The sequence below is a fragment of the Peromyscus californicus genome, unplaced genomic scaffold, assembly GCF_007827085.1.
Source record: "Peromyscus californicus insignis strain IS unplaced genomic scaffold, ASM782708v3 Scaffold_11__1_contigs__length_118956290, whole genome shotgun sequence".
NCBI lineage: Eukaryota > Metazoa > Chordata > Mammalia > Rodentia > Cricetidae > Peromyscus > Peromyscus californicus.
Genome location: NW_026294402.1, coordinates 34297598 through 34584972, shown reverse-complemented (window position 1 = coordinate 34584972; position 287375 = coordinate 34297598). Strand labels below are relative to the sequence as shown.

The 287375-nt window shown below is 46.5% G+C and overlaps 2 protein-coding genes and 2 long non-coding RNA genes across 14 annotated transcripts; 1 reads left to right on the top strand and 3 right to left on the bottom strand.

The window, feature by feature from the left end:
- Window positions 1–19689: 19689 nt before the first annotated feature.
- LOC128122012 (uncharacterized) lies at window positions 19690–53185 on the bottom strand. Of its 3 annotated transcripts, XR_008222308.1 has the most exons (4): window positions 52309–52631; window positions 51578–51940; window positions 41854–41889; window positions 19690–22748 (listed from the first exon to the last, which is right to left on the bottom strand). It is a non-coding gene; the product is annotated as an uncharacterized LOC128122012 (long non-coding RNA). The 3 variants fall into 3 exon arrangements; XR_008222307.1 differs by lacking the exons at window positions 19690–22748; window positions 41854–41889; window positions 52309–52631 and adding an exon at window positions 53086–53185 and having other exon boundaries at window positions 50665–51940; XR_008222306.1 differs by lacking the exons at window positions 19690–22748; window positions 41854–41889 and having other exon boundaries at window positions 50665–51940; window positions 52309–52403.
- A 27254-nt stretch (window positions 53186–80439) lies between these two features.
- On the top strand, window positions 80440–256272 carry Gramd1b (GRAM domain containing 1B). 9 transcript variants are annotated; one of them, XM_052757113.1, is made up of 20 exons: window positions 80440–80935; window positions 126628–126702; window positions 216142–216352; window positions 222046–222066; window positions 231604–231688; window positions 232228–232331; window positions 233361–233456; window positions 234082–234162; window positions 237439–237554; window positions 239256–239412; window positions 240500–240689; window positions 240992–241135; window positions 242155–242273; window positions 242531–242673; window positions 243922–244025; window positions 244593–244796; window positions 245549–245639; window positions 248927–249034; window positions 249310–249427; window positions 250652–256272. In XM_052757113.1, exons 1-20 carry the CDS (start codon window positions 80559–80561, stop codon window positions 250739–250741), a joined length of 2634 nt encoding a protein of 877 aa, XP_052613073.1. In that variant the 5' UTR covers window positions 80440–80558; the 3' UTR covers window positions 250742–256272. The 9 variants fall into 9 exon arrangements, with proteins under 9 accessions (XP_052613073.1, XP_052613063.1, XP_052613126.1 ...); XM_052757103.1 differs by having other exon boundaries at window positions 126625–126702; XM_052757175.1 differs by lacking the exons at window positions 80440–80935; window positions 126628–126702 and adding exons at window positions 155643–155713; window positions 156310–156353.
- LOC128122009 (uncharacterized) lies at window positions 113301–126617 on the bottom strand. Its single transcript, XR_008222304.1, has 2 exons — window positions 126365–126617; window positions 113301–114040 (listed from the first exon to the last, which is right to left on the bottom strand). It is a non-coding gene; the product is annotated as an uncharacterized LOC128122009 (long non-coding RNA).
- Window positions 256273–257275: 1003 nt separating the features above from the next.
- Window positions 257276–281142, bottom strand: Scn3b (sodium voltage-gated channel beta subunit 3). The gene is made up of 7 exons (XM_052757187.1): window positions 280754–281142; window positions 280301–280380; window positions 273196–273359; window positions 270779–271004; window positions 266921–267059; window positions 261300–261379; window positions 257276–260974 (listed from the first exon to the last, which is right to left on the bottom strand). The coding sequence occupies exons 2-6, from the start codon at window positions 280353–280355 to the stop codon at window positions 261316–261318; spliced, it is 648 nt and encodes a 215-aa protein (XP_052613147.1). The 5' UTR covers window positions 280356–280380; window positions 280754–281142; the 3' UTR covers window positions 257276–260974; window positions 261300–261315.
- Window positions 281143–287375: the final 6233 nt, after the last annotated feature.

The window sequence follows — 287375 nt, the reverse complement described above, 5'->3', positions numbered from 1 at the left end:
GCTACTGATATCCCGGCCAGCCTTGAGTAAACACTTCTGGCCCCAGACTAAATCCCAGCTCTGTCCTCAGCAGCTCTGTCCGTCACATTGGACAAATGACTTCACCTCTTTGAGCCTCATTTCCTCACGTGCAAAATGGAGGTGATAACTTCCCTATCGTGACTCATGCCTAAGCAAGTAAATTAAACACAAAGCACTTCCAATGTTGCCAAGTTCACAGTGTTGAATTAAGTGTGTACCGCTGTTGCCGTCATTATTTTAACCTTTCTTTCTGTGTGCTTCTGTACAGGGAAAACCGGACATGTGAGAGAGACAGTGCAGAGGGAATTGAGCTTTTTGGAAATCCCGCCTGGTGGCTGGAAACCCCCTGAGTTCCTGGGATCCTTTTGGGGCTTTGACCTTTCAGGTGATTGGCTCGGCGTGGTACATTTTCAGGGGCATCCCCGAAGGAGTGAGGTGTCTTCTGATTCTTGAGAGTACCACTCATCCACAATCTAAGAAGTGCCTATTTGCTACTGATGGACTCATACAACAGACACGGGATCCAAGACAGCACTGTTGTTTTCTCTGTGTTTGACCTTGTGGAGATTACACCAAGCTGGTTTGTGCCTGTTTCCTCAGGTAAAAGTCGGAAGGGTTTGCTCGAGTTCCAAGGCTGTTTGCTGATGAGCTTGTGTTTGACATGCTGCATGCAAACCGGCGGGGTCTTTGGAAGTATTATTGTCACAAATGGCATAGCCAATTCCCATATTTTATACTTACTGTACGGCTCTGAGCAATCTACTTAACCTTTGTTAAGATGCCAAATTCTCTTCTGCTTTATGGGGGATAAGTAAGCTAATCTTACAGGATGATTGTAAAGACTGTGAAAAGCCTTGTGTTGATAACACTTGATATGACATCTTACACATTATGATCGTTTTCAAGGTTAGGGTGGGCAAGACGGCTCAGCAGCAAAAGGTGCTTGCTGCTAAGCTTGCTGCCCTGAGTTGGACGTCTGGGACTCTGTTGTTGGTTGTTTTTTGACTCTTTTTACTCTTTGCTGTTTTGGGGGGCCCGCCACCCAGCTTCCAAATAAATCATACAAGGAGGCTTAGTCTTACTTATAAATGCCCTGCCTTAGCTTGGCTTGTTTCTTACCAGATTTTCTTAACTTTAAATTATTCCAACTTCCTTTTGCCTCTGAGCTTTTACCTTTCTCTATTTCTGTGTATCTTTTCTTTCCTTCTTATTCTGTGTCTGGGTTGTGACTGGGTGGCTGGCCCCTGGAGTCCTTCTCTCCTCCTTTTCTCATTCCTTTCTCTTTTCCTCCCAAATTTCTCCTTTTGTTTATTCTCTCTGCCTGCCAGCCATGCTGCCCATCCTTTCTCCTGACTCACTATTGGCCATTTAGCTCTTTACTAGACCAATAAGGTGTTTAGACAGGCACAGTAACACAGCTTCACAGAATTAAACAAATGCAACATAAAAGAATGCCACACATCTTTACATCATTAAACAAATGTTCCACAGCATAAACAAATGTAACACATCTTCAAATAATATTCTACAACAGGACCCACAGGGTAGAAAGAGAGAACTAACTTTGACAAGCTATCCTCTTACCTCCACCTGTAGCCATGGTGTGTGTCCTCGCTTGTGTGCAGATGTGTGGGCAGATGTGTGTGCACGTACACACACACACACACACACACACCCCTGCCCCTACCAAATAAATGTAATAAAAAATAAAGTAGGTGTTTTACCCACCTCCACTCCAACTCCTTACAAATCTGCAACTGAATCCACAATACAGATGTTTCTGAGCAAGAGCCACAGGAACCCCTCCAGTGACCAGCAGTACACGCTTGAGTGGTTTTGTCCAGTCATCAATCTCAGCTACTCAGGTGTCATTTTTTAATCACACAGGTTTCTTACTTTATCTTGCCTGGGGAAATAACACAGCTTTCATCTCTCTCTCTCTCTCTCTCTCTCTCTCTCTCTCTCTCTCTCTCTCTTTCTCTCTCTCATTCATCTTGCTTTTCCCCCTATTACCTAGGTTCTCTCCAAATCTCTATAGGAGAAGAAAACAGTCTGGTTGTGTTTCATAGCAGGAGTTGGGGTTGTCTGTGGCTGCCTTTGGGGTTCCAACAGCCAGCCCTGTTCTCATCCAGGGGCTATGAGAGGCCACAGGGAAAGGGCACAGGATGAAGAGACAGCCATTAATCACAGGGAAGCATTCTCCTTCCTGGAGTCACGTTTTTACAAGTGTGGCTTCTTCCCTGGGGACGGACGGCAGGGAAATGAGAGGGGATCTAGGAGGGTGTTTTTGGTGAAAGTGGGGGTGGGATTCACTGTTCAGATTCCGCACACCTGGGTAGAAGCCGGAAGAAAATTATGCCTTTACTTCTCTGTGTATACAAACTCGTTTCTCCTGGCTGTAGAGCTCCAGTAGGGTGCTTGCCAGTCTATGCCAGGTCCCAAGGTTAACTTTAATTCTACAAAACCCAACAACCTTTTTTGCCATTTGATAGATGCTCCGTTTCTTGTTCACAGGTCAATGGGAGTGCTAGGGGGCCAGACTGGATCTAGTCAGTGGGGCCTTGGGGGAGACAATTGAGAAGGTAATTTTCTTGGCTCCACTTACGTAATTGGGCATTGATTAACATCTGATCCAAATGACCTCAGTAAGACAGCGCTGTTTCCAGTACCCACCACGTCCCATAGAGTGAGTTTGAGTATGTGACTGACCTACTCTTCCCTCACACTGAAATGACCACAGTGAGACAGACGGATGCTAATTTCATTCTTGGATTGATTTGGTCTCAGTTCAGAAACTTTCTGAAGTTTAGTGTTTAAAGTTTTGATAACGAGGGTATGGATACCTTCTTCCATAAGTACCCGGCGAGGAGAAAGGGAGCTGGGAGAGGGTTCAGTGAGGACCAGCACTTGCTGTGCCAGCCTGAAGACCCCACTTAGAATCTCCCAAACCCACATAAAAAGCTAGGTATGGCTGCATGCGCCTCAAGCCTCCCCAGCAGTGGGCAGAGGCAGACAGACCCTGGGAGCTTCCTGGCCAGCCAGTCCAATCAAAGCAACAAGCTCTCGGTTCAGTGAGCGACCCTGTCTCAAGGAAATAAGGCAGAGAGAGTCACAGGGGAAGACACTCGACATCCTCCCCAGTCCCTGTGGATGTACCCATGGACCTGTGCAGTCACATATCCACATGCATGCACCATACATATATGTCACACACACTCAGGTGTGCAACTGCACACATACACACACATCCCACATACACATATGCTCCCCAAATTAAACAAAACAAAACATTTAAAAAAAGATTGTAGATAGATTCAGACATAGGTGGACAATGAACACCAATCACTTAGAACAGTGCCAGTACTTAGCTGCTCAGTTAAACGAAGTACTAGTATTTAAATGATTAACATTCTCCTTGCTCATTTTTTTGGGTGTGTGTGTGCAGAAATATGCACTACCAGAGATTCTTCTGAGCTTACTCAAATGGTTACTCATTTCCTACCAGCACTGGAGAGCACAACAGTCCTTGGAAGTCTGAGACAGGCTTCCAACAGCATGAGAGAGCAAAGAGAAGGAAGGATTTTCTACATTCCAAGTCCTAGGAGCTTTAGGATTGGAAAGCTCAGCATCATCACGGAGTTTTGTGTGTTTAGTTGTGTGCTACAGTAATTCCACTATTACTGCTGTCACTCTTCACAAGCCTACTAGAGGCTTAAAATTATTTATTTATTTATTTTTTGCATGTATATGAAGGTTTGGCCTGCAAGGACATATGTGTACCATATGTGTACAGTGCTCATGGAGGGCAGAAGAGGGCATTGGATCTCCTGGAACTGGAGTAACTGTTAGAAGCAGTCATCTGGGTGCTTGCAACCAAACCTGGGCCCTTGCAACCAAACTTGGGCCCTTTGCAAGAGCATGAGTGCTCTTGACCGCTGAGCCATCCCTCCAGCCCCGTGACTGCTAGAGTTTTGGAGTGTTTACTCAGTGTTAGGGATTTGAGACAAATAATATTTCTATCCAGTGTAATCATGTTGATTTTACAAATGAAAGGACTGAAGCTTAAGAGGTTAAGCAGCTTGTCCAATATCCTGCAGCTACTGAGAAATGGAGATGAGATAACACTTAGCGAGGGCTGACCCTATAGTACATGCTTCTAATCACAATCCTGTACAGCCCAAGCCCTCTGAGACAGGCCCTGGGTCAAAGCAGGGGAAGACTAAAGTGTGCTTACCTCGTTATTTCCCAATCAGTTGTAGCACCCTTTGTTTGAGTACCTTCTATTAATACTGCAAAGAACTAGCTAGAACAGATGTCAAGAAATATTTTGCTCTGTGCAAAGATACAGAAACAAGACACAACTGGTACTCCAGCTTTATCAATGTGTGCAAGTCTGCCCCGGGCTGCAAAATAAGGAAACTGACTTCCACAATTTCTAGACCTCCTTCTAGCTCAACAATCTAGGACTATGACTGCATCCATGGGATGTGATGAGAGATCAAATCGTGGAAAACGCATGCCTAGGTTTAGGGAATTCAAAATTAGATAAAATAGATGCAAGTGTATTAGGATAGGAGCACCATGCTTGCCTAGAATGGGTGGGATAGGGCTGGGGACATAGCTCACCCAACATGTGTGAGACTCTAAGTTAGATCCCTAGCACCATAAGAAAACAACAACAAGGGGCTGGGGATTTAGCTCAGTGGTGGAGCGCTTGCCTTGCAAGCACAAGGCCCTGGGTTCCTAGCAAGCACAAGGCCCTGGGTTCGGTCCTCAGCTCTGAAAAAAAAAAGACAAAATAACAAAGAAAACAACAACAAAACAAGTGTCTAATTCATTTTTGCTAAATGAGAAAAGCAATGTATAAAACGTGCAGATCCATTTAAACGAACCACATTAATTTAACAAGATCTTAAGTGGAAGATGAACAAGACCGTGGGTGGTTTGACTGAGGGGGGGATGCCTCTACAGGAGAGAGATTTGGGGAAGTTTAGATAGAGAAGGAAGGGAATTGAAATGTATTCTTCATTTGCTATGTGCCAGATGACCTACAGTTGTTATATTAACCTTTTCAATCCTATGAGACTTTCAATCCTATGAGACCAAGGAGCCTGTGCAGGGTGGCGCATCTGGTAACCCGCGATGAAGAGGTTAAAAGAAACCTGCAATTCCCGAGGTTTTCCTTTTAAAGTCCCAGAGCTGACACATATGTTCGCCCATGTCTTGATCACTTCTCGTGTCCTTTAGACACAGTCACAGCCATAAACTAATTGAGCTGGGAGACGGTGGGGGCGGGGGGCGGGGGGGGGGGGCTGTTCTGTAGATCCATCCATTTGAAGCTCCAAGTTCAATCTCCTATCCCGGGTCCTGCATCTTAAAGGCACAGGCAATAGTGGCATGGCATGGCTCTTGTGTATAGTGTAACTCCAGGGGAGGTTTCCATAGCCTATGAGTTTTCTCGGTGTTCATAGTGGTGGAACAAGTGAGATCAACCCCATGACTGTGTGCATAGCATCAGAATCCATGCTCAGGGGCGCAGATACCACAGACCGGAGGAACATTTCAGAGGGAGCCGAGATTAAGGCCCCAGAGGGATTTTGTGAGAGAGATTGGTTTCTGCTTGAGCTAACAGCATCTTCCAAGAAACAGAAATTGATGCTGCCGCCCGAGGGGGTTCCAACGAGAAAGCCCTTTGATGTATGAGTCCACACTGCCAGGAAGCACTTTAGTAGAGGTGTCAGAAGCAAACGGGGTACACTCCCTTTTGTGGGTAACGTCTGTGTTAGTGGCCAGGATGACATGAGGGGAGGAGGGGACAGTAGAAAATAACAAGAGGAAAATGGAGGTTTTCTGAAGCAGATCTTGTCAGCTGGGTGTCTGGAGGCCAGCGATGGAAAGGGATTTGTCATTTCATCTTTCCAGTCAGTTCACCTTTGGTTTCTGTCACCCTTCAGGGTCTTCCTGGAAGAAGGGGTAGAGGTGACTTAGAAATGGTTTTGGTGAGAGGCCATGTTAACTCGTCAGCCGCTGATTGTCCCTTCCATATAGGTTCAGACAGCTCACAGAGGATCGTCTTTGTGTGGGTACCTCTGGGGTCACATCCACACTCAACCCCACACAAACCCACACGTTTATCGGGTGTGGGAACGTGGATGCTCCCAACAATGGTAGAACTCGGGTTGGACTTTTCTAGCTAGCTGTGTGTTCCTGGCATTCTGAGCTTCCAACGGGTTCATTGAGAACTTTGACTCCAGCAACTAACTCCTTGGCTTTATTTAACACCTTGATTTTAGTACTAGTCATTCCGGATGCCTCAGGGTTCTGAAGATCCTGCGGGTCACCTGTGGACTCACGCCATGCCTCTTCACAGCACCCTTTCCCACAGCTTCCCGTGAAATCTGGTTTTCCAGCAGAGGCTGCTACCTCCTCCTAACCGCAGGGCAGAGGAGCTTCTGGCACTGGTTTCCGTCCGCACTAACTTGATGCTCTGATTTGAACCCAGCAGTGGGTTTTAAAGGAACCGCCTGGCTGTGTGTCGAGTTCCACTGCAGTGTTAAGTGTCGGGAGTGAGGCAATACCGGGAGAACCCAGACTTCTCCCGGAGGGGGAGAGCAAGGGGAGGAGAGAGAAGAGAGCGGGAGAAGAGCCCAGAGGGACAGAGGCGGGAGGCGCGAGCAGCGGAAACCATCCAGGTGCAGTTGGGGACGACACCGAGCCGCCACCGCGCAGCGCACAGGGAGGGGGCCGTGGATATATATAGAAAGAGGGATCGCGCTGCGGTAACACCTAGTCACCCAGACGGCGGGAGCCGAGAGCGCGCCGGCAGGGGAGTTCCACTAGCTCGTGCAGCGCGTCCCCGCCCTCGTCGTGCCCGAGGCTGTCCCAGGGAGGAGGGGGACTCTGAACCCGCCGGGCTCACCTGCGGGAGGTGCCTCGGATTGGACCAAACGCTTGAGTTGGCGAGTCCAAAGGCTGCGCGCCCGGCGCCCCTGTTCCTGATGGGACTGGCTCTCCTGTTTGCAAAGCCAGGCCCCGCAGGGAGATGTACTGAACAGTAGCCAGCCGCTGGTGTGTCTCTGAAGCTGCTGACCGCCCAGCCCTGGGGTCCACATGAACAGCTTTGCCAGCAGACCTAGGTAAGAACTTCATGACCTACTCGAGTCCCAGGAGGAACGCACCTGGGTGCCAGGCTAAGGACAAGGGAGTCCTCTGGAACTGGGGAAATATTGGGGTGGAGGTGGGGAGGGTGTCGTTTCCCAGCTTTCTTAGCACAGCATCAAAGTTGCCAGAGGGCACAGTAAAGCTATTAACATGGATTGTGGCCCGGCTGTGATGTCCAAACACCCAGAGTTAGTGTCCCCAGGAAACCACCGAGATGGGTCTCCATTTCCGGAGGTGGCCAGCTGGCTTCTTTCTTCGTTCAGTGCTGGGGAAATGCACAGAGCAAGTGGAGAGAGGAAGGTTGGGGTGTGGAGATTGTGTCTGTTTCTCCCCGCCTTTCTGGCAAAGTTTTGAACTTGGGGATACTGGCTTTCCTTGTTCTGGGCAGAGCCTATTTCATCTGGCTGCCCCATCCGTCTTACACTCATCGTACCAACACAGTCCAAGTTCAAGACTTGGCAGGAAGACAAAGTACTCACCAAGGGGTAGCTGCTAAGACTAGAGGAGCTTTTCTAATTCCTCCTCCATGGGGTGGAGGTGGAAGGCTTAACAGTTGAAGGGTTCCTTGATTTAGACCTAGGAATTCATGAAGTCCCTACTCCTTCCAGGAAAAGCCTGACTTTGGCTTGGGCAGATGGAGAGGTGAGAAGGTGTGGACATCAGAACGAAGTTATCAGGGCCCAGACACATTGGAACCCATCAGCCAGCCAGGTGCCTGGAGAAACTTCTTCCTCCCCCAGCTCCTCAAGAGGGGGCCTGTGCCTTCAAGATGACATAGAACCAAATAGTTAATTGCACACACCCAGGTTGTGATTTGGGGTACATTTGTAATAGCTCAACCCCAGGCCTAGCCCTGTACATATCACATGCTTGGAAGAACCTCTAGATTTTTTTCCCCAAGTAAATCATTTTCTGAAGGCTTGTAAAAAAAAATAATAAAATCAAATGTTTTCATGGCAGCAGCAGATGCAAAACTCCCACCATTCCAGGCAAAAAAACAAAAAAAACAAAAAACAAAAAACAAAAAACAAAACCAACAAAGAGATTGATGCAGGGGGCTGAGCTATCTCTTTTGTCGACACCTACGACACCTACGTGATTACATTCCTGCACTGGCGCTTTCCAGGAGGGGCAGATCTTAGCTGGAGCCCCCCCCCCCCCCCCATGTAAATTCAGGACAATCGAATACTGGACACAAATTGAAAACACTACATTTCTACCTCCTCCTCCAGGGCCCTCTTTGGCTCTTATCTGATATCGATGCTCATTGGGAAGCACCATAGTATAAAAATACCTCCTACGCAGCATTTATAAGATTGGACGGCAAAGCACAGGCCTGTGGATTCTTACTGAGCAATCTAGTCCTGTTCTTTGGTTGAGGGGATCACTCCTTCCCTTTTTCCAGCTGCGCCTCCCACCTGTGCTCCTCACGTGACGACCGTGTCTCTAATGTACACTTATTATCCTATCCAGGCCAGCTTCATGGCTTCCCAGAACTTTTTGTTGGTTGCTTGTGCTGGTGTATGGGAGGTCATCAGTGAGCCTTCTACGGACTCAACTAGTGACCTTCTCTTAAGTTCTTCCTCAACTTACAACTTGGGTGGATGGTTCTGCTAGAATCACAGTGATTCAGGGGGTCTCAAAAAGGCATATGAAATTCTGGTTTCCTCACCATCTTAAAAAAAAAAAAAGTTGTATGGGTCTATAGATTTTAGGCTGGGCATTGGAGTTACTGTTGAAATGAAAGTCTTATGAGCAACTAACTGATCAAAATGTGGCCAAACTGGATGCCATTGTAGCCTCTCAGTTTGACTTTGGCACACCCCCCCCCCCCCCCCCCGCCATGCTTGCCAAATAATGACTGCTTGCTCAGCTGTCTTCAGTGACCACAGATCTTGAATGAAGTCACATCTTTATAAGGAGATGTGGTCAGTCTCTGCTGCCATCTTCCAGCCTTTGCTCTTGGACTGTAGCTATCACACAATGTCCTCCAGGGATCAGCCTGATGTACATAGACTCCCATCTCGCACATCTGGCGTCTGTAGACTTAAAGCTGAAATCCTCAGCCCCCAGGGCAGCAGCTAGACTCCAGCTGCAGGTCTCTGTTCCCATTGGCTCTGCTTTTGCACAGGTGGCATGCAGTTTTCAGCTGTTGGTGGCTCTGGGCTGCTGTCTACAGTTCTGCTACAAATGAGCACCCGCAGCACCCGCCCTGGTGAGGGAGGTACTGACTGGTGGGGGCCTGTTACAGTTTGTGCTCTTCTTGTTTTAGTTTCCCAGCATCTTCCTGCTTAACTGGAATCTTTCCTTGCCTCTGCTCCTTTCTCCCGTTTGCACCTGTAGATTGGTATACTAGGGACCACATTCACCACAATCGTAGTCGTTCTTGAAATGATAATAAAGTCGCTAAATTCTCTACTTGATTTAACACCCCAGTATACATAATGCAGAGACAATGCATTCGTCTTTCGACTGCTACATTTCATGTGCCCTTTATTTTGGTATGTAAGGCTCTGGAATCTAAAGCACCAGGAGCCCATCTCTTTGGTAGCTGTTGAATGAGTCTGGTACAACCACAACAAATAGATGTTGCTAAAGGGATGAGAAATACGAAAACAAATGTTACAGCCAGGAGAGGAACAGGCATGGCTTGGGAAAGAGGACCCTGGAGAAGCACATGCTCTTCGGAGGGTCGTCTTAATGTGCTGACAAGTCAGTGCACATGTGTGAAAATAGAATTTACTAGATGGAGGAAACATGTGCCGGGAGATTGATGTATCGATCTGTAAGATAGCTTCCAAACCCCAAGAATTGAAGTCCTAGGGAGCTGGTTTTGCTGAACCAAAGAGTTAGTGGTCTGCTAGCCAGCCTTTCTCTTAGACTCTCCTCAAATCAACAGAGAGTTCTGTCCTTAAGGGAAAAGGCCTCCCGGGACTTACATTAGCAGAGAACAATACCACCTGTTGCTCATCGGTACCATCAGCGAAGACCTTGTTCTAGGCATGCTGAAGGAGCCACAAGATGAGATTATCTCACCAGCTCTAACAACAGACTTGAACAACTCCATCAGTTTGAAACCTGGTCAGATGGCAGGACCTGCCTGAGGCGTCAAAGGCACAAAGCAGGCAGCACTCCCCTCTCGGCACCCTTGTGGGGCTTTTATGGAGCTATGAGGCTTCTGGGGGAAGGTGGAGTCTCTCTTTCCTGAGCCAGGATAACAACAGGATTAATTTGGAGATGTGGGTGGACTTCAGGGCTCAGAATCAGAGAGTGCAACTTGAGCCTTTAGTTTGTTGAAAGCCTTCAGAAAAATCGATTTTTGTTCGGAACACAAGACTAATGATGTACCACCTGCCTGTTCCCCTCCCACCATGCACCGCTACACTCATTGAATGTAGAACATATTTAGCTAGAGGAGGGAGTAAGAAAAGACAGCTCCTACAGCTCATCTGCCATTCCATCTCAGAAGTGGCACCTTTCTCGGCATCTTGAGAGTCTGGGCTTGGAGGCAGGGGTGAGGAATGAGTCCAAGGATAGAGGTCAGGGAGGGCAATTCTTAGAGAAGTTTGTGAGACCCAGCACATCTGGAGATAGGCTGTTCCAAAAGACCAGAGCGGGCCAGATGAGGGTGCTGGAGGCATGGGAGGAGAAGGGGAAGGAAAATGGCATATAGAAATGATGAAAGGAGGGAGGGAGGGAGGGAGGGAAGCGAGTCAACGTGGAAGGAAGAAGAGGAAACAGATGGGACGATGCGGAAAGGCTGTGCAAGGAAAAACCAGAGGAGTGAAAAGAGCAGAGAGAAAGAGAGCAGCACCTCGCTGTCAGGTCTTCTCGCTCCACTTTTTCCTCTGGCAGAGGGAGGGAGCAAGCGCGCCAGCAGAACAGCATGGCTTTTGTGACTGGGAGGCTGGGCACTGGAGCTGTCAAGCCTCAACCCCTCACGGCGGCTCGTTCTATTTTTACATTTTGCAGAATTGAAATTAAACAAATGACCCCGTGAAGGCGTTGTTCATGAAGATTTTATCCCGCACACCCACACAGCCAGGGCTGGTGGCTGAGTATTTAGCATAATATTCTATCTAATCAGATAAGAAGGCATCCTCCGGAGGGTGGCAGGCTCGAAGACTGTGCTTTGATAAGAAAGACCTGCTTTGATGATGGTGGGCTAAACAAGAAAGGAAACCTTGTTCTCTGGGTCGCCACGGATAGCTTTAGCATTTTCCTTCCCTGAATTAGATCCCTGACTTTGTGAGACTCTTAGCCAGGTTCTCCTTGGAGATCTCATTGGTGGTGGTGTGGGGGAGGGGAGCGGCTCTCTTTGGCTGAAGCTGCCTTGAATGGAGTAAACCCTGCTTAGAGTCTAGGCACTCACTCACTCTCTCACCCACTCACTTACCCACTCACTCACCTACTCACCCTATTTCTTGGCCAGAAAACTCATCTCTGCTGGAGTAACGACGTTTAGGCAGCAAGCGAGCACAGTGAGGCTGCGGCCATCCATTTCATACTCAGCATGATCCACAACAGATAATATTTTTTTCTGGTTTGGACATGGGTTTATGCCTTAAGCCATAGACGATCTAATAGCAATTAAACACACTCCCCTTGGCATTTAGTCAGAAATACATGTTAACATACCAGTTGATAAGGTCAGATTGGTTGGGTAGATGCTCCATTAGAAGTCTATTCAAAAACTTGTCATTGCCAAGCATGTGTTTACAATTAACAGGGTATGCATGGGCCCCTTTTCCTTATGCATTGAAGGCTTATACAATTCCTCCTCTAGTGCCTTTAAAATACTGTTTTTGACAAGTCCGGTATCTAGACCAGATAGTGATGAAGACTGCTATTGAATCCATCCTGACTTCAAAGGGAGCCATGGATAGAATAGTTTGACTCAGAAAGCAATGTTTCTTTCTGCAGGCTAGCGTGGCAGGGCCTGCTCTTTCCCTTCAGGACCCCAAAGGCTTATTAGCCAGAGAATATTCCCTGAGGTGACTATAAAAAGGTATCTCCATGTGTGACTCATTGAAACACGGAGAGTACTGACAGGAGCCATATGGATGGGTCTTCAAAGACCCTATGAAGGATTGATAGTCCATTAAGCAGAAGCCAACCTCCCCACACCCACACCCACACACTTTAATCTTGGCATTCTTTCTTCTTGGTTATCTGCTTCTCACAGTGTGTCTGGTATGGCTTTGAGACCATGGAACGCTTCTATGAACCTTGTGGGGGAAAGTCAGCATTTCCTTTACTAATAACAGCTTCAAAGTCTGACTTCCCAGGCATGGAGCCCCCACGTCACAAAGCTCTCGGTTCAGAAGTATTCAGGGTTGAGACAGGATTCTAAGGGTTGGACTCTCAAGCGACTGGAGCAGAACATTGCTGTTTCATGTTTTCCTGTCAAACTATTTCCTTAGATTTTTACACTTCGGTCTGAGTCTGTTCATGCTCAAGTTGGCCAATCTGCAAAAACAAGTCCCTCAGTTTGTTTGGAAGTAGAGAGTTGTGTGAAGTCTTTACCCCTCAGTTTCCATTTTCCAGATGAGTCTGGTTTAATTAGTCCTCTCCAGGATATATGGCCAGTAAAGCACCCTGATCTTATTTTTATTGTTGCGTTGGAAGTTCAGTGTGTCTTATGAAAACACATTGAATTGTCCTTATTGTTGCTTGTTTTGTTTGGGTTTGATCTTGGGCTATTTGCAGATATATAAGAAGATATATTGGGGATAGGAAACTCATTTCATACATACCATTTGAACACACACAGCATGGTGATTAATTACAATGTTTTGAATGTGTCTTATGTTTGGGCTGTGACCTATCATGTGATATCAGGTATGTGGAATTTTTCACTTGTGGTATAATTTTGATAGTCAAAAAGTTTTAGATAGTGACCATTTCAAGTTTTGAATTTTCAAGTTAGGGATGCTTCTCCTGTACTGAGAAGTCATTTCCATCCTAGTTTATCCCTTACAAAGCTCCTAAGCAGAGTAAATGATTAGCAACAACATTTTACAGTTGCAGAAAGTAAGACATAAAGACCAGATGCATAGCCAAGCACGGAGGTATATGCCTATAACCCCAGCACTTGGGAGGCTAAGACAAAAGGACTATTGTGAGTTTGAAGTCAGCCTGGGCTATATAGTAAGTTCAAGGCTACCAGAGGATGCACAACAAAAACTTATGTTAAAAAAAAATCCAAGGTACGTGGACAGTAATTATAGCTGGGACTTACAGCAGCACTGTGATTTTCTGCATGGGTGATTTCATTGTAGATTTCCCTTTAAATTTTCAGTTCATCCCTTTCTTGTTATCTACCACTAATTAGTGCTCGCCATCAGCAGATATACACACACACACACACACACACACACACACACACACACACACACACACACACTGCTTGGAGCTGTGCTAATCACAAACATCCCCTAAAATACAAACGCCTATGAGAACATAGTTAAAGGGATTTGGAACTGAAGAGGGGAGGTAAACAAACAACATCAATGTTCTTGAGACTGACTGCTTTTTTTTTTTTCTTCCAGTCTTTGGCGTGTTCATCACTGCCAAGTTGCCTTGACATTTAAATCACAGAAAATACGGGGTAAAAGTTGGCACTATACTGTGTAACTGTCATGCCTCCTTTTCTTGCACACCAGCCTTAAAGGGAAATCCTACCTCATGGCTTGCTCCTGCTGAAACCAGTGTTACATAAGTTTCTGTAACACAAAGAGGTTATAGTAGATTTCGGGGTAGCATGACTTCCACAAGAGAGCCGAGCCGAGTCCCTTGGGACTCAAGGGTTTCTATAAATGGACTTCTTTAAGATCTCACTTCATCTTGGCTGGGTCCAGTGCTTCCTTTGAACTCAGTTGGCAACAGGCAATAGAGAATGTTAATTTCTGGTCTCAGCTGGTCTTTTGCATGCATGGGCTTCCTGCTATTTGTCTAAGAAAAGAACAAACCCAGGTGAATTAGGCTATGCTGGTGGCTTTATTTAGCAGTTAGACTGACCCAAGTGGAATAATATTTCTTGGCTTGTCACAAAGCGGGGACAACTTAGCAGAACCAGCGAGGCTATTCTCCTAGAATGCATGCTTATCCATGATGAGACTAGAGGGTATACACAACGGAGTTAAAATAATTTTATCTATTCCTGTTCCTTCTTCCCAAATACGATGCTTCTCAAGACACCCATATACCAAAGATGTAAGTACATCATGCCAAGGCTAGGCTTTGACTCTCCTGTGTAAAGCCTGATATCTCTTAGCAACACTCAGATTTAATTTAGACACCATGCCAAAAGACTACTTTGTATACCTGTACAAATGATCAAATGTGGTCAACTGGTCTTAGAAGAGGATTGAAAGGTGGCACCAAAACCAGTCTGAGATGAGAGAAAAGAGTGCAGATCTTTGCACGTTCTTCCCTTCCGTTGTGAGTAATGGAAAGAAATGAATTAAAGGATGAGAATCCAGGCTTTTATGAGTACTTGGGAAGTGCTCTTAGCTCCTCTTCTGATCTCCGTGAGTACTTACCTCTAGGAACTGTGGATAGGACAGAATGTGTCCTTTCCCCAGGTTTATTCTATTCCTGCTTATTTTTAAAACCACATCCTCCATTTATATCACCCTGGCAAGCATTTATTAATCAAGAAATGAGGCAGGTAATGAAGATAAGAGCTGAAGAAGATGCATTTCTTTCTTCGGAGAACTCATGATCTAGTAAGGAAGGTAGTGAAGAAGAGTAAAAAATACCATGGTAATGACTCCGAGGAAGTGAGAAAACGGCATGATAGGGATGCCCAACCCAGCACAGTGAGCAGAATAGCCTGGGGGACTCCATGAAGGCTTCTTCAGGAGAGATCATATTTGAGCTCCCTTTAAAAGAGGTGAGTAGGTGTGCTGTAGATGGAAAAACATGGAGGAAGTCATCTTTCAGGCAGAGGGGACAGTGTGAACAAACACGTGGAGTGATGACATATTTGATGTGTTCGTGGTCTGTGAGTCAGGAGTGCTGTGAGAGGCAAGGTTGGTGGAGCAGCCACTCCAGAGTTAGACTTTGAAGACCCAAGCATACACTTTGCATTAAACTGAGGCGGCAGATTATTTTTCAGCAAGAGACTAAACACAGGTTCCTTTTCTAAAAGAAAGATAACACTGATCATCACACTGTGAAGGTTAAGTCCAAACAATGGGAGGGCCAATGTGAGGGTCAGGATCCATAGGCAAGGATGCTGGGGTGTCCAGATGAGACCTCCTGTGGTAAAGAAAGTTAGAGCATGCCATCCACATGTGAGAGAAAGTTTAAAAGTCATCGGAGTTTGTTGTTGGATAGATGGTGGAAGCTGAGGGAAGGTAGGGGATCACAGAATGAACAAATGCTCTATTTCATGCTCTGTGCTAGATCAGCAGCCATGACTCGAGATTATGACACACAGGAATGATGAGGAGTTGGAAGGTAAGGTGACCACATAAGAGTTTGAGGAGGCTAAGGATAAAAAGGGGCTTTAGAAGGGAGATGTGGTGGGCCATTTGGAAACTCGTCAAATCCAACAAAGTTGTGCAGAAAGACGGAAGGAAGACGAGAATAGAGTTGCTCAGCGTCCAGGTGGGGACACTTGGAGGCTACTACTGTTAACGTTTGAAAGAAAGGAAGACATGGAATGACAACTATGTGAGAAGAGAATGAGAAATGTTTCCAAAGAGAGAATTGTGGCCAGGCTTGGCAGAGGCAGGTGAATCTGTATGAGGCTGGTCGACATAGTGGAGAGAGTGAAAGAGCAAAAGAGTCAGATAGATAGATGTAGTTGGTTTTTTTTTACTCTTTGGGGGCCCACCACCCAGCTCCCAAATAAATACACAGAGACTTATTCTTACTTATGAATGATCCGCCTTAGCTTGACTTGTTTGTAATCATCTTTTCTAATTTAAATTATCCCATTTCTCTTTAACTATGTGTTGCCTCTGGGCTTTTTACCTTTCTTTATTCTATATATTTTTCTTTCCTTCTTACCCCATGGCTGGCTGTGTGGCTGGGTGGCTGTGTGGCTGGCCTCTGATGTCCTCCTCTCCTTCTTTTCTCACTCCTCACTCTTCTCCTGAGCCTAGATTTCTCCTCGTATTTATTCTCTCTGCCTGGCAGCACCACCTATTCCTCTCCTGACTAGCTATTGGCTGTTCAGCTCTTTATTAGACCAATCAGGTGTTTTAGGCAGGCAAAGTAACACAGCTTCACAGAGTTAAACAAAAGCAGCATAAAAGAATGCAACACATCTTTGCATCATCAAACAAATACTCCACAGCATAAATAAATGTAACACATCTTAAACTAATATTCCACAACAGATAGATGATAGATAGATGGATAGATAGATAGATAGATAGATAAATAATTGTTTTAATGTGTTTATAATCAAGAAAAGCCACGTTGTAAGGGGAGTGGCTGAAGATATAGGAAAGAAGAGAGACAAGAGACAGAGAGTACAGTCCATGCCAACTCATAACAGAACTAGTGAACAAAGTGAAATCAGAAAAACTAGATGTAGGGCGGTGGTGGCGCATGCCTTTAATCCCAGCACTCGGGAGGCAGAGGCAGGTGGATCTCTGTGAGTTTGAGGCCAGCCTGGTCTACAGAGTGAGATCCAGTAAAGGCACAAAGCTACACAGAGAAACCCTGTCTCAAAAAAAAAAGAAAAGAAAAGAAAAGAAAAACTAGATGTAGAGAGGGAAGAATGAAGGAGAGCTAGTATTTATGGCCCATGGAGAAATATAACAAGAATTTCATATTTCACTTCATTTTTATTAAAACACGTATAAGAAAAGAAACACTACCCCCCCCCTTTTTGAGAAAGTGGGAAACTTTCCAAGAGTGAGTGCTGCCTTTTAGGAGTGTGGATGTGAAGGACCATCATGGGATGACTTTTTCTTTGTCTATGAAGAAGGATTGTCATCTTCCCAAAGCAGAATAAGAAATGACATGGAAAGTTCCAGAAGAATGGGAGAAGTCCTGAAGAGTTAAAACCATCACATGATGCAGAGTAAGAACAACTCCACACAGTGTTCATACCTGTAGTGATTGGAAGCTCTCTGTCCTGACAGTCCTGGAGAGTCCAATTAGTAGTTATTTTGAAGAGTTTCCAGAACATTGCAAACTTTTTCCACCTTAGATTTGGAAGGCTTTGTCCACCAGGTTCTTTCTTCCATGGACTCACTATTTAAATTTTATGTCAGGCTGCTTTAGAATACATGTGTTCAGAGACCACAGTTCCTAGCTCTTATTTCACAAAATTTCAAGCTCACAAAGTAAATGTTCTAGGCCATTCCCCACACTTCAACTCTAGCCAAGTAATAAAATGGCTTCCATTTTTGTCTGGCATATTCTGTGGCATTGATTCGCCACCCCATAGTCATGCGCTTTCTGCAAGTTTTGACATCAGAAGCCAGGCATATGACAGACCTGCTGAGAGAGACAAACCCCTTCCTGTCATTGGGGAATGGCACCAGCGGGTGGGAGAATTGCCTGTCACACTCCATCTATTAGGGTTCCCTGTGGTTCGTCATCCTTTCAGTCTGAAGCCACCTTGGTGTCTCAGGGTTCATAGCATCTGCAGCCTGACACAGTTGCAACTCTATCCCACACAGAAACAGCAGAAAAAAACAAGACTCCAGGTATCTGCAAACAATGGGCAGCATTCAAAAAGAACTTTATAAAACCAGAAGGGGGAAAACAAATCTCAGCTGTGTTTTATCTGCCTGTTTATTTGTTCACAGCGCACCAAGCAAGGTTTTAGGATGGCCTTTCTGTGTCAGCCTGTCACCCTTTCATACAGGTGGCTCTGATTTCCTCCCCTGCTATTAACGGAAAAGACTAAATGTGATTGCCTAGGGCTTTAATTTACATGTCAAACACAATTACACAGGAAACAATCCAGCAGAGTGTGCCCTTCTCAAGGGTCAAGACCTAGGTTGATGGTGAATTCTTGATAGGAAATCCTAAAAGTTCAGCTATCAGTGGCCCTTTGTGGCATTCTCTTTGTAGACTCCTGGCTAGTTAGGAGCCCAGAGTCACTTCATGTGACCTTGTGCCGGTGAAGAAAAGGAGGCTCTTAGTCAAGTTCACAGTCTGCTGGTAGTAGACACGGGACAGACTCCCCTTCCACCTCCCAACATAACATATAGTGCTCCCAGCTCCCTGCGGAAGCTCTTCACCCCCCAGTTGCTGGAGAAGGGTAACCTGAGGTGATGTGGAGTGGTGTAGCCATTTAGGTGGCTGATTGCAGGGCACCACAATATTCTTGTCCTCAGTTTGCCCCCTGTGCAGATTATTCTGACTTTCTATCCTGTACCCTTAGAATCTGAATCTTTCTTCTCTTCCCCTCACTATTTGGTGATGGCTGTGTGCTTAAGGGAGAGCAGTTTGAGCAAATAGATTTTGTTTTTACCACCTTACATTTCAAAAGCTTGTGCACACTAATAGATTAGAAATTGGTGTTTTGAGGGGCTGGGGAGATGGTTCAATGGTTAGGTGCTTGCTATACAAGGATCTGAGTTCAGATCCCCAACACCTATGCAAAAAGTTGGGCCTGGCAGCACACATCTGTAACTGCTAGTTGGGGAGGGCAGACACAGATGGATCACCAGAGCTTGCTGTCCAGTCAATCTAGCCAGTTCAATGGGCATCAGTTTCAGTAAGAGACTCTGCCTCAAAAATAAGCTGGAGAGTAATAGAGAAAGGCACTCTAGATCAACCTCTGGCCTCCACAGGCATGCACACCTGCACACACACACACACACACACACACACACACACACACGCACGCACGCACGCACGCACACGCGCGTGCGCGCGCGCACACACACACACACACACACACACACACACACACGCACCACAAATAAATTAGTAACTTTTAAGTCTGTCTTTTGATTTTTGGAGGGTAGGGGTCAAGCCCAAGGCTTGCACATGCTAAGCAAATGCTCTATCACTGAGCTACAGGCCCAGCCCGTCTTTGGATTATTTGTAACATGTCATCATCTATTAACAGGCAGAATTTGTGTCAATGATTGATACCAACCCTTTCTAAGGCATCAGTGGCCTCTTACAACAGTTGGGATGGTAGAACCATGCAGAGCTTTCTATAGCAACTGTCTGGTCTCCTGGCTGGACGGTTTTGGGATATAGTTGATCTTTAGATGGCACAGACATGATTTTTCATGACTGAAAGTCACTTATTCATCAGGCTTCTGCCATGCTAAGGGATGGCTCAGAGTCTGTGACCTATTCCAGCAGGGGAGTCTGAATGACCATCGTACAGCTCTGGTTTCCTCTTTCAGAACAAGTAGACATTCTACAGAGTTGCTGTTGGGATCATGCTGTTCAGGTTGGTGGTGTACACGCTGTTTACTACAGAAACAGGCACTAAGCAAATGTCTCTAGTTCTGGGATTTTTTTTATTTTTATTTTTTAGTCACCCCGTGGGAATACTGGGAAAGTCTAAAGTACATTTAAGAGGAAATCCCCAGGGCGACAGTGGTGCACACCTTTAATCCCAGCACTCAGGAGGCAGAGCCGGGCGGATCTCTGTGAGTTCGAGGCCAGCCTGGTCTACAGAACGAGGTCCAGGACAGGCACCAAAACTACACAGAGAAACCTTACCTCAAAAAAAGAAATCCCCAAAGTGCTTCTCTTACACACATAGGCAGGATAATTTGATGGTGGACAAGAACATGCCTGAGAACCAGGTAAACCTCTCATAAGAAAAACACATCCTGGACTGGAGGGATGGCTTGGTGGTTAAGAGCACTTGCTGCTCTTGCAGAAGACCTGGGTTCATTGCCTAGCACCCACACGGCAACTCACAACCATCTGTGACTCAGGCTCCAGGGGATCCAGTGTCCTCTTCTGATCCGTGCAGGTAGAAGGCACACATGTGATACACATACGTATATGCCTATTCATAAAATAAACAAATCTAAGTTAAAAGGAAAACAAAGTCCTCTGAAGAGTTTCATCTTTGCCTCCTTAAACACGAAGAAACTGTAACACAAAGGAATACTTGAAGAACTCAGATCATCTTTCCCCAAAGCTTGAAGTCCTTGAAAGCGTAGCTTAGAGATTGCTCAGTCATTTTGGAAAATGGTTCTGCACTTGCAGATTTTTTTTTTTTTTTGCACTCTCTGATATTTCCTTCCCCAGAGAGACTCTCATGTGGACAAACTACGAGTTAACAGCCGCGTAGACATTCATGTTAATAGCTTTACTGCACAGGTGCTCAGACATGCTAGCGATGATGAGGAGTGGGTGTGTACTGGGAGCTTCCATGTATCACCGGTAGCCATGCTTCCGCTATTTTCCTGGTCCATTCAATGCTATGAACTGCTTCCAAAATGTTAAAAAATGATGTGTTCATAGTCTGGATTGCTTTTTTCTGTTATCCGTGTTAGTGTTTCTGTCTGTTCTTAAATAGCTCACTGAACAATGTGGTGTTTTGTCTGATCCCTCCTCCTCTCCCACCGTTGAACCTAGTCTAGCTCTCCAAGAGACGTTATTTTGCTGCTGAGTCTTGGGGACAGAAAGTGGTACTCACAATGTTCATTACTCCCCCATGTAAGTCTCTTATCATAAGCCTTTGTTTCTGTTCAGGCTTCAGATGAAACCACAGTCCAGGGTTTCAAGGGGCCTTCCCTCAAACACGAGTATCATTAAGGTGCAGAAATGTCCAAAAAACAGATTTACTAGCTTTCGATTAAAAGCCTGAGAACAGATTAACTCATTTCTCTAATGCAGGAAGGGCAAGTTGAAAACAGCTTGACGCCCTGAGACCACTGGCCTGTGAGCGTCACAGCCTTTCAGGGTTTTTCTGATAAAAGCCTCCAAGTGTGCTTGTCCATGTTTGGTTAAATTATTGCAAAGCAATACACAGCAACTCTCTGCTTTTATTTCCACATCACCCCAGTGTAGGGCTAATGGACTCTTGCTCTGGCTGAGTGCTTGGGTGATGAGCTGATAGATGGAGGGGAAGTCATCCTTGGAAGGAGCTGTGTTAAAACGTTACTTAAAACTCTGCTGCTGAGTGGCCATCGCCGGCGTTTGCCTTCCCCAGTGTCACGTGGAGCAAAGAAGTCAAAGGGTTTCAGTGACATATTCATTTGACCTTGGTCTAATTGACAGAGGTCTAATCTGTGTCTGAAGAATCACACGCATCTTCATCACTGATGTCAATAACGGCATTGTACTTAAAAGTTTTTCCTGAGCTAAGCACCTAGTTAACCAGCATATATTCATGGTCTAACTTAATTCCCTTCACAGAAATGAGTCAGTCTTATTAATTTCTCAACTTCACAAAATCTGGGAAGCTAGAAGGCTTCTTTGGGGTTACAGGGGTAACACGTATATTTGAGGTTCCAATTTGGGTCTGATTTCAGGGCCTGAGTTTCCAACAGGGTTGTGTCAAACAAAACAAAGGAATCAAAAATTGCCAGACATCTCTTCTTTCTAAGGTATGAAACTAGATTTATGGGGTGAAGGTGAAAAGTAGCATAAGTCACCTGCTTCGAAACAGCTTAAAAATTGTCACTCAAAAAGCCATTTAAAACCAGCTAACAAGAAGCTGTCAAAGTGGCCCAGCAGGCCCTTCCCACCCATGTGGATGATCTGAATTCAATTCCCAAAACATATATATCAGAAGGAGAGAACCATGTCCTGCAAATTGTCTTCTGGTCTGTATATATGAGCTGTGACACATGCATGCCTTTACCCTCACAAACATGCGCACACACACACACACACACACACACACACACACACACACACACAATAAATAAATGAATGTATTATTTTAAAAAATAAGAAGCTAGCTAAGGCAGTACAAGCCTGTAGTATGTTTGGGAGTTTGAGGCTAGCCTGGGCTGTGTAGTAAGATTCTTTCTCAAACAAGACAAAAACAATAACTGAGTAATTAGCAATACAAATGCTCAATGTGTGAAATATGTTATGTTCATAAAGACATCGCGGAAGAGGTAAAATTGACACCAGGCTTTGAAGAATGGGCGAGGTTTACACAGACTGAAAACAAACAGGGAAAGCATTCACACAAAGGGGGTGGTGAGAAGAACAAGCCGAAGGTGAGAAGGTGGGAGGCATTTGGTGGTGAACGGTTCCTAGTGACTGGAGTTGGGGAGACAGTGAGCTCTTCAGAAAGGAAGCATCCATGTTATGATCTGTTAGTCCAGCAGATTCCCACTGAATGCCTGCTTTGTGGAGGTGTTTCCTCAGAGGGAGACAGGAAGATGACGGTGAGCCTCCTCGGTAACCAAGTTCAGAACATGGGACTTTATCTTGTAGACCAGAAGCCCCCACAGTCAGGACTCTGGAACGTTTAAAATGGATTCAAACCCTTTTCTGAAAACTCCCCAAATGGATTGTTTATCATGTTCTCCATCGCCAAGTTTTTTGTGGACTTCACACTGGAGCAGAACATTCCTCTGACTAACCATCCATTTATCCACACAGAGCATGCCCGTGTTCAGGTGATGGTCGTGGCCGGGTGGGAAGGAAACCTATTAAAACATCAAAGAAAGATAGTGAGGAATTAGGTTACTGTCATGTCATAAGAACTGAAAATAAGAGAGTTTGCACGAAGTGTGGAGTCAAGGATGCCAAGGTGGCAGAGGTTGGCAGATGTGACAAAGAGAAGGCAAGGCTATTACAGATCCAGAGGGTACATGGGAACCTGGGTGTTGTTCTACTAGTGATTCTGAAGAACATATTTCTATTCCAGTATCTCTGTGTGTAGAGGTGGGGGTGGGGTGCGTCAGCAGTCTTACTGGAGACGAGTCGATAGTAAATGACGGTGACAGTTGGTCATTTAGTCCAGCCTGTTCATTTAACCAGCTCAGTGGACAAAAAGGGGGGAAATGAAGATAATAAGCAGTAGCATGAATACAGAAATGAACCAATGTTTTATTTCTTAAAATGGGCGAAACTAATGCCTACCCATCTATAAAGGACTCATTCAAGAAACTGATGCAATTAGAAGCAAAATATCTATGGGTTGGGGTATAGTTCAGTTGTTAGAGCACTTGTTTAGTATGTACAGTGCCCCAGATTCAGTCCCCAGCACTACATGAAACTGGATGTGGTATGCATCCTTATAATCCCAGAACTCAGGAGGACAGGTTAGGAGTCTCAGTAGTTCATCCATGCACAACTAAACAGAGTTCTAGGCCATCCTGGACCACATGAGACCTTGTCTTAAAACTAAATAATGAAAAGTAAGAGGGAAATTTGCCGGTTCCACTAGGACTCTTGACATTCTGATGATAACTGGATGGGTACAACTTCTCAAGACTGACAGCTCCCTTGACACAGTGCCCACTCATCATGACCCCACTCAAGCCCTTGCCTCCACACCATGGGTCCAGAGCCTCCTTAAACCCATCCATCACTAAGCTGCTATCATAAGAGTTAGGGTTGCAAAGACGAGTAAAGATGCTGGCGCCATGGTCAGAGAAATTCACCTTTTGGGGGCCTAGTCAGATTCACAAACAAACATATTCCAGCTTGATCGCTAAAAAGGTAGAAATACTTCTATGTGCTATGGTAATAGGATCAGTAAAACGGTAGAAATACCTCTATGCGCTATGGTAATAGAGAAAAGAGGCCATTAGCCCCACCTGGGAGTATGGGAAAAGTTGCCCAGAGGAGATGATCCTCAGTGTTTATATTTGTAGGACATGCAAAAAGAAAAAATAAAAACAGGCAAGGATTGCTGGGAAGAGAATTTTAAGCAGAGAAAACAACACAGTCAAATCACAGGGGCCAAACAGAGTGTGATTTTTACAGAAAACATCGTTGTTTTGCAATTACCATCATGTGAAGAAAAAGATGCTTTGAACATGAGTCTGGATAGGTGTATGAGATGAGGGTATCAGGAACCAAGATCCTTCAGATCGTGCAGAAGGAACTGGGGAACTGCTGAGGAATTTAAATGGCACTATGTCATATGTATGTGCAGATGTATGCTGCTTATAAATAAATGATCCCAGGAGAGTGATTCAGTCAGCAATGTCTTTGGCTTTGATTTACCCAACACCCAATTCACAGCAGCTCAAGCAAATGAAGGGTGATATTTTTCGCTCAGGAAGTCCAGAGAAAGGAGGCTCCTACCCCAGTTTAGAAAACCAACAGGGCAATCAGGAGTTTTTGCTTTTGATCCTCATTGGTATTATTTAATGGTTCCCTGAAGGCAATTGCTACTCAGGGATCATTTGAGGTGGGGGAAAGCAGCCAGGATTATCTTTTATGAAGGAAGCCCAGGCTTTCCCAGAGCTTCATGGTACACTTTTTTCATATTTCGTTGTCCAGACTTTGAAAGAACCACTTTATTTGAAAAGATGGCTCTAACAAAAGATTCTCCACAGTTTCCATAATCAAGGAGGACAAGGAAAGGAGTGTTTGAAATGAATGTATAGATAGCCAACCAATGGGTACCTGCTACAGAGATTGCTCTGTAGCAGAGGCTTGGAGATTGTATAGCTTATTAATAAATAGGACCCTGTGCCGGGCATCAGAGGTGGGACCTGGCACAAAGAAAAATATTGGGCACGTGTTTTAATTGGATGAGACAAGGCCATGGAAGGAAGGGTACTGGGGCTTGGTTACCATTAGCACACAATATGGTCTGAAATCGTAAGGATGTTTTTTCTGCAGAATCTGTAGATTTTGATGTGTTCAGGTTAATGGTTAAAAACAGACAACACCCAGCTTTCTGCCTTAGTACTGAATCTGCCTTTCCCTTTTGCATACTTTGCTAGTATGAGCCATACTATATCATACATAATGATCCAGTGACCATTAATTCCAGAGCTAAAATTGTGCTAGGCCCTGGGGAGAATAAACAGGGTGAAGATCAGGAGGTAAAATTAGGAGAGTAAGAGCCATGCTAGTCTATACGTAGCTTATGTTTTATAGAGCGCAACTGAAAAATAGTGTAAGAAAAACAGAACTGTTTGTTTGTAGCTTGGTACGCACCTGGATATCAACAACCCAGCCACAGGCCACAAGTCCTGCATGAGTTGGGTTTTATTTGTTTGTTTGCTTATTTATTTATTATTTATTTATCTATTTTGCAGTGCTGGGGATTCAACCCAGGGCCTTGTGCTTGCTAGGCAAGTGTCTACCACTGAGTCACACCTCTACTCCATGAGTTGAATTTTGGTGGTTCTAACCCCTGTTCCTCTCCCTGTACCATTTTACAGAGCAGTCTGACTGCCTGGCTCATGGAGGCCTGCTGGAGGAATCCATGTTCGTTCAGCAGCCCCCTCTCTAGCCTTCACAGGTAGACACACATTTGCAAGAGTGTGCCTTGTGTCCTTTGTCTTCTCTCCTCTGGCCAACTCGTCAGAAGGAATGACAGGAACTCTGGGGACTCGACCTTGCTTATTTCTAAATACGGAAAAAATAAAACCCAAGGCCATTGAGAGTGTTCTAGAAATGTTTCAAGGATGTGGACAATTCCTGAGACTTTGAGCTCTCTGGAGTAGCTAAGGTGTGATCTCGTTTAGATTTTTAACATGGAAGTGATACCCTTCCCCACTGTGCTTTGCATCTTTCCTTTATTTACAGAGTTAGAGCTCATAAAGCGTGCTGAGTTGGTCTGGGAGATGCTTAGTCTGTAAGACGCTTGCTGTGCATGAAGAGTTAAACTCATATCCCAGGTCTGCTATAAAAAGCTGCATGTGGCCGTGCGTGCCTGCGATCTCAGCACAGGCGAGACTGAGACAGGGGAATCCCAGAGACTTGCTGACCAGCTAGTCTTGGGAAATTGGTGAGTTTAGATTTAGTGAGAGACCCCCATCTCAAAAATAAGGTGAGGGGTGACAGAGGAAGACCTCTAGTTCCCCCCCACACACACACACGTACATATGCACACTCACACCCCCACACATGTGCACACACATGCCCAGTATGTTGAGTAGATGAACGCTGATGCATAGCTATTGTGTCAGGAGCAAAGAGCACTGCCCTTTTCTTATTGCTAATACAAATTAGTTTTAATACCTCTGGACACAAAGGCAATGAAGGCTTTGAGCTATGATTCTGAAATATTCCCCTATGTCTGCCCTGGTCAAGGAATAGGGACTTGCTTGGTAAAAGGACTTGAGGAAACTTGGATTAAGACCTTAGAGCTCGGGCTCTTTCCTCCACAGGCCTGAACTTTGTTTTGCTCACTCTGGGATCCAAATAGCTACTATGTTATTGCCATGGGATTCTGAACACTCAGTAACTGACTAAAGGTACATACAGGAGAATAGCTTCACAGTTCATTTTTATGAGTCTTAGACCCTAAGAAGTTCACAGACTTCCACCTACATTAACTTGCATTATCTTTCTCCCTCCCACTCATTTCTACCTTCTTGAATTCTTCTAAAGAAGTATCTTGAAAGAACATGAGTGTCTCCTTTGACAAACAAACCACACCTCCCTTCAGATGCTCCAGTGCTCAATTTCTGAAATTCCCAAACAGTCTGATAAACAGTCCCAAAAGACAGAAATACTGCATTTTCTTTAGGCTGCTTTATTTCTCTGTCTTGTTTGTACACCCCAGCCTAGGATGTTAACTGCTGCAGAAAAACCACTAGAAATGTCTGCAAACAGCAGCAGTCAAGTTAACCCCAGACTTTACCCTGCTAATGTGAACTAAACTGAATAGTAAGTTTTCCAATTGGCTGACATGTTCTGGGTCTGGTTGGATGCCCTGGGCAGACAAAGCATTAGAACAAAGAGGGAGTGATGTGAGCTGGCTTCAGGGGAAAAGGAATGTTCTTTGGAGGGGTAAAGTCAAATCGTTTCTAGAGTATAACGGCAGGAAGTTCATCAAAGAAGAGGACAAGGGGAGCATGTCACACAGGAAGCTAGAAGCAGGTGTGGGACACACCTAAGCAGCAGTTGGGGAGATGAGGAAGCGAGCCATTAGGGAACAGGCAATGCATCATTAGCAACACACCTCAAAACCGTCACTGCCTCCATCTCTATAGATATTGGAAGAAATTCCTATCAACAATGAGAAAGGGGCAGTAGACTTTGCTTCTACAAAGACTATTAATATTCCATAATGTTGTGTGTGCACACATGCCTGTAGGATACATGTGTGTGTCTGTGTGTGGAGGCTGAACATTTTCTCGTTCCTGCCCACCATTTAGTGCTCTGTTAGATGGAGAGATTGGGCTGGGTTTGGGTATCCTCAATATCCTCAAGTTCTCTGCACTGTCTAATTATTAAAATTTGGTTTGTCTGCTTCTGGTTTTTTATTAAGCATCCGCAAGGACAAGTCTCTGCCCTGGACATGCACCTGGTCCTCCGCTTTCAAGGACCACTGAGAACTGGAATACAACATACACGTAGTAGATGTTCCAGCAGTTCTATGCTTGTTATCCTCTATATGGAAGGACCTTAAGAGAAAGCTGAGGTATCTAAGGAGAACTCTTACAAAAGGATGCTGAACTTCAGTGATGTGGATGACCTTGCATGTTCATTCCTGTAGGCATCGTGTGAACAGAAGTGTTTCTGGCACTTTTTATGTAACTCGACAGTGTTTTACTATGAGGATAGAAAAATGCTTAGCAAGTGGCAAGCACTCAGTATTTGTTTTGTGCCCCCCTCCCCACCAAAACAGATGTATTTCTTTTCCTATAAGGCACAAGACCAAACCCCAATGTGTTGTAGTAATCAGAGTATGGGGCTTGGTGATAGCTATCAGGATTCCTGTTGAATTCTAGGACAGGGACATGGCTGAAGATGTTGTCTTCTCTATTGACTCCTGAAGACACTGAAGCCTGAAGACACCGGCCAGCTTGCCAGCGTCACAGCCTTTCTAAGACAAAGACCTGCAGTGGGGCCCAGCGTCATCAGATTCTACACCTGCATTGTCACTCACTAGTTTCAATCTCTGCTTTACCATCTCCATAGGTGAACGTTCTGTTACCCCTGCCCTCCATCTACTGCTCTGTCAGATGGAGGGATTGAGCTACTTTTGGTCATCCTTTATAGCTCTCAGGTTCTCTGCATTGCCCAATCCTTAATCTTAAACAGGACATTGGTGAGGACAGTCTCAATCAGCCTAGGGTGTATGGGGAAAGTGTGAGATAAAGTGTATCTTCATTTAATCACTATCCTCTGAGAACATTCTTGAGGAGACCAAAGCTGTGTGGCCTGTTGCAACTTACTAGTAATTTAGGGGAAATGCATGCAGAAAGCAAAGTGTACGAGGACATTTGCAAAGACAACTCACATGAGCCCACTTCGTTCTGCTTACTGAATGACAGCCCATGTTGCAGAACAATCAAACAATAGTGATGTAATAACGAAACATAGGAAACACGATGTGCCCGTTGGCTTCAGCACTCCTGGATGTCAGGAGGGGTGAGGGAAGGGTGGGAGAACCTGTCCTGTGTCACCCTCAAGAAGCACAAAGGAAATGTAGGCAAAGAAGGAGAGAGGGAAGGGAGAGTCCAGAGCAGGGTTGAAGTTACAGGGATGGACTGAGGCAAAAGCACCAGGTGATAGCGTAAGAATGCCCCCCAAACACATCTACTATAGCACACTGTGTGAAAGACTAGAAGGAAAAGGAGACAACAAGCCAAATTTCCTTGTATCTCTGATTTGGAAAGGGTCCAGGAAGACAGGTGGTCCAGCTTCATCTAAGTGTCTAAACCCCATCTGTAGCCTCTCTCTGGCCTCACCAGGCAGGCCACTGGATTGGGCTGTGAGGAGGGACGCATTACTTGCTGAAGCTGATGTTATTTAGGTTTTCAAGTAACCTCTTCTGGCTTTGATTCTGCTCCTGTAGGTTATATATAGCTGACCTAACACACCTCTCCCTTTTGATTCTTTCAACTATTTAAAGTTACCACCACGTTTCTTGTATGGATTTACAACTGTACACTGAAGACCCTGTCCATTTGTTGCAGGAGCACCTATACTTGTGTATGATCATGTTTGTGGTGGCCAGAGGTCAACATTAAATGTCTTCCTCCATTGCTCTCCAACTTGGCTTTTGGGATAAGATCTCTCTTTGAACCTGGAGCTTAACGACTGAGTTAGATTAGCTGGCCAGCAAGCCCCAAGAATCCTCCTGCCTCTGCCTCTCTGGTGCTGGAATTACATGTGAACATTGCCACAGCATGAGTGCCAGAGATCAGAACTCTTCTTCTTACGCTTGCATGGCAAGGACTTTACTCTCCTCAGCCCCTCTGCTTCCTTTCAACTCTTAGGAAAAGTGTTCTAAAAGGGTGTGGTGGCTCATGTCTATAATCTCAGCCTCCAGCAGGAGGATTGCCATGAGTTTGAGGTGAGCCTGGACTGCATAGTGAGTTTCAGATCAGGTTGGGATATATAGTGAGACCTTGTGTCCCCAAACAAGAGTGTTTTATGATCTATTGAGTTAGTGGTTGATCTCGACTGTCCCTTGGGAGGATTTTGTTTAGCTGATGTCCCTTAAGGGAGAGCTCTCAAGACCTGATCATGGTCCCAGGGGGACTATACAGCAGACCTGTTTCAGACACTTGGGTGTAGATGTTGCAACTATTCTGAGCACCATATACTTAGGTACATGTGTGTAGCATGAATCAAATTGCTATGGGTTTTCCTTATATAAAAAGCTTTTGCTGACATTCATGTTTATAATGACATACAGATACTTCTGGATACAGTGCTGAAATACACTGTGTCTGGCAATTCCCCAATTTCTTCTCATAGTCTAATAACTGTGTCAAAAAGCAGCTATAGGATTCGTTCACCATTCCTCGGGTTCCATACAACCTTCCTGACTGCTATTGGTAACAGCTTTGCTTTTGAAATGCTTCACAATCCCATGTTGTAAAACGATACAAGTTTTTCTAAAGATCCATTTCACACTCACTGGTCTTAAATTTATAGAATATGCTTTTTCCTTTTCCTCATTTTTAAAAAATATTGGGACAATTGCCCACTTTTTAGTTTTACATGATCTTCCTTATTCTTCATAATTACAACACACACACACACACACACACACACACACACACACACACACACACATTCTCAAAACCAGTGGGAAAATGTGCACAATGGAGTAGGAGCACTGTGTCTGAAGAGTTCCTGGTAAGCCATGTGATTGACAACTGAGATAAGCAAAGAGGAGGGGCAACCTGAGGGAAGTGAAGGAAGAGCTAACATCTACCTCTGCATCAAGGATGGCTCTTTAATTTGTCACAACTGTGCTCGTCAGCTTCTATTTTTGCAACATACCTGAGATAATCAGAGCATTAAGAAGGCACATGGTGACAGGTGGTGGTGGCACATGCCTTTACTCCCAGCACTCGGGAGGCAGAGGCAGGTGGATCTCTGTGAGTTCAAGGCCAGTCTGGGCTACCGAGTGAGTTCCAGGACAGGCTCCAAAGCTACACAGAGAAACCCTGTCTCGAAAAATGAAAAAAAGACACATGGCAGAGACAGACGACTGACCTGAGCTTGTGGGGGCTCATGGACTCCAGACTGACAGCTAGAGAGCCTGCATGGGACCGACCTAGGCCCTCTGCATGTGGGTGACAGTTGTGTAGCTTGATCTGTTTGTGGGGCCTCTAGCAGTGGGACCAGGATCTGTGCCTGGTGCATGAGTTGGCTTTTTGGAACCTACTCCCTATGGTGGGATGCCTCTCACAACCTTGATGCAGTAGGGAGGAGCTTAGTCCTGCCTCAACTTGATATGCCATGCTTGGTTGACTCCCATAGGAGGCCCTACCCTTTCTGAGAAGTGGATTGGGGGAGGAGAAGGGGGAGGGGAAGCTGTGGTTGGTATGTAAAATCAATTTTTAAAAGATTTAATAATAATAATAATAACAATAATAATAATAATAATAATAATAATAATAAAAAGACACGTGGCTTACTTTGGCTCATGGTTTTAACACCTTCAGTTCACGGTCGGTTCTCCACATTGATTCTGCGCCTGTGGTGAGGCAGTACACCATAGCGCACGCACGTGTGTGGCAGAGTGAAACTGTTGACTTCAGGACTGGTAGGTCAAAGAGAGGAAGAGGAAGTAGATAGGGTCCACCATCCTCTTTGAGAGCTTTCCACCAATGACTGAAAGACTTCCCACTAGGCTGTGTCTCAAGAAGTTTCCTCATTCCCCAGAAGCACCCAGATAAAGACTAATGATTTAACTCATGGCCCTTTGGGGGAACAGTCCAGATCCAACCATAGCAGTGTGTTACCACACTTCAGGGCCAGGACTGGGGAGACCAAAGGGAGGCCCTTACCACAGGTGAAAACTGTAAAGAGATTACCCTACACTCTGTGATCGTGTGTGTGTGTGTGTGTGTGTGTGTGTGTGTGTGTGTGTGTGTATGTGTGTGTGCGCGCAAGCATACAACATATGCCTAAACATCATGCAGAAGCTACAATGCAACAGTAAGAATGTTATCTAGAGGCCGTATCAGCGTGCTGTGGTTTTGTGTGGTGTGTTTCTCTCAGTTACAGCTCTCCTGAACTGTATTTCACAAGCCATACAATTTGCCCATTTTGAAGCGTACAACCCAGTGATTTTTATTAGCGTATTCAATCATCATCTCAATCATTTCTAGACTATTTCACACCCCAAAATAAGTCCTGTGCACTTTAACAATTTCTTCATAGTCCCCTATCTTGACAACCTTGAGCCGTCATTGGTCTGCATTATGTCTTGATGGATTTGCTTTCTCCCCACTATCTTTTATGAATGAAATCATATAATGTATGCCTTTTGTGTGTTTACTTAGCACAGTGCTTTTTAAAGCTCACCTATATTCAAGCATACAAATCAGCAATGTGCTCCTTTCAGGGCTGAATGATAGATACCCCTCTGTGTATATGGACCACCTAGTTATCAGTTGATGCACATTTGAGCTCTTCTTATCTTTTGTCCATTATGAATAATGCCAGCATGAGTACAAGTTTTTTGTGGATATAAGCTTTCATTTTTCTTGGTAAATAACTGGATGTGGAATTTCTGGTCATATAATAACAGTTTTAAGTCTTTGTGTTAGACTATCTTGCAAAGTGACTATCTTATTTATGTATGGGGATTGCAAATTCTCTCTATCCTCATCAACGGTATTTTTATATTAGTTTTTTCCCCTCTTTGCTTAAGAAGCAACTTGAGGAAAGAAAGGTTTGTTTTGCTTCGTGGTTTAAGAAGAGATAGCGTTCATGATGGTGGGAGGGCAGGAGGAGCCTAAGGCAGCTGGTTACATGACTTCCTCAGCCAGGAAGCAGAGAGGGGTGGAAACTGGCACTGAGCCAGCTTTCTCCTGCTTTTTATCCTGACTGTGGCTCCAGTCTACAGGTTCAGGATGGATCTTCCTTCCTCAGATACACCTCTCTAGAAACACCCTTGCAGAAATACCCGGAGATATGTCTCCTAGGTAACTCTAAATTGGATTGAATTGACAATGAAGATTAACTGTCATAGCCACCACCTGCTTTTTGTAGGGTGGTCATCCTGGAGGCTGTGCAGTGCATCTCACTGTGGTTTGTAGGATGGTCATCCTGGAGGCTGTGCAGTGCATCTCACTGTGGTTTGTAGGGTGGTCATCCTGGAGGCTGTGCAGTGCATCTCACTGTGGTTTGTAGGGTGGTCATCCTGGAGGCTGTGCAGTGCATCTCACTGTGGTTTGGACTCTTATTTCCCAATGACTAAGGATGTTCACTCCCTTTCCATGTGTTTATTGGCTATCCGCCTTCTTCAGAGAAACTCCCATTCAGATCTTCTGTACACTTTCACTGTTTTTGTCTTTTTATGGTGTTCTTCTAGGAGTTGTTCTTTTTGTTGTTATTATTTTATTTTTCTTTGTTGTTACTGTTGTCTTAAACAACATTAGGAAAGGGAGTCTAGAAGAGTTCTTTCTTGCAGTTGACCCAAAGAGTTACAGTTTGACAAGACAAAGATGTCTTAGGCATCTCCAGGGACTTTATCATTCAGTTGTGGCCTGATTTTTGAAGGGCTTGAATCTAGAAATGGATGGGTAGACTTCTCTGTTGTCTGTGGTTGGCTTAAGGTGATGTAGAATTCCTCTTTGGACACAACCACCAGCTCTGCTCTTAGCCCACTCTTTTGCCCTTCATTCCTTAGTCTTTTGACTTGAGATCCTCTTAGGAGATGACTCTTGATCATCTTTTGCTCTGCTAGCTGCGTATGTGTGCTGGTGTTTTCTGGCACCTCTCACCTGCCTGCCTACCCAACCTCTCTCTGGGCTCAGTGCCTAGCATCAGTATGACTTCCACATAGCCTTTTATGGGGTCACGGTAATGATGGGACTCTTGTTCTTCTCCTGTGGACCCCGTCTCTCTCTCCTGCCTGCCTTAAGGCAAATTCACAAATACTTCAGGATGCTTCATATGTTTTATTTTTTCCCTCATCCTATAATAGAACTTCTGAGGTTTCCACAGGAGCCCCTGGTCCACAGGTAGGGGATTCTTGAGCAGAGGTGAGATGAGCAAGCTTTGCTCATTCTGTGGGACTCTAAGAGTATAGCGTTCACTCTTCTTCCCACTCTCTTTTCAATCCTTTCCAGGGCAGTTCTTCGATCAGTTTCTGGAGGCCCAGAGTCTTGTGTCTTGGAACTGAACAGCTGGTGATGACTGTGGCCCCGAGAGCCACAGCATTACGAAAAGAATGCTGCTGGCCGGGCTGTCTGGCAGTTTCATGAAACCTCAAATCTGGTGGGTTTCATAAAAAAGGGCAGTCCTCAGGGCCCAGCCATGTTTCCCTTTTTGTTATGAGGCAAGTTCTGGTTAGAAGAGTTGCATCCCAGGCTGGGCGGTAGTGGCACCCGCCTTTAATCCCAGCACTCGGGAGGCAGAGGCAAGCGGATCTCTGTGAGTTCGAGGCCAGCCTGGTCTACAGAGTTAGTTCCAGGATAGCTAGGAATGTTGTATAGAGAAACCCTGTCTCAAAAAAAAAAACAAAGCAACAACAAAAAAAAGTTGCGTCCCCAATCACCACCCCACCATGGTCTTCATCTTCCTTGACTGACATGCAAAATCCTAGACATCATCCCAGCTGCACTTTTCTTGGTGGAACTGAATTTAATCCAATGCTTTAGTGACTCCAGATGCCTTTCTGCTACGCTGGGATATCGCACAAAATTAGTCTCAAAACCTTAAGAGACGTGTGGAGCTTTTGGAGATGAGCCCAGATTCATCCTACCTTGAAATGTGATAGGAACTGAAACCCTGATACCTGACAAAAAGCCACTCGGGAAGAAGGCAGGTGGGCGGGCTTGCTTAGGTCCACAGTTTGAGGGGTCCAGTTCATCATTGTGGGGGAAAGCACAGTGCCAAGGGCATGAGGTAGCCGCTCCTATTGTGTCCACGGCAAGGAATCAGAAAGGGAGGAACGCTGGTGCTCTGCTCACTTCCTCTTCCTCACTCAGGCTAGGGCCCCCGCCCTGGCATGTTTCCACCCACATTCAGGATGGGTCTTTCTTCTCTAGGTAAACATTTCTGTAAACACTCATGGCCACAACGTGTGTGCAAATCTAGCTGAGACAATAGCAAGGGTTAACAATCAAAGTCCAATAGTATAGGTTGTTGTTTTTCTTTTGGAAATGAGATATATTTTGAGTGAAGGCCATTTGGGAAAATCGTTTTAGTGTCCACAGACCTTCAAAGCCTAGAATAAATCTGGGGATGGGTTTGTGAGCTAGGCTTGTGATAGGGGGTTCCCTCAAAGCCCTTACCTAGAAAATAAGTGCAGTGTTTCATCTAAAATTTCTGACTGACCCAGAAACTCAGAACTAAACATTGACTACATCTAAGGTCCAGGGTGGGGAAGACTTGACCTCTGATCCTGGCGTAGATTTGATCTGGCTCTAAATAGAGACTTACATTCCTGAGATTTCAGGCCATTCTTTGTAATGCTCTGGGCCAACCCAAGGGGGTGGGGGCAAAACTGAGAGTCTTGAATGCCAGGTCTCTGTATGGTTGGCAGGCTTCATGCATGCGCATTGAAATCTTTAAAAAGTCAGCATGTTCAGACTGGAATGGAATATTGTAGTCTAGAGTGCTAACGTGGGTTGAGGGGGTCTTGTGGGGCTGTAATGGAGCACTACCTGTGTACAGACACACCAAAAAAAAAAAAAAAAAACCACACCACCATATCTTGGGACTATGCTCTTGTGTGTGTGTGTGTGTGTGTGTGTGTGTGTGTGTGTGTGTGTGTGTGTGTGATCAAACAAATAAAAATCCCTTATACTAGAAAAATACAGAACTGCTGCATTTTTGTGAATTTGTTGTGTTAAAAATGAAGAGAAGAGAATGAAGGTCAGATAAAAGGAAAGAAGAAGGTGGCCATGGGGCTGCAGACACTCAGCTAGGACTGGAGGCTTTTGGAAAGATAAATATTGACACCAGCTCCCACTGCTCTGTGCCCACATGGTGGGAGGTACTATCCGAGGGCAGAGGATCCTCTGCCCACTGTCCTGAGCTGCTCGCTAGAGCACGAGGAAGACATTACACATTAAAAGTAAAACTTAGGTGGTTTCACCTTCGAAAAAGAAGTGAATGGCATTGTGGAATGGTGGAAAAGCAGAGTATGTGGGGGAGTGGGAAAGAAGCGGGGAGGGAGAAGAGGAGACCGTGGTTCAGAGGACTTCGTTTCCTCCATTGCCTTTTGAAAAGCAAATTAATATTTTAAATTAGGTTCCTATCTCAGTGTTTGAATCATAGCAGAGAGATGGACTAGCCTCCCTTTCAAGACCAGAACTGGGAAGAGCTTTGAACTTGAACTTAATTGTAACTTCAGATCTGCTCCATTTCCTTCTACTTCTGGACCTATCTCAGCTGAGCTTAGGATTTGTTTCTTTAGGGAATTTGAGAAAATCTAAGAATATTGAGTTCCATGGTTAGACCTTGCCGGTTCATAAATTATTTTAGTTATGAGCTTTAAAGTGTCATTGAACTCCAAGATTCAGCTTTAAAGTTTTTATATCAATGTTTATGTTCCAAAGACCTTGCAGTTGGTTATCTGAGTGTGTGGTGTGTACACACATGGAAAAGAGGATGAAGGTTGAGAATGTGATGTATATTATGAAAAAACACATGGGAACATATGATCATGTGGCTTGGCAGGCCAGAGATGGCACACTTGGAGTAATGGCGGAGAGTGACTCGAAGGACTCTTTTCAAAGGTGTAGCTGAAGTACAGAGACATTGCAGGGTACAGTAAGTTCTCACATCGGCACAGAGGCTCTGGCTGCTGTGGAAGGTGCCTGACTCAAGCTGCTGCCTTTGGTACAGAGATGCAGTGAAAACATCGAGAGAGATGTTGTCGGAAGATGAAGGGCAAATCTCTGTCTCCATTCTCCTCCCTCTGTCCTCCTGTCTCCAACCGGCACCTCCCTTGGCATGACCTAGACAGAAGCCAGAGGGCAAGAGAGCTGGCTCTGTGGCTTTTGAGAGTCAGCCTTCTGGATCAAAGAGCAAGATGGAAACAAGCATGTGACAAGAAACAGTGATCCTGGCAGAGTGTGTGGGTAAGGAATGGGCGTACTCAGAAAGGCAGGTGTCTACCTGGGCTCACTCGGATTTAAGAACTCTTCCGTACTTCTATCTTTTTCTCTCTACCAGTTTTACTTTTCTTCCCTCCAGCCCACCAGACTTCTGAAGTGTGACATCTTGATTAAGTGGTGGGTACATGTGTTCTCAAGCTAAACAATGTTAACTCGAATCCGAAGTTCTGCTGCTGTTAAACATGGGTTTTGGGCAAGTTACCAACCTCCGAAGCTCCAGCTTCCTCATCTGTGAAATGTATGTGATGTTAAACTCTTCATGGTTGAGAATTAAAGACTATCTTTCTCTATAGGTCTGTGAGAGCACTGTTCTCCCTAGTTTTAAGGTTAGCTCATTTTAAAGGGTTCCATGAGTGCTGTTTTCTTCATAAGTGTTTTACCTAGGATTGGTAGGCATCTACCATGCTTGCTGATTTAATTCCTCCTCTTCTAAACCTTTAGTCTCCTGCTCTCTGGTGGTTCTTTCTTTCCTGGGTTTCCCTTTCCCCATTCTCTTTAAAAAGAAACACTCACATACCTATCCCTCCCTCCCTCCCTTCCTTCCTTCTTTCTTTCAAGACAGGGTCTCACTATGGAGCCTTGACTGGTTTGGAACTTAATATGTAGTCCAAGCTGACTTCCGACCTTGAACAAACAGAAATGCCCCTACCTCTGCCTCCCAAGTGCTGAGATTAAATGCATGTGCTACCATGCTCAGCTATAGTTTGCCTTGGTGAAGCTGGCTTACTTCACATAACACGATAACTTCTGAGAGGAGAGAGTTGGCTCAGTGGTTAAGAGAATTGACTGATGTTCCAGAAGACCTGGGTTTAATTCCCAGGCTGTCTTGTGTCTGATCATGCCACATGCCAGGATCAAAAAAAAAAAAAAAAAAAAAAAAAAAGGAAGGAAACACGATAACTTGCAAGTCTGTCCAGTTCTCATGAGAATTTTCCTGTGGCCAAGTCCAGATCCACTGCTCTATTCCTAAAGGTTTCCTGGGCCAGACTGAGTCATGTGTTGCTGGTTATTGATACCCTCTTCCTCTATCACCAGACTTCTTTTTTTTTTTTAGAGATTTATTTATTTATTATGTATACAGTATTCTGCCTGCATGTTTTGCCTGCAGGCCAGAAGAGGGCATCAGATCTCATTACAGATGGTTGTGAGCCACCATGTGGTTGCTGGGAATTGAACTCAGGACCTTTGGAAGAACAGTCAGTGCTCTTAACCGCTGAGCCATCTCTCTAGCCCATCACCAGACTTCTTCATGGAGGGACCATAGCCTGATAATCTCCAAAGACTGAAATTTATCTTTTAGGCACATTTTGTGGACTTGAGTTGCATCTTTAACTAGAGAAGCCTTTCCTGGGACTATGGGATGAGTGACATTGTATGGTGAGACCGGAGTCCTTGACCTTGTCTCTGTTGATGTTTAGTGCACACTACTGCATGTGTGATGCATCTCTTTGTATCTGTCTCTTGGTTCTCTTCCTAGTCTTCAGTGTTATGCTTTGTAGACAGTGATAGACTTGATTTGGAATTCAAGATTTTGACCTAACTACACAATATTAAACTCCTTCACATTCAGATTCTCCTATACAGTAGGATCCCAATATCAACCTTATGGGACTGTCAAGAAGAATAAATTCAGGTTTACACATATAGTTTTCCTTTGACACACACATACATGCATATGTACATACACACACACATAAATATATATTTTTAACTAATGTCACAGATCTGGGGGATGATTTGTAGGGATGGCTTCTTCAAAGAGGCTCCAGGGTAGAGTACAAGGGACAAATGGCCCTGGGAATGCCTTCTCTCAATCCTTAAAAAGAAACACTTATAATCTTATCCATTCCTTGGGTTTTACTTTAATTGTGGCTTTCAAACTACTACTGTCTTAAAGAGAAGAAAGTTGTCAGCCCCCTGGGACTGTCTCTGCATTGTTCAGCAGATACTCGGTCCTGCCAGACTTGCCCTTCAGGGGAGGGAAGTGACGTCATCCTTGGTCTGGATTTTGCATGAGGATAGAAGGAAAGAATGTGTAGTTGTTTCTTGAGTGCTTGCTGGACTGGGACTCCAGCCTTGCATGAAGGCATGAAGCGCTCGGAGAGCTTTGAGCAGGTGTTTTGGGTTAGCGCTCCTTTCAAGGAACGGTGGAGTGTGGCTGGAGGAAGTCTCTGAGCTTCCAAGTTTGGTGGATACAAAGCTGTTGGAGACTCAGATGTTGGCATTTTGAGGATCGTCTGGTTCCACGAGTAACAGTAATGGAGGATCCCTGGAAAGGACTGGTTTGGCACAGTTTTCCTTAGAGTCACGGCTTGCAGGAGATAGCCGTGGACTCCAGAGAGGCAGAGTGTTTGCCGACACATGTGCCTACACACATGTGCGTGAGGCCCAGTGTTTACCATCACTGACAGCCCGTATTTAGAAGCAAAGTTGGAAGTGAGAAAACCTCCGCAAAGTCACGGAAGCAGCATTCTTTGGGTGGCAGATGAATGGTGGGCACTCCAGGGAGCAAGACCTTTCGTGCCCGGGGAGATGATTCTAAGGCTTCTCAAAGGACAGCAGCCATGCCCAGCCTCTATATACATTTCTATAAAGCAAGAGGTGTGTGTAATGCATTCTTTTACCTCTTGGGAGTAGGCTTTGATTTTACCACCAGTCCCAGAGTTGCGTTCTCTGTTTCTCATCATACATAAAAACAATCATCAAAACCACTCGTAACCTTTAACCACTATATTTGACCCAAAAATGTACATTTTTTCATTTAAATAACCAGATCTGCCATGTGCAGATACAGCCGGATGTGACCCTCACCCGAGTCTGACCATGCTGGAACCCAGAGCTTGGAGTTTTCACCTTTAAAACTGTGAGAAATTTTTGAGTTTTTCAAAAGCTATACAGCTGGGGAGATGCTCAGCAGGGGAAGGCACCTGCCTCCAAGCCTGATGACCTGAGTTCAGTCCTTAGGGCTCTGAGAGAACCAACTCTCATGGGCTGTCCTCTTACCCTCTTCTCTCTCCAAGAGTGCTGAAGCATGTACACGTACACGCACACACACACACACACACACACACACACACACACACACACACACATACACACACACACACACACACACACACACACGGGGAGGGGGGAGAGAGAGGAATAAATAAAAATGTAATTAAAACTTTTTAAATTAAAATAAAATAAAGGTATCCACTTTGGTGTATGTTGTGATAACAGCCTGAATGGACTACAATTTCAACCAGGGTATCAAAGTAAATATCAACAATAAGTCATATGATTTTGGGGGAGTAACTCAGTGGTAGAGCGCTTGACCAGCATGCATAAGGTCCTACGTTCAATCCCAAGTTGTGAAAACAAACAAACAAACAAACAAACCCAAAAAACAAATGAACAAACAACAAACCAATCCAAATCAGAAAAGCCATTATGTCAGGTGGTAATCTTTTTTTCTGGGTGTGCTGTGTTGAGAATAACACTTTGCCTATGTGATTTTCCTCCACCCAAACTTAATCACAGTCTAATCGTGAAAAAAAAAATCACAAATGAGGGACATTTGGCAAGATTCCTGATAATGACCCTTCTAAATCACCAAAGTCATGAAAATAGAAGCGGAGTCTAAGGGACTGCCAGTCAAGTGCCACCTAAAGAGACGACATGGTGAAAAGATGGGCAACTAGCAAGCCAAACCGAATGTTATATGTGCTTTAGTGAATGATATTGCAAGAATACTGGTTCAATAATTGTGGTGAATATCTTTTTGTTTGTTGAGACAGGGTCTCTTGTAGCTTAGGCTAGCCTTGGCTCCTGAACCTTCTGCCTCTGCCTCCCAAGTACTTGCATTACAGGTGTTCGTCATCATGCCCAGCTTCAGCTGTGACAAATATATCCTACTAGTGTGCTATAAATAATAAGGCAAAGTGGGCGCACCCTACACAAGAGCCTGTGCAATTCACTTTGTGACGTTCCCATAAATCAGAAACTGTTCTAAAATAAGATTATCTAAAAGAAAAAAAAAGGCAATAGTAACTACCATATACTCAAATCAGTTCATCAAAAGGAAAAAAATAGAGGCCTGCTGGCTTGCAAATACCCTTAAGATCACCTATTCTAAAGATTTCTGATATTTATATCTTCACATAAAATACTATGAAAATATTAACCAGAAGTCTAATCGTATTGAACGAGTTCAGACTCTCGGGCTGATGAGAGGTGGTGCTCCTATCTCTTCTCCATAGGGTCTCTTCCTCCTGTTTGCCTCCAGGCTCCTCCGAGGAACGTCTATTCCCAGAAGGCACCCTCCTACTCCTCCAACCCCCATAACATCCCAATATGTCCTTGAATATCTCTGGAAGTGCATTTTCCCTTTCCTAAAGAGAGCTTTTGATATTTTTATGGATTCTGACAACTGCCATGATTTTGACATTCTCTGTGTGATGTTGGATCCAGTCTATTTACAACGTTTATTTAATAGCCACAAATCCATATGGTTTTGTCATGGTAATTCTTTTACCTTTTCCTCTGCCCCATCTCCATTACCCACTTCTTGGATAGGATAACTATTCTTTATGCCTGTAATAAAGAGTGTGCTTCTGTCCTCTACCCTGGACCAATGTGCTGACTGCTCTAGACAAGGTCTATAGGCTTCTCCATCCCATGAGCCTTTACTGCAGCCAGCATCTTCTTCCTGCCAACTTGCATGCCCATTGCCCCTTTACCAAACACATGGATTCCATCCTCAGACCCATGATGCTATGCTCCTTTGTTTCCTAGGCTGCCCAGTGCTGCAGAAAGATGTCCCAGGAGCATGCGGAATAGTGCTTCACTAAAGATGTGATTTCTAACCCGAACTTGGCCTTTCTTGTTGTATATCTGACTTCTCTCCCTACGAAGCTATTTATTTATTTTTCTTTCTTTAGCGACAGTCTCACTCTGTAGCCTGACTGGCTTTGGAACTCACAGAGATCCACCTGCCTCTGTTTCCCACGTGCAGGTATTAAAGGAGTGTGCCATCACACCCTGATGACCTTACTCCGGCTGGAGGTGTATAGTTAAGCGGTAGCGAACTCACCTTGTGTGGGGAGAGCCTGGGACTCGGGTGCCAGCACTGCAAACAGAGCACACGGCAACATTAACAACACACTTTGAAATACGCCCTTCTTCCCCCCCAACTCCCAATCCCACCACTCACAGGAATTCATCCCACTGGGTGATTCTTCAGTACTCTTTAAAGAATGAACCTGAGGTGAGACAGGCAGAAGTGGTGGCTAACTCCTGTGATTCTGGCTGAGACAGGATTGGCACGAGTTTGAAGGCAGCCTGGGCTACACACCAAGTTCCAGGTGAGCATGAGCTGACTCAAAAGAGGCTTGAGTTGTGAGATGAGGAGGCCTTTGGCATCTTAGCACCCCACCTAGTCACTAACCAACAGCGCCCTCCTCCTGTGCGCCTACCAGGAGTGTTGAGGTGCCATGATCTCCTGCTTTCTCAGACCTGGTTTAATCGATTGTCGCTCATATATCTGGCTTTCTCCTGAAATTACTAATTTTTTTTCATTACCAAGTTTAAAACTTAATTTTGTTTTTCTTTTTCTCCTTTTTTAGGGGGTGGGGTCGGTAGGTTTTTGGATAAAGGGTTTTTCTGTGTAGCCTTGGCTGTCTTGGCTCTGTAGGCCAGGCTGACCTTGAACTCATAGAGCTCTGCCTGCCCGTTACTCCCAAGTGCTGGGATTAAAGGCCTACACCACCATCACCCAGCTAAAACTTAATTTTCCAGCAAAGAAGTAAAAAGTGTTATCTCGAAGAGGGGCGGTGGCACATGCCTTTAACCCCAACACTCGGGAGGCAGAGGCAGGCAGATCTCTATGAGTTCAAGGCCAGCCTGGTCTACAGAGTGAGTTCCAGGACAGCCAGAACTGTTTCACAGAGAAACCTTGCCAAAAAAAAAAAAAAAAAAAAGTGTTATCTCAATGAATATACAAGATACAGAACACAGCAATAAAAACGATCACTTTCACAAGGCATGGAGCTGACTTTGGGTATATCCTCTAAGCCCTGTGATTCCAAAGTCTTGTGCTCAAGACTGCCAGCCCAGCAATTTCTCAAAACTCACAGGCATAACCCTGCTCTATAAGGAGGCATTCTGAAAACCCAAGCTTATGTCATAGATGACGAAAGTTACGAAAAGACATCTGTGACCAAAGCACAGGATGCAAGTCACAGAAAGCATGAAATTACTCTCATCAATATTACCAAGTCCTCTTTAATATCACATTTACTTAATTCCTTCATCAAATGCTTTTATTCAAGTTTTTATTTAGCTGAACATTTAACATGTACCACTGTACCACGTGATGCAGTGTGGACATGCCACTGAGAAACAGGGAGAGTCACTGCTGTGTGTGTGTGGCGGGAGTAGTAAGGAACGTATAAGTTTATAATCTATTGTGGGATTGCTGAGAAGTGAATCAGGACAAAGTGGAGCTCCCCAAGGAGGTAGCCCCTGAGCTGAGAGCTGAACAGTATAGTCCTGAACTCTTCATGGATCTAAGGGCAGGGCATGTCAACTCATGGGATCATGGGAGCAGCAAAGACAACGATCCAGAGCGAGGATGCTGTAAAGTATATTTGAGAAGCACTCAGATGACCTCTTCACGCTGGGTGTGGTGGTGCATGCCCATAATCCCAGTGCTTGAGAGGTAGCGGCTGAAGGATTAATTTAAGGTCACCTTCCTTCGCTACAAAGGGGGGTTGAGAACAGCCTGGGCTACAGAAGACCCTATCTCAGAAACAAACAACCACACAGGTAAAGCAGACAAATCATCAGGTTGGAGGCAGAAGGCAGGGCAGGCGGCAGATGAGATGGAAAGAATGGTCTCCAGGTGGTGTGTCTTTGACTGCCGGTAGTGCTTTCCGGGTTTAATCCCTGGCTTTTCTCCTCTTCCCTGGCTGCTCCTAACCACCCCCACCCCACTTTTGCAAATTCTCTTCTGCTTGTCCTTTGTACATGGGTGTTTGGTGAGAATCCAGCCTAAGCCACCCTCTCTCTGCTCTGACCATCTTCTCCCTGCCAGGGCACAGAGAAGCCACGCAATCAAGGCTGATTGATTCTATTCTCAGGTCCACAGTTACTCTGTCAACTTGCCTCAAACCCAAACTGCGGTCACACGTTTATCTGCGATCTGACCAAGCAAAGGTTAAAATTGCATTCTGTGCTCCCTGATTGAGGGTCTATCATTCTATCACTGTAGCCTGAGTCTGTGTGTGGGTCACTGAGATCGTCCTCAGGGTTAGCAAGATTTAGGTGACTACATAATCAACCTGTGGATTCCATTAAGAAAGGCAAGAGTTAGTCCTTGACACCTGGTTCACACTGTTGACCAAGAGTTAATGTCCCCCTGTCCTCAGAAAGACTAGATAACAAGGAGGGCCCAAAGAGGGATGCATACATTTCCCTGGGAAGGGGATATAGAAGAGATCTCCTGGGTAAACTGGGGTTGAGGGTAAGCAGGGATGGAGGAATGGGAACTTGAGGGAGCAGAGAGGGATGGGCGGGCTGGGTGCCAGAGGTTGGTTGGGGGAGGGGCTGAGGGGAGAGTAATGAAAGAGACCTCTTGATGGGAGAGCGTTTTGGGGTTAGGGGGAAACCTGGTGCCAGGGAAACTCCCAGAAATCCACAAGGATGACCCCAGCTAAGACTCCTAGCAATAGCGGAGAGGATGCCTGAACTAACTGGCCATCTACTGTAATCAGATTGGTAACTACCCTAATTGTCATCAGAGATACTCTATCCAGTAACTGATGGAAGCAGATGCAGAGATCCACAGCCAAGCACTGGGCTGAGCCCCAGGAAGAAAGGGAGGAGGAATTGTATGAGCCAGGGGGTCATGACAGAAACCCACAGAGACAGCTGACCTGAGCTCCGGCCTCTGGACCAACAGTTAGGGAGCTTACATGAGACTGACCTGGGCCCTCTGCATTTGTGTGACAATTTTGTAGCTTGGAATCTTTGTAAAGCCCCTAGCAGTAAGATCAGGACCTGTCCTTGGCGCTTAGCTGGATTTTGGGAATCTGTTCCCCAGGCTGGATTTACCTTGCCCAGCTTTGGGGGTTGGGGGTGGGAGGGGGGGTCGGTCCTATCTCAACTTGATGTGCCACACTTTGTTCAAGCCCATGGAAGGCCTGCCCCTTTCTGAATGGAGATGGAGGAGTAGGGGTGGGGGTGTCAGATGTCTGGGGGGGAGGGGAAAGAGAGGAGGCAGGGGAAACTGCAGTCGATATGTAAATTAAATAAAAAATGTTATTTTAATTAAAAAAAAGAATTCACAGGAAAAGTTTTCGAACTCCACAAGCTGTCTAGTGGTCTCTGCTTACATTTCATCTTGAAGTATTTGGCTCATTGTCCACAGTTTCCAGGGTTTTAGGGTCTTCATCAGCCACCATGGTGGTTTTGCTTCTGGGTTTCTCACTGTCTTGGATTTTGACAAGGAAGCCCTTTGTAGCTGATAGAATTGCTGAAAGAGAATGAGGCCAGAGACATGCCCAGCCCCCCAGATAATTCAATAATTTCTAAACCTGCTCTGTGACTAATAAGCACACTCAGTATAATGGAATCATTTAATCTGGATGCTAGCAGGGACATGAAGATCTTAGTCAGGTGGGCGGGTTTTACAGATGAAAAGACACAGGTATATGAGGTCATTCCCCCTCCACACAAGCCCCCCCCCCCAACAGTTGGAAGAGGAACTATGAAGATAACTCACATGCCGGTTACTCTAGGTTGATCTATGAAATTTATCTGTGCCTCTCCTTTTTGTCTCTCTGATTTATTGTATGCTGACATATAACAAACCATCCTATCCAACCCTAGGATGGTAAAACGTGGAAATGGAGGACCAGGGAGACAGCTTGGTGGTTAAAGTTCTGGGTGAGCGCAAGACCTGAATTTGCACCCCCAAACACCCATGTAAAAGCTGGGCATGGTGGCATGCGCCTGTAACCCCAGTGCTGTGGGGTGGAGTCGAGCACATTCTGGAAGCTCACTGGATAACCGATCTCACTGAAATAGAGACTACCAGGGTCAGTGAGAAGCCCTTTCAAGAAACAGTGTGGAGATCAATGGAGGTGGATATACTCACATCAGACTCTGGCCTCCACATGTACCTGCATAGGCGAGGGCAGCTTGCACGTGCACACAACACACATCCATTACACACATTGCACAAATGGGTTTTAGAGCCTCCAGAAATTCAGGGTGGGCAGGAGTTGTAAGTTTAGGGTGTTTCATGAAGCTCTGCTTCAGTGGCTGGGGTCGTCTGAGGCACTGACTGGGGCCAGTGTGTCCAGTTGCAAACTCACATGGCTGTCACCTTAGGACTGGCAGCAACAGGTCTCATTCTGCACCACGTGGACCTTTCCCTAAGGCTGTCTGAGGCCCTAATAACATGATAGAAGTAGGCGGGGGAGGAGTTCTTAGAGCCTTACCTTAGAGTAAGGACTGCCTTATTTCCACTACCTCTGGTTAGTTACAGAGGTCAACTCCATTTGTTGTGGGAAAGGACCTAAATATACACAGGAGTTGAATATCAGGAGGATAGGGCCTCTGGGCCGTCTGTCCAGCGGCCTAACACACTGGCAAGCACCACAGCCAAGACTCTTTCTGCCTTTGCCTAGGGTAGATCTAGATAACCTCTGAATACTTCTCATCTTCATCTAGTTCTTTCCCTTTCCAGTACAAACTCCATGCAAGGGCCAGACGCATCCTGGGAAAACACGGTTCTGATAAGTTCATCCTTATTGCTTTGTCCTCTGGTATTTTATAGAGAGTCTAGGTTTCTTGTTGTTAAGATGATCATAAATTTATAACACAAACAAGAACAAGGCCAAGAATGAAATGATCTTCTTTTTAGCAGTTACTCATAAATCAGAGATGTAAAGTAATACTGTCTCAAGGAAACCAGGAATTAGGATCTTTCTGGCTATTAGTGAAGAATTCGAATGTTTTTCTTTCTCTTGGTGTTTTAAATGCTAACAAGTACTTCCTCTATTACAATTTTCTGTCTTACTATCAACATTGATAGCCCTTCTGTTTCACACAATGCCACCATGTTGTGCTTCCTAAACATGGCCAAACTTTAATCTGTTCTTGGTTTGCATAGGCTGTTTTCGTCAGACGGAGTAGCTTCTCCATTCCATAGCTTGTGTTCTTCACAGCTGTATCACCAAAAATTCTACCCCAGCATAAGTGACAACTCAAAAAAGCTCCCTGACTTGCAGACAGCTCCACCAAAAAACTCACTTCTCCTCCAACAATTGTTTACTTCTTATACAATCCAGGGGAGAGGAGAGACCTTGTAAATTTCTGAGTTTCCTGAGTCCTGTAAATTTCATGAGCTTTCTGATCCTCATGAGTTTCCTTAGTTTCTGAGTCTTTCTTGTCCTTCCAGGAAGGAATAATTCAATTCAGAGGGAATAACTACACAAAATGGAAACGTATTTCTTATGGTTCTGGAAGCTAAGAAGATCAAGATCAATGTGGCCACAGGTTTTATGCCTGACAGGGCGCTGTTTTTGTTTTTAAGATACTATCCTGGGTTGTGTTGCTTTCTGGTAAAGGCATATAATTGGTAACTGTGGACTCTGGGCTGAGAAGAACCATGATTCTGGTGAGACAGAAGCCTAATCAGAGCCATGGCCATAATAAGATTTTATAGACATGAAACATGTGAAGCCTCAAACAAAGCAATTCAAAGTCTACCCAAATCTACCTCCAATAGGGATCAAGGAACTGTACTCTGAAATATGATGGAAGGAGGGTTTCCTTATATGGCAGCCAAAACCAGTGACACTAAAGATTTACTAGAAGGTCAAGTTAGAAAACAAAGAAAATGCATGACGAATTTTAAGTTCATGTTAGTTTTTATAGTTGCATATCAATGTTTTATAATAAAATGCCTCAGAGCTGCAATGTGTAAAAATGATTCAGCACAAACCAAATCAATGCTTTGGCATATTTTCTTGTTTAAATTTGAGAACTTTAAAACTTGACTGTAGTATTTGGAAATGAATACTCAGTAGTGACAGATACATGTACCTACCAATGCCATGAGGACCAGCCTCCAGCAGTGCAGGGCTCAAAGGAGATCCATGGAGTGAGTGTACTAAGACTTTTTTATCTGAGGGGGTAAGGCCAAAGACACACACACACACACACACACACACACACACACACACACACACACTTGATGGTTTCCTTCTTAATCTATTCTTCTTCCAACTTTATTTTTCCTCTACAGCTTATATATCCCAACAAAATCTTTCAGGCAATATAAAAATTACAATGTGGTTACATTCTGTTTTTCAAAGTGAATGATTATAACGAATACAGGTAAAAAACATGTTTTCCATTTCCCTTACATGATTAATTATTTTATGTATTACAGGTGAAAAACAAGTTGTCCCAAAACTCCATATATATTCACATCCAAACAACTTGTTATAGATTAACAGAGTGTAAGCAAGCAGGGTATTTTTCTCAGCCAGTTCTTTTACTGGCAGGCTGTATATTGCATTCATAAAGAATCAATCACTTTATTACTTAACTTGAAAGGTAATCTTATAAGAAATCTTAGAATCACAAATCTAAACTTTTATGTGTGAAAAAACAGTCATATCTACTTTAAATCATCAGGGTGCATACCTACTCATCAACAGTTTATAATCAGGAAGCTAAGGGAGAAATGGGCACAAGGAATTAATCATCACCTTTGGTCACCAACCCATCCTAGCAAGAAAGGCGAGTCAGCTAATGATAATTGGGCTGCTTTGTTCTTGTTCCCTGACCCTAACAAGTTCCTCACTCAACTATGTGCCTTTCTAAAACTTTAGATTGTCTTCTTGGATTTTTCACCTCAAAGCTATTTGACAGCAACATCTTAGTCTAAACTTAAGTTATTTTCAAAACTTTGTTTCAGCTATGATGCACTCCAAAACCTGTGAACACATTTCTTAACATTAAGATTAAAAGGATTCAAGCCAGCTGAGCTACTGGGATTCAGTTCTTTTTCTTAGTCATTAACTTAAGCCACAGCCTATATGGCTCCTCAATAAAAACTCATGTGTTTTGGCTTCCTTGTTTTATTTTTTATCCTCTGCAGCTTCTGCTTTTTCAGGGGCAGGGGCAACATTTTATCCTACCTTTATCTGTGTTAATTTTTCCACCAAACGAACCTCAATCATAATTTCTTACTCTATTTATTAAAAACCCGCAATCATCAAAATCCTTTTTAAATTAACACGATTATTGTATAAAATCCTTGCTTCAGTTAAACAGTACAGCTAAGAGGAAATCATCTTCATAACAATCCACAGGTAAAAATGTCCAGGAGAACGGGATATTTCTAAGAGATGGCCACACTGCATTAAGAGCAATGGGGTTCTCATTCACACTGTGCCCATCCACACCATGCCAGATACCAGAGAAAAACGGAAGTGGCAAACATGCAAAGACCCAGCAGTAACAAGAAACATTCTGGGGCTGAGGCTCTCGGGGCTCTGCCTATCCAAGATTCACCCATCAGGGTTGTGTTTCCCGGTGGGCCGATCCCCTGAAGTCAATCGCCATCTGCTGCTCCTCTGACATGGCCATTGGCATGTACCTATTCAAATGTTAGCGTTGTTGACTATTCATTTAGCAAACGGTTGCTGAGGATCAAACCCAGAGCCGCACGTATGCCAGGCAAGTTCTCTATCACTGAGCCACAACATCATAGCAAAGAAATGATACTTGCATGTGCTCTTTGTGGTAACCAAAAGAGTCCTAGCATGCTAATGCAGTGGTTCTCAACTTGTGGGTCACAACCCCTTGGGACCAAGTGACCCTTTTACAGGGATCGCATATAGGATACCCTGCATATCAAATATTTACTTCACGGTTCATAACAGTAGCAAAATTACAGTTATGAAATAGCAACGAAAATGATTTTATGGTTGAGAGGTCACCACAACATGAAGAACTAACTGTCTTAAAGAGTCACGGTGTTAGGAAGGTTGAGAACCACTGATATAATGAAGAACACATAGATGGAAATTAAATCTATATGGTGAGTACATGATGGAATTAGCACAAGCTGCTCAGCAGGGATTCTTCCCAAGTACAACCTCGGCTGCTTGGAAGCTGTAATTAAAACTGAGGTGGTGAGATGGCTCAGTGGATAAAGGCACATGCCACCAAACCTGATGATCTGAGTTCAATTCTGGGAAATGGCACAGTAGAAGGAAAGACCCAACTCCCATGAGTTATTCTGTGACCTCTACACCTATGCTGTAACGTACGTACGTACGTACACATACACACACACAAATAAATAAATAACTATAAAAAAACTCTAGCTGCAACTTTGACCTATGGAATTACATATTTAAGAACACTGGAGGCTGGGAATTTAGTTCAGTGGTAGAGTGATTGCCTAGCAAGCACAAGGCCCTGGGTTCAGTCCTCAGCTCCGGGAAAAAAAAAAAAAAAAGAAAAAAAAAAAGAGAGAGAACACTGTACTGGAGAGGAAAAACTCTACTATCATAGGCAGATGAGTGGAAGAACCAGACAGAAAGGCTGAGCAATTTCTGAAGTTTCCTTTTTACACTGGCACCGGTGCCACCCATGGGTGGAGCCCTTATGGTCTACCCCTTTTCAAAAGTGTCCATCTACTACTATTACTATGGCAATTAAGTTTCACCACGTACTTATAGGGAAAACCAGTCAAACCACACAACCCTCCCTAGAAGTTTATAACCTTTTGAAAACAGAACTATATCACACCCATTTAGTGAGAATCTTGGTGAGAAGCCCATGTACCACCAAACAGTGTATTAGATCCTTAGGAAAGTTTAGCTTAATGAAGTTTAATGGATTCTGGGAATTTTCCTGTAAAGATCTTATTGACTTCCATATAAGGAAGGGCTCTTCTATTAAAGGTGGTTTTCTTTCTTCGCTAACACACAAAATCAAATAATGAAATTTTAGAAATGCATAGAGGACAATAAGGAGCCTTCTTGTCCTTGGAAATAAGTAGAGAAGAGTAACAAATGTAATCACAGTAATAATTACAACCAACTTGTATGGAGCCAGCCTACTCTGAGACCAGAGGAGCATGTGTCTTATTTAGCTGTCACCACAGGCAGGAACTATGATCAGCTCCACTTGCTAGAGAGGAAAAATGGATTGGAAGAGCTGGATTTCCTCTGTCGCAGCAAGGAGGTGGCAGAGTAGGGACTCCCAGCCCTGCGTAGCCTGGCTCTGCCCTCCAGAACAACACGGGTTTTTCTGCTCCCTTTCCTCCCTCCAATCCATTGTAATCTTACAATTACAATGGCTGGAATTTTCCAAATTTAGAATTTCAGAATGCCAACATCCAGCTCTTTGAAGAAGAAAGTTGCCTTTTCTACTCTAGCTCTTTTATTGAATGTATTTAAGGCACACAACCTCTGAGTGTGTGTGTGTGTGTGTGTGTGTGTGTGTGTGTGTGTGTGTGTGTGTTCAGGGACCAACCCCATAGCCTCACACCTACTAAGAAAATGCTCTAACACTGAGTCACACCCCCAGCCCACCTCAGTCACTTTTTAAAGCCTTCCTTTTGTGAAATAAAATGCAGACACAGGAAATGACACGTGAGAAACAGAGTGGCCAGCCGCATGTGTCAGAAGCCCCCCGAAACCTGTCCCAGTCACAGCTTCCATCCTCCACAAAAGGATGGTTCTCTTTACCAAGTAATGATTTCCGTATTTTCCTTTATCACCTACTGTGACAGTCGGTCGACATTCTTGTGCGGTCTTTTCCTTTAAATAGAAAATCGACACATCCCATCAGCCTCTTGTACTCTGGTTCCTCTTGCAGCCTTCCCTTGGAGTTACACAAGCCAGGGTAGCACATTCTGTGCCCTGTCTCACAGTGTGGACGCTGCAGGTTACGCTCACAATGCGTTCTCTGGCCGCGCTGTCTCCTGCAAACTGATTGCTGGAAGCGGAAGGTGGATCTTCTCAGCTGGCTTGTGGGAGGGTGCTGTGACCTCTCATCAGGAAGCACACCCTGTCTGCTTGTCCCTCTGTTTTGTGAGGCGAGTGGTCTTTGGAACTCAGTGTCTTGATTAGTCAGCTCCCTGGATGCTACAAAATGATGATAGTCCATAGTTACTTGGTTAGAACACCTTTCAAAGGAGATGTTTTTCCTCAGCTACTATGGACCATGTACAGTCAGTACAAGAAAGCAATTTTTTTTCAATTAATTGATTTAAAAAAAAAAAACCTTTTTGTTTTGTTCCCAGTGATTTTGCTCTGCAGCCCATGCTGTCCTCAAACTCCAAGTCCCCCTTCTCAGCTTCTTAAGTGCCAGGTGCCAACACCCAGCTTAATTGTTTGTTTTAAAACCTAGTCCCATATCCCACCCTAAAATGCAATAAACGGTGAGCCAGAGAAGTTAAGTCACAGACTCTAAGTCACACAGCACCGCGAGTCACAGAACTGAATTCACTAACCCATGGTCACAGGGCACATTGGTAGCAGAGGTAGAGTTAGCCTGGTGTTCTCCTGTCTTCCACACTCTCTTTCAGGAGCAGAACCCCAGGTTTGGAACCCAACAGCTGAGAAAAAGAGCAGCAAATCCATCTCCGAGGCGTTGTTCCCCCTCCCCTCTCCCAGCTCCTCCTTTTCACTTCTCTGCCTTGCAGCCTGGCTAGGCTCATTGGTAAGGGGTGGACAGCCCACAGAGTCTGCACTACTCCAAGACTGCGGTGCACTGCCAATGCTGGATGCTCTCTCTGCTTGGTGTCAGGGAGGAAGGGGGCTGTACTCGGTTGCTGTGTTGTCAGGCTCTGGCCACCACAAGGCACCCTCCGGCCAAGTTCTGTCTTGCTGAGTCTCAGCAGGAAAGTAGGAGCTCAACTCGGAGCAGAAAGCTCCAACCTCTCGGCTAGATGAGAGAAAGCCAAGAAACCGCTCTCCATAGTGAGTTTCAAAATCAGGAGGGGCGGGGTTTGACAGAAGAAACTGGGGTAAGAGATAACAGAGAAAATGGCAAGGTAGTAAGGAAAGAGGAAAATGTCTTACAGCCTTCTAAGTGAGTATGTGTGGGGGGGGTGGAGAGGAAGGGAGGGAGGGAGGGAGGGAGGGAGGGAGGGAGGGAGGGAGGGAGGGAGGGAGGGAGGGAGAGAGAGAGAGAGAGAGAGAGAGAGAGAGAGAGAGAGAGAGAGAGAGAGAGAGAGAGCCAGTTTTAGACCACTCAGCAGTACATCTGTTCGTACACATTCACTCACATAACCGATGACCTCAGAGTCATTTCCTCTTCCTGTCCCTTCTCTGCTCTTCTTTCAGGCGGCCCTGCTCTTCCTCCCCACAAGGCTTTTTTGATCAGAGGCAGAAAGGCCAGTGAGAGATAAGAACATGCTATTTTGCATAGGGATGCAAAGCCCAACCAGCTTGTTTCAGAGCCTCAAGGACAGCGGCTGCTGCGGTGACTCTGGTCAGTGTTTGGAACACACTGTTGTGATTACAATGGAGGGTAAAGATGGTTGCTTGGACAGGACTCTTAGGAGGGAAATGAATCTTTATAGGAGTGATATTGCTTATATCACCAGGGCAAAAAAGCAGTATGTTTGAGCTTAGAGACCTCAAGAGGCTGATCACCCTAGTGCTTCCTTACTGTCAGAGAGTCTGAAAGACTTTATCTTTGGACAGGCATAGAGTGTATTCTAGGCAGGACACTATAGTGTAGTGGGTTTTTTTTTTTTTTTTTTTGTAACTTACGATTGTAAAGTTGATTTAGCAAATTGTAACCACAATAACATAGAGGAAAAAAATAAAATAGAATACACAACAAGCCAGGATAGATTAAATGGGAAAGTAAGTGTTTCTCTAAATTCTTTGGGTGGTGTGTGTGCATGTGTGTGTGTGTGCATACACCAGTTGCATTGTGTTTCTTATTGAGGTTCATAATAAAAAATTAAACAGCATTGCTCTGTAGGAAGTCTTATGGGTACAGATGATGAGATGGTTCAGCAGGTAAAAGCTTGCCGTCAAGTCTGGGGACAAGAGTTTAGTCTGATCTACACACACAAACACACGCACAAAGAAATAAATGTAGTAACAACGAAGTTCTAGGGATAAAGGCCTGAACTTCCTATGGGCTGTGCTGGTATGTGACTCAGCCTGACAGAAGCCTTACTTTCCTCCATGAATGAATGGAATCAGATGAGTGCACAGTGATGAGTTAATAAGTTCCTTCTAGGCCCCGGATTCCATAATGTTTAAGATGAGTGAGAACTCATCCTTCCCCAAAGGGTTTTAAATGGAAGAGATGACGCTCTCTCCGAAGTAAAGGCTCACCATATATCGCCATGCTTGTGCCATTTCACAAATATTTCTCCTTAAAAGTATGTTTTCCTTAGGGCTCAACTCACTCATTCATCAAGTGTACAGTGATGTGGCAGACCCTGGTCCTGATGCTGGGGAGTCGCTGCAGAACCCGTGAGGTGTCTCCCTAGCAGCTTTCTGCTGTAGTGCCTCCCCCTCCCCCAATATATTTAAAGGAAAAGAAATCCAGAAACATCTTACAGACACAGGGGGAGAGTTATCTTTTTTTTCAACCCCTGGTTTCTGTGCTCAGTTTCCAATTCCAGGCAGGGGGCATACATCCATGGAATGCCAACAATGTGAGGCTTCAAGGGGTCTATTGTATTCAGAGGAGTGACTGACCCAAAAATTCAGTCTCTCTGTCCATCCCTAGGAGCTCTTGAAAGCATGGACCTGTCCCTGGAAAGCAGTTCACATTCACTTTAGAAGTGACCATTTTTAGCTCCTTGATATATACATCTACTGTCAGAAAAAGGGGATGAGAAGCATCCTCTGAGGACTTTGGGGACAGGCTAGCATCTTCCTGGCCCGAAGACCCAGGAGTCTTGTGTGGAAGAGGGGATGGCCTGTAAAATCTGCACTTGGCTTTGGGGTGCTCAAACTGAACTCAGGAAGAACCATGAGTGCAGAAGCATCTGGAGTCATCCTGGCCAGCAGAGGGCAGTAAGAACCCGTTCTCCAGCACGTCAGGTCTGGCTCTTAAAGTCACAGCTGGGTAGTTGTCAATCTTTTCCGTACATGTTGGGATAGGTCAGAGCTCCCAGAATGACAAGGAAGTGAGCATAAATTGACATGAGCTCCTCTTTCTCAGGTTTTGAAAGTAGACATGCAGGTGCATTTTATTTAAATGATGTTGAAGGAACACCAGTGGGCCAAGTTCTGAACTGAACTCTGTGAACAGGGCCTCTATAAGGCAGAACCTTTACTTTCTGGAGACTTAGAGTCTGGATTCATCCACAGGCAACAGACAAAAGGCTTGTTTTCCCCTAAGGTGGCTCCGTGTGGCTCTGAATGATGAGGGTGTGCCATGAGGTAAAAGCTCTAGAAGTTAGGATTGTTATTTTGACAATTTCAGGGGGGGACACCGTAGAGCTCTGTGGATGGAATTCGGGTGGCCTCTGGGGTCACATCTGCAAGAAATATCAAATCTGAGTCTTTCCTATCAAATACTATAAAACTTGTGTTTAGGACAAGGAATTAGAAGACTCAAAAATGTTTTAATCCTCCCTAGCCAGTAAAACCTTTGTTAATTCAAGAGCCCACTACTTTGTTCTGATGGCCTGAGCCTTTTCTCCTTGGAACACTGAGTCACTTTCCCTTCCTCCATTTCCTATTTGCTAATTCTGTGAGCTGGCTGGGGAGGTGAGGTGGGGTGGGAGACACAGTTACCACCTTCCTTAGACTAAAAACCAAGTGCACTTCCTATCTTAGGCAGCCTGTGCTTGCTCTTCTGGAGCACACCCTCTTGATCAAGAGTCAAGTCTTGTCCAGAGACCACAGTTGAAATGGTGGTCTCTTTGCAACCCTGAATTTATTTCTAATACAGCTACATTTTGCAAAAGCAGCAGGGAGTGATTCTGTAGCCTCCTGGGGGAACCCTGACCCAGGGGTCTCTGTTCTCCCAGATCGGCTTAGAGGAATAGGTCTGCCATTGTAAACCCAAGTTTTCCCAGTGTCTCTTTGATACTAAGACTGCACCTTCCGCAACACCAGATGAAATGGAAAGGAATAATAATGTGGAGCATTAAGACAGTGCAGAGGCCTGTCAGTGGTGGTGCACGCCTTTAATCCCAGCACTCAGGAGGCAGAGGCAGGTGGATCTCTGTGAGTTCAAGGCCAGCCTGGTCTACAAAGCTGATGCCAGGACAGCCACGACTGTTACACAGAGAAATCCTGTCTTGAAAAACCATACACATTAGCTGGGCGGTGGTGGCACACGCCTTTAATCCCAGCACTTGGGAGGCAGAGGCAGGCAGATCTCTGTGAGTTCGAGGCCAGCCTGGGCTACAGAGTGAGATCCAGGAAAGGCGCAAAGCTACACAGAGAAACCCTGTCTCAAAAAACCAAAAAAAAAAAAAAAAGAAAAGAAAAGAAAAACCACACACACACACACACACACACACACACACACACACAAAGACAGTGCAGAAAACAATTGGGATTGTGTTTGTGTGTATTTACAGCTAGTTGTTTGTATGGACCAACTGTCATCGTTTGTGTCGACTGAGGTCTAGGCTATGCTAAAATCAGTATTGCACTTTTTCAACAAGATGACACCAAAGGTCCCTTCAAAGCCAAGTCTTTGATAACTACAAAAGCTATGCTGAAAGGCAGCTACAGACATATAAAACGTTTCCCTATGCCACTACACTCTTCAACCTAGAGAGACAGTGAAGCTCCAGGAGAAGCCCAAATGCCCTTGGAAGAGTGCATCAGAAGAAACAAACTTGGCCTCCCTGCTGACCTTGAGTTCTGGCCACCCTGTGTGTCATACAGGAGATAGAAGACAACAGAATACTTTGTTTATTTTGAAGATCAAGGCCAACAAGCAAGACTGCCAAGAAGCTGTAAGACTCAAGTTCGAGGACTCTGATGCGTCCAAAGTCAAGGACCCAATCAATCCCAAAGGGCAGAAGAAGGCGTATGTTCCACAGGCTCTTGACTATAAAATTAGGGGCTTCTGAATTGAATCGGCTGATTAATTCTCAATACCCATTTTTCACTATTGAAAGAGTGTTGGATCCTTGACATCAAAGATTTCCAACCAAGAGAGAGAATTCTATTTTGTTTGTTTTGTTTTCTACAAAAACTTGGAGTAGTTGGTGTGTGAAAGAATGTCTCATATCTCACTGCTTTTGAAGGAAAGAGCAGAAGGTGGAAACCCTCTTCTTTGCACCCCCAGAGCCCAGAGGTGTCACTGCAAGACAGGTTGGGTTTGGTGAGACTACCTATGAGCTCCAACAATGGAGTTTGTGGGCAACTGGGAATGAATGACTGAGGGCCTCCTGGACACAAAAGACTCAGGGACAATGACGCCAAAGATCTTTGTCCTGTATCCATTTTCCCTCTTGACTGTTACAGACCCAACCTGTCAATCTTTAGGTTTTTGTTTTCGTAAGTCAGACCTCTGAGACTGAAGCCCTCCAGCTACTAACAGTAGAAGCTCCTTCTGCCCTCCAGATAAAGTGCAATATTTATGGTTTCAGAAAACATATGTAATATGGCAAGGACGGCAGGGGTCTGTGCAGCTGGTCTTCCTTTGATTTTATTGGTGTTTGCCCATAGGCTGTATTGGTTGGTGCTGTCATTACCAAGAACCAGAAGAAAAGAAATGTGATTGCCTAGCTTGTTGTTTAGGCACTTTTAAGGCAAGAAACACTTTAGAACTGGAAGTAAGGACTGGATTCTCAAGTCATCATCAGTTTGCCTCATAATGGCTAGTGAAGTGCCTCGGATAATTAGAGTGATTTCAGAAGGGCACACCTGTCTGAGTGTGGGGGACCTGCCCCCACCTTTACCTGGGTACTCTTGAGGAGTAAGGGATAAGAGATTTAGATAGAAATACAGAGGGGAGAGAGAAAGGCAGAAACACAGGATAGCCTCGGAAGGGCCTGGATCCTTATCCACTGGCCCAGAACTTTATTCAAAAGGGCTTTTTATAACAATGCCAGAGGTGAGGCAAGAGACCTCCCCTTGCTAGATACAGCCAAGTGTAGACCCTTCCAAACATCTGGTAGCTAGGCCCGTGGTCCAATCATCCTCTTATGCAGCCCTGCTGGTAAAGCAAGCTCAGGTCTCACTAGGAACCCTCTGTGGACTCCCACACCTGAGAATCTGGTCTTTCCTCTTACTAAGGGACCAATACAAGGTACATGATTTCTTGATGTGTTTTCATTGTTATAAACTAACATCACAAGTCTCCTACTTTACCAAGTGATATAAAAATCACAACAGAAATGCCTCTATCACTATTTTAATTCCAAAAGGATGGGGAGCTAGGGATGGGTGGATATATAGATGATAGATATGGATGGATGGATGGATGGATGGATGGATGGATGGATGGATGGATGTGTGTGTGTATGTGTGTGTGTTTATTTCAGGAACTGTGTCTTGGTGGGCTCAGCTGATCCTAATGTGTCTCATTCTCGCTCCCCAGTACTTGCATTTCTCTGCAGAAGCACTTCTGATTTTATCTATTTTTCCTGCATATTTTACCCTAACACTCAAACAGGGGTTTCTAAGAACTCTCACGTCTTTATTTGCTTTTTTTTTTTTTTTTTTTTTTTTTAAAGAAGCTCATTGCCCAGCTACCAACACACAGACTAATTCAGGAGACACACCTGCTTGGATCTCTGGGATCTTTGCCTGCAGCAAGCATTGCTTCCTGAGATTCTGAGCTCATAAATGTAATAAGTAGGGATGAGCCTTCCTAGACCAGTTGTGGGTGCCTGAAAACAACATTCAACAAAACAAAACAGGCAGGGCTGCAGTTCGGGGGTACAGAGCTTGGCTCTATAGTACACAAAAGGCCTTGGGTTCAATTCCCGGCACCATAAAAACAAGCAAAAAGACAGACAAACATAGCAAGCAGCCCCAAGCAAGAGTCTTTAAAGCATTTCCAATGTTCTCCCCCTGCAAGTGTTGAGTGGTTCATGTACATTTAAAGAGCTAAGAATCACTGTCCTAAGATACAATTCAGAAAGGGTTCACCCTCACTGCCCCATGACCTTTTTTCCCTCTAAACCCTGCCAGACTGGTCTGATCCTAATCAGCTCTGGGAGATGATAGCTAGCAGGATTATGAAGTCAGGGACCAGAACCTAGGTACCCAGAGACAGGCTTGAGGATAAGGAGAAAGGAGCTTATAGAAGCAGAAAAAAAAGGTGTGTGTGTGTGTGTGTGTGTGTGTGTGTGTGTGTGTGTGTGTGTGTGTGTGGTCTTACTGAGCAGAAGTGAGGAGAAAGAAACGAAGGTGTTAAAAAGGAGTGACCGCCAGGGAGAGCAGAAGAAGAAGAGGTAGTCCGGCCACCTAGAGAGACTCTGCAGACTCAAATAACTTGCCCTAATATGGCTGTGCCCAGATTTCCCACCAGTGCTCTACCTGGGAACTCTAACCGGAGAGCCCTGGCCCCAGGAGAGCCCCAGGCCCAGGCCCAGCCTGCTGTTCTTCCCTGCTGCTCTAGGTCACGGAGGCTGTAGCCTACATCAGAGCAGCTGCCCTTCCTTTGCTTCAAAGCCAGAAGAGCTCATGCTTACTTGGGTTGGAGGAAGGGCAAGGGGGATCTGGGAAAAAGGTGCTGGCAAAGACCACTTCCGGATTCTACTCTGCTGAAGGAGGCAGTGATGGCAGAATGGGGGTAGAGGGCGTGTCCTTAGACCCAATGTCCTTGCTCTGCTCTTTAGTTACTGAGAGGCTTCCAGGCAAAGTTTAACTTTTCGACCCATAAGAACTTACCCCATTTGTCCCAGGCTTCATGCCTGCCTCACAGGTTTTTTTTTTTTTTTGGGAAAATGAATGGACTCCATATAGTGCCAGTTGGACCTCTTCTGTATCCCGCTGCCTAATGTTTAAATAAACTTGAAGAGCCTATCTCTTTTATGTGGTCATTGAAGGCCCAGCACCTCGCCTTCGGCAGGTATAATAAACATCCGCAGCCAGTGTATAATAATTAAACCCATGAGGAAGATGATGGTTTTCGGGGTCTGGATTTGCTGCCTAGGTTTGGGGTAGCAGGTGTGAGTTTGCTGTTACTGACTTAACGTGTATTCCTCCAGAGACTCAGAAATACTCAGGGGACCATGTGCACGTCCTTAATATATCATTTTTCAGGTAAGGAATGAATTTGATTTGGATATTTTTAGGGTAAGTGTTTTATTTTTTTATTTTATTTATTTATTTATTTATTTATTTTTTTTTTGGTTTTTCGAGACACGGTTTCTCTGTGTAGCTTTGCACCTTTCCTGGAACTCGCTTTGGAGACCAGGCTGGCCTCGAACTCACAGAGATCCGCCTGCCTCTGCCTCCCGAGTGCCGGGATTAAAGGCGTGCGCCGCCGCCACCACCACCCGGCGTGTTTTATTATTTTAAGAACAATTATGAACCAATGAAACCAACAATACTACTTAATGCAACATCGAAAATTATTTATTTTGTAACAGGTACATATACATTTTTATGTTTAAACCTATACCTGCATGCCATATACACATATTCACTACATCTTCACAGCAGGAACTGCATTTTTTCATGTTTCTTTCCAAAAGCTTTGTGCTGTTACATAAAACCTAGCTCTTGGAACATGCCATTTTCTTCCAAACTTTGTCTGATTTCATTTTTAAAGCCCAGAACCTCCAAGGACCCGCATAGCGTCTTTATTACATTGTAAGTGCTGTTTTTAGAAGGGAAGCCATCTTGCCCTTTAGCACTGTCTCCCCGGTGGAGGCTGGGTGATATCACAGTCTCACTTGAAATCATTTAGTCCTGGTCCCCCACTTTAATTGGAAACTGGGGCATATATGTCAAAGCATCAAAGGAAAGAACTTTCCTTTCCCCTATCATTCCCCTCCTTTCTCTGAAAAATGTCAGGAAGCATTTTCTATCCAGATAGTAAGAGCCCCTGGTCATCTTTGAACCCCCTATGTGCCTCCTGTTATATTAATGGCAGTGCCAGGTAAAGCATCTTTAATAATCAACAAATATACAGAGACATAATTGCAGAAAAGAGAAAGACACTGGGACATTTCCTCAGCAACGCAGAGACCATTCACCCAGCCCGTTCTCCCCTTTTCTTCTGAAATTAAGGAATGAATGTAGTTTTCTGCTAAGTTTGTGGGAAGGAATGAAAGCAGCAGACAAGGTCCACCTCTCCTGAAGTCCTTCGGAACACACAGGATGAGTGAGAGACCTGTGGATTCTTCACTTCCCCTGAAGAGTATATGTTCCCTAAAGAGAAGAATTTTCAAAGGCCGTCCATGGCCCCCAGCCTACTCTTGTCATAGCTCCCAAGAGGAGTCTGCATAGGGCAGGCATCAGCAGATGACTCACACTTTTCATTGACGCATTCTGTAGCCCTTTTGCTCAGTTGACCATGGAAGACAAGTGTGCTGATAGGCCTGTGTCCTCGGACTATGTGTGAGGGCAGTGATTGCTCTGGGAAGACAGGACTCAAGTCAGCATTGCTCAACTTCAAGGTCATCCCGTAAAAACAAATGACTATTCTCAGCACACTGGATGAGTTCAGAGAGGCTTGGAAGAAAGTGTCAGTGGTCAGGGGAATTTGTCATCACCATCCATTGTCATCATTATAATTATGATTGCACTTATGCAGCTCTTACTGTATTCCAGGCACAGCGTTAATGACACTCCACAGCGTCCTTCATTGAACTCTTCCAACATTTTTTTTAAAATAATAACGCAATGATTATGCATTTGTGGATAGATTCTAACTCTCTTGCCTTTTGTCGTGCTTTGTTCAAGTATGACTTTCTTCTGGATAGTTCGCCTTACTCCTACCTCTCTGGTGTTTTCACGGCCCCGCCACTTCGAACATACTTTCTCATTTACTTACTCTTTCTCCCTTAACCTCCCCCACTCCTGACTTCAACGTTTGCTCTTTGAGGAGAAAGGTTCTGGTGTGTCAGGCTCGTGGCCGCTACTTCATGCACTTGAATGAGAAGTGACTAGAACGACAGATGAAGATGGAGATACTGAGCACATCTCTTAAAATCACAGAGTGAGTGAGTAACGGAGTAAGGCTGGGGCTCTTCTCCATGCCAGAATCTTGATGTTTAGAATACGGCAAATTAGGGTCGAGGAGGTGGCTCAGTGGGTAAGAGCACTGGTTGTGCAAGCATGGGGGCCTGAATTAGGACCCCAGCCACCCACATATAAATATGAGCCTGCCTGTGCATTTCTGCGAAGACATGGGTGGATTCTCAGAGGCCCTGGGCAGCTAGCTAGCCTAGTCCAAACCATGATCTCCCAAAATAGTGAGAAACCCATCCTTGAAGGAATAAAGCGGAGAGTGATAATGGAAGACACCAGACACTCAGTGTCCTCCTCTGGTCTCCATATGTGTGTACCCACATCTGTAAACCCGTGTACATATCCCACACTCCATACAGATACACACCCAAATAAGACAAAACAAAAGCACTTCAAAATTGCTGCTCTTTCAAAAAGAAAGAGCCTGCACACCCATCCAAAGGTATCCCATTGCTAAAACTCAGCCAGTGCTGAGGCAGGAGGACCATGAGCTCCAGGCCAGTCTGGACTATTCTGTCTCCCAAAACAAGCTGGGTATGGTGGTTCACATCTGTAATCACAGTATTTAAGAAGCCGAGGCAGGATGGTCACAGCAAGTTTAAGTCCAGACTGCCTTGGTATTAGAGAAGTACATTTGGATGCAAAGCTCCTTGGATAACTTTGTTCCCCCCAATGCCAGACATCCTCAAATAAGGCAGCAAGAAGAGCAAGTTGAGTCTATGCATGTGGTAGCATCTCCTGTGATATCCACCCATTTGTTTGGAATTCTTGAGGCTTGCTCAGTTCCCATAGATGACTCTGTGTCTTTTCAGTCAGTGTGCAGCTGAGCTGGGCCCTACTTGGTCTTGGAAGGGAACTATGTATTAGCAGTGTGCTTCAGGGCCAATCGTTGATGAAGCAAAGACTTTATCTTTGTGGGATGTGCTCCCATCATTTGCTCTTTTCCATCATTCTTTTGGGATAAATAAATGTCATTGTGTTCTTAGATACTCTTTCTAAAGCATATAATTTTTTTTCTTTTTACAACTCCTTGGGTGTTAAAAATATTTTAATGGGATGGAGGTAAATAGTAAAGCATTTGCGCAGTACATAGAAAACCTGGATTTAATTTCCACTCCCTCACCCCCACATACATACACACACAGACACACACACACAGAGAGAGACAGACAGACAGACAGAGACAGAGCTCTCACTCTAGCATGTCCTCAAGCATACCAGTAAGAAGACCACATTGAATCTGTGTCTATGGAGGTATCCCTTTTGATTCCAGGGTGAAGGAAGAAAGGCCATGAATCTGCCTATGGCAGGCCCAGAAGAAACACATCGGTAGAGGAGGATCAGCAACCTAAGGCGGTCTCTCCCAAGTCCCTGGGATGTAACTGTAAGAGGTCAAAAAAGCCACGTCCTCTGCAAGTGTACAAATGAGTAGAGGCATGGTCCAGAGGAGTGATTAAGAAGTGCTCAGCAAATGTGTAGTCCAAGCCCCACCTGTAAGAAGCTTTGTCAATGCACACTTTGTAATAATAATAATAATAATAATAATAATAATAATAATAAGCCACCATTATACATATAAAATGCTTTTGAACTACAGGGTTTAAAATGGCACACAGGTGGAACTGCATGGGTTTGATTAGCAAAAGGTTTTATTAATGGCTTTCCTGTTAGTTGCTGCTTAAATGACTAATTTTTGTTGTGTTTCGTTGACAAAACAGTGCCTTTGAGGCATGCTTTCAGTACAGTCTACTGAAATAGCCATGCTACTCTTAGTCCCCCAGGGCATCATGGGAGATCAAGATATTATGCACACATGCTTAGCCTTTGTGTAAAACCTAACTGTCTGCTGTTACTGTACTCAGCCAAGGGCTAAAGTGGGTATCTTAATATTGGGGTTTGTTTGCCCTGTTGCATCAAGTCCTTGTAAGTACTGGACATAAATAAAAATAGTTTAGTTCTGGTTCAAAGAGACTTTCGCCTAGAACTGGTTTTACTGTAATACACATCTTCCTATGAAACTCAGAATCCAGTGAGTCTTCCAAGTGGATTAGGGTTGCTGTGCTGTGGGCATCTCCAGGGCGTTAGTTACAGTACATTGCCCTAGCTTTACCAGTTGCTTCTCCTGTAACGAAAGGCAGAGAAAGATCACCCGCTTGAATAGAAGAACAGAATGCCATCTTTTAACTTCCGTTAAGTGTGATGGAGACGATAACTGAATGGCAAACGCACTGCCATTGGAAGGGAGCAATGAAGCGTCCTCAGTTCCTTTAGGAAAGGCGAGGGGTGGAATCTGAGAGGCTGACCAGCCCGAGGGCTCCGTTCCAGCCACTGACGGCAATAATGGCAACAACGACAACGACCATCAAATTTCTCCCAGTGGTTGTCATTCACCACCTCCTCCTTTCTCCACCTTGCCTGGAGATAAATTAACCCGTGTTTGAAGCTGCTGACTGGACTGTGGTCTTTAGCCATGTTTTTGTGTGTGGTTTTGTGAGCACAAACCTACCAAGCCTGAATCTCGGAGCACTGTGTGGGGGGCACTGTGTGTGGGGAAGGTGGATTCTTACAGGGTTCTCTGATGTGTGTTTTATGTGTCTTTGTAAGCCGACATACTGTGTTTCCTGTCAGTGAGGAAATAAATGAATACTGTGAGCTTACTATGACTAAAAAGTGCCTGTAAGTGTTGAGGATACGCACCAACACCTGCCAATCTCAGAAATGCACATGTCTGGGGTATATGTCTACACGTGCCAAGTTTACATTTATCTCGAACAGGCCATGCTGATGAATAGTAAAAATTCATCTGGTCCCTTATACAGGTGTATACAGTATTTGTACTGTACAGGAGCACAGGAGGAGTGCCTACATGCTTTAACTCCCACTGGATGTGATGAACAATGTAACTGAATGAACAAAAGCACTACCATTGTAAGGGAACAAAAATTTGCCACATCTTAGGATTGAGAGGTTGATGAAAAAGAACAAGATGACCCCAAGCTGGAGAAGGCAGCTGGGCATCAAGGGGCCAAAACTCTGGAGTCGGATTATCTGGACTGAACCCCAGCCCAGCTGCTGAGTGGTCTTCTGTCTTTGGATGACCATTCTAAGCCTCAGTTTTTGTCAGCTGAAAAGGCAAAGAGCTGCAGGGTGATGGTGGAACACGTCTTTAATCCCAGCACGTGGGAGGCAGAGGCAGGCAGATCTCTGAGTTCAAGGTCAGCCTGGTCTACAAAACAAATTCCAGGACATCCAGGGCTACAGAGAGAAACCCTGTCTCAAGAAAACCAACCAGTCAAACAAACAAACCACAAAACAAAACAACAACAACAAAAAAGAAAATGGAAAGAACCATTAATAATGGCACCTGGGCTGATTATAGAACGAGCTGAGATGGTACTCATTCATAGTAAGTGTACAGGAAACGCCAGCTAGTCTTGCTGTGACTATATTTGTTTTTATTTTTATGTGCTAGGATATAACACAGTGGATTTCAGGCCAGGCTTGGTGGTTCACACCTTTAGTTCCAATGCTCAGAAGGCAGAGGCAGGCAGATCTCTATGAGAATGAGTTAAAGGCCAGAGGCCAGCCTTGTCTACATAGTTGGTTCTAAGACAGCCAGGACTATATAGTGAGATCCTACCTTTAAAAAAAAAAAGCAATAGATTTCTTTATTTTTTCTAATGATTTATTTTTATTTTATGTGCATTAATTGGTGTTTTGCCGGCATGTGTGTCTGTGTGAGGGTGTTGGATTCCCTGGAACTGCATGGAGTGACAAACAGTTGTGAGCTGCCATGTGGGTGCTGGGAATTGAACCTGGGTCATCTAGAAGAGCAGCCAGTACTCTTAACCATTGAGCCATATCTCCAGCCCAAGTTTTCTTTAATTCTTAAATCTCAATCTCTCTCCCTCTCCTTCTCCCTCTCCCTCTCTCTCCCGTCCCCACACACACACAGAGGGAGAGAGAGAGAGAAAGATATATGTACATGTACGATGTATGTGTTCATTTTTGTGAGTGAGAGTACAAGTGTGCATGCCATAGCGTGTGTGTGTGTGTGTGTGTGTGTGTGTGTGTGTGTGTGTGTGTGTGTGTGTGTGTGATGGTCAAAGGATGACCTTGGGCGTTAGCCTTGGCCACTGCACACCCAGCAGCTGGATGATGAGAGTTCATTGAGTCTCCTCTCTCTGACTCTCATCTTGTTGTAGGAAGTACCCAGCTTCACCTGCATTCTGGTGATTCAAAGCCAGTTCTTCCTACTTGCGCAGGAAGGACGTTAGTCACTGAGCCATCTCCCCCCAGCCCAAGTAACGGGTTTTGTGGTGACGTTTTCATGCATGTATTTCATCATAGTTTGTTGTCGTTTGTCCCCTACCACTACCACTGTTCACCCCCCACTTCCACTTTCTCGTCCCCTTCTTCCCCCAGACAGCCCCTCTTTCTGCATCCATGCAACTTGTATTGTTACTGCAACTTGTATTGTTACAGGTTTCCTCCCCTGCCTCTAGGTCCCCTTACTATAGTCCTCCCTTCTGCTTTCCCATCCTGCTTTTTGTGTGCTATTCAAAATAAAATGGTGTTTCCGCCCTCACTGGAGAACTGTCTACTCCTGTTCTTCTCCATGACATTATCCTCAGAAAACGAGCCAGTTGTTCCTCACATCTGCACCAAGTCACTCTGGGCACTTTGTTTCAGTGAAGTGGGAAGCCAGTTACTTTGACAATAGCTGTACTCCTGCTATAGGACATGAGGGGGTTCTGTCAGTGAACCAGAAGCAGGAAGGGTGACCAAGTTTGGCTTTTAAAAGCACATAACTTCTGTAAATCTACGACTATATTAAGATGAAATCTGTGTATATTCTGGAAGGCATGTGGCACTGTGTTTCAAGGCATAGCTTGATCACTCCCAGATGAACCCCATCTTTGTATGAAGTAACCGTGAAGTAACAAAGGCAGCCTGGGAGTCAACACCCAGAGACCTGCCTTATCTATAAAATGTGGAGCCTGGGCTCTTGGAAGGCACTTTGCTATTTGGAGACTCCAGTCGAGCAAACAAAGACTTAGGGAGACGCCAGTGGTGGTTAATGTACGCCTTAGGGTCAGGGCCAGCAGGCCTCCTCTGCATCAGGAACTGGGGAGAAGATGGTGGTGTCTGGGAGGCTGGCCAGCATCACATCTCCTTGACTTCCCAGCGGGGATGTTGGGATAGTTGCTTCTCTGGAGACACTGGGATGAAATCTCATCTCTCTGCCATGATAAACTGGGGCCCTTATCGCTAAGAGAAGGCAACAGCAGAACCAGAACGTTAGTTTGGGAAGTTTCCTTAAGAGTTGAGAAACAGGCAGCTGCTTCCTAGCACATTCCATTCCTCCCTTTAATTGCTCCCCAAGGATCCATAGTCCAAACGCCCTTACCTGAGAAACTTGTGCTTTTAGTTAATCAGAAATGAGTGTTCTGGGCAAAGACCATTATGGTCTGAGGTCTCTCCTCTTGAGACTTCCTACGTGGTGGAGGCTGAGTGAGGCAATGCAATCCAAAAGAAACTGGGACATAATCAGAGCTGCTCCTGGAGAAACCGCAGGGCCCAGGCAGGCGATATATTCTGTTTTCGTCTCCCCAAAAAGGCTTTGCAGTATAGCAGCACTCTCTACAGGGTCTGAGGCGGGGAAACAACTCTGGGCACTTCTTTAATTCTCCCAACTTTGCTTCCCATCCCCCTTGCAGACCCCCACCGCCATTTCTTCATCATGCTCGGGTTGAAGCAGTGATCTCTTCCATCACAGATTAAGAAACAAATGGGACTCAGATCCTGCTTGTGTGACTGACAGGTATAGAGGTGGGAAGAGCACAGCAGAACTCTGATACAGAGCTGGAGGTGACACAGCTCTGAGAGCCGTGCTTTCTGTGGGACAAGGCTGTGGGGTGGATAACATACAACAATAATAATCATGATGCAAGGTAGATAATGGCGGAGTGAGACGAGGTGTTACCTGATTGCTTTGAGATTATTTTATGCTATGGTGATAGATTCCAGTGGTTACGGAAGATGTTCTCCAAACAGAAATGATGAGGCATTACAGGACAGCTGGAGGAACAAGGACAGGCAGGGACTTGTGACAGCACCTCCTGACCTGTGGAATGCTATAGAACCTTAGGCCTGAAAAGTGACCCAGAGGTCACCGGGCACAACCCTATAATGAGACTGTTCTCAGCACGTTCCCTCTGCACCCCACCATCTCTGTGGGTGGGATCTCACTACGTTTCACTTAAAACATCTGGTTCCTGAAGGAAGGAGGGGAATCTTTCCATCTGGATGGTAAAGGCTGAGTAGAAGGAAGCAAGACGTGAGCCTGGGTAGTGAGCATCGCGGTGAACCCGATGCCCATATGGGATGACTGAGTGCTGACTAGCTGTTCTTGGAGTCCAACTGGGAGCTCTCATTATGGTGGGGATTGGAAACTGATGTCCAGGTTCCGGGATCCAAGGTCCAATGTCCGGCCAGCAGAGAAGTCACACTTGGAGGGAACGAGATCACGTGAGCAAGCTTTTAAGAAAGGAGACTTTGCTCTGACTATTAAGATTTAAACCACTGCCTGACCACATCCCGGAAAAAGGTTATCTACCTGGGGAGGCCAGATCAGAACTAAGATCATGGGGAGGCTCTGTTTAAAGGTCTTCTAGTGTTTACTAAACGGCTCCAGCGGAAGCTAGCAAGCTTCATTTAAAACGAAGATTTCTCCTTTCTGCATTCGGAGTCCTTCCGTGGGAGCGTCCAGTTGGCAAGCCTTTCGATAGCAGAGGCCTTGAAGTGCAGGACTCACCCAGTCCTGCTGCCTTGCTGAGACCTATGGGTAGACTCTTTAACAGGTAAGAAGGAGGTGTCAGAGACACAGTTAAAACTACGTTTACATTATTAACGGCAAACGGAGCTGTTTGTGCAGTCTGGACATGGCCTAAGAATTACTTCTTGCTGCTAGGAAGTTCTGCTGGGAGTTTGGGCAAGGGAGCTCTGCTGGCTTTTAGGGGCTGTACTTCTTTTTTTTAAAAAAAAATATTTAGCATTCAATATGAATGCCTGGAGAGAGATAAGTATTAAGTTTGTGGTCTGTTTTATTGAAGGAACTAACAGAAGCTGATTAAATTAAACAAGAGAACAACACGTATCCATTTGTGGAATTACAGCTCTAAACATTAATTTGTTTACCAAGTTGGAAATCAAATAAAAGTGTTCACAAAAATCAATGGCAGAGAGAATCGGTTTGTATAGCACCTAGGATTTCATATATATATATATATACAGATTTCATATATATATATACAGATTTCACATATATATATACAGATTTCATATATATACAGATTTCATATATATATATACAGATTTCATAGCACTGAAATAGGTCAGGGACACAGTGAAGAAGACACTGGTTGGGTCGAGAATACTTAGGTTTGAGTCATATCTTGATACCTAGAGATCTTAATTTCCCTAGGCCTCAGTTTCCTTATCTTGAAATGAGGTAGGGAAATGACATTTAACTCATAGGTTTGTTGTAAGGCTCAAGTGAGAATATACAGTGCTTGGCTCAAGAAGCCTTAAGTGAGTCTAAATATTTTAGGACATTGAACTATTTCTGACCTACATCTGGTGGACTTTAGTGACCTTTATTAAGTCAGTAGTGTTGTTCCTAAAAAGTTGTGTAGTATTAATATAAATAAATATAATGATGATATATTATCAACTAATATTTAAAATGCATTAGCTGGGACAGAGAGAGGGCTCGGTAAGTAAAGGTGGTTACCGACTGACTTCAGAACTCACACGTGCTTGGAAGAGAGAATTGATTCTCTGACCTTTGACCCTCTAATGCATGCTGTGGCATGTGCACAGCCCCTGTGAACACAAAACAAAGAACAAAACAAACAAATCAAAACAGTAAAAAAAATAAAATGCAGTAGGGGGATTTCCTACATAAAAAAAAGAAAGAGCAAAGAAAGAGCCTTCTCGAAAGCAGAGAGCCAACCTGTTAGCTCTTTTGTGTAAAGCTAAACGTTCGCACCCACGTTGGGATGAGCTCTCCCACAGTGTCTGGTGTACTCCTTGCTCTGTGTGGGCTGATGGGGGAGTTAGTGTATGTGGATAAAGACAACGTGACTGTTAGGGACACTGTTGTACCATTTGTTTTAAAATTATTTTTGAAGTCGCTTCTGTAACATTTGTTTTAAAATTATTTTTGAAGTCAAAACGCTACTTCAGAAATCAGTCCTGGAAGTTACTAAGGTAGAGTTCAACTCAGAGATGTTTGATCAACACACAGGAGTTTCCAGCTTCAGCCTTGTGGTCCCTGGTTAAGACGTACCCTGCTAGTGCCTCCATGTCTCATCATGAATCTGTGAGATAGGGTTGAAGGTGGGTGAGCATCGCAGTAAATAATGTTCCTTCTAAGCCTATAATTCTATCACCTAAGGAATATTCATTAAAATGTCCAACTGTGCTGGATGCGGTGATTTTCATCTTTAATCCCAGCACTCAGGTGGCAGGAGCAGGTAGATTTCTGTGAGTTCCAGACCAGTCTGGTCTACATAGTGAGTTCTTTCTGGGCCAGCCAGGACTTCATAGAGAGACATGTCTCAAACACAAAATGCAGGGGAAAAAAAGTCCAACTATTAGACAGAATTAATGTCTCCCAAAGGTACCTCTTTCATTCAGGGAGTGGCTAGGGGAATAGGAAGAAAGGCTTTCTTTATCCTGAATACATACCCAGAAGTCCAGTGTGCATTTGGTGATGTACACTCAAAGTTCACAGTGTGGACATTCTGTTATTTAATAGAGTCCTTCACAAGACCTGTGCCTTGCTCAAGTTGTTAATTGAACATTTTACCTATTCAAATAAACAATTTAATAAATTGTCTTTTTTGTAAAACATTTTTTGTATTAAAAAGATAATTTTTAATATAGCTTCTTTTGTGGTAGTGTGAATTGAACCAAGGGCTGCCTTGTCCATACCTGACAAGCAATCTCCCTCTGAATTTTCTCCCAATGAAGATTATGTTCTTAAATCTATCTTGCTTGTTCTTTTCTTTTCATGTTTTTGTTTTGGTTTATTTTTGTTTTTGTTTTTTCTGTTGCCCAGACTGGCCTCAAACTCCTACCCTGAGGTGATCCTCTGGGACTACCCCTGACTTAAATCTGAATTTTCACACACCACTATTGCTTAAAGCAATTCTTTGCGGTTTGGAGATTCTGAGATCTATAGCAGAAACTTCAGCATTGACCTTCCCAAGTCCCAGTTGCAGACTGTGTAAAATCCTGCACGGTCTCTGGCACTGAAGGAGCAAGGGAGGCAAGCCTTTGGGACAGCTCTGGGCAGAGGGTTGCCAAGGTGGATGCGTATGGAGTATTCCTGAAGAGTAGAAACAGCTGACAGACAGAAGGCCACAGCCAATGCAGACCTGCATAGGAATGAACTATTTACAGATACTCTGCTAGCTGTGTGGCTTGCAGGAAGAGAAATGACTCATAGTGCAGTGGGGATTGAGTCTAGGGCTGGGTTACAAAAGCCAATGGTGAAAATCATCTGTTGAGCCCTGCTCTCTTCAATGTCGTCCTGTGTTGTAACAAAGTGATTTAAATTTTTTGCTTGGCCTTAGTACGTAAAGACTAATATCCCTGGTGCTCAGCAAATGCAGTGTCATTCCCAAGCAGAACAAGTCAGGCACCTGTCTCCGGACTTGTCTGAGTTCAGGATAAAACGTTATGAGAGCTCTATTTCACTCTACAAGTGGTTGGAGCATGGCACTCAAGTAGCCCCAGGTATTGGCTTGCTGATCTGTGAAGAGTGGCTACTATTTTCTGATTTAGGGGGTGGAGAACAGCTGGAATGTCCGTTACCACTAAAACAAACAAAAAAATGGTTGGCTGCTCACTTGCTGAAAAGGAATCATTAAGCTGTAATCCTACAGCTTAAGAGCCTTCTCTTGAAAGGAGTTCACCTTGTAGCTCTGACCTCTAACTTCAAGAGGCATGCAGAACCCTCTATGTGGAAAGCTTAGCCTCGTCTCTATGTTTTAGTAGAACAACATCATCTCTCTGTACCTTGGTCTACCTTGGATGATGAAGTGGTGGTTGAACCAGATCACTGAAACCTCCTCTCCACTGCTCCACTGTCCTGGGATTCTGTGATCAGGAGAAGGTTTTTTTAAAGGCCAAACTCACCTCTGAGCTTCTTCGGTACTCAACCGTCACCAAGCTGAAAAATCATCAGACTCAATGAAAGTGTTCTTTTAGCGGATCTAGACCATGTCCTACTCTTTTGTCTGCCTCTATGTCTTTGCTGGAAGCACACCCCAGTTCCATTTACCTGGAAATCTCCTCTGCAAACCTGCAGCCCTGGACTACATAGTCGCCTCTATGACATTCTTTGGATTGGGATCTTTCCCCTGCCATGTGTTCACACTACATTTGGCACATATTTCTTTCTTTCTTTTTTTTTTTTTTAACGCTGAATGTCGTTTATTGAAGGAGGGAAGAGGTCGTAAATACAGGCTTACAGCACAATGGGAGAACCCTGGAGGGCAGAAGTTTGTTACAGATGTTTTACAATCTTGCATCTAAGCTGTTAACGCCCATTATACAGGATACATAGACAAGGAACTTCCCTTAAGCATTCAGGAGGGTGAACCCAGGAGGGAATTAACATTTGGCACTTATTTCTATCCAAGTAGATTCTCCTTTCAAATTGGACTTTTGAGACTAGCTTTTTGCTCTTTCCTCCCCTCCTCCAGATTTGAAGCAGCTGAAGCCAGAGTCATCTGTGATGAGCTTTCAAAAGCAATCGTTTTAGGAAGAAATGAGTACTTCTACACAAACTTCTTAAAAAACTCTTTATAGTACCTACTATTAGATGTGCTGAGAGTCTGGGACTATTAAATGCTTTTTTTGATTGATTTGTTAGATTACCAGGTACACCACCGGGCTTCAATTTTCTTAGCAGGTATAAGCAGAACTCCATTTGGAATGGCATAATCATGCAGTCACATTTTGTTCCTTGGAAACATAACATCTCCCAGCAGTAAAGCACACACACCAATTAAAAGGGAAGCGACAGCAAGACACAAACCATTATTGCCCCCCCCCCACTACACACACACGACTTCTCACAATGTAACTCCAGGCCCTAGAAGAGGTTAAAGTAGGAGGGTGTAAGTTCAAGGCCAGCTACACAGCAAGATCTTTTCACAAACAAACAAACAAACTTTAAAAACAGGTTTGAAAATGAATGAATGTCTTCTACGAGTTACTGGAAGGAACAGTCTAATTATGCAGTCTAGTCATGTATCCCCTGTATTTACTCCCTAACCCGTAGCAACATCACTTCCTCTCTTGTCGCTCCATTGAAATTGGTGCCTCAGAGGTCATGAGAGACCTAATTATCAAATGTAAAGGAATTGTCTCTGTCTCTTGGGAATAAAAAGCATGAGCTTTAGAGAGACCCCAACTTAAATTTATTCCCACCTCCCACTTGCAAGTCACGTGAACTTGTGCAGGTAAACACGGTATATATATCTTCTCAGTATTCCGATTTGGGGCTTTTGAGAGCAATTTGCCAGGGTTGCTGGGAGCGTCACACAGGGCCTTGAGCAGGAAACGCTTCTCGTGGTGTCTCGCTTGCTGTAGCCAGGCAAGCAATGTTGATTCCTTACTCTACTGGACTTCCAAGTCACGGCTCATTTTATTTTCCATTCCGTGTCTCTGAACAAATCTTCCACCCAGGTTCCATTTTCCTCACTCAGCTCCTCTCATTCCATCTATTTCCCTGCCCTGTTTAGATTTTCACCCATAAGTTTTAACTGTTGGCTGTTCAGAAAGTCAATACTCCCAAACATTGACCAACTGATAGTCTCCTAATCGGTCCCTTGCTTCTCTAATATGTATTTCAAATCGTTACCAGAGTTAATATTCTCCCAAATACAGGTCAGTAGTAAGTCACTAATGTCATTTTATCCACCAAAAAATGAAAGCAAAAAGAAATAAATCACCAAAAAAAGAAAAAAAATCAAACAAAACCTATTTAAATTGTATCCTTTTGTTAAAAGAATGAAATCTAACATCAACACTCACCACAACGAATCTGTCTTCCTAGGACACCTTTTCATCTGCTCCAGCCTGTCCCCTTACTTTATAAAACACCATTTTCATTTCTCTGTGTCTTCATTACTCAAACTCTTACTATCTTATTTTTCTTTACTTATTTTATTCTTGAGCCTTTGTTTTTTTCTAAGACAAAGTCTCACCCTGTAGCCCAAGTTGGCTTAGAAGTCACTAGCTCAAGTTGGCCTTGAACTCAGAGCACTTCTTCCTCAGCCTTCTGAGTGCTACGATCGTAGTCGATCCATGCCCTGCTTCCTGAGTCTTAAATACCATTTCCTTCAGGGGGCCTGTCTGCACTACCTATTTCCTTCTAGTTAGAATGTTTTCATTTTTCTACCTACATCTCATCTGCAGATGATTCACCCCGACTTGCTGGTCAGTGTGCCCAGTGCACAAACTACATCCGATTTCTCTTGCACTGTCTCCAGCACTCAGCAAGGAGTTTGTGCGGTGCTCTGATTTCACAGTTACTTGCAAAAGTAAACCGAATGGAAGATCAACCTGAACAGTCCTGTTTCCTAGTAAGGGTATGATAAATGCAACCAGACTCAATAGAGGCTAGGGTAATAGAATGCTTCTTATGTGCCAAGCTGTGTTCTAAGTTGTTGCTGTGGTTCCAGAGTTCATGAGCATGTCAGGAGAAAGCTGCTGGTCAAGAACCTGAGTACACAGATGGGAATTGGCCCCATCCAATCTGATAGTGGGGAACAGAAAGGGACCCGGGGCTCCACTAGCGTGATTGTAATCAGTGCTCCAGAGAGGATGTTCTGTGCTGCTTCTGAGGAATGCAGCTGGATTACCTAGAGCATGGCATGACCAGCCAAGGGTAAGATGGGGTGACCTTAGGAAGTTGTTGCCAGCCCTGGTTTGCACAAAGATTGTCCTTGCAAGACTTAAGAGACAAGAGGGGACTGCATTTGCCTGTACTTTGATATTACGGCGTCACCGAGAAGGGCAGCCAAATGTTATGCAAAATGTTCGCTGAAGAGCTAAGAAACCGGAGGGCTTATCTCGTGGCTGCCCTTCTCCTAGGATGACCAGGTGACGTTAGAGATCACCCTAGCTGCTGTGAAGGCTGATGGAAGCAAGCCTCTGCCAAATTTGTGCATTGCCCAAGGCTGAGAGCTCTCTCCAGGCTCTGTTCCCAGGAAAAGACTCTCCAGCAAGGTTTGCGAGCACCTTCTTTCTCCTCAGGAGTCGGATGTGGTGGCTGGTCAGCTGTGGTTTATTTAGATTGTGTTTAGCAAGGGCTGGCTTCCTACTCTACCCTGCTTCCCCAGACACACAAATTTAGCATGGTTCTTTCTAACTTTAAAAAAAAACAAGCCGGGCGGTGGTGGCGCACGCCTTTAATCCCAGCACTCGGGAGGCAGAGCCAGGCGGATCTCTGTGAGTTCGAGGCCAGCCTGGTCTCCAAAGCGAGTTCCAGGAAAGGCGCAAAGCTACACAGAGAAACCCTGTCTCGAAAAACCAAAACCAAAAAAAAAAAAAAAAAAACAAAACAAAACAAAACAAAACAAAAAAAGCAGGAGGCGGCGGCGGCGGTGGTGGCGGCGGCGCATGCCTTTAATCCCAGCGCTCGGGAGGCAGAGGCAGGGGGATCTCTGTGAGTTCAAGGCCAGCCTGGTCTACAGAGCGAGATTCGGGACAGCACCAAAGCTACACAGAGAAACCCTGTCTCGAAAACACAAAAACAAAAACAAAAAACCCAAACAAACAGAAGTTGTTTATTTACTTGTGTGTGTGTGCTTGCGTACTTGTTGTGCACATGGATGTCCGAAGACAGCTTGTAGGAGTCAGTTCTCTCCTACCATGTAGGTCTCAGGGGTAGAACGCAGGTGGTCAGGTCTGCTGACCTGCAACTTTACACACTGGGCCATCCCATCAGCTCTCTTCTTATGGTTCCTAAGTGGTGAGCTCCTCTAAAGGGTGCAGGGTGTAAAGGGGAGATTCAGAAAACAGACGCTACATGGGAAAGGCGGATTTAAGTGACTCTCCCCATTTGTTCTCTTCTCTCCCATACTCTCTATGCCTTGTTCTCTGCCTTGTTCTTACCCTAGTGATCGTCTCTATGTTTCTAGTTTTCTGTACAAGGTGGTGAAGCAGTTTGCAGACCACAGGAAGGTCAGCAATCAGAATGCCTGCAGCCAAAGACAGTCATTTCAGACCAATTTGTGTTTGGGGAATAAGCCAACTCATTTCAATTAATTAATTAATTCTTGAGATAGGGTCTTGCTATTTAGCTCAGACTGGACCTGAATTTTGAATCCTCCTGTCTCAGCTTTCCCAGTGCTGAGATTACAGGAACGAGCCAAGTGCCTGCCAAATTGCTTGTTTTAAAGTGGAAAACCTGAGTCTTAGATCCTCACACTGGTTGGATAGATATGGGCCTTTAAAAGATAATCTCTTTTCTTCCACTGCCCTAACTAGGCTCCAGTTACCTTTTAAAGGTCTAAGGAGAAAGCCACTAGGCTTGGCCATGCATGCCAGTCATTTAACCAGCCTTAACCTTGGGTAAATGTTTGTCATTGAACACGAGTCCCCACACTGCCCTTTGCATAAACTACTCAGTCATAAAACAAGAGAGTAGAGGGGAATAGCTGCCCACTGCTGTCTGGGCATTTCTGTTTCCATCTCCAGCTTTCCTTCAAGCCACAAACTCCATTCAAGTTTTCCTCGTTTGCTCTTGCCCATGTGCTTCGGATTATGCTGTGTGGAACAGAGTCTCTGTCCATTGGGTTGGTGCATGACTACACCTTTTCCTGGCATGCTCATCTAACTGTGTACTCAGGAGACATCTAGCCTCAAAACTGTTAAGTTTTCTGGATAATAGACTATGCTATTATAGGTCTCAAGAAGTAGTAGACAGGTGCTGGGTGTCTTGTGTCGACAGGAAAGGAGAGCCTGTACAGCTGAGAATAAACAACAGTCACTTGGTAATATGAGAGCCATTCATTTAAAGTTGGAGGCCTAGATGTGGGGTTGGAGGTTGGGAGTTGGGACATTCTGGACACCACCTGTCTGCAACAACCCCCCCACCCCCACCCAACACACACACACAGATGAGGTCAGTTTCCCAGAGAACTGAGGCAGTGTTTAGAGCCAATAGGAGAGAAAGAAAATGTGGGGAGGAGAGGGTGCAAGTCTGAAAGGGATTTGTGGGTACTTTTTGGCCATGACACCCTCCATCAGCTGCTTTGGGAAACTGCCCTCCCCGCTCCCACCCCCAGATTTGTGCTTCTCTTTGCCTGCTTGTAAAACACTGTTGGGACTGAACAGCTACAGTCTGGAACTACCAGGGCACTGCTTTCTTGACTTGCTGCCCATTCTATGATTTTGCTGACCTCTACATTGGTTTCCGAAGGCCTGATTCTGGCCTTGTTACATTAGTCACTGTCATTCATGGGAGTCCTTGGATAGGTTTCTGTAGCCTGCCCCGCTTTCATTATTGCAAGAAGAGGATAGTAACTTCTGTTACCACAGTCCTAAGGTCACTAGGAAGATGCACTGTGATGTATGAGAACCCTTTTACAAAGTCTAAAAGGTCACATACAAATAAGAAGCATATTGGAAAGGTTCAAAGGAAGAAATATTTGGCTCTTTCTAGGGAGCTTAGAGGGAACAACTACTGATAGTTGCAACAGTTTGTGTTCCAAAGTAAACAGAGACAGTTGCAGTGGCTGGGGGTCTGGGGTTTGATTTTTTTTTTGTTAGTTTGTTTTGTTTTGTGATAATTTCCTTCTAGCTGAGGGTGGCCTCAAACCCACTTTGTACGTGAGGATGAACTTGAACTCCTAATTTTGACTGGGGATTTGATGGGTGAAAAGGATAAAGTTTTAAGGAAAGAAGAGGCTGCAGATGGAAGTGGGTGGAGGACAAGGTCAGGGACAAGGGATGCTTTGGGTATCTGCTTCTTTGCAAGTGAGAAATTTTAGATTTAGTCTGGCCAAGGTTTTCTCTCGGGCCAAGTGAAACGTAAGCAGTCATTCTCAAGCACTGCTGTGCCTAAAGCTTAAATGAAATCTCAGGGTATTTGAGGTCCAGACTCTCTTGTGGGACACCTGGCTGAAGTACATGAGAGGAAGAAGTTGGTGACTTTTCTTCATTTTGAGAGCTATGCATTCAAATTCAGAAGGCCTGTGACAAGTATGCGTGTGTGTGTGTGTGTGTGTGTGTGTGTGTGTGTGTGTGTGGTGTATCCTTTCTTTCTTCAAATTATCTGTCGAATTTTTTGGCCTCCAAATGAATGGTAGTGCCCTGCTTCCCCTTAAGCACAGAGACTCAGCTCTTGTTTATCAGCTCACACAGGCAGGTTCTTTGAGTTGGGAAGCTGTCGGATCATCTACAAAGCGTTTCTTCATGGAGGAGATCCAAGACAGCCAGCCAACAAACTATGTAGATCCTTGGTTGATTCCAAAGGGTCACAGTCCAGGCTCCTGCTCTGAGCCGGAAGAGCTTGCCTGCTGCTCTCTGCCAGGTCTGACACCTGATGGAAAGGGCTTTCTCCTTTTTCTGTCCCGAGCAGGAGTTAAAATAGAGTGATACCAAATGATGCCTGTGCAAGCCAGCAGCCGGATGTGAAGGGTCAGAAAAGGGACTGATACTCCGGAATCACTTACGGGTGGACCTGGCCTCAGTTATTCAGCCAGATGCACTTCCTATTTTTTCATAGCCTCAAGGAGATTGTGTAATGTCAGGATGTCTCAAGCTCCCCCCATATGTCATTCCAGGACATGATGATCTGACACGTGGCCAGCTGTTGCCTCAGATGTCTCACTGACCTGTAGGGATGTATTCTATTTTGCAGTGAATCTGTGACCTTTAGGGATGTGATTTTTATTCTCCCAAAGGGAAACTGGACTAACAAACGGCAGCTAAGAGAATGGGGCAAACTGGAGACCTTGTATGGGGTCTTTGTTGTTCCTTATGGTCTACCTGCCAATGAAGAGGCAAACTCCTTGCTTGGGGGTGGGGTCATTGAGTGTTAAGCCTGTACCCCAGCAGGTTGGTGTGGTGCTCAGTCCAACAAAGAATGTCTTCCCAGAGCAACTCACTTCTACCTCTACCTTCCACGTCTTAGGCTGCCTCTGGGTGTAGCACACTGATATACTAGAGGGATTACTTCTCAGTTCAGAGGCCTAGGGCCACAGTAGATTTTGTGACAGAGCCCATGCTCCCAGCAGACTGAAGGCGCACCAGAAAGTCTCAGAATGTCCAGGGATGCGCTTGACTCGGGTTTCCGAGTGCCCTGACCCTCCATTCCTTTCACGCTTTGCTTAGAATGGGGCTATGGTTTGGGCAGGGTCACACACCATGTACAGGAGCAGACTCTTTTCCTCAAGTGGTCCTGTGTGTCCTGTGTCTTTCCATCCAACCATCTGTCTCTCCTTCGTGTCCTGTCTAGTGTCTCCCAGCTTGCCATTTTGGAAGCAGCTTCCAGGAACCGTCCTTTCTCCTCCTGACTATGCCCAGTCTTCCCGGTCAGCACTCCAAGCAACTCAAAGAATACACGTTTCTTAGGAGAAGAGAGAGAGATTCGGCTGAAAAGTCCCCTAGGCTTTCTCTCAATCCTGTATCTTGGGTGGTCTAAGAGTGTGGGCTGAATCCATTGATTCTCCTCCCCCCTACCCCCCTACCCCCCCCTACCCCTGGGGAAAAAGCAGGGAGTTCACTAACCAGAACTGCTTGGCCAATCGTTGCCCTGAGAAAGTTTGGATCGTGCTCCTATTTCATTAGGCTGATTGGAGCAGCCTTGACGCGGAGGTAGAGTCCCTCCCCAAGGGATTCCGTGTACAGTTACAGGGCTGTCGCTGCTTGTGCGTGTCCTTTCAGGAGAGCAACCCACTCCCTCCTCAACCCCCAGCTCCACCTCCTCCACCTTTTTCGCTTTTATCTAGTGTCTCCCTTGCTCTCTCTCTCTCTCTCTTTCCTCTCGCTCCTACCACTGCCTCTTCTTCCAGCCCTCCACGCTCCTGCAGCGCCAAGCCGGCTCTTCAACGCTGTCTGCTGAACGCAAACCACTGAGAGTTTGTTGTGCAGCCCCTGGGGGCCCGGGGCCGCCCGAGTCCCGCTAAGGCAGAGACGCCGGCAGAGCCAGCGAGCGCAGCGGAAGACAAACACGCGGGCGCGCGAGCGAGCGAGCGAGCGAGCGAGCGAGGGGAGCCCCAGGAGGGCAGCCGGGTGGCGAGGCTTGGCAGGCGACTGTCCCTACGTCCGGGGTCGCCTCTCCCGCGGCGGACTGTGCGAGGAAGCGCGCTCCGAAAAGTTCTAGACCGCAGGAGGCGGCGTCCCCACCAGTCCCCTCCTCGCGGCGCTCCAGGAAAAGGAACTTGATCTACTGGCAGGCTCCAGCTGCTCGCTGAACGTGAGAGCAGATAGTGCCACCGGCCCCGGGGTGGGGAGCCGCGAGGGGGAGCCGCGAGCCAAGCTGCAGGTGGAGGGCACCGGGCAGCGGCCAGGGACCCCGATGCCGGCGGCCAACATGATGGAGAACCTGCAGCTGCCCGCCCTGCAGGTGCCCGAGCCGCAGGGCGCGCCCGAGGGCAGCGCGGTGTGGTCCAGCTCGTCCACCCCCACGCTCCGCCGCCGGCGCTTTAAGATGCGCCGGATGAAGAATGTGCAAGAGCAGAGCCTGGAGGCCGGACTGGTAGCCCCAGACCTACCCGGCGTCCTGGCCCCGGGCAAGGAGTTCCTGCAGCTGCCGTCCATTGAGATTACGCCCTCCAGCGACGAGGACACCCCGTGGTCCAACTGCTCCACACCCAGCGCGTCCCCGCGCCGAAAGCGCTTCCTGCTCCGCAAGTGGCTGAGGGTGAGGGAGCGGAAGGAGTGCAGTGAGAGCAGGTAGGTTCCCGTTTTTCTCCAGCAGTCTTCCCCTGCACCTCCCGCCCCTCCCCAGAGCCGTCCAGGGCCCCAGGGCATTCTGGTGGAAACTTCCGGGACCAAAGCTGGAGCTTCTCGCGTCACCAAGGCGTCTTCAGGAGCTGCCAGGGCACCAGGGCTAGAGAGGATTTGTCTCCACAGCCTAGGACTAGGGACTTTACATCACTTGATAGGTTGGCATAGATTCAGGCTGCGTTTCATCTCTTGATCCTCACAGCAAAAAAATGGACAATAAAGTGGTTATCAGTTAGTAATTGTTGAGCCCCTACTGTGTGCAGACTGCTGTAATGAGTGCTTCTCCCTGTCTCCAAATTCTATCCTCAGGGAAACTCTAAGGTAGATAGTGCTATGATTCCACTGTACAGGTGGAGATGGTGGAAGGCCAGTGAGAGAAGTTTAAGTGGCGCCTCCACGTGGATTTACGAATTCCATTTCACTTTTTTTTTTTTTTTTTTGGTCATTTCCCCTACACTAAAATGCCTAGGTAGATGCCATACAGGTCTACATGCCTAGGTAGAGGTGAAGTATTAACCACGTATTCTACCACGTCACAGAGGTGCATCTCTCGATCACCATGCCAGCTCCAGTTTTGCTAAGTAGGTGTTTGCTGTCCACATCCAAGAACTGGTGTGGTGCTCACAGGGTAATTACACAAACCTTGGTGGGGTACTCCTTTAGGAAGTTGTCCATGGCGGCATGGAGTCCCCACTACTCATGGATACCATGCCCCACTCCCCATTTGCTTTTGGGCTCAGGGGCAATGACTGTTAGCAGGTGTTTGTACTGTTGGGTGTGGGAGGGGCATTGTTGTTGCCATTGTTGTTGGTGGTGGTAACTAAGTTATCAAGCACTTTAATGGGGATCATTTACCCTATTTGTTCACTTTCATTTGTTTTCACTTAGGAAGCATTTATGGAGTGGGTCTCAAGGGCTCAAGTGTGGCGCCAGTTAGTAGTGGTGGTGATGCTGAGCAGGGTTTCCAGGATGTGAAGGGATATGGAAGCTAAGCACGATTGGACACTAATACAAAAAAAAAATGTGCCTAACACACAGGCGCCTCCAGCACCTCCAAAACAAACAAACAAACAAACAAACAAATAATAAAGCTGTGTGGTACCTGCTCATAATTTTAGAATTTGAGAAGTAGAAGCAGGAGGATCCTTGGAGTCTGAGATATGCACAGGTTACATGAGAAGGATGGTGTCTCAAAAACACCCAAACCTAAATGAAACAAAACAAAAATAAACCAACGCACCATATAACAAAAAGAAGTTGGGACATGCAAGTTTCATTCACATTAAAGAGATGGAGCCACCAGAAGATTTATACTGTATCACCTGTAGTGGTTGTACAAAAAAAAGAGAAGCTTGGAGACTTAGGAGAGGGCCTGGGAGGGAGAGGCTCAAACCATGACAAGTGCAGGTAGGAAAAGGAAAAAAGTGAGACACATATGAGGTCAGTTACTTAAGATGGACTAAGGGAACAATATGGTAAAAATCAAAAGAAACGGGTGTGTGGTGTGCCTTCTTGGTGCAGAAGGCTAGGGTTGGGTTATGCAGGAGATGACTGTGGTGGTATTGTGTTCCCCAAAATATTGTGTACCTTAATAAACTTATCTGGGGTCAGAGAACAGAAAAGCTATAAGATAGTTAGGCTAGAAAATGTTAGCACACGCCCTTAATCCTAGCATTCCAGAGACAGAAATCCCTCTGGATCTCTGTGAGTTCAAGGCCCATTGGAAACAGCCAGGCATGGTGACTCACGCCTTTAATCCCAGAAAGCAGCCTTTAATCCCAGGGAGTGGTGGTAGAAAGCAGAAAGGTTTATAAGGTGTGAGGACCAGAAACTCGGAGCATTTGGCTGGTTAAGCTTTCAGGCTTCTAGCAGCACAGTTCAGCTGAGACCCACTCAGAGGCCTCCAGTCTGAGGAAACAAGACCAGCTGAGGATCCGGCGAGGTGAGATAGCTGTGGCTTGTTCTGTCTCTCTGATCATCCAGTGTTTACCCCAATAACTGGCTTCAGGTTTGATTTTATTAATAAGAACTTTTAAGATTCATGCTACAGATGACCCTTCTGAATCTTGGTGGCTTCTCCCACTGATTCCCCATGAAATGTCTCTCCTGTTTGTAATGACTGTACAGAGTCTCCCAGTTATGGGTCTTGGGGGCAACAGGTCTTTCTTTTCCGGTAGTCCACCCCATTGCCTTTTCCACAGAGTAGAGGGAAGTGAGGATTGATGGGGGCTAATCTCAAACTAGACCATCTTGTCGTGACTCAGGTACTTTTTCCCTCAAATGTGAGAGACCCAAAAAGAGTCATTGACATTTTGCCCCATCTACTGAAGACAAAACACAGAGGAGAGAGTCATTCATTGCTGTCTAACGTAGGCAGCTGAGTAAATGTAAGGAAAATGGTTCTGGGTTTGAGTTATTTAAGGTATGGGAGAATATTATTTTTTTATTAAAGTAGGGAGGATAGCCTTAAAAATAGGAAGGTTGTTTTACCTCCTAGGTATAACTTAAGACAGTTTTCTTTTATGTTCTGGCTTATGGAGTTGGAAGAAAATGTATATCTTCTCATCCTTTGGTATCCGTGGAGGTTGGTTCCACATCTTTTTGTAGTCACCAAGTTCCTTATATAAAGTGGCATAGTAGTTGCATGTAACTCATACATATTTTCCCATAGATGTAACTTTTCACTGTGTGTGTGTTTTATATGTATTCACGTACATGCGGGGGTCATAGGATAACCTTCAGAAATTGGTTCTCTCCTCATCCAGGGGGCTTCCAGGAATTGAACTCAGGTCTCCAGACTTAGTGGCAACTGTCTTTTCCCACCGATCCATTTTGACAGCCTGTTTTCCCATACACTTTAAATAGTCTCTAGGTACCTCCTAATACCTAACACAATGTAAATGCTGTCTAAAGAATGGCTGTACTGTGTTATTTAGAGAACAAGGATAGGAAACAAACTCTGTTTTGTAGGTGCGTGGAGGTGCACGTCAGTCATCCAAGCATTAGGGAGGCTGGAGCAGGATGATTGGTAATTCAAGACCAGCCTGAATTCTTTCTATTTCTAATTGGTTGGGTCTGTCGATACAGAACTTGGAGATACGTAAGGCCAACTGCAGAAGTAGAAAAAGGCAGGCTGAGCTGTGGATGTAGGTCACCCTTGGCTATACAGTGGATCTGAGACCAGCCCTGAGCTAAATGAGGCAAATACACAATCAGAGCTAAACTCAAACAATACAACACAGCAAGGAATGCTCGTCCATACTAGGCCATACTTGTCCATTCTGTTTTCACCGCCTAGTACCTGCCCCCTGGTGGTGACCAATAGATGTTCACTGATGAGACCTCAGTAAACTTCTTTCCTCTTTCTGAAGTGAAAGTCTTCTTATTCACAAGTCTGAGAAATTTTCAGAGGTGGGGAAGATGAGTCTAGAGATGAGTTTTTTTAAGAACAGAATTATTGAAATATGATTTAGAACAGCTGGGCGTGGTGACACACACCCTTAATCCCAGCACTCAGGAGGCAGAGGCAGGTGGATTTCTGTGAGTCTGAAGCCAGCCTGGTTTACAGAGTGAGTTCCAGGACAGCCAGGGCTGTTCCACAGAGAAACGCTGTCTTGAAAAATAATAAATAAATAAGATTAGATACCACACAATTAATCTTCCAGTCTTGCTGGATCTAAAGCTGAGAGTCTGGCTCAGTAGTAGAGTACTTGCAGGGCATGCACAGGACCCTGTGGGAAGAAGTATTAATGCCAGGCTGGAAAAAGTATTTAATCCAATGTCTATATTGATAGATGTGTATACACATCCCCACAGTTAATTTTAAAAGATGCTTTGTCAGCCTGGCGGTGGTGGCGCACGCCTTTAATCCCAGCACTTGTGAGGCAGAGGCAGGCAGATCTCTGTGAGTTCCAGGCCAGCCTGGGCTACAGAGTGAGTTCCAGGAAAGGCACAAAGCTACACAGAGAAACCCTGTCTCGAAAAACCAAAAAAAACAAAAACAAAAACAAAAAACATGCTTTGTCAACATACACACATATACACACAGCCATAACACCCTCAAGTCCCCAACGTCCCATCTGGATCACCAGCTTCAGATACCCACTAATCTGCTTTTTATAGAGAGCTGAATTTTTTTTTCAAAGATTTATTTATTATGTATATAGTATTCTGTCTGCCCATATCCCTGCAGGCCAGAAGAGGGCACCAGATCTCATTACAGATGGTTGTGAGCCACCATGTGGTTGCTGGGAATTGAACTCAGGACCTCTGGAAGAACAGTCAATGCTCTTAACCGCTGAGCCATCTCTCCAGCCCGAGAGCTGAATTTTAAAAGACTAAAATGTCCATTGAAGATGGAAGTGGATGATTATCCTACTGTTTTCTGTTGCTATAACAAAATCCTTGAGAGTAGATCATTTTATTTTTTATTTATTCATTCACTTATTTATTTATCGAGACAGGGTCTCGAGGATCCAAGCTTGGCCTTGAACTAGTGATCCTCCTGCCTCTACTTCCAAATGTTGAGATTACAAGTGTGTATCATGCCTGGCTTTAGTGTCTTCATATACAAAGTGGAATCATCTCAGTGAGAGCCAGCGCAGGTTCTGAACAATGACTGACTCGGTGGGACAAGCACTTAGAATAAGTACTGTCCCCAAACAACAACAATAAAATACCAAGAAAATAATTAATGCCTGCATATGTTCCCAAATCTCTTGGTCAACAATGACTGTGGTGATTGTTTAAAACCCAAATCGAGCATCAGTGTCCCCTGGGAAGACACTGATTCTGGGAGAAAATCAGAAAGCGGGCAAAGCCGTGTCTCCCAGGATGCATCTTATGAGAGAAGGAATTGGTGAGGGGACAGGTGAATTGGGCAGTGGCAGCTGTAAGCTGTCTTTCTGGAGGACACAAAAGAATTTCTTTTTTCTCCCCTGGGGACCTCCTAGCTGTCACCTTTTACACCAGCTCTCACTCAGCCATCTTCATCCCTTTCTGTAGGACATTCCTACCCTCTAACAGTTGCTCACAGTCTAGCAGTCTAGCCGCTAGAGAGACCTCTAGGCTTCATCTGACCTTTGGTAATGGTACCCGCCAGTTCTGCCCAATCTGGTATGTTAGGCTATGTCTGTGGTGCTAGGATAGCTGCTTGGTTGTTTGCAGGCAGATATCGTTGATAGGTTTGTCTTGATTCTCCACCGCTTCCTCTGATAGTTGGAGGAAGATTTGCTTCCAACTTCAGGCACCTTGCAGGGAGCAGGGTGAATTTGTGCGTCCAGACACTCTACTCTGTCAGACTCTGCTTGGTTATTGTTTGTTTACATAGCCAGCTATTCGGTGTGTACCCTGCTCTGTGTGGTAGAGAAAAAGAAACTCACATCTCTCTCAACACAAAGCAACAAATCCATGTAAAGGAGACTGTGAAGGGTTGGCATACAGAGGAAGCAGCCAACCCCAGGATAGGGTTAAGGAGCAAAGACTTCTACCAGTCCCATAATTCCTTGAGGCGGGGAGTAAGTCTTATTTCGTGCCAAGTTTCCTATTAAGTGTCTTAACTTCATGATCACTGTTAATCCTCACAACAGCCCCCTGAGGTAGGCTTCACAGGGGAAGAACCTGCGGTAGAAGAGATTAACTTGTTCCTCATCTACCAGGAGCAAGGCTGGGATGTGAATTGTGTACTCATTCCAGTGCCGGGTTCTGTACAGTTCTGTGCTGCTGACCTCGCGTGCTTGAGAAGGTGTAGGTGTGGAGGAGCTGCTTATGAGGCAAGATGGGAATTCTCCAGGCAGGGGAAGCTGCTGAGCGAGTTTGGGGGGTTGTGGGGGGTGATGTGTGGGAAGCACAGCTGTGTGTGGGTGAGGATGATGGTTTAGGCGGACTACCCCAGGAGAGGCAGCCTGCCTTTGCCTGTAGATGTGGTTTCTAGATTAAAATAGTTTGTGGAAACTGAGACGTGGAGATGGAGTCCTGTGGGCTGATTCACGCTGGCCAGGTTCCTCTGTGGGAGCTGGTATTTCGAGAGTTTCCATGTGGTTATGCGCTCAGCCAATTACAGGAGACCAGCAAGAGCGTGGGGCAGATTAACAGGCGATGATCCCACCTCTCTTGGTTAGCTCCTCCCAGGCACTGTGTATCCCCCACCCCCACCCCCCCAGTTGCCATGCTAGTGGCTGATGATTGCTTCTGGCGTGCTCAGTTTTCATTAAGGCGCCTGAATGGCTAAGCTGCCAGTGGGGAATTTTCTTCCTGACCCTAGTGAGTAAACTGCAAACTCTGGAGCAGGTGTTTAGATGCTGGACATGGTTGCCGGGCTGCTGTGTGTACATGAGCTTCAGGGAGACCGAGGGTTTTCCTGACTTCCTGGCACCTTCACCTTGGGATCCCCCCCCCCCCCCCCCCGTTTGCATAGCCCAAAGCTGTGTGTGACTTACCCAGGGGCTATTAAGCTGGTGTGAAGGAGAATATGTTTAATTATGTTGCGACCCAACATTACAGATGGAGTAGGTTTCCTTCTCTCAGGGGAGAGGATTAGAACCTCTCTCAGGCAGGTAACCCACGCCTTTGATCCCAGCACTCAGGAGGAGATGGAGGCCAGCCTGGTCTACAGAGTGAGTTCCCGTACAGCCAAGGGTACACAGAGAAACTCTGTCCTTGAAACAAATAAACAAACAAACAAAAAAGAAAAACAAAACAACTCTCCCCAAACAAAACAAAACACCACCAACAACAACAAAAAGAAACCCTCTCTCAGGAATACAGAATGAAAATGAAACCTGGACTTTCAAGTGGGAGAAATGAGACAGGATGGGGATGCTTTTACCTGATGAAAAGAGAGATGAGACAAACGTCGGCCACCCTCATGCTCCCAGTGGCGTCCACGTGTCCTCTAGAGACAGTATTGAGCTGGTGGTGTAGCCCAGTGATAGAGGGCCTGCCTAGTAGGCACGAGGCCCTAGGATCAATCCCTTGTACCTCCAAATATAATAAAAAAAAACCAATAATAATAAATAGTGAGGTAGTATTGATTTGAGATATTCCTGTTTTCAATTGTGTTTCTGGATTTTTGAGTTAAGTTGCATAGTTTAGATACATATATATCCATGTAGAGCAAAGGTTGTTGGTAGAAGATGGCAGTGATTAAAAAAAGACCTTGGGGTATTTCCCTGGGGACCGCAAAAGAGTTTTTGTTTTTAGTTAGATAGTGTGAGGTTTTCTTTGCTTCCTGTATATTCTCTGACTGGTCCAAGACTCAGATGGTTCTAACCTGATCTGCAGGTGAGATAAAAAAAAAAAATGAGGTGACCAGGCAAGGCATGGTGGCTTGCTAGCTGAGACTCAGACCTGTGACCTGAAATGTTGATCAGTCCCTAACTGGCTCTGGCATCTCTCGAGCACCGGGCTCTTTTTCAGGCCTCTCTCTGATGATCCGCATCACTGGAGTCAAGCCTGTCCCTGACCTGGAGCCTCTGCCTTGAGGTCTGACCATAGCTGTTTGCTGTCTTCCTGCTCTGGTTGGGAGTTTAGCCGTGAAATGACGGGGCTGAGGGAAGGAATGAGAAAAATGACCTCTTTCTTCACCTCTCTCTTTCAGCTATGGTAAAAGAATTTGTCGGATGGCCTAGTTTGGGTATGGTCCATTGAGGTACATAGGATTGAATAAGGTCACTACCACAGAGCCCCCATGACTGAATCTTGGTGGCTTTATCAGGAGAGGCACAAAACAGGGACATAGTCTTGGTCTTTGCTACCTTCGGATTCTGCTGCGTGTGAGCCCTTGAACCTTAAGAAATGTGAGCTAAATAGACTTCAAAAAAATAATGTTAGCCTGCCTCGAGTAGTTTGTTACAGCAATGAAAAGCTGAGTCAAATAGTGCCATAATATTATTTGTACCAATAATGAGGAAAATGCAGAAAGACAATGGACGGTCAGTCTAATGACACTTTTCTGAAACAAACCTGTAGCCTAGGCTAGCCTTGAAGATGCTATGGAGCTGAGGATGACTGTGGACTTCTGATATATCTGCATTCACCTCCCAAGTTCTGGGATTACAGGATGTACCATCATCCCAGGCTATGTATGTATGTATGTATGTATGTATGTATGTATGTACAGTCTTGTTTTGTAACCCATGATGACCTAGACTGTGCAATTCACACTCTTCTCACATTCACAGCCCTCCTGCCTCAGCCTAGAAAGTGCTATACTACAGATGTTTATCACTATACCCAGCTTAGTGGCGCCTTTTTTCAAAGTTCTCCAAGGGTCTTCCAGCCTGTTGTTTTAAAAGAAGTCACTTTTAATACTATTTAAAGTCAACAAACATAACTAGTCTAATAGAATAACTAGCTAATTGTAAAACTTAGGTAGTAGGAAAGAGGAAAACAGTTTATAATCTTGACCCTGAGTGATGTATTTACCTTATTATTTTCTCATATTCTTCTCTTGTTCAATCTTTCCTTCCAACTGAGGGATTTTGGAGTTATAAATGACCCACTATAATAAACTCAGATGTATCAAAGGGGCACATGATTTGTAAAAGACACTCTTTCCACTGCCAAGTCTGTGTGTTTTAGGAACTCTTTGACTGGAACCTGGAACAAAAGTCACACATACACTGCAGGCCATCCTTTGAGTTTGCATCATGGGTCTCTTGTAACAGTGTTACAGCAGTTCAGAGTCAATAGCACATTTCTAGAACCCCATTTAGTTATTAGTGACTAGTCACTAGTTAGTTCATCATTGTGTCACGTGGAGACATCTCCCAGTGAAGGTCACTCAAGTGTGCAGTTTCCCATTTGAACTTGACAGGCTCCAAGGTCAGGAGTGGCCTCAGCAAGGTAAGCCTTAGCCTTTTCAGTGTCTGACATGAGTGAACTGAGCACAGATGTTGCATCTTCTCATGAGGCTCTGTTAGGTGGCTGGTGCAGAATTGAATTTGACACCATCATATAGCTCCATCATCCATTTTCACTCTCTGGCCATGTCCCGTCTTCTCAATATGTGTCCAAATACTCACCTTTACTCACTGAATACTCACTGAACCAGGAACACTGGGTTCAGTCATTGTCTTGGTACAGACTTCTGGCTACAGTGCCAGTCAAGAGGTTCTTCTCCCAGTGTTCCCCATTTGTAGGAAACAGAGTGACTAGGGGCCATCTTGAACAACAAGCAATACAGTTGCATTTGTTGTTGTGTGAGCCAGTGTATCCCGGGCAGGCTTTGAACTCACTATGTCACTGAGAATAACCCTGAACTTCTGATCCTCTTGTCTTAGTCTCCCCACTAGGTCCTGTTTTTCGTGGTACTTAGACAGAACCCAGGGTTGCCTGGATTGGAGACTTACTGAGCTACATCCTCAGCCCTGGATGAATTAGCATTCCCCTCCCCCTGTATGTATGTGTGGTAGGGAGAGAATGTTTATGCACATGTATGGACACCTGTGTTCAGATGCCTGCAGAACCCAGAAGAGGGCAATGCATATCCTGGAACTGGAGTTACAGTTGGTTGTGGGCTATATGATTTAGGTGCTGGGAGCCAAATTCTGGTCTCTGCAAGAGCAGCAAGCTGTCTTAACCACTGAGCCATCTTTCTAGCCCCAGCTGCTTGAATCTTAACCTCAGTTGTCCTGATAAGGAAGCACAATGTGCCTCGTGAAGTCTGTAGGAATTCTGACAATGGTTCTGAAATATAGTTACAGTTTCTTTGGAATTAGCCATGCTTCCAGGACTTGTAGCCCCAGTCCTGATCATGTGAGTCCTCCTCCTCTTCTTCCCCTTCCTCCTCCTTTGTGACAGGTTCTTTCTATTATATGGCTCTAAGCTGTCCGGGAACTCACTATGTAGATCAAGTTGGCCTTGAACTCACAGAGATCTACCTGCCTCTCTGCCTTCCAAGTGCTGGGATAAAGGTGTGCGCCAGCACACCCTGCTCCGTGTGACTTCCGTATCAGGTAGGGAAGAGAAAGTTGAGACTGTATAAGGAAAAAACAAGAAGAATGATAAAAGAACAAAAAAGTAGGTAGCTGTATGGGCAAGTTGCTCAGGGTTTGTGATTGTTGGGCCTGGGTTTAGCTCCTAGCTCCAAAGATCTCTGTTAAGGTTTGACTGTGAATGCCAAGAATGCACGTATTGAACTCGATCCCCCAAATTCATTTGTGAATTAATTGGGGGTTCCAACCAACAGAAGGCAATCATCAAGCAAAGATGTCACAAGGGTGGAGCCTCCATGATGCTATTAACAGCTTTATATGAAGAGGAGGAGACACCAGAGCTGGGTTGCTCACTGTCTCACTATGTGGAGCCCCTCCCACCTGAGAGGATGCACCAAGAAGGTACCCAGTAGCTTGTGCTGCCAGGATGCCCCTAGAGCCAGAGCCCAAATCATCCTCTATTCTTTAGAATTACCCACGCTTGTGTATCTGTTCTGGCACTAAAAAGCAAATTATCAAACGGGCATTTCCCCATCTCCCCGCGCTTTTCTTTTCAATGTCTGCCACAAAAGAGCATAATCTTCCTTGTGGGAACTCTCCCTTCGTTCCTGTTCTGTTGATTGCAAGCACAGCTTCTGTGGGAACTCTCCCTTCGTTCCTGTTCTGTTGATTGCAAGCACAGTTTCGCGATCCATTTCTCTATCAGCCTATTGCTCTGAAGAGAATCTCCCCTTCTAACTGCTGGGCACTATGGGCTGTTAGGTTGTGTTCCCTGTTTTGAAGAAATGGTGATTGGACTTCCAAATTGGTACAGGGCGTTCTGTTTCAGTTGGTTTGTGGCGCCCTGGGTATTTGTATCCCCCAGCAGTTATGTACTCCAGAGTCAAAGGCAGTGCCTGTTCCTGATGAGACCCATTAGTAGTCCCCTATGGCTGACAGCATCAACCAGCCTTGCCAACAATGTGCAACATCTTTCTCCAGAGGAGCCTGCTCCATAACCATCTGCTGTCTCTGTCTCTATTGTTCACGTTATAGACCTCATAATACGTCTAGGCTCAGCCTGTCTCTCTATTGTTGCAATAGCGCCATGTCTACTTTCTTCATGGATCCAGGTGGCTGCCATAGTTGAGCACACATATTACTTGTTGATTCTAGGTGCCATCTGAACCTGGATGGGGGTTCTTCTGGTGGCATCAAAGTATCCTGCTTTGATAAACCTCACAAATTCCCATAGTGATTGCCATAGTTTTGTGACCTGTGTGAGCATCCTTCTCTTTATCAGGTCAGGTTCCACTGCCTTTATGCTTGACCAGGGGCCAGGCCATTGGCCACTACCCTGGAGAGAGTAAACAACCCAAGCCCAGGAGATATATTACTGTTAAATTCTTTGACTATTATTAAAACCAGCGTATAATTCAGCCCATGCAGCTGATCTCCTTTTTCTTCTTCCATCAAGAGTGGCATCCTTCCAAACAGGATGTTTTCTGTTCTTCTTGGAACTGCCATGCACAGCGGCAGGCAGCAGGTCCTTGTTGATAGGGTGAGAGCCATTTATAGGGCACTGTCTGAGTGGTGACAGGTCGAGCAGTGCTTCATGCCGCTCTAGAGTCTGTCTGGGGGGAAAAGAGGCTCCCTGCTCACATCTCCTCCTGGAGTCCCCAGGCAGCCTGATCTTGAATAAGCCATTTGAGTTCTGTAACCTCATGACCCAGCAGTTGTTGCTTCCTTTGCTCAGGCCTGTGCAGAAGTCCAGCCTAGGGTCAGCACAGAGCTACCCTGAAGGGAATGTATCCATACTAACACTCCCATGTTGTGTGAGCTTGGACAGTCTGGATCCAATTCATATTGCTCAAAGGACCGAGTCCCCTGCCTTATGCTCTATAGCATGAGGTGTGAAAAGCATTACCCAGTCTTCATGCCTATTTTATAACCAGGTAAAACAGGTCAACTTCTTCACTTAAAGCCTGTCTGGAGCATAGCAATTCCCCTACAGGTTTTCAGCCTAATACCATCAATCTTTACATACCAACTATGGCTGCCATTGGAATTTGAACAACTGGTTTGGTTTTTTAACAGTGTTCAGCAGGGCAAGTGTTTCCCAACCAGACAATTTCTGTCTGCTTAAAACAGGTAAAAGAGCCGTACCATTTCTTTTTGTCTCCTTTCATGAAACCTCTTTATACATTCCAGCCTTTAAAAAAGATGATTAACCCTTCCAAGCTGAGGTTCTCTCAGTCTCATAACCCTCATTGGAGTTTCACCGGTGGGTTTGATGCCACAGTGCATGGTGCTCCTGGATCAGAGCCACAAGAACCTCTCATCTCCACTTCCTGGATATTTAATCCTTTATTAAATGAAAACCGTGAGGCTTCCCAGGCGGGTGGCTAAGGGACCCTGCTCATCTTTGCCTTCATTAACATGGCTGCCTGTCCTCCTGGGCCTCTTTTGAGATGTTCGTGTGATATCAGACCACCTCTACCATGTAACATTTGCTTTTTTCCTTTCGGTGGTCATCTTTCCTTCTCCATTTCTGTCCAGACTATGCTGTCATTGGAAGGACTTTTAGCTCAATCCTGTCCTGATCTAGACTGCTCTCATGTAGATCATATACCTGACTATGGCCCAAGGCAGTCTCAGATCAGAGTTCTAAATTTTCTCCAAAGTTTAAAAATGTTCAGGGTTGGGGATTTAGCCCAGGGGTAAAGCACTTGCCTAGCAAGCGCAAGGCCCTGGGTTCGGCCCTCAACTCCGAAAAATTAAAAAAAAAAAAAAAAAAATGTTCACCTGTCACAGAAGACCAGCATAGAAGAGCTTTCTTTTATCAACTCGACCTCTGATAGTTCTATAGTCAGACCTTTGCTTCAGTCTCATTTGTGCCCATTTGGTTCATTTCTTTTGCATTCCTCTAAGCGTTTACATCCCACTGAAACAACCACTGGGGTTCTTCCCTTCCCTTTTCTTCTTTGTTTCACTCTTACTTCTACTTCTAATGCTAATTCCAAGTCAGGCTACCTATTCGGACCCAACAGCTATAAGCTGGGCTCCCATCCCCCACCGTGGGTTCCCAGAACTCAGAGCTAAGTACCTAACCTATGTTGTTGATTGTAAATGATGTAGATAAAGAGGTATACAGAGGAAGGTGTGGGGTGGAAACCCATGAGGTGAGGCATGGATGGAGGGTTTCCCATATCCTTTTTGGGTGCAACACCCTTCCAGAACCTCCGTATGTTCAGTAACCTGCCAGGAAGTTCAGTGAGCTGTGTTGTGTAAGAGGTGTTACAGACTTTGGCCTTCAGCCTCATCCCACCCTCCACTTCTTTTCTGAAAGTAAGTAGGTTGAAGTAAGATTCTACCTCTCCAGCCGGGTGATGGCGGTGGCAGCAGTGGTGGCGGCAGCAGTACACGCCTATAATCCCAGCTCTTAGGAGGCAGAGGCAGGTGGATCTCTGAGTTCGAGGCTAGCCTGGTCTACAGAGCTAGTTCCAGGACAGCCAGGGCTACACAGAGGAACCCTGTCTCAAAACAAAACAAAGCAAAATTCTACATCTCCAATATTTTTTTCCTTTGCAGTCTCTTCTTCCTTTTTTTTTTTTTTTTCTTCTTTTAACTGAGACAAGTTCTCATGTAGCCCAGCCTGGCCTCAAACTCGTGGTTGAGGATGAGACTGAAGTTCTATTCTTTTGCCTCCAACTCCAGAGTGCTAAGATTATGGAAACTGCGTCCAGTTTATGTGGTACTGGAGCTCAAGCCCAGGGCTTCTTCATGCTAAACAAGCACTCTCCAGTCTGCATCTCTGTGACTTTTAATCATTCAGGTTCAGGAAAGAGTGGCCCCATGATGAGGCTGTGCTGGTTACCATCACCTCTGGAGTTATCTGGGGGAATCGTTATCAACAGCGAATGACTCATCTCTCTAGAGAGTCCAGGGGTTTTAAGGAAGGAACACAGATGAAGACTGAATACTTTAAAGATTATAGTGCAGGCAGCCTGTGAAATAAGGACGAAAATCCTGTGCAGCACAGTGTCTTGAGATGCCAGGGAGGATGAAGAGCTTTAACCAAAGCAGTCAGAAGAGCCCTGCCAAGTGTTTACAACATTTAGCCTCTGTTGTGGTTTCCGGCCCAAGCATGTCAGCTAGCGCCAGGCTGACCCCCCAGCAACCTCCTTGGTCTAGCCAACATTGTTCCAGGCTGGGTCATTGCAGTCCGAGGCTCTTTTTGACCTTTCTGTTGAGTCGCAGGCCTGGATAGAATGGCAGCAATAAAGGTTATTCTGAGCAGGTGGAACTTCTCCACAAAGCAGCCCTGAGCTCAAGTGTTGACATGCTCTCAGCACCTGGGTCCATGGTGACCCATGTCTCCCTGACATGGGAAAATTGCACCAATAAAAAAAAAAAAAAGGGAAAAGACTGTATTCCCTCTCTTGATTATTTCTATGTTTTCACCTATACTTTTGAGAAAGTCTGACCTAAGATCTAGACGAAACCTCCCAAGGTACATTTTTCTTCTTTTCTGGGGTGCTCCCTCAGTGGAGCTGGAGGAGTACAAGCTGCTCATCACCCTTGATATTCCTTTGGAGACTTATTCTTAGTAACCAGGGCTATTTCTTCTAGATTATTAGGAAAGTCTTGGCTTTGTACTACCAGGTGATGAATCTGTTTTTCTAGGGAGGTCTTGGGACCCTGGCAGACCTCTTGGAGGAATTTTCAGCTATCCATGTGGAAGTGACTTGTCCATTCAAAAATACTGATCTTTTCTCTCCAGTGTCTTCTCTGTCTCCGTCACTTCCTCAGTGCCTCAGCTGATGGTCAGATCTTCTGTTTCACTGTCAGAGAGGTTTGTTTTAAAGTGTAGATTAGATAACTCAAGAGAGGTGACTCTTCCAGTTCAACAAGCACCTATTGGACATTTACAGGCGCTGCCCTTGGGCTGTGTGTGTGGGACTGAGGTAGAGACCAGCGGTCCTTCCGTGGAGGAGGTCACAGTCTGTGAGAGACAATCCCTCCCAGGAGACTACAGTATTCAGACTAAAGCAAGAAGACAAAGTAGGTCTGAGGAAGGGGTCTGTTGGGCGGGAGAGGAGAAGGGGGTTATAGTGCCCTGATTTTCCCCACTTTGCCTCACTTCACTCACATTCACCTGCCCCCCGTTAGTGCCTGCCTTTTCCTCTCTAGGTGTGGGGCTGGAGATGTAGCTCAGTTGATCGAGTGCTTGCCTAGCCTCCATGAAGGCTGGGGTTGAATCCCTAAGACCCTATAAAATCAGGTATTGTGACACACCCCTGTTACCCCAGGGCTCAGGAGGTGGAGGCAGGGGGGCCTTCATCCTTGGCTACATAGGGAGTTGGAAGCCAGCCTAGGCTACCTAAGACTCTGCCTCAAAGAGAGGGAGAGAGAGAGAGAGACAGACAGACAGAGAGAGACAGAGACAGAGACAGAGAGACAGAGAATATGAATATTTAGACTTTATGGCAGATAGATTGATGAGGTGTTCATTTCAACTGTGAGGAAACTGTAAGGTCCGAAGCCACACACCTGGTCAGTGACTGAGATGGACAGAATTCAGATCTCTTGTTACCCAAGTGTGCTGTCCTCTATTTCTTGGGGTCCCATCTGTATCAATTACTTTTCTGTTACTATGATCAAATATCATGACCGAAAAAGCAATTTCAGGAAGAAAGGGTTTATTTTGCCGTGGGCTTCCCGAAGGATAGAGTCCATCATGACGGGGAAGTCATAACAGTCAGGGAAGCGGGAGCAGGGGCTGGCTGATCACAGTTGTATTCACACACGGGAAGGAGAGAGTGAGAACAGGAAGTAAAATGAGGCTATTAACTCACAGCGTCTCCCTCCGTCCACCCAGTGATACACTCCTCTAGCAAGGCTCTGCTCCCAAAGGGTCCATAAGCTCCCCAAACACCACCAGCTGGTGACCAAGGGTTCAATACATGAGACTGTGGGAGACATTTCTCTTTCAAACCACCACACCTGTTGCCAGGATGGAGTTGTCCAGTCAGTCATACAGCCGGACATGTTCAGGCAGCCTCCTTTCTCTTTCGGGGCAGGAAGGTAATTTTTCCTGTGGTAAGTCCTCAGCATCAGTCTTTAGAGGCCAGCAGGGGCAATGTGGAGTGGAGACTCTGGTTCTGTTGATTGGTTCTCTCTGTGGTCCTGGGCAGGTTGTTTAATGCCCTCAAGTCTCAGTGAGATTGTGAAGGGGGGTCTGTTGAGACGGCTTAGTGGGAAGCCATTTTCCCCGGAGGCTGATGACCTGATCTCTATCCCAGTCTGCACAGAATGGGAGAAGAGAACTGACTCCTTAGAGTTAACCTTTCATCTCCATGTATTTGCTATGGCACGTGCGTGCACGTAAAAATACACACACACACACACACACACACACACACACACACACACACACACACAATGTTAAATCTTTTTTTTTATTTTTTTTTATTTTTATTTTTTATTTTTTGGTTTTTCAAGACAGGGTTTCTCTGTGTAACTTTGCGCCTTTCCTGGTACTCGCTTTGGAGACCAGGCTGGCCTCGAACTCACAGAGATCCGCCTGCCTCTGCCTCCCGAGTGCTGGGATTAAAGGCGTGCGCCACCACCGCCCGGCCATCTTTTTTTTTTTAAAAAAGCAATTGAAACAGAGAATATATGTATCTTTTTCATTTTTTTTTTTTAAGCCAAATTGACGAAGCAAAGGCATTTGTGGCATCCTATGGGCCTCAGAATCTGCCGCTCTGGTTAATGTAATCTGAAACAGTAGTCTGCCGTTGCTTTGACTATTTCTGAGCTGCTTGTTTTTGATCTGTTGGTGCGATCTGAAAAACTACATATCAACCTCATTTTTAGAACTCAGCGACTGTGCTACCCATCTGCCACCGCAGCGATGGCCCATGTGAGGTTCTGGCTTCTTATTTCCACTTCTCCTTCCCCCCTCCTCTGTCTCACACTTTTCCTCCTCAAGCTTGTGTACTGACTTCGGTACAGTTTATCCGCTCTTGGCTTTAATGATTCCTTTCTGTGAATGACAATCTTAATTCATTTTCTAGGGCTATAACAGACTCTCCGAGGATGGGTAATTTATAAAGACAGAAGTTTGTTTGCCCAGAGTTCTGGAGGCTGAGAAGTTCAGGATCAAGCTTTCTGAACTGTGTCCTCTAGAGGGAAGGAATGCTGTGTCTGCACACAGTGGAAGAGCAAAGAGGGGCCGACAATGCCCTGTTGTGATGGCTTTGATCTACTTTCATGGTCTTCTCTCTTTCTAAAGCCCCCACCTCCTAATACTACCACCACCTCTCTCTCTGTGTGTGTCTCTGTCTCTCTCTCTGTCTCTGTCTCTGTCTCTCTCTCTCTCTCTCTCTCTCACACACACACACACACACACACACACACACACACACACACACACACAATTTTACACAGATTTTGAAGGGAACAAACATTCAAACTCTAGCCATGAGTTTTTTCCCTTTCTCTAAAACTCCCTCTGTTTTACAGTTTTTTTGGGCTCATACTCCCACAGGCTAACTCACATTTTCTGTGGGCTCTTCTCAGCTTGCCTGTCCATCATCTTTCTCCCTAACCCAGTTCCTCCCGCTCCACGCTTAGACTGGGGATTGTTGCCCTCCACTGTGGGGAGGTTCCCTCTCTCGGCACAGATGGCCCCTCAGATGGGAATCCTCACCTCCGTGCACTGCCAGCTTCGTGTATGTATCCCCTTTCACGCCTGGTCTCCATTGTAACCCCTCCCCTTTATCCTGCTCTCTGCAGTGAACTGGGCTGAACGCTCCCTCTGTCTCCCTTTCTGTGTTGCGTGTTGCTGCTCCCTGACCTCTGTCTCCACCCAGGGTCATGTTCAGTTCCTTTGATATGGTAGTCGTTTACTTCCAAGTCTTTGTAGACATTGTTCCTTCCGATGGGATTGCTCTTTCATGATGCTGCGCTATTGGACCCGCTAAGGCCTTTTCCTTTGGCATAGTTAGACCTTTCTCCAGGGCGTCTTTCCTCGCTCGAGTGTTCCCTATAGGGCTGCTGAAGCACCTTGTGTGGAGTGGGGTTACATGTTCTCACTCTGTCCTTCCCCAGAGTCTGAGCTATGGAAGCTCAGTTTACATTATTCACCAAAGAAGCCTTTTGCCTGGCACAGAGCAGGAGCTTGGTGAATATGTATTTCAGGAATGATCGAATAATGAAATGACGAAAGCACACAGGAAATTCGATTTTCATGGAATTCGAATATAAATCATCGTTTAGACAAGGCATCCTCCTAAATCAGAATAATCACCCCACCTGCCACTTATGCAAATGTGGGCTGTTCTATTGCTTTGCTTGCCTGTTAGTTTCCTTTGTTTCCCATTTATTTGGTCCGTATCCTCCAGAGAGCAGGGGCTACAGTTCTTTTACAGGTGGGCTTTATTCACAGAAACCAGGTTTTGGTGTAGTCAGGCGGTAAGTGACGGTAGTTACCTCAGATGGGGTTCTGGCAAGCGGGATAATGCTAGAGCCAATATTTTGTCTGCTGTTTGACCTGAGGCCCTGGGTGCAATCCACAAATGTCTGTTAGTACCCGCCTCTCTCTCTCTCACACACACACTCAAGCTGGTGGGAGCTTTGAAGGGTATTTATTTTTGGAGCTGTGGTTGCCACGGTAACAACACTTTTTACCGTCTTCTACTTCCAGGTCAGGACATCAGTTGCTCCTCTGGAAGAGGAGCAGGATGTTGGAGTAGATGCTTTCTTCCACCATCACCCTCCCCACAGTTGGTCCAGCCACTGTTTGTTAAACACATACTATGTGCCAGTTAGTGTTCTTCCCATCAGACACTTGTGACAGCTATCACATTTGTCCTCCAGTAGATTGGACACCCCAGGGCATAGAGATGTAGCAAATTAACCCAACAGTGCCAGTTCCCATTCATTCATTCGTTTGTTTCTTAGACATTTGAGGCAGAGACTTGCTCTCCTGCCCAGGCTGACCTCAGATGCACCATTTGCTTGCTTTAACTCCCAGGCTTTGGGATTACAGGAACAGGCTACCAAACCACACCTGTGTCTGCCTCTTTGTTTAAAAGCAAGTTGTTTGGGAACATTACCCGAAGAGGGTTAGTTTCTTTTCCAAATCCAGCACTTAAGAGTTGTAAGAATCAGAGAGTCTGCTACAAAGACAGATGTAAAGCCGGGAAGTGGGGAGGAGCTGACACCTGACTGTGGGAAGCAGACGTCTTTCCCATGGACAGCGGGACTTCATCTGATTAACTTAATTGGGGGTGAGCATTCGGAATGCAGACACATTTGTTGCTTTGACTTTGTCCGAGACCTTGGGAGATGACAGGATTAAGCCTGATCTGTCACTGCAGCTGTCCCATGCCAGAACACTTGTTGTGCTGGGGTTGGAGAGCCTCTTGGCCCTCCAAGAGGAGCCAGGAGCCAAAGTTGCCAAGAAAAACTGCCCTTTATTACTTAGCGCAATGACAGGGTTGGGGAACGGCAGTGAGTGGATTCATAGAGCCTCCGTGGAGTGAGACACCCAAAACTGGGTGCAAGGGAGGAGAAAAGAGGAAGGAGGAAACTCTCCACCTGCTATTGGGGGCTCTGTTCGGAGTGGCAGAGAATGGCGCCCACACGACACGGGTGAACGCAGTGTGGACAGTAGCAATTCATTACAGCGTCTTGGTTTGAGCAGTACGTTGTCCTTTCAAAGCTCCTCACCAGGAAGGGCAAGGGCAGACTACAGTGATTCTTGATGTCTGCCCCCACATTTACCTCAGTGTCTGGTACAACAGGCTTCCTCATGACAATCCATTACATCATTGTTCCTGCATCCTGTGGGGCAGATATAATGAGTGTGCCCACTTACTCCCTAAGGAATTGAAACTCTCCCAAACAGCCCTAGCTGCATGCCACTAAGTGACGACAGAAAACAGGCTCCAGAAAGGAGGTGTTGGCATGTCTCATTTAAATCTCTCTTTTTAGATTTATTTGTTTACTTAATGTGTATGAGTGTTTTGACTACACGTCTGTGTGTCTGCCACGTGTGTGTCTGGTGCCTAAGGAGGTCAGAAGAAGACACTAGATTCCTTGGAACTGGAGTTATAAATACTTGTGAGACATAATGTGGGTGCTAGGAACTGAACCTGGGTCCTCTGCCAAGGGCAATGTATTCCCTTAATTGCTGGATCATTTATCCAGCCCTGGCATACCACATTTAATTCATTCCTATATTGTTTAGGGCACATTTTGTACATGTGTGTGCGTGCACGCACACACGCACACACACACACACACACACACACACACACACACACACACACACACACACACGGTTCCAGCAGGCCTCTTCTCTTTCAAAGCTAAAGCTCTGGTGGGAAGCTTTGACTGGATTCTGCCTCCCCCCACTTTCCATTTCCATTTGCAGAGACACCTTAAATATCCGAGCTGTCACACAATGGGGAGTCCAGCTCTGTTGCTTGGTTGCTTGTGTGTGCTCACCACTGAGCACTGGCAGGCCTCTGCTCTTCACGGAAACAGTCTAGTTTGTTTTACGGGTCATTTGTTCCTTTGTTCAACCACGGGCTGTCACTGATTATTTAGTTGGCATCCAATGAAAAATATCATGAACCAGTCTAAAAGTTTAAGACGTGCAACCACTAATCACTGTGACAGGATCTCCAACATGATTGACACAAAGCGGGAGAGGTTTGTTTGGGGTCCTGGTTTCATAGATTTCTGTCCAGGCTTGCCAGTTCTAACTTTTTAGATCCAAAGTGATGCCAGACACCAGAGTAGGCAAGATATGGCAAAATAGAACTGTTGGCCTCTTGGCAATCGAGAAACAGAGATGAAAAGAGACTGGTGTCCCCAGATACCCTGCAGACACGTTCCCCAGAAGTTTACTTTCTCCATGTAGGCCCCAGCTCTTCATTTCCATTCCTTCCCCCAACAATAATGCCATAAAACTTGAATCTTTCAATGGACTAAGCCATTGAGAAGTCAGAGCCCTCATGATTCAGTGATTCAGTCATTTCCCCAAAACCCTATCAGCTGGTCACCTTTAACAAAAGGAGCCTCCGGGGAATGTTTCAGAGTTAGATCCTAACACAGCCAAGTGCATCTAGGGAGAAGACAGCTGTGTTAGGTAATCCTGACGGTCGGCCTGATCTTGTGAAGGAAATCCTCCAGGACATGCCTGTTCCTTAGTGAACTGTCTTGTATGGAAGTATTGTCTTGGGGAAGCAGAAAAGTCTGCTCTCACTGCCATTCACTTCTCAGGACAGTTGAAGCGGAGGTGCCTCATTGACTGGGGAGCTCTGGCCGTTAACATAGAATAACCCGCACCTTTGTCTCTTGTCAACCTTTTGTGATGCTTGCAAGGCTATCAGACTTCCCTTCGGTTTCTCCAGCAGTGAGCAGGAAAGGGAGAAGAGTTCGCTTTTGTGCTCCACGAGCACCATGAATATAAAGATTCAAAAGTTAATTTTTTTTGGATTGTCCACCTGTTTCTGATCTTGCCCCTCACAGCTATGGGGCCCATAGAGCCCCAGAGCATCTTCACTCGGATGAACCAGGAATTCAAAGCCCCTTTGAGAATTAATAAGAAATTGCTGAAACTGTGTAAATAATTGTGTACCCATCCGTCCATGTTAGATCGTCTAGTAGAGATCACACTCATATACCTGCCTAAAAATTTAAAAATAAGTATGTGTATTTAATATATATCTGTGTAGATTTACATATATAAGCTTATACATATAGATGTATATACCCTTTTCTTTTTAACAGTGCTGAGGATGAAACTCAGGCCCTCAAATGTATCAGACAAGCACTCTACCATTGAACTGCATATTAAAGTTGGCTGTCCATCCCCTGAGGAGGCTGGGTGCTTTTTGGTCATGGAACAGTGACTCAAATTCTCCTCATGAGGAGGGTGGGAAATTGAATTTGCCTGTTGAATCTGATACCTGTCTTAATGTCAGCATTTGGTTTCACATCCATCTACTTCTTGGAGAGTTTTGGACTTTCTGTCTTATTACAGATGAAAGTAAGACAAACCCTTCTAAGGCTACATCCCAGAGCATCTGGGTCACAGGACACTACTTACTGCAAAAGTGAGTGTGTCTGAGCACAGTGGAGAGATAGAATGGGCTCTATTCTTAATAAAAGCCCCTGCCCACCCTGTTCCTCACTAGTCCCTGTTGATGTTTCTCAGTAGCTGGATTTGACTTTTATTCTGGTAGTAATCTCTAGCCTGCTTCCTTAGAGCAAAATTCCACCCCAGGACAGATTTTCTTCCCTCAGGCCGCTTTGCATCACCAGTTTCTTCCTCCTTAAGTAGGTGACTAGGATCATCCCGTCTCTTGCAGACAGACTGGAAGGTGAAAAAGCAAAGGGAAGCTGAGAATTAAGGTCTTCAAGGATCCTGGTCCCTGGTAGGTGTTCACATTCTGACGACTTCCCTTCTCCCCCTCCACCTCCCCCAGTTGAGGGAAGGATGGACTTTCATGTTGGCGTCATTTAGTGCCGAGGCTGTCTGATCTGAAGGCCAGGCCCTGGAGTTTGTGGTCATTTGTCATTGCCAGACTTCTGTGTTGAGCCGTTTGAGGTTGGCCAACCTGGATCAGGGCTGAGAGAGTGGGTAGTGCTGTGTGTGTGCCCAGCCAGGGTGGCCTCTATCGTGGTGGCATTTCCTGGTGTACTTCTGGAACCAGAACCCCTTCCTAACACGGGTGACGGTAAGTGACCAGCCACGGTGATGTCATACATATTCAGCCTGGCCTCTGATTTCCTGTAACATGGCTTCGTGTTTGGTGTCAGGGTAAGCGGTGTGGGCATCAGGTTTTGTGGAGAGCACTGGATGAATGGAGGGCAGAGCTTTGGGTTTAAGTTGAGTGACATTCTTTGATATGGGGCATAATTAGGAGAGATGTTCTTGGTGCCTGGAAGAAGACAAAGTGGGAGAGCCTTTAGGAAAATGAGAAGTTGTAATGAAGAGCCAAGGTAAGGCTTAAAGACAGTCTCTAAAACCATGTGTAGACCATGTGTTTGTGAGGTGGGTTTGTGGTTTCATGTGTCCCTGGAAATGCTTTTACCACCTTCCATACAATGGTATTTGCGAGACTATATACATGTAACTACTAGGTTTTGAGAAATGCTCCCATTTGCCATATCTGAATGGGTTCTTGTGAGCAGTACTTAGTTTTATACTCTAGTTAATTATGTGATCTGTTTTATTTTCATTAACTTTAACTGTAAATATTGTTAGACTGCACCGTATATAAGTGTATAGAGAGAAAATGTTTATGTCCATTTTTTTTTTTTTTCCCGGTTGAACTCGGGATGAAGCTCATTTGACAGAGGGCTTGCATAGCATGTACAAAGCTCTGGGTTCTGTACTTTGCACTGTATAGACTGGAGAGTTGGAGACAGGAAGATAAGATGTTCAAGGTCATCCTTAGCTATATAAGGAGTTCTAGGATAGCCTAGGGTATATGAGACCCTATCTCAAAACAACGGGAAAAAAAATCCTTTGTTTTTCTCCCAGTAGGTAAAGGATGAAAGGAAAAATGTTTGGTTAAATTATGTGTTTCTCTCGTGACTAGTTAGAGACTCATTATGATGAACTAAAATCAGCACAGATTTCACTGGAGTCTGCTTTTGATTTCCTTTCCAAATTAAAAATATGCTGGGACCCCTTCTGCCCATTTGAATTCACATTACATCAATCGTTCCTTCTGTGTTTGCTACGCAAACCGCTGTGCTTGCCACTCAACCCAAGGTGGTTGCCAAAGACTCCAGCTCCAGAGCCATCTTCGCGGACCCAAGTCCAGGCTCCGCCCCTCATTGCCAGGCGACTGTAGTATGCTTGCTTTCCTTTGTCACTTTGGCAATGGTCTGGCTCCCATCTCTGCCTTTCTGCCGTAAACCTACAAGAATTTGAGGCCCATAGATAAGGGCAAGAATCTAGTCAGTTCTGGATATTCCTGTGTTCCAAGTGGTCCAGATTGTAAACCCTCAGTCACAGGCCTGGCCACATCCACTTTGTGAGTAGTTAGCCAGGTTATGAACATTGCAGGGTTTGGAGGAGAAGCTCAACAGACTTTCTTTACTGTCTGGTCATTGACTTCCTTGTACTCTGGGCTCAGCACAGGAGGAGTTCCGAGAATCTCAGACTGAAGTTTTAGTCTTTGGAGTGTTGTCAAATACCTGTGTGACTTTATACCTGTCTCTTAAACTTTTCTGGCCATTGGTTTTGTGGTGGTTTGAATGAAAATGGCTACCAAAGGTTCATAGGGAGTGGCACTAATTGGAGGTGTGGCCTTGTTGGAGGAAGTGTGTCACTGGGGGGCAAGTTTGAGGTTTCAAATGCTCAAGCCAGGCTCAATGTTTCTCTCTTTCTTCCCGCTGACTGCTGATCCAGATGTAGATCTCTCAGCTACCTCTCCAGCACCATGTCTGCCTGCACGCCATCATGCTTCCCATCATAATGATAATGGACTAAACCTCTGAATTGTGAGCCAGCCTCAATTGAATGGTTTCCTTTACAAGCGTCGTCATGGTGTCTCTTCACAGCAATAAAATCCTAACTAAGACATGTTACCTGTTCCCAAATGGAAAGAATTAGAGGAGCCTGGCTCAGTGGTTAAGGGCATTTGCTGTTTTTCCAGAGTATCTGAGTTTGATTCCCAGGCCCTCATGTCAGCCCACAACGGTCTATCACTCCAGCTCTAACATCAGATGCCCTCTTCTGGCCTCTGCAGGCACTGCATGCATGTGGTGCCCATACATGCAGACATACATACACACCTACAGATAATTAAAAATAATGAAGCTAAATCTCTAAAAAAGAAAATGAAATAAACAAGTCCAGTCATCCTTTATGCTCCTTCCCACTGACAAGTTGTCCATGGTTGTGTTAATTGAAGGATAGACTGTTCTCAAATGACAGTTAAAGAAAACAGGAATCAGAGAGAGAACACAGGAAGTGAGCCAGCAAGGTGCAGGTCCGTCTGTGGGCCCTTGTGTTGCCTCACCGGTCTCTGAACCACATTTGCTCTCCAGCTGCCCCTCTCTTCTCATCCCTGTCTGACCGTTGCCCCCCTCCCCTCTTGGTTTCTTCATACCTGTTGAGATGATTGCTACTCCTGCCTCCCCCTATTTCTGTGCCTTACACTTGGATTTGAAAACACTCCCTAAAGATTTCTTCACTTAGCTGGGTGGTGGTGGCACATGCTGCCTTTAATCCAAGTACTCAGGGACGTAGACGCAGGTGGATGTCTATGAGTTCGAGGCCAGCCTGATCTACAGAGCAAGCTCCAGGAGAGCCAGGGCTACACAGAGACACTCTGCCTCACCCCCCCCCCCCCAAAAAAAAATTCTTCACTTAGTTCCACTGCTCTTTTAAGGCCAGACGGGCCCTACTTGTTCATCTGTCACTGATGGGTCATCTGGGGTTCGGCATGGGGTGTGCTTGCTCTACGCTCCGCAGACCGGATGACAGAGTCTGGCTGGGTGCGGCTCTGAGCCTGGCCCTGCTGTTGCCCCCCTGTGCTTTACTGTTTCTATATTTTGTTTTAGTTGATGAGTATTACTGTTCGCGAGACTCGAGACGTGTGCATGTGTTTGCTACAGAGAGACTGGTGAGAAGTCCCTGGGATCTTTCCTTGACCCGTTTCAGCATGCTTCTTGCTCTTAATTCCAAGGTACAGTGCTCGCTGGGGACTTGCTGGAGAGGTACCTGGCAATTGATGAAGGTGGTGGGAATTAGCCAGTCCTTAGGTCTTAACTGCTTGCCTGACTACATTCGTTTTGTGTTGTGCTCAGGTGGGACGAGTAAAGAAGACAGCAATGTCCCAGGAGGGACATTGAAAAGCAGAGGAAACAGGGCAGCCTGGGTTTCCTTCTTTTGGTTAAATGTTGACAATTGTATACATACATGTATCGTGATTATATTCACCCCATTACCCTTTCTTATCCCTCTCACTCCTGCTGACTACGCTTTTCTTCCCAACTAGTCCCCCTTCTTACCCCAGTGCGTGCGTGCGTGCTTGCGTGCGTGCGTGCGTGCGTGCGTGTGCGTGCGTGCTTGCGTGCGTGCGTGCTTGCGTGCGTGCGTGTGTGTGTGTGTGTGCGCGCGCGCGCGCCCCCCGCGTGCTCACGTGTGCTCAAGTGCAGATCTTGTGCAGGTAGCCACAGCTGCAGTGTGTTTGTGGTTGCATTGGTCATGCCGTAGCAGAGGTTAGCATTCGTAGCGCGCCTCTTTGCTCTCCAGCCCCTACCGTCTCTGCCGTATTCTCCTTGCACCGTTCCCACCTCAGCCTTCATCTCCAGTCACGTGGAGTTGTGATGCTTGACTGAGCCCGAACCTTCTTCAAGCTTCCACCTTGGCCAAGTGACAGTCCCTGTTTGGAATGTGGTTTGCCTAGTGGAAATGCAGTCGACTTTGAAATGTCAGTCAAACGCTTCCTCCTTTGTGGAGCCCTGTCTGTTTCCTCCTGCGGCTCTTAGGTATCCTTTCCCTCATACGGTGTTGAGCTTTGCTGATGTGCTTCTCAACCCTACCCCAGACACAGCAGTGTGGGCATTGTGTGTATCAGTGAACGGCTTTCTTCACCAGAGAGCAGACTACTAAATGAAAGGATATATGTTTCATTGTTTTTGACAGTGTGTATGTGTGTGTGTGCACGCATATGTTGCTGAGTATCAAACCAGCCTTATGTATTTTAATTAAGCATTCTGCTGCCGAAATACATCCCTATCCTCCACTCTATTTAAATGTTTTCTTTTTGACTTTTTGAGACAAAGTGTTACTCTGAAACCCAACTAGCCTTGAACTCTCTCAGCAATCTACCTGTCTCAGTTCCCTGAGCGCTGCAATCGGAGGCATGAATCATTATGCCCCATTTCCATTTAAATGTTTGTGTTCTTTCCTATGACACCTGGCACAGAGGGGAGCCACCATAAGTGGTTATTAAATACATGATGAGAATTCATTAGGCACCATTGAAATTTCACTGAGGGTGAAATACTTGTTTTTGTTGTTGTTGTTATTTCTCCTAGTGCAGAAGTCATTTTAAACGCTGTAGAAGCATCAGAAAGAATTAGGATGGGAGGCTGTTAGGCCGTTGTCTTTGACACAGTAACACTGTGTGTCAAGCAATAGGGGTGGGGGCTTGATCTCAGGGAAGGAAGAAGCAGAGAGGAAATAGACGCAGCAGAGTGGAATCACTCACTAGTCACAGGAACAAGGTCAGAAGAGGAAAATGGAAAAGGTGATGACTTCAACGCATGAAGGATGCTGAGATGGAAAAACAGTCGTGAGCCTACCACATAAATATTCACACTCCCAAAGCACCTGCTCACCACAGAATCTACTGGTCCATTCCAAGTAAGATTCTCCTTCAGCCAGGCAGAAACAGACAGGGCCTATTGCGTTGCTGTTCATGACCTTCCAACTACGGCCACCATGAGAAGAAACTACACAGACAGGGCTGAGGACATTTATTGCTGGTGGAGAGCACTTCCCTAGATTGCAAGGCCTTGACTTCAGGTCCTGGCACTGCCAAGGTAGATAATAAATACTTTGAAAAAGGATGAAATAATAAATAGAAAAAGATTTTTACCTTGATTGCCCAGTCAAGTATACATTCTGCATTCCCTTTGTCAATTACACTGAATTTTATAAAACATGTGTATCATGATGTCACAGTTTCATTAGCCACAGTCATTCAGTTGATGAATACTTACTGTATGCCTAGCATGTGTCATTAAGAGACGGGAGTTTTATTTGGATTAATAAATGGACGGAACCCCCCCCCAAAAAAAAAGAAAAAAAGAAAAAGGATGAAAGAAGACTTGAGGATTTGGAGGAGGATGTGGTGTGCATGTCTGAGGCAACAGAACAGAGAGTTCAAAGCCAGCCAAGGGCTACATAGCAAGATTCTATCTTAAAGAAGAATGAGTTGGAAGCAGATCACCTTTTTTTTTTTTTTTTTAATCTTCAGGAGATCTGACTCATGGATAAAGGAAAGATCCAAGAGCATATGGGTCAAGTGTCAGAAGAGTATCCTCCCCAGACACCATTTCCCAACCAGAAGTACCTATGTGCGGCTTAGACTACCCCGCCTATGCAGACATGTCCACAGCTAAAAGTGGAACATATCCCTGTCATTCAAAGGGTCAAGATGTTCCCTTTCTTCTGCTGGCCACTCAGCCTGGGAAGTGTTAAAAATATCAGGAAATTTCTCATTGCTTATGATAGGGATGTGCTCCACTTTCAGCTGTGGACATGTCTGTAGAGGCGGAGTAGTCTAAGCCGCACATAGGTACTTCCGGTTGGGAAATGGTGTCTGGGGAGGATATTCTTCTGACACTTGACCTGTATGCTCTTTGAACTTTCCTTTATCCATGAGTCAGATCTCCTCAGTCAGTGAGTGTGGGAAGGAACCTCAACATTCTCAGCATGGCAGGCTTAACACGGAGTGTTTTGGTAACACTGCGTGATGGGTTTGGCTTGAGTACCACCATGCAATTGTCTACCTTGCATGTGGAAAGACCTGAGCAGGAGATGCTGGATGAGGAAGATGGGGAAGTTACATTCATCGAAGACCATTTGCATTAAGAAAGACTGGAGTATTTGGCTATAGGATTCTTAGTTCAAAGAAATCACGGAAAATAAATAGAAATTGAATCTGAATAAGAGAATAATTTTCCTCAAGGAATGACTTTGAGCCTGGTGTGGTGGCACAAGTCTGGAATTTCAACATTTGAGCGGTGTAGGCTGGAGAACCAGGAGTTCAAGGCTAGTAGATTTCAGGCTAGCCTAGACAACATGAAATTCCATCTCAAAAGCCAAAACAGCAACAAAACCAACCTACCCTCCTAACCCGTGACTTTTCAATGAAATTCTGTGTGAAAAATTATTATGGTAGGCACTCAGTCTATGTTACTTTCTCCTTCCTGCGGGACATGAACTTTTAGGTTTTTTTTTTTCATAGTTATCTTCTAGATTTGAATTCCTTTCTAAAAAATTATGGTTGTTTTTGAGACAGAGTCTCACTTTGTAGCCTGGGCTGGCCTAATTTCACAGCGGTCTTTCTGCCTCCTCTTTCTGGGCTGAGACTTCAAGTCTGAGCCACCAGAGCCAGCGTCGTGTGTTCAGGTTTAGACCCTGGAGGGCAGCCTCTTTGGACTGTGTCTTTGACTTTTGCCCAACCTCTGGCCCATCCCATGCTTGCCTCTCATCTTTCCTCTGAGTACAGGCCATCATGCAAAAACTGTGCCTTTTTTTGTGTGTGTGGAGGGGGCAGGGAAAGAGCCACAATCACCAAAATTAGGGGCGGAGGCAGGATTGGAGGGATTTGAAATTTAGTTTGCAAAGTGGGTCCCAGGGTAGCCTGAGCTACAGTGAAGCCAGTCTTAAAAATGCAAAGGAGGAGAAAGGGTTGTTGGATGTGTGGTAGGAGTGTGATATTGTATATGTGTGTGTTTCACTAAATTATTCAAACCCTAAATAAAAGATTTGTGGGTGATTCAACTTGTCTTTGCTTTGTTCAGTCTTCCAAGTTTTTCAATACCTGCCACCTCTGTGTTAGTAACATGCATGATATAAATGGCTTATTAGAAAGTTGTCACGGTGGGGCCATTAAGATGGATGTAGCCTGAACGCATACCTCGCCATGCCCCCCCCCTCCACAGGCACATGCACTTAAAATGTAATAAGTTTGTTTATTTATTGATTGATTGAGAGAGAGAGAGAGAGAGAGTTTTCAAAGTGATCCAAGCATGGTGATACACACCTATAATCCCAGTCTTTGGAAGGTGGAGGCAGGAGAATCAGGAATTCAGAGACAGTATGATGTACATAGTGAGTTCAGTTCCAGCTTGTGGTACATACGGAGACCCTTTTTCAAGACAAAACAAACCAAAAAATAAAAAACAAAAGCACAAGAAAACAAAAGTTGTCAGAATGCTTGACTGGAGCAGGATATGGCGAGGCAAGACTGTAACCCCACACTGAGAGTCTGAGGTATGCGGCTCATGAGTTCTAGACCAGCCAGGGTCTGGAATAAACTACCACAGTTGCTACCACCACCAAACTCCCAAATGCTTCACAGGGTATCTATGCTATCCAGTATTGTGTGGAAAGTGGCAGAGAGGACAGGTCAGCCATGACTCTCTTCCTCCTGCCTGCAGGTTCATTCCATAGTGCTCTTTCTTTCCTGGCCCTGAGGGCCCCATGTCAGTTAGAACATGATCAGAGTTTGTGGTTAGGACCATTTTTATTTCTTCCAATTGAAAAACAAGGTAACAATTTTCCTATAAGCCAGTTTTTTTATTTGTTTGTTTGTTTTTTGTTTTTGTTTTTTTCCTGGTGCTAAGGGCAAATGAAGTTGGACTGAGTCGGAAAGAGTGGGTCAGAAAGGGGAAGCAGGGAACTGAGGGGTTTCTTTCTGGAATGTAGAAAAGCTTGCAGGCTGTTTGTCCCCGAGGCCGGTAGTCCCTAGAACAATTAGTCTGTGACATGTCACCCTCCTACTTTCTTGTCCTCTAGGTCCCAAGAACTGGTCCTTCTTTATAGATGCTTCAGCGGCCTCTTTTGGGTTCCTCTGTCCTTGGCTTTCTGTGGCAGGGCTCAAAGCTTTACAACCTTGTGACCTTTCATGATTCACATATATTCAGGCTTGGCATGTGTGTATTGCATGTGCAATATATGTGTTCCTGTGTGCTGGTCCACGTGTGGGTGCATGTAGAGGCCACAGATTAACGTCATAAATCTTCCTCGATGATACTTCACCCTTTTGTTCCCCTTCAGAGAGAGTCTGTCACTGAACCTGACACTCACTGATCAGACTAGACTGCCAAGCCCTCGGGATCCTCATGTCTCTGCCTCCTTAGTGCCGGGATTCCCTGGCTTTTATGTGGGTGCTGGAGAGCTTAACTCAGCTTCTCATGCTCACCTCAAAAGCACTTGGTTGACTAAATCACCTCCCCAGCCCCATATTTTAAGCCTTTTCCGAAGTTACCAGAGAGGCACCTGCAGTGGGTAACAAGGTTAATGCTGAGAAGTCGTAGCAACAAAGGCGAAAACATGTATTGTTAATAGAGTTTGGTCTATTGAGAGTGCTCTGGGGGCTCAGGCGTCTGCTAAAATGCTCCTGTGGTAGTTCAGTGTTGTTCTGGGGCAATCAGCTGCCCATCTACTCCCGAGTCAAGCTCCTGAGTGTTGCTGACAGAGGAATGAAGTTGGCACTGGGCTGGGACAGTTCCCTGGGTTTGTTTTTGTGAAGAGGTCAGCCAGCAGGGCACGAGAATTCTGCAGCTGTCCTGGCTCCTGTGAGTCCTGCCCTCATGCCTCACTGGAATGATACTGGCCTCTGTGGTCTCCAGACTTCTTTTGGGGCTGTAGGCCAAACCTTCATTGGCCTCCTAGAAGTCACTGGAGCCCTGAATCTCCTGCTCTGGCCTCTGTCTCGTTATTCTTCCTTATTTGGCTTGCCTGTAGGCTGTGTCCCATCCCCTCCCCCCATCCCAGCTGGTTGATGAGCTACATCTGCTCTTAAGGAAGAGATCTTCTTCACCTGTGATCTAGTGGCCTCCGTGGTGATGTCACCTAGCAAACTGTCTTGCAGTGGTCACTGAAGGTTCTTGTCACTTCTGTGTCAAGGCCTCTGCTGTTTTGGACTCCGAGATGATCTTGCGTCTTCTGTCTTGATCAACACAGCAAAATGAATGTCCAAGCCCTTTGGAGTCCCACCAGAGATCAGATCTGTCCTCAGTTTAATCATTTCTGAGGCCCACTTCTTGAGGTTCCATGTGGACACTGGGGTTCAATATCGTAGTTAGCTCAAGGCAAAAGGACAGAAAATTCAGGGGCAGAAGCCTTGCATCGAAACCCTTACTTTCTAGCTCATGCATAGTTTAATCTTAGACATGTTCTGCATCTCCCTAAAGTCTTTTCTTTTCTTAAAATGTAGATCAGCATATATATTTTTTTCACTTTTTAAAAATTAATGTTGGGTCAAGCATGAGAGCACATACTTGAAACCCCGACACTTGGGAGGCAGAGGTAGTGGGATCTAAAGTCTACGGATATCCTTGGCTACCTAGATAGAACCTTTAAGGTATTGTGTCTCAAAAAACAAGGTGGGGAGGGGGGCTGGAGAGATTGCTTAGTGCTTAGTGGACCTGAGTTCGGTTCCCAGCACTTTCATTAGGTGACTCCAAACTGCCTATAACTCCAGCTCCAGGGGAATCCAATGCCTCTGAACTCACATAAACAGCTCCCCTCAACATGTATGTAATTAAAAATAAAATAAACCTACCCTCCCCAAAGAAAGAAAAACAGAAAAGGAAAAACAAACCAAGACACTCTATAGTGTTTTAAAATACAACCTATAATATCTTTATGCATATTAATATTTCCATCCATGCAAATAGTGTGTGTTAATCACAGACAGCCTCCCTTGGGCTGCTGAGATGGCTCAGACCCTTGCTGCCATCCCTGGGACTCACTCCCGCAAGTCTGCAAGTCTTCTGACCTCCACTTGTCTGCTACACAAAAGTGTTTTATGACATATACAAAGTCAATAAAAAATATAATTTAAAAGATGAAATAAACCTGGAAAGAGGAATGTCTTAAGTTTCCTTGTTGTTTGTTTGTTTGTTTGTTTATCAAGACAGGGTCTCTCTATGTAGCTCTGGCTGTCCTGGAGCTCACTATGCAGACCAGGCTGGCCTTGAAGTCAGAGTCAAGATCCCCTCCGAGTGCTGAGATTGTAGGCATGCATCACTACATCTGGCTTATTTGTTTGTTTTTAAAAGCTGCTTTAGAAGGTTATAGGAAATAGTCTGGGCATATTCATGTTTTGTGGTGGGCTAATGTCAGCTATCAAAAGTTGATTGTGCCTTTCATTTCCCAATACTGATTTCAGTGACATGAGAAACCAAGCATGGTGGAAGTGTTTACACCACAGAAATTAGCAGATGATTCAAATCAGTGGATCCAGTCTGGTTTGCAAACATTTATCAGTCGTTAGGGAAGTGAAAGGTCCCTCCCAATAGAGTGAGAATCAGTCATGTGCAGACCCGAGATTTGCCTCTTCAAAACCCTTCCCTGCAAAAAAGAAAAAAAAAAATCAAAACCAAATTACCAAAACCAAAACCAAAACAGCAATAAAACACCCCATTCAGGCCGTACTTGGGACCCCTTGGGTCAGAATCCAGGATGAGCCAGGAGATAGGAACCTCTTATGAAACAGTCTTGAAGTGATGCAGCCAGTGTGGCTGGTCCTTGGGTTGGAGTGTTAGAGACAGGGAAGAGATGATGGTTGCAAAGGCAGATCAGAGGCAGGAGGATCTTAACAGCGACAGATTGGAGGTGGCAGTGTTTCTGAGTTTCCTCGTTTGGACCACTGAGTTGATGGAAGAGGATGAAGGTAACTGGCCTTACGCAGGCTGCTATGAGCTGCTTCGGAGAAGTGATGGTGAAGGGCATTGTTTTGTACATGTTGCTGGAGGAGCCAGGGAAGGCAGGTTTTGGTGACAGAACAGCCAGCTACAGGGAACCAGAGCTGGGGATACAGGTTAGGGAGTGAGCAGTTGTATGTTTGGGTGTGACAGATAGACTGGATGCGTGATGTGGGAGGAGGAAGAGACTGGGAAGAGCTCAGTTCTTCAGAAGCAGGTAGAAGATGAGAAGCCATGGGGAGATCAAGCCAATAGCAAATCATATATTGTTTACGAAGTTGGTTTCTGGAGGGAGGAAGGAGGGCTTTCCAGTCGTTTATATTTCCAGAGCCCGACTGCAACCACACAAATGTTCTTGTACAACAAGAGGTATTTGTTACTTTGGGTGTCATAGCAGAGAAACATCTGTCAAAACTCAAGAGACCACCGTGGGGTGGTTCAGTGGGCAAAGGTGCTTGCCACACAAGCCTGGAGATTTGAATTTGATTGTTGGGACCCATGTAAAGACGGAAGGAGAGAGTCAACTTCACACAGTTGTCTTTTGATCTGCACGTGCATGTCACACACGCATGACCTCACATATGTCATACACACCCCATGGCATGCACGCTGCCACGTAGCTCATAGACATGCCAAACACATACAATAATAACAATTAAAAAAAGCTTAACAAATGAAAGATTTGTTTAAATTCATGGTTCCAGAGGATTCAGTGTATGGTAAATGGACTCTGTATTTCTGACCCAGAGTGAGGCTGAACACCTTGGCAGCAGGAGCGTGTGGCAGACACTGTCCACATTACAGTAGACCTGCAGCCGAGAAGACAACAGGAAGTGATCAGGAACAGCCTCTGGGTACCTGCCTCTACCTGCTTCCTCTCTCTAAGCCTCTTGCCCTAAAGTACCCACAACCTCCCCAAATAGTGCTAATGACTGCTAACTTAGTGTTCAAAACATGAGGAACATCTCATATGTTAACCACAACACACAACAATCCAGGTTAGATTTCTTTGCATTTTCTCAACCTATTGTGCAAAGGCATGCTCTTTGATGCTGCCCTTGAGTTTCTAGATGGTAGTTAGGTATCCTTGACTAGAAACACAACATGTATGCAAATTAATTAGAACCAAATAACAGTTAGGCGTATCTTCCAGAACATGGCAGCTGGGGATACAGTCTAAGGACTTTTTTATTTTTGGTTTTTCGAGACAGGGTTTCTCTGTGTAGCTTTGCGCCTTTCCTGGAACTCACTTGGTAGCTCAGGCTGGCCTCGAACTCACAGAGATCCGCCTGGCTTTGCCTCCCGAGTGCTAAGATTAAAGGCGTGTGCCACCACCGCCCGGCCAGTCTAAGGATTTTTGATGTGGAGAAGCTAGGGTGTTTGTTGTAGGTAACAGTCACGCAGCGCTTGAGTGTTGTGTCGTACTCCCGTAACAGGAACTGAATGGAAAAGCAGCTTGAACTCCTTTTTTACGTTAGGGAGCCGAGGAAATCAGAGTCTCAGAGGAAGGTTGTGAGGGGTCTGTGCCCACCGTGGCTCCTGCTTGCTTCGGTTTTGAGCTGTTCCTGCAGCGTTTCTGCAGTGTCTTCCTCCCATGACAGGACTTGTCTGGGCTTAGGGAAGAAAGGGCTTTTCTGCAGCCTGGGAGGGGGCACAGGATGTTAAGAGCAGGAAGGAGAGACAACTGTGGGGGCAAAAAGGTTTATGAGGCCCGCTGTCCAGAGACTTGACCAATCCTCACAGACTTCAAGTTCTGAGAAAGGACTTGGTTGACCGCATTACTTCCTGAGTGAAAGATTTACCTCTGAGTGACCTGGTTCATTTGCATTCACTCTTTCGAGAGAGTACCTAAGATTCAGCTAAGTAGTGACTGAGGCCAAAGTGGCAACAAGGATGTTGGAAACAAGGGGGGAAGCCATGTGCTGCTTCATCTAAGAGCAGCTGGAGGGAGTCGGAGCTGAGACTAACTCACTTGCCCGGTTCTCAGAACCCATTCCAGGAATGTAATGGGGTAAGTATAATTCTTTTAATTGTGTGGTGCCAGAGCTCTAGAATTTTATTGTGGCTGAAGAGTTCTTTACTCTTCATTAAAAAATAACATAGAACAAGGCATTGGATAGAATAGTTATTGTTTCCACGGCCATAGTGTAATTACCTGTTTTTGTGACAACCTAAGACTGGCATGGAGATTTGAAACTCATAATTCTGTAAGAGAAGCTAACAGAGGAGTCTCAGCCCACTGCCAACTTTTGCTCACAGTGGGTACTTGAAGAACCTCAGTCTTTCTTGCCCATCTTGTGATGAAAGCTGTCTTAAGCCTGAGATACAACTCCTCACCTTTAACGACTGAGAGAGAAATCATGTCTCTGGGGTGCGGGTAGGACAGAAGAGGGTTGGCATTAGGAGGTAGCTGGTGGTTTTGTTGTGATGCCCTTTTAATTTGGGGGGTGTGGTGGGGGCACATATGTCTGTCTCATTCTAGTTGGCATCTTCAGATCTCAGAATCAGGGCTTCCATTCTTGAAGCAAAGGTCATGGATGACCCCTTCCATGTCCTGGAATGTTGACTGGGGTCCTTTCAACACTGGCATTTGGAAAATATTGAGGAACAAGAAGGAAAGTACACAATCTGCTGATTTGAGAGCTCTCAAAAAGGAGTCTTTTTTTGGACTGGCTAGTGGGATAAGAGACCTTTATAAGTGCAAGAGAGAAAAGTCACTCATTCACATCTTTGACATAGTTGTATACCTACTATGTGCTAGGCACTTGGAAAGGAAAGAAATTACAATTAAAATGGGACCTTTAATTTCAAATAATTTCTAGTTACAGGTAGAAGATCTAGTGAAGTGAAGTTATTGTCATATAGTTTTGAGACAGGGTCTTGCTGTGTAGCCCTGGCTATCCTCAAACTCGATCTCTTCCTACCTCGGCCTCCCACGTGCTGGAATTATCTACGTGTGACACCATGCGGGCTGCGAAGCAAATTACTCATTAGAATCCATCCAAGTACGACAAATACGGAAAAGGTCATTTCAGGCTGATGCATGCTAGAGTGGAGATGATAGCCATCAGGAAGACTTCCTTCCTGAAGAGACTAATTTTGAAGAATAATGGAGAAATAGTATCTACAGACATAGTATATCTACTTAGTGCCAGCCTATCTTGGGGGTTTTAACTCCTATAACATCCCAATAATGGAGATGTTATTTTGTAATGTGGATTGTCTTATGAGGGTTGAAACTGAGTGCCCTGAGCGGAAGAGTTAAGATTTGAATACAGGCCATGCGGTGGTGGCAGATGTCTTTAATCCCAGCACTCAGAAGGCAGAGGCAGGAGGATCTCTGTGAGTTCAGGCTAGCCTAGTCTACAAAGTGAGTTCCAAGACAGCCAAGGCTACATAGAGAAACACCATCTTGGACCCCCCACCCAAAAAAAACCCCAAATATCTGAATACAGGCAGTAAACACTAGAGTCTGAGCTCAATCCTTAGGCCATTTACGCCCCAGGGCAGGGATTACTGGGTTTACTGAGTGAAAGAAAGAAGTAGAGAGAGGATATGACAGGCCAGAAAAGGAGTAGATTCAAAGGCAGACAAGAAGCATGGCTGGAGTGGAGCTAGCTGTAGATGAGGGACCTGGGAAGTGAGACAGCATCAGGCTGGGAGGCTTTTCTTGTTAAAATAAGAGTGTGGAAAAAAAAAATAAAGAGTGTGAACTTGGCTCCAAAATTATGGGAAACCCCAAGGATGTGTGTGTGTGTGTGTGTGTGTGTGTGTGTGTGTGTGTGTGTGTGTAAGCATGCATGTGTGTGTGCTCCTCCTGGGCTTCTTGGAATCAAACCCAGAGCCCAGAGCACACAGTACAAGCTCTCTAACCAGTGAACTATATCCCTGGGCTAGCCCCATGATTTTAAGCCAGGGAGTGACCTGAAGTAATGGAATCACACTGTGTCATTGTGGAGGGTGGACTGGAGAGGGGCCCAGACTGGCAACAGGAAAGGCAGTTGGGAGCCCATTCAAGTAATCTGGGTGTGGAGTGATGAGAGAGGGATCTGAGCAGCCAGAGGAGGGACGAGTGGGCCATGGGGATTTGGGAGACCGAAGGGAGTGGCGTCTGTCAGCCTTGGTGTAGAGCGATGGGAGGTAGGTGTATGTAGCTAAAGTTTTCCTGCCTGGCCCACAGTCAGGACAAATCTCTCTCACCTGCCAGTCCCACAGCCGCTCAAACTCAACAAAGTAAACACAGAGACTTATATTGGTTACAAACTGTATGGCCGTGGCAGGGTTCTTGCTAACTGTTCTTACAGCTTAAATTAATCCATTTCTATAAGTCTATACCTTGCCACATGGCTTGTGGCTTACCGGCATCTTCACATGCTGTTTGTCATCGTGGCGGCTGGCAGTGTCTCTCTGACTCAGCCTTCCACTTCCCAGTTTTATTCTCCTCCTTGTCCCGCCTACACTTCCTGCCTAGCCAATGGCCAATCAGTGTTTTAATTATTGACTAATCAGCAACACATTTGACATACAGAACATCCCACAGCACTTCCCCCTTTTTTTTTTCAAAAAAGAAGGTTTTAACCTTAACAAAGTAAAATTACATATAATTTGGGAATTTGGGCGTAGCTTCTCTTACTACTTCCTGCTGGAGGGGGGCGCTGTATCTTATGGGGACACAAAGAAAATTTTAGGATCATGGAGTAGTCTGTGAGGCTGTATCGTCTGAGCCAGCTGCCTTGAAACCATTCTGGATGTTGGGTCATCTGGGCCATGGTGTCATCGGAGACCTTTCAGGGGGTCTTGGCTGGTCAAACCTGATGTATCTTAATCTGGAACAAATCCATAGCCTTTGGCTTTCTGTGGGAACAAAAGCAGAGTCTCCTTTCCAAAGCAACACATCCTTACATCCAAATTTTGAAGTCAAGATATCTTTAAAATATACATATTGGTTTAACTCAGCTTCTTTTACAATCAAATATCTCTCTGTAGTTAAGAATCCCAAAGACAACACAATCCAGATTCTCTGTGTGATATTCATCTTTACATGGCTTATTTTTTATATTAATTTTACTATCTCTTTAAAGACTTTATTTTTTAAAACTATGTATTTGTTTATATAACTGTATATATCACCTTTTTTGTCTCTTTCAAGCCTATGTATATTTTACACACACTGTAAACTATTACATCTGAATCTGTCTTATTGTGAATCTATTGTTTTAAACTGCAGCAGCTGTGACTGCTGGCTCCACCCACCTCAGCTTCCCAACATGGCAGTGGTAGTTTACCACCAGCTCTGGGAGCTATTGTGGGTCTCTATGCTTTTATCCAAGCAGCGTGTAGCCCAGAAACTTCTCCCTTTGCTTTGCACTAGCAAAGGCTAAATCCACCACGCAGCTTAATGTGCCTCTTGCAGAGACCTCATTCCCGCCATACTGCAGGTCGAGCGCGCTAGGAACCCTCCAGTAGCTCAAACCGGCAGCTGCCGCTCATTTGAGAGAGACAATTAGGAAGCTGTTTTTAGCTCCATTTTAGAATCTTTTTTTCTCAGTTTTTAGGTGGAAACTCTTGCCACCACGTTGGACGCCATTACCTTGAGTTTTCCTGCCTGGCCCACAGTCAGGACAAATCTCTCTCACCTGCCAGTCCCACAGCCGCTCAAACTCAACAAAGTAAACACAGAGACTTATATTGGTTACAAACTGTATGGCCGTGGCAGGGTTCTTGCTAACTGTTCTTACAGCTTAAATTAATCCATTTCTATAAGTCTGTACCTTGCCACATGGCTTGTGGCTTACCGGCATCTTCACATGCTGTTTGTCATCGTGGCGGCTGGCAGTGTCTCTCTGACTCAGCCTTCCACTTCCCAGTTTTATTCTCCTCCTTGTCCCGCCTACACTTCCTGCCTAGCCAATGGCCAATCAGTGTTTTAATTATTGACTAATCAGCAACACATTTGACATACAGAACATCCCACAGCAGGTGTACTTCCGGTTTATGTGAATCTCATAGTGAAGACCAAAGAGAGGGAAAGGACACTGAAGTCAGAAATGGACCTGCTCCTCACCGTGAGAGTCCTGATGGATGTTAGGAGCTCAGTGCTCTATGGTAATAAATACAAGGGTTGTGGCCATTTGTTGGATGTTTATTTACTGATTACCAATCTTTTGGTTAAATGCTTATGTTAATCAGGTGACTCAGTCTTTGTAAGGAGTCTTATTAACTTACATCTGAACAGACAGGGTGATGGGAACACAGAGAGGACTTAGGTTTGCTCCTCTGTGTTGCTCAGAACCCAGGTGGCAGAGCTAGAATTCCAGTTCTGGCTTTGAACTGAAAACTTCTTACACAAATACTGTCTAGTAAGGCTCCCTAGGAGAAGGCAAGTGTTCTGGACTGCCCACTACAGAACCACTAGTCATATGGATATTGAATATCTAAAGCTGAGGATTGGATTTCTAATTAATTGAAAATCGCACGATCATATGTGATTAGTGGCCACTTTGTGGGTCCACCCAGCTCTCTGCTCTGCTGTCTTTGGGAGCTGTCTGTATATCCATCACGAGTAGAGCTTTAGGGAGATGGATTGCAATGGATTTTCTAGGTTTTTTTTAAACGTTTAAATTATATTCATTCATTCATTCGTTTGGGTTTTATGTTTGGTTTTGGCCAGGGTCTCACTTTTTAAAAGATTTATTTATTTTTGTTTTATATGTATGGGTATTTTGCCTGCACATATACCTCTGTACCACATGAGGTAGGCCAGAAGGAGGGTGTCAGATCCCCTGAAACTGGAGTTACAGATGGTGGTGAGCACCCTGTGGGTGCTGGGAATTGAACCTGGGTTCCCTGGAAGAGCATCCAGTGCTTTTAACAGCATCTCTCCAGCTCTAGTCAAGGCCTCACTGTTTAGCCCAGGCTGACCTAGAACACACGGCAATTCTTTTGCCTTAGTTTCCCGGAACCAGGGTTACAAGTGTAAGGTACCACAGCAGGCTCATTGCAGATGACTTTTTACTCGTCACGGCTTATTTGAGAATCTGATGAGAACTATAACCTCTCTGGGGAATGTACAGTGCTGTTGTAACAATGTCAGAGGTCCCTGAAGGGTAGGTTCCCTGGTTGGAAGTAACCTGATAGCATGTTACCTCCTTGAGAGCAGGGACTTCCGGTGTTTTGTTTACCATTGACACCAGTATCTGGATTCCAGAATGATGTTTACTATGTAGTTGATCCTTGATAATTTATTGAAGGAGTGAGTGGCTGAAAGAGTCCTGGTAACACTTCAGGATCAACCAGAAGAATTTATGAAACTCTCAAGAAAAACAGAAGAGCAGAAGTGTGACAGAGGGAAGCCCCAGGAGTCACAGCAGTCAGGAAGGAGGCCCTTCCAAACCCTGATCACTCTCCATGTCAGACCTGCTTGGGCGGTCCCATAGGATTAGGATTCTAGTTTGTCTGCTTTGGTGTTCCAGACAGGTCTCACTCTGCAGCCCAGGCTGTAACTCAATATATAGCCCAGCTGGCCTTGAACTCATGATCTTCTTCAGCCTCTCCAAGTGCTGGGACCACAGCTGTATGTCACCACTTCTAGTTTAAAAGCAGGATTAGCCATTGTCCTAGGGAGCAAAACCAGAGTGCTGGGTGTGGGTTCAGATTTCAATTGATTAACTCACAAATCCTGGGGTTGGTCCTCCATCCTGCCCCCTCCGTCATTGGGAAACTTTGAAAAAGTACTCACTAGCTCAGCAGTAGAATGCTTGCCTGGCATGTGTGGGCCCTGGGTTGGATGCCCCCAAATGACTGCCTAGATCAACAGCTTCCGACTTTGGCTTAGATAGGCTGCATGATAAAGCACCAGTTTATTATGTTTTGACAAAGATTTAACAGTCACTGGGCAGTGTGTTACCAGTGGCCATAAAGAAAAGGAAAAACAGGGCCAGGCGGTGGTGGCGCACGACTTTAATCCCAGCACTCGGGAGGCAGAGGCAGGCGGGTCTATGTGAGTTCAAGCCCTGTCTCAAAAAACAAAACAAAACAAACAAACAAACAAAAATTCCAGACAGCGTAGTCTACAGAACAACACCAGGTCTCAAACAGCAAGACAAACCAGAACCAAAGGAAGCACAGACACGGGCATGTTTAGAGGTGAAAGAAGTCTTCAACAGAAAAGCGTTTGTGGGTTTGGATGAGTGAGGAAAATATTGAGCTGCATTCTGAACCCCTAAATCTTTGTCCAGCTACCGCTCTTGCGGCAGACTCCCACGGGAGCTAGCTGTGAAGCAGAAGTGAGCCTCCTCCCAGCCCTGTAGGCAGACTGGCAGTTCACTCCCAGCCCGGGATTTTCTAAGTACTCTCTGAGACTATCAGGTGTGTCGTGTAGGAAGCTGGCAGTCCTTCACAGTGTCCCAATCACATCTGTGTACTTACTTCTATTATTAGACTTTCCCAGACAAGCTTGCCAGGTGACAAACAGAAACCACCTTTCTTTATTCTCCGCTTCTCTGCTACCTCCTTTCTCCTTCTGAATACGCCTTTCCTATTCAAACCGAAAGTGTAAACACTAGAGTCGATTTATCTTACCTTTAGTTTTTCGAGACAGGGTTTCTCTGTGTATCCTTGGCTGTCCTGGAACTCACTCTTGTAGACCAGGCTGGCCTCGAACTCACAGAGATCCGCCTACCTCTACCTCCCAAGTGCTGGGATTAAAGGCGTGCGCCACCACCACCCCCTTGGCAGTTTCAAAGTATCTATCAGGCAAGCTACCTGTGGCTATTCGGTATTCACCGCCTGCCACAATCTCTACCATTTCTAAACCTCATTGCACTCTTTTAGGCCACGTGTCTTTTTGCACGTCTGACCTTTCGGAAAAAGTAAATCTCCCCCTCCCACATGGTTAAGTGGCAGAGTCAAGACTAGAACTTGAGTCTCCATGATTTGGGGCATGATGATCGGATTCCTTGCAATTTAATCCCCAGCTCTATAAATTGAGGATTAAGTAGTGACTAAACACAGTAAGTCTCTATTTCTTGAGGAATTAGGCTAAGAGAGGATTAAGTGAGCTGGCCCGGGGTTATAAGGCCAATAAGAAGTAAAGCCAGGGAAAACCAAGTTCATCTGTTCCTAACACTTCCACAGCCCGAGAGAATTTATTTCTCCTTGTTTATTAATCAAAGACAGCTGTAACTGTCACTGGCTGTGTTTTGAAACTCCCAATTAGCATGAGATAATTGTTGCTAATGCAGCGGTCTGCAGAGTATTGCCAAAAGCAGAGAAATGGGCGCTTTGGTCTCTGCAGCCTTGGTGTGGGTGGCTCCCATCAAGCTTGGGGAATAGTGAATTCCATCTTGCAAGTCTCGTGGCAGCTTGAGTCCGCCTAAGTCTCAAACCTCTCTCCGGGCTTGAGAGAGCAGTGCATCATTGATGGCCTGGGAGAGGAAGAGCTGATTGTGCGCAGGAAATGCCCTTTCAGAAATGGGGCTGGGCAGGATGTGGTGGTACATGCCTGGAATCTGAGCTACTGGGGAAACTGAAGCAGGAGGCTTGAAAGTTCAAGCCTGGGACTACATAGTGAGTTCAAGGTCAACCTGGGAAACTTAGTGTGACACTGTCTCGAAATAAAAGCAAGCTGATGTTTCCGTGATGGTAGAGCACTTTTTTTTTTTTTTTTTTTTAAGCACGTGAAAAACCCTGGGCTCTATCCCCAGTCCTGCAAAAATAGAATAAGATGCTAAATTAAATAAAAATATCCAAAAGATGCCGGGTCCCATCTCCCCAGTCGTTGAGCTGCGCCTTCAGAGGGCACAAGGGTATCTGCTTGTGGTTTGTGAGGTTAGCTTGTACTTTCTGCATGGGTCTGTTCCTTGGGGTCGGGAGGTGGATGGTAGTTCAGTGGAGTCAAGGGAATGTGTCCAGCATGCATTGCAAAGCTTCCCAACCATGGCCTGCCTTCTGGAGCTTGCTTTGTGAATTACCATGGATTTTCCCCAGCCCTTCCCAGTGTTGAGAGTATTAATGGGACCATCTAAGATAAACTTCTGCAGTAGTAGGCATGTGGGGAACAAAACCAGGAGTCTGCTGGGCTCCCTCTGTATATTCAAGAATTCTGTGTGTGTGTGTGTGTGTGTGTGTGTGTGTGTGTGTGTGTGTGTGTGCCATAGACAGCTTTTGGTAGGTGGTTCTTTCCTTCCCCAGTGTGAACTCTGGGATAGCACTCAGGTTGCAGGTCTCAGGAATTGGAGGCAAGCGTCTTTACCCACTGAGCCATCTTGTTGGCCTTCAGTGAGTATTAATTCGTTTCTTGGAACGAATACACATTGTGAAGGCCACCAGTTGTTTTTATTTCCTGTAAACTGAACTTTCCAAACCATGGGAAGACCAGAAGGGGGCGCCCAAAAATCGACTCATTCTGATGACTGTGGTGCTGGTTTGGTTGTGATTTGGGAAACAACAGTGCCATCTAGTGGGATGGCTTGCTAATATCAGGTCAAAATTACTTTTTCAGAAACTGGTATATTGATAATCATTTTGGTCTAGAATCTCTTATAATTAGCTTAATTTTAAGTTTTGGTTGCCAGAAGAAAGGTAGGGTGAGCAGGAAGTACCAGCCTGTTATGGCCAAAGTAGATCAAAACCAGCCTATTCCTCAGAGAGGCTGTGATGCTCATCATGGTCTTTTGGGTTAGTTGAGCCTGTTGACTATTAAAAAGGGCATAAATCCTGAACTTTAGACACTCCTCTTCAGCTTTTCCTGCCATGTGGTGGCATTGTATTTCCCAAAATATTGTGTACCTTAATAAACTTACCTGGGGTCAGAGAACAGAAAAGCCACAAGATATTTAGGCTAGAAAATGTTTGCACACGCCTTTAATCCTAGCATTCCAGAGACAGAAATCCCTCTGGATCTCTGTGAGTTCAAGGGCGCATTGGAAACAACCAGGCATGGTGACTCACGCCTTTAATCCCAGAAAGCAGCCTTTAATCCCAGGGAGTGGTGGTAGAAAGCAGAAAAGTTTATAAGGCGTGAGGACCAGAAACTAGAAGCATTTGGCTGGTTAATTTGGCTGGTTAAGCGTTCAGGTTTTCGAGCAGCAGTTCAGCTGAGAGCCATTGGGATGAGGACACAGAGGCTTCCAGTCTGAGGAAACAGGATCAGCTGAGAAGTTGGCCAGGTGAGGTTAGCTGTGGCTTGTTCTGTCTCTCTGACCATCCAGCATTTCACCCCAAATAACTGGCCCCGGGTTTGATTTTATTAATAAGACCTTCTAAGATTCCTGCTACACTGCCAAGTTCTTTCCGTGGAGTACACTGAGACACCTCTCTTGAGGCTTGCCTCTGGAGCTGTGTGACTTGGAATTTCTTCTCCAGCTTGTACCCCCACGTGGTGCACGACAAGAATATGAAATTACATGGATCAGCAACCCTGGAGCAAAATTCTATTAAAAATAGTTTTAAATATATTTACATGTATAGAATTCTGCTATTTTGTTTTTTGTTTGTTTGTGGGTTTTTTTTTGGGGGGGGGTACAGGGCTTCTCTGTGTAGCCCTGGCTGTCCTGGAGTATGCAGTGTAGACCAGGCTGACCTCAAACTCCATCTGCCTCTGCCTCCCGAGCGCATGGATTAAAGGTGTGCGCCACCACACCCACCTTTAGAACTCTGCTTTTGAATTGAGCTCTGTATTCCTCCAGCCCACAGAATAGGAAGATCGATCAGGGATTTTTGCCCTTTTCTTCCCTTACTCTCAGCCCTCCCTGGGGGCAGGGCAGCGGACCCAGTAGGTGGTGCAGAACCCTTCAAGTCTCTGCCTTCTGGCAGTCTCCCTCCCTCCAACCTTACAAGCCCTACCCTCTCCTATCTGCACCAGCTCCTTGGGGGCTTGGGTGGGTTGAGGAAGAATGGATCACTGTCCCATCAGAGATCTTAAGCAACCGAGTTGGGAGCTGTCAGTGCTTGTTTACAGAGGCGTACATACCTAGGGACCTGGGTAGTAGATCAGGCTCTTCCTTCTCCGGTCTGGACAGCCGCAGAGATGCCTTGGATGTCAGACAGTGACTTTCAGTCAGTTAAATGTCTTCTCAGCTCACACCCCCACTTCCACTCTGGAAGCACTCTCTCTGCATTCGCTTGATGTTGTAACCCCGTGTCTTTGTATAGCTGAGGTCTGGATGGCCTCCCCCAGGGTTGAGAAAGCCAGAGAAGTTCTAACGGTTCACATCCTGTGTCTTTCCTCAGCAGCCAGCAGAGCAGCCAACAGAGCAGCCACGACGATGATTCCAGCAGGTTCCTGAGTCCGCGAGTGCGCCAAGAAAGGTAAGTTCAAAGTCATGGGAGTGATGTGAGGGGAGTGGAGAATAAGGTGAAGTGCCTCTGTTGCTTCTGCTGTGTGTGAGAGTTATGGGAAGTAGAAGGGGGGGCATTGTCCTTGGAGAATGGTTGCAAAGACAAGCTGTTGCCCCAGAAACCAGAGGGAGCATCATCATTGCTGTTCCTGAAGGCAGGGGGCTGTCTCTCCAAGGGAGAAGCCAACTGCCGACCAAAAGCTCTCGGCAAACTTCGGGTTTAGGATTTGAACCATGCATTCATTTGCTTTGTTTTGTTCTGTTTTGTGACAGGGTTTCTCTGTAGTTCTGGCTGTCCTGGAACTCGCTTTGTAGACCAGGCTTGGGCCCGAACTCACAGAGATCGGCCTGCCTCTGCCTTTCAAGTGATGGGATTAAAGGCTTGTGTCACCATGATGGCTGTGGGATTTGAGTCATACTTCACACGTTGAGTGTAGCATGGCTCATGTAGGGAAAAGGAATTTTGTTTCGGTTTTTGTCTGGGGTAAAGTATTTTGTACCTGAGGAATTTGTGTGTCCTGGGATGGGCACCTGTGGTCCCTGAAGGCTGAAGCCTTTGGAATGGAGCAGATTGTGTGTGGTGGGGGTTATTGGGGAAGAGGTTGATGTAGAGGTTACCGGGGGGGAATGAATGTGGAGGCTCCTAGATGCTGAGTTGAGGAACTGAGAGTCTGTTGGTTCTGCACTAGGGATGTGAGGACTGGCCAGGATCTGTTTCATTAGTACTGTGATTACAGATAGTGGTTGCTGGTCATGAGTTAAGTTTCTTTTTTATGTAAGTCAAAGAAAGGTGATTTGATGTGAAGTGCTGGACCTTGACCCCTGAGCCTCTAGCATGCTGAGCACACATTCTGAAGTCATACCTGGAGAGAGCAGGCCAGCAGGAGGGGAACTGAAAGAGACTCAGCTGGCCTGCCGTAGGGCTCTGGGTTTTGCTTATTTGGAGACAGCCTCTTGCTATGTAGCTTAGGCTGGCCCTAGCTTGAGATCCTCCTGACTCAGTTTCTTCAAGTACTAGGATTCTAGGGGTATGCCACTGTACTTGACTTGAGATATGTATTTCAAAGGAGGAAATCAGTTGTATACTAGGAAAGATTTATTTACTTAAAAAGTTACATATGTTGGGGGCTGGAGAGATGGCTCAGAGGTTAAGAGCACTGACTGCTCTTCCAGAGGTCCTGAGTTCAATTCCCAACAACCACATGGTGGCTCACAACCATCTGTAATGAGATCTGGTGCCCTCTTCTGGCCCGCAGTCATACATGCTGTATACATAATAAATAAATAAATCTTTTTTTTAAAGTTACATATAATTACATTATAGCTTATTTATAGTGTGTGTGTGTGTGTGTGTGTGTGTGTGTGTGTGTGTGTGTGTGTGCCACATGGAGATTAGAGGGGACCATTTTCAGGAGTCTGTTCTGGCCTTCTGCCATGTGGGCCCTGGGGATTGAACTTGGGTTCTCCTCAGGAGTGATGGCAAGCCCCTTTACCTGCTAAGCCATCTTGCCTACTCAGGATGCATTTCTTTTGGGCTTGGCAGCTTATGCCTATAAGCTAGCACTCTGGAGTCAGGCATAGGAAGATCCCTGAAAGCACAAAGCTAACCTGGTCTACGTAGCTGCAGGCCTGCCCAGGTTACATATGGAAACCCTGTTTCAAAAAAAAACAAACAAAACCAAACTTATTTATAAGTCTACTATTGACTAACTTGAAAGGATTTCCTATGAAAAAGAACATGGTGGTTTAATTTTTCAGCTACAAAAGGCTGAAACATAACACAATGAGCTCCTTTTTTTTTTTTTTTTTTTTTTTTAAAGACAAGATCTCCTTTGGTTCAGTCTGTCCTTGAACTCTTGATCCTTCTGCCTGAATCTCAAGTGCTAGGAATACGGGACTGCCCTACCACACACCTTCTTCTGATGGTCTTTGAAGGGGGTGTGCATAATTGAGATCTGTATGAATTTGAGCAGATCTAGTGTGTTATCACCAGTCTTTTTCAAAGAGATGTTAGAATCAAGAGAATGGTTTTGAGGCTCTATCGTTCTAAGAGCTGACTGAAAGCTGGGAGTGGAGGCAGAGGCAGGCAGATCTCTGTGTTCAAGGCCAGCCTGGTCTACAAAGTGAATTCCAGGATAGCCAGGGCTACACAGAGAAACCCTGTCTCAAAAACAAACAACAAACAAACAGAAAATAAGAGCTGGTTGACAGAAAGGAGGGAAGACGAGGAAAGAGAATGTTTAGGTAAGTCTGATAGCACTCAGTTTTGAGGCAATATCTGTCTCACTATAGCTTTCCTGGCCTTCGTGCTTCTGGGTTGCTGGGTATACATTTGCTGGCCGCCATTTCCAGGTTGACAGCACTTTACATATACAAAATCCTACAAAATAGAATTAGAGGGGCATAAATTGTAAATGAGAAGGATTCAGCTCAGGTTAGGAGGAACTTTGTTTGTTTTTTGTTTTTTTTTTTTTTTTTTTTTGAGACAGTGTAACAGTCCTGGAACTGTCCTGGGACTTGTAGACCAGGCTGTCCTCAAACTCACAGAGATCCTCCTGCCTCTGCCTCCCGAGTGTTGGGATTGAAGGTGCATGCCACCACAGCCCAGTTTAGGATGAACTTTTGCATGGCAAACAGGTCTCACAAAGTAATGAACTTCCCCCTCACAGGAGAAGTCAAGCCAAAGCTAGGTAGTGTGTCAAAAGAAATTCTGTCCCGGGCCAGTGTGGCAAGGTCTCTCTAAACATTATTTTTGTTTTTCAAAGTCTTTTAAATTCCGTCCCATTTCTCAGTTTTATGCCCATCATTAGCCCAAATGAGTGGTTTGATTCAATCTAGATGGAGTCAGTATAAAGATGTGGGCCCCAAAAAAGACTAATTAGTCAAAGGACTGTAGCTAGAGTTTTTCTGGTCCTGCCTGGCCCACAGTCAGGACAAATCTCTCTCACCTGCCAGTCTCGCAGCCACACATACCCTACCAAGTAAACACACAGAGACTTACATTATTTAAACTGTTTGACCTAATGGCTCAGGCTTCTAGCTATCTAGTTCTTACATCTTAAATTAACCCATTTCTATAAATCTATACCTTGCCACATGGCTCGTGGCTTACCAGTATCTTACATGTTGGTACTCATGGTGGCAGCTGGCAGCATCTTTCTGCCTCAGCCTTCCACTTCCCATAGTTCTCTTCTCTGCTTGTCCCACCTGTACTTCCTGCCTGGCTATGGGTCAATCAGCATTTTATTTATACAGAGTGATATCCACAGCAAAGAACTTCATCAGTTTTGATCTGAGGATAGCTCTTTCGGTTCCCAGAGTAGCCTACACATCTCTCTATGGATGTCCAGATTTTTAGCATGCACACACTTAAAATAAATGGCACAGAGGTCCCCGAGGCAGCTCTGCTGTGCACTGAGTATCTCAGGACGATACTGTCCAGCTTTCAGTGTGATGTCCTCAGCTACGCTTCACCTTTTGGATCTGATTGCCAACTCCTCTCTTCCCTCCATGTTATCTGTTGCTTGGCCCATTCCAGGGGGAGAGAATGAAGTACTGAATTACATGTAACCCTGACAACACCCTCCCCAGGATACCCTGTCTCTTGGATGCTACCTAAACAGACATGCTTTTGGTGGGCTGCTTAGTAATGGACGCTGATAAAAAAAAATATTTAACCTCCTTGTCTGACCAGGTATACCTCCATAAAGGGTTCTCTTCTAGATTTACAGCATCTAGAAAAGCCCCCTAAATTTCTTTCCCATTCAGAACCTGCTGTGGTAGTTTGAAAGAAAATGGCCCCCAAATGGAGTGGCATTTCTAGAAGGCGTGGCTTTGTTGGAGGAAGTGTGTCATTGTGGAGATGGGCTTTGAGGTCTCTTTTGCCCCAGCTTCCCTCAGTACGACTGCAGTTGACTTCCTTGCCTGCAATTGTAGCACTCTGTTCCATCACCATGTCTGCCTGCACATCCACCATGCTCCCTGACATGATGATAATGGACTGAACCTCTGAAACTGTAAACAAGCCACCCCAATTAATGTTTTCTTTATAAGAGTTGCCGTGGTCATGGCGTCTCTTCGAAGCAACAGAAAACACTAACTAAGACACCTGCTCAGTTAGTTCCCTAAGCTCCTCATGGTGGATGTGGACATCATTTGCCCCGGCTTGCTTGGCATTTGTGGTGTGGCATATGTCAGAAGTGTGCTTTGGACGGCAGACCCTGTGTGCACTGGATCTGAGATACTCAGAGCCACAGCCCTGTGTTTGCCATGGCCACTCTCAGTGAAGTCTTCCCTTCTTGGGTTCCTCCTACTGGTGAGAACAAGTTTCCAGGGTCGTACTGTTAGGATTCTGCCACTCCTCCAGCCGCACGACCACACATGTGCAGTTCAGTAGCCAAGCAAGGGGTCTTGTATCTTACATCACCCGTGCACAGCGTGGCATAGCTCCGCAAGCCCACATGCGCATGTGCAGGGAAATCCTTAAAAAGCCGGCCACAGACTCCTCCCCTCTCTTCTGCTCTCTCCTCCTCCCCCACTCTCTCTCTCTCCCTGCATGCCTCTTTCACAGGCCTGGTCACTCTCTTCTGCCCCCCACCCCCACCCCCAATAAAGCTCTGATACTGGGTTTTGTCGTGCCCCGTGACCTTTCCTCACAGAGTAAAAGCAACACATTTAAATCCAACACATACCCTGTACTTGATTCTTCCTTTAATACATTTTCACCCACTTTAGAGTCTCTTGCTTTGAGAACATTGGGCTGTGATGGACTGAGATTTGAGTCTGAAAAGATTTTCTGTAGTAGTGAGGATGTGACCTGTGTGCCTGACTTTGAGCTCTGTGTGTGTGTGTGTGTGTGTGTGTGTGTGTGTGTGTGTGTGTGTGTGTTTTAGAGGGTCAGGTGGTGCTGATAGAGGTTAGAGGTCAGTATTTCTTCAGGTGCTGTCCTGTCTCTGTTTCCCTCCCTCCCTCCCTCCTCCCCTCCCTCCCCGCCCCCTCTCTTTCTTTCTTGGGAGTTGAGGAGAGGCAAGGCCTCTCATTGGCTTGTAACTCATTAATTAAACTAGGAGTGAGCCTCTGGGGATCCATTTGTCTTTGCCTCCCCCATGCTGGCTGTGATTATAAGCTCAGGGCTTCTGGAGCTGGGACTCCTGCTTGTGTCAGCAAGCGCTATACTGACTGAACCATGGTCCCAGCTCTTCACTCTGGTCCTCTGGAAGACTATGCACCATCTCATTAACGGCCACACTTCCTGCACTGTGAGTCTCTGCTGTAATCTTGCCATTCCTCTGTGCCGTTCCTCTGGATGGACAAACGCAGCAGGGACTGTCACAGACTGAGAGTGGCCAAGAGTGAGGCATTCTGTGCCTGCTTCTAATACTCCAGATCGTGAAAGCTGGCTTCACAAAACAGGCGGAATTAATATTGGTTTCTTTAAAATTCTCTAAATTCTTTTAAATTACAGGGTTTTTTGTTTGTTTGTTTGTTTTGTTGTATAAGATGCTCTTTGGGCTGCTTTAATAATACACTGATTCTTTCCAGCTCTGCACAAAGTTTAGGATGGACATACTTTAGAGACAGGATTAGTCCAGTCATGCGCCACTTGGCAGTCGCTCGCATAGTCACCATGGGATTGTCTCGTTGTGTAGATGTCATGGGATAGCCCACATCACTGAGATGGCGGTGAGCATCTCTAGGAATCTAATCTTACTGGACTTCCATTGTTGACCGAAGTGTGCTTATGTATCCAGTGGCTGTCTTAACAGCCAGAAACGAAAAGTCTCTTATCTGGTCAAACAGGGCAGCAGTGATTTCCGAGACAGCTGTGACGTTGGGGAGAAAGGTTGATTTTATTTATGTAGAGAATCCATTTACTAGGAAATGGGGGAGGGCTTAGAGGGAGGGCTGTCTCGGAACTAGGACATCACTACACTCCTGCCAGGTTTCCAGTAAAAAGGAAAAGAGATAACTTCCTCAGGCTTGTGTGTCGTGTGCGTGTGCGTGTGCGTGTGCGTGTGCGTGTGCGTGTGCGTGTGCGTGTGCGTGTGATGTTAATCCACTTTTCTTGCTTCATGGTGAAGCCAGTGACAAGATGAAACAGTAGTCTCCAGGTTCCCCCTAAACTAGACCAATTATTAAAGTTTCTCAGGTAGCCAGAACTTTATTCAGTTCATTTCCCCTGGTGGCAGGGACTTGTAAACAAAGCATGGATGGTAGGGAAAGGAGCACTTTTACGAAGGACCCTTTGTAGGCAGCAGGTGAGTTTCAGTAGCATGTGGTCTCAGCTGATCCAGGTGCCTTTCAGTAGCAGGAAAGTTGAGACCTGGAATGAGAGTGAGTGTATGTGAGTACCAAGTGGGGCTGCAGCAGGGACCAGAGTGTGCATGCATGTAGACACCCCTGCATGCAGGCATGCATGCCATGAGCCTTTCTAAAATATCCATAGGAGACAGGAGAGCTGCTAGAGGCCAGCTGCAGAATGGGTGGAGGTGCTCTGGCTGTTGATGGGGCCTGCTGTGTGGGTAAGAGCATGTACCCGACAGTCAGGCCCATTGTGTTTGTGATGCTTTCTTAACTCTGCTTTTTGTCTTGTTTGTGAAGCAAGCCACTCTGGCCTTAAACTAGTTGTATAACTGAGGATCACATTGAAATCCTGTTCCTCCCACAGTTTTCAAGTGCTGAGATTAACGGTTTGGGCCACATCTGACTTTTTTATTTCTTCTTAAATTTAGACCAGGCTGGCCTTGAACTCACAGAGGTATACCTGCTCTGCCTCCCAAGTGCTGGGACTAAAGGCGTGCACCACCACAACCTGGCTGTACTTTTTTTCTGAGGTGCTGGAAGTCAAATCCAGGGCTTTTTCATGTGACAGGCAAGCTCTCTCCCACTGAGCTACATCCTCAGCTCTAACTGCTTTTTTTGGTTGTCATTCTTTTGAGAATGTATAGCTATGTGTAGCTATGTAGCCCTGACTGGCCTAGATCTCATGATGTAGCCCACACTGTCCTTGATCTTGTGACAGTTCTGCCTGTGCCCCATGAGCCCTGGCATTACAGGCATGTATCATCATGTTTGGTGGTAACTGTGCATGTTATTATATATTTATTTATTTCCTTATTTATTTGTTTGTTTATTTGAGACACAGTCCTCTTGTGTAGCCCTGGCTGTCCTGACACTTGCTATATATAGACCAGGCTGGCTTTGAACTCACAGAGATCTTTCTGCCTTTGCCTCCCAAATGCTGGGATTAAAGGCATGCCATCATGTCCAACTATAACTGCATTTGAAAGAGCAATGTACTTGACTTTTCTCAACTTCAATCTTTTCATTTGTAAAGGTCTATTGTTTATCACATCCAGTGAGGAATAGCTAAACTATTGTATATAAAGTGCTAGGTATTTAATAGGTGCTAAAGAAACTAGACACTTAGTAGATGTCAAATCAACTAGATGCTTAGTAGATGTTAAATAAACAGTAGGTATTGACTCCCAATGAGACTTGACTCTTCCTGAGAAGAGCTATGCTCTTCTGACCTAAAGATGGGGAAGGGGCACATGAGGCCTTATCCAGCTGAGAATGATTGGCAGTTGATAGCTGCTGGGGGACAGAGAGTTGGCCATGCTCCAGTGGGTGGCACCACACCCTTGTGCCTAGGGCAGCATTAATTTTGACTCAGTGGGCTATAAAATAACAACCATAAAGAGGAGTGAACATGAAGTTGGGAGGGGGCTGTGGGAGGAGGGTTCATGGAGGAGTGGGTGGTAGATATGATCAAAATACACTGTATATATGAACTTCTCAGAGAACAAATATAAAATATTCTATATCTAAGAAATCACCCAGATAGAGTGTGGGTGGAATTTGGAGCACCTGCAAATGCAATGTACAGACACTGGTAGATAAACAGACTATGCTGTGACATCACCCCTCAAGAATCTTGTTAATGGTGAGAAGTACTTGCAAATGAAGGTACGATGTCATTATGGATGTGGAATTAGGCATTCAGTAACAAAACAAAATCCTTGCTAGGTACCAAACTGTGCAGTGAATCCTTTACATATTATCTTAACATGTTCCTCTTTCTGTGGCCCTATCAAGCTGATGCTGCTTTTCCAGAGTTTAGGAGACTGGAGGCCCTGTGAAGTTAAGAACCTACCCAGGAGTGGCTTACTAGTCGGGTGGTGGCTGGGGGATGCATCCACAAAGAATGGTGGGTTATGCTTATGGAGGGTGATGCCTGAGAGCTTCTGGATGAGTGGGAGTGTCACATGGACAGCATTCCCAGGGAAGGAGCAGGATGTACATAAGCATGGGGGTGTGAGAGAGCGGGAGAAAGCAGGGAGAGCTCAGGAACCACAGATACTTAAGTCTGGTACAGCGTCATAACCTAGGAGTGGGCTTCTAGCAAGAGGCCACAAAAGATTATTCAGTCAGGTGGATAGGTCTTTTGGTGCCTTGTAAGCAGTGTGCCCTCTACCCCCAAGGCAGGGTTTCTCACTGTGTGTGTAGCCCTGGCTGTCCTGGAACTCGTTCTGGAGACCAGGCTGGCCTTGTACTCGGAGATCTGGAGATCTGCCTACCTCTGCCTAAGTGCTAGGATTAAAGGCATGCACCACCACCACCTGGCAGGAGCATTCTTCATTGACAGGAAACCCTGGGTAGGGGGGATCCTGAGAGATAGAGTACCCTGTGTCTACCTGCTCAGGCTTGCCCTGAACTTGCTTTGTAGCATAGACTGGCCCTGAATGCTTGGTTCTTCCTGCCTCTACCTTTTAATTACAAGCATTTATTTATGGAATTTCTGGAGACTGGGAAGCCTAAGATTAATGTACTTGCAGACTTAGTATTTTAATGGAATCTGCTTTTTCTTTTCTTTTCTTCATCTTCGTTCTTAAAGGTTGAAAAGATTTAGACTAGCCAAAATAATCTTTTTTAAAAAATGCCCTATTGAGTTTAATTTGAGTTGTTTACAGGATTGATGAGGGTTTATTTACAGGTGTATGAGCCACTTTCTAGTGGCTACACCATTGAAGAAATATCTTTCCCACCCCCAGCAACCATTAACTGCCTATAAATCCTCAGGGAAAGGTGAGGCCTAAGAAGTCCCTCATCCTTATGTGTCTGTTTGCATGTGCATGGGTACAGAAACATGTGTTTGTCAGGAGCCAGAGATCAACCCTGAGCCTTGAGTGTCCTTGTTAAGGTGAAGCCCATTTTTTGAAACATTTTTTTCGGCAGGTTCTGGGGTTTGCTAACTGGGCAAAACTGGCCGGCCGACTTTGCTTCACCAGCACTGAAATTACAGATGTGCTCTGCCATACTGGAGTCTCGTGTGTGTGTGTGTGTGTGTGTGTGTGTGTGTGTGTGTGTGTGTGTCTGCCAGAACTTAGGTCCTCATGCTTGTGTGGCAAGCACTTTATCAACTCAGCTGTCCCCAAACAAACAACAACAAAAGTGGGTCCCACTGTGTGGTGAAAACTGGCCTCCAACTCACAATTCTCCTGTCTCAGCTTCCCAAATGATGGGGTGTGTGCCAATATGTCTAGTTTGAAGCCTGTTTTCTTCTTAGGCAGCCATCTTTCTGTGACCTGATAGGAAAAAGAGCTCTAGTCTCTACTGTTAGATCCTGGGCTGCCCCTTTACTGCTTTCTCTTAACCCCCCAGAAGGCCCGCCTCTTAACTCCATTACGTTGGAGGCTAGCATTTCAACATGAATTTGAGTATGGGAAGTTCATTCAGTCTATAGCACCAAGTCACTACCGTTCTTGTTTAAAGGACTTTTAAAAATACGTTCATCATCACGAGCATACACACATGGCTGTAGAGAACAGAAGACAACTGGTGGGAACTGGTTGACTCCTACCGTGGGGCTTCAGAAGCCTGAATTCAGACTGCCAGCCTGGCAGCAACGACCTTTGCCCCCTGAGCCAGCCCTACTCCCAGCTATTCTTGTGAGAAAAATCACAACGATCCCATGGAGAAACATGGATTTGAGAAACAAACACTTGGAGTGCAAACAGATGAATTAGAAACAAATAACATACCCAATTCAGTCGCTGAAATAGTTATTGAGTACATACTATAAGGCATCCACTCAAGGCATTATATACAACTTTGATCAAGACATCAGCTTTGGCTAGGCGGCGGTGGTGCAGGCCTTTAATCCCAGCACTCGGGAGATCTCTGTGAGTTCAAGGCCAGCCTGGGCTACAGAGTGAGTTCCAGGACAGCCAGGGATACACAGAGAAGCCCTGTCTCAAAAAACCAAAAAAAAAAAAAAAAAAAAAAAAACCCACATCAACTTTGATGCTTGCTGTTCAGTGAGAGGAAATAGACACCCCACAAAGAAGCTACCAACTAGTAAGAAATGCTCTGGAGAAAATGAAAGCGGGTGACAGGGACTGAGGTGGGCAGGGAGGAATTTCTGCCATGGCAACATTGAGATTGAGACCAAATGGTATCTTTCTGAATGGTGGTAGTGAGGACCAAAAAAGAGGAACCAATTAAAAATGTGAGAAATGGAGCCGACAGGAGTGACATCCAAGTTGGAAGGCCGTCCAGGATGAACCTGAGTTTTCTGGCTTGTGCAGCAGAGAAAGGCAGCACAAGAGGCTAAGCAGCTCCTTCTCTGTAATCATGGCTCTAGCACATGCCATGTGACATTGGTTTTCTGCCCTCTCCCGCCCTTTTAATAGGATTCTCTGCTGATACAGTAGGCCAGATCAAGCCCAATTGAAAAGGTATTGCAGCATTTTTATTTGAGCACAGCATCTCCCAGGTGAGTTCTCCAGTCCCAGAGATTGAGGTTGGAGAAGCCTCGCACCCACAAACAAAAGCAGGGAAACTTTATAGGTTGTAGGAGAGGGATGATGACATCTCTGCCACAAGCTGGGTTTGTGCTCAAGTGTGGTCAAAAGCTGAGCACTTTAGGTGAGGATTTGGGCAGCTGGCAACTTCAGGTGAGGAAGCTGCAGTAGCTGCCAAGAATGGAGAGCTGGGCTTTTTGGCACCTTTTCTTTAGAGACTCTCTGAGAGGGGTTTGGAGAGAGAGAGAGAGAGAGAGAGAGAGAGAGAGAGAGAGAGAGAGAGAGAGAGAGAGAGAGGACTTTCTGGGTCATGCAGGGGCAAGCTGGAGGTTCCAACTGAACAATTTGTGTGCCTCATTCCTCTCCTTTGTAAAATGGGTGTATCGAGTGATGATTCATTCTATGGGTGATGGTTTATAAGGATATGCCTGGTCCATGGCTAGCGTTTTGTGTGTGCTTGCATTAATTATTAGTAATATACTGTTTATGTTTGGAAGAATTTGAAGCGCAACCATGATTAGTGAGTTTTAATTTTAGCATACAGAGTGTAAGCTACTCATGGTATGTGCGAATGGAGAGGCAGGCTGTGCAGGGGCTGTGAAGTTCAGACAGCAGATCTTAAAGAGGACCTGTGTGTGAAGGTAGCTTAGTGGAGAAGCACTTGCCCTTGTGTGCTGGAGGTCCCAGATCCCAGCACTGCAAACAAACATACAAAGATCTGGCTGAGGCCACAAGGAATTCAATGTGTAGCACATGGGTGTGGGAAGAGGGACGGTCCTCAGCACTGAGTCTGGATCTCAGCCTGCTCTGCTGGGCTGTACCCCTATTAAAATGTAAGGCAGCCGGGGGGGGGTGGGGTGGGGTGGTGGCGCACGCCTTTAATCCCAGCACTCAGGAGGCAGAGGCAGGCAGATCTTTGTGAGTTCGAGGCCAAGCCTGGGCTACAGAGTGAGTTCCAGGAAAGGCGCAAGGCTACACAAAGAAACCCTGTCTCGAAAAACCAAAAAAAAGGAAATGTAAGGAGGCTAGCTGTCAGGGAAACCAGGAGGAGAGACCCAGAGGGTGAGAAAAGGAATGCTCCCAGATGATTAACAAGAATGGGGCATGCAAGTGGGCTGCAGTCATAGGGGATGGAGGAGGCAGGGAAGACGGTAACTTAAGGAATGCCATCCCTGAGGTGGGATGTGAACAGTCTGCAGGTTGGGTATTTGTTCTACATTATTTATTTATTTAAACTTTAAAATCAAATGTATTTATTGTTAAATAGGCACCTCAGCCATTTGCCTCAGGACTGGAGACTTAACATCATCAATTCTAGAATTTGGAGCCAAGTATGTTGGGTGCCAGAAGCCTGCACAGGCAAGTGATCTGCACCCAGGAGGGCAACCTGGCAGTTTGGTTCTGCTCAGAGAGGCCAAAGGCCTCGGAAGGGGAGCTAATTAATGCCCCTCTCGGGTTTCAAGCACCAGATGAATGAAAAGAAATAAAAAGGAAAGGACATGACTGCTTCTAGGTATGGTGGAGGAGAAAGTTTATTGTAGATAAAAGGGAGAGCATAGCCAGAGGCAGAGACATCTGGGAGAGTCCAGGGTGAACAGGACCCTGAGTCATGTGAGGACTGAGGGTTGGGGGTGGTGGATATAGAAAGGCCCCAAAACAGGTTGACCACACAGCTGCCATGACCGGCTTAGGGGCCCAGACACAGCTTCTGTGACAAGCTTACTGGCGGGCAACACTCAAATCAAGGAAAAGCCTTAAACTGACACCACCCAGAGATCCACCCAGGGATAAAGTACCTGACATCCCAAACATTCCAACCATTAGATAAGGTGGTCAGATGTCCCTGAGTCTAGCACACACCTGTGTTTGTTTTACAAACACCCCTAGACAATTGTCAGACTATCAGGGTCGTGGACCCTGGAAATCCCCTCACCCCAACCTCTGCTATGATAAAAATCCCACCCTGCCTGGGCTCAGGGCTCTCTCTGCTCTCACCGGTTGCTGCATCGGACACACAGAGAGACCAAGCTTGGAGCTTGAAGAGAATAAAGGCTCTTTGCTTTTACATGTGGGATTCAGTCTCCGTGGTAGTCTTTTGGGGGTCCCCGCAATTTGGGCATACCAGTGGAGGGGAACGAGGTGCAGCAGCCAGGAAGGCAAAGGTCTAAAGGGGAAGGGTAACCAAAATGTCTAGATTATATAGGGAAGAGCCTGTGGGGGAAGGGCAGCCCAGTCCCTGGGCTGGAGAATTCAGGGTAGTGGGCAGGGTATACCAGCCATACTCTGTAACAGGTAGACACTGAGGGATGCTGGGAGAACCTGGAGGCCAAGTGTGCTTTGATATGTTAAATAGGTACCTTGGCTATTTCTCCCAGGGTTTGAGACTTAACACTGAGTCACTTCTTTCCTTCCATGTGGGTTTCAGGGATGGAACTCAGGTTCTCAGTCTTAGAGGCAAGCACCTTTGTCTGCTGAGGGTCCAAAAATATAATATTGTGCATGTGCCTGGGCACGACTAGCACAGCATGTGTGTGAGACCAGACGACGCTTTGTGAAGTTTGTCCTCTCCTCTTTCTCTCTGGGTCCGGGATTTGACCTTTGTTCTCCAGGTTTGTTTAGCTGAGCCATTTTGCTGACCTCTTAATCTAGGTTTAAAAAAAAAAAAAACAGATGGGCGGTGGTGGTACAAGCCTTTAATCCTAGCACTCTAGAGGCAAAGCAGGCAGATCTCTGAGTTCGAGGCCAGTCTGGTCAACATAGTGAGTTCCAGGATAGCCAGGGCTACACAAAGAAACCCTGTCTCAAAAAACAACACTAATCACCCACTGGGAGGCCTGAGAGGGAGCGTAATGGATAAAGTGCTCACCTTGCAAGTTTGAGGATTAGAGTTTGTATTCCCAGCATCCACATAAAAGCAGGGGAGATGGCTCATCTGGAATCTCGGCACTTTGGAAGAAGAGATTTTGTTGTTGTTGTTTGTTTGTTTGTTTGTTTGTTTTGACACAGGGTTTCTCTGTGTAACAGTCCTGATTGTCCTGGCATCTGCTTTGTAGACCAGGCTGGCCTTGAATTCCTCTGCCTCCTGAATGCTGGGACTAAAGCATGCGCCACCACTGCCCAGCGAGATAGGGTATTCTAATGGGCAGGCTAGTTAGCTGGACTAGTTGAGTCATTTTCAGGTTCAGTGAGACTTTGCTTCTAGTACAGTAGAGAGAGAGAGCAAGGGAGACCCCTAAAATCAACCTCCTGCTTTCGTATGTGGGAACATGCACACACACACACACACACACACACACACACACACACACACACACAGCACCTGCATCTGCTCTTCCCTTGAGCTGCCTTAGCGTTCCTCGATGATGGAATCTAACCTGTAAGATACAACCAACCCTTTCCCCTTCAAATTGCCTTTGGTCATGGTGTCTTTTCACAGCAACAGAAAGCAAACTACAACAGCTGCCATGTCCTGCTAGGAGAGAGAGGTCCCTTCAGTTCTGCTGAGTCTGGCCTGGAACTTGTCCCCCATTGCGGATTTCTGCAGCTCTCTAGCTCCATCTACCTGTCCAGTCACTGACTTCTCCATGGCCCTGGTTTACTCAGGTGATCTTTACCTTAAAGAAGGAGCCAAGAAAAAAACCCGCTGGGAGCAGTGCCCGCTGCCCCTCCCTTCCTTCCAGCGCCAGCAGCTGACACCACATGCAGGTACACCTCCATCCTCCCTGTCTGAGGACAGAGCGGGCAGAAGCTTGCCAAATACCAGAGCACCACCAGATGTGGAAGGATGGAGGCAAGTTCTGCATGGAACTGTGGCTCAACCAGAAGGCCAGGGAGATCGTGATAGCATAGAACGCCAGGCTCTCTCGCACTGGGCCCTTCACCTTCCCGTGTCTTGCACGGGACAGCAGAGCGTGGAGATTGTGTGTGTGTAGGAGCTCACTGACAACTGCTGGGGCAGCTGCAGAGGCAGCAAGTCCATGTGCCTCCAAAGTGAGCCTGCAGCCCTCAAGGTCCTGGCTGCCATGTGGCCAGCCCTCCCCTGAGCCTGGCATGGTGCAGAATCTGCGCTCGGAGACTGTTTCCTGCAGCGGAGCTGTCCGGCAGACCTGCTACTACCATGTCTCCTATCTGAGGAAGAAGTTGGCCTTTCTGAGAGGCAAGTAAGTGGCAGGGGCCCCCGGGCATTAGGATTGCGATGGCCTGGGTCTCTTCACGGAGGCAGAAATACTTTGGGGCTTGCTTCCCGTGTTTGCTCCCTGCTGAGTGACAGGTAGGTTAGAGGGAGACAGATGTGTTGCAGGAAGCTGGAGAGAAAAGCTAAGGCGGGCAGCTGGCGGGGTGTAAGGTGGGAGATTTATTCTCTGCCTGCCTCACTGTGTGATTCCTAAGAGGTGACTTGCCTCTCTCTGCTCTTCATAAGTATCCAGCTAGATGGCAGCTTTTGTATCTTTCTTGGAGCACCAGTCAGTAAAGAATTTGAAGGGCTCAAGAGAAAGGTGCCGTCGAAAACTGAGTGTTCTGTGTGGCTTGGTCGTCTTGGGTGCTGAGGATTGCTTTGACTGATAGGGATCTAAGACTGGCGTGTCTGGGGATGTTGGATTCATGTGGTCATCGATTATGGCCCTTTGCTCCGGGACTGGGCTTTAACACTAGACCTGCCTGTGCAGATTGACATGGAGGTGTGAGTACAATCCAGATGTGGGACACAGGCCCCCGGTCTGGCAGGCCCCATGCTGCAGTGGCTCCTCGCCGACCATGCTGGACCTTGGCCGCTGTGGCAAGCAGAGAGGAGGCGGCTTGCTGGGCGGAAGAGGTTCGAGGGTTGAGTCAGAGTTCGGTTCAAAGCCTTCGCAGTGGCTCAAGGGGCATGTAGACTTGTGCAAGCTGTGTGTGTGTGGGGGGGGGGGGCGGGTGCTGGGGGGAGCGTCTCTTCTCTTCTGTGTGAAAACAAAGGTTAATGTTAGAGAAAGAGAAAATGGGACAAAGTGTGAGGAGAGAGAAGGAAAAGAAAAGGAGGGAATCAGAGGTTAAATGGATTTCAAAGTAGGTAGGGATCAGGGGATGACTGACTTGATCTCAATGCTCTGTGTCTTTGTCTATCTGTCTGTCTCTGCTACCCACCCACCACCCCCCACTACACACACAGGAGGCACAGCTCCCTCCCCAGGGTTTCTCATGGCCAGAGGATCAGTGGTTGGGGTGCTGGGCTGAGTCTTCTCCTGAGAGGCTACCTCAGGTCCTGACGGCACAGTAGGCCTGGAGCGGACAATGTCAGACAGAGAGTTCTTTACACAGTACCGTCAGTGCTGGTGGCCAAGGATGATTCTTCCTTTAGTGAATCTCTCCCCCTCGCGTTCTTCTCTTTTGTTTGCGTGAGACAGGGTGTTGCTCTGTGGCCCAGGCTGATCTGCAGCTCCAAGGGGTCCTTCTGCCTCAGCCTCCCCAGTGCTGGCATGACAAGCATATGACACCCTCCAGGAATGCTTTGAGGAGACTGGTGTTTAAATTCAGGCTCCAGTGGGATACATCTGTAAAATCATGTTATGCCTCCGACTCGTCCTCCTGTGGGGGAAACGCAGAAAGAATGAAACCTACTTTGTAAAGGTTGTGGGAACCAAACTAATATAAAATGGGCAGGAAAAGCTCTTAATGCAGTGTCTGGCACGTGGCAAACACTCAGCAAGGCTGGCTTTTCGTTACTATTATCAGCAAACCATGGGCTTAGGCTAAGCCTGGAGGTTGCTGGGGAAGTGCGCTTTAGCGAGAACCTGGAGGCTTGGAAACTTCAGGTGGTCCACAGACTAGTGCACAAGACGGTAGGCTTGCTAGTTGTAGCCTGAAACCGGTACAGAAAACGCTTGGTGCTTGCTGTTCCCACAAATGACATTTGCCTTGAGTGGGTGAGGAGCCAAGAGGGGCTGGCAGGTGACAGGCTTCCTAACCTGCAGCCATCTAGCCAGACTCTGTATGGCGCTCAGCCTAGCCCAACAGATTCAGAAGATGGCTCTGGGTCAGCCTGTGCTCACTTTGATCTGATGTTGCAGTAGTCATGACCCTAGATAACTCCAAAAGGGACCCTGCAGGTCCTTGTCAGGTCTCACAGAGAGTAGCATGCGGGAGACAATGGGGTGCAGGGGCATACCCAAGTTTTCACCCCTGTCAGAGCCTCCCACCCAAACTACCAGAGCCTCAGTTTCTTCCTGGGAGCTGGTTCAGGCTCAGGGCACCTCCCACCACCCTGTCCAAGTATGGAGTCTCTCCCCCTTACTTCTTTCTTCTCTTCCTGTGTGTTTGCGTGGGACAGGGTGTTGCTTTGCAGCCCAAGCTGACCTGTAACTCAAAGTGATGCTCCTGCCTCAGCCTCTCAAGGGCTGGAATTGCAGGTATATGACACAACAACCGGCCTTCTTTTCTGTCTTAGCACTAAGGGCTAACCCCAAGTTGCAGTTGTATGTGTTTGTTGTATTATTGGTTCTCTCTGCCGTTAGTTCTTAAACTTTCTGAGAGTAGGGATTGGTTCTCTTTGATTTAGTGTGTTGCCAATGCCTAGCTCTGCCCAGCACCTGATAGGTCCTCAAAAAAATCTACTGAGTGAATCTGAACCAGTAAATGACTAAGGTTCTTGTTTTTCTTTTCTTTTTTTTAAGCTGAGACAAGGTTTTCTGCTATAACTTCCAACGTTTTGTGATCATGAGATTCAGTGATGCTGTCCTAAAGAGAAGGGTGTTACTACTCTTTGGGCTTTTCATGATCGTAGAAATGGTTTGCTCTGTGTCTACCCATCATGTGTCCCCCTTTGACTGACCCCTATGCTTTGGGGGAACACTTGACTTGGTCTTGTGGAAGATAGCACGTATGGGCTGTGGATAATAGAGAATAGAACTTTTTAGGTCTGGAGGCAGAGCAGGGAGGCTCGTGGAAGCCTCTGTTGTCCCTCTCAGTATTTCCGGCTTATCGCTCTCCGTGCCGCCGGCGGCTCTGGATGCTTCTGTAGCTGTCAGCAGAACTGTCTGCAGGTGTAACCATCACCTGCCCTGTGTTTCTCCTACTCCAGCACTTCTCTGCCTGAGAAAGGGGGCTGTTAATTATAGCTCAGCCAAGTGCCCTCTCTCTGCTGACACCGTAATTGGGATTTAGCTTTGGACAACTGGCAGGGTGGATGGTAAGTTTCCTTCCCCAGCTTTCCAACTTCCTGCTGGGAGAATCGCATCCTCCTACCAGTTACAATAAAGAATGTGAGTGGGAGACAACTTGGGCTCTCAATGCAGAGACTCCCACCTAGGCTTGTCCTACTCCATGCTGCAGTCTTTACTACCTTCTCACACCAAGGTTGAGATGGGGAACTGAAGGCCAGAGTCCTCTTCTCAATCACTAATTAACACTGGAAGCTCAGAGCTGCCCTCTGCAGCTCCCCATCTAAGCACCGCAATTATTGGACTAGAGGGTGATCATATCAGTGTGGTTGCAAGGCCATACTCAGTATATATGAACAGTGCATTGTGCATGTGCACCAGTGTCTAGTATGTATGATGATGTAGAGATTTTTAAGTATGAGATAAAAATATACTTGCAAATTCAAGTTGTAACATTTCCCATACACACATGGGTTAGTGTCCATACCCTCTGGATAACGAGTGATCAGTTATAGCTCCGAGGCTGTGGTTCTCAGCCCTGTATATGTTTGAAACTTATAAGCAGAGCTTGTTCAATATGCAGATCCCTAGGCTTCGATTTTTAACTTCATGTATACCTGGGCAGGCTCAGAAAATTTCTAATTAATTGGTATCACAGGACCTTCTGATGCAAGTTGTCATAGATCTTGCTTAGAGAAACGTATCCTAAGCCTGTAGCCTCCTGTGATGTGACCCTGTTCTAAGCATTAATTAATTTAATAGAGCTGTGCCTGACTAGCCTAGGCACACAGCTTTCTGGTTTCTCAAGATCTGTCTGGTGCATAGCTCAGGAACCAGTACCATCTACAGTAAAGATGAAGGTGGTGGGCTGGGTGTGTGTGTGTGCTGAAACCAATCATTCCATCTCATCTGTCACCAGCTTTTTAGGTGACTTGGTGTTTCTTTTTGCCTTATCCTCAGGCACGTGATCCATATGCAGTGAACTGCCTGGCTCCCTCCGTCTCTCTGTCATTCCTTCTTAGTGTGAAGGACAATGTCTTCCTTGGAGATGGAGAGAAACCCATTGTGACCCTGCTTCAAAATGGTCCAGGGACTGGGGAGAGAGGTGGGAGGAGCGGAGGATGTTTGTAGGCACCTATTCCCGCCCCCAGGAGTGCACCAACACAGTAGCTCCCTCGTGTCCTCCTTTATGTGACAGTGATTGGTGAGTTGGTAAATGGAATTCAGGTTAAACTCTTGAAACCGCTAGATAATTGGTTGACGTTTGAAATTCCATGACACAGGTGCTGAAGGTTCCACCTTGGGGGTGACTTTACTTGCTTGGTTCCTGTTCTTCTAGAAATAAAATAGACCTGTTACCCGAGCTTCCTTTTCTGGGCATCCTAAATTACAGATGGGTTCTCATCTGCCAGAGCACTGCCCTTGTGAATAAGGTGTAGAACACGTGTCAGCAGATGGGGCTTTTAAGCAGGGATTTAAGAGACTGTACGTTCTGTGTTCTGTCCTGGTCCATGAATTCTTTCAATCCCCACTCAAGTGGCTCTGCGAGAAACTTCCACAATGAGACGTTTGCAAAGAAAATTGAGGACATTTTCAGCAAAGCAACTCAGAAGTATGGGGAAGTGTCAGTAATGTGGGTGTGGAAACAGCACCCCTAAGGTGACACAGAGTGTGTGCTGAAGTTCTGAGGTGTTCCTTATTAATGAGACTCACTGCTTTGCGCTTGGTTTGGGGGTCAGATAGGACTAGGCTGGTGCCGTGTTTTCCCTTTGTTCTGACTTATTTGTAACAGGGAATTCAGAAGGGAAATGACTTGAACATATTTTTCTAGATGTGGGTTAGATTGATCCCTGTCAGAGCTCATTAGTGAGAGCTGAGATCTGACTCCAGAGCTCAGATTCGTATGTGTGACATGGGGGTGTCCTCTGTAGGAACAGCAGTGATTCTAAGGGAGTTTGGGTGCCTATGCAAACTTGCTTTCCTTGGATTCCATGGACCTTGAAATCTTTGGAGGTGTGTGAGAAAGTCTGTTCTTGAAGATTATCTCCTGGAAAACTTTAGAACCAGACTGAACAAGAAAATACACATTGACAAAGACAGAATAGATCGGGTTGGGGATTTAGCCCAGTGGTAGAGTGCTTGTCTAGCAAGTGCAAGGCCCTGGGTTCGGTACACAGCTCGGGGGGGCGGGGGGCAGAGACAGAATAGATCGCGGTGAAGCTTAATGGTCCAGCTGAACATTCCGTAGGACCCAGGGCTCTTGACTTTTCATCTTCATCATCATCTTCTTCATGATCGCAGCAGCAGCAGCAGCAGCAGCAGCAGCAGCAGCAGCAGCAGCAGCAGCAGCATCTTTATTTTAGTCTTCTAGAAATGTGTGTTTCTGGAATCTTGCTGGTTCTAGCAGCACCTGTGGACTCTGACAAGTATTGTGTAGAAGCTGCAGGGCATCTCTGTCTCACAGCATCCTTTGATGCTTGCTCTGGGTTTCACTACTGTCTGGAGTAGAACAAAGCTTACTGTCTTCACCTCTCTGCAGGTACTGGCTGAAGCCTTTGTGGTTTGGTTTTTGTGGGGGCCCTCCCTTCTCCTCCAGTTTGCCAGCACTCCCAGAACCTCACCAACACTTCTGCTTCTTCCAGAACTGTCTGGGATCTGTGACTGTGGTCTGTCTGCCGTCTTTTCCTGCCTTCTCCCAGCTTCAGCAGTAGTCAGAATGTCTTCTAGTGGCCTGTACCCGGTGCACTGCAGGCATCCTCAATCCCAACTTCATCCTGACCCAGCACCTTCCTCCTTTTCTGCAGGGGAGCGGTTTGTCAGGACACCAGAAGTGCATTGAAGGTCAGGCAGCATCGCTGAGCCCTGGGCTCACCCCTTCCTGATCACCGGGCTCAGTTGATGCCAGATTCCCTATATCTGTTCACACCTGGAACCAAAGTGTGATCAGCAGTATCCTCTGCAGCCTGCTGGGGAGGGCTTATGTAAAATTTGGGCCAGGCACAGAAGTAAATGTTCAAACCAGCTGTTTTAGGCATCTATGAGCTTTTCCTTTGTGTGTGTGTGTGTGTGTGTGTGTGTGTGTGTGTGTGTGTGTGTGTGTGATTTGCACATCTGAAAACTTAAGGCTGATATGCGTGCTGTCATGGTGTGAACCTGTTTTGAGATGGTAGGTGAGCAGAGAAGTTGCATAAACAGTGCTGGCCTTTGCATAGGCACCATGTCAAGATGGCATGGAGGAATGGGGGAGCTCATGGAACACCCAGGGGTGCCCCAAGATAGGAATTATAAAGAAATTACTTTAGCTAATATTCACCAAGTATGTCTGCTGGTTGTCAGTCATTGTGGTCATTTACATTTCGCCCCTCCCCCCCTTTTTTTTCTCAATGAAATGAACAGGTTAACATCTCTATGCTGAACATCTGGAATCTAAATGCTTGCTGAAGCTTAACTTTTTTAGTACTAATAGATACTGCAAATGGAAAATTCCACATCTGTCCTCATGTGATAGGTCACAGGCAAACTGTAGGTACACCAAAAATAGTGCATAAAATTAGTTTCAGGCTAGTATACAAGGTATATAGGAAATGTAAATGAATTCTGTGTTTCAGCTTGGGTCTCATCTTCAAGATGCTGCATAATGCTTACGAAAACATTCCAAAATCCAAAACAAAACCCAAACCCAACACACTTGGGCCCAATGCATTTTGTATAAGGGATACTCCATGTATATTATGGTTTTTCATTTTGTACATAAGAGCACTGGGGTGTAAAGAGGTCTTGTAATTATATATACGATGGCACAGCTATTAAATAATGGGGTAGAATTTGAACCAGGCAATTGGACTTTTAAGCACTATGCTAGTCTCTGTTAAGTTCTAGAGGCCGAGTTGAGGTAATATCATTTATATTCATTCATATTGTCCATAAGGTCTCGGGAATTGCTAGCAGCTAAGGAAGGTGGGTCTCTCCTTTGCTAATTTTATTATTTTCCCAGGGGGATTTCAGATACAGGGTATGTCTGAGAGAAGCACAGGTCCACAGTCCTCCCAAAGCAAGGTGCTCTAGAGACAGGTCCCCTGGCTTCCCCCTTCCCCTGGCCAGCAGCGCCTGCACTGAGATATCCCTATTGTTTTCTCTGGCTGCCTCCCTCACAGCGCACAGAGAGTGCACTGATCCAGGTGAAGTTTCTAAGGCCAGCTCCTTTTAACATGCCCCATTTCACTGCCCCTTTTCACTTCTTTATCTAAACTTCTTGAGAAACTCTTCCACTCTGAGCCCTGCCAACATCCCCACTTATCCAGAGAACAGCTCAGTTTTGCAAGATGGATTTGTACCTGACCTGTGCAGGGGTGGCTCCCAAGTCTCTGGCTTTCCCCATGCTGGACAGCTTGCCTCCATCCACAGCTCTCTGGTGCTCAGTCTTACCCTCTCATGGTCATTCCCACCCTGACTCTAATCATTTAGTCTTCATTTCCCTCCATGCTCAACTAGATCCACTTCTCTGACTGTCTTGTGGACAATGGCGTTTTGTTTTGAGAGGGGCAGAGGTGGTCTCATGCCGCCTAGGCTGGCCTCAGACTCCTTATGTAGCCAAGGATCACCTGTAACTTCTGATCCTTCTGCCTCTACCTTCCAAATGCTGTTATCACAAGCAACTGCCACCATGCAGGCTTTTGTGCAGAGCTGAGCATCAGACTCAGGCTTCATGCATTTAAGGCAAGCACTCTTCTCAACTGAGTCACATCTCTAATCCTTGGACTATTTTTTTTTTTTTTTTTTTTTGAGGGAAGGTCTTGCTAGGTAACCCTGGCTGGCCTTGAACTCCCAACAATCCCATGTAAGCCTCCTGAGTGATGGGATTACAGACCTGTGTCATCATGCCCATTTTATGGCCTCCTTCTGTTGATCCCAGGTCTGCCTGCCTTCCCCCTTAGTGTCCAGCACCATGGGTAGTGCCCTGTGGCATCCTTGGTACAAATTCTCCCCCCTGGCCTTAGTTTAGTGACTGTTTTGTTTTCCCTGAGGCTTTAATGTCTCTGTTTACCTCAAACAGCAGGTGGGTTTCTCCAGGAGAGACTTAAAATGGACACCCCGGAGGGAGGGGTTAGACAGGCAGTCTACCACTGAATAACAGGCAAGCACACAGCGAACTCTGATAGTATTTGTTATATGTCCAAGCCCTTTACAGAGTTTTCTGACTTCATTCGTGCTTCTGGGTTTTGTAATATCCCTGTCTTAATAGATTAGGAAATGGGGACACAGCCAGGTTAAGTAATTTGCACAAGGTTACACAGAGGTAAGTGGTTGAGTCAGAATTCAAGACGCAACGCTTCCTTATGCTCAATGCTTTGCTGAAGGTTGACGGTTAACAAGCAAAAGCTGAAAAAGTCACTCATGCAGACACACACCTGCAAGGGAACACCCAGGGTCCTTTTCCTCTTCCTCTTCCCCCTTTCTAAGAACCTGTCTTCTAGAAGCAGAGAGAATCCACAAGAGACCTCTTAGGCTCTCTCCGCCTTTTCAAGTTCCCCCCTGTTATGTGAATCTCTCCCACTCTCATTGCTGTCTTTTAGTTTACCATCAGCACCCAGACTCTAGAGAGAAGGGATTTCAGCTTTTGCGGAAAGGCATCTGACTGTAGATTTGCAGTCTTGCTACCAGAAGAAAGATCCAGCGGCATAGTCTTAAAGCCGTGAAAACATGGCTGCCAAATGCCTGCTGCTCAGAACTACAACTCCCAAAATGCAGTGCCAGGAAAGTTTATCTGACCAAGGTTTGAAACAATCCCATTGGCTTCCTCGTAGTCCAACCTCACAAGCGGCTGCTGCCATGAAGGCTCTTCTAAGAGCAGCAGGTGCAGTGTTCTGCCTCAGATCTGTGCTCAGGGAGCTGGAGACTCTACTTCCCACACCCCCTTGCACTCTGCTGTCAAAACCTGGTCTTCTCAAAGGCTTCTGGGGCTTCTGGGGCTTTATCATTTCCTCTCCTTAACTTAGTGCCTAAGTGCAGTGATTAAGCAGTCAGAAAGTATTGCCTAGGGTAGAGTGATTAGTAAGAATAATTGCCCTAGACAGAGACTATTATAAAGGAGTGTCTTTTTCTCACCCTTTCCCTAAATAGTAGGCAAAATGAAACCGGTTGGAGAACAGGGAGCTTCGGGTTCCTTTTTTTCTTTTTTCTTTTTTTCCAGACAGAGTTTCTCTGTGTAGCTTTGGTGCCTTTCCTGGAACTCACTCTGTAGCCCAGGCTGGCCTCGAACTCACAGAGATCTGCCTTGCCTCTGCCTCCCGAGTGCTGGGATTAAAGGCGTGTGTCACCACCACTCGGCTGGGTTCCTATTTTTAAAAGCAAGTGCATAGGCTAGAGGGGTTATTTCATAAGGAATTATAGCAAGTCCTTCCTGCTAAGTAGAAGACATATGGAACCAGTGGCCTCTTACACACTCTGTACCAGTTTCTCCTCTTAAATATAATTTTCAGTTCCTCTTTTTTTTTTTTTTTTTTCTCTCAGAGTTTTCTTTGTACTCTGAGTTATATGCCTCCCCCACCATTGAAACCTGATACCACCTTCTCCCTTCCATGCTGCCATGCCTTCCATGTTGTCTGTTCAGTACCAAATAACACTCTTCCTGATACTGGAGGTTCAAGGCCTGAGCTGCCTTTTGAAACACACCGGTGATTTCTCAACACTGTCAACAGCACATGTTCGCTTTCCAGGGATGCATGGAAGGATTTGGTTGTCACGGTTGTTATTTGTGTGATTGAGGCAGAGCTTACTAAGTAGTCCTAGTTAGTCTGGAACTCACTCTGTAGACTAGCTGGCCTCAGATCTTGTGGGGTTCCTCTTGCTCCTGCCTTGAGAGTGCTGGGATTACAGGTGTGCACCACTGTATCGGGTAATAGTTCTTTAAGAGCCGAGTAGGTAGATAGATGGCTTGGATCATTGGAGAAACTGGGCAGACTTCGATGATCACAGAGTTGGTTTCCGTGTGGTTTTGATGAAACAGAATGTCCTCCTTTGTAGGTACCGGCTTTCTGTTTTCCATCTACATATTTGATTGCCAGCCTAGGTACAGAGAGGATTGGCCACACAATAGCCAGAAAGGACTTGTCAGGCTTCTGAGTAGAGAAGATGATTTATGAGGGGGGGCACGGCCCCCATGCTGTTGGATTTTTTTTTTTTTTTTTTTTTTTGGTTTTTCGAGACAGGGTTTCTCTGTGTAGCTTTGCGCCTTTCCTGGAACTCGCTTTGGAGACCAGGCTGGCCTCGAACTCACAGAGATCCGCCTGGCTCTGCCTCCCGAGTGCTGGGATTAAAGGCGTGCGCCACCACCGGCCGGCCATGCTGTTGGATTTTTAAGGAGTCTAGTAAGGGTACCCCTCACTGAATAGGAGAAAGGCCTTTTCCCCTCTGCCCCCCACCAGAAGATTCAACTATGACCATAGAGGGAGGGCTTATGAAATGTTAAGCAGAGTTTCAGAAAAATATGCATTGGCCTAAATTCTACTCCTGGGTGAGGATTTTGGTTTTAGATATTTTGAATTAGAATGATTCAGCTGAGAAAGCCTAAAAAAAATCTTTAAAAAAAGACAGACACATTTTCCAGATGCATAACAATTCTGATCCCAAACATTTCAGATACAAAAGACACTATGTGCTTTCATCTCATAGAATGCATGCATTATGTGTTTGTGATGGCAGGAGAAAACAGATCCCCAGGTTCCAAGATATGAATCTCTCCCCTGTGACAATTTTAACTTGTGTTGTTGAAATGAGCTTTTGTAAGGTACTTTGGTCTCCTTTTTTCCCTAAAGTGGACATGAATAAATCGCTGATTCTTTTTTAATCTAAAAATCAGTCTTCCTAGAAATTCTTCCCAGTCTGGATTCAGACTTCTCCTGAGTGCTGGGATTAGTCATCATACCAGGACCAGGAGACTTCTAGTTTTTTTTTTTTTATTTGTTTGTTTTATTTTCAAGACATGGTTTCTCTCTGTAGCCCTGGCTTTCCTGGAACTCACTCTGTAGAACAGGCTGACCTCAAACTCAGAGATCTGCCTACCTCTGCCTCCCAAGTGCTGGGTTTAAAGGCATGTGCCACCACCACCCAGCTACAGGAGACTTCTTTAAATGTGCACGATAACTTTTTTGATAATCTCAAGCTGTCCCCCCTCAGTTTTTGATTACATTTTATCTCATAATTTGCCATCTTCAAAAAAAAAATCTCAATGGTAATTATAGATCAATTGCCATTTTATGTATTTTTAAAATTAAAAAGTATATTTCATTTATCATTATTATTATGTGTTTTCGTGATGTGTTTGTATGTGAGTGCTGATACACACGTACATGCCACAGTACACATGGAAATCAGAGGACAGTTTTCGGGAGTTGGTTCCCTCCTTACACTATGGTTTCTGGGGATTGAACTTGACCCATCAGTCTTTTGTGGTAAGTACCTTTTATCTGCTGAGCCATCTTGCTGTTTATTTATTCATTGCTTCAGCCTCTCTTGGCTGTAAATTAGAATTAGTTTTTGCTGTTATTTGGGGGAGGCAGGGCTATGTTGCTCAGGCTGACTTCAAACTTGCTATGTAGCTAAGGATGACCTTGAACTTGTGATCCTCTTGTCTCCAGCTCCTAAATGCTGGGATTGCCACATGTATATATTACTGTGTCCTGTTTATGAGGTGCTAGGGATTGAACCTGGGGCTTCGTGCATGGGATACAAGCACTCTACCAACTGAGCTACATTCTCTGCCTCTCACTTGGCCTTAACTGATATTTTCTATTCTCTAAGTCTTCAGTAATTGGGAGCAGACTGAGGAGGTACAGAGAAGTGGTGGGAAACTGGGATTAGGAGGTTTGTGGAGGAAGGTATGCACCCAGTTCATATGAGGTTGACTCCAGTTTCCAGTTGCTTACCATGTGACCTTAGGCGAGTCACAAGGCTCAGATTAATCATCTTTGTGTCATGTATCTATAGGTATACAAGGAGATGATGGATTTGGAGACAGATTATGGAGTCCTGTGAAAATGGAGAGTGGACAGTTTTATTACTGCGGTCATTAAGCCAAACTCATAGGCATTGATGAATACTGGGAATGGTGTTTGTGTGGTGATGTTTTGAGAAAGAAAATTGAGTCATTTTCTCTTTAATGAAATGGCAATAATTCAAAACATTAAAAAAAAAAAAGAGTTGTTCCCTTTAAGGGCTATGCCTACCACGATTGATTCAACCAACTATGACCAAAGGCAGTGCTGAGATTGGAGTCCAAAAATGGGGTATGGAGTTTAGACTTCGTGGCTCATAGACTGACTTGTTTTGTTCTATGCCTCACAGACTGACATGCTTTGCTCCTAAGTCTCCCCCACAGGGGAGTGGACAGCAAAGGAGACATCCAGAGACCTGCATGCAGGCCAGATTGCAGCTGCTGGGTTATGGACACTTTGATGTGTTCCCTGATGGTGATTTGGTGTCAGGAGTACTTGCCATCAGGCAGAGAGCAGACTGAGTTAAACAAGTCTGCTGTCCTGTAGTGTCAGACTTTTTTTTCCAGCACATAGACACGGTCTTCCTGCTCATCCAGGTAATATTGGTGAAATATGATGACTCTCGGGCAGAAGTATCAGATCTGCCCGCAACCAGCCTTGAGTCCTGATGCTTTTTGTGTGGAGCTCTGTGCTCACTTGCACTCATGGTGTGGAGTTGGCCTTGAACTAAGGAAGGTAATAAAAAAAGAACAAAGAGAAGCTGGGGAAGAAGTAGACAAGTGGCCTTCCAATTCATGGCTTCTTTCTCACTCTAGGTTAATATCTGATCCTTTGCCTTCCTGGGTTTTTCCTCTGGTCTAGGGGTTGGATTTTGAGCAAGGTCTAGGGAGGAAGGGAAGAGTTTGGAAAAAAAAAAAAGACAGATCATTTCTCCAAGAATCGTAGCTTTTTTGGGGGGTGTAATTATATCTTTAAAATTACATTTATTTATATTTGTGTATGTGCTTGCTCACACAGGGCACAGCACTCAGTATAGAGGTCAGAGGACAGTGTGTGGAAGTCGGTTCACTCCATGATGTATGTCCTTGAGTCTGAACCCAGTTTTTTAGGTTTGGCAACGAACACCTTACCCACTGAGCCATCTCCCTGCCCCAATAGGAGATTTCTTGAAGTAAAAGCCTATGTGGAGATGATGTCCACTAACTTTTTTTTTCTGGGATTTGGATCCATAATTTGTAAAGTGTATATCTGTAAGCTCCCATTCTCTAAAACAATTTTATTTATTTATTTATTTATTTATTTATTTATTTATTTATTTATTTATTTATTTATTTATTTATTTATTGGCAGCTCTCTATGGGCTTGGAATGCTGGATACAAGGGAATCCATGTCCTTACAGCTAGGTCAGGTGAGCCTTGCTCACGGGGAGGAAATGACCACAGTGGAGGTACTGAAGCATGCTTGAGGAGGACTTGGATCTGTTTTTCCCACATCTTATTTTCTGTGGGGCAGCTGCAGGAAGCTCAGCACCTTCACCCAAGTGTCCTCTCAGGAATGGTGCTCTCTTCTACCGGAGCTGGCTCCGGCAGACAGGATGCGGATGGTGGATACTGCCATGGTGCTTTGAGTGCCCGTTCTTAGCAGTGTGAGGAACCTGCCTCACTCTTCCCTGAGGCCGGGAGTACTCTGGCTAGTTCCCTTTGCCTAGGGGCCCCCTGACAGACAGAACCTATTCTAAGCTGCTTTCTCTACCGGCGGCAGCGGCGGCGGGAGAGGAAGCCGTTAGTTGCTGCAAGTTGAGCTGACTGTCCCTGCTGGGCAGAAAACCTAGAGTGATGAATGGGGCTGGATGAAGTCATCCTGCTCCGCCAATCAGGCTGCTCCAACGGAGCTAGGGGCCTCTGCAGATCCAGCCCGGCTGCCTGCTGCTCTCAAGTACCTTTAGACAGAGGCTGTGAGTCTCTGGGAGTGGAGTTGCGGGGTGGGTGGGCGTGAACCGCCCGCCCCTGGCTTCTGTGTAGGCCTCAGTCAGTCTGAATGTTATTGCCAGGTGAGTGGCTTCACCGGGGGCATTCCTTTCCCTTCGCCTGCTCCACTTCGCTGTGCCACTCAGCCCTGTGCCTCCAGCTCCTCCTTGCACAGCACCTTCTCCTGCTTCCATTTGAGTGCCTGCACCTTCACACCTGTCCCCACCAGCCCACGCCTTTGCCCTTCCTTCTACCCCAGCACTGGTCCGGCGCCTTCCAGCAGCCTCTGCCCACATGTGCTCCTTGTCCTGATTTGTGGGTACCAGCTGGCAGTGATGGGGGGCGGGCAGGGCCTCCACTCTGCATCCTCTCCCCCAGCAGGGGGAGCCTGGGGAGACCCACACTGGCCTTCTGAGACCAAGTACCAGGGGAGGGGAAATGGACTGACTGGGGGCTCATGGGCATGTGTGGGGTTACAGACAGGCCTGCTTCCCCAGCTGGCTGGGAAGCCCAGGATGCTTTCCTCCATTACCAACAGCGGAGGTACCAGGGGGGGCCCCCTGGAGAATGGAAGTAGGTCTCATTCTCCTGGCCTCCCTTCCAGAGGGGTGGTGTCCTCTTTCTGGGTGGACATTTGTGACTCTGCCTTTTCTCCCCGGATGGTGCTGCTGCTCCCTAGGCCAAGCCGGGATCATGGATCCGGCCGACATGGCGACTGCAAAGGTAGGATGGAAATGCTGCCGGCCGCACTGTGCGTAAGTGGTTTCGCTCGGCGAGTTCCGCCTTTGGTTCACTCTCTCTCCCCTCCTCTCCCTCAGCTCAGCACTCAGGAGCAGGCAGGGCTGTGCCAGGAGAGGGAAATGACCGCAGGAGAGGGGAGGGAGGGTGTGCCTGATGCTCCACAGCACCCTGGCCACCCACTCTGTCCACACACCAGAGCTTGTGGATGGTGGAGGTCGGGAGGGTGGTCGTGTCTAGGGCATTTGCGGGCCTCACTCGCCCGGCCTGTCTTTTTCTTTAGCTATTCTTCAGTGTTCTGTTGCTTTTTTTTTTTAATCTTTGTCCTGCCTCCTTTTGGCCCTCCTGTCCTCTGTCTTCTTCCTCTCCTCTTCCAGACTCTCTTGCTCCATGAGTTTAGACACGGTCAACCTCTGGGCTCCTCCCTCTCTAGCTGTTGTGTGGGCTGGGAGGAGTTGTGAGCTTGAAAGGCTCAGGAGCAGAGACACCTTATCCTGTAGCAGACACTGGCCTTGGGCTTGGTGAGGCCTTGGTGCCTGAGTGGCAGGTGCTGTGCTGTCCCCTCCCCAAGCTCCTGGGAGCTCCCATGTCAGGCTGGTCTGAGCCTCCATAGGGGAATAGTGGCCTGGTGCTGCACCTGCGGTCCTGGACACACTAGGGGGCGTTGCTGAGTAGTGTTCTTAGTCTGTTGGCTGCTGCTGGCAATTGGACATTTTTTTTTTTTTTTCTGTGTATTTTTCCAAACACAGAGCCTGAGCCATTGGGAGTGGATGGGGCATTTTGGGAGGCGAGTCTCAACGGCCCCTCCCCAAGCCCTGTGTGCCAGGAGACACCTGTACCCTGGCCTTTGCAGCTTTGGCCAGATGGCAGGGTCTCCCTTCTCCCAGAGGTGGAAGACTCGGAGAGGCTCAGACTTCTGGAGCAGGTTGGGTCCCCTGTGATGTGTATGGAAGAGAGTATGGGAAAGGAGGCCCGAGTAGCCTGAGTGCAGAACGGTCTGGACAGGTCTCTTGGAATCACAGATCTTAGTGATTCTTCCATTTCTACGTGTTGTGTGATTGGAACCAAGTTACTTAACCTCTCTGAGCTTTCATTTTTTAGCCTATACCAAGGTGAAAACGACATTTGTCTGTTGTTTATGTCGGATGAGATCTATCACACACTTGAAGAGGAGCTAGGGGAACGAGCTGAATGGGAACAGAGCTCCCAGGACTGTGTCTCTGCTTCCCTACTATCACAAATATTTAAATGCCCACTCCGTACGTGGGACGGCACAAGGTGCTGTGCCCCCGTCCTCGTTGGCAGTGTGCACTGGCAGTTGCGGGAGCAGGCACCCGGGTTGTGTTTGGTCTGCTCTGTGCAGTTGGCCGTCGGGTTGGAATGCTGCTGTCCCCGATGTGTGTCATGCTGAGGCCAGTGACTGAGCTCTTGAAGCTGTAAGAGGTTTGTTATCAATCTGCTCGCTCTTGGGCCGTGATAATAGGATAGAGTCTGGGTAAGGTGTGGCCTCGGGCACACCGGGGCATTCTGGAGTTGGTTTGGAGAGATGCGGTTGTATTGTGTGGTTTGCCTGCGGAGGTAGAAGCACACATAGCTGTTGTTCTTAGGCCTTTCCACGCCTTGGTGTAGACCTCAGGTCATCTGGTGTAAACCAGAACTCAGCTGGATCATTCATTCCTGAGATTAGCATTTGTTCTCAGGTGCCGGACCACGGAGTTGCCGGAACTGAGACTCTTCAACCTGGGAACTTCTTTTAGCCTTCTCTGATTCAAGCTCTTTGGAACAGTTATTGCAGGCATCTTCCAACTTGGCTTGTGAACCATCAAGTCATGAATGAGCCTTATAGTAGGGGACCCATGATCGTCCTGTGCTCTTAGGCAGAACTGTGTACAGTATAACTTATGTGGTTTATAAAGACACCACCCATGGTGTCCATCAGTTCTGCACAAAGCTTATAACTCAAAGTTAAACCATCTTGAACTGATCCAAGATGCTCTTCCACAAGGAGCTCAGTTGTGTAGGCCCAGGAGAAGGCCTGCAGCCCACACACAGAGGCACTATGGTATGGCTGGATTCCCTGGACCGTGAGAATGCATGAAAGCCTGCAAACAGCTGAATCAAAATTCCTATTATGACTCGCAGGCCTAAATACATGTAAATGCACCCTCTTACCTTAGCCTTCCCTGTTTTGTTTCTGAGGTTCAGCTTTCAGAATTCCTCCCAGCTCCAACACACTGAGCTAAATTACTACAGAATGAAATAGCTTTTTGATGGAGGCGTGGCCAGTTCTGATGACAACATCCTTGTTTGATTCTGTTCATTTCCTGGAGGAGGGCTTGGAGGAGTGACTTCACTTCCAGGAGTCTGGATTCTGAGACTGCCTTTTCATGACACTGTCTGTTTTGTTTCTTTAAGATATATATTGTGTTCAGACAGTTTTTAATCTCTTGAGAAGAGAGACTAGAGGCGTTTGTGAATCCTTCAGTGGAGGCATAGTAATTGCACTTTTATGGCAGCAGAGTCAGGTGTAGGGGTTTTAGAGAAGAATTGCACATGGTTACCCTTCTGGTAGAAGCTCACCTCAAGCCCCCCCCCCCCCCCCCATCTCTCTCTCCCCAAACCCTGCCTCATCTCAGAAAGCCCGCCAAACACGGCTCCTCCCCCAGAGATGCTCAAGACCACCTCCAGGGTATTTAAACCACCCCCCAGAAAACAGACATATGGTTTTTCAGTCTCTCTTCCCCATCTCCTCTCTGGGGGCCAGAAAATCATCCGGGAATGTTTTACCCATTAAACCTGGGCTTTTTCTTGATTTGGTCTGATTTGGATTTCTGTGTCTGCTGAGAGGCTTAATATTGGGGTGCAGAAACTTTTCATCTACTGTGAGCAGTTGCTTACCAGTTTTAGGGAGAGGCAGATAGGTAAACAAATTATGGCAGTACAAGATAATGAGAGTCAGCTGGGCATGGTGGCATACACCTTTAATCCCAGTACTTGGGAAGCAGAGGCAGGTGGATCTCTGTGAGTTTGAGGCTGGTCTCCTCTACATAGAGAATTCCAGAACAGCTAGAGCGGCATAATAGAGAAATCCTGTCTCAAAAAGCCAAAACAACCACCACAACAAAGAAAAACAAAACAAAAAAGCAAAGTAAGGAGCAGAAGAGAAATGACTGTCCCTGGGGAAGCGCAGAAGTACTTCTTGACTGGGCAAGCTGGTAGGAGGTTGGTCAGGAAAGTGGCTATGGGGTAGATCACTGAGGGAAATGGACTAGCTGTGACTGGAGGTGGATGTCTCTGAGTTCCGATTCCAGCATGTTCATCATCTGTTTCTGTGAGCTTCAGTGAGTTACCTTGGCCTTTGCTGGTCTGTCTCTTTGTGAATAAGGGTGTCCACATGAAAGAGCCACTATGGAGATTCAAGGACATTGCTAAGTTGAGTTGAATGCTCACTGAATGACAGCTGCTTACATGGAGGCCTTCTAGACAGCAGAGGGAGCCAGCAAGCAGGTGTCTCCGTGGTTGGGGTTTAGCCTCCAGTAGAAGAAGACAAGGCCGAAGATGAAATGAGAAATACAGGCACAGAATAGAAACGTTCTGAAGCCTCAGAATGTCCTGAGATAGCCAAAATACTGCAGACAAGGACTCTGAGCTACCATCAGATCTGAAGACCTTCCTGTTCCCCAGTATGTAAATATGATAGTTTCCTCATTTTGCTCCAGCTTTGATATTTTATTTATCAGTGGACTGCTCTTTTGAGATATTCAAAAGGATAGCTCAGGCTATCCTGAAACTCACTGTGTTGGACTGGCCTTAAATTCAAAATAATCTCTCTGCCTTAGTCTACCCATTGCTAGCATTATAGGCATGATCTACCATGCCTGGCTCATTTTTATTTTATTTTTTTACATGTTGGCTTTTCTCTATTTTATAAGGAACTCCAGGCTTTATTATTTTATTTTATTTTTTTGCTCTACAGAAACTGTGGAATCTTCTACTTCCCCTGGCATAAGATAGACTGAACAGTGTTTGTTGAATTAAAAAGTAGGAAAGAGTGCAGTTGCAGACAGAAAGATGAGGACTGATAGGTGTAGCTAGAGTTTTCCTGCCTGGCCCACAGTCAGGATAAATCTCTGCCACCCGCCAGTCCCACAACTGCTCAGACCCGACCAAGTAAACACAGAGACTTATATTGGTTTCAAACTGTATGGCCGTGGCAGGCTTCTTGCTAACTGTTCTTACAGCTTAAATTAATCCATTTTCATTAATCTATACCTTGCCACATGGCTCATGGCTTACCGGCATCTTTACATGCTGTTTCTCATCATGGCGGCTGGCAGTGTCTCTCTGACTCAGCCTTCCACTTCCCAGCTCTATTCTCCTCCTTGTCCCGCCTATACTTCCTGCCTGGCCACTGACCAATCAGTGATTTATTTATTGACCAATCAGCAACACATTTGACATACAGACCATCCCACAGCAGATAGGTAAAACCAATGCTGGCCCAAGATAAACTTTAGCCGTAGTTTGGAGCTAAGATTGGTTGACTTCTTACCTAATTAAAATGGTAGGTGAGAGGGAAGGTGTCTAAGGTGAGTTCTCTGTCTTGAATAGGTGACCTGATCACCATGGTGCTGTTCATTGAGGTATTACAGCAGGTCAGTCAGGAGGTATAGATCTGGGCTTAGATAATTGGAATGCCTGAGGCATCTTGGTGACATTGTTCAGGAACAATGGGAATCTGTGGCTGAGGTTAAGGGAGTTGTAGATGCCCATATAAACTTGGGTGCCACCAACATATCTTCAAGGCATTGTTAATGCATTCACGTCTCATTAGGAACCTCTGTGACCCAGATGGCATTTGTCTTAGTTAGGGTTTCTATTGCTGTGAAGAGACACCATGACCATAGCAACTCTTATAAGGAAAACATTAATTGGAGTGGATCGCTTACAATTTCAGTGGTTCTGTCCATCTTGCTTACAGATGGTTAACTCCTTACTTTTCAGAGGTTTAGTCCATTATCATCATGGCAGGGAGCATGGTGCTGGCTACATCTTGATCAGAAGACAACAGGAAATGAACTGTGACACTGAGCGAAGCTTAAGCAAAAGAGACCTTAAAGCCTACCCCTACAGTTACACACTTCCTTCAACAAGGTCACACCTCCTAATAGTGCCACTCCCTATGAGCTTATGGGGGCCAATTAAATTAAAACCACCATAGCACTGAATGACAGAGGATCTCAGAAGACCCCATCTCTGTTCTCAGTCTCCTATAGTGGATCACGAACTCTTAGAATCATAATAGCCTTCTTCCAGAGGGAGACATTTCCAGATATTTATTGGATCCATGAAAGGTAACCAAATTAGGATATAAAACTACTACTGCCCCTACTTACATTTAAGGAATAGTTTAACACAAAATTAAAAAGGAGGTACTATTGAAAACTAAATAATTGAATATATTGATCCCTTTAAAACTTACTGTGTTACTCTGACTATTCCCAAGCTCACCATGGATCCATGTACAAGCTTCATCATGGGGGCCAGGTGTGGGGTACATGCCTTTAATCTTAGCACTTGGGAGGCAGAGGCAGGAGGGTTTCTATGAGTCTAAGGCTAGCCTAGTTTACATAGTGAGTTCCAAGACAGCCAAGGCTACATTGTGAGACTCTCCTTCAACTAAACCAAAACAATCCTTTATCATGATCCATACCAGCATTGGGTGCCCCATAGTCCCATAACCATCAAATATGGCCAGTGGCATAATTTAAAAGGTTGTAGGTATGTTTATTAAGAGCGTTAGTATCAAGACAAAAGACGCTGAGCTATTAGGCTGGTCTAATGTCTGTTGTGTAGCTGGAGAGCTTCTCTCCGGGTCCTGCCAAGCCTCCCGCAGTCCCACAGCCCACTTATAAAATAAACACATAGACACTTATATTATTTAAACTGTTGGGCCATTAGCTCAGGCCTACCATTGTTTAGCTCTTACACTTATACTCAGCCCATTTCTGTTAATCTATATGTCGCCACGTGTTCCATGGCTTTACCTGCTGTCTTTATATTGTTGTTCCCTGTACGGCAGGCTGGCGTCTCCTCTTCTCCGCCTTCCTGTTCCCCCAATTCTCCTCTCTGCTAGTCCCGCCTATACTTCCTGCCTGGCTACTGGCCAATCAGTGTTTTATTTATCAATAGATCATAGCAACACTGTTGGGATGTTGAAAGAATGCATCTGGTATCAGAATCTTTAGGTGATTCTAGCCCCCCACACTCAATCCCCACACCTGCTTTGCTGCTTTCTTAATCCCATGCAGAAATAAGAAAATATCCTGCTGGTGGAATGTGAGAAATTCAAAATCCATGCTCATTCAGTTCAGCCTGCTGTATCCCAAGACGCCTGTATTCATTGGCAGTGACGGAAGCAGAACATATAACAGCACTATTTCTGGACCTGCCATGCAAGGAGGGAGTTCCTGTGTCAGTAAAGGATGGCAGCAGATACTGGAGAGCTTCTCTGGCCAGTGCTTTCACATGAAGAGCAGACTAATCAAGAAATATTTACCGCAAACTGACTTAGGGTAGGTTAGCCGAGCATCCCACCATGACCTGTCAGCTGATAAATTAGCACAATGGTTATAAGCTGTGTTCATTTTGAAAGACAGAGGTAATATGTCTTGATTAGATATGCCTTTCCCTGTGAACTACTGATTTGTATTTGGTTAATGCCATTTCTTATTCTTTTTAAAGTTAGAGGCCAAGGAGTTCATTGGGCCTGTCTTTGCAATGTTGTTATGCTGGACCTGGGTCAGGAGCATAGTACCCACTCAGTGAATACTGACCTAGAAAGTATCACACACCCAAAAGACACAAAAAGTCTCTAGGTTATCTGTAATACTTAATTCTGTAGAAATTCTATGTAAATTGTTGTTCTGCTGTATTGTTTAGGCAATACAGGTGTAGGTCCCTAACAATCGTGCAATAGGAAAAACTTGGAAAAGGTAGAGAAAACCTATGCCAGGAAGGATAGCCGAGGAGCAGGTGGCTCTTCTAGAGTATGGTGGTGGATCAGGGGGACACTGGTTTAGAAATCCCCAGAGATGTAGGAATGCATTGAGCCCTTGCTCTCTATATGTCATGGACCCCTGACAACCTGGGGGTGCTCTCATCACTGCCTTTTTGAGTAAGTGATGGAGCTGAGGCTTAGAGAATTCAGTAGACTTTCTCAAGGCCACATGGCTTGAGAAAGGTGGATTTTTTGAATTGAAGCCGGATTCTGGAATCTGGATGCTAAACCATAGTATAGTTCCCCGGGACTAATGTGAGACTGGGGCCTCACGCACACACAATGTGTCTCCTCTAGGCTCATTTTAGGAACAAGCCCCTTTCTTGCCAACAAAAGGTTCTTTTGCCATCTCTTTGGCCAGGAGACTTTGACTGTGAAAATGGGTAACACTCAATTCATCTGTCAACCTCCCCCCACCCCGCCCCCACCCGCCCCATGGCAGTACTCACATAGCTTTGTTGAAAAGGAGAAATCCTCACATTGGTAGGAGAGCAGGCAGCTGTTGGCTGTGGATGGATAGGTGTTCCCTCCTCAGGGAATCAGAGTCTGCGAGGCCCATCCTGGCTTCTAACACTGACTCACCTGGAGGTTCTCCTGAGCCTAGAAGAGCAGGCCATTAGAAATCTGTCTGCCGGGGCTGGAGAGATGGCTCAGAGGTTAAGAGCACTGCTTGTTCTTCCAAAGGTCCTGAGTTCATTTCCCAGCAACCACATGGTGGCTCACAACCATCTGTAATGGGATCTGGTGCCCTCTTCTGGCCTGCAGGGATATGTGCAGACAGAACACTGTATACATAATAAATAAATAAATCTTAAAAAAAAGAAAAGAAATCTGCCTGCCTTTTCCTTCTAGCAGGGGACAGGTGTGTATCTGCTGTGTGTGAAGTTAGAAGGCTGGAGGGAGGCTAGTGTCTCCTTTCTCTGGTGGTGGGGTGGGGTTTCTGTGTCCAGTCTGATGATCAGTCTCTGGCCTCCTTGGAGCTGCCCTTCTGTCTATGGACAGAAGAGGTCTTATGAGCCAAGATGTGGGCATTTGTTTGGCATGCAGATAAACCAACCCTGAGGCAAGCAGGTGGGCCTTTGGGAAGTGGGAATGATTTTTGAAGGGGATGAGAAATGGAGACCTGAGGGTCCTCTTTGAAAGCTTCTCTGATAGAACCAAGGACATTCTTGTGTTCATAAAGACAGTTTCCTTGGAAGGGGGATGCTAAGTTGGATGTCATGGTGTAAGTACCTCCGTATTTGGGAGGCAGAGGTAGGAAGATCACCTCCAGTTCAAGGTCAGCCTTGAAGGCTATAGAATGAGACCTTCCTTGTCTTAAAAAGTATATCAAGAGCAGGAAAAAGAAAGAGAAGCTTAGCTGGGTTCTTAGCATGAGTGTAGAAGATCATCTATGTGTTATCTGGCCATAGAGGTTCCCAGGCTAGAGAGTATAGTGGTCTTGTGGTTCTAAGTATCCCTTTATCTTTTAGATTTTCCCATTTTTACTAATGACTTTTGTCTTAGTTACCTTTCTACTGCTGTGAAGAGACACCATGACCAAAGCAACTTCTAAATAGTTTATTGGGAGCTTGCTTACATTTTCAGAGGGTTAAAGTCTATGATCATTATGGAGGGAAGCATGGCAACAGGCAGGCATGTTGTTGGAGCAGCAACTGAGATCTTTTACGTTTGATACACAGGCAAGAGGCAGAGCAAGAGAGCTAACTGGGAATGGTGTAAGTGTAAGCTGTTGAAACCTCAAAGCCCACCCCCATTGATACACCTCTTCTAACAAGGCCACACCTCCTAATCCTTCCCAAACAGTTCTACCAACTGGGGACCAAGTATTCAAATATATGAGCCCATGGGGGCCATTCTCATTTAAACCTTCACAATAGCATTCCTTGGACTTACTCAGGTTCCTGGTCCCATGATACTCTGCTTTTCAAATTTACTAATGTCTAAGTATTTTATGTAAAGTGGTGTGTTTGTATATAATATGTATTCATATTACATCATCTGTAGCCTGCTTGGAGTACTGAATGCAATGTGAACACTATGTAATTGGTTGTTATATTGTATTATTTGAGGGATAATGAAAAGTGAACTCTGAGCATGTTCTATAAACAGGCAGCTTTTTCTAGGAATACGTTGTATCCAAGGTTAGGATCCTGTTCACAGGACCTGTGAGGGCAGAGGGCCTGATGTACCTACTCACCCTGGAACTAGTGGTAGCTGGTAGTGTTGGGAAAAGAACTGGACATCACCAAACCCTGGTTTCTTCCTTAAACCAACGTTAACTCTTTCCTGTTCAATTATTTAGTGTTTAACCTTGTGCTGGGTCGCTGTGAGGTTCACAAGACACCATGTATGTACCCCCACTTAACATTCTGGAGTGGTGTGTTGTCTGTCCTTGGCAGCCCTGGTCCTGCTTTCCCTTTCCTGGGGACAGGATGGAAGCTAGAGTTGATTGGAGTCTGGTTTTGGCTTTGCTCCTGCTGTTGTTGCCTGAAGGAGCATTCTGGATTAACAGATTGTGAAGGGGGAGCAGAGAAGGCTGGGGAAGAGGAAGTGATTTTGTCTTTTTTTTTTTTTTAATTTCAACTTCAAGACCTTAAGTGAATCCCTGGGGTCACAGAGGCAGAAGGAAATACTCTAGACACAAAAAGCCTGGCTTAATTTGCCCACAGGTCTGTCAACCTCTCCCAGCTTCCTGTACAGCACTGGCTCTCTGGGATGCAGGGCTAGAGGGCTGGGGTGTGTACCAAGGGTATTAAGGACAAGCGGGGTGCTCAGGAGGCTCCAGGCTGGGAGCTGACACAGATGAACAGACCAGAAGGCAAGGCCAATGCCTACAGCCCACACTGTCACCCCAGAGCCTGTGACTAATAGTGGCAGAGGGTGGGGAGTGGTGAGTTGCGGAGGCAGGGAGGAGGAGGGAGGGGGAGGAACAGGGAAGTGGTAGGGAGCACCTGATCAGTGCAGCCCTGGCCATCTGCCGGCCCCTCACACAGCCTCTATTGACTGCAATTTGGAGTTTGGAAGAGGATTCTGGCTAGGGGATGATGAGGAGGCTTGTTGTTGAAATGGAGTGTTTGGGAGGCTGTGCCCTCCCCCACCGCTCGCTCCTCTCTTGCTTGCTTCCTGACCTCCAAAATGCTCCTTAAATATAACACTCTCTGCGCCTGATGACTCTCCTGCCTGAGCTTGGAGCTTTGATTCCCCAGCGTGTGACTGCAGCACTGCTCTGCCCCAGTTTTGCCAGCAACTAGAGGCATGCCGCTCTACTGCAGCTAGCTCTGCTGTCCTGGAGAAGGAATGGGCAGAGGGACTGTGGCCAATGTCTGAGAACTTGAGATACAAGGAGAGCCTCGGGGATCTCGCCATCCATTTTCTGCTCCAGATACAGAACTATTTGCTTGGAGTGACTTAGCAAGGTCAGGAGGCGGCCCAACCCTCTGCTTTTGGGGAAGAACTCTCACAAGGAGATGAAGTCAAAAATCTTTTTTTTTTTTTTTTTTTTTTTTTTTTTTTTTTTTTTTTTTTTTTTTGTTTTTCGAGACAGGGTTTCTCTGTGTAGCTTTGCGCCTCTCCTGGAACTCACTTGGTAGTCCAGGCTGGCCTCGAACTCACAGAGATCCGCCTGGCTCTGCCTCCCGAGTGCTGGGATTAAAGGCGTGTGCCACCACCGCCCGGCCTGAAGTCAAAAATCTTGAATTCACCCTTGAGTTCTTCTAGTTGTCCAAATCTGTCCATGGACTCTGACTGTTGATACACAGTTTCTGGATTTGGCTTTGGCCAAGAGTCTTGGGTGTGTGGAGGTGGCATGCTCCCGCTGAATGGTGACCTGTTACCTTTCCAGTCCCTTTCTGTGGATGAAACATCAGTCACTGCTTTTGTTGATTTAGACAGGATATAGTACCAGGGTGTTGGAAATCTTAAGGCTTGGAGGAGGCCAAGACAAAAAAACAAAAAATAAAAAGCAAAAATAAGGCAGGTAAAATAAAAATGAAGCCGGGCGGTGGTGGCGCACGCCTTTAATCCCAGCACTCGGGAGGCAGAGCCAGGCGGATCTCTGTGAGTTCGAGGCCAGCCTGGGCTACCAAGTGAGTCCCAGGAAAGGCGCAAAGCTACACAGAGAAACCCTGTCTCGAAAAACCAAAAAAAATAAAAAATAAAAAAAAAAAAAATAAAAAAAATAAAAATGAACATTTTTCTACCTTTAGCTCAGTAAATTTTGGAAAAGCCACCCTAAGAGGCTTAGAATAACACAAACCCAACTTTATGTTAATCAAATGGGTATCTATTAGCTACAGCCCCAAACAAGTTTTGAAACATGAATAATATAAAACACCCTCATGGTCAGACCTCACCCCATATCAAAGAAGATTGATGTGGGAGTGGTTTCAGATTGCTCTGTTATCCTCAACGTGTTCTCATAAGCCTTGAGCAGATACAAAAGGATATTTACAAGACATATAAAATATTCTGACAAACTAATTGACAGGGAAACACTTTTAATTTGCCATTTCTGATTTGGGGAGAAAGGGGAAAGACAAAACACAAATTAGGCATAAAGCATTAAGAAGAGAAAACGAACTTCTCTCAGTTAACACCCTTCTCTTGACCAGTTTTCTGAAGGACTTGTTATTCTCTTTGTTGCTTGCTCCTTTGTTCAACGTCAAGGTTTAGGATTAGTTTTTTGTTGTATGGATATAGATTATATGTATGAACTTTATTTGTTCTTTGTATGTCTACAGAAGAACACGTAAGATCTTCCTTGGCTCCTATTTTGGGTTCAGTGTAGGGTTTCTGAGAGCTGGCCACTCTGTTGTATAGTACAGTACTGTGCATGTTCAGGGCTGTGTAACATTCTGTGTGAAAATACAGCAGATACCCTTGTTTTTCACAGAGGTCTTCATTATCACATGCTGAGTACTGTCTTGAGTTTCTTGTGTGTGCACCCCCATGTAATTTACTTTCATCGGTATAGTAGAATGGCCCATACATAGTATTGATGGGGTGGGGATGTACTTGTTCATCTCTTTCATAAATTCATTAGTTAAGTCAATATGCTCTTCCATTACTTCTTTCTCAATATTTGATATTGTTTGATTTAAAAATTTTGGCCAATCAGGTGGGTCTGAAGTGGTATCATATTATTTTTCTGAATTTGTATTTTCCTGAGTCTTCATAAAAGTGTGGACTTGTTCAGATGTTTATTATTTCCCCTTCTGAAAGCCCTTATTCAAAGCTTTTGCTAATTTTCCTTATGCTTATTTCTCATAGACTTACAGGAATTTTAAATAAACATCCCACCAGTCCTTTTCTCAGTATATAGTGCATGTATTTCCTCCCAGCAAAACCTTTGTTTACCCCAACTTTTCTTTGAATGACAGGAAGTTGGTTATTTAAAATTTATCCTTCTTTTCTTTTGCAGGTGTGTGTGTGTGTGTGTGTGTGTGTGTGTGTGTGTGTGTGTGTGTGTGTGTGAGAGAGAGAGAGAGAGAGAGAGAGAGAGAGAGAGAGATTTGTTAGGAAACTCTTACACTCTAATCACTGAGTTGATAGGAAGATCAGTTTGAGGATCATTTGTTTCGTACATTGTTGCAGGACAAGGTTTAGGACTGGCCTGACTCCTTTCAAGTTCATCATTAGGGTAAGATGTGGCCACACAAGGACCTGGGGGGATCTGCTGCACTAGGAAAGTGAGGTGTAGCCAAGCAGGGGCCCATCTGGGCAATGCCACTGTATTACACAATCTCCTTTTAAACCCCACCACTAGTGGGCTTTTAGAGTGTCACTCTGTGCTTTGAGGCCATGAAAACTAAAGCCTAGGCTCATTTGTTTCTGTTAGCACTAAATGTTTATATATTTATATATTCCCTAACTTTTTGGGTTTTGCTAGTACCCCAAGGCATTTTAAAATAATTTCCTTTTGGCTTTCTCTTTTCTAGTCTGTGTGGTTATCTTGCCAGATAAGGAATTCTTCAGCATCTAGTTTTCTCTAAAATAATTTGTGCCCTTCCCGAAACATGACTGCTATGGAGCAGCCAGCCCATGGAGAGTCAGGTGGCATCAGAAGGCACACACTCATTCTTAGAATTTATGCCAGGGTGCTCCATTTTCCAGAGAGGGAACTGCTCTGGGTGTACGGAATGCTGTCCATGAGAAGGTAAGGCAGGGAAGACAAAAGCATTTGTCTGTCTCTCATGGTCTCCGTCATTAATTTATATCAGGGATGTGGAGTGGTCTGTGTCTTATCAGCCATGTTGGGATCCTATTTGGAGGTTTTTCATTATGGACTGAAAAACATGGCATTGACTTCCAGAGCACTAGGGAAAGTTCTTGATCCACACAGGCAAAGGGAATCTGTGGGGTTTGATTGTTACCTGTCCCACTAGGCCTCTGTGTCACACACACTGGCACTCAGCACGCATCAGTAACGCAGAGGCTGCCTTGGTGTAGTATTTTTCCTTATTGATTGTAGTCTTTGTCTTGGTCTAATGAGCTCTTTTAAACCAGCGTGTCTGAGAGAAAAGGGGTGTGTGTGTGTGTGTGTGTGTGTGTGTGTGTGTGTGTGTGTGTGTGTGTGTATGTGTGTGTGTGTGCATGCACATTCAAGCCAAAGGTTGATGTTGAGTATCTTCTGTCATTTTCTACTTTAGTTTTGAGACAGAGCCTCTCATTGGTCCTGGAGCTCACTGTTTTTTGGTCAGCGAACCCAGGGGTCTGCATGTCTCCTTCCCCAGCTCCCCTCCCAGCACTCGGGTTCCAATGTGAACTTATGTGCCTACTGTAACACTGCTGCTGGGGATTGGAACACTGGCCCTTCTGCTTGGGCCAGAAGCCATCTTTATTCCTTGCCCCGAGACATTTTTTAAAATTTTATAAACATATGTAGGTATTGAGTTTGGAGTTTGGTTTGACTCCATTCATATCCCAAACTTGCCTCTCCTTGCTTGTTTGGCGTTAGGTATATCAAGACACTGCCCTTGTCACTGCTCAGTTGTAGGGTCTGAGACACAACTCTGGCAAACACCTCAGCATGTGTGTGCAAGATCACAAGTGCATACCCATCGTGCCTACCTCAGCAGCTGACTCCACAGCCCCTGAGTGTACTCTTGTTAGCAGTGGCAAAAGAAGGTTTCTATGGAGTTTCCCAAAGAAGCTGATGGCCAAAGGCCAAAGAATTTAACTTTTCCAGAAATGTGTTTTAGAGTAATGCTCGGGGTGCTCTGGGCTGGTGTTGAAGTGTTCTCCATGACTGGAGAAATGTGACCAAAGAGAACATTGACCTCTATATAGAGGACTATCAGTGATGTTAACCTGGGGGCTGGATCATGGGATTTGGGAGCTTCCCAATGATCAGGTTACCTAGTCATAAGGAGCAATTCTGTGCCCTTTGGAATCTGGTATACCTTGTCAATTCCTGTGCTGAATGTATGGCCTGGATACATGCCCAAGGAACCTTACAAACACAGTTGGGGCCAGCCAGTGGTGGCGCAAGCCTTTAATCCCAGCACTCAGGAGGCAGAGGTAGGCGGATCTCTGTGAGTTCTAGGATAACCTGGTCTACAGAGCGAGATCCAGGACAGGAACCAAAACTACACAGAGAAGCCCTGTCTCAAAAAACAAACAAACAAAACAACAATAACAATAACAAAAACAAACAAACAAACAAACAAAAACCCCACAATTGGGGATGTGTTCGGAAGTCCTGGAGACATTTGAACATCACCTGGCAAGGAGTTATGGATGGAGAGGAATTAGAGGAATTCTACCAGTCACGATTGTTTGGCTAGTGTATCCCTGAAAGTTCAGGGTCCTAGAGATTGTTTCTTCTGTCTGGTCAAAGGCTGGAGGGAGACAGCAATGATTTGGTTGTTTGCTAACATCATATCAAGGAAGCACTTACTAATAGAACCCCTCCTACCAAAAAGCCTCCTATCCAGGGTGATGTTACACTGGGTGGGAGGAGATGCCCATTCCCTGCCTTCCTGGGGGTACCCAACAGAAAGAAGGAGGCAGGTGATAAGAGGTACATGCCGAATGATTGTTCCCAGTGGGACCTGCCGGTCTGTCTGTGTTCGTGAAGAGCATTACCTTAGAGAGAGTCAAGCTTGGGTGATGTGTAGTTAGCTCAGACATGGCTGTAGATTGTTTCAGGCCAGTTTTGGTGGAAAGGCTTATTATGGTTCAGCTGAAGGTTGCTATTTCATAATTAATCTCCTCTTTGTTCTTTTCCACCCATCCGCATTACTGACCCAGATAGTGGATAATATGGGGAAGGCCAGAGAGGAGTGAGTGGTACAATCAGAGAAGCAGTGGGTGCGGGAACCTCCAACCTAGAGTTGGTTTGGGGAGCGGTGGGCATTTCCCCCACTTCAAGAAGTTCAAAGTCCACATTTTTTTTTTTTTTTTCACTTAGTGTTCCTGGTATAAGTCTGCTTGCCGCTTGTGTTGCTGATGATGTGTTGATTAAGTCCTAAGTCAGGCCAGACTGTTGCGGCCACCTTGAAAGGATTCCTGACTTGACGTTACCTGCTGGCCGCTTTTACCACTCAGAGGTGCTTACCACATGCCCTGGTAATCTGGCCAATGTCCCCAGCAGGAGAAGGGAACTATGAGTTCTCTGTGCTCAGAACTAACTGCTTGGGAGCTCAGAGCATGCTGGCTACCTCAACTCGCTTCCCTGGGAACTGACAGTTCTGCTTAAGGTGGTCTTGAGCAGCCTTCCTGGGGACCATAGGCAGTAGCTAGGATTTCCAGGTCTGCTCAGTTAAGAAATCCTGAGGTTGTCTTGGACCCCTTCCCTGCCAAGGGTGTGACCTCTTAACTCACCTGGTTAATAGTGTTGGGTGCCTGTGACAGTATCCCTCTCCAGAGCTTTTTGCCTCTTCCCTCTTCCCTCCTGGTACCACATTCCTCCATGCCGCACGTTGATCCCCGGCATCCCTGGTAATCTGTCCCATTCTGGGACAAAACATGTGCTGTGTCTTTAAATGGGCGGAAGTGACTGGCGGTGCTTTGCTTGGGTACTGCATTGATTAGGAGATTACATGGAGCTGCCGCCTGGGGGAGGAGAGTGCAGGTTCTGCTGGGTCTGTGCTCTGATCCTCAAGGCCCTCCTGGCTTTTCCTCCCTGAGGCTGCTCATGGCCGGTAGGAGGTGAGGGTGGGTGGCTGGCGGCCAGCCTGACTGTGGATGCAACTCCAGGGCTCGCTCAGCTCAGGCTTGCCAGAGTACCCATCCTCATCAGAGACTGGCAGTGGCGGCAACAGCCTGGGCAGCCGGCTCCAGCCTGGGGCTGGATTTGCCCAAGCTGCCCTTGGCCTCTTGAGCCCAGCTGAGAGCTGGGAGAGGGGCAGTGGGAACAGAAGCAGCAGCAGCAGCAGCAGCAGCAGCAGCACTTTCTCTCTCTCTCTCTCTCTCTCTCTCTCTCTCTCTCTCCTCCCTCCTTCTTCCTCTCCTTCTCTCCTTTCTCTGTGTTTAAGTCACATTATATGGGATTCTGTTCTTTGGGGACTTCATCATCTTTTCCACTATGTCCTGGGACCTTCGGAGCTCTGACAGGGATGCTAAGGACACGGTCAGTGGATTCTCGTGACTGTACTAATGAAAGGATTCAAGCTCTCCTGGTAAGTGAAGGATGGATAAGGTGCATCCTCCTCCATCTCCCTTCACCTGAGTGTTCTGCCAGCATCCTTGTCCCCTTCAGAGGTCTCCTGGAGACAGGCCTGTCTCACTGGGTGGGCATCAAAGTGTCAAGACAGGGGTGACAAACCCTAAAAAAAAAAGGGGGGGGGGTTGGAGTACTCTCCCTGGCTCAGCTAGCACCTACATTGCTGTGATATTTTCTCCCAGCATGCCCACTGTGTCAGGGGTTTGTCGAAGTTGAGAGGCTGTAGAGAGAAGCTAATAGAAACTGAAAAGAGTCTCCCACTTTGAGGGGTTGTGGTGGTTGTACACAGAGAGGGAACTTTACGAAAAGATGTCCTTTCCCGTGTTTTGCAGTTGTTCTGGGCTGAGGTCTTGACTAGCTCCCTTTTCCTTGGCACTTAGGGTTAGCCCCAGCGGAGGCAGCCTCTGACCTCTCTGGGAGGTGGCTCCCTAAACAGGTTAGGGACCAGGCTCCATCTTCTAGGATCCCCTTGCAGGGAGTGTGGGCATGCGCCTTGAGGCTTTGCAAGTGTCTGACTCTTCCTGGGCTTCATATTAGGACACGAAAAGAACTTCTGGTTTGGAGTGTGTGGGGATAGTTATATTCTAGCTGCAGCGGCAGGCAGAGTATTTTTTACCTTCTGTTTTAAAAATAAAAAAAAAAAACCCTTACTGTTCCTCTGTTCCTTCTTCTCCTTTGATCCACTGAGGACCAGATTGGGGGGAGGGTGACTGTCTTTTTTGTCTGCTTGAGAAACTACAGATTTTGCTTGGAAAACTTTGTCTTACCAGGAATCTGGAACCCCTGCAGGGCGGCCGGGGCAGATAGCTGCCCAGGAGGAGAAAGGCTCCCAGGGTTAGGGAGGGAGGGTGCTTTAACTCCTTGAAGAGGGTGGAGGGAGGAGGAGGAGGAGGAGAAGAATAGCTTGGGGCAGCTCTCTGCAGGGATGCGGCCAGCCTACCTTCATTGTGGACCTGCTGTCCAAGCTAGGCCCTGGGGTAGGGGGAGGGCATTCCTGTGGGTGGCGGGGTGATAGTCAGAATCAGGGATGCGATCAAGCAGGTTAGGCAAGGAGTCTTAGCCTGGCTGCAGGCCACTTCTGGTTTTCTAGAAGCCCCTACCCAAACCACCCCCCAAGGCCCAGCCAAGTCTAGCACTTCTGTTGTAAGTGCTAGTGTTCTTTAGAGGGACTTGAGAAGGGCAAAGAGTGGAGCGGAGTTCTGCAAGATTAGCTCATAAGAACTGCAAGCTCCCAAGCGTGGTGAGATCTGGTGACTGCTTAGCCTTGAGCTCTTTCTTGTCAGGAGAAGGGATCACTCCATGGGATGCTGAGTCCTTGTGCAGAAGCCTCTCCTTCTGGTTTGGGACAAGGAATTACACGCCCTCCACCCATCCCTGCTCTTGCTTCCTTGGGGGCTTGCCTATCGCCCTGTGTTGCAAACTGTCAACCTGGGTCTCTTGTCATCAGTGATTCCAGACCCACATGGGTGGTCAGAGCTGTTTTCACTCCCCCGTGGAGCAAACCCCGGCACCCCAGAAAAGCGCAGGTGCTTCTGGGAGTACAAAGACCCTTTGCTCAGCATCAGAATCACTCAGCACCCTTCTCCTGCTGTCAGCATCCTCAGCTTGGGACCTAGGTAGACTGGCTGTCATTCAGATGAGACATCACTTTAACACAGGCGCTTCTTGGCTCAGCCTGGCTCGGGTCCCACAGGGACATGTAGAGATGTTTGCCTTTGAAATCTGTCGTGAGTATCTCTTGACGCATTTCAACAAGGAGCGCAGTGCTCAGCTGGGAGCTGTAATTGGTCAACCTTGTCTTCTTCAGATAAGCAAAATCGGGGGACAGTTCTGTCATTTCTGTCAGTCCGGATGCTGTTAGGACCCTCTGTCTCACGAACGGTAGACACTCTAGCCTACTGTGTCCCCTCTTTGCGGTTGTGTTGTGGCTGTATTGCATGCCAAGTGGCTGGCTTCCTTTGGCATTCCACGGTAGGTGTGCCCTACTCCCAAGAAGTGAGATGATGCTGGCTATCTTATCCTGGGTAATACTGCATATGGGAGAGGATGGGGTTAGTAAGCTTTCTAATGTTTGAAATCATCTCTAGGAACACTTCTAGGATTCCTCCTATGTAGAGGCGGCATAAAAATGGTGCTACTTAGGTTCCCAGTAAAAGCAGGTAGCGGTCTACCCCTTTTTGAGATTTACTTTGTGTCAAGCTACATTAAGTACTTTGCATGTATCAGCATGAGCCAGGCAGTACTACAATTATGGCCCCTCAGACTGTGGAGCTGAGGCAGAGGCTAAGGCATACTCAAAGAAGTCAGGCTTTGGGTTTGCTGCAGGGTCATATTGCAGCGATCCACCTGTTCTTGGTTACTCTTGCATGTCACTTTCTCTGTATGTGAGGCAATATTGTACACTGCCTCTTTCCCTGCTCTGATGTCCCATTAGATCCCTTAACTAGACTTTGAAAATTGTACAATAGTTATCTCATTTGATTATCACTATATCCCAATGAAGTATCTGTTCTGTGTTGATGATATGTCTATTCTGTGATGGAGCTGGGAAAACTGAGGTCTAGAGTCATAAACTGTTTAGGTTAAATTTATATAGCTAGTCCATGAAAGGGTGCAGTCTGGCTTACTTCACCGTTATATGTACATGAGTTCAAGCATGTGCTTGTGTGCATGTCTGTGTATATGTATGTGTGATCTGTATGTGCCTGTGGAGGCCAAATTTGGGTCAGCATCTTGGTGCCTTCCTCAAATGCTTTCTACCTTAGTCTTTGAGAGCAGGTCTCTACTGAATCTGGAGCTAAAATTTGGGTTAGGCTGGCTGGCCAGTGACCTCTAGGGGATTTCTGTCTTCGCCTTGCTGCACTGGACCTACGTATGTGTGAGGACTACTTCCAACATTTTACATGGGTGCTGAGGATCCAGACTCAGGTCCTTAGGCTTTTATGGCAAGGACTTTACCCACTGAACCATTTCCCCAGCCCCTCATAACCAAAGGAAAAATCATAATAAAAGCAAGATGTATCTATGTTGTACCAACATTTTCCCAGACAAGGTTCAGGGTCTGTAAGTCTGTATACTCGTCCATCCCTTCATTTTACAAATGTTGATCAAGCTTTCATTATTTTGTAGCCCTTTGCCTGGGAATGTGGGAGTTTAAAATGTATAAAAGGTCATTTGTTACCTTAGCTTTCTAGAGACCAGAACTCTCCCAGGTAGACTGAGCCCCCCTTCCCTCTATACAGGGCACAAGTCAGTCAGTGCCAAAGGCCAGATAAGTGCAGTGACAACTCTAGAAACTGGTTTCAGCTGATGGAGCAACACATGAGGCGACACATGGGGACGCTTGGGTCTGAGCTGTTAGTGAAATCAAGTTTTGCGTTACACAGCAGCTTCACCATAGCTCACAGTGTTTCAACCTTATAGGTGATGCTCTAGGTCACAGGCCATAGATGTGTGTGACTGACAAGTGGCTGCCTTGTGAGAGAAGTCCCCCACCTTATTTCTCCTTTATCAGGGAGGAGCTTAATTAAGTCCACCTCGAGAGTCGTCCCATCTGCTGGTAATTCGGTGGGTAAAGTAAGGGTTGCAGTCGAAGAAGCTGAAAGGAAGTGTCGTGAGCAAGTCCTGGAGGGAAATGTCACATTTTTACTTTGGAAGCCGATGTTCCTTTGTCTCCACATGGCTGCTCTCCCCCACTCACTCTTTTCGTGATGTCAAGTTATCTCTAATTCCCTCAGAGCCTCAGAACTGGAGTTTGCTGTTGTGAGGCCACTCCCTCCAGATTGCTGTCCCCACACAGGCCCTGGCAGACTGTGCAACATCTGTCTGGATTCCCTCTGCTCCTTTTCCTGCTCTTCACATCTGCTGGGTTTGGTGGTACAGGCGACACAGAGCCCGAGGCTGGCATAGACCTTCAGGAAAGTCAATACGGGGGAGAAGCTGATGATGTGAAAAAATCATAGAAACCAGAGTTAAGGGAGCAGCCGTCATCTGACACCACAGGCAAGCCCTTGTGCGATGAGAGCTCAGCCTTCTCTGGGTGTTGTTAGATAGGCAAATAGTAAGTCTCAAACCCCGGACAAATGGCGAACTGAGGTGCCTACTTCACAGGTGTGGAGACAGGTGAGCTTCCATGCTGCGTTCCCACTCCCGTTCCCACTCCCGTTTCAGGAATGAGAGTGCCCCCCATCCTCCTCTCTTGTTTCCTCCCCAGGTGACTGGATAGTCAGCTGACTGGCTTTTGTCCTTATTTTCCTGCCGATAACGGCCAGCCATGTTTTATTGACACTAAAGGTCAATTGTCCATTGTTTTCTTCTTCTTTCAGATCTGTTCATGAATGATGCCCTGTTCCTTCCCCATCTCTTGTCTAGACCACACTCTGTCTTCTGAGGTTCTTCCTGAGAGAGTTGTGCTGTGAAAATGAGGGAGCCCAGGAGGCTACTACACACCCCCTGTAGAACCTGACCTCACAGCTTCCAGGAAAGGCTTCCCAGAAGGGAGGGAACAGAAGGCTGTGGTCTCTCAGTGGCTTGAGAGAGGACTCATGTATGGCAATCTTGTCACGACCTGTTAGCCTGCTGTGGGCCTGGGTAGGGGTTTACCTTGGGTGGTAGTATTTTTGAAAGTGGGATTAAATGCCAGTCCTGGGTAGATTAGTTATCTCTCAGCTTTTCTTTTTACTAATGGTCTAGAAAAAGGCCACAGTGCTTATAGCGTGGTAGCATGTGCTGTAGACGGTTGGAGTGCATCTTTAGCCAGCAGGGCATAGTGAAAAAGAAACATTCATTTGAGAATATTAAATATTCATTTACAAACGCCGCACCACAGGTATGCCCTCCATGAACACTGAGATTTATTTTATCACTCATGGTATAGAGTTAAGTTTCCTCATTCATTTCAGGGTCTTGCATGCTGATCATCTAAGATTAAAGTCTCTCGGGAGCCAGCCAGCCCAGGGTGATGAGCCAATCTGATGCTGTGGATTTCTTAAGATGACACACTCTTCGCACATGTCACTCAGGCTTCTACAGTGGGCCAGCAATGGACGTTACTTGCTTTTCTGTGTCGTTGTGGCCACCATCATTCTTTTTAGAAGAAGACATTTGCTGTCTTATGATGTAAACGTAAGGGTGAGACAAATTAGATGCCCAAGTTATCAAAGCTCTTGGCTTGGAACCTTTTCTCTGGTTACTGTAAGATTACGTTTAGAAAAGATGATCTGTGTTTTTGGTGAAGGAACTTGAAGACGAAATACCTCTGGTCTCATTGAAATGTCCATAAGGCTGGGCATTTCCCCTTAAGTGGCCTTGTAAATGAAGTGATCTACTAAGCCAGGTAATGCTAGGTGACTTTACACTCATTTAGAAAAATTTTTTTTATTATATTCACTTATTTATGTGTGCACATGTATTCTCTCAGTTCTCTGCTTCCACTGTGTGTATTCTGGGGATGGAAGTCGGGTTAGACCAGCAAGCTCCTTTAACTGCTGAGTCGTCCTTCGAGCCCCATTTATTCATTCTTATCTGTCTCTCACCACCCCTTTCTCCAATGTGTGTGTGTGTGTGTGTGTGTGTGTGTGTGTGTGTGTGTGTGTGGTGTATGTATGTGTGGGTTACACGTTTGTATGCTGGTGAGCTCACTCATGTAGTAACATCTGGAGGCCAGAGGTCAACATCAGGCCTTTCCTCAATAGCTCTTCTACCTTCCTGTGAGAAAGGGCCTCTCACGGAAACTGAATCTCACGGTTTGAGCTGGGCTGACTGGCCAGCAACGCCGGGATCTACCCATGTCTGGCTTCTCAGAGCTGGGATTATAGGCAGCTGTGCCCATTTCTTACCAGGTAGGTTCTAGAGTTCGGGTCCTCCTGCTCGTGTCGTAAGCATTTCACCCACCGAGCCAAGTCCCAGCCCCGGTGATCCAATCTCAATACTGTTCTTTGGCTTATGCTTGCAGAGAACATTGTGTTAAACAGAGGAGAGCAGGTTTGGCCATGACAACCACCATCAGTTACTTCACGACTGGCTCCTGAATACATTTTATGATGACTCCAAGTCCCTCAGGTTCTGGGACAGCTCTTCCAGGGAACTGCCCTGTGTGGTGGTTTGGCAATACAGGCTGTTGACTCTCACAGTATCTCCTCCATGGTCACCATGGCGAGGAGGGACAGCTTGGGTCTTCTGCCCTCCCCTTTGCACCTGTCACACAATGGCCAGAGCCAGTCACATGAGCCTGGCTGACTGCAGGACAACGCAGTTCAGTGCCTACCATAACCGATTTCTCTGGGAATGAGCGCCATACAGTGAGATGTTGGAGGATAGCTTGTGTGACCCTAGACTTGATCAACCCAGGGTACATTCAGTTTGCAGCCCATTTTTCATATAGTTTGCAAGCCAAGATTGTCCCAGGGCATGTGGTTTTTGCTTTCAAAAATACTTTACTTATTCTTTGACACATTCATGCTCTAGTAATTTTTTCATTTTGTTGCTCTATGATACTAGGGATTGAACCAAAGCCTCACAAATGCTGGAGAAGCACTGGACCACTGAGTGATGTTCACAGCTTTCTTATTAGTTTTCTTTCTTTTGTTCTTTCTCTCTCTCTCTCTCTCCTTCCTTCCTTCCTTCCTTCCTCCCTTCCTTCTTTTCTTCCTTCCTTCTATTCAGACAAAGTCCTATAGGTTGCCTGTTAGAATGGGGCTTGAATTCACTCACTATCCCAGGCTGGCTTTGAACTTATGATCTTCCTGCCTCAGCCTCATGAGGAATTGGGGTTACAGGCCTTCCTTACCAGGTCCAGCTTTCTGCTCATTTAAAAATGACGCAAGAAATCCAAGAAGGGAAAATGGCGTGTAAAAATCAGATAACACTCCATTCGCTTTTACGGGGCCGTGACACACCCATTTGTTCATCGGCTATCCATGGCTGCTTGCATACTGTAACACGGAGTGTTGACAGAAACCTGTGTCCTGCAAACCTGGCCCTGTGTTGTAAAAAGGTTGCTGCTCCAAGATTAGGTAAACATAGTTTTCAAGAGCCAGCACAGTGCTATGTTTCTGCTGGATTCTCTTTAGTTAGGAGTATAGGGGCTCTATACTTGTAGCAGTGACAATAAGGGCAATAACAACAATAGGTAATACCTGAAAATTTGCTGCATGACATGTTTGTTTTACTTTATATTTTGAGACAGGGCCTTGCCACATCTTTCTGGTCTTTCTAGGTTGCTAGCTTTGAATTCTCAACCTTGCTTTGAACTCTTAATCTTCTGCTCAAGATCATAGAGCCTAAAATTCCTTGAGGTAAGCAGTCTGGCCTAGAGTCCAGGCTCTTCTCCTTTTCTTTTGTTCTGTTCTGTTTTAACTGATAGGGTCTTGAAAAATATATACACCAGGCTGGCCCAGAACTCAGCTTCCTAGTGCTGTCTCACCTGGCCTGAGTCCCTGTTCCTAGCTACCACGGTTGCAAAGCCATTGGAGGGCAGGTGTTTGCCTCTGAGAAAAAATTGAGGAATGTGGAGTCATTTATGAGGGCGGTGTTTGATGGTGTGAATTATAGTTGCCAATGATGGGATAGAGCAGAAAGAGGTATAATAACAACAGTCAGAATCGAGAAGGGGTGCATGGGGCAGATGAGACATTGGCTGATTCTTGAAGAATGAAGGCCATGGACATTTCAAGAGACCAGCAAACCTTTGAGGTAGGAAAAAACAAAAAAGCAAGAACAGCCACTGAAACCAGAACAGGTGCCTCGTGGAAGGGAGTGATGAGCAGCCCAGTAGAACCAAGGGATGCTTGCAGGCACTGGGGTAGACAGTTAAGTGACAAAGCAAGGTTCAGGAAGAGATATCTTAGAAGATATGCAGAGCGCCTAGGGCCTGCTGCACTCAGCAGGAGAGTACCCACAGGCTCAGGATGACCAAGAAGCACCCATATGCACTTTCCATTTCAGTGGGTATGATGCTTGAGGCAAGAGCTTGATGTTTGTAATGTGGTAGCATCTGTGAAAAAGAGCTTTGAAAAAGTAACAGGGCTGAGAGAGGGGGGTGTGCATGTGTGCATGTGGGGGTCAGCTCAGAAGGGCCTGCTTTCAGTTCTCAGAGCACGCATTCTCTCTCTCTCTCTCTCTCTCTCTCTCTCTCTCTCTCTCTCTCTCTCTCTCTCTCCCTCCCTCCTTCTCCCTCTCCATAACCCCGTTAGAAGGGTGATATTTAATTTTGCCCCATATCATGGTCTAAGATCCACATGGTGAGTGACAGAGTAAGAGAAAAGATTAACAAAGCTGAGTTCCAGGGCGTGAGCTCTTGACAGCATCTCCTCTCTGCCACTGTGTGGATCTGGCCAAATCTGGAGCTTTCAGCTTCACCTAAGTTAGAGGAATGCAGTTGGGGCCACACCCTTGTGGGTGTTGGGGATTTCTTCACCCATGGATGCAATAGTTGTAGGTCTCCAGTATGTTGAACCCCGCAGGAAACCAGGATCCTACTCACATCTGACTTAGTAGCTGTCCCTTCAAGGCTAGGCTAGGAGGTTTTTAAAACAGAGATGAGGGCTGGTGAGGAGGCTCAGCCTGTAAGGATGCTTACTGACAAGCATGAAGTCTTGAGGTTTGATCCTTGGATCCTACACGCTAAAAGGAGAGAACCAACTCCTGCAAAGTGCCCTCTGGCCTCTGCACACAAACTATGGCATGTATACACACACACACACACACACACACACACACACACACACACACACACACACACACACGAGACAAAAAAGTTTTTTTAAGATGAAAGAGCTCAAACACAGAAGAATGTACCTACTATATCCACACAGCTTAGAGAAGAACATCATATTTCTCTGTTAACCAGGTCCAGTTAAACCTTAGAATATTATGTGGGAAGTCCTTCTTTTAGATTGATGATAACCTTCAAAGGCCCCAGAGTGCAAGGCTCAGAGAATGCAGATGTTTTCAGAACTGTACATTCACTGGGTCCCAGATGTGGTCTTTTGTCTCTTATCTATCTATAGGAGGTGGGTGATACTTCAGCTTGCACGTAGTTGTAATGCTGGCCTAAGAGACTGCTTCATTAAGGTAGGGTTCCCTTCATAAGCTGTGCCCCGGACCTCTAGGGAAATATGCAAATGGCTCATTTCTTCACCAGTTGTATGATTAGGAAAAGTTCCTTACTGTCCCCAATTCTTGATTTGCTCATGTAAAAAAATAGTAACAGCCACATTTGCCTTAGAGGGCTGCCGTAAGTATGGTCTGTTTTAAATGAGACATGACAGTTCATGGAACACACAGAGGACAACGCCAGACACTCACAGCTACTTTGTGAATGCTCTTAGGATATTGTCTTAGGTTTGACGTTGTTTGGAGAATATGGTCACAGTCCTTGCCTTCCACCCCCTTCTAGATGGAGCTGGAGAACTGTCATCCTTATCTTTCCTGCTTTCGCCTTCTTAGGACACAAGGTCACTCACAGTCAGCTTTATCCTTCTTTCAAGTGAGCCACCTTTCCAGCTCTGTTTTGGCCCTGTTGCTAGAACTTTTTTCTGTCTTGTCTCATGTGGGCATGGTCACTTGACCACCTCACTGGAGGCTGGAGCTTGCTCTGGCGGGTCTAATCATGAGAAAGAGTTGTGACCTTAGCAAGAGTCCTCCTCACCCCTAAGATGATGGGGGAGATGACACCCACAGAACTGACTTCTTTTGAGCCCCCTTTGGGCTAATGAGCCTCAGAGTGGAGTGCTCCTACTGTTCCTTTAAAGTTCTCACTATGTTCTGCCTTAGGTCAACTACTTATTCCTTCACTCAACTGAATTCTCGAGCATCCGTGGAGCTTAGCTTTAGGAATAAAATTCATTAGTAAAAACTGGTCTTTGCCCTGGGTGGGAATGGGGAGAAGGTGCTTGAGAGGAACCAGAACCAGACCCCTGTTTCAGGTAGCGTTAGACAGGAAAATCCCACTGGAGGGATTGGATGCTCCCCCTGCAGTAGTGCGAGTAGATTACATCTTTCAGTTCAGATCTTTTTTTGGACCCTTTCTCCAGAGACTGGGAGCCTCTTTGTTTCATAATAGCTTCCCTACTGCGACCTCAACTTTTATCCTTCCTGATGGTCATAGTTTTTACATGGGGGTAGGGGCCATCAGGACATGGCATGCAAAACCCCTTTGTTCTTCAGAGTCTTAATTTGACAGACATGAAATATGCAAAGATGGGAAGTGACCGTTTGGCTTTTGAAGGTGATTTGCTTTGCAGAGCAAGCCCCCTTCCCTGTCCCTTCTGCATTCATTTTACATCTATTAACTCTAGTGTGACCAAAAGATTGCTTTTAAACTTCCACATTCACTTCTGGGAGGTTTCTATTTCGTGTTCTTGCTTTCTTTGATATAAATAAAACAACATTCTGATGAGGCCCATGGATAATAGGAGCCAACCACAGGCCCCTTGCTAGCAAGGAGTCTTAGGCTAACCCAAGACATTTGTGGCAGTAATGCTGGCACCCCTTTTGATGATGTGTACTGGTAGAGGTTAAGCACAAGCCCTGTAAACGCTGCCGAGAGAGGAGTGTGTGGCCGGGGGCTGCCTTTTCTTACTTCCTGCTGTCTTCTTCTGACTAACTCTCCTGAGTATATTCCTAGGCATAAGTTAGAACCACTTAGGGCTGATCAGTAGCACCAAATGCAGCAAATAACTGTTTTTGGCACCAGTCACTAGACACCCCTAGAGGTCGTTGTCAGGAAAAGGATTCTAAATTAAAACCGCACACTGTTTTCTGCTCCTTCTTGACTTCCCTGCATGGGAACTGAATGCTAGTCTCCTGCCCAAATCCTTCACATCATCTCCCAGTCATTTCTGCTGTTGTTTTTGTGACAGGGTCCCGTTCTATAGTCTTACCTTAGGCTCCGGGGTGCTGGGATGATCAGGCATGTGTCGCCATGCTTGGCTTCTCCCAGTCATTTATACTGGGAACTCCTCCACCAGTCTTTATTTGTCCTTCCTCACTCCATATGGTTACTTTTATCTTTGTAGCATTTCTGGGTCCACTGTTCCCCCCATTTTCATGACCTTTGCCATTGTCTTTTTTTTTTTTTTTAACTTCAAGTCTAGTGTTTGAGGGTGGGTAGTATTGTGTGTACAACCCAGGCTGTGGACATGCCAGATAACTGACCCTCTCCATTCTGTGTCACCAGCCCCATTGTCTTTATTTTATAATCACCTTAGTATCTGGCTTGGTGTGTTACAACAGTCACACGACTGATGTCTTTTTAAAAAACCACTTTACTGTGATGCGATTCACTTGCTATAAAATTCATTCAAAGTGCACAAGCCAGTGGCTTTCAGTGGTCACAAATATTCGTAGCCTTCACTACATCCAACATTTTATCATCTCTAGAAGAAACCCTGTGCCCTCAGCTAGCATCTCTATCACCTTCCCTACCCCAGTGTGGGCAACCTTTTCTGCCTCTTGGGGTCCCCCCATTCTGGACCTCAATATGAATGGGGCCATAGAGGCTTTCCTGTCTGTTCTCTGGAAAGCACGGAGACGCCTGCTGTATGTCTGATCTCCAGTCCGGCTGTGTCCTTACTCTCTATCCTGACTCATTACCCATTCCAGCCTGCCATAAGCCTCTATCTCAGCCTGGCACACCGTGTTCCCAGAGTATGCTGGATGCCATGTGTTTTTTTTTTTAATCACAGAAATCTTTGATTTTGTTCTCTGCCTCTGCCTGTGCAGATCATCCTCGTCATTCAGACTTAGCTTCATTACCACATTCTTGGAAAGGATCATCCCTGTTTGCCCTTACCTCCAGCAGGAGTTAACCTTCTCCCATTCTCTGAGCACATCTCTGGGAATCCCATCATTTTGTTATCCTTGTTCTTGTCTTCTTTACCGTCTTCTTTCAGAGTTGTTTTTTGAAAACCAGAATTAAATAAATGTTTGAGGAAAGTGTATCAGTAGTCAGACTTTTTTGTCACACAATTTTCTTTCCGTTGGCATGGTTGAAAAATTAGAAAATATAAAGAGTTGAAAGAAAGAGCTATCAATCATAATTTCATTCCTCAGAGATAATCAGTTAGGCTAATATTCTTGGAACTATTATATGTCTATTATAGCTAGACAGATGTATTTACAATTCATTCAATATAACTAGCAGTATATTCTTTTTCTAAATGCTAAGTACTGATTTGTGTGTATGTGTGTGTACACATACATGCAGAGGCAAAGGCAGACATCTGGTACCTTATTCTGTTACTCTCTACCTTATTTCTTTGAGAACAGGAGAGAAAGCACCTCTCACTGAAACTGCAGCTACATTAGTGGCTAGCAAGTGTCAGAGATCCTCCTGTCTCTGGGTCCCCTGTACCACCTACCAGAACCCTGGGGTTACAGGTGTATGTAATCATTCCTGGTTTTTATATGGATTCTGGGGATTTGAACTCAGGCCCTAAAACTTGTATGCAAGTGGTCTTACCCACTAAGCTATCTCCCCAGCCCCTTACAATTTTTTTAATTAATTAAACATTCAAATGTTATGTATGTCATAGACAGGGTTGCCCTTTGCCACTAAGGCTGGTATGAAACTTGGAATCCTCTTGCCTCAGCCTTTCTAGTGTTCAGATATATAAGCATGGGCCTTCAGACCTGGTGACAGTTACTTGTATGGAGAGCATTACAAGCGTGTGTCACTGTTACCTGATCCATTTTGTATTTAACACTTAGGTTATCTTAATTTTTCAGCTTTAAAATAATGTCATGACTAATATTCTTCAGATAAAAATCCAGAAGCCAGATTTCTGGGTCAAAGTCTTTCATTCAGAATCCACGTTGCTACTGAAAGGTTGTTCTAACTTATATAGCTACCTGCAGATGATGAGAATGCCCACTTGGTGTTAGCATTCTTTATAGCCCTTGCCAGCCTGGTTTTTCCAAACTGGTGTCTCAGAGTTGCGTGGATTTGCAGTTCTCTGATCACTAGTGACATGGTTTCCGTTTCCGGTTTTCTGACTCAGGATTCTTCTGTGAACTACCTGTTTGGTCCTTCGCCAGCTTTTCTGCTGGTGCGTCTGTCTTCTCATTGCTAACTGTCCTCTTCACCATTATAGGCATTAACGCTTACGCAGACAGGCTGCCAGGATTTCTGCAGTTTCTCCTGTGCTTAAGCTTCAGGTAGCTTTTGATAGGCTGGATTTTGCTTTAATGTGACCGCATCCACCAGTCTTCTCTTTGTGGTTTCTATGTTTGGAAGTATTCACAGAAGTTTTCCCTCAACCTTCAGTATAGCCGCCTGTGCCTCCTCTACTGCTGCCTGTGATTTAACTTGTAAATGAATACATCCGGGCCAACGAGATGGCTTAGTGGGTAAAGGCCATTGCTGCAAGTTGGCCTCTGACCTCCACATGTATGTTGTGGCGTGTGCAAACTTACACACACACACACACACACACACACACACACACACACACACACACGCATGTACATGTAATTAGATATATATATGCAATTAAAAATAAATGAGTACATTAGTCTTGTGCAGAGGAAGGGGCGTGGTGGTGTTTTTTTTTTTTTTTTTTTTGGTTTTTCGAGACAGGGTTTCTCTGTGTAGCTTTGCGCCTTTCCTGGAACTCGCTTTGGAGACCAGGCTGGCCTCGAACTCACAGAGATCCGCCTGGCTCTGCCTCCCGAGTGCTGGGATTAAAGGCGTGCGCCACCACCGCCCGGCTGCGTGGTGGTGTTTTAACACAGGGTCTGGCCTTGAACTTGCTGCACAGCCTTGGTTACCTTGATCCCCCTATCCTCCTGTCTTCATCTGCCAATTATTAGAATTAAAGGCATGTGCTCCCATACCCACCTTCATCCTGCTTTGATATAAAATAATACATACCACCAGGAAACTCAGCTGACATTTGGAATCATGTAGTCTATATGGACAAGGGACAATCTTTAGTTATGTGGTGAGAAGGGACTGTGACAGACATGCATTTTTCTCTAGCATAGGCTATCTGATTGGGTATGAACTACTCCTTTACAAAGCGTTAAGGCCCACCACTTTCCATCAGCTGCTCATCGTCTACTATCCATCATCCTTTCTGAAGTTCTCTTTTTCCCTGTGGATGAGCTGTCTAGTAATGCCAGTCTCAGGAAGTTGGATGTAGCACGCAAGAATTCCACACAGGTTTGAGTGAGTGGATAAGCTAATGAGTGGTAGCAGGAGCAGTGCTGGGAGGTCAGATACTGGGAAAGAGCAGCAGCTCTTTGAGCAAAGCAGTCTTTTGTTCATGTAGAGCCTATGGAGAGTGCTCACCTATCCTAGGCTCCTAGGGGGAATGGAAGAAGGAAAATGCAGCTATGGATTCTGAGAAGGCAGCGGGCTCGGGGCTAGGACCCAGCCAATAGGTGTTCCATGTGTAAGGGACGTTAGCAGAAGTGAACTGTACTGGAGAATTCCAAAGGTGCTAGAGAATTGGAAATTGGGCAGGGGAATTTTTGTCAGGGAATTCTCCTTAGGCAAGAAGAGTTAAAGCAGATCTTAAAGCAGAGCTGGGTTATGAAGGGTAGGGTGGATTCATAGCTTGTGGTCATTCTGTGTGGAAAGAATAATGTGAGCCAAGTTTTAAAAGTTTTGAAAATTGATGTTTTTATTTTTTTCACCTTCTTTTCTGTCTTATTTGCTTTAGATATAAAAGTTGTTTGTACAGTCAAGAAAGTCATTTTCAGTGTGTGAGCTCCTGGGTGGGAAACCACCTGGGAGCTAGAAATAATAACTATGAGAAAGGCAAAAAAAAAAAAAAAAACAAAAAAAAAACAAGGTTCCATTCATTGCTGCCTCTCTGCCAACTTTCTAATTCTACTCATGGTGGAAGTGATATGGTTGTTTTCTAAGATTTAACTGGAGCATTGTAGGCATCCTTACTAGAATGAGTCAATGAATTAGCAGTTTAAAATGGATTCTCTACTGAAGAGTAGACTGGCTGGGTCCAGTCTGTTGGGATGTGGGCATCTAGCTAGGAAATGGATACTCTGCTATGAAGAATGTTGAGGAAGACATCTTGAGAGGTGCTCTTTCAACCCTTAAGTCAGCTGAAGGAGGAGTCTCTGATTTTTGAGAACTCTCAATGTCACAACGGGCAGTAACGAGTCCTTTGAAAGAATGAGATAGGTGGATGGATGGATGGATGGATGGATGGATGGATGGATGGATGGATGGTTGGATGGATGGTTGGATGGATGGTTGGATGGATGGATGGTTGGATGGATGGATGGATAGATGGATGGATGGATAGATGGATGGATGGATAGATGGATGGATGGATAGATGGATGGATGGATAGATGGTTGGATGGATGGATGGATGGATGGTTGGATGGATGGATGGATGGTTGGATGGATGGATGGTTGGATGGTTGGATGGATGGATGGATGGATAGATGGTTGGATGGATGGTTGGATGGATGGATGGTTGGATGGATGGATGGATAGATGGATGGATGGATGGATGGTTGGATGGATGGATGGATGGATGGATGGATGGATGGATGGATGGTAGGGTGCTACAGCAGAGAGAGCATGCACAAATGCTGAACATAATTGCTGAAGAAACCAGCAGAGAGAAATCACTGAAACCTTGGTGTGGTGGTAGCCACTTGTCGTCTCTTTGGAGGCTGAGGCAGGATGATGATGAGAAATTCAAGACCAGTGTTGCTGTATAGTAAGACAAGCTCTCAGACTGAAAGAAGTCTTTGCAGTCGATTGGTATTGCCAATAACTTGGCTTGACCATCAGCTCATTGGCTCACAGTTAAAATACTTGTCCCAAGGTAGAAGAGCAAACAATAGGCATTGCCTTCCTATCTTTGGTCCAGTCTCCCATAAGGGTTCATCATTTCCCCTGTCAATGTCATCTTTTCTTTCAGGAATCAGACATCTTCAGCTTGATGTCTGTTTAATAAATTTATACTGCGACACGGCCACATCTTTCATTTAAATGTTTCCTATGCTCCCCCTGTAACAATGGAGTAAATTAAGTATGACAGAGTTTGTATAGTCTTCAAAGCCTGAAATATTTATCTATTCTTTTACAGAAAATACTTGCATGTATAGACAATGGATGGCTGATTCTGAGCTAGCTGTTTTAACATGAAAATCATGGCTTGTATCGGGCCATACAGTTTTCTTAACGAAGGCCCCCTTTTCTTTTGGGACTTAATTGTGGGATGATGGTGTGGGAATAGGCCTCCTGAAGACATGCTCTGACCATCTAAACTGCCCTAACAATATTAGTGCCAGAATTATATTAGTTTCTGATATTTTCTTTTTGCTCCCTGTGTGCCCATATTAATTATAGAGAACTCAAGGCTTATGGGGAATCAAGAAAAGCATCTAAGGTCATATAACATGGCGGGGCTTGAACTGTCTATGTAGGATAAAGGCCCTTGTCCTAAAGACTCTTGTGCATGCCCTGCAGAGGCCGACAAGCACTCTTCACTCCCAAGGACCTCTTTTCTACCCTTCCTCCCTCTCCTCTGTGACTTCTGGATCTATCATCAGCCACCCTTTGCTCTTCTGATGGTAATTTTGTTTCTCTTGGAGCGTTCATGCTCTGGCCAGTTTTCTTTTGGGGCACTACCCTCTCCTCCCAGCAACAGTGCTCTTACTCTTCTTGGAGGGAGGATTTTGAGACACACATGAGCTCCTGGGCTCCTGCTCTGTCGCTGCCCCATGCCTGGGTGGAAGCTGCCACCCAGGTGGTCTCTGCCTTGAGATGATAACCACTGCCCCATTAATCATCAGGGAGGGGGAGCAGAACACAGGGCCCAGAGTGGTCTGGGAGGCAGCCTCTGGGCGCCTGAGCTGGCATCTCTGACCTTTGTGGAGAGAGGGCGTTCTTAAAGCGACAGCAGGCTCTTTTTTTCTTTCCTGGTGGCTGATGTCCAGTTCAGATGCCAGGGATTTGAAGAGGCCATTGTTCTGGTGCTGAGAGAAGGGCCCAGACCGCCTAGTCTCTTTCTTTTCCCATTTTCATCCGCATGTTCCCCTCTGCTGTGCAGCATGTCAAGTGTGGAAAGACGGTGAGCCGTCTTGGGTCACACACACCCTCCCCTGTTCCACCCGACCCGTGCCTTCTAAGACAGCCTTGTCTTCAGCAGAGCCTGCAGTGGGCCACCGGCTTCCCTCCCGAGGGTGGTTGTTCCTAGGAGGGAAATAAGTCTCTTTAGACTCCAGCTTGTCCCCAGTGCGCTGTTTACTTGCCCCAGGTAGTGGGGTTGGTGAAGGATACAAGTAGCTTTTCTCCAGGTGTATCTTGAGCACCACCTGTGCTGAACACCTGAGATGCTTGTTAAACTACAGGTGCTGGGATTTAGTTCTAGAACTTCTGGGCCCCCAGAATCTGAGTATCACTAGGCAAAGCAGAGTTTGCCCATGACTGACCTGGCTAGGTATGGGAATCACGTGGAGACCTAAGGCATTCAGGCCCCTAAATCTGAGCCAGGGAGCTGGTTATGAATAGATACCCTGGAAACAGTCCCCAGGGTTTTGACTCCTGACTGCACTGTTTCTCAGTCAATCTCTGCCTCTGTTTTTCAACTGTAAAATGGGGATGAAGTTGATATTTATGTGATATGTATGACGTTCGTCAGGGTTGGCACCTGGGTACAGAGCATTGCATGCATATTGAGGAGGTCACCATTTGAATAATCTTCCTGTGGCTAAGCAGGCTTTAGATAGGGAAGCATTCCTTGCTTTGGTAATTCTCTTGCTGAGTCAGTCAGCCCCCATTCAGTCAGTGTGGCTTGTTTTCTGGAGTGTGGGCCTACCATTTGGCCTTCCAGACTCTTGGTTGAGAGAAATCCCTCCGGGATGCCCACCTCTGGGCATTGCCAGCAGCATTGGAAAGGGTGTCCCAGGAAGGCCTTGAGAACCACATCTGCAACACTGTCTGACCTCCTTGGAGGGAATTGAAGGAAGAGAAAACAAACTACAGGCCAGAAATAGCTAGACATAAATACAAGGTATTATAATTACTATCCACACCCAGCTCAGTCCCCAGAGTTAGATTTAACCCTCTGCACAGTCTTCCTAACCCCAGAGAAGCAGCATGGTCCAGGGGTGTCTGCGAGGGAAGTGTGGGTCCCCTGAGGAGAAGTAGCTCATAACTGAGGCTACATATGAGACATTACTGCAGGGCCACTGTAGATCCCAAATGGTGCTTTCTCTTCCATGTACCCATTATAGCTATTTCTGTTACAGCTTCTTGGTTTTGCTCAACCATTACTTTTCTGAACACGAGCCTGTCAGATTTCCCCCACACTTGGCACCTAGCTCAAGGCTTCTTTTTTATCCTGTTCTCTATAATTTTATTTTACATCAATTACTCAGTAGTTACATCTGTGCCGACGCTTACGGACATGCGAGCCAGGGGAGGAGTTTGGAGACACAGACTCAGCCTAGACTTGTTCGGTTTTGCTTTGTGTTTTCTCAGGACTAGGACAAGGTCATTGGTCAGATGAGAAGTCTAATTCTGTTTGTGCAGTCGGGGAGTGTGGACTGGGAATCCGTCATCTGAAACCCCAGTTTAAAACTTTGGGCATTGACATGGCGACATTGGTGAAAAATAGCACACCTGACTTCATGTGATGGATTACATGCACAGGTGTACGAAGACAATTATGTCAGGTTAGCAGTAAGCTATATGCATTCATTTAAAGGAAATAAAAAAGAACTGTGTATTTAGACTCGGGTCCTACCATCGAAATACCTGCTCACAAAAACATTTCAAAATGGACAGAAACTTGAAGTGAAAACTGCTTCTGTCCCCAAGAGTTTTTGTTTTTGTTTTTCCTTTTTGTCAGGACTGGGGATGTTACCTAGGGCCTCTTGTGTGTGTGTGTGTGTGTGTGTGTGTGTGTGTGTGGCAAGCACTCTGAGGAGGCACAGCAACAGCCTTCAAACATTTCGCACGAGGCACACTCCAACTGCGTTTTATAGATCTTGATTTCAGTGGTTTGGTGAGTCAAGTAGAAAGTTATTCAGAAGAAAACAAGCCAGTCCTCCAGAGCATGTCTCGTGGATATTTTCCATCCTGATTACAAATGTCAGCATGCAGAGACCCAGCAGTGGGCAGAGTTTGCTTAGCATCTCTTCCCTCCCACGTGAACATATTTTATAAGACTTCCAGGAAGCTACACAGGGCCATTTCTGTTCTTGGTGGGGGTTTAGATCCCACTGACTGCTCTGAGACCCTCAGGGATGGGTGGGGCATCGCCGATAGACACAGTGTGTCCACCTGCTTTGGGAGAGGGATGTTGTCCTTGCTCCTCCCAATAGTTAAGAATATTCAGTCCTTTGGAGATGTGTAGACCAGACACCATTATTGTTGTTCCTTTCCTTCTTCTATGAACTCCTCTTTGGAAGAAGCTTCACAGAAGATAACTGCCCTGGGTAGGAATTGTGTTGAGAGATCGAAAGGCTTTCCCAATGTAGAGGTTTGTGACTGTGTTTCTTGACAATGCAGGGAGAGGCCCAAGTCTCCGTCTAGAGCAGGAACATCTGCAGAACTGAAGCTGGTAGAGTGTGTTAGTAGTTTTCAATACAGGAATTGGAAGGTCCTGGGTTTATTCCTATTCTGCAGACTTATTAGGTGCCTTCGACTGCTGGGCACTGTCCAGCCACATGTGATGTTAAGAGGTTTTGTAGAAGTCGTTTGGTTACCAAAATGAGGACTTGAAGCCTGCTTTTGAACCAGGAGTTTCCACTGCCCCCTGCTCCTGCGAGGTCTGGCTGCCTAAACTCTTGTGGCATTCCCGTTACTCAAATCCTGACATGCCATCTCTTATCACTTCCTCTGAAGAATTAAAGAAGCTAGAGTCTTTCTCCTCTCTCTCTGCTTCCTCTCACACACTTGAAAACCAGTTTCCTTTAAGACATCAGTTCTCAACCTGTGGATCATGACCCCTTTAGGGAGGGATATCAGATATCAGATATCCTGCGTATCAGATATTTACAATTCATAACAATAGTGAAATTACGTTATGAAGTAGCAACGAAATTATTTTATGGTTGGGGGTCACTACAACATGAGGAACTGTATTAAAGGGTTGCGGCATTAGGAAGCTTGAGATCCATTGCTTTAAGGCATCCCCTTAGCCTAAACATCTGTAGTTTGCTGTTTTGTGGAGAGTAGGGCTTCCAGACCCCTGCTATCTTGCCTGTCTTCTGCAAGTGTGTGATATCTTCTGGGCATGCTCCTGGTAATGTTGGTGGTGGGATTACCAAATTCCCTCACTTGCTTCAGGTAATGGGGCTCAAGCTGTGAGGTATTGTCACATGTTATGCTTCTGGTCCACATGGACCATTGTGATCTTGTTGTCCATGGAAATTAGACTTCCACGTTCCTTTCTGAATTGGAGAGGAATGTGTCATCCAAGGTCCGAGGCTTACTCTGTAGTAACCTTGATGCCAGGCCAGCTTGCGAGTCAGTATTCCCAGCCTGCTACCTCACTACCAATCTCTTTACTTAGGTCTCTTCTGTCCCTACTTGTCCCTTTCCAGTCCCTGTTAGGTTGGACTAGAAGAGTCAAGCATTTGGAGGTGGACTGCTTCCCAGCCGCCCACCACAGCCATCACAATGGTATTTCATCTGTTCTCCCTGGAGAGACAGAATGTGGAGAGACAGGTAGAGACGATGTGTTCAGAGGAGAGGAATCAGGAGGAGCAGGGCTCAGCAGCACTGGCTGGGTTACTGTCAAGTCAGCTGTGGTCAGCGTGGCCGCCTTCTGCCTCCCGTTCCATGGCCACACGGCTCACGTCTTAAGTGCTTCTTATTACTTGAAAAGGTTAAAAAGTAAAGCATGAATATGAGACTTTAGAGGAAAATGACCCAGGTGATGGGGAGGGGTCAGCTCTTCTAGTCCCTTAGTCCTTTCTTGTAATAGATAAACCAAGGCCCAGAGTAAGGGCAGGATATGCCACCTTCAAAGGTAGAAGTTGTCTTACAATGTAAATGCTGGGTTGTGACTCGTACCTCCTTCCTCAGCCTGAATCATCCTCATTAGAGTCAAGTACATACTGTGTTCCTAGTGGGAAGCCTACCTTGGGACAATAATCTGAGCATCCCAGATGCCAACTTTAGGGAGAGTGACTGAGCAGACTAACAATTGTAGGTGCACATGTGTGTGAAAGGTGCACACCAAGAAGATGCATCTGTAGATAGGGACCTTCTACAATGGTGGCAACCCAGCCTGACACACCCACCCATGGACATCAGACACACGGCAGCACTTCCCAACTCTGTGCTGGAGAATCTGGAGAACTCTTTCCGTATTACAACGTGACTGCCCTCTTGGGTACTCTCCAGATACTCTACTAGACCGAATGGGAGCTGGGTAAGGATACTTGGCAGTGGTTTCTGGTCCTTTGCTGGCTGACCCCATCAAGCAACCTTCCGAGACCTGTTGGTTGGCATGTCAGATGGCACACAGAAGTCCATAGCTGGGGACTGGGTTATATTGTTGACCAGAATTCCTTCTTAAGTCATCCTGAAACTCCCTTTCCTACATTAACATGCATGTGCACAGCTCCATATGTGCACACGTAGGCTCCCCCAACTTGGTTGCTGAGACAGTGCAGGGGCCAACCAATACTATTTTCGTGGTGTATTTTCAGTAGCTCTGTTAGCTACTGAAGCTAGTAGGGGTTCTTCAGTCTTAAGTGGAAGTGGGCTTGGAGCAGAGGAAGATGGAAGGAATGGACCTATTGCTTCAGCCCTGGGCCGGTGGCAGGAGGGACTCAAGGCCTGTTCTTGGGCACGTGTCAGCATCTTAAATGGGACACCCAGCAAGCAGCCTTCCCTGGTTAAGACCTTAATCTGCTATTAAGAAGAGGTCAGTTACCTCTGCACAGAGGTGATTTGGAGAGGGGCTTAGTATCTCCTAATATCCTGACATGGGCAGAGCAGCGGAAGCCACAGCATGGACATCTGCCTATTGCAGGGAACTGGGACTTCAGAAATTGTAACATGGAACCAAAAGCCTTTGGATTTGACCCTTTCCTTCTTCCAAGTTTTAAAGCTCTCCATCCCTGTTTGTAGGCACCCTGCTGGCAGGTTCTTGGCTCATGGCTTTCCTGCTTGGACAGTTACAATCATCTATACAGGAAACAACCTGCTCTAGGATGCTCCCCGTTAAGTGAAACTGAGTCCTGCCCTGGAGCTCCCCAACCCCGCCTACCTCCTTTCCTTCTTTGTACTTTTCATATCTCTAAGTTGCTCTGCGGCTCCTGGGTTCTGCAAGCTCTGCCTTCTTGAGGGAGCTTCCCGTAGAATCATGACCACAAGATCTTTCATCTTAGCTGTGTGTTCTCAGTCTCACTTTCTTTTTCTCTCTAGGTATGACCTAATGCCTCTTGTGGTCCTTTCCTTACACTAGGCATAATGATCGGAACCCAGGTAGGACCCAGTGCTTTCTCTCAGGATGAGAACACTTTGAGTGCCTGTCACTTGATGTCACTGAGTGAGAAAAGGCCCTTCCTAGTCATTTCCACAACATTTCTGGACATCACTAAACTTAGCCACAGCAAATTTTAAAACCCAAAGGAGCCAACAGGTTTGGATTGAGATAAAACCTGAAGGTCGGAGAGTGGTAACACTAGGATTTGACCATTTTAAATTTCAGCCTTTAGACCTTGATAGTGACAGACACCTCAGCGTACTTACTGAACACACGGAAGTGCTCCGGATCTTGTTGACTCAATTTTCTCTGCTGTGAAATTGAAATAATAAGATTAAATGGGATATAACCCGGTATGTCCTTCATTAAGTTCCCAGACAAGGGCTGGCCCATCACCTTCTCGTTGTCTCTCTGCTTCTGTGGAACATCATTAAAAAGGAAAAAAAATGTCATAGATTTGTAATTTTTTTTTTTTTTTTTTACTTCAAGATAGAGATTTGAAGAAATTTTATAAAGTCCTAGCAGATCAGGTTAGAATTGTTTAGATCAACAATTCCTGAACTGTATCACAGTGTGACCCCCTTGTTGACCTTGGAGTTGACTGATGCCTGTGTCCCCTCCCCCAGCATTCTGGCTTAACTGAAGTGGGAGAAGACCCAGGCAGGGAAATGACTCAGACCTCCCAGCTGATTCTAATGGAGCAAATGGAAAGTAGAGGTTTACACCGCTCCGTGGATTTGACGTTGATCCTGACTGAGAATATGGAATTTGTGGTTATGAATATCTAGAAAATATAAGGCAGTTGTGCAGGCACCATGAATTTTGTTTGGAGAAGGCTCTGAAATAATTGTGGTGAGTGTTTGTATTCACGGCGAAGCAGGATTTAACTGATAAATGTATCTGTAGAGGCCCCCACTGTGCATCCGATGTCCCCAGAGGGCTAGAATTAGGCAGGGATCACTCCTCAGGAACTACTTTGGTATGTCTGGCCCTAGGGAGAGCTTCTATACCTCCATATCCCTGTGTCCATGATGAAGTTTTTTTCTACAGATGGACACCTGACTTAGTGGCAGTATTGATGTGTAGCAGAGCGAGCACTGTAATAAAACCACATGGATCTCCAGCATCTTCTCCCTGCATCCTTTGAGACATTTCTTGCTTCATGTTTTTATTATGTAGACACACTCATGTGAAGGATGCAGTATTCACAAGAGGCTCCGGCTGTAGCTAGGTCAGAGTCTGTGAGTGTACTCATTTGGATGCTTCCAATTCAGTTCTCGTGGAACGAAGTCCGTGTTGAGTTCATGGAGCTCCAGAGTGGAGACTTAATGCCATTAGTTTTCCTGCATTAGTAGTTATAAAACCTGCAATATTCGGAACAGAGTACCAGATGGCCAGAGCGGCCACTGCTTTTTCACCACGAAGAATGAACTTAAGATCAGTGGGCCCCGATCAGCACACAGAAACCATGCCAATAATTTGAACAATGGGGCAGTTAGTGTTAAGAATCATTAACACGTGTTTTTTAAAGGCAAAGAGAAAAAAAAGTCACAGGACTAAAAGTCACAGATAGAGTGGGAGCACCCGCCCCCTCCAGTTAGAAGCAGAACACTAGCTGAATAGCCTTGTAAAAGGGCCCTAGCCCAAAGCTTAGATTTAGCCCTCCTCCAAGAGGTTGTATGTGGTTTAGCCTCACTGTATGTAGAAGGTTCTTGAGATGCTGCAAGGCCTTTAATTGGGAGACCGCCCATTGGGTTCCTGTCAGGGACATTCTGCTTGTAGCATCTCTCCAGCGCCCTCTACTGGCAAGACCTAACATTGTGTCCACTTTCAAAGGGGAAATGCTTCTGGGAGCAGTTTCAACCATCGAAAGGCAGGGCAAAGAAGGGTGAATTTAGAGGCAAGGGGCAAAAACCTGACAACTGGCCAAAGTAGGAACAACGAGACAAATCTTTCAAGATGTTTTGTGCTGTGGAATACTATAACAAATTACAACATCAAATGCCTTTTACTTGAGTAGGTATTTATGGAAGTAGCAAAGAATGGTAAGAAAACTGATTTGGAGTGAGGCCAAGCTAGTGATACTCAACTTTCTAACGAGTTTGAAGAAATAGTTTTATAATTTATAGCAAATTTTGTAAAATTCTCATCTCTGTCTCTAGCATTTGAAAGATTCTTTGTAAACATGAGATCTTTCTCTTCCTTCTTTGACATATTCCCACATACTTCAGGAATCCTCTTAGATGGCTGTCTACACTTTACAAATGCCCTCATGATTGGGATGATGAGATAAGACAATCGGGTTCATTTTTGCCCATGATCCTACATCATTCCACAAAATCAGGTCCAATTAAAATGCCTGAGTGCTCCCTCTGGAAAGGCTTCATTGTGATGCAAATAAGATTCATAGATATAATAAGACTTATCCTGTGATCACAGCTTCCCATTCTTGTCAACAACAATTAAGCATTTGAGGTGAACAGCAGACTGTGGACAGCAGCCTTCTTTACATAAAACAGTTGAACATTGCTGAGTTCGGGGAGACTGTTATTTGGGTCAAGAGGATTTGCCGACACACCTTTTTTTTTTTTTTTTTTCCCGTTCTCCAGAGTGCTGTCTGGAATGTGTTCTCAGTACTGCGCAGGACTCTGCGGAACCTCATTTTCATTGGGAACTTGAGACTGTTGTTTGCCAGTTCTCTGGGAAGGTTTACTTCAGGAAAGGCTATCAACTTTACTGCAGTTTCCTAAATTAATTTACAGAAGAGCAGTTTGGGCACTTAGGTAACGATAGTTTAGCTGTTGATGTGTGGAGATTGGATCAGAGACCATCTCTCATCTGTGGAAGTCTCTCTAGTTAACCGTGAGGTGACTCAGTGTGATTGACAGATGCTGTTAGTAAGTGGCCTGGGCCTTGGGAGAGGTCAGCAGTTGCTTCTTTTCCTGTAGTGTGATGAGGAGTGAGTCCAGGGAAGGCAGGTTGGATGTGCTCAGATGCATGACTTGCTGTTCAGTTACCATAACTACAGCAAAGTCACAGGACCATTTTCATTCACCATCTGAAGAATGGGGATTGTGAGCACCCATCTTTGATGTTGTTGGTAGGATTACATGAAATCATTTGCTTAGCAAATTGCATTACCCTTATCCCAAATGAGGAGCTCCCACAAAGAAAGGAAAGCTACCTTCCATAACACAGTAGAACAGAATCCTTGAATGACTTCCTATGTGAGTTTCTGAATGATGTTTAGGCTGTTTCCTTCTTGGGCAGAGCAGTCAAAGAACATGTTAGTAATTTGTTGTTTTTTTGATGACTGTATTAAACACCAAAACATCTGAAGCTTCCTGTGGTCAGCTTCATATAAAACATACAGATGGTACTCAACGAAACCCATGTGGAAGTTACACTTGTCTTATCCCTGACCTTTTAACTGTTATCAGCATAAACTGATAACTGATGTTAATTGTTATCAGTATAAACCATAAACATGCCAATAGTTGGGGCATACAAGTGAAAAGATGAATCTGTGTATTTATAACAGAGGTGGGAGAGACCCTGAAAAGCCAGCACAGTGTGTTCAGAACCCCTGAGGAACTGGGCAAGATAGGAGGAGGACTTGGTCATCTGACCCACCAACATCTTGCTTACTAGCCTGATGGAGCTTTACCCAGTGTGAAAGTACTGACTAATCATTCTCAGTACTCCTGTGTGCTGGAGAGACAAGAAGGAAATAGCCTAGAACTTCCCTAGGGAGGTAAAACCAGCAGAAATAACACAAGAGTTTGCATTCGAGCAAGAGTTCTGTACTTCAGCTTGGAAGGAACACAGTGGGAGATGCACCCAACTCTGTGTGGTGCTTTCATGGGCCTTTATTTGCCTCACCGTCTTTTAAGTGACACATGTGTTAGCGTGTGTGTGTGTGTGTGTGTGTGTGTGTGTGTGTGTGTGTGTGTGAACACACTCCCGGATAGGGGTGGTAGAGTGACCTATTAAAGATTGTAGATGCAAACAGCCAGATGTAATTTTGGACTCAGATTTGACCTAAGTTCAAGGCCATTCTGTGGAGTAAGAGGTGGAGTTCATGACAGAGGAAGATGAGCTGAGACAGTGTGTGTTGCTAGTTTGCCTTTCTTTGGAACTGAGACTCCTCTAAGCAACTGAAGTGGAACCAGACAGTCCAAACCCATCTGCTTCTTTGATCCCACAAGCCTGTTATTCTAGCAACAGGACGTAGAAGGAAATGGTCCTGAAAAGACCTGTCATGATGAGGCTGCAAGGTCAAGGACTTAGAGAATGAGCCCCACCCCCACCCCTGGCCCCCAGATGCTCAAGAAGTATTAGTGCTCAGCATGAGTTTAATGAGCAGGACACAGGTGCCGCCAGTGGATCATAGTGATTATCTACCGTCAGCGTGATCTCCTAGACACTGAGGGCGGATAGTCAAGTGCCATCTCCTAAGGAAACCCAAAGAGTGCGAATGGACCTGTCAGCCCTTTGGCACTCACTTTGTCTAAGGGACAAAGTGCAAGCACTAGAAAGACTGACACAGTATTCTCATGGGGCCACTAAATCAGAATCTCAAGGGACTAAAGTTTGGGATGACGTCGGCATCATTCATGTTTTAATCCAGGGTTGGATTTCCCTTTCAACATCCCTCAACAGATGATAGTTCTCCAAATATTACAAGCACACCTAGGGCTTTGGGCAGTGCTACTGTCGTTTGGATCTGAAATATCCCCCAAAAGTCCACACAGTGAAGGAATGCCCAACCTGTGGTGCTTTGGGGAGGTGAGGACTTGGTGAAGAAGTATGATTACTGATGACAATTTCAGGGCCTCAGCCTCTTCCTTCGTCTCTGCTTCTTGACACCCATGAGGTTTCTTACTCCTCACACTTTGCCATGATGTACCATGATAGTACCAGTGACCATGAAGTAAAACCTCTGAAACCGAGCCAAAGAAAACCTCTCCCCTCTGAAGTTGCCCACCTCAGGTATTTTATTGCAGCAAGGGAACACTAACCCAGGCAGCTGATGGTTTTGAGGTATGGTAGTTTGTAATTGGCCCCTATAAACTCATAGGGAGTAGCACTGTTGGGAGGTATGACCTTGTTGAAGTAGGTGCAGCCTTGTCGAAAGAAGTGTGTCACTGTGGGGGCGGGCTTTGAGGTCTCTTTTGTTTAAGCTTCACTCAGTGTCACAGTCCACTTCTTGTTGCCTTCTGATCAAGATGTAGCCAGCACCATGTCTGCCTGCATGCTGCCATGCTCCCCGCCATGATGATAATGGACTGAACCTCTGAATTGGAAGTTGCCATCCCAGTGAAATGTTTTCCTTTATAGGAGTTGCTGTGGTCATGGTGTCTCTTCACAGCGATAGAAACCCTCACTAAGACACGAGGTCAGAGTCAGGTGACCTGGATTTCCAATTCAGCCTCTGCATTACTTACTTCTCCTGTGCTCTGAGCGAAACTGTGACATTAATTAACTTAAGGGAGCTCAGATTTTTCTCTGGCCCGCAGTTGGAGGCGACATAGTCCATCGTGGCAGGGAGGGTATGGCGGTGGGCAGCTCCATGGCAGTGAGAGCATTCGATGGCCTGTTCATAGTTGATGAACCAGGAAGTGAAGACCTCAAGCCAGAAGTGGAGCCAGCCTATAACTTTTAGCGCTGTGGCCCTGTGTCTGTCCATTAGGCCCCATGCCTAGAAGGTTCTCTGTTCTTCCAAACCAGAGCCAACAGCTGGGAATCAGCATTCAAACACAAGAGAGCCTGTGAGGGACATTTCTCATCGAGACACCAGCCTCCTCCGGCCTTCACTTTTTCTAGGGCTCAGTGTCTTCATCTGTTAGGTAGGCTGCATAAGCCTATTCAGGTGGCTGTATGGAGCACTGAAGGACTTCATGTGAACATGTGCTATGCAGATGATGAATGGTTTGAAAGGTATTTGTTAGCACAGCGACTGAATAGGCTAGCAGACAGACATTCTCCTGGGGCATGTGTGAGGTCTGATACTGCAGCTCAGTGAATGGATGAAGAAACTATATATAGCTTTAAGAGGTGCAGCTTAAGAATGTGGAAACTCAGATGACCCCACTTTGTCACGAGGGCAAGTGCCCTCATGTGGTTGTTACTCTTCTGGCTGTGAAGTCTCCTCTGCCCAAGAAGCTACCATTGCTGTCTCTTGCCTCACAAGTCAGTGAGGTGCTGTCCCGAACAGGTCCTCAGCCATTTTCTTGTGCGGATGATGGCCTTCAGTACTGTCTTCCTTCTCCCTGATCCCAGGGCTCAGGCAGCGAGAGCAGCTGTCGTCCTGGGAAGGATGCAAGCCTCCATTTGGAGCTCAGCCCCTGTGTTTTTACTTAGCATCACCTCCTTGATGCAGGCTGACCTAATAGGCAACACCTGGGAAGTAATCGGTGACAGTCAAGGGAGCAGAGGCTCCCAGGAGCATCCTCTTGTGTCTTGTCGGATTTGGGGATGAGGAGGAAGTAACGCCTGCAGCCCCAGTAGCTCTGCCCTCCGAGCTGGCATGAATAATTGAGAGCTGGCAAGCTGACTGCACCAAAGAGTTGCATTATGTAAACCGGCAGGCGGCGTGTGTGTGTGTGTGTGTGTGTGTGTGTGTGTGTGTGTGTGTGTTCCTGCTTGAGAGGGTGTGTGTCTGCTGCCTGTGCGCCTGCGTGCCTGAGCTTAGAACAGCTGTCTGTGAGGGAGTCGGAGTCAGAGAGGGAGGGAGGGGAGTAAAGAGGAGAGAGAGAGAGAACGCAAAGGGACTTTTGTACCGCTGCATGGCCACACCAAATAACAGCCACTGAGGGAGGTGGAGAGGGGGGGAATAAAGGGGGCCATGCTTAAAATTCCAGAGCAGTACGAAACAGCAGAGCAGAAGAGCGCCCCCAGCCTATGTAAGCTGTGTCCCCAGTCCCCTCCCCAGTAGACACAGGGCTTTTGGATGGGCATGGAGGTGAGTGCCCTCCAACCTCCTCAGGGCCCCTGCTCCCCGCCCCCACCCCTACTGCCCAATGCATGAATGAATGAGTTTTCCGCACTGCACTCTGCTCCGTCCTAATGGCTTCCAGGTTAGTGCTACCTCGTGCTGACGCTCGTGTGTGTGTGTGTGTGTGTGTGTGTGTGTGTGTGTGTGTGTGTGAGTCTATCTTTGTTTCCTTGTGGGAATTTTGGGAAGTGGGCAGTTATGTCCTGGAGTGGGGTGGGGGCTCTGGGGGCCTGGAGCATGGACCTGTCTGTCTGGTTGTTATGCTTTCTCCAAGTGAAGCGCTGCCTGCTCAGGGCTGCCAAGAACACAGACCTTCTGAGGCAGAGTAAATCTGGAGTCCATGTTGCTTGCTTCTGTTCTCTGTTCGGGATCTAGAAAGCAGCCAGTGTGACATCATGCTGCGGAGATGCCACGTTCTTTTCCCTCCTGGCCTTTTCTTCGCCTCTCTTCCATCTTCCCCACCTCTCCCCAGGAGCACTACCTGGGCTAACCTGAGCGGTCCAGCACTGAGAGGTAGCTCTGGGGTAGACTGGAACTGATGGGGTCCCCTTTGCCAGCAAGACTCAACAGCAGCGCTCTGACTTGAGATAGGTGGTCAGGAGATGGAATTAATGGTGCGTCATAGAGGTGGCCAGGAGCTGCTGGGGGAGGCTGGACAGGCCATGTGCTCCTGTTCCCCACCCACTGACTTCCTGTGGGTAGGAGGTGACAAGAGCAGGGACCAGGAAGATGCTTATCCCAAAGGGAGAGGACCAAGCAACATATGGTTCTGGCCAACAGAAGGAGAGGATGGAAGGGACGCAGGCAGCTTGCGGCTGGGAAATAAAGGGCTTGGCTTTTTCTGTGACTTAGCTGGTACTTGATTGAGAGATTCTCCATATGTTTTGAGGAAATAGACACCCAGTGTCTGCATCTTAATCCTCCACACGTCCCCGCATTGTTTGTTAGTTATTTACTTGCTTTAGAGAAGAGGTGGTGGGGCTTGAGGAACTCAGTCATCCCCCTCTGGCCTCAGCAAAGAGTTCAGCCAGGGCTAGGGGAAGCAATCTCTGTCCCTCTGACATTTGCTGGAAAACCGTTCTGGTTCTTGCTTCGTCTCGCCTCTCCTGACAGCTTATCTTGGATGGTGGGTAGCACTACCCAGCTTAGAGAAGTCTGGGATCAGCATGAGAAAAGCTGGCCTTGGAAGAAGAGACAGAGAAAGGGGTGCTTTGTTGAGCTGCCTGGGGCAGGAGAGTGACTCTGTCAAGGCCACGAATAAGAAGTAATACCCGAAGATCTTGTCAGTGGGTGATGAGCGGAGAATCTGCTGGTGTGGTTAACTCGGTGACATTGAGTGACTTGAATGATTTGACTTGATATGAAGCGAGGACAGAGTGAAGGGTAGGGGCTCTTGTCTGTCATCCTTCCCTTCTCCCTACTCTTCTGGCCCTAAAAATTTCTGCTGCCACAGAGCCGCACACAGCAGCTCTTCCCAATGTTGTGTGGTATTCCTGTCAAGAACAGGTTCCTTGTTTGGGGACATAGGAAAAACAGACCCACAGAAAAGTTTTTTTTACAAGATGCACAATGTTAGAGCAGACTGGCAAACTCTTTCTGTAAATATTTAGGCTTTGTGGGCCCCATGGTCTCTATCAGAGGTCCCCAAGTCTGTCAGTGGGAGTCACTCTGAGTAAAGGAGCATGGGTGTGTTCACAGTAAAACATTTCTCGGGACCCCTGAGAGTTTAACATGCTACAAATCTTTTTGACTTGTTTAAAGGAATATAATCTATGAATTCATCCAGGTAAGAATTTTAGGTCCATGGTTTTTCACCTAGTTTAGAGATATAGCCCTATCAGCAACTGAGAATAAGAACTGGGTGACATCATCATCGCACCGGAACTCAGGACCGGGCTAGTGAGGGGAAGTGGTGAGTGGGTGTGCTCCTTGTAGGGATGCACATCAGTATGTAACACGTGTAGACACCCCTACCCTCAGCAAGGATGAGGTAAAAGCAAGAACCCGGAGGCCCAAAAGAGAAAATGACTAATTCTAGATTTCCCTGGTTCAGAAGATGGTTCCAAAAATAGGTTTGCGCTCTGATTTCTAAAGTACATGGAGTGGGGGGTGATCATTCCACTCTATTCTGAGTCTGTTGGACCACTTTTGCGGTTTACAGCCATGTGTGGGCTCACCAGTATATTGGGGCCCTGATCAATTAGATTTTAATTTAGAGGACAGTGATCCCTTAGGGATCCACTGTCATGTTATTGTAAGGGACCAGCACGTGGCATGGGAGCTGTATGAAAATACTACTCAGAAAAAAAATTAGATTTATATTATGGTTCCTTGGGGGTAGAACTTTGGTAGGAAGCTACAGGAAATAGTTTGAGCTTGATCTGAGTTATTCAAAGGAGAAATGATTTGCATGCCAACCGTTGGCTTTCATTGCTTGATTTGTTAAGAGTGCCACGTGAACAGAGATTGCCACTTGGAAATGCAGCTCAGGGGTGGAGTGCCTGATTCCAACATGATGGGTGCTGGGTTTGGTCCCCAGCACCGCAAATACAAGACAGCACATAAACAAAATTTGTATGAAATGATGAGAGAGAGAGAGAGAGAGAGAGAGAGAGAGAGAGAGAGAGAGAGAGAGAGAGAAGTTTTTAATTTCTGAGAATAGGTTTGAGGAAGTAAATTTCATTTTAATGAAGGAGGTGAGGCGTGAAGAAGTTACAACCTAGGACCTAACTTCAAGTTTGGGAAAGCTGTAAAGAAAAGAAAGTGGTATTAATTGTAACATATTTTTAAAAATACCAGGTGTGGTGGCGCACACCTTTAATCCTAGTAATCAGGAAACAGAGGCAGGTGGATCTCCATGAGCTTGAGGCTGGCCTGGTCTGCACAGTGAGTAGCCAAGGCTACATAGTGAGGCCCCGTCTCTAGCAAACAAACAAATTGACAATCACATGCTTCCTGGAGGTAGGAAGAAAGCTCTGGGATTTTGTTCCTTGAATGTATTTTAAACTGGGCAGATGAACTCCTCCCTCTATATACATGGGACACCAGAGGAAGATTTGAGGAGTCTTCTGCTATCATCTACCACCTTACTTTTTTTTGAGAGAGTCTCTCACTGAACCAGAAGCTTGCCCATTTTAAGCTAGGTCAACTGACCATCAAGCTCCAGGGTTCCACCCATGTCCAGCCTCCAATAATGAGGTTCAGGTGTGTGCACCTCCATCTAGCTTTTTATGGGTAACTCAGATCTTCTTACTTTCATGCTCTAACCCATTGGGCCATCTCTCCCCTTGGCAGAATTTTGTTTGGTCACTGACAGAAAAGAAATGAGAGCTGGGTTTGAATTTGAGGGATCCACAAAGGATTAGCAGGTGTCTCCACCAATGCGGTGAGAGCTGGGAGAGAAATAGCACAGGACGCTGCCCTCTGTTCCTCCAGCTGCTGGCGCAACTGTCCACGTAGACTCTTTCATCTGACTCGGTCCTGTGGTACCCTCCGCTGCAGATGCAATCCTGACCAGAGAGAATGCCAGCAGTGATGCTGAGCTGACTGTGGACTCAGCCTGCCTGCATCTTGTTTCTGCTTGCTTTGCCCAATTTAGATCTGAGCCCTTCTGTCCCAGGGATGCTGCGGCTCTCAGTGCTTTGCAATGTGTTCTTTCCCACCCTCCTCTCACATCTTTGTGGGGGTGAGGAGAATGAACACTCATTTTTTTCCCCCCGACGATTAAAGTTGAAGCTCAGAGTAGAGGGGTTTGCCATGGCATCGTGCACAGGGAAGGACCTGAGTCAGAAAGGCCACCTAATTTCTGATGTGCAGTTCCGTGCTTCTTCAGCTTGGCTGCCTTGACATGTGGTGATGAGAGATGTTTCGATGAAATCTAAGTAGTGCCTGTTAGATGGTGTTAGCAAATTGCACATTGGTCTCCTCCTCCAGATTGGAAATCCTTAGTCAGAGATGGTACTCCTCATGTCAAGACATGATCTGATATGGGACATGTTTCCAGTGATGGATGGGACAGGATGGGCTGGATGGGTTGAACAGATGTATGTTTGCGTGTCGAGTCCAGAGGATAGCATCTCTGGTGTCATCCTCAAGGATGCCATCTACATCCTTGAGTCAAGGTCTTTCATGGGCCTGGAATTCACCCATTAGGCTAGCCTAGCTAGCTGTTTGGCTCTAGGGATCCTCGTGCTTCTGCCTCTCCTGGGGGAAAATCAAAATCCGATCCTTACCCTTGGGAGGTAAGCACTTTATTGGCGTGAGCTAGCCTCCTCCCCTCACCCTCTCCCTGAGCCACATTTATTTTGCTGAGGCCGGGGGGGAGGGGCCCTCGATGAGCAGACTCAGAAGGAGCTGGAGATTCTATTCAGTTGAACTCCTCCTTGCCTTATTTGACTAGCTGGTGGTCTCCCTGTGGACTGAAAATCTTTTCCAAGGGGCTTCCTGGGATAGCTTAGCATCCGCGTTTTACAAGGTCCCGTACTCCAGAGCCTTGAAGATTCCGAAATGTTTTGGGTAGAGTTGTGCTTAGATTTGGCAGAGACTGCTAGAGCCAAGGTTAAAAACTATTAAGTCCCTACTCCGTGCCCAGTGTCGTGTTTGATGTGTATGGATACAAAGAACCATGACCTAGTCCCTGCCCAGTGGGGGCCCTGAGAGTGAATTTGTGTTACATAGTTAGAGGTGCTTAGAAAGTACTTGCTTGGTGATGTTAACCGAGTGAGATTAGCTTTATTCTAAAAGAAAAATTCAGAGGGATGGGGAGGGAGGGAGAGCAGGAGAGAGCGAGAGAAAGATCATTAATATAGTCCCTTAAGAGACATCCTACCTGCCTGCATTGGCCTATGAAAGCTCTGTTATTGAAACTCAAATGCAGAGGTCCCAGACTGTGGTCAGCACTGTTGAAGGCAGAGTTCCTGCATTGAATGGAAGTGTGACCATTAAGGCCCCTTCCAAAGCAGGCTATTAGAGACCATGCAGCCAGCCCAGCAGAACTGTACCCCAGGCCTTCAGTACTTGCTCTGTTGAGAGCACTCTTGGGGGACAAGATTGTAACACACCAGCAGGTTCTGTCTCTGATTTCAGTGTCTTCTGCTTCGTTTTGTAGAGTCTCTGCCCTATGGAATTAGGGAGTCAGGATAGTGAGTGTGTTCTCCCTTACGCCTCTGCCTGACTGAGGGCACAGGATTTAGGAATAAGATGCAGGCTCCTCACTGGGAATTTGCATTAAACTTTAAACCCCTTTTCACTCCATGGGCAATTACAGGAACCCCTCTCGATTTGGGATGCCCTGTCCAGGTTTATTCCTTTTAAGACTCTCATTCAGGTAAGGCAACTCATAACCTTTTAACAGCCAAGGAACACAGGTTCACAGAAAGATTTCTCAGGGGCACCAAAGAGCTCAGAATTTTAAACCCAAGTACTCTGATGTCTAGACAAAATGACAAGGCCAGCCAGGAGTTTGGAAGTGATGTCATATTTCAGTTTTTATCGACTAAGAAGTCAGAATAAAGATTAAGAGCTGGAGTTATAAAGAAGGCAGACTTGGCCAGCTTCACAAAGGTATGTCTAAGAGAGTGCTTGAACCCAGCAGAATGGATAGCCTTGTAGTCATTCAGTGCATGCCTGTGATCCCAGCATGTGGTGGTGGTTCCCCTAGAGGCACTGGAGAACTTCTCTAGAGACAAGGCACCACCCCCAGTAGTGTTCATTCTCAAAAGTGAAAACACAAAAGTATGACCATTCAGCTCCTGTAAGGCTAGCAAAGTGAAGGGAGCGATGGAGTGATGATTCTGGGGGACATCAAGGCCACTTCAGGAAACCATTCCAGAGAGGTAGCCCTTGACTTTTGATGCAGTCATGGGAAAGGAACCAATATGTAAAACTTCAGAAGAAGAACACAGAGCCCAAGTAGGAACCCTCAGGCAGAGGTGAACTTGGGCTTGAGGAAAAGAACGGCCCGGGGAGGCCGGAAAAACACAGGGATAAAGTGATACAAGGTGAGGTAAGGAAGGCAGCCTGGTGCCCTCTGGGTAGTTGGTCATTAAGCACTTGCCACAGAGGAGTCTTTCTCTGCAGAAAGTGGACAAGAAAGCAGTGTGGACTGGGTATAGACTGTGACTGTGTGACCTGCTGGCTGCTCCCTGGCTGCTTCTCTAGCCTGCTCAGTGTTATTCGTGGTGACTATAATTTGTTTCTCTTTGAACTGTCCACCAAGATATCAGCAGCCCTGGCTTCTCGTGTGCCCTGGAAGGATCCAAACAAACTTATTTTGTTTTTGCCGGAGGAGGGGGAAAGTGGGTCAGGCTGTTTTGGCATTTCAGGCATAGAGCCCCGGTTCCATTGCAGGCTCTGGTCTCCATGGCAATGAAAAATAGCGTTTGTCATGTCTGTTCCTGGTTTGAATTCCAAACTCTGGGCTCAACAAGCTGCAGGAAGGCCAGGCAGTGGGGAGTGGGGTAGATGGAGGCTCCAACCATTGTGAAGAAGGGTCCTTCTCATTGGCTCGAGCCCGAAAAGGCCTTTGCCCTGACTGGCCCTCTCTTTCCCCATCACTTCTCTGGACCATGAATGCCAGTGTCAGGGCAACTGAAGTTCTGCTTTTCTCTCTTTGGCCCAAGACATCACATGGACTGTGCCCTTGTGTCAATTATTCAGCTAATTCATCAGCAGCTGAAGTCATCGCTAAGACTCCCAGCAAGTATGTACCCAGTGGGAATAGGGCTAGACGGTCTGGCAGTCACCTGGCAGCAAGTGTTTAATGGGCAGTGTCCCCTTTCAATTACTTCATAAGGTTTTTTTTTTTTTTTTTGAAAACAATTTTAAACATTCCTTGTTTTATTTTTTGGTTGTGTCTGTGTGCACAGGTACACATGGAGTCCAGAGGTCAATATCAGAGGTTTTCCTAGATCATTTTCCACCTTAGTTTTCTTTGGAGATAAGGTCTTTCACAGAACTGGGAATGCCCTCATTTGGCTGGACTGGCTGGCCGGCCAGCCCACGGGACCTTCTTCTTTCTGCCTCCCCAGGGCTAGGATTATAGGAACACATTGCTGTATCCAGTTTGTGGGTGCTAGAGATGGAACGGAGGGCCCTTAGGGCTGCGCGGTGAGCGCTTTACCAATGGACGCGTCTCCCCAGCCCATGCTCCTTGGATTAGACTCGAGAAAGAAGAACCAGTAAGTAAAGCCTGCTGACTGACCACTGGAAGCACCCTGAATTATTGACCCTGAGCCCACAGAGATGTCATTAAGTCATTTGGAAAGGGTGGAGGGAGCAGGATGTGCCTCCCAGTCCCTATTTCTTGAAGCAGTTTGGGGGGTCCATTCGGTGTCAGGAGGAGCCAGCCTCTGTATCCCAGGGGGGAAAGTGTATCTCCGTCAGGCTGCCTGTCTTCATCATCACCCACCTACCCCAGGTGATCACAGCTGCCCCACCAGATGTAATCGGGCATTCTTCCCTGGAGGGAACTGGCTCCAAGGGTGGAATCCTGCCAGGATGAGACTTCAGGTTATAGGTATACAGTGAACAGTTTCCATCTGTGACCATAGGGAGCTAGCATGAATATAGTCGTACTTTTCCCATCCTTCCAGCCTCAACTCCATCCAGCGTTCTAAAAAACATGTATGTTGGTGCTAAGTTGCTGAGATGTGTCCTTGTATTGACTGGGGAAGACCGATTTTTAAAAGTAGCGATTGATTCCTCTCTAGGAAGGAGATGTCATGGGAACTGTGAACCCAGCTGGGATCGTATGATTTATGCCATTTGCTACCATCTATGAAGTCCTAGTGGGTCTGCCCATCCCCCATCCTGTGCTGTGGTTTTTGGTGGGTGCAGGCATTAAATTCAGATTTAAGTAATGGACAAGCAAGAACGCAAGGAGGAATCACGATCGTCAGTAGTCCTCCATAGACTGGGTTTGGAACTGGTGTCGGCGGACGGGCTTACTGAGGGAGGCATTTGCAAGCATCATGTCAATTCTCTGCAGAGTATTACATACACACCCCTGTGGCCTTCCTGCCTCAGACACATGAACACAGGCTGTGAGGAAATTCAAAGGAGGGTGGCTAATTCACATGGATATTTGCAGTGGAATTATGGAGAACTAGGGAAGATTATTGATGAGACTGGAGGATCAGCATTGAGACGGGTCATCTGTGGATCGGTACAAGCATCAGCTTTTGCCTGATGCTCTGAGTGGCAGGGAAGGGTGAGGGGCCTGTGAGCGCTAGTGATAATTAGCAGGGGACCCCAAGCGAGGAGGCGGGGGTCCCATTAGGTGCCATTCTCCTCTACCACATTCTCCTGCCTAGGCTTCATCAGTTCTGCTTCAGTTTTCCATACTAGCAGGTCACACAATGAGTTCAAAGTGATTTTTACCAGTCCAGTGCGTCCATCTACCTGTGGCATTATAATGAAGGCTCTGTGACCAAGGGCATACAGGCATATCAATTATTTCTCAGTCCTTCAAAGACTGCTCCTTGGGCATAGCGGTGCTGCAGCTTTAGAATGGTACTTCTTCAGGATGCAGATTCTGAAAATGATGCTCTGAGAATCAGCTAGCGATGGTATGGGGGGCAAGATGAGGATTCTGTACTTTTAGGAATCACACTTTGTGTTGCTGACACCACCCCCCACCCCCACCACCACTGCACACAGCCTACGTGTGGTGTCCAGCAACATTTACATCCTTTACACCTAACCCAAGAGACACCAACGGGCCCAAGAGACCGAGGAAAGAGGCCGAGAGAGTTTAGTACCCATTTCAGTGACTCAGCTGTTTATAAGGACTGGTTATGCATCAGGTGTTATTCTAAGTATCTTCAAATGAGAAAAATGAGACTCAAGAAAGCAAATGGCTAAGTGGGCCTTCCAGCTGGACTTCCTCTCATGACACATTGGCATTTTACCCTACCCCGCTGCTTTGAGGTCCAATGCCCAGACCGCAAATTTAGTGCTCTCCTGGTGCCAGTGCCCTGGACTATATCAGAGGGTCATTTTTAAAAGTTACCAGTGCTGCTCGGCAGTGAGAGGATTGTAGCCAGGTACTCGGTCATGAAGGGGACTTGAGGGCTGGGACTGGGAATCTGATGGCGAATGAGCTAGGGCTGCGGTGCAGGTGGGACCACATGATCACAAGGAACGGAGGCCTCAATCCAAAAAGATGAAGGCACAGGGCGTTCAGAGTGGCAGGTATATACTTTGCAGTATCTGGAGCAGAAACAATCTTTCATAAAGACAAACACATAAACTTGAATAAAGAACACCAGCTGACCATTGTGCTGGGCTCAGAGTTCTGAAAAAATGCACGGGTGGCTGATCAGGGAGCTGGCGTGCTGACAAGGTCTGCCTGTGCCCGCGGGACCTCACTAGGAATAAGGATGGGGAAGGCAAGCCAAGAAGAGGGGTGCAGCTGCCAGGGTGTGTGAGGTGCAGGTCGGAGAACCTGTCAAGAGGGTTACTTTGTGGAAAGAAAACCTTTGTTCTCCCGCTGTATTTCCCTATTGCTCAAGGACTGCGACCAGACCCAAGTATAGGGAGTAGGCCCTGACCACACATAGCTTGAGATGCTGCGGTCAGCCTTCAGGACGTCCTTTCTGTCGCAGGTAACTGGGGCGGGAGGGAAACAGTCTTTGGTGCCAGTCTTACACACAGGAGAGGCGGGGAATGCCTGAGTATCTTCCTGGGTTAGGAGTGGCCAGCAGGGTCTTAGTGGTCCAGGGAGACGAGATGCTGATAGGACTCCCTTGAGGGTCAGTCAGTTCAAAACTGTCCCATGTGCAGCTTCTTGTCACTCTGTGTTCCACGCTATCCAAGACTTTCATTCTCTTCATGCTGATTTTTCTTTTTCTTTTCTTTTTTCCCGTTCTTTCTGCTCTGCCTTGACTTCCATGCCTTGACCTGGATAGCCCCAACACATTTTCTGAGCCCAGTTCGTCAAGAAAAGCTTTTCTTTTCCTTTCTCTTCTTTCTTTTCCTTTCTCTTCTTTCTTTTCCCTTTCTCCCTCTCCCCCTCCCTTCCTCCCCCCCTCCCCTCCCTTCACACTACTTACTTGGATCACACCACCTGCAGCTTATATTCCAATGAGAGGAGGTTATGTCTAGCTCTGCCTCACTATAAATGTCCTAAGCACAAAGCTCTTTTCTTATTCACCTGTGTGAACTTGAGTGTTTAGCATTATACCAGGTGGCCAATAAATATTTGTGGCACTACGCACACAGTTGTAACACTGTGGTCAGGTACTTACTCTCCTGTTACTCAGGTTTCTGTATACAGTGTTCTGTCTGCATCTATTCCTACACGCCAGAAGAGGGCACTACATTCTCATTATAGATGGTTGTGAGCCATCATGTTGTTGCTGGGAATTGAACTCAGGACCTCTGGGTAAGCTGCCAGTGCTCTTAACCTCTGTGCCATCTCTCCAGCCCCTACTCAGGTTTCTTAAAAGCCAAAGGTTACAGAACTCTTCCTGAATTCAGGTCAGTGGTCTTGTCTGTTGACCCAATACTGGTCTTGCCCCCTACAGTACATGTAAGGTCCTTTTGAGCACATCCCCAAGTGTAATGTCAATTGTATTAATAGTGCTTGTAGGATCAGGTTAAGGGAGATAGAGTTTGGAAGGTAGACTGCTATACAAAATGTGTAGGAATTGGTTTTATTTGCTTAGCAGCATGTCCAAATCTACAAGACAATGGCTGATCTTTTCATCAGTTTAGCAATGTAGCAATGACTCTGCTGTGGCACAGAACTATGTTTCTTCTTGTGTAGAAAGGACTGGAGCAGAGGCCAAGCACGGAAGGGTTGATGACCTCTTATTATTCTCAGTGTTTTTCAGGAACCGCTCAAATAATAGCTAAAGCTATTGGACAAGTCCAGATGAGGCACGTTGAGAATCTGAGGTAGAACCCCAGGATGGGAAAGGAACGATGGGATAATGAGCCTTTGGAAACAGAATGAGTGGGATGCAGTGGGGTGGGATGGGATAGATGCCACTTCTGAGCAATGATGGAGTCTTTGGAAAAAGGCCAGGAATGGGCAGAGGTCTGGGAGGAAGATGGCCAGATATTTGGGAGCTGAGACACTCAGGAGACATCTATCTGGAGGAAATATTTACTGGGCACAATATTGTTGGGCCAGATTGGCAAGTGCCTGTGGGGCTGGTGGCAGAGGACACTCGTCCAGTGACAGGTTGGAGTCAGAGAGTAGTGGCCACAGAGGTGAAGAACACATTTGGAGAAGAACTAAATTCTAGTTTGGGTAACATGAGAAGATCTGAGGGACCAGAGAGATGGCTCAGTGGGCAAAGGTGCTTGCCACCAAGCCTGAAGACCTGAGTTCGATCCCTGGGACCCACAGGATGGAAGGAGAGAACTAACTTCCTAAAGTTGTCCTCTGATCTCCACGTGTGCACTCTGGTGTGTGCACATACATGTAGAAGAGCTCATGTGTAGAGGTCAGAGTACAACTTGCAGGGGGTCAGTTCTCTCCTTCCACCCTGTGGATCCTGGGGATTATACTTGAGTCATCAGCTTGGTGCAAGAGCTACGCCATTTTGCTCATTCCATTTGTGAGCAGGCACTTGTGGTCTAGAATCAGACTGTGTGAAAATGGCCTTTGTTTCAGGAAGGTGGGAAAGGTCTTTTGTGTTTGTGATGGACAAGTGTTCCCTCTTATTTTTGGAGGGCGGTGGGTGAATGGGTAGGAAGATTGCTCCTCAATACTTGGCCATAGGCTAGAGTTGACCCAAGATACAGGAGCCTTTCTTGAATGGGTGAGCACCTGGGTCTCCCTTCCCCACGCTCTCCCAGAGGACTGGGGTGTCTGATTCCACCAGATACATGGTGGCTCAGCTTCTTGAATTGACGAAAAGGAATATAATTTCCTTTCCCCAGGGTTCATAGTACTGAATGGGGTTAGAGAGTCAGAAGAAAAAGGATGGAGTTGCATGGGGAGAGAAGTTAGACAGCCCTCTCCGAGAGACATTTTAGGCTTCTTCAAGTCATTGGCAGACAAGATTTTAAATGAGCTCTGTGTGTTCAGATGAAGCAAAACCATGGGCCTTCTGGCTCCATTTGTTTTTCTCACTTTCCCTGATCTTTCTTTCTCAGCTTCTCTAAGAAGGTTCAGTACTGATCCTTACCCTCCTCTCTCCCCTCACCATGGTTGCACATGTGGACTCTCTCTCTCTCTCTCTCTCTCTCTCTCTCTCTCTCTCTCTCTCTCTCTCTCTCTCTCTCCTATATTGAGTTTATCCAGGTGGTGGGGTGTGGTAATCATTGCAAATGTCTCCAGTGGGGCATCTGAGGTTACAGCCAGATCTTCATGCAAATGTCACTGTCCTCCACCCGGCCCTCTACTTCCTGAGGCAAGGCCAGCAGAATGTGGTTTCCTGGCTTATCCAGTCCGGCTGCTGAGCAGGTGGGCAGGATCCTGCCCCCTCCGCCCGCCCGCCTTGCTCTGTGGCTGTGCCGTCTCACACATCGTCCCTTCCCACCCCCTCCCTCTTTCTGAGTCCTCTTCCCTTTTGCCCGTCCCTTTCATTTCTCTGTCCTTCCAAAACACAGCAAAATGAACTCAGTGTTTTCCCTCTCCCTTTTCAATTCTTTACCTCTTCTGCTCTATTGAAAACGCAAGCCAAGTTTCAATTCTTACTGTATTAACAGATGGTATGCCTAGGTGTGGCCGGATTTGGTTCCATGGGAAATCCAAGGACCCTTTCAGAGATGAATTTGAGGTGGGGTGGGGGCTATGAGAAAAAGACTTTGCCCCAGTGAAACAGCAGCATAGCTCAATAGAACGGTGTGAATGACTTACATCTGAAGCAAATTTTTAGTCTCTCCTTTGATCACTTACTTCTGTCTGAGGCATTTGTCTTCATTTTTAAACTTAAGGATAATGGCACTTGCCATTATTAGCTGGGTTGAATGCCTTAAGACACGTGGTATGTGGGCCGGTGAGTAGCTCAGGAGACAAAAGCGCTCACTGCCAGTCAAGTGGCCTGAGTTCATTCCAGGAACTCACATCGTGGAAGTGGGGGGGCAGACTCCAGCAAGTTGCTCTCTGGCCTCCACAGGCATGCTGTGGTGCATGCATGCCCACACACATACATGCAAAAGAAAGTAATGTAATGATTTTTAAAAAGACCTGTCTATGAAGTAGTACACATGTGAATGCTTTTAGAAGTGAGATTATCATCATGGACAAAAGCGTTGAAACATCGTGTTTATAAAATGAGCTGGTGGTATTGAGTGATTGCCAATGATTCTTTCAGGGTCTAAATTATTTTCCCTAATAGCTCTTCTGCCCGTAGTAAAAGCTCAAACTGGATTGGATGGGGGAGATTGCGGGATGGGTGGGTGAATATTTAAATACCTACCTGCTGGTTTCTAGTCCTGTTTCCCTTTTGACACTGGCACTACTGCCCCCTGCTGGCCAGTAGCAGCATTACAGTATGGCGAGTTCGTAGCAGGGCCCCTCTCTCTGGTTTTCTCCTCAGCCTGTTGCCTGGGCTCCCTGAGCTGGGTCCTTTGCATGGGTCTCTGGCCTGCCATCGTGGACAGCCTTCTTTCCTTCCTCCTCCCTCTCACCTCGTTTCCCATCTCCATCTGCCCCTGCAGTACTGCCAGTAACTCCAACCGCAGCACGCCGGCCTGCTCCCCCATCCTCCGGAAGCGGTCCCGCTCGCCAACACCACAGAACCAGGACGGAGACACCATGGTGGAGAAGGGCTCAGACCACTCCTCGGACAAGTCCCCATCCACCCCGGAGCAGGGTGTGCAACGCAGTTGCTCCTCACAATCTGGTCGGAGTGGCGGTAAAAATTCCAAGGTGAGCAGACCATGATGGAGACCCAGGACCCCTTGTTAACTAGCTGCGGGGAGGTACTGGGTACTCATGTACAGCCCCTGTGTCTATGTGGTCAGGTCAGGTCAGGTCAGGGCTGGCAAGGGAGACCTTAGTCTAAGCACTCAGGGAGGGTCCTGAGCCACGTGCCCCTCCTCTACCCCACTTCCCATCTCTCTGTAGGATCTAAGGAGCTTCATGACCCTTGAGATTTAGAGGGGTCTGTGGGGATCAGGAGGGAGCATCTGCTTAATCCTTCTTTAAATTAGGTCCCTTAAACTGGTGAAGGGACATTATTTGGGATAACTGTATTGCCAGAAAGAGAGGGCTTCAGGGAACCTTCCAGAGTGCTGTTTTTAACCTCCTCCTTGGCCATCACCCTGCCTTACCTTTGTGCCAACCTATTCATCTTGCAGAGAGGACAGTCCCAGGGCCCTTCCATCCCTCTTGAGTCCATCCTTCCTGCACCTGCACACCCGAGCACTCAGGCTCCTGGTCCAAGGGCTAGCACAGAGCCTCAGGTGGTTGTGGGTCCTCAGAGTTCTCCTTCCATTCCCAGGCCTCTGGCAACCAAGAGGCCCCTCTGCCTAGGTGCTCCCAAACCACCAGACTCACAGGGCATGAGAAAGGGGACCCCCGGGGAGGAGGCTTGGGAGCTGGTTTCCCACTTGAATTTGTCTTTTGATTTCTTGTTCTTCCTCTTCTCCCCACCGTTCCCCAAATACCTTCTCTGCATGCATGGTCTTAGTCTCACAAGCGCCTCTCAAAAGTAAGCCATCTTTTGTCTCTGTCTTTTACTCTCCCCTCTAGTACCGAATTGTCTGTAGTGCTCAGCATCCCTCCCTCCACCCCTGCCGATTCTGCCCATATGTCCTGCTTGGTCCCTTTCCCAGAAGGGCCGACCCCACTGTGCCCCACCCCCATCCCTTGGCAGGCTGGCTTGGAAGTCACGGAGGGACCACTCCCACTGCACCTGATGTCAGAAAACAGACCCTGCCCCCGGCCGCCCTCCCCTCACGCCCCCCACCCCCCTCCAACCCGTGTCTGCCTGCTTCTGAAACACCACCACTAGTGGGACTGTGATTCCCTCCTGGCGTGGCACTTTCTCAAAGCAGAGTCCTGCAGGGGGTAGTTCCATTCAGTCATAACGTTGTTTCTTGTGGCCCTTTGGTGGGTAAGTCTGGCTTCCCCGGCAGGAAGTGATGAGAGCCTGTCAGGAAGGACCCTTGACAGAGGGTCAGTGATGACCTTGCCAAGGCCTCACAGGATCTGCCCAGTTCATCTTTCCTCCGCCCCCGAGAGCTACTTGGCCAGGACACCCCTTACTACTTGCTTGTACCACTCTGGAATCAACTCATGGTTTGCTCAGAGCCCTGGGTTTTGATCAAAGGGAGTGAGTGCAGTGTCAGCACCTGGATGGAGGTTGATGAATGTGACAAGACCCACCAGGCTCTGGATGTATGATTGCAGGAGGGAGATGTGCCAGAGTCTATCTACCCAGGGACAGAGGATCTCTGAGGTCCGAGGGGAAGTTGGAGTGAGTAAATGGCGAGCAATTGGTACTAAGACAGTAGTGCCCAGGGAATCAATTGTGGGGAAGGAGTGCAGTTGGAAGAACCCGAGGGAAGACTTACAACAGTGTCTGCAAGTGTCCTCGGGGAGGAAGGCAATGCATTGTTCATTCCTGATGGAAGAACACGCCCGCTGTGCCCTTCAGACTCAAAGCGCTCTCAGGATTTTAAGTGGCTATTGCCAGTTGAGGACAGCCTGGAGTGAGGAAGCCAGCAGGAGCCCTCTCTGGGTGGAGGAGGCTAGGCAGGTTCAGGCTGGCCCGCTGTCTGGGGACAGGAGTTAATAAGACCTTTTTGTGCTCACCCCTCTGCCTTAGTTGAAATGTGTGCTAGAGGGCTCGAGGCTCATCGGGAAGAGGGGGAGGAGCTGGCTGGATGTGGGTGTCGGGTCATTCCTTCTCCGCCACGTCTTCTCTGAGCCTTTAGTCTTTCCAGTCCTAAGGTGAAGAGTACAGCTCTTATTCATTCAGTGAGCAGCACAGCTCTTACCTTATTCAATGCTTGCTGACCACTGATGTGGGGAGGACCACATCGCACAAGCGTGCTGGGGAGCCCCTACCGTCAACCCGCAGTGTGCATGTGCAAGACACAGCAACTGCAGAAGACTGATACCAGAGCCATCATGGGAAGAGGAGGGTTCAATGCAGGGCCAGCTGTTGGATGGCAAGGAAGTGCTGCTGGGATAAGGCCAAAGCTTTTAACGCTACCTCCCCCCGGGGAGCATCCTTTCAAGGGGGCCAGACAGACTGTAGCTGTGCAGAGGATCTGTGAGCTCGAGCTGTTTTTGCCCTCATCATAGCTGAGCCACCCCTGACCACCTCCCGCAAAGAGGGGCCACCCTGTGTGTTTTTGAAGCAGGCTGCAAGGTGCCTCCCTCCTTCTTCACAGAGGAGGGGATGGATGCAGTGTCTCCCCCTTTCTGGCCTCCGTCTCTTCATTTGTTAGATGCAGGGTTGGGACAGGGGAATCACTGAGTCTTCACCTTCCCCATCATCATCATCTCAGTGGTTGAGGCTGATTCTTGTTTCTGCTCAGGACCACCGGGGCTGGCTGATTTTCACTCTCAGAAACCCTGTGTTTTGGGGCCACAATCGAGTTGCACTTGGTAGTGATGGCCAGCGGCCACTAGAGGGAGCCAGGGCATGCTCTCCTGCCCCCACCAGCTCAAGAATGCCATCAGCCCTTGCAGGCCTGCCCAGTAGCTAGGGCCGCTCAATCCTTGGCTTGTGCCTTTCAGCTTAGCTCTCCGTTGGTGCTTGGCAATGCCCGGTGCTGTGACACTGGCGCTACTGTGACCTTTCACCATTTGGTTTGTTTGTTTTGAATTCTAATTTTTGTGGTTTTTCTTTTCAGTATGACAAACTTAATCTGATCAAAGTAAGACGTTGTTTTTTGACACATACCCCCCCCCCCCTTCAACTTATGCTTAATGTGGAGCTCCTGGCCCTCTTCTCCCTTCACCCCCGACCTCAGCCCACTCTTCAGTCTCCTTGAGCCTTTGCTCTGGGAGATGCTTTTGGATGCGAGGGCAGGAAACTGCTATGAGGTGGTTTGAGTATGTTTCCAGGAGCCTTGCATTCCATCTAGTCCTTGCTTGTCTGACTCCTTGTAGGAAATTCCAGAGAAACCCAGAACAAGTCCTCCAAGCCCTCCACCTCCAGCTCTAACCCTGCCTCCGACAGGGCCTTGGTACTTCCTTCCTTCCCCGCTTAACCATCTATTATATGCCCTTAGAGCCTGGCTTCCCTAGGTCAGTGCCTTCTTGCCTTCCAGCCCTATCCAGGTAGGAGCACAGCAATGGATTTACAGTGGTAGGCAGTCTCTCTGACCTGCCTGTCTGTGCCCCTGTTACCCTCCTGGACATTAAACTTCCCTGAGGCCTTCATTCACAGGAGGTCTCTTCAGCTCTCTGCCCAGGAATGTGAAGCCATGAGGATGTAATTCTTCCCCAGGAGGCAGGTCAAAGATTAGGAACTCCTTCCTGCTGGGCAGTCTTGAGGGCTAATGTGGAAGTCACTGGAAATGTCAGTCTACGTGTCCTCGAGGCACCTTCAGTACTGGCAGATAAGAAACTGTGTAGCTAGCTCTGTGGTCAGGGGCAGGGCCTCCAAAGTCCATGGGCTCTAGAGGGCACCTTCCTCATTTCCTTTAGTTCGTAGACTTCTTTCCTTGCTCTCACTTTATAAGATAACAAATACTAGACATAAAGGTATCACAGAGCTAGAGATGGGACAGATGTTTCTAACTGAAGCTCATGGGACCCTGAAGCTGTTTGTTTCAAGGGCTTTCTTGATAGTGTATACAGAGAGATCTACTTCTGTCTGCATGGGCAGGAGGAGGGCAGATCCATGTCTGAGGATCTCAAGGGATCCGGTTCCCATCGCCCCCTTTCCTCCTTGGGTCATATACCAAAGTTACAAGGAACAAAGTGCTTGGGTGCAGTTGAGAGGCTCCTCATCTGTGATGCAGGTGACCGGATTGGGTCAGGGCTAGTGTATCCCGGGATAACTGTGGAGACTTGCCTGGGGTGGTGGCTGCAAGGGGATACCTGCTGTCATTGTGATGTGCAGTTAGCCAACATTTCTTGTGGTCCTACAGTCAGTTGTCACTGTGAACATTCAAAAAGTCTGTAGAAGCAGGTCCCGTTAGATGCAACCTTCTTGCTCCATCCGCCCTCCTCCAGGCATGTTGTGGCCTTAGCTGATCGATGGGAATGTTCAAGTGCAGAGTTCCTTCCTACAAAGTAGCAGTTCCCTTGAATATGTGGGTTTGGCCTTGAGCTTCTGGATTGGAGGAGCCAGTGGCACTATGGTAAAAGACTGTGCTTTCTAGATCAGACCGCAGTGACAGCCTTTCGAGGCATGACCACAGAGAGACCCTAGAAGAGGGGGACTGAGTGTCTGCCTTGCTACCTGCTGCCCTGGCCAAGCTGGCCAGTGAAATCTGTGTGAGGGAGAAGCATAGTCATGTCTGATCCCCATCCACTGCTTGTCTCCGGCCACCAGAGGAGAGGGTCAAAGGTGTCGGGCAGACTTCTGGTCAAAAGGAAGAACTTGGTGAGGGGAGATCACATGAGCATCTGGTCATCTGGTCCTTCACACCCTGGTTCACAGTTACCTCCACCCTGTCACACACACACACACACACACACACACACACACACACACACACACACACAGCTTACCAGCTGACACAGTGGCTGCCCAGTTCTGTATTCATGACACAAGCTCCAGGTTGCTGACCATACACAAGCTCCATCCCTCTGGTACCACTGAGGCTTTGACCTGTTGGTGAAGTTTCTTATATCCACATAGAATGTTTACAAGTAGAGGTTGGACACATGGCACATTCCGGCCCTTCCTCTTCTTTTACTAGAAAGTTTCAGATCCCTTGGGGAGATCAGAATGAGAATTCCTCGATGGTAGACCTGGGACAGAATGTGGCTTTGTGAATACCAAGTTGTGACACCATGGGTTGGGAGAAGCCTTTCAAGATGACACGCTTGTCCTTTCTTCCCCCTGCCGAACCCCAGCCATCCCTCTGCCGTTAGCTGTTAGGAGGTCAGCCAGTTGTTGGGATAGGAAAAATTCACTCACCTGCCAGCTGGAAGCACAGTGTGACTTTAGGCAGTCCCTTCTTCCCCTGTCACCAAAATGTCCCACCCTGCCTTTGCCAGAGATGACCCGGAACAGAAGGCTGTACTGGGCTCCATCTGTACTTCGCTTCTAGTCCAAACCCACTTGGGGACTAGGCTTTGGATGCCGACCACACATCCCACAGCCCCATCAGTAGAACCTGGCGATGGGGCTCCGACTCCTTCTGGTTGAGCGCTAGCTAGTGCTGCCACTGCCTGCGTCCCCAACCGCCCCAGCTGTGGTGGGGCTTCCAGCATGGACTGCTCCCTGGGCCTCCTTTCTGGGGCTGTCTTGCGAAAGGAGGACCCTCCTGAGCATCCACATGGGAAGCATTCAGCTGCCTTGGGACTCCTTCGCCCTGGCCACCCTCTGCTGTCTCTGTCACCTTCACCTCAGGGGGAAGGAATACTCTGGCCACTTCCAGCATCTCTTCCCTGACTAATTTCCTTCTCTTTTTATTTTGTCTTTTCAGAAAAGCCAGAGTTGGTACAATGTAAGTATTTCTGTTTTTCTTCTTGTTGGGTGATAGTAAAATGGGTGTGTGGTGGGGGGTGGGGTAAGAGGTGGGCAGAGGGAGGGAAAAGTGTCAAGGACAGCTTGGGTTCTCTGAGTTCTTGCCCTTGCCAACCCAAAATGGATACAGTAGTTCCCATCTGTAGCAGGTTGGCTAAGTCTCGGGGAGCAGGATTTGATCTGGGGACATGAAGAAATGACCCACCTCTTTCCTTTCCTCATCTAGTGTCCTATATGAAGTCAGGGAGCAACCATGGGGGAGTGGCTCTTTCAAGGCCAGACAGAATTCTGGGGTCAGGGGGAGCCAGGGGGGCAAAGTTAGCATCCGCTAGCCAAGGCATCTTGGCGGGTACTGGAGTCGAGAGACTATGCTATGTGATGGAATTTGTGGCTGACATCCAATGTCCTCCAGAGCATGTGCCTGATGAAGGGCTTGGCTGCTTCCGGTCTGTAAAGCAGAGTCTTCTTCGGTCACCACCCCAGTGGCCGTTCCTCCAGCTCTGGACCCTGAAAATGCTTTGTGGAGTTAAGCGGTCCCTGCGAAGGCCCTGCAAAGGCCCCATTCTCCTTGCCGCATAGACCAGGTTGTGAGGCCCTGAACTCCTCCCTGGAAGAACAGCTAGCTAAAGTCTCCCAGCCTGCCCTGGTCACATGGTCAGTGCCTTCAGGAGGACTGCCCAGTGGAAGAGCTGGTGTGTCCTGCGGTCTGCCTTCAGACCCTGGTTTCTCCTTCTTTGAGCCGGTCTGTGCTGAGAATACCATTCTTCCTCCGCAACTCACCTCCTCTTGTTCCTGCTTCTGCTCCAGTGGGAGCTAAGGCTTGGAGCAGCCATCGGGATGGTGGAATGACAGGGTGGGAGGGAACAGCGGAAGGGCTTAAGGAGAGGCTCCTGTTTAATGTGGGGCTGTGGATCCAAATCATCCCTCTGCAACATGGTAGTAAGTAGTTCCTCAAGGTAGGCACACGCCAGTTAACACTCTGCCTTCCCACAAGCTACTCTGGGCCTGCCTATCCCAGGTGCTTTGTATTGATCTACCATCCACACCGCCCCCCCCCCCCCAGCACCCCAAATGGCCAGTGTTGCTACAAGAAAGTTGAGGATTGAGGTGACAGTGGGTGGCAGGGAAGCTGAACTCTGCCTCCTCTCGCCTGTTGCTTCTCCCCGACTCATCAAGAGTCTTCCGGCCTCCTCTGGCTGATGGCAGCTCCTATCACAGAGGCAGGAGCTCCCTCTATGTGGGAGCGAGCCATCCTGGCCCAGCTGTTGCAAATACCCCGGCATCCTCTACCCAGTAATCTCCTTTTGAGCGGCATTGTATAAATTAGTGTCACCTACGGGAAACAGAAAACACATGGCCACAGTGTTATTGGGCAATTAAAACATCCAAATTTGGACACGCAGATCCTGTCTTTGCTGCGGCTTTGGCTCTTCTCGCCCCCTTTCTCCTTGCATGGAGCAGCGCAGCTGCTTCTACTTTGCCTTGCTTTCTCCAGTTCCTTGTACGGCTCCCCGCTCCGTGCTCTCTGGCCCGCACCCAGCATCCTTTTCTTCCCCTTCTCTGCTTCCCAGTCACCTGGCTGACTCTCTGTTTCTCCCCGAGTGCTTCGAGTTTTAAGCTGGGCCACCCCTCCACCACTTCCATCTCCACGCCCTCCCTCGGCCTGATTCTGAAGCTGTGACATCTGAGTGCTCTGGGTGTAATGACAGGCTGGGAGACCATGCCCCCCTTCCTTGGCTGGAGCATGGGGGTGGGGCATCTGTCTGCAGCTGAACTTGACAGATGCTGTTGAACTTGTCCGTCCTCCAGGCTGACCAACCACACATCCCTTTCTGCCTGCTCTGGGCCACTGCCTATGGATGCAGGAAGTAGAAAGGATTGAAAGTGGAGGAGGAGATAGAAATAAATGGCGGGTGAACATCGGGATGCCAGAAACAGAGTTTCCAGTTGCCCTAGCTGCAGGAACTAAGAGGTGTGCTCTGCTTTTGCTTCTTCCTGTATCTCCTGGACAAGCTGAAGAGCTTGATCCATAACTGCAGCCGTGGAGAGGCAGGTTGGCTGTGGTACCCAAACAGGCTAGTTGGATGGGATCCTCCCGCCCTTACTGATGAAACAGATGCCCCGGCTCAGTTTTCCAGAGCCACTTGTTAGTGTAGTTAGCCGGTCTGTTCGACACTGCGGAAGTCTCCCCCGGGTTCTCTCTGACCCTGCTGGTACATTTACCCTGGACGTTGGCACAACTGCTTTGGCTGACACTGGAATCTATGACCTGGGTTCTCCGAGAGCCACCTGCTGGGTAGGGTTTTATAGTCCTTGCTGGGCCCTGGCTGGCTAAGTACCCTTTTCTCTCTGAGTGCTGTGGCTCTCTGCCTTCTACACTTGTGTTCAGATACATCACGGGGGGGGGGACTTCCGTCGACCCCTCCCTCAGCACTGCCCCCTCATAGTCTACATGGGAGGCTCTCGGCCTACCCTTGTCGTTAGGACCCGCTTTCCCTTAGACCTACCTTTCACCTCTGCTGCTCTCTGCTGGCCGGCTGGCTGGAATCTGACCCTCAGAGAGCATCCCGGAGTCCTGTTCCTGTGGCTCTCTCTACACAGCGCCTTTTTCTCTTTCCCCCAGCTAGAGTCAGCTCACCAGCCAGGATGCCTCGGGTTCTATCCCTGGCACTAGGAGTCCTTCAGGTCGACGCAGGCTTTCTAATGCCCTGCCCTGGGGGCAGGCTAGGGTCAGGGCCCTGCAGGGCGCTGCTGACTGCTCCAGGAGTCCCTGAGACCTGTTCAAGGGGCCTGGGTGGGATTTAAGAGGAAGCCATTCTACGCCACCGTCACCACCACCAGTCTGCAGAGGAGAAAAGTGACTAACTCATTGTCCCACAACTAGCCAAGGGAAGCAAAATAACAGAGTAACCTGAGCTGAAGGGTGGGTCATAATAAAGGAAGTGGCTAGACCCTAGTGACCTGGGCAAGAGGCCATGGAGGGCGAACGTCTGGGTCAGGGTGGAGTGTGAAGACCCTGTCTTGTGCAACTGCCCTGGGGCCCTTCTCGCCCTTCACCACCACAGCTGACCAGCTCATTTCACTCAGCAGGGCCTCCAGCCTGGGAGTACAAAGGTGCAGCCCCAGTGGTCAGGAGCTTAAGGGGTCAGGTGGCAGGGCGTTGGAACTGTAGTCAGAAGTAAGGGTGGTCAGACTAAAGCCTGAGGGATGCCATGTGCCTTTCAAGTATGCTCCTTCCCGGTCCCGGTAGGCACGGGTCTTGCTGAGCTCCAGGTGGGCAGGTAGACCCTTCTGCCTTATGTCTCATTCCTGGGGTGTTAGTGTTTCCATAGCAACTTAGGGACAAAGCCTAGAATAGGGCAGCTGCTCGAGACAGCACCCACATTGTCTGACACTGTCCTCTGTTAGGAAAGCTGGCTTTAAGGAAGGGAAGGAGGGATGGAGCCAATCCCGGGAGTGACATACAGGTCTAGCCTGCATCGGTTTGGGAACAGTAGGACAAAGCTTTGTAGGAGGGGATGCAGGTGTTGGGGTAGCAGAGATGACACAGCCAGTGCCTGGTATTTCCTCCCGATGAGGGCTGTCCTTCCTCATCGTCTGTCTGTCTCCCACCTATGATTTTACACATGACTTTTAAGAATCTTCCTGACGGGTACCCTCATGACAGTCAGCCCCATCCTTCACTCCCCAGTGGTGGTATGACCTCTCCAGATGAGACCCCCCTCTCCCAATCCTAACCCTTCCCCCACCCTTCTGCATTGCACCCATGCCCACCCCATGTTTAGTCACGTTCCCTTGTCCTTGTCCCACCCACATCTGGCTTCTGCTTACCGGATTTGGCTGAAGCACCAGGATTTCCTTTGTGGATCTTAACTGGTTTCTCCCTAGGTGAGGTCAATGCTGAACCAAAATCTTTTTTTTTTTTTTTTAATCTGGGCTCTCTCACCCCCCTCCTTCCTGCTGAACCTGGAGAGAGGGTACCAGTTGGTCCCAGCACCCAGTGTTTGCCATAGAGTTAATGTTTAGCTAAGAGCCAATTCCGGCTCCTGGAGTTCTGGCCCTGCCCTGCCCAGCCCTCGGTGAGGGGGTGGAGACAAGACCAATGCAGACTGAGACTCATCTCCTACGACAACATCTTTCAGGTTGTAAACTGTCCCTGTCTTGTTCAAACAGTCACCATCTCAACTTGCCTGTGTCTCTGGCCTGGATACCAGTGTTTCCAGGGAATTTCTGTTTAAGTGTCTGGAGCCTCCTGGAACTGTCTATACTGCCTGTATCTTGGGTGTGGTGTGGTCCCGATGAGATGGTTGTGGTTACCCTGGAAAATAGAATTGCTGGATTCACCTGCCACAAAACTTGAGGACCACTGACATACAGGGCAGGGAGAACTTGATCTTAGGATAGAGTCAGGGCAGGGCCTACGCTCCAAGAAGCCAGGCTTGTGGCTTAGGGATCTCTGTGTGTGTGTGTGTGTGTGTGTGTATAAGATGCCAATAGAGAGATAGGGAATACATTCGTGTGGTAGATAATTTTTACACAATATATGAAATACTAAGTTCTAGAAAAGATTAAATTGAAGGGTGGCTCATTCCTGGGGAAGATGGCATCCAGTGGAGTGCGGTTTACCTTAGGTTAGATGAAGGCAAGTGTCCTTCAGGATGGAAAGGGAGGGAGTTAGAAGATGCCTTGGGCAAGGATTCTTTCCCCTCTGTTTACCCTAACAATGGCTCTCATGTTCCTCTTAACTGGAGTCTTTGGGTCTGAGACCCAAGAATCCATATTCTTTGGCTTCATTTTTAAAATTTAAGCATAGGAAATTACTAAGGTTTATAAGACAAAGGAACATTACCCATAATGCAACAGCCCAAGACCTTCCTGACAGGGTAGGCTGTCTGGGTAGAACAAGGGAGCTGCCACAATTATTTCTAGGATCTTGGGAGTCCACGCCCTCCCAGTCCCCATGCGGTCTACTCCTCCTCTCTACCTCCCTGCCTAGAGCAGTGGTTCTTAACTTTCCTAATGCTGCGACCCTTTAATACAGCTCCTCATGCTGTGGTGACCCCCAAATGTAAAATTATTTTTGTTGCTACTTCATAACTGTAATTTTGCTGCTATCATGAGCCATAATGTAAATATCTGATATGCAGCCCCAGTGAAAGGGTCATTCAATCCCAAAGGGGTCATGGACCACAGGTTGAGAACCACTGGTTTAGAGCCCTTTCTGCCCTCATGGCCTGGCTGCCGTCTCTTTCTTTTACTTGTCTCCCTCCTTCTCGCCAGGGTCCATAGGTCTGCTCTTACTGTTGCTATTTCCCCTCAAGGTCCCAGCAGCCACCCGTGATTCTGCTTGGCTTTGATCCTGTGCCTCCGTGTATGGAAGGTGGGACTCAGTCCTTGGGAAAGCACCTTGGGCCGACCTCATCTTCTCCAGGCTGTCTGTCCGACCTCTCTGTGACCAGCCCATTTGGAGATTCCCATGTTTAATGCTGTTGCATCAGAGGAGTTGCCCAATAGACGGGTTCCTTAAAGGAGAGCTGTTTCTTAAGAGACCCCTTCTCTATTCAGTCTCAAATTTCAGATTTCACCAGAACTGTGATGCCCTGGGCACCTCCCCTTCTCTTCCTCCACTGAGAGCCCTGGCCAGCAACTTTCCATTGCAGGAAACATCTGCTGGTTGAGGCCAGGCTAGGCCTGGGGTTACTGCAGGACATTGGCCAGGCCCATCACCCGGATCCTGTAACTTGAAGCATGTGTGGGGCTCTGGCCTTGCCCGCCCACCAGCCCTGCCTCCCTCCCTCAGGCCCCAGTGACTCTTAACAAAGAAGTCATTTGCTGGCCAGCTGAAAGGAGTGCCTTCTGGAGGCAAAAGGGGTGTGTGCAGGGGTGGGGATGAGAGCAGGCCCCGTGCTGCAGCTAAGTGGTGGCCCGTTCTGCCTGGGTGAGAGATGTGAGTCACAGCAGTCCTGGTCTGATGGGGGGATAGAAAGTACATTGAACAGGTCAGTCCTTGGGGGCAGATCTGGACTAAGGATCTGGGCCATCCTGGCCTCTCTGGAGCTTCCGAAGAGTCACTTGTGAGTCACTCTGAGTGTGAGTTGCTAGTGGAAATAGACCTCTGGACCCAGCTGTGGCTCATCCTGCTCTGCAGAGTTTGCCCATTCACGTGGGGCTGCCCTTCCGCAACTCTCAGCCCGTGTTGTGTACCTGCTGTATCTATGCCTACGGGCCTCACCTGGACTCTTGAGTGGCTGCACCCACCAGGTAGTATTGCCTGACCACACCCCCTCTGGGCTGCCCCCAGACCGAAGACGAGGGAAGGATGAAGCGGAGTCCAGCTGTGAGACACTGGCCAGCCAGCCCGCTCTGAGAACCATGTGTATTATATCTTTTCATTTGTGAGAGTTTGCACGGGGAGCACGGCTCTGAGAGAGGAAAAGACAGCAGCCAGGGTTACAGAGACCCTCTGTGCAGAAGCCAGAGACCACCTTGTGTTCGGTTCAGGCAAGACTCACTGTTTTCATTCCGAGGGAACCTGAGAATCAGCATAAGGACTTGGGGACCCTTGCCTGGGACATTTGTTAGGGGTGATGGAATCTCTGACAGAGTCTGGGGTCCTCTGGAGCCTCCTGCTGGAACTGGACAGTCAGTCTCTGCTGTGGTACCTGAAGAGGCTTGCTGATGGTGTGGAATGCTACTGTTGGCATGGATCTGAGAAAATCCCAGCCGTGAGTGTGTAACCCGAATTCCCTGGGTCTCTGTGACTATTCTGTGTACTCTCTCATGCTGCACTTGGCCCTGCTGAGAGCCTCAGACTTGACAACCCTTGAGCCAGAATTCTTTGGCCATTTTATAGAAGTGAACCTTGCCTCACCTTTGGAAGAGAATGTTTAAGAGTACGAAGGGAGTGGGTATAGGGGGCTAGGTTCCCCAGCGTCGAAGGGGCATAGGATTGAAAGCCAAGTATTCCCACCCAATGTGTCTTTGTACTTTAGTACAGAGAGGCTGGCCTACCATCTACATCAACAGACAGTAGAATAAGGACAACTAGGTACAAATGTGGAGTTAGGAGGCCTTCCCTACTCTTCCCCACTGCTCTAAGCACAAAAGATCAATGTCTTTTCCTGCATGCTTTTGGGAGATTGTACCTAGACTCCTGTGCATCCATCTCTGTGGGCCCTGGAATTCTCTCATTGGGTATGATAGAAGCCCAAGGAAGATGACACTGTGGATGAATGAAATATCAGAACTAGGAGGACTCTAGGTGTCGGGTTACCAGATACCCAGTTTCCCTTGAAGTGGATTGGGGGGCCCTGGTAGGCTGCCTGTCATGAGAAGCTAGTGGGAGCCCCAGAGCAGGCAAGTGTCTTCTCCCATGAGTGTGCTGTTGCAGGGAAGCCCTGTGGTTGGTTTTCTTTTTAGTGGTTGGATAAGACTCATGTTCCATTCCCACTGGGTCTCCACATTCCTCAGGCAAGCTGCTTAACCTCTGCCTCATTTCCCACAAATATGAAGTGGGGTAATGAAATCTACCTTGTGGTGAGGTGTGGTGATGTATGTGGTGGACATATGCTTGCTCTTGCTGTGGGGTATTTACAGTTGTCTAGAAGGTGAAATATAATGAGGACTATATGAGTTGTCAGCTTGTCAAGCAAGGGTTTCCTGTGTGCGGATTCTCTTCTAGAGGGTGGGACATTTGCATAGTATTTAGTGATTCTTGGAGGACTGTTGTATCTGAGGTCTTTGTTTGTTTGGGTTTTTTGTTTTGTTTTGTTTTTCTGAAACAGGGTTTCTACTCTGTAGCCTTGGCTGTTCTGGAACTCACTCTGTAAACCAGGCCTCAAACTGAGAGATCTGCCTGGGATTAAAGGTGTTCCATTCCCACAACCGCCCAACCTGAGGTCTTTTCTAGCCCTAGAAATCATAGGATAGATAGACTTCTAGATGGCTTCCTCTAGTGGTCTGGAAACCTGGTTGAAGCTCACACAGGTGACTTGGGAAGTTTGACATCATATGATGATAGTGTGGTATACTTTGGGGAAGGTAACTGGGCCTTTCATATTATACATGTAAGTAAGTCAAGAACAAAAGCTTGAAATTCCAATTATAGACAGACTCACGAGAGGTTCCTTTTCCTCAGCTCCTCTCTGGTTTCTCCCTCCTGGAGCTTCGACCCAAACTGAGCTCCCATAGTTTTCTCTCTGTAACTCCCTTCACGTTCCTCTTCCTCCAGTCAGAGCAACAGGCTGTCACGGAGGCGGGCAGCTCTGGGTTCAGACTCGATCACTCCCAGACTCTGTTTCCACGTGGGTCATTTAGCTTTATAGAAAGTTGAAACGTGAACGGTTGAAGGGTCTGTCCCCTACCAGCTGTGTGCCTGTGGATTCCCAGGGAAGTGGGTGAGGGGGTAAGAGGCCAGGAACTACATGTCACTGCCAGCAGGACAATCTGTCCCTCAGGCATGTGTCTCTGGCAGAGGGTCAGCAGCCTAGTGTGTGTGTGTTAAGTAGGTCAGCACATGGCCGGGTAGAATGCAAATGTGCCTCTGTCCTCATGTGTGGCTCTCCCTAGGTTGTCTTCTCTTCATCTATGGACACCCATCTTTTTTTATTTCCATTCATTTTTGTAAAAGCTTTCAAGCTGTATGCCTTGAAAGGGCAGAATTCCTAACTATTCTACTGGCTGGTGGGATTTCCAGGGAAGATTTGCCAAATTATTCTATGGGAATGACCAGGCACAGGATGCAAAGCTGTTTTTAGGATCTGGTTTTCTATGCTGTACGCGTCGCTGGTCCTCTCCCGGCTTCTGTGGCTTATGGAGAATGGACTCTCATCCTGGAGTCTGCCACTGTATAGCAGTTGGCATGGGGCTTTTCTCTTGCTTCAGTTTCCTCATTGTATGTGGATTTGGTAGATCGTTTGGTAAGAATAGGGAGGGAGGTGTCATGCCTATGTGCCAGAAGGATCTGTAACTTCACAACTTGTGTTTCCCTTTTCTTTTCTTTCTGTTACTGGATTTTTTTTTTTTATTTTCCTTAGTGCCATGTTTTATGATTTAAAAAAAAAATCATGTCTTTAGCTCACTGTGTTAGTCATAACAAACTTCAAGAGGTACGCAGTGTCCAACCCTCTTCAAAGTCCTGCTGAGATCTAGGTTGTCCCTCAGGTCTTTTCCACTGCCAAGGTAGAGCTGGCAGGAAGCAGGGCAGTGATAGCTGGCATCTTCGGTCCTGGGAAGACCTTTGAAGGTTTTCTTCCTGACTTTCTCTTCTTGGGACATATGTGGGCCCCATATTTCTCACTGACCAATGCTGTGTGAAGGGTTTTTCAGGACTGGCTCCTCTGTGCTATCTCTCCACGCCAAGGCCCCTTTCGTAACCCGGCCTCTCAGGGACTATGGCAAGAGAGCTTCATCTCTCTGCTTTTCTGATGCAGAAGCATTCCCCTCCTTCACCCCAGCATCCACCTCTAATCCTACAGCGTGTGGACACATCATGCTAATCTTGGCTGTTGTTGTGCAGGTGTTAAGCCCCACTTACAAGCAGAGAAATGAAGACTTCAGAAAACTCTTTAAGCAACTTCCAGACACGGAGCGCCTCATTGTTGGTGAGCTAGTAACCTGGGAGGGGGCCAACCAGGAAGTCTGGGAGTTCCAGAGAGAGCACTCAGGCTGCCTCTGCCAGAGACTGAGAGCCAACACAAGCAAGCAGGTTGAGCTGGCAACAGGCGACATCTTAAGTCCCAGATCTTAGGATCAAGCACCATGCCTGTGGCATGCATCCTTGAGAGCCCACCCAGGAGGGATTCAGAGGCATACTTACCTCTGCAAATGGCCACTCCATAGAACCAGTTGCTGCCATGGTAGTAAGAGGATGGAAATTAATTGAACAGCACGGACCTTTTTAATTGTTCTAAGTCCGGCCCATTAGTGGCTATCATACTCATTCATTATCCATCTCCTCGGTGTTTTTATCATGAGATGTTAGAGACTCCCTTGGCTGCTAGATCAAGTGGCTTGTACACCTAGTCAGCAGCAGATGACTAGACTCCCCCAGTGCTGGAGGGATGGGTGGCACACTCAGTCTACACTGGTTTGCTGAAAATGTCCCCTGCCTCTGAGCTTCCATATCCTGCTTCCTACACAGATTACTCATGTGCACTCCAAAGAGACATTCTTCTTCAGGGCCGACTCTACCTCTCAGAAAACTGGATCTGCTTCTACAGCAACATCTTCCGATGGGAAACTCTGGTAAAGACCTTGAACTTGGGTTGGTGCGGGACTGTGGGTGATGCAGGTATTGTATTTTAGTGGTAGTATGCTTACCGCTTATCCAGCATGGACAGGCTTCTCTGTGCTTGGTCCCCAGCATTGCAAAAAGAAAAGAAGAGAAAGACCCAGACTTGTCCCTTTGGACATGGTCTTGGCCATGACCGAGCAAGCTGCTTTCATTTTCTTCATTTACTGACTTTGTGTTCTTCCCAAGCCTTTATGGTGTGTCCCCCCGCGCCCCCCCCCCCCCCCCAGACAGGGTTTCTCTGTGTAGCCTTGGCTGTCCTTGAACTCAGAAATCTTTCAGCCTCTGCCTACTTAGTGCTGGGACTAAAGGCATGCATCACCACCCTGGCTCTGCCTTTATATTGTTAACATCAACCCAGGCCTGAACACTGGAAGATACCCAATTTTGAATCACAGTCATGGCATCTCTTCTGCCATGTGCTTCTTTCCCATCTCTTGGGTGTGGAGGACAGTCCAAAAATGTTTTTCTTTGGCAAATGCACATAGCTATCTGGTATGAGTTGTGGCAGTGCAAGGCACAGTAAAGTGGGCAGGACGTTGGCTGAAGGGCTTAGAAGAACTGACTTGCTAACTTTCTGGGTTCTGCATTTTATTAATTGTGATCTTAATTTTTTTTAAAATTTGCCTTTATTCCCTCATCTTTTAAAAATCAGATGGAGAAAAGTTACTCAGATGATTTTATAAGCCCTCCCAGCACCAGTGTTCTGTGTTTTCGTCAGTAGCAAAAATGACAGGTCCTCTGCCCATATATTGGGTTGCAGAACCTAGGTACCATGGCTAGAGATGGTTCCTTAGTATATGGCCTCTATGGCATAAGGTGTAAACTGTATCATCTCTAAGTTGGTCCCTTCCAGGGCCAGAGTTATGAGAACAGCGATTTGATTTTCTCTGGCAACTACTAGTGCCCCATGAACACTTTTTGCCTGATTGTGCTAATGCCCTCTTTTGCTTGCTACTACTCTGTCACCATGGTGATGCCAGCTGACAGTCCGTTTGAAAGACATCTGCTCCATGACTAAAGAGAAAACAGCTCGCCTCATTCCCAACGCCATCCAAGTCTGTACTGATTCAGAAAAGGTGAGTGTTGTCGAGTTCTGACCTTTCTACCCGTGCACCCCCATATCCCACTCCCCATTTCCCTACTTCTGTATTCTTATCCTTAACTCACCTTAATCTTTAGACTAATGGGTTTGAAGTGGCAGGCAGTAAGCAGGGTATACAAGTTCTAGAAAATACTACCTGGGTAAGCAGGATGGTTGAAGGTTGAGCAGGGGCTTAGGGTATAGCATGTTAGAACTTTGAGCTAAAACACCCAATTTTGAGTCCTGTGACTATAGTCTATGCGTATTTAGATTTCATTGAAGGTTGATGGGTCAATAGGTTTGTCTCATCCTCTTTATGCTGTATACCAGCTTACCTCTTGCCCAGTTCCAGTTGGTGAGCAAAGAACATTTTTATTTTTGAAGACACAGTTTAGAACTAGAGTAAAAAACACAGAAGAAAGTCTGGGTAAAATACTGAAGGACTTGGTTCTAGTGGGGACTTGGAGATTTCAGGTCCCCAGGGTGCTGATGATTTTGGATACTGACAGTCAGTAGCATTTGAGACTGAGTATTTTGAATAAAAGATTTTCTTTATTGTTTCTAGTCACTATGTTAAAGGTTTTCACAGATGTTTCTCTGCATCTTCTGCTTCAATGTAGCACTTTTTTACTTCATTTGGGGCCCGGGATAGGACATACATGATGATGTTCCGGCTCTGGCAGAATGCTCTTCTTGAAAAGGTAAGTCCTGAAGGGCGTAAAGTCCCTCTGTTAGTAGATATATGGATGGACGGATAGACAGACAGACATATAGACAGGAGGGATTGGCTCTGTCCTTCAGCCTGGGAAGGCCATCCACCCATAGTGTTCTTCTCACTTGGATATTGTCCTAGTTGGGAAGCGTGCTTTTATTGTGGTATGGCTGATTCTTAGGGAGCCCATGTCTCTGGAAATCTTCCACTAGTAATCTTGACCTGAGTCCTGACCAGAGTTAGCTTTTTTATGAGAATGCTCCAGCACTGTCAGGAGTCAGGCACCTATGACTTCGGGTACTTTAGTCCCACTGTTTTATAGTTATATACTTCATTCATCCAAGTAGAATGAAGCAGGTAGCCATAGACATGACTGCTGTGAAGGAAGCCGGTTTCCTATTCACAGGTTCTCCAGAAATTAGGCATGCCATGGCGGGTCATGCCAGGCCACATTGAAAAGCACTGGGGCTGCTCAGGAGGCAAAGGGGGCAGAAGAATGGGCAAGAGCCTTTACTGTAGTCTCCTGGGATCAGCTGGGGAGGTGAGGAGGAGCAGGTCATGTAGGTCAATAAAGAAAATAAGAAAACTCAGTCAAGTTAACCACCAACTGGTGGCTGGTGTGTTTGAGTTAGGTTGGAAGGAGACACAGATAGAATATTACAGCCCATGTCCATAGAGAGTTCCCATTTCAAAGCTGTCAAATGTTGGGGGAACTCTCCAGGCCAGAGAAACAAATGTAAGGAAAAAAAAAATCCCTATATAAATAATATGTACCTCTAACTAGGTTACCATATGATTGACATGAATGTATTTATCTTGACTCTAGCCTGAACGAATTGCTACCTGGAGAAACCCAACTAAATTAATTTTATTCTATAGTTTTTTGTTTGTTTGTTTTTGTTTTTTGTTTTTTTGGTTTTTTTGGTTTTTTTTTTTTTTTTTTTTTTTGGTTTTTCGAGACAGGGTTTCTCTGTGCAGCTTTGCGCCTTTCCTGGGACTCACTTGGTAGCCCAGGCTGGCCTCGAACTCACAGAGATCCGCCTGGCTCTGCCTCCCGAGTGCTGGGATTAAAGGCGTGCGCCACCACCGCCCGGCGGTTTTTTTTTTTAATGTGAGCCTCTAGAGCCCTGGTCTAAACCTTGGTAGCTTTTTGAGCTGAGATCTCCTGACCTTATTAGGCATCGGTAACGGAAACTAATAATGGGCCTGCATATTTACTGGCAAGTTTGATTTTTTAGTTCACATCTGTTGTCATTTCTGAATAAGGCACAGAGCCATGCACTTGGCATCTAAGTGTCTTCCAAAATGACTTTATTAATTTTATCTAATGAGGGTCTGCTAACTGCACTTGTCCTGACCATGTGGACTCCAGCTGAGCCAGGCAGAGCTGGTCAGGGAAAGCAGTACAGGGAAGGTGAATGGTCAGGAGGCTAGGACAGAGATGGACAGAAAGCAGGTATGTCCCAGGCGGGAAGAAGGGTGTCCACGTAGGCTAGGGATAGGAGGGGAGCTGTAGGTAAGACAGGAAAGGCTTATTCTCCTAGTCATCGCTGAAAGCTGGCACTCAACACCCGCTGGTCCAGAAACAGGACCCAACTGTCGTGCTCGATGGTCCTGCTAAGTCAGAAAACTGGAAGGTTGACTTAAGGTATTCTTCCAGATGCCCGAACCATTCCTTCAAAGTGTGGGTCTGGAGACCTCTCGTATCATCTGGAAAGTCTATTAGTGTCAGGACTCCTGAGTTTCCACTTCTTATTTATTTCTCGTTATTGGTTGCATCTCTTTTCCTTATGCTCTTGTTTGTCACGTACGTGTCACGACCACTTTCTCCCTTCTTTTTCGTCTGTGACTCAATAACGGTTCCACCCATGATCCTGGTTTCTTGGACACTCATTTGCTTCCCTCTGAAAATTGTACCCTATGAAAACTAGCTTTTCTTTTTTTCTAATTTAAATTTTTTTCATTTTTACATACAAACCACAGTTCCCCTCCCTCCCCTTCTCCTCTTCCCCCACCCTCACCCCACCTCCCTCCCACTCCTCAGAGGGGGTAATGCCTTCCTCAGGGAGTCAACAAAGTCTGGCATACCAAGTTGACGCAGGACCCAGCCCCTCCTCCCTGCATCAAGGCTGAGCAAGCTATCCCTCCATAGGGAATGGGCTCCAAAAAGCCAGTTCATACTTTTGGGATAAGTCTTGGTCCCACTGCCAGGGGCCCCCAAAACAGATCAAACCACACAGCTATCACCCACATGAAGAGGGCCTAGTTCAGTCCCATGCAGGTTCCTCAGCTGTCAGTCCAGAGCCCATGAGCTCCAACTAGCTCAGGTCAGCTGTCTCTGTGGGTTTCCCCATCATGATCTTGACCCCTTTACTCATATAATACCTCCTCCCCCTCTCCAACTGAACTCCAGAAGCTTAGCCCAGTGCTTGACTGTGGATCTCTACATCTGCTTCCATTAGTTACTGGTTGTAGGTTCTATGATGACAATTAGGGTATTCACCAATCTAATTATAGGGGAAGGCCAGTTCAGGCATCCTCTCCACTATTGCTAGGAGTCTTAGCTGGGATCATCCTTGTGGATTCTTGGGAATTTCTCTACCACCAGGTTTCTCCCTAACCCCATAATGTCTCTCTCTATCAAGATATCTCTTTCATTGCTCTCTCTCTCTCTGTCCCTCCCCCAACTCGGCCATTTCAACCCCTCCTGGAAAACTAGCTTTTCTTAGGACAGTATTTTTAAAGAGGACAAATAGACGCCTCCTCAGTAAGCAAACACTGGGAACTAGACATAGGATTGTACACAAATTGATTGCCCTTCAGAATGAAGAAGGAAATATTCAGGTTGTCAGGAGAGAGCTGGGTAGGTGACCTTTCATTTCTGTGGTATTGCAAGACTGAGTCAGGGCACCTATGGATGTTCAGAGATAACTGTGGCCCTAGATTAACATGGGTGTAGGAGATGGGGTGCTTCCCATCTCCAGAAGGCCTGTTAATCCCATTCTGCAAAGCTCTGTTGAAGGGGCAGGCAAGGAAGGTCGACAGCCTTGGTTTTGTTGGAATCTACATTTTCAGATGGGAGACTGGCATCTGACTGGGATATCTGAGGTGGGTGGCATTGTCATAGAGGTGTCCTCTCTATTCAGTTGGGAAGAGGGTCCTTTGCCTTCTTTCCCCCCAACGGAGCCGGACTGGCTTAGTGCTTCTGTGCAGAATGGCAGGGCCTGAGGGAGGGCGATCCAAGTCACTCTCTTCTCTCTTGCAGCCACTGTGCCCCAAGGAGCTCTGGCACTTTGTCCACCAGTGCTATGGGAATGAGCTGGGTCTCACTAGTGACGATGAGGACTACGTGCCCCCAGACGATGACTTCAACACCATGGGGTGAGTGTGGCCTTGGGTGAGCCTCCCAGAAGATATCAATGAGGACATCATCTGGAAAATGGTATCTGGGTATCATGCTACAGGAAACAATGGAGGGAACCAGTGCTTCAGGCAGAGGGAACATTAACAGTAATATAGAGATGGTCAGAGATGGAGCCAGGAGGTCAAGGGAGCAGGGACTAGTAGTAGCCCTTTGGCCAATGTGACAGTTGGCTTTTGGGCAGAAAGGGATGGGGAGGTTTGTAATAGACAGTTGGTAAGTTCTGACTTAACATCTAGACAAGACTAGTATGGCTTCTGTGTGGGAAATACACTCAAGTGGAGACGAGGGACTTGTTCCAAGGTTGTTAGATGATGATTTAGAGGACACGTGGTGGTGGTGGTGGTGGTGGTGGTGGTGGTGGTGGTGGTGGTGGTTTGGACCAGGGAGGTTGCAGTAGCTCTGACGGTAATTAGTTCCTCAATGTATTTTGAAGGATTTGCTCATGGCTCAGAAACAAATCCCAGGTTTGATTTAAAGTTTGTTGGTTTAACTCTTTGGAAGAATGGAGTAGTTCCAAACAAAGATGGGGACTATTGTTGATGGAGTTTGAGATTAGAAGGTTGGTTTTAGGCAAACAGGGATGCCTGCTAGTCAAACGGAGAGATCAAGAAGGCTTTTGAGGATGGCTGTTTGGTTCATGCGGAAGTCTAGGCCAGGGCTGTAAAGCTGGGAGTCACTCGTGGATAACCATGGGGTTAGCTCAGTCCTCCAAGTGAGTGAACGTAAAAGTAAAATCACATTCAAGGGCTCGGCTTGGAAGCACTCAGCAAGAGTGGGAAGCAGAGAAAGAACGTCCAGCAAGGAAGGAGTGTCTCACACACTAGAAGCCAGGAACAGGAAGTTAAGGATGGGGCCTCTCACTGTATGACATGCTGCAGGTAGTAAGATGAGGAGAGTGAGGGACTGACAGGGGTTAGGTATGTGGAGACTAAATGTTGTGTGAGAAGCTAGTAAAATAAAAAACAAGGGAAGAGCACAGTGCTCAGACCTTGGGTTGGAGCAATATTAATGTTGCTTTCACATTGGCTCTGTCCAACCCAATTTTCTGATGTCTAAAATGCACATCATGATTTACTGGGTGCTGTAATACATCCAGATGCTACTAAATGGACAAGTCAGATGTTAATGTCAGCAATGACTGTGAGGATAATGACTGCTCCAGTGGCACTCTTGAAGTGTCTCTAGAACGACACCTGCCTTCCTTCGGGAAGAGATGTTTGTTAGTTATGATCTATGATTTGGGCAGTACTACTGAGGGAGTACTGTATTCAGAGTCCAGTCTTCTTAGTAGTTGATGTTTGAGAAAGGAAATATGTGATTAGAACCCAGATGTTAGATTCAGATGATCGGCATGTGATGGGACCCAACAGAAAAGCGTAAGATGAGGTATGGTTATGTTTGGGTAGACATACATCTAAGGAGGGTATCTAGAAAAGGTGAGTTTTCAGATAGAAGTTTCTGGGGAGGGAGAGGTGGAATAAGAAGGGAATGAGGCTTTGGGAGAGCATCGAGGGGGTAGCTTTTTGGTTGGCACTAAATTGGCATACAAAGAAAAGAAGCAAGAAAGCCATAGTTTCAGATTGAGAGACAGGCCTGAGTCCTTAGACTAAGTCCACGGAGACTGACCTGAGCTCCTGGGGGGGTGGGGTCTTCTCCAGCTACTGTGAAGAGATCCCCGTAGAAGAGAATGAAGTGAATGACAGCTCATCCAAAAGCAGCATAGAGACCAAGCCTGATGCCAGCCCCCAGCTGCCCAAGAAGTCCATCACCAACAGCACACTGACCTCGACGGGAAGCAGTGAAGCCCCGGTCTCGGTATGGGTCAGAAACTCTGGGCCAATCCCTGCCCTGATTAGTGGTCATTTTCTCCTAGTTCAGTTAACCCCTCATGAGCCCCACTGGGAGCAGGGAAGTAGGAAGGGGTTCCATGTGGTCACCGTGACTAAGGGAACATCTTAGAACTCATGAGCTCTTAGTGCTATGGTATATTCCAAAGGCCAAGAGCTAGATTCTCAGCACCTTGTATACATGACTTGGTTTGACATATGAGAAGATAAAAAGTATTCCAAGTCTTCTCGGAGTAGAGCTGTTGGTGGACTACTCCAGACAGCCTCTTTCTGGATACCTTTCCTGGGTCTTTTTTTCCCCTTCCCTGCCTTGATCCAAAGTCAAAATCACACTTGAATATAGAACCATAGGACAGCTCATTGCTTACCCACGTCATGAATGTTGGTTGAGTTCCTTTGCAGTTTATTTTCCTACTATGCTGGAGTTTATGGAGGCTAGATAAATGTCTGTGAGGACCTTTCTCCTCAGGAACACTGTTGCAGAGAAGCCAGAACTTTGCTGAAGGATTAGGGCATATGTAGGCAAGAAGGGGCTGGTTTCCTCAAGGACTCTCAGAAAAGGGAATGTTTTATTCCACATTCGGTGGCTAGGCTAACCTGCCTTAGGATGAAAATGTTATTGATGCCTCACCTTTATTTTCTATTTGTGAGATTAGCTTTAAAATAGAATCAATTCCCTTCTGGTGCCAATGAGAGAATGGAGCCCCAGACATGCCCGTGAAGCACGCTATGATCCTGAGGAAAAGGGTATTGTTGACAGGCAGGCTGGCATTGTAGCCGCATGGTGGGAATGTAGTTCCAGAAAGGGCCTAGGACAGGAGTGCCACTCGTAGACCAGTGTGCCCTTTGAATGGCACGAAAAGGGCAGTGAGTGCTTGGCTCTATGCTCCCTCTTCTGGGCAGCTCAGCACAGTCCTAGCACTTCACCTCCACCCTGCTCCTGAGCAGCTGTGCTGGGAACGGGGTGACTTCTAAGGCTGGGTTCCTAGTCTCCCTTTTGAAGAGGTGATCCACAGAGAGGGACTCTGGTGGCTGATTCTTGATCTCCACTGCAGTTTGATGGCTTGCCGCTGGAGGAAGAGGTGATGGAGGGTGATGGGTCCTTGGAGAAGGAGCTTGCCATTGACAACATCATTGGAGAGAAGATTGAGATCATTGCGCCTGTGACCTCCCCTTCTCTGGACTTCAATGACAATGAGGATATCCCCACCGAGCTCAGTGATTCTTCAGATACCCACGATGAAGGTGAGCCTCTGAACATGTGTCTAGAGCATCCCTTCACCTCTCCATTGCGCAGCATGAAAAGAAGTGCCTGTCTTGGTCCTTGAGTCAGAATCTAGGTTCGGACTCAAGGACCAAGACAGGCAGCTGAGGTCCCAGAGAAGGGAAGCGATGCAGGCAAAGGCACTAACAGTGAGCCCATGAGCCCAGCCACCCTTCCCTTGGTGGTAGCGCCCACATTAGCCAGAGGTATCAGTGCCCCAGGGATGTCAGCACAGCCTCCTGCCCTCCTCGTCACCGTCTTCTTCATCCTCTCTTCTGTACAGGAGAGGTCCAGGCCTTCTATGAGGACCTGAGTGGAAGACAGTACGTGAACGAGGTCTTCAACTTCAGCGTGGACAAACTCTATGACCTGTTGTTCACCAACTCACCCTTCCTTCGGGACTTCATGGAGCAGCGGCGCTTCTCTGGTCTGACCTGCGGGCTAGCCCCTCCCTGACTGTCCATCCCTTTTCTCCACCATACATCTTCCTCTCCTCCCCCTCCCCCTCCTCCCCCTCCTCCCCCTCCTCCTCCTCCCCTCCTTCCCCTCCTCCCCCTCCTCCTTTCTTCCTACCTCTTTCCATATACTGTTCTTTCCCCAATGTCACAGGCTCCTCTTTCTGGCCTTACGTGGTACCAAAGATCCCCTAGGGTACTCTGGCCCTCTCTGTCACTAGCACTGCAGGTTCTCATCTGCCCTCTGTCCACCAGACTCCAAAGATTGCCCAGTGAGCAGGCCCTGCCGGCTCTTTGTCCCCACAGGGCTCTGTGTCTACTCCAGGGCAGCTGTTCGGCTGTTTGGGAGGTACCTGCTGTACTGAGTGTGCTGGCTGCATCGGCTCATTCTGTCCTAAGCTGTGCCGTGTGTGGGCCGTGGGGTTCCTGGCACTAGGGTGTTGGGAATCCGCACCCCAGGCTGCTCTTTATCTGCCTGTAGTCTGGAAGGGCTGAGTGAGGATTCATATCTGGTACCCTGGGGGCTCATGTCCTCACTCTCTCACTTAGTTTTTCCCACAGCACAGATGTGACACTGCCTCTCAGAGATGCCAATCATCCCCTCTGAGCAAAAGCTCTAGGCAACGGGGCTCCCGCTGCAAGGAGAGGCACCTTGGGGCCACGGGGTGGCCACACTCCCTGGGGATCTGATGCCCTTACCACAGTAACTCCAATGTTGCCTGCACCCCCGCAGGTGGCCCCGAGACCTCCTGCCCCAGCCTTGGAACAATCAGCATTCTGGAGCTCTCTGTAGAATTTCGGCAATGCCACAATGGGCCTCTTTCTGCTCCAACTCCATCTCCTCTTCACCACCTCCTCCAGCTTTCAAACTCCCATTGGCTTCCAGGGGAGGGGGTGGCATGGGGCGAGGAGTTCATTGGCAGGGAGATTCAGACAAGTGGAGTTGTGCTGTTCCCCACCCCCTCATGCTAGGGCTCTTCTCTGCCCTCAGATATCATCTTCCATCCGTGGAAAAAGGAGGAAAATGGAAACCAGAGCCGAGTGATCCTCTACACTATCACCCTTACTAACCCCCTGGCTCCCAAAACCGCCACTGTCCGGGAGACACAGGTGAGCAGGGAAAGAATCAAGGGAGACTGTGTTCGGAAGTACTGTCACATCATGAAGGATGAAAGCTGGACTTGGGAGATGCCTCTGGATCTAGGCTTGGTTTAGTCCGTAGGCAGCAGCATCCAATGAGCTCAGATGCTGCCAAGTCAAGTGATGCCACTTTCTATCCAGGAGTCCAGGGGCGGGGGCACTGGGAAAGGTGCTGTTCCGATTTGGCTTCTCCTCAGTGTTGGTCAATGGTGCTTCCCTACCCACAGACCATGTACAAAGCAAGCCAGGAGAGTGAATGCTACGTGATAGATGCTGAAGTCCTTACCCACGACGTGCCATACCATGACTACTTCTACACCATCAATCGCTACACACTCACCCGCGTGGCCCGGAACAAGAGTCGACTCAGGTGTGCTGTGTGAAGGCTTGTGTGGGTGTAGGTGGCGGAAGGCGTTCACATGAGACACTGCCCCTTGGCTCACTGGGGAGAAGGGGGGCTGGCGTACTTTCACTGTATGACCTCCCTGGATCCTGAGACGCCTCACCTTCCAGCCCTGACTTCATTCTTCTGCACCTTGTGTCCCATGGAGCACTTTGCATCTTCTTATAAGATCTTCACCATTGCCCGCTGTGCGTTTTGTATGGTTTCTATGGAACTATGTAGGTGCTTAAACTACATCTGTTGGGCTCTTTAGAATGACCCAAAGAGATGAGTTACCCTCATTTATCAGAAGAGTAACTTTGTCAAGCATCAATCTCACCCCAATTCATACCGAAGCTTAGCTTTTAGCAATCGGACCCCATGCCCTTTGCTCCATGTCCTGTGTGGTAGGATTTCCTATTGTTTCATTCTTGACAAGTGAGAGCTCCTAGAGACCTCACCTAATCCTAACCTAACACAACCAGCTCTCTACGCCCAGCCTACCTACTCATATCACAGTCAGACGAAGTTAGTGCTGGATACTGTGATGCCCACTCAGAGAGAAATATAGACCATGACACTGGAGGAAGTATGCCGTCTAATTATAAAATCAGCACACACACCCGTTTGAAAATCATCATGGTTGATGGCGGCTAGACATTCGCAGGAGGAGCTAGTCCATTCTCTGTGCAGAAAAACAGATGTTGGGTGGGAATGTAAGAAGAATCCAAGCATGGCTGCGTTCCCGTCAGGTCCGGGGGAGGTATCACCCCTGGAGAGGCAGCAAATCAGGATAAACAGCCTTGATGTGTGTGTGTGGGGGGATTATGATTTACTGACAGATGCTCATGCACCTAAGGAAGAGGCAGGCAGCAAGGCTTTGACACGGGAGGGCAGAGAGCGATGCTGCGGCTTGAGTGATGGGGCGATGGTATGGGCAGTGGCTGGCAGAGGGAACTTTCAGAAGGGCTTGGGTGTAGCCTAGAGCCAGGCAGGTGAGAAGACGCTCAGAGCTGCAAACGATGAGGCACTGGAATCCCTACTTGGATTGAAAAGGGTTTGACTTTCATTTCTAAACGTTTTCTTGATTGGCTGGGAGGCTGCCGAGCCTATACTGCCCCCCCCCCACCCGCCCCTACTCCCTACACACATATACCACCAGCCTCTCATCTGTGTTTTACAACCTGTTCTCTCAATATGAATGGCTGATCTCGTTTCTAATGGCCTGCTCCTCAGGGTCTCCACAGAGCTCCGCTATCGAAAGCAGCCCTGGGGGTTTGTAAAAACTTTCATCGAGAAGAACTTCTGGAGTGGACTGGAGGACTACTTCCGCCATTTAGGTGCGTGCCACGGACCTCATGTCATCTAGCTTGAACCTTTCCTTGCTGGCCTGTGCAGCTGCTGGCTTCTGTTCGGGGGAATGGGAAACCTGGAGAACAAGGGGGTCTCTGAGACCATAAGTTGGTTTCATAGGGTGCCTAGTTCTGCCCCTGAAATGAGCATCAAGCTTGGTATGTCTGGGGATGTGTATCTTCCTAGAGACTGCATCTGTAGCTTTGAGACCGATAAGGAGGGACTGTGATTTTTCACCTACTCTCAAATGAACCTCAGACATTGGTATCGAGTCATTTTATTATAAGAAAGATCTGAGGGCATCCATTTAGGAAATGTGTGATATGTCATAAATTATATATACATGGAGGTGCGAAGGTTGGGAACATGGCCCTCTAAGCAAGATTTGGCCTCAAAAATCCTTGGCATGGCCATTTCGGAGGGTCGTCTTCCCACTGGGCCAGTTTCCCAGGGTGTGTCTGTAGGAATATGGTCCTAGTAGAGAGCTGCTTCTGGTGGACATTACGTTGGGTTGAAGCTATGGGTCTCTGACACGGTCCTTTTGTGTCTGACAGAGTCTGAGCTAACCAAAACAGAGAGTACCTACCTGGCTGAAATGCACAGACAGTCCCCTAAAGAGAAGGCCAATAAGTCTTCAGCAGTACGGAGGAGGAAGCGTCCCCATGCCCACCTGCGGGTTCCTCACCTGGAAGAGGTCATGAGCCCTGTCACCACACCCACCGATGAAGATGTGGGCCACAGGATCAAGCACGTGGCAGGTATGTTTGCTCCAGATGAGAATGGTTGTGTAGATTGGGACCATGGGGAGGAGCTGTATGCCTCTGTCGTTGACACACAGATGCACACCCGGTTTGCACCGTGAGCAGAATTTGTCACTTGTCCCTCACAGACCCACCACGTGCCTGCCTGCCTGGGCTGTGGACTCCTGTTATATTTCTTCCTCTTCTCATCCATCCTTTCAATCCTCACTATATTGTCTGTCTCTCCAAGGGACCTAGAGACCACGATTCCAGTGTTTTATGAATCGTGCTTTGCACATGCTTGTGAGTTTTTCCGAGCTGTGTGAGGACTGGAGAAGACCACTATTTCCCATGCACTCCTCATTCCAGCCTCAACTAGAGCACGCCATTTGTGCTTTAGTTATGTGTTTTAGATATAACATTTGTGATGAATGTCACATTTAAGTAGACTGACTGAGAGAAGTTACATGTCTTGCCCTGACGTCATGTAGCTGATTATGAAGCCAGGGCTGGGAGCCCGCTGCCTCTAGCCTGTCTTCATCAGCCAATCACATCTCTATATCCTAGTTACATAGCTACATTTTCTCATTCGTTCAGTAATTATCTGACCCAAGCCTTGACTTTGCAGATTTTGCCTCCTCATGTTGTGGGGCGAGATATGAGCACAAGGTCACTAAAAGCATGATGCACCGTTCCCTGGTACCCTGTCAGCAGTGTGTGGACTTGTGGACTGTGAAGATGATGATGATGACCTATTTATTCTCCCACAGGTTCTACGCAGACGCGGCATATCCCCGAGGACACTCCCAACGGTTTTCACCTACAAAGTGTGTCCAAGCTGCTGCTGGTTATCAGCTGTGTGTAAGAGACTCCAGGTCCTTCTCCCCTGACTCCAGCATCTCCCTGCTCCTGCCTGGTGCCGGAGAATCATCCTCATCTCTCCAGCATACGCTCCCCTTTACTTTTACCCCTCTCTCCTCTTGGTTCCTTTGTCTTCGAGTCTTCACTGGACCAGTTGCTCAGTCATTTGTTACCTTATCCGTGTCTTTGCGTCTTCTCAGTACTTTTTGTGTGTTAGCCTTCTAGGGGGAAAATGGTGTATGCAGTATCTATGCCAAGTGGGCGAGAGAGGCAGAACGCTCAGGATCCCTCCCTGCGATAAATGCTGACTGACATAGGGATGCTTCAGGACATCTTAAGAGTCCATTAATTTATAAGAGGTCCTCTTGAGTGTCTGCTCTGTGCCCAGCATGAGAGCCATACACAGAGTCCTTACTGGCAGGGTAGCCAGACAAAATCAATGGTTCCAGTCCAGGGAGAACAGATGCTTATTACAATGTAGGTGACTTATAATTAGCACAGCATTATAAAACCGTAGATTCGATATCTTGCACAGTAAGTTGAATTAGGGAGATGAGAAGCCAAAAGACCTGAAGGCATAAGATAGGAGAACACAGCTGTCTGGTGTGTGAGTCCTTGTCTGTCATCAATGCCCAGGACATGCTAAACCATTTGAATGAAAGGCATTTGGAGCAGCTGAGGACAGCTTTTCTGCTTGGCTCGGCCTGCAGCCTGGCATCCCATTGCTCTGGACTGGGGATGAGCCGTTAGCATGGAGATGGCACAGGTGGATGAGAAGCATGGCAAATACCCACATGCCTGCTCTATCTTCCGTACACGGGGCACCAGACCACCTCGGGGTCAGTTTTGCTCCTGTGACCCTCCTGTACTTCTCCCTGAAGCATCCTCAGAGGGATGTGAGGGGACATCCTCACTCTCAGGACACTCTGGGGGAAGCTCCCAGGTGGCACAGTGAGACCAGCACTGTGTCGGTACGGGGAATGGATTAACAAAGACTGGAAGCAGTGCGGGTGCTTTGGGTGACGTGCATCAGAGGGGCCACCAGACGAGAGGACCCTGTGGTTAGGAGAGGTCACAGATGGAAGGGCTCAGTAACCCTTCGGTTATGTCTCAGAGGAAGACCCGCTGCCGCCAGGGTCTGCAGGGGCTTGTGTCCACAGAGATTTGGAGTTTAATTGAAAGCGGTCAGAGAAGACACGCCAAAGCCCCAAACTGTCTGAGTTGCAGTGGGTTATCTGGATGAGGAGGACGGGCCTTTGCTGCTGTGGGCCTGGCCCTTAGAAGACAGAGGGAAGCTATGGGTATCAATGAGACCATCCATGCGGAGTGTGACGGAAGTGGGGCCAGGGACTGCCCTGTGGCTCCTGAGAGGAGAGAAGCCTCTAAGAGGAGAGCATAAGAAGGGTTCTGGCTACTCCTGAAGGCACAGCATGCAAACATGTAAGTTCTTCAGATGATAGCGTGAGAAACCATGATATGACAACAATAAGGACAGAGACAACTATAAAACTCACCCTTCAAACACCAATGTAATGGGATTCATGTCCCTGTTAAAACCAGGTGATGGATACTGGTAAATAAGAGACTAGAAGCTTGGTTAGTTCTATATTTGTGCTCTCTCTGCATTTCAGTTTTATTTAAAGAGAGAAGGCCCGCCCACTCAAGTGGGCCAGTCCCTTAAGTATGGGCTAACTCTGTGCCTTTGTAAGTTTAGGATAGTCAGGCCTTCTGACTCAACACTGTGCACTCCAGGCTGGCGTTCTAATAGCCTGCATTTAGAACACACTGACACAGCACAGCTTACCCATGTCTGGCAGGCTCTTGCCATCATCCACCCTCAGTGTGGTGACTCAACCTCCCACCTCTTTGTCTCTGTTTGGCACACTGGGGAGTCTTCCCTCAGACAGCACATGACCTTTCCTTAAAACACCCAGGATTATATACACAAACCCAAATGTAAGGTGGTATGCGGCACATGCTGAGGAGGTGGGCACTCAGATGATTCAGCGTGTGCTGACACAGTTAGATGTCGGTGTTGCAGCTCAACGCAAAAGTTGAATGTTCTCATGGAGAACGTAGGCTAGCCCGCGGGACCTGTAGCTGACAGAAGAGGAAATGTCGGGCACTGCTTTTACACAAACGTTGTGTCCTTAGGCACAGTCTAAGTCACATATGATTTCTTTCCGCTGTTGGCCCCTTTTCCACTTACGGCTTGCCTTCCCAGTTTGGCTGGCTTCTCTCTTCCTATGACTACCTGTCCTTCCCAAATCCTTTCACGTTAAGAACCAGCTCTTAAGGTGGGCCCTACTGCTAGAGGTGATGTTCCTCTCCATCTACAGAACAACCCCAGCAGGTTAGGACTGATGTCCCTGGCGAGAAAACAGTTTCAGGATAGATGGGAAACGTATGGAAGTTCAAAAAGATTTCTAAGTTACGCACTAAGATTCACCCCCAGTTCTGCCTGTCTCGAGATCTCCTCCGCATCCCTGCCTTTGTCTCCATCCCGTGAGCTTCTGTCACAGACCGGCCTAGGCAGCCTGGTATCTCCCCCACTTCCCACCCTTGTTATCCTTGATCCTCTCTGCTTCTGGTCCCTGCAAGAAAGTTGGTAAGCCTCAGGGAGGTACCAGTACCCATAAGGCATAGCAGTTGCTCCTTTAGTCCAGCCCTTCAGGTATGGCAGGACTTGGGGTTGAAAGAAAAATCTCTCGATTTAGCACCCATGGAAAACTACGAGTCTGCAACTACCTTCCCTCCATCCTTCCTTGCCTGGCCTCCTCGTCCACTGTGTCTTTGCGTCTCGTGTTTTTTTTTTCTCGTCAATGTTCACTTGCTCTTGGCTCTATTGAAGTGCATTTCCTCCTTCCCCACACCCCTGTTTCTAACCTCTGCCTCCTCCTCATTTTTCTTCCTTGCTCCCATTAGGATCTGTTTCAGGTACCAGCTCTATGATTGTGCCCTTTACCTCATCACTCTTCCCCTCCACCTATGCCGTTTTCCCTCAGGCACCCGGATTCGGATGCCTGCTCCCCCCCACCCCCTCCCAGTGCCTTCAATACCTTTGCTTATCTCCCTCTCCATGGCTCTCCTGCTCTGTCACTGACCCAGTCGACTAGGTTGCTTCTCTTTCTCTGGCCATTGCTACGCCCCTTCAACTTCCTCACCCCCTCTCTATAGTGCTTGGGTTGGCCCAGCAAGCAGGCACATGGTCTCATGGGTAGGTGGGAAGATTGCTGGCCCAGATTCTATCTCACTGTCCTTGCTTTTCCCTGTGTCTCCCTCCCTAGTCTGGTGCTGCTGGTCATCCTTAACATGATGCTCTTTTACAAGCTGTGGATGCTGGAATACACCACACAGACCCTCACTGCCTGGCAGGGTCTCAGGCTCCAGGAAAGGTAATATTGACCTCATCTCTTTGTCCTCATCTTAACCCCACCCAGTTGTCTGGGACTGCTCCATTGCCTGTGCTCAAGGGACACTGCTTTGAGATGAGTCTGTAGTCCAGTTCTACAAATCTGTCCTTAGAGTTTCAGCCTAAGTTTGAGGGCAATGGGGACCCTGGGGCATTCAGCAGAAGAGAAAGCACCCTGATGTGACTATCCTTTGGGAGCACAGGCCAGCCCACTGAGCATAACTCCAGCTGTTGGGGACCCCTTCTTCTATTCCACAGGTTACCCCAGTCTCAGACGGAATGGGCCCAGCTTTTAGAATCCCAACAAAAGTACCATGATACCGAGCTCCAGAAGTGGAGGGAGATCATCAAATCCTCAGTGATGCTCCTTGACCAGGTGAGATGCTCACAGTCTCTCATCTTTAGGATGCTGAGCTCCTTTCCTTCTGTACTGAGAAGTGTCACTGTGTTCCCTCGCCACCCTTCTGATGTCCTCTTCCTCATTATTATTATGCTGGCCCATCCCTTGGTTTGCTTTTAAAGCTATTCTTCAACGAAATATTAGAAATGCAAGAAACAATAACAAAATAAGAGATTGATAGCCAGAGGGTTGTAGGACAGACTTGGTTGTTTGTTTTTTTTTTAAATAGAGAAGTGCTGTATAGTAATTTGTCTTCCCAGAGGATGTGTATATTAAATTTGAGGGGCCGGTGAGATGGTTCAACTGTTAAAGGTGCTTGCCACCACACCTGGCAACCTGAGTTTTATCTCCAGGTGGAAGGAAAGACTCGTGCAAGTTGTCCTCCAACCCCCACATGTACCCTCCTCATGCACAGAACAGAAATGGGCCCCTTTCCCCACCTGATGAGCTGATTTAGAAGAACCAGAGAAACCAAAGCAGTAGATGATGCAGAGAGACCAGGAGATATCCATGTCATTGTAACAGAGTAGCTTACTCAGACAGCATTTCAACAGACTGCTATGTGATGGACCATTTGAAGATTCTCTAGCTGGAGCTGCCCCTTTTGGACCTCATCCCATGACCCCAGAATATTAATTTCCTGCGATGGAACTGGTCAAGAACCTGCCTCCCCTCCGCTTGACGCCTCTGTGTATGCCTGCAAAGGGCAGGATGGTTTTAGTTCCAAGAAACATGAAGTGAAACAGCTCGTGATGAGGCAGCCAAGAGACCCTGTGTGTCTGACAGGCCAGGAGGCAAAGGACGACTGTGACCATAGAAAGTTTGTGTTGTTTCTGATCCTTTCCAGCTGGGCGAAATTGGCGCAGGGAAATTGGAAAGCATCCCAGGCCAGGAGAAAGATAGGCAGAAGGTATATTCAGGATCAGAGTTGATGGTCAAGAAAGTGGTCGTGTAAGATGGCTCCTCAGAGTGATTGGAGACTTGTAATTCGTTGATAAAAAGAGTCGCAAATAACCAAGCCCAAGGGATCTCCAGTGCTGGACTGGCTGTGCCCTTTCTGCTATAGGCTGAGGCTCCTGGGGTCCACCTTTGCTTTGGACCTAGTTTCTGTTGGCTCTGCGCCACGGTCAGGGGTGGGCCACAGATGGGTGTGGGAGCTGCAGCTCTGTGGACATTCACTGAGAGCACACTGTCTTACAGATGAAGGATTCACTCATCAACCTTCAGAACGGCATCAGGTCCCGAGACTACACATCGGAAAACGACGAGAAGAGGAACCGCTATCATTGACAAGGACCAGGGGTGGCTGCAAGAGGCCTGTGCAATACATGTACATAGACCCTATAAATATATATAAATATATATACAGAATATAAATATATATTATATACAGATTTTAAAAAAAGAGATAATGCCTATGTACCAGGGAGAAGGAGCGGGAACTCCCGCCCCCTGTGCCGGCCAGAGCAGCGTTTTCCCTCTACTGTGGAGGGACTGAGGAGGGCAGGGACCACCTCTCAGCACCAACCTCCCCTGATCCTCCTCCTCCTCCTCCTCCTCCTCCTCCTCCTCCTCCTCCTCCTCCTCCTCCTCCTCCTCCTCCCATCTTCTGTTCCTCACCCCTTCCCTTGCTGGCCATTCTTGGCCCTTAGAAGGGAAATGTGGCTGAGCCAAAGTTAATGCCTGTGAAGACCCTTGGGTCTTCAAAGACGTTTCAAGAGGGCATTGCTTAAGGTGCTTCATTCCCTAACCCTCTTTTGATTTGTCTCTAGAATAAAAGAGAAACTGTTCTTCCCCCACCCAGTGCTTCCCAGGCCTTCTCTTGGGAACAGGAAGAATGGAGAGGGCAGGAGCCCCATCCAAAGTCCCCCAGGAGACCATTGGTTAGGACCACACTGAAAGCCAGGTGGCGAGGACTATGACAGAGGCTGTGTTTGTGGGGCCTGGGCTGTAGGGCTGCAGGCTCCTGAGCTCTGGCATCTGAAGGGAATTCTCCTCAGCCACCCCCACACCTTCTTCTGACCTGAGTAGGTTGTGGACCCCACAAGGGCTGGGAATTTCTAACTCTCCCACTCCCTTTCTCTCTGGTCTTCTCCCAGGCTGGATCTGGGGGAAGTGTCACTTTTTAGTGCCTAAAGTCCTATTGTTTCTCTGTGCCCTAAGAGCACATTGTTTCTTAGCCAGGGTGGAGCCTTTTTGACCTTGTTTAAAAAAAACAAAAAACAAAAAACAAAAACCTCTTTTAGTGGTTATAAACCAGTCAGGTCTGTGGCTCTAATCTTTCCCTTTGAGCTGTGAGTTCGATGTCCAGGGTAAGTCAGGGTATCCTAGTCCCCCCAGGCTTTAGGAGACAGAGAACAATCTAGAAACATGGATTGCAGGGCTTGCCCAGAATCCCGTATGAGTAGTGAGCACAGTAGCCAAGCCACTCAGAGGGCTAACAGCATCATTTACTCCTGGTAAAGAACCAGCATTAGCAACAGAGGCAGCTGTGTGCCACTGTGTGTGGGAAAATGTATGAGCCACCAGAGGGAGGATTTGGAGCAGATGTGTATGTTTGGTCAGAGAGAGGCCAAGTGAAACCTGGCCCCCGCAGAGCCACCTCAGTTCTGTTTCTCAGGTTTAGGAGTGGGGGTTCTCTGCAAGGTGTGTGTGTGTGTGTGTGTGTGTGTGTGTGTGTGTGTGTGTGTGTGTGTGTGTGTGTGCAAATCTCTTCATAGTGTCTGGCCCCAGTGAGTATAAAGTCACCAAGAAATAAGAGGAAGATGCTACGTCAGGAACTTGAACCAGCCAGGGCCTTCTTAATGTTAGCTCATCAAGACTCAGGCTTTTATATGATCTCAAGGGGCCCTTCTGGGCGGATTCATCATCTTCCCTTACAGTATCTACTGCTCTTCCATCTAATGACTCATGGAATCCTGCCAGCCCTAGGCAGAGCTCATGGAGATCCTTAGTAGTAAAGAATTGTTGCCAGGTTGGTGCAAACGCTTCTCTAAGCTTGATGTTTCTCCTGGGCTTCTCAAGGTGAGAGGAAGAAGGAACACCAGATTTCCCAGAGCATCAGTACGAAGCAGGCAAGATAGTGCTGGTTATCTATGCCAAACAGAACGTTACTTTCTCCTCTTAGAATTGTCTGAGCATTCCATTTGGGCAGTGAAAGGAAGGCATTGATGTTGCAGTGTCCTGGAGAAATAGGTCCTGGTATTTCTTGAAGGGCAGAATCAGACAATTGGATATATCCCCATGTCATTCTCTGATGAAGGGAAAGGAAGGCTCAGTGCTTAGCTAGCATTACTAGCACTCTTCTGGGAAAGCAGGGATGAGGAAATGGATTTATCTGTTCCTCTAGAGTGGACAAGGCCCAAAGACCAGTTGTTATTCAGGGTTTTGAGAGATTTGCTGGTGACAGTCAAGACCCACAAGCCCTGAGACGAAGAAGAGAGAATGGTACCATTTGAAATGCTAGGCAGTTTCCCTTGGGAATAGCCAGAAGCCAAAAGAATTCCCAGAAACTCTTTGGAAGCAAAATTAGAAATTCTCAAATCTATTGCATATGTAGTTATTTACTTAAGTTGAATTGTTAAAGTAGCTGTGGATCCTTTCGGATGATTTCAAAGAGTCCATTGAGGGTGAGGGGGCTAGTAAAGTAACAGAAGTAGCCCTGACCACAGAGAGCTGCTTTTCTTTGGCCTGCAGTATCATTTAGGGAGGAGAATACCTAGTTTGTCATCAAGAGCCTCCTGCTTTCTGATGAGCCCAGATGCTATGTATTCATAAGGAATAGCCCCTAAGAATCACGGCTTTCCTTTGAGTTACTTTCGTCTTAGCATTAGCTCGGGCATTAGCTTTTAAACCAGGAAGAAACTAACAACTCGGTTTATTCCCAAACAAAGTCCCCTCCCCACCCTCAATCAATACTTTGTGAAAGAGAAGGGAACTCACCCTTGCAACAAAACAGGTACCCTGGCCAATAGCCCCGTAAGTGGTTGTCTGTCTGCAGGAGGTCATGGAAGCTGGCATGCCTTGGGTGACTTCATCCAGCTGGCAGGTTTTGTCTATTTATTTATCGTAGATACATATTGATCTTTCTATATGGATGTGTTTGTCAACGTATTCAAGTAGTTTCACTGGACTAAGAGTGGAGCGATCTGGACTTGAGTTCTGACTGTGTTGTTGAAAAAGTGTGTGGCCTTGCTTGGTTAAGTCCCCATCACTGAGCTTCAGGATCTACTTGCAACAGGAGAGGGTCAGTAAATTACCTGTAATGTGGGTTCTAGGTTTGACCTTGACTCAGAGATTAGGCTAGAGACTAGGGAGATTTGGACTTTGCAATTTTGGAAGATGTTTCGCCAGGACAGACAAGCTTTGCTCTTGGCTAGGAGGTCTAGGGGACCCCAGTGACAGGGATAGCCTTGCTCAGTGTTAACCCAGGAGAATGTTCCTTCCTCCTTTGGCCTAGTTTTTGTTTGGAATTGGTTTGTGCTTAAAGGAGGATCGCAGCAAGAAGAGTATCATTCTGGACTGAATCCATCTTCCATCTCCAGGCACTGTGAATCCTTCCTACTGTCCATACTCCTTCCTCACTGATGGAGGACACAATGGGAAGAAGCCATTCCCAGTTTCTAGAACTTCTGTTTTGCTCAGCCAAAACCCTGTTGTGGTTTGGATAAATTAGGAAACTCTTGCTAAAATCCTTGGCTTGCCTTAGGGCACTGGACTGGCATCAAGGAGTGGGGAGCACCAGGAAACCCCACGAGGAATTTGCCACAAGTGGATTCTCTACTTGTCCATAGCCCCTCACCTATGCTGGGACTGGCCTGTTATTATCACAGACGGCATCTGTAGGATGAGGTGTTGGGGAAACGACTGGCTAGGGGAAGACTCTCTCGGAACTATTCATGCTCCCAGAAGGGTCCTTTCTGTGCCATACCATCCCACTTCCTTAGCTCTGCAGGGCAGCCAAAGCCAGCCCTTCTCAGTAGGGCCTAGGAGAAATAGCACTCTTCTCTCTTCCCCCAGGTGGCAGGGCTGTGTTGGCCCTTCCTACACACCTGGACTCTGCCTGCCCTCTCCAGGACTCTCTCCCTCATCCCAACCCCATCCCTGTCTCTAAGCTAGGGGGCAATCATTCCTGTTTTCCCTTGGCCATTCTCAATCCTCGTCCCCCCCCATCCCCGCCCCCACTCCAGCAGGCTGACCCCACTCCTTTCCATCTCCAAGTCTTCTTCCAGAAGATGCATTTGGGTCTCAGAGGAGTGTTTTCTGGAAGGCCATCTTTCAACATCCCTGCATTCCTGATATGAATCAGGAATTTGTACTTGGTGTAGAGAGCTCCCTCTCCCACCTCTCTGCCCAGCCTCGTTACCTCACTCCTGCTCCAGCCATTGTGATGGATGGGCTCAGCCAGCTCCCTGTTCTGATGTGCCCTGCAACAGCTCAGGGGTCTTGTGACTTGGAGGTCCTCAGCAGGCCTGGGAGCCTGGATTGGAGCCTTGGCTGCCGGTGAGAAGCACTTACCTGCCAAGATTTGCTGATGCCAGACGATCTCCCCAGCATGTGAATGCTTAATGGACATTGTCATCTCTGCCCTTTGGTCCTCCTTGCTTCTCTCAATACAATAAGACACCTCAGAAGCAAAATGGCGGCCCTTGCTCCAGGCAGGACATCGGGGCTGTCTGGGGAGTTGGCCCTGGGCTTCTGTGTTGTGTGCAAAGACTGCACAGTACAACAGTCACTTTTGCCAACAAAAATGTGTGGCACCCCACGTCCCCTTACCTTGCACTCTAGGGCCAGACCACTCTCTGCATGGACCAGACCATCTTCCCAAACCCATGGTGCTTTTTCCCCCCCTCACTCAACCTAGACTCTGAGGTGGGGAGGGATGGATCAGAGGCCATCGTGGCCCCATGGATAATCCTGACAAATGGGGTGGAGTAGGGTGAGGCAGAGGGAGCAGCCCCCAACACCTGCACTGGGCCACACGTGGGAAAGAACACAGGTTGGTTGCAGTCCAGTTGTCTGGCCGTCTGTATTCGGATCTATAACTGTACTTTGCCTGGCGCTGTGCGCAAGGTCTGAAAACTTACTGCTAGTCCCTAGAAACATACAAGGCTACCCAGCCAAATCTTAATGTAAAGTACTAGAGCCATGGAAGTCCAGTAGGAATTAAAGGAAAAAAAAAAAGTATTGAATTACAAATAACAAATGGTGTGTGTGTTTATTGCTTGGTCCTTCGGTAGTCCGCATCCCCAGTGTCTCTGATGTCCCTAAATATGATCACAGCAAGTCATGGAAGCATGTGTGTACTGGCATGTGGCCCACATATGGGCCTCCATTTCAGGAAGGGAAGCAGCCTGATTGAATGGAATGGCTCGGTTTTTTAATTTTTATCGTTTATTTAGTTCATGTTCATTATTATTTTTTGACAAGTTCATACAGACTTATAAAATGTATTGTGATCTTATCCATCTCTGTTACCCTCTCCTATCCCCCTCCTACCCTTGTGTCTTTTTGTAACTCATTGGGTTTAACGAGGTTGCTTGTATAAGTGTGGGTAGGGGCGCTGCCTACTGAAGCCTGAACAACTCATCAGTGGCTACACCACCGAAGAAAACTCCTCTCTCTCCCCAGTAGATCCTCAGGGAGGGGTAGGGCCTCATGAGCTCCTACCCCATCCATGATGGAATGAAAGGCCCAGTCTTGCTCAGGTCTTCAACAGCTGCTGTGTGATCAGACAGCATTCAGTTCTCTCTGGGTCCTACAGTTGTTCTACTCCTTCAATATTTCAAGAGCCTTGGAGGGGAAGAGGTTTTTTTTTTTTATAAAGAAATGCATGCATATCTCTCAGTATGGTAGCTGGAACTGTACTACAATAATTTTAATCTTTACGTATTTTTAAAAGCTTTAATTGTATGTATGTGTTCATGTCTGTGTGTTCTTATGAGTATAGGTGCCTTCAGATGACATGAGAGGGTATCAGATCCCCTGGAGCTGGAGTTACAGGTGGTTGTGAGCCATCTGACATGGATACTGGAAACTAGACTGGGGTTCTCCTGAAGAACCACAAGCACCCTTAACCACTATGCTATCTCTCCAACCCCAATTTTAGTCTTTTTTGTTTGTTTGTTTGTTTGTTTGTTTGTTTTTTGAGACAGGGTTTCTCTGTGTAGCTTTGCGCCTTTCCTGGAACTCGCTTTGTAGACCAGGCTGGCCTCAAACTCACAGAGATCTGCTTGCCTCTGCCTCCTGAGTGCTGGGATTAAAGGTGTGCACCACCACTGCCCGGCTCCCAAATTTAGTCTTAATCAGTTCTCTTGTAAGAGTTGTGGTAGAGCTGGGTGTGGTGGTGTATACCTTTAATCCCAGCACTTGAGAGGCAGACAGATCTCTGAGTTTGAGGCTAGCTTGATGTACAGAGCAAGTTCTGGGACAGCCAGGGTTACACAGAGAAACCTTTGCCTCAACCCACCCTCCTACCACCCCCACAGGAAGCAAGATCCTGGAGACAGCTTTGCCTTTATGCTCCCCAAAGAGAAGCCACCTGAGCCTTCCTTACATTAGATCTCCCTTGCAGTTAACATCTCCCCACCTGGTTAGGGAATGTGCAATGCTAGACAAGAGGGCACATTTGTTTTGTGTTTGTGTGGAGGACAGGAAGGACCGAAAGGCCAGATCCCACACCTAGCATGTTTAGCTCTAGACTTGGGAGTATTTTCATTCTCTAGGGTTAGTCTCCTGGGTGCAGGAAGTGGGGGCAGATTGCATGCTAGGTGGAGGCAGAGGTAAGCAGCAGCCGCATATGGTAAGCAGAGCAAACCCAGAGTGTGTGGTCTTCAGAGACACTTTATTGACATGAACAGAGACTTTCCTGGAATCGTGGGCCTATGCCCAAGTGTATACACACACACACACACACACACACACACACACACACACACACACACACAATTTTTATAGACCTAAGATCCTGGGGTCCTCTATTGAGAGCCTAACCTAGTATTTGACACAGAGTGTGTTAATGTAGTGAGTCGATGATCCTATTGAGGAGCAAGCACACTTAGTTAGATACATTTGCAGTGACTGGGTGAATTCACAGAACTAGGGCTTTCTCCTTTATAAAACAGATGTGAGAGGAAGGTGTGTGTGTGTGTGTGTGTGTGTGTGTGTGTGTGTGTGTGTGTGTGTGTGTTCATGTTTATGCCTGTATGCATATGGGCCTTAACTAGAGTGCATGTACATGTGCAGGCCAGAAGTCAACCTTGGGTTATCATTCCTCAGGCACTGCCCACCTTGTTGTTTTTTTTTGTTTTTGAGACAGGATCTTGCCTGGAGCTCACCAAGTAAGCTAGGCCAGGTGACCTGGTTAGTGAGGCCTCCCTACAGACCTTCCAGTCTCTTCCTCCCTGACACAGGGAGCACCAGAGTGTGCCATAATGCCTGGCTGTTTACATGGGTTCTGGAGGCCGCACGTGGGTTCTCACATTTGTGTGGCGAGCACATTACCTAGTGAGCTATCTCTTCAGCCCTGTCCCTTTTCTTAACCCCACGGCTGTCTTTCCCAGCACAATCTTATTCTGAAAACTTCCTCTTGTACTAATAATTCCAGTTTAATATCTAGAGCGATCCCAGAAACTCAAAAGAAAGCTTGCATGTACAGTTGTTTGAGGGTGGAGAAACCAAAGAATAAGGCTCTTAAATGGACTGACAGTGAAGCCTGAGATAGGAGCAAGCACAGGGTATTTCCACTCAGGAATTGGGGCTTGATTCAAGACCCAGCGGACAGTAAAAGTCACAGGGCAAGATGCTTTCTGGACCAACTGAGTTGAGTAGCTAAGTTCACAGCCTTTAGGCAGCAAGGAAGGGAAAGTCAGACTCAGCCTAGTGGGACCTTCAGTGAATGACTGAGGATCAGTCCTAGGAAATACCCAGCACCTAGACAAACGATGGGGTTTCTAAATGATTATAGCCCTTGAGAACTCTTCTAAGCCCTTTAGTAAGCAATAGTACACCAGAAAACACTCCAGAGCTGCACACATCTAGTCTGGGATTCTAAGTCGAAATTCGGGAAGACATGGAGCTAGTAATGATTTTAAGTAGGCTGGTGCGTGCCGTTCCTTGTAGGTTATAGTCCTGCTCTTCCATAAGGAAGTTAGTTCAGTTGTGATTCTGGATAAACCACTATGTACAAACACACTAGATACAAGTAGAATGGGATGGACTCCCAAAGCATGTGTCTGGCGTCCACCAAGAAGCTGAAGAGTAAGAAGCTTCGAGGACAGTTGAGAGAAGAAAGAGCTGGACAGGAGTGAGGGAGGGAAAGGTAAGGAGAGGGGGGAGAGGGAAGACGCAGCGATGGTATAATTGGGGAGTGAAGTGAGACGGGAGAGGGAAGACTGGGATTCATTCTCCCTCTCTGAGTACAGCAGGCTAGGTGACCTGATGATTTGGTAAAGCTATTCGATATCAGAAGACCTCAGTTTCTTCATTGTAATGTTGAGCATTAACAGCATTCATATCGCTGGAGTAGTGGTGGAGGAGAGAGAAAAGAATCAGAGTCAAATGCTTTTCAAGCCCTATAGGTGTTCAAAAAAAAAAAAAAAAAAAGGTACCAAGGATGAGAAGACTTTCAATTGTAGAAAAGAAAACAGGGAAGAGAAACTATCTTGTAAGGGACATATGATTGGTGTTCTTCAGCTTCATTATAAACACTCAGAATTCTGATAGCTAGTTGGAATTCTGTTGAGGAAGAGAAGAATGAAGGGGAGAGGCGACACATACCACCTAGTCATGAGTTAGATGCATGGTTGAGCAGACAGCAGAGTGGAGGAAGCAGCTTCCTACCACCACAAGGTCTGGACTAACCAGCTCATGGCTGTGTACCTGCTGCATTAATTCAAGTCTGTTTCCCTAGTTGTAGAGTATAAAAAAATGTTCTGTTGTCTCTTTTGTTCCAGAAGCATGAGGTGGAAAATTAACTGGTGAGAAGAAGGGTCTTGAATTTATTGCGACTATTTTCTCCAACAAAAGTAGACTCTTTTCATAGATGTTGAGGGTCTTGTTTCAAGTATGCCCCAGTGATGAAGGGGGTGAAAAAACAAGCTTGTCATACAAACCCCCGTGGGAGTGGAGAATGGTCTGTCTTAGAGCTCTCTCCAGATCTGAGGGACACTCTCTTATTGAATCCCACTTCCATCTTTTTATATCCCTTCAGGCCTCCTGCCCTTGCTATCTATAGGGGCTAAAGAATATTGCACTTAGAACAGTCATTATAATGAGATAATGAGATGTTGACTAAGATCTTCTCATTTTTTGTCTGCTCTCCTGGGTCGGGGGTGCGGAGGTGGGGGCGGGGTACACAAACACCAGATACCAAACATTACAGGTTACAGGCGAGGTATTTAGAAGCTACACACCCATCTTTGTCACTTTGTCCACCATCATCCGTCTCAGACTAAAACATCTTAGTTTATATAGATATCACCCTCAGAGGCTGTGTCTCCTGGAGGATGCTTCAGATTCATAAATCCTTGTGGGAAATTCTGCAGGTCTATCTCATGCCCTCTGTGTTTTCTTGCCTGGTTTCCAGTTCCCTGAATCAATCCTAGTTAGCCTCTGCTGGGCAAGTGGCATGGCTATAGCCAAGCTGGATGTCAGTATCTTCAAAAACATCGCTCATCTCAGGGAATTCGAGGTTGAAATCTCATATCTAGGCCACTTTAATCCCCTACCTGTCCCATTCATCCCTGTGTGAGTCTCAGCTGCCTCCTGTAAAATAAGGGATAATACTGATCCACAGACACTGAGAAAAGAGCAACTGAGCAATTTCAACCCAGAAAGGACACACAGCCATGTTTCCAATATCAAGAGTGTGTTATGTCACTTTCAAGAACTAATGAAATTACCCTGGATCCTTCCTTGGCTTCTTAGAAGTTCTGGGTTTGCTTCAGGCCTTTGGGATTATGGAGATCTAGCCCTGAAACACTAAGCTCTGGAAAGCATCCCAGTCCACATGGAAGATGTTCCTGGAAACCCTGGAGGGGCATGCTGCTTTCTGGTGCTCTGCAAAGCAGGCCATGGACTTAGGAAAAACTGACTTCAGTGAATCTAAGTGCACAGCATGCTTTGGCTTTAACCCAAACTGACCAATGCTTCCTTCTGGTATACATCATTCGTTTTGTAGCAGTGGAGAACGACCCAGTTGCAGACAGTTTGGGCAGAGGGAACACTACTCTCCAGTACTTATCTAAAGTCATTTGGAGCACAGGGGACAACTTTAGTGGAGTTGGGAGCTGCTTGCTTAAAAGCAAGGACAGAGTGAGGTTTAGTCCGTGTCGGAGATGTTGGCTCTTCAGTTCAGGCAAGATGTGTAGAGTTCCAATAGAGCTTGGAAGTCAGGTAAAATCTCACAGTTGGGTGGGTGGTTGATGAATAGAAAGACAGATGCACTGGGACTCCTGGGGCACTTTGTTGATGCTGCTGACATCACTGAACTGGGAATATCCAGTCCCTCAGTGCTCAGATCACCTACCAACAACAGAAGAACTTACTGAGAAAGTCCAGCCCAGCCCTTCCCAAATACATTTGGACCAAAGAGGGAATGAGAGAATTATTATGCCTTTGTTATCATGAGCAAGGGGATTGGGTTGCACCACATTCAGGCCAAAGTCAATTCAGCTTCTGAAGGGTTTGACATAATGGAGGGCATTGTGACTTAAGTACCCAGAGGGTGGGACTGCTATGCAGAGTAGAAAAGACCAAATTGAATGTCACTTCAATTGTGGACGCCAAACAACATTTGTATGGCACGCCATCCACACCCACCTTACCCTCCCCAAACCCTGTACATCACCTCAAGTCACACCACGTTATTCCTCCACAGGTACCACAGAGTTCTCCTTGTTCTCTGAAGGGATAGCAAGGTAGTCAGACCTGCAAGGGTGTGGGAGGGGAAAAGAGACAGTGCTTTAGTAAGTCACTAGTGAACGTGTAGGAAACAGGAAGGCATGTGACCCAGGGACAAGGCTGTGTACAGAATAGCCCTGTATTTCCTTATGGCTGGGCTTCCCAAGACCAATCTCCAGTTAGCCACTAAGCAGATGTAGCAATAACCCCTCCCATATTTGCATATGAACACCTCTACCAGCAGTTTCTCGCCTGCTTGCCTGTCCCCAATGACCCAGCAGCTGCTTCCCAAGTAATTGGCTTAATTTGTAGACAGAGGTGTTTCTCTGTCTCTGCAGATCCTGCAGCTGTTTGTAGTGTCTGAGTCTTATCATCTTCAGGATACAGACTGAAATTTTAACTGAACGGAATGGTTATGAATTTGTATTTCCCAGTTGCGTTATGCTGGTGAAGCAGAGTGTCTCCCTATGTCTGCAAGCTGTCTTGTTTTCACTTCTATAATCTCATTTTTCTCCTGAAATATTTAATTATTTTTTTATTGTTTCATGTTTGGAAAATTTGTCCCAATCTGTTGTTAATAAGTTTTCCTATAACTTCTTCTCATGAACAATCGATGTTTCACATGTAATGTAGTGAAAATTACCTCCCCCCCCCATCTTTGATTTGCACTTTTGGTAGTTGTTGAAGAATTTTCTCTGCAGAACATGATGCTACAAATATAAATTCTTATTCAACTACAATAAAAGAGATTTTCTCTGTTTACACATAATATTTTTTTTCTACTCTGTTAGTGCAATTTTCAAATTTTATGTTCCACTTTTAAAATTTGCCTGCAATTTATTTTGGCTTGTGGAGAGATGGGTAATCTAACTTTAGTATTATAAACTTGTCTCTGCTAGTCTCACATGCAGCTTTAGTCAATAAGCAGAGAAGCAATTCTCTGATATCCTTATGAGCAATCGTTATAGCTCATAAGACAAATCCTACCACCAACATCTTCCAGATGTACTGTTTTCTTCTTTGAACTGACTCAGGTCGGTGGTGGGCAAACTTCTGACCCACAAGTGTAGTTACCTGTTTAAAGCACTGAACTCAGAAAAACCCAGAGGGATGCTGTAACAGAAGTCCCATGTAGCTTTGCAAAACCTAAAATAATCAAGCTGTGCTTCAGATTCAAGTTTTGTTGGCCCTTTTCCCTCCTGTGTGACCTTTAAGATGAATTTATCAGATTCCCTGAGAAATCCAATAGAGGTTTTTATTGGGATTTTGTTGACTTTGAAGACTATTTTGGGCAAGAACTGCATTGAAGAGTGAGGTTTCATCCTTTATCCATTTGCTTTTTCTCATGTTTTTCAGCAAGGTTGTGTAATTTTTTCCTTAGAGGTCTTTCACATCTTTTGTTGTCTTTATTCCTAGGTACTGGTGAACATTTGTTATGTATTGCAATTAAAAATTTTTTAGCCGGGCGGTGGTGGCGCACGCCTTTAATCCCAGCACTCGGGAGGCAGAGCCAGGCGGATCTCTGTGAGTTCGAGGCCAGCCTGGACTACCAAGTGAGTTCCAGGAAAGGCGCAAAGCTACACAGAGAGACCCTGTCTCGAAAAAACCAAAAAAAAAAAAAAAAATTTTAAAGATTTTTTTAATGTGTAATGAATGTTTTGCCTGCATGTATGTATGTATGTATGTGTGCCATGTTTGTTCTTGGTGCCCATGGAGGTCAGAAGAGGGCGCTGAATCCCCTGGAACTGGGATGACAGACAGTTGTGAGCCACTGTAGGTGCCAGAAATTGAACCCGGGTCCTCTGCAAGAGCAGCAAGTGCCCTTAACTGCTGAGCCATCTTCTCAGCCCTTACTGCAGTTCATTATTGTTTTCTAACTTAAGGATTTAAATGTGCTTCTACATTTGTTGCTGGGACATAGTCAATGTTTTGGAGATTCTTGCTTTGCTCTCCCTCAGAGACACCTTTTGAGAGCCGTCTTATGAGATGACCTTGTCCTTGTGTGAACATCATAAAATGTAAGTGCACAAACAAAGCTGTCATTCGGTGATGTGATTTTATGAAGTCACTATGGTACATGTGGTCTGTGATTGAATGAACATGACTGAAGTTGGATTTGTATCAGCGACCTTATAGAATATACTTAACTGGGTTGCTTAAGGAAGTTTTATGTAGATAATGATACTTTGGGTGTAAGTAATGATAATATACTTTCCTTCTTTGTAAATCTTATTCTGTTTTTCTTTATATTTGTGATGGTTAGTATCAATTGTCAGGAGGCAAGTCTCTGGGTACATGTGAGAAATTGTGTAGATTAAGGTTAGCCTCTAAAAACGTGAAGGATTGTTTTGATTACATAAACCGACACAGGATGTCCTGTTTTAACTGTGGGTGGTACCATCCCCTAGGCAGGGATCCTGGGCAGTATAAAAGGAACCGAGCTGAACATTATCACGCATACATTCACTGCTGTCTGTCCTTGACTGTGGATGAAATGTGACCAGTCCTCTCAAGCTGCCATTACTGTGACTTGCCTGGGCTGTAACCTGAACTGTGAGCCAAATAAACCCCTGTACTCATAAGTTGCTTCTGTCAGAATATTTTATCAAAGCCACAGGACAAAAAATGAAGTGCATTTCTTAGTATTTTACCCAAGGTTTAAAATATAGTATTAAATAGGAACAGGAAGAGATAGCATCCTTGTCATATTTATGATATTAGAAGTATTTCTTCCAAAGTTTCATCTCAAATGATGCTGATGTAGCTACTCAGGCAGCTGCCATTTATCTGTTTAAAGGAAATTTGTGTTTAGATATAGATTTATGTATTCACCCTACTCAGGACATAAGATGCTCCTTAACTTAGAGGGTCATGTCCTGATAATTGATGGCAATGCATTCCACACACCGACCTTACCTACAATCATAGCTTACTTAGCAAACACGTGTGTGTGCCTCCTGCTGACTGGAGGCTGAGGTTCACAGTGACTGCTCCGTATCAGGAGCAAGCAAAATGTATTGCTAGTCTGGGAAGACATCAGAATCCAACCCCTGAAGTAATATCTGCTGAACATATATTGCTTTCACATCATTATCATCTAAAATACTCTTAGGATGAGACATCCTATGTAGAGGACCATGAACATTACCCTTCTGGTTAGGGAATGTGTTCCTTTCTGGCCTCTCTGTCTCTGAGCACGTGTAATTCTCCTGCATTTGCTGTCTTCTATAACATATCATCTCATTTCCCCTTCCTGTTTCTTTGTTATACTTCACCTTTTCTATATCTGTACAATATTCTATGTAACTTTTTCAAATTTACCTTCTGGTCACTGGTACATAATTTTCTGTTGAACTAATTTACTGAGTAGTTTATTGTCTTTTTTTTCCCTCAGAAAAAAATGTTTTGTTTTCTAATTAATTAACTCTAATTAATCTTTCTTAGCAAATTGTTTGCTCTTTGGCTTTGTGGGTTTTTTTTTTCTAATTTTTTCTTGCTGTATTATATTTTGTTCATTTTTGTGTGGTGCTGGGAATTGAACCCAGGGCCTCTCATGGGCGAGGCATACGCTTTCCTCCTGAGCCTCACCCTGCTCTAACTATTTTAAACAAGCTTATCTTCTATGCTTTACTTTCATATTTTTTTGTGTCTGAGTCTCTTGGGACTTAATCTTGCTGTCTGTAACATCTCTTGTTCAGCTCAATTTCTTTCTGCAGTGAGCTTTATTTTGGAATGAGATGATGGAGGAGATCTAGCCTGTTAGCCTGGGGCATCTTCTAAGGCCTTGGCTGAGTGGGCCCCTTTGCAATGTTTTTTTTTTCCTCTTATTTCTGTAGCTTTGAATCAAATTTCTCATCTTAAGTTTCCTTTATCATGTGCATAGTATCTATTTAAATCCCACAAACTGTGACAGCAAGGTTGTCATCACTTATTTCCAAGACTCTTTTCTGGTTCTTCTTGGAGTCAGACCAGCATAGATAACCTTGGATTTTCTCAAAGCTGGCTGCCATCTGGTCTACCCTTTGTAACCCTCATGGGATTCTGCCTGTACTAGAGAGTCTTAGTTCCTACTCTGTTTCTTGTGTGAGCCAAAGTTGGAGGTACACCATCATGTCCAAGCCTCAGTGTCCCCTATTCAACCACTAGTACTGTCTTTACACATAACTGGTTGTAATTTTTATTTCTCTGAGATCATGGGTATCACAAAATGAGTTCATTTAAATTTTATCAAAAGCGTCTAGGCAATAATGGCCTCGGCACTTAGGCACTGCCTCGGCAGTGTCACGGGACGTCTGTGGACTTTTTTCACACACCTCCTTTTTCTTTTCCCAAACAACAGGCCAATAGGGTTTCTGAGCCCCTTTTGTCTTTACCGACTCCAACACTTCTCACAGGTGCTCACTCTTGTGTGACGGTCTTTGGAGAAAGTGAGGAAAGTAGAGGCGGGACACTAGGAGACACTAGATCCCCTGCTTGAGGTATTCAACTGCTACCAAGTCTTAAAGGGAAGGGCATGCTTTGTGGCACTCCTTAGCCAAAGGCAGTGCCCAGGTGGGTTGACGTGCTCCAGAATGCAGAGAGAGAACAGCTGAATATGACAAAGAGGGCACAGATATTAAAACTAGAAGGCCTGGGTTCAATACCCCGCTTCTCCGTTCTCCTCAGCAGTGTGCTTGCCTTCTGTGAGGCAGCCTCAACTCAACATTTACGAACTGGTTATGATAATATATAACCTTATGAGGCAGCTGCTTGTCTTTTCCATAGTGGTTTAATATGCAGGCCAAGAGACAGCTGGCCTGAATTCAAATCTTGATTTGTCTCTGTGACAGCCAATGTTTTGTCAACTCAACACAAGCTAGGAAAAGTAACTTCAATAGAGAAAAAGAAAAATGCCCCCGCCAAACTGGTTTGTGAACAAGCCTATGGGGCATTTTCTTGATTGATGATTGGTGTGGGAAGGCCCAGCTCACTGTGGGTGGTGCCACCCCTGGGTAGGTGGTCCCGAGTAAGCCATGAGGAGAAACTAGTGAAAATTTCCTCCATGGACTCTGCTTTGGTTCCTGCTTCTAGGTTCCTGACCTGACTTTCTCTGAGGATGGACAGTGATGTGGATGTATAAATGAAGTGAACCCTCCCTGGCCCCAGTTGCTTTTTGTTATTTTTTTTCCCCACAGCAATAGTAACTAAGACAGTCTATGACTTACAATGGCCTTAACAGAACCCCTTCTAGGCCTATTATTTTTATCTGTGGAATATGTGTAATAATGTATCCATTATAGATTTTTTAAGGGGGGCGTTGAGTCAGGGTTTCTCTGTGTAACAGCCCTGGCTGTCCTGAAACTCTTTGTAGACCAGGCTGGCCTTGAACTCACAGAGATCCACCTGCCTTTGCCTCTGGAGTGCTGGGATTGAAGGCATGCAGCACTGCCACCCAGCTCCGGGAGAGTTCTTATTAGATTGTTAAGAAGAGGAATGTAGACAAGGTATATGAGATGCCTAATCCCTCACCACTGAGAGCACACATTCTGAGTGTGTGAGCTGTTATTACTTATGCATCTTTGGACTTACGCATTTTCCTGGGCTGCCTCTTCAGCCTTGGAGACCTTTCTGTAGCAGTAGATCATCTCAATGAACAGCCACAAGGTGAGGAAGACCAGGAGGATGTACATCATGATTTCTGAGACCACAGAGGTGAAGTCTTCTCCCGCTACAAAGAGAATGAGGTTCAGAATACATGTGTCTCACAGACCCAGAGCTGTCACTGGACTCATAGATATATGAAGCCTATTTTTAAATATAGCTCAAATAAACACCAAGTCTAAAGGAACTTATGAGGATATCAAAGGAATTCCACATTGCCTGACTCCCTATCAGATTTACCACTTGACCGGTCAGCTTTTCTGGACATAAGGATGAGGGGAATGATAGAGTCAGAATGATTGCAGATACTGTGTGTCAGTACACACACACACACACACACACACACACACACACACACACACACACACACACACACACACACAATCAGTTGCATCCAAGTTATACTACCTACTATATAACTACTCATTTTTTTTTTTTTTTGATTTTTTGAGGCAGGGTTTCTCTGTGTAATAGTCATGGCTAGAACTCACTCTGTAGACCAGGCTGGCCTTGAACTCACAGAGATCTGCCTGCCTCTGCCTCTTGAGTGCTGGGTTTAAAGGCATGCACCACCACCGCCTGACTAAATACTCATTTCTTTTGAGTCTCAGTTTCTTAATTTGTAAAATAAGGATAATAATTCACAGTAGTCTGGATTATTATAAATGTTACATTACTCAGTATATTTGAGGGTCTCATACGATAGCTGTGATGAACTCAGGGAGAGCACAATGCAAAACACTTAGCTCATACTCCCAGCACTACACAACAAATCAATATAACATCAAAATGGCCCAGTTATCTTGTCAGGTATGAAACTCCACATGGATACAAGGAACATGGCTTATTCTAGCCACGCATGACCCCTGAGCCACAGGTAACAGCGGTGGTGTACCCAGAGAGAAGGGTCATTTAGGGCTATCATAGTCAGTCCACCCAGTGGTAGAAGCATGTTCTCCATGGGTCTGGAAGGAGAAATGTGGGCCTTCCAGGTGGTGCTGGAAGGTTCAGTCCTGGAGGGTTCAGTAAACTTATGGGGACTCTCCCCAGTTCTGCTCCTGAAACAGATGCATTCTTCCATTTCTCTGTTTAAATCCTTCCACGTTCCCTCGCACTCCAGGATAAAGCCTGTCTCTACTGACGTGATGTGTACGGCCCTTTGTAGTCCATCCTTTCTCACTTCCTTTCCATTTGCCTAGCCATAACCTCTCTTATGTACTGGTGTTCTCAACTATCTGGTTTTATCTCTTGCCTCTTTCTACAATGTATGCCCCACCCATGGCCACCTCTGTCCTGGGACCCTGTCCTGCCTTTCAGCCTCCTGAGAATGGCCCTAGATTCTGTTGAAAGCCCCTCCAGGGGAAGCTTCTCTTAGGGTCTTGGGGAGCATTGTCACATCCATGTACAGTTTTCACCCAGCCAGTAAAATCACTCCCGGGAGGAACTGGGCTGTGTTTCTTTTCTATTGACTGTGAGAATGTATTTTTGAAGTGCGAGCCTGCTTCTCAAATCTAGATACATAGACATTCGGCTTGCTTTCTCCTGCTGGAGCTGGGGCTTAGGGTGAAGCTGGGAATGTACGAATATGAACATATCCCTCACCTGTCTTCTGCTGGGCTTGCTATGACCCGGTCAATGGGTATGACAGGCTTGCTTTAGAGTGTGGTATTTCTATTTTGGTGCAAGAGCCCTGAGGTAGTAACAGGAAGGTTCCCTCTGCATTTCTGTCACCTGTAGGAGAAGAGGCCACAGCTTCCTGTCTTAGAATGAGAATAGAGAGACTAAGCCTGGAAAAAGCCAACAAGGAGAGCCGGGCAGATTCCCTGGGGCCCCAGGAGTGGGACAAACAAACGTCTGTCACGTGTACCTGTGAGTGATATGAGGGTGGGGAGGGCTGCCACGGGGTTCCAAGGGAAAAACAAAAAGCAGGGGGAAAGCATCTCGGGGAGGAGATGGCCATAGAAGGAAGAGATGCAGTCGGGAGGGTTAACTTGATACTGGAAAGATGCGGACGTTAGTCCTGATTCTCATGCTACTGCATGTTCCTAAGCAAGCCCTTCGCTCCTCAGAGCACTCTCACCACACTTAGACCCTCCACGTGCCCGAGGGGAGCCACATGAACACATACTGGACCTTAAGCTACTGCAGTCATACCTGCCAGGGTGATGTGGAGGCACCCCAATTGAATACTAGCCAAACTCTTTCCCGACCCTACCAACTGCGCAGCTCTGTCCTTCTAATTATGCATTTGTTTTCCTCTCTTCTTACTGGAGGATTGCTCTGGTCACAAACAGGCAGGCCAGCTAGCACAGTGGTGCCACACTTGCCCACTGACTGTGTCCCCAGCGTCTCTAGAGGCCAAAGCACCTGCCTATGGGCGGGCAGGCACCAGCCAGCAGTTCCTGGTGGTGAACACAAGATGGCACCAGGCTCCCTTCCCCCGGGACGAGAGTCTGCATAAACAAAGGAGGGTAATGGAACGTTCGAACGGATTTATACCTCAGAGAGCTTCCTGTTCAAGCCCTCTGCTTCCTCTCCAGCAGACATAGCTCCGAGAGTAGAATCAGGTTTTCATTCAGGTGGCCTGAGCCTGCTGCTCCACTTCAGAGCCGGACCTACCTTCCACGCTAGTTAGTGATAGTGTCTCAGTGTCATTCACTCGCCACACCCAGAAGCTGTCACTTTCTAGATTTTATAACAATGACACTTTTTTTATTTTTAAATCAGCCTGTGGCCCAGAGGCTATGATTCCTCTACTCCCTTGCTTAGCCCTGTCTGTACTTGACGTCTATTTTCACGGCCCCGCACCACTGCCCGCTCACCAGCCTGTATCTTAGGGCAGCAATAAGAACATGCTGGAAATGTAACTGTCTGAGAGGGTGTGAGAAGGGCATGGTGGCTTAGCCCTGGTAAGGAAACGCAAAAGGAGGTGCGGAGTTCACATTCGGACTTGGGAAGAAGCGTTTGCCAGGGCCATGAACTGCAGTCCTTTGAGTCTCCTGTTGGCACAGAAGCAGTTTGTGAGGTTCCCCCACGATTCTGGGCTCAGATTGCAAGGGACATACACAAGTTAGTTATTGACAGACCTTCCCACCTGCCACCCCTGAACTCAGAGAGACTGTCGACTTTAAAGAGCCATCAACTTCTTCCCACTCCTGGCTGAGGATAGAGGCATGTAGAGCTATTACAGAGGGAGAAGGGTCAGCAAGATGCATTATCAGTCAGGTAAAGGTGCCTGCTACCAAGCCTGGCAAACTGAGCTCAGTCCTGTTACCACATCGTAGGACAGGACCAGCTCCCATGAGTTGTCCTCTGAACTCCACACATGTACCATGGCCCATGTGTGTGCATGCAGAGAGATGTGCGTGTGTGCGTGCGTGCGCACACACGGAGGAACGGGGGGCGGGGGAGAGCGCAAATAAATGTAAATTTTGAAAGCAACTTGTTTGGAGATACAGGTGACTCAAAACAGGAGAAGAGATGACGTTTACATATAAATTAGAGATTCAACGCTGGCCCGAGAAAAAAGCCTGAATTGTTAGCTGTAGACCTTGTGGGGGCTGTCCTTCTTCCTCTAGGGGACCAGGGAAGGTATCCTAATATCTTGTTTTAGCCTGTCTGCTTTGAGGGAAGAGACTCTGATGAGGCAGGCTGTAGGAAGGGGGCCATGCAAGAGAGGCAGGTCTGCATGCATTAGTTTATGTGCTCTCTAAGGATCACATGTGGGGAAAGCCACTGTCCTCCACCCCCCAAGCCCTTTGAAGAGACTCCAGGCCTCAGTCTTACCCTCTTCAGTGACTCTCAAGGGTATTAGTCTCGTGGTCTTCACAAAGGGCCTGTGTGCTTCAAATTCAAACTCCCTGGACACATTGCACGTGTAGAGGCCAGAGTCGTTCAGAGTGACATTGAGCACAGTGATGGACACGTCCTGCAGGTCTTTGCTCCCATTCCACTGCAGACGACCTTGGAAGGGGCTCTCCACCTCCTGGTGGCCATTTCGATACTCATATATCTGCAGAGAGAGGAGCAGAAGCAGATGGTGCCGAGAGTCCGGTTGGGACAGGGTGGAAGGAAGAACAGGAGTGTCCATGGGCAGGAAAGCTAAGGGATGATGTTCCCAGAAGACCCAGAGCATGGTGGGGATGGGCGATAAAGAGGCACAGAGGAAGCCATGGGAGAAAGTGGGGACAGCAAAGCGGGTAGAGGCAAACAGATGTCTGGACGTGTGGACATGGTGACGGGAGAGGCAACATGGAGGAGTCAGAAAGAATCCTGGGAGGAAAAAAAAAAGAATGGAGTGGAGAAGAAAGGAGGGTGGCTGATACACAAAGGAGACTAGGAACAGGAAAAGGAAAGGTTGGGGACAGAAATGGGGTAAGGAAGGACAGTGAGGAGGATATGTGATGAGGAGGCCAGCAAGGGAGCAGGATATAGAGACCAACAAGACAGCCGTGTTAGCAGGGAAGATACCTGACAGCCCCGAGCTTAACGCCTGACTCTCTGAGCCGGCATCCATCATGGTGGTTGTGGCCAGGCCACAGATGGGAATCTATAATGTGGAAGGATGGTCAGTGAGCAGAAAACTCACAGTTGAGAGACATGTAGAGCTTTTGCTTTGGACTGAATTAGAACCAAAGTCAGCTCTTTCCAACTTTTTCTCTCACACACTTCCACTCTCTGACACAACACTTTCTCCATCTAGTCTCCACTAACCATGGGCGTTGACTAAGATTCAAGCTCGTATTCCTAGACATTAACTGCAATTTAGTCCCTCAGTTGCACCCTGTAGTTTGGGACAGGCATGCAAGCAATGAATACAGCTAGCATGTGACCAGGCCTGAAGCCCATGGGCCCTTCACATCTGGCCAAGACCTCTGGCTTCCTAGCAATGGGCACTAATCGGAGTGTACCTTCCCTGGTGTGTCACTCAGGCTTAAGTCAGACTCTATGAAGTCGATGCTGGTCCTTGACTTGGCACCAGGTTGGAGCCAAACTAGATTCCAATACCACGTAGTACCTAGAATCAGAAATGAATCTACCTTGGGGGAAGAAAGAATGAACAAGTGAAAGTCAATTTCACCGTGTTGTTGTCTGCAGTAGGTCTTGTGGAAGAGACCCAGGAGAGCAAGGTAGAGCTCTATCTAGAAAGAGCATTGGATCTGCTGACAAACCACCATATATAAATCTAAACTCTGTGCGTGTGCGTGTGCGTGTGCGTGTGCGTGTGCGTGTGCGTGTGTATTCAAATGTAAACTCTCCTTTGGGCTTCTGTTTCCCTAACAAACACATTGTATTTCAAGGACTATTTAAATGAATTAAAAATCAGAGCTCATGAGTCCTGCTAACAACCCCATAATGAAGCTTTTGTTTTCATTCTCACTTAAAAGGAAAAAAAAAATTGGAAGCATCAAGAGGTTGAATATGACTAAGGGCATGGAGCTAAATGGTGTGAAGAACAGAATGCAACCCAGGCAGCCTGGCTCCAGAATCAATGAAAGGATTGACAGTAATTTAAATGAATCACAACCCCACGAGCACTGTCCCAAACCAACCGGAACTGACATTGACCCTGATCCTGACACAGAATTTGGAGGGTTTCTTGCCCTGCCAGGGGTGAATCCCTTGGTGTTTAGATCATTGGGAGGGTGAGGTTTAGGGTTCCTCCTTGGGAGAATGACAACATGTCCACCTGGGATACAGAGCATGGCAAGAACCAGTTAAACCGTTTACCCACAGAGGTGGCTGTCCTGGGCATATCAGTTGATATAAGCTCTGGTCATCCCAGTTGCTCCTACTTCACGGGGACTGTGAGAGTTGAAAGAGCTCACCTATGCTACTTTACATAAAGCTGCCTTGTGTTCTTTCTTTCAAGTCCATTAAATCCATTTCATAGGACTGTGTAGAAGTTGAACACACCTATAAGAGGTTTACCAGGGTGCCTAGCTAGCACAGGCTCTCTCAACACATTTACCTCCTTGTACCCCTTCTTCTGCTTGTAACCAGGGTTGCTCACAGCTGACCAAGTGGCCTGTCTTGCAAAGACCCTGGGTTCCTATAAGGCTGTCAGTTATCTGCTGAGGTGATGTTAGTGCTCAGGAGAGGAGTGAATGTCATATCAGGGCATCATCTCCCAGACTGTTGGGGACCAGGCATACAACAGCATAGACCAGCAAAGGAAAGGCCAGAGGCAGCATCTGACATACAAGGAAATCTTTACCGCCCTCAGGCCTGTAGAACCATTCCACCACAGTGGTGGCCTCCACTTCCTCCCTCTTCATACAGGAGATGCAGCGCAGCTTCATGGGATTGCCCTGCACGGCTTCCGTCTCCGAGGGTACTTCCACACACACAGGGAAGCAGACTCTGACTGGAGAGAGGATGGGTGACCAGAAGGGGACAGCCAGAGTGGGCATTGGGAAATGAGGGGAGAGGGAGGAGAGACAGAGAAAAAAGAATCATGAGACACTTGAAAAATAACAAGACCCATGTGTGCAGCTGTTGCTGGGGCTCCTTGAGTACGCGTGATCAGAACGGGTCTAGAGTAAGATGGTGCAGAGGTGGATCCTCCACCACTGACTGGGAGGTTTTGGAAGCCATGAAGATGCAGCATAGGATGGACTTAGAGTCTAGTGGGAGACAGACCATGTTCCCATCCATCAACTGTTCATCCACTTGATCACTCATCCAGCAGTCATGAGAATCCATTCTTTGCCAGGTCTGATGCTAGAGACCCAAGAATGATCAAAACACTAGCCATGCTCTCTGTGCATCTAAACCTAACAGAGAATACATTTCTTGTACTGATTCAACCAGAACACACAAGAGGTCATGTTAGTAATGTGCCCAGTTCCCACAGAGGGGCAAGTAGTTACTTGTGCTTTGGCTGGGGAGAAGAGAGGGCTGCTGGGATCTGAGATAGAAAGGCAAATAAGACCCATGCTGGAAAGACCTGCATGTGCTTTGTGGTGTAATATATCCAGGGCTCTACAGCCAAGGGGAGAGGGAATTAGATCTGTGTTTGGGGACCCATGGAGGATGGTGCAGCATCAGTGTGAAATGGTGAACGGACCATTCCATCTGGAGCAAGCTCTGGGCAGAGTAGAGAGACAAAATTCAAATGCTGGAGGGGTCAGACAAACAGACACCTTGTATGGCACATGGAGGTTTAGGCTTTTGGTGCCTGCCCTCTGGAAACTCCAAGTCCAAAGAGAGAAGGTGACTATGTCAGACTACAAATTTAGAGTGAATCAAAAGCAGGACACAGAAGCCAAGAAAGCAAGAACAAGTGTGGGATGCATTAACAGATGTACAGTGTGCAGAGGGAAGCAGGGGTAATTCTGCAATGTGCAGAACAAATCCGGATGGTATGTTCAGCTCAACATGTCACATCTAACCAAAGGAGGCTGTTCAGTGAGTGCACACCAAAGGTGAGCAGGAAGGCCCATCAACAAGACCCGCCAAGGAACAAATGTGGGGACACGGGGTACTCAACTTGGACACAGAATAAGCTTGTCTTCAAACATTTCAGGCCGACAAATGGAAAAGAAATTCAATTATACTCAACTTTAAAAGTTACAAAAAAAATCAGTTTAGTGCAGCCAATTTGTTTTTCTTTTGGGGTTTTGAGACAGGGTCTTACTGTGTTGCCCAGGCTAACCTTGAACTCACAGCCGTCCTGCTTCAGTCTCCAAGTTGAGATTACAGGCATGTGTCGTCACATCTAACTTTAGAAAATCTCTCTTAGCCAAGATTGCTGCAAATGTGAGGACAGTGTGGGCTACTGAGAACAACCCTGTATCCAATAAACAATAACAAATGTTGGTTTGGGGATGTAGTTCAGTTGGTAGAGTGCTTGCCTAAGGTGCATGAGGCTCCAACATTGAATAAATCAGGTGTGGTGGTACAGCCTGCAGTCCCAGACCCCAGGATGCTAAGGCAGGAGGATCAGAAATTCAGGGTCTTCCTCACTACTTACTGCGTTTGAGGCCAGTCTAAGTTACATAAGACTCTGTCTCAAAATAAATAAAACTTAAAAAATAAAATATATTTTCAGATACTGCAGCTGTTCATAAATACAAAAAAAGCTGTTAGGTAAGAGATTTTATACCTAATTATTTGGAAGATTCAAAAGTATAACAACCACCAACAGTCCTTGTATCGGGACTTTGAAGTATCCTCTGATCCCCCTCCATGAATTAATGATAAACACAGACTCTCCAAGATGAAACAACACACTGATATTTTAAAACTATCTCAATGTCAGCGTATTTAATTTTAAACTTGGAATTTCGAGCCTGTTGGCATTATAATTAAAGTTTTAAAATGTTCTAAATGAAAAAAAAATTAATTGGCTTTTAAACCCTCAAGGGAAGTGGGCTAGCCTTATCCAGCAGTCTGCAGAAGATGGGTTTCATTGTTTCAATGGAGAAGGGTCCACATCTTGGGGAAAATGATTAGAAACACTTTGGGTACGTGGTGAACTTATAGTCTTCATCACAGACTCGCTTTCAAGGCAACTAAAAACATTGTTGTGTAAAGGTTTATGCAGCAAGAACTCCATGTAACATAGATCCTTATACCTAAGCAGAGGTAACAAAGACAAACCAGAGCACTCTGGACGGCCTCAGAGGCATGAAAGGAAACGTCCCAAGTGCACAGCTACAGCTACAGAAGCAGTGTGAGAACGGTGTTTGAAAACTTAAGGACTGCACTGAACTAACTACCTAACTTCTCTGAGACTCAGTTTATTAAATAATTTTTTTTTAAAAACAAAACACCCAGTGGATAGGTCATGAAAATCCTATGGATTAATTCACATGAATGTGCTTTGGATAGAATATCATTAATACTGCTTTTTATCTTCCATTTATTTGGTGAATGTATTGAGTACCCATTGTGCAGCCAATACTGTTCTAGGCTCCCAGAACCAAACAAAACCATTCCAGCTCTCTTGGAGCCTGAATTCCAGTGGGGATGGTACAAGTAGGTTACAGAACAACATAAAACAGTAGAGGAGGGAGAGAAGGAATAGGCAAAAGGGAGAGAGGGAGGAGAGATGGGGAGGGGAGACAAGGCAAGGAGAGGAGAAGAAGATCATATTATCAGGGTCGGCCTCACTAAGAATGGAACACAGGCATTGGGAAGTCATTGAAGGAAAAAGAGAGAGGAAAACACACAGGGATATGTGTGTGTGTGTGTGTGAGGTCATGACCACCAAGAGAAAACAGCCACCCTAGGGTTCAAATGAGTGTGCCTGCCATATTCGAGGAACAGCAAAGCCCAGTGTGGAAAACCAGCCAACAGAGCTGAGAGATGGGACAGGTGAGGGAGCGAAGGGTCCCATCTCGCTGGTCTTATAGGCCACAGTTCGAGCTTTGACTTTCGCACAGCAAAAACTAGGGAAGCTTGAAGGTTCTGAGTTGAAAAATCCGATTGCGACTATGGTGCATGGTCAGTATGCCAAGGGGAGAATAAATTGGCAGGTGAAGCACATTCAAAGGTAAAAGCAGAAAGAATGATTAAGAGGTTGGTATAGGGGCTGGCAAGATAAATTGATGGCACAACCGATAAAGCCACTTGCAGCTGAGCTGAACAGACCTGAGTTTGTTCAGCCCCACATGATAGAAGGAAAGAACTGACTCACCTAAGTTCTCTTCTGACCTCTATACATGCACAGTGGCATGTACTCTCCCCACACAAGAAATGTCACAGAGATCTGCCCGCCTCTGCCTCCTGAGTGCTGGGATTAAAGGCGTGCACCACCACCGCCTGGCTTAACATTTTTTTAAAAGAAATAAATTCAATAAAAACTTTTTAGGCAGCCAAAGAGCTGGCTCAATGGCTAAGAGTACTTGCTGTTCTTGTAGAGGACTTGAATTTGGTTCCCAGCACCCATCTGTAACTTCAGCTCTAGGGGATCTAACACCCACTTCTGGCTTCTAGGGCATTCACACACATGTAGACATACCTCCACACCAACACACACACACACACACACACACACACACACACACACACACACACACTGGTTTTTTTTTTAATTTAAACAAGTTTTACAGTGGTGAGATTGGGAGGCTCTTTGGCCTAGGTGACAGCAGAGCTGACTTAACAATGTTGGGTAGACTGGGGGCTGTGCTCTCTCTCGTGATCACAGACTGGGTTGCAGAGGAGGAGCACAGTCACTCATTGTAGGGAAGACAGGAAACACACTGCACAGTCTGGGTGGTCAATGGCGGTGTATGCAGTGTAAATGCCTTCTTTAGCGTGTCCTGGGAGAGCATCCCCACTGTGAACCTTCTCCTGGCCCAAGTCCAGTTTTCAGGCCAGAGAACTGTGCTCCTGCAGTCCTGGACAGTACATTGTCAAATGGCCACAAAATTCTCTCACCTCATTTGCTTGCACCCTGCAATAGGACCTCCTGCTCCCTCCATCAACAGTGAAGTCAGTTTCTCCACCAGGCCACTGCCTTTTTTTCTGTGACATTATTATCTAGGTACCCACAAAAGATGGAACACATGGAAGAGGCTATAGACTATAATCTCTTGGAACAATGTGGGCTGCATCACTCACCTTGGAATGCACCTTCATTTCTAAAGTAATAATGAAGACAATCATGAGAAAAAAATTGTGATGAATTAAGGATGACAGACTAAAACAAAACAAAACAAAAGCCCTCCTCTGCTTCTTCCAGATCTTTCTCTTTTTCACCCTTCCTGAGCTTTCCCTAGAATGCTTCCTCTACAGTAAGATAATGAAGGCTTTAATTATAATGTAAATAATGTGCATGAATAAAGTTATTTTTAGACATTAACATCCTGAAACAATTTGGTCTATCAGATTAGCAGAGTCTTGAAGGAATGAGATCCAGTAAGGACTGTCAGAGGAAGAAGAATACTCCCCCAATACAAGGGACCCTTGGGAGAGCAAAAGCAGAGAAGGCACTGGGGGTAGAGGATGGATGAAGCCCTAGGAAAGGTGGTGGTGTTGGGGGATGGGAGCGAGGCTCAAAGGAGAAATTCCAGGACTAATGTCCAATTGACAATTGCACACAACATCACGTGTCTACAAGGGGTGCTGGAAGGTGGAGATCAGGTGACAGCAACTCTCTAGCAAGCCCCCTGTCCTTTATGAACTCACATTCTCCTACCTAAAGTGGAAATAACTCTCATGTCGTTCCCTCATGATGTGCCGACCAAAAGACCTAATGGTTATAAGAATTATATGTAAATAAAGTAAAACTGCACTTGTGAGTGAGGCTCTTTCCCCTACACAAACAACCAGGTATTCTGAAACCTTTTCAGTGAACCAATGTTTGGGTTACAAAATCTTGAAATGAGCAAGGATAGATGTGCCCTGTATCATTAGTTGTCCCAAAGATTTTTGAGGGTGTAGGGAGGATGGGCCTCTGTACATTCTAGTAATATTCGGTAAATATTCCCTGCTGATTGAGTTGGTGAGTTGAAAGGGTGTTCTATGTGATCTGTAACAACTTCCAAACTTCACATTTATCAGACATCCTGAGGGTGTTACCTAATGAAAAACCAAGTGGTAGAACTGATAGAGCTGAGATGTAAACCAGAGCTTTGTGGGTCCTAGTCAAAAACTGATGAGGCTGCAGCATCCTCCCAGCCCTCCAACCCCCCCCACCTCCTTCCCCTTCCCACTGGAATTCAGGAAGGAACCTTAAGACTTTAGAGTTTGGAAAAGATTTTCTACAGACCTCTTTCAACCCTTCTCTACAGCTTGAGTCTCACCCACACCTTCTCTGATCCTGCCAGACTAATCTCTTCTAAGCCTCCCAGCCCTAGCATTTCCCTGGAGCATACAGCAGCCTTGATCTTCCGGACAGGTGAGCTCACCGGCGGTGTGCACATTATGTCAGCCCATCTCCAAGCGTGCTGTAGTCTCCAGGGAATGGGTTGTGGTGAGTCTGCCCTTGGGGTTGGCGTTATTTTCTCCCTTTTCCTTCCTCGTCTTGTTCCATTGGGCATTTTGTTCAATAGGAAACTGGGCTCTTCCCCTGGTCACATGCAAAATCCAAAACAGTACATGCAGCTACAGTTCGTATCCAAGGCTCGACAAAGTGACACTAAGGCAAAGAGGCATGCCTGCCACTTCCCAGGAAGAATGGGAGCCAAGGCCAGCACAGGAACATAATTCCCCAGGCCTACTCTCTGTAAGGGAGGTGGGCATAATCCATTATGGTTTTTGTTGTTGTTGTATTTTTGAGTTTGGAGGAAGGTAAACAAACGAATGTAAACTGATTTATGAACTAAAGAACACTTATACTTGATCTGAGGGCCAGGTCAGAGACATGAAAGAAAAGATGTCAGAAGCACACACACACATACACACACACACACACACACACACACACACACACACACACACACACACTGCTGGGTCTAACTAGTCCATTTAGTTACTCATAACAATAGGCTCAGATACATGCTAGTGCACACACTTATAAACAGAAACATACAGTATTTCATTAACACCTAGATGCCCATTCCCTTAGCACTCATTCAGGTACCCTGTTGTAAGCTGTGCCTGAAGCTGCTTAGCCCAGCATTATTGTCACAAATCCCTTATCTGGAGGGGCAATGTCATCTCAGTTTCTCACAGCTGACAACCAAGAGGAAAAACAACAACAACAACAAAACTCCAGCAAAAACAAACAAACAAACAAACAAAACAATCCAGCTCACCAAATACCAAAGCACCTCAGCTCCAAATGTTCTTGCAAACTAAATGCACTTCCCATTTATTAATATACACCAGCAAATGGCTGGAGCTACTATCTCACTGATTCCTTGTTAAAATCTAACAGATGGATGAACTACAGTGTTTTCTCTCTCAAAAAGCATGCATCCAGTTTTTGTGCTTTATTTTTTTTAAAGTAGAGAGAAATGAGGCCCCAAACCCACTGAGATGCTCAGAACTGACTCTTCACTGATAATGCAATGTAAACGCAAACAAGAATTTTAAAATAATAATCATGATACATTCATTTTCCCCAAAGGGAAAAGCTAGGGGAGAAAACAGGAATAATTAGGAAAGGAGGGAGGCTGGGAGAAGCACCAAAGAAGGTTAGGGGGAAAAAATCAAGCCACAGGGCAGTGGGGGAGGTGCCTTTGCAATCTCCAAAGACAGCTCTCTGGGAGCACATGTGGACACCCATGTCTGGCAGACATGCACAGAAGGAAACCAAGCGAGCTTCTTTTTGTCACCAGCGACATCAATCAAGTGTTATTATTGTTACCATGATGCCTGTTATCTGCATATTACAGGGCAGGGTGCTGTACTTACCCCAGTAGATGAGCACGAGAGAAGCTAGGGGAAGCAATCTGTTGAAGGCAGGCATCTTCTTTCGTGAGTGGTTTCCGGAGCTAAACAGAAAGAATCTCTGTCAAGGACTGCGCCCTCTGATTCTTTCGAGGAAACCCTTAGAGATCAACTGCCCCTAAAGGAGCGACCTTCGAGTGGGAGGAGGAAGAAAAGGTCATGCGCCCTGCCTGGGGGGTCTGCGGGAACCGGAGCCCAGTGTGGGTGTCAGCTCAGGCCACCTCGTGCTCTCTCGCCAGAGCGAGTCCCCGGGCTTGGCTCAGCACCACGGACAGTAGCCTCCCCGCCCACCCCGATCTTGGAATTCCAATCTCTCCCCAGCTTCTAGCTTTTGCAACCAGAGCAAAGTGGGCTGGGAAGGGAAGCGCGCAACCGGCGCGGGGATGTTGGGCTGTCGAAGGAGTCATGTTGATTCACCTCTCGCCTCCCCTAGGGACAGCTACACTCCGACTTAGATCCACCGAGACTCAGGAGCTCCGGCAGGCTTCTCGGGCTGGGCGTGTCCCCACTCCAGCCGTCGTCTGGGCTACAGAATTTGTTCCACCTCAGACTTGTACACAGGGGCCCGGGCTCCCGAGAGGTCCTCCGGGGGCTGGAAAAGAGGCGGGAGCTCCCGTCGGGTTGGTGATCTCAGAGGTGGAGGGTGGTAGAGGGAAGGAACCCCTTCCGTGTAGCGCGCCCCTGGATCCTGTGGAGCCCCGACGCGGGGGTGATTGGGTGATCAAGCCGCCCCTCTCCAGGGCCGCCCCCTTGTCGAGTGTGTTGCTAGCCTTGACATGCGCAAGCGGCTTTCCACTGCCACGGTCGTTACGGACCCTCCCCCTTGGACACACATTTCCCTCCCCTAAACCTGCGTGCCCCTCCCAGGGCTGGCGCTCTGAGAAGAGGGGCGGAGCCGGGCGCAGTGCAAACACATCTAGCGGAGGTGGCTTCTTGTCTGGCTAGCTGGCTGTCACCCGGGTCTCCTACTGTCTGGACGTCTCTCCGGGTTACAGACATTCACCAATTCACCCACTCCAGTCAACCCTACTCCTGCTGCCTCTCAAATATGCTTGCCTACAGCTCTGGGAAAGGGAGGAACACATCTCTTTGAAGCAATGATGTCATCTGTAATGTTCACAGTGCTAGGCTGGCTCCTGGCTGGCTTCTTTTCGCCCTCCACCTCATCTCCTCCGGTCCTGTCTGCCTAGCCTTTGTCTTAACTTGATTAATAGGTCCCCAACACAAGGGGCACAGCACCACAGTTTCTGCTGATGGCAAGTGCGGTGGGGTGTGGCACACCTGTTCCCACCTCATCGCCCAGCCTGGATCCAAATGACGGCTTGAGAGAAGCAGCTTTGGGGTGGGGATAAAGAAGGACGATTTTCCGCTTCCCAAGTTCTTTGCAGTGCCCCTCGTAACCATTTGTAAAAGGCAGATAGATGGTGCTGAGGTGTTTTCCAACTCTTAGCCACGCCCTAGTCCTAGCAGCTGCTGAGTGTCCCCGCCCTATTTCTGGAAGGGAAACCTGAACCTTCACACTCAGTTATAAACTCGAGTTGATTTAACGGATTAGGCATGCCTGGAATCGAAGAGAAAGCCTGGCCCCCAGCCCCGGCCCTCTTCTCTTCTGCTCTCTCGCTGAAAGGGGCAACTTAACGCTGATATTTCGAAAGGGAATGCAGAGTGACAGCTGACTGTAAATGAACTGGACACAGGAAATGCTCCATACTAAGATGTCACACACGGAGTCACAGAAGATTCCCAGTCAGGTTTCTTCCTGGGCAGAAAGCCATAGGGTCATAAACGCCATCTTGTGTTGAGTATGAGACCTTGAGGTCCATCTCAGAATGGACTTTAGCAACATTTTTTTTCCAACTCATGAACCAGTGAGGAACATTCCTGATGAGTGAGTTTGGACTTTCTTGTTGTGACAGCCGACTCTTCACAACTTAACCCCTTCTGATGTTCAAGGGTGTTCTTTGGACTTGTTTGAATTCTGTACTACTCCCCAAACTTCGTTAAATGCTTTTCATACACTTTCCTTAATAAGGGACTTATTTCCTCCATGTCCCAACACAGGAACTTTTTGTTTGGGACTCAGCTTCCTTAGTGTACAAAATTTTCTAGTCAATTCCAACCTTAGGTCACCCTGGCCACTTTCTTGTAGGATTTTTAATTCATCAGCATGATTCTTTAGTGACATCATGAATAGGGGCTAATGTTTTCTGTGTGGTCTTTGCAGAACAAATCTGATGAAATCAGAACACAATTGCTTAGGAGGGAAAACTGATTAAAATACATCTGAACAGCTCATTCATCATAATGAGCTTATGTTCCGTTAAAATCAGAAGTGTTTTTCACCTGACTTGTTGCAGAGTCATTTTGTGCTTGTGCATAGAATTTGGGGAATGTTGTTATGAAACTTTGCAATTACTGTTAAAATTTTTTAGTTCCAGGCATCAAATTCTGTTAATACTTTTATTGAATTTCAGTTCAGCCATGAAATATATCTTCCTGGTTAAGTTTGATTTCATCTGTAGACATGAAAATCACTTAATCTGAACCCCACAGAAGAGGAAGAGGAAGGATTGTAGGAACCAGCAGAGTAACATGAAAACATGGCCCACAGAATCAACTAAGCAGGGCTCACAGGGGCTCACAGAGGCTGAAGTGACAATCATGGACCCTGTGTGGGTCTGAGCTAGGTCCTCTGCATGTACCTTATGGGTGTGTAGCTTGGTGTTCTTGTGGGACTGCCAATAGTGGGAGTGGGGAGTGTCTCTGACTCTTGCTGGTGATTGAGACCTACCAGGTTGCCTCATCCAGCCTTGATATAAGGGTTTGTGCCTAGTCTTATTGTAACTTGTTAGGTCATGTTTGGTTGATATCCCTGGGGAAGCCTGCTTTTGTTTGTTTTCCTTTTGAAGGGAAATAGAGGAGGAATGGATCTAGGGGAGAGGGGAGGTGGGGAGATGGACGGGGAGGAGTGGAGGGAGAAGAAACTGCAGTGGGGATGTAATGTATGAGAGAAGAATAAAGGAAGAAAAAAGAAAATCAATCTACAGACAGAGTTTTTAGCAAATGAACAGATAAACCGACAGTAGCCTGGCATGCTCCTAAGACAGCACACTAGCTTAATTGTTCCTTTTTAAGTACAGTAGCTTAGGCACAGAGACCGAAACACATTTTCCTACTTGCACATATATAGCATGATCCATTTTGAAAATTTAGAGTAAAAGGTAATAATTAGATTTATAATAATCTGTAGGAAAGAAGCAGGAACAATGCTTCACATTAAAATTTGATTACAATGTATTTATTTGTTTTGTGTGTGCATATGTGCATGTATATGGGCAGATGTGTGTCCCAGCATGTGTATGGAGGTCTGAAGATGGCCTGTGGGAGTTGGTTCTTTCCTTCCACCACATGGATCCTGTGTACGGAACTCAGGTCATCCGGCTTGGTGCAAGGGCCTTTATTCTATGAGCATCTTGCCAGTCCTGTTCTGACGACTCACCAGCAGCATTTTAAGGGTTCCTTCGGTAAGTCTTGAGGTTTTGAAAAAAATGTGTTTGCTTTCAGTTCTCACAAGCCACTTCCCCGTCTCCTCTGTTGAAAATCAGAGCGTTTGATCTCTTTGTTCTTCCGCTGGTTCCTTCTGGCAGGAGCTGTCTGCCACATTTGCGAGTATCTTAAGTTCCCTGAAGTACATCTGGTCTTGTTCTGAGATGTCCTTTTAAATTCAAATTTTATTTTATGTGTATGGCTGTTTTGCCTGTGCGTACATCTGCGCACTGTGTGCATGCAGTGCCTGTGGAAGCCTGAAGAGGGCATCAGATCCCTTGGAACTGGAGTTACACGGATGGCTGTGAGCAGCCATGTAGGTGCTGAGAGTCAAACCTGGGTCCTCTAGACAAGTAACAACTGCTCCTAACTGTTGAACCACCTCTCTAGCCCTTATTCTGAGAGCTTTAAACTCATTTAACACAGTAAGTTACCCCTTCCTCTTTGTGACCCATATGGACCTGTCTTGCTGGTAATAGCTTGGTCTTTCCCGTGTAGTAATCATGGTGCTCTTATGGCTGATGTGTGAGGCTATGGGTGATGACTGATCTTGACTGCCAGACTGCTTGGACTGAGGTCCTAGGAGGTTAGAAAGGCACACTCTGCTTGTGTCTGCAAGGGCCTTCCCCAAGAGGCTTATCTAAGGAGGACAAAACCACCTGAATATGGGAGACACCATCAGATGGGCAGGGGCTGGATGGACTAAAGGGGAAAGGAGAAAGCCTCATAGTGCTGGTATCTGTCTTTTTTCTTCACGACCAACAGAGGTGAGTTCTGCTCCGCCTCACCCTCCTGCCATGATATTACAACACCTCTACAACCATGAGTCAAAACAGCCTTCTTCTTCCTTAACTTGCCCAAGTCAGGTAGTTTGTGGCAGTATTGAAAAGCTGACCAATACACCATGTAATCAGTTTTCTAAGCAGTTGACGTAGCAGTCTACATTTCACAAAGTCATATAGATTTGTGTTTTGGTGTCCACAGGGGCTTGGCTTCAGGAATTGCAGATACTCAACTCTGTAGATGCACATGTCCATTCCAAAAAGTGGAGCTGAGTTCATACATAATCTGCCCCCCTCACACTTTAAATTATCTATAGGTTACTTACAATAACTAATGCAATGTATGCGCATAGTTGCTGTACTATATTGTTTGGAGAGTAGCAAGAAAAAAGTTAGGCCACCCGTGTGGATCAGTGGACTTGATGCCAAGGCGGATGGCCAGAGCTCACATAGTGGAAGGAGACAATAGACTCCAAATGTTGTCCTCTGATCTCCACATGCAAGGTGTGGCACGAACACACACACACACACACACACACACACACACACACACACACACACACACAAATGAATAAATACAATAATTAAAAAAAGAAACTATGTACATTTTATTAAACACATTGGTTTTTCTGAGTATTTTCAGCCTTTGACTGGAGGAATCCATTCACTCAGTGTCTGTGTACATGACTGTGCTTTCCTCACTCCAAGCCCTCCCATGTCATCTGAGTGTCCTAAAACACAATCTAGAATCCTACTCGTGGTGTAGGAAGTTGGCCCTAAGTCTTGGCTGTCTTCTTATAGATGTTGAGAAATCTCTGCCTTGTCCACAATGTTCCAGCTATATATAATAACCGCCAAACTCAGCAAGAACCCATTATTGGTATTATTACAACCCTTGGACCCAACATGGCATGCCCTTATCCTGAAGTGTTTTCCATTCTGTGCCTTGATTCTAATTACTTCAGCCTTGTCTCAAATGTCCTCACCTTTGAGCTGCATGCCCTGGTCCCTCTTCTAAACCAGCTCCTGCCCACCTTCTTTGCTCGAAGCTTCTTAGCCTCATTTCCACTTCTTTTTTCACATCTTCCTTCACTAACCCAAATTATTTGATTTTCAGTTTAAGTCCTTGCTCCTGTTCTGACTCCTTTTGCCAGGATGCTTCTCCATGACAGCAGCCATCTTTGTCCTGTTCCTTGCTGTGTTCCTGGGTAGAGACCGGTGCAGGCAGGCACTGGGTCGTCTACACAGAGGACTCAAACCAACAGATAACGAATGGGTGAGAGATTAAGAGTAGCTTGAAGGGGAATGGATGACTCCAGAATCAGTCCTGGGAACATCATGAGAAACAGGAGAAGGCTCAGTGAGGTGCAGTGCCATGATATCGAAGGGTAAGGACACAGAATTTGAAGAAGAGGTCCACACAGAATCAGAGGTGTTCAAAATTTTGAATAATGGTGGTAAAAGGGTGCTAATGGAGGAGAAATGGCCTCTGTGATATACAGAGAGAAGGTGATTTTTTTTTTTCCAAGACAGGGTTTCTCTGTGTAGCTTTGCGTCTTTCCTGGATCTCACTCTGTAGACTATGCTGGCCTCGAACTCACAGAGATCCGCCTGCCTCTGCCTCCCTAGTGCTGGGATTAAAGGCATGCACCCCCATTGCCCGGCGATCTTTTTTTAAAAATATCATTTCACCAAGATTACCAGGGGTGGGTGTGTTGGTTAGAGATGTGCGTGTTAGGAAAGAGAGAGAGAGAGAGAGAGAGAGAGAGAGAGAGAGAGAGAGAGAGAGAGAGAGAGAGAGAGAGAGAGAGCTTAAGATTCACATAGTGATTTGGAGAGAGCAGGAACCCAAATGATTCCTGGAGTCGAGTGGTGGAGAAGCACAGGGGATCATGGACCTGGCGGGGGTGGTTGTGGTCTGAATTCCTGCCCCCCTCAAGCGTAAGAGAACTTCAGGAGAACCATTTATGATCAGAATGATCAAGTGACCCGTTTTTGCTCTTCTAAGTAGATTTTGAAATAGAGTGCACACGTTCTGGGACAAGGAGAAGGAGGACTCATACTTATTTTTAAACTGTGGTCGTAGAGCACAGGTGGGACTTAGTGACACCAGGCTCCCAAATCATTCCCTCATCCTGCCAGCCAGCTGCAGGGAATTGTCACCAGCCGAGGAAGTGTGGGATTAGAGCAGGAAGCAGTGGCATTATGATTAGACCATGCAACCCCTTCCTGGATTTGCACATGGCAGAGAGCCTGATGGAAAAGATGGCACCAAACGTTATTTGTTGAAATGCATTGAATTTCATTCAATGAGAAAGTTTAACCAACGTACTTCTCCCCTCCCCCTCCGCCTTTTGTCTTCCATAAGAGAAGCAGCTACTTGGCCTGATCTAATGAAATAGTTTTAGTTTAAGATGCATAACATTCTTTCATGAGGCCCACAAGGTACCCATAAGATGTGAGAGACTAATTATCTACTTTAAAGATGAAAAAAGCTGCTGTCTGAGAGATGGAATGATTTGTATGTTACATCTTTTTCATTATTCAGGAAACCTTCTTCAGTTTCTGTTCCATGCCCAGCACCACATGACTCTCTGGCTTTGTCTTTCATAAACACTGAGATACTGTGGTCGGTGTCAGAAACTGTAGCCATAGACGGAAAGTACTGGGGAAGTCTTGAAAAAGGTGATACTTGAAAATAGAACTAGTAG

Excerpts from the sequence above, each read along its gene's own strand:
- Gramd1b (XM_052757103.1), top strand. The coding sequence starts at position 80,559 with ATGCCGGCGGCCAACATGATGGAGAACCTGCAGCTGCCCGCCCTGCAG. Across the intron at positions 244,797-245,548 it reads CAGGATCAAGCACGTGGCAG|GTTCTACGCAGACGCGGCAT; the intron begins GTATGTTTGCTC and ends ATTCTCCCACAG. Across the intron at positions 245,640-248,926 it reads CTGCTGGTTATCAGCTGTGT|TCTGGTGCTGCTGGTCATCC; the intron begins GTAAGAGACTCC and ends CTCCCTCCCTAG.
- Scn3b (XM_052757187.1), bottom strand. The coding sequence starts at position 280,355 with ATGCCTGCCTTCAACAGATTGCTTCCCCTAGCTTCTCTCGTGCTCATC. Across the intron at positions 273,360-280,300 it reads TCTCGTGCTCATCTACTGGG|TCAGAGTCTGCTTCCCTGTG; the intron begins GTAAGTACAGCA and ends TCCTCTCTCCAG. Across the intron at positions 261,380-266,920 it reads GAGGCAGCCCAGGAAAATGC|GTCTGACTACCTTGCTATCC; the intron begins GTAAGTCCAAAG and ends ACACCCTTGCAG.